General features: G+C 38.3%; 3 protein-coding genes across 17 annotated transcripts; 2 read left to right on the top strand and 1 right to left on the bottom strand.

Annotated features, from left to right (window-relative positions):
* Positions 1-8,416: 8,416 nt before the first annotated feature.
* Positions 8,417-16,467, bottom strand: COMMD6 (COMM domain containing 6). Of its 2 annotated transcripts, none has more exons than XM_027646757.1 (7): positions 16,386-16,467; positions 16,010-16,068; positions 15,377-15,442; positions 15,144-15,220; positions 13,707-13,875; positions 12,524-12,676; positions 8,417-11,116 (listed from the first exon to the last, which is right to left on the bottom strand). In XM_027646757.1, the coding sequence occupies exons 1-7, from the start codon at positions 16,432-16,434 to the stop codon at positions 11,066-11,068; spliced, it is 624 nt and encodes a 207-aa protein (XP_027502558.1). In that variant the 5' UTR covers positions 16,435-16,467; the 3' UTR covers positions 8,417-11,065. The 2 variants fall into 2 exon arrangements, with proteins under 2 accessions (XP_027502558.1, XP_027502550.1); XM_027646749.1 differs by having other exon boundaries at positions 16,347-16,449.
* Positions 16,468-20,702: 4,235 nt separating this feature from the next.
* UCHL3 (ubiquitin C-terminal hydrolase L3) lies at positions 20,703-62,448 on the top strand. Of its 2 annotated transcripts, XM_027646647.1 has the most exons (9): positions 20,703-20,834; positions 21,051-21,062; positions 29,731-29,859; positions 32,966-33,122; positions 33,478-33,563; positions 34,657-34,704; positions 57,745-57,820; positions 60,241-60,299; positions 61,573-62,448. In XM_027646647.1, the coding sequence occupies exons 1-9, from the start codon at positions 20,793-20,795 to the stop codon at positions 61,654-61,656; spliced, it is 693 nt and encodes a 230-aa protein (XP_027502448.1). In that variant the 5' UTR covers positions 20,703-20,792; the 3' UTR covers positions 61,657-62,448. The 2 variants fall into 2 exon arrangements, with proteins under 2 accessions (XP_027502448.1, XP_027502457.1); XM_027646656.1 differs by lacking the exons at positions 20,703-20,834; positions 21,051-21,062 and adding an exon at positions 28,314-28,383.
* A 5,475-nt stretch (positions 62,449-67,923) lies between these two features.
* LMO7 (LIM domain 7) lies at positions 67,924-199,381 on the top strand. 13 transcript variants are annotated; one of them, XM_027646518.1, is made up of 34 exons: positions 67,925-68,120; positions 103,618-103,688; positions 107,135-107,204; positions 125,878-125,984; positions 154,330-154,360; positions 154,765-154,878; positions 155,342-155,540; positions 156,635-156,887; positions 157,312-157,611; positions 157,960-158,247; positions 158,525-158,725; positions 159,189-159,905; positions 161,434-161,463; positions 163,788-163,905; positions 165,063-165,205; positions 166,493-166,934; positions 167,694-168,026; positions 170,921-171,035; positions 176,574-176,735; positions 178,103-178,287; positions 178,931-178,991; positions 180,008-180,064; positions 182,197-182,222; positions 182,518-182,622; positions 184,444-184,536; positions 185,908-186,278; positions 187,965-188,030; positions 188,335-188,400; positions 190,120-190,172; positions 191,738-191,957; positions 192,854-193,126; positions 194,433-194,541; positions 196,250-196,352; positions 198,643-199,381. In XM_027646518.1, exons 1-34 carry the CDS (start codon positions 68,052-68,054, stop codon positions 198,663-198,665), a joined length of 5,574 nt encoding a protein of 1,857 aa, XP_027502319.1. In that variant the 5' UTR covers positions 67,925-68,051; the 3' UTR covers positions 198,666-199,381. The 13 variants fall into 13 exon arrangements, with proteins under 13 accessions (XP_027502345.1, XP_027502319.1, XP_027502336.1 ...); XM_027646584.1 differs by lacking the exon at positions 157,312-157,611 and having other exon boundaries at positions 67,927-68,120; positions 167,694-167,823; positions 167,986-168,026; XM_027646535.1 differs by lacking the exons at positions 157,312-157,611; positions 180,008-180,064 and adding an exon at positions 180,218-180,259 and having other exon boundaries at positions 67,926-68,120.
* The last annotated feature ends 23,824 nt before the right edge of the window (positions 199,382-223,205 follow it).

Genomic DNA, 223,205 nt, shown 5'->3' with positions numbered 1-223,205 from the left:
ATCATCCGCATCCCTTTGGTAATTGCCAGTTGTACCGACTGTCTCCTTGTTTACATCTGTAGCAACAGCGGGGATGACTCGCAGTAAAACGTTACTATGGGTCCCGTTTTAAGTGCCTAGAGATAAAAAGTCTGTAGCTTGAGCTGAAGAGCTGGTCGGTGTAATTTGAGGCTGCATAATTATTAGGGCAGAGAGGGGTCACGTAGCACTCAGGTCACAGCCCACAGCAGTCTGAACTGACACACAAACTGTTGCATTAGCGTTATTTTCACAGTAGTGTAAACCACTCGGCTCATTTTCTGAGCAAACTATTTTGCTCTTCATGTTTTTCCAGTTTAACCATCTAATTTTGGTTTATCAGTTGTAGTTTTCAGTTTTAATATTCTGGTTTGGCAAGACCTCAAATACATATCCTCTCATGGCATCCTCCAAGCCTTAAGGGACATCCTACAATGTCCCTTGGGACAGGAGCGCTAATGCAAAAAGTCTTATGTAGGCAGAACACCAGCTTCAATATGTGCTACAGTGGTACACAGTTAAAGCCAGACTGGCATTGCTTCCCTAAGCTGTTTTTACACACTTTAACATCTGAACTGCATTGTTGTACAGAAGATTTTACAACGACGGTAACTAGAAGAATAATGGCCAAATTTTTTGGATCATAAAACTAAAAAATTTCTTGTCCCTCCCTCTGCACAGTTAGCATTAACCCTTTAGCTGAGAATGGTACTTGAGATTTTGTGTCCACCATTGCGGGATGACAATTCAGGAGCCACTGCGATCCTCTTAACAGTGCACCTAGGAGAAAGAGCCATTTGGTTTCTGGCAGCAGCGCTGGCTCTGCTTTAATCCTGCAGTGAGCTGCTCCTTTTCTGCCAGTTCAGTTCTGTGAGCCACCTCTAATTTAAGTGACAGCACTCAGAGAGATACCGCTGTTGGCACAAATGAAGCAGGAGTGACTGCTCAGGGGTGAAGAGGGCAGCAAGACTACTCACCCCTTTTGGGGACGGTTGGTTAGATGATTCATCTAGAGCATGAAGCTGAAATTCAGTCACTTGACTGCAAAGACCAATTTAATCTACCAGGGAAGTGAACTAAATGCTGGGCTCGCACTACAGCAGTGGCAAAACCCACTCGTACGTTCTTTTGCAATGGTTTTAGATGGGATAATCGTTAACAGGCTCCAATGAAGCAGCCTAAGGGAGAGGCTGCAACATAGTGAATAGCTGCAGCTGCTTACCAACACCATCTCAAAGACTATTAGATCCCTTTTGCACAAAGAGACTGAAATTCTTTTAAGCAATCACAGATCCACTGATGTTCTCACATCATTCAAATAGAAGAAGCCTTGAAGATGCTACAGAGCTGCGTTTTCAGCTTTTAAGGCTGTACTTCAATTTTTGCAAATTATCAGGTAGAACTGAAATTCTAAAATGTGAAAAGTTAATGTGAAATTCTTCAATTGTCAACATTGTGCCTGTTATGTAAAGCTGTTTGGTTTCTCCTTCAGTTGGGTGATTTCCTTCATATGGTATGAGATCTGATTATTTTGACCTCATTTCTTTTTATTACTGAATTCTTTATACAAATCCCTTATAAGATGAAATTAATCTATATAAACTCTACCACTAATATTTTAACTACCTTCAAAATAAAATTCAGATGTTAATCCAAAGTTTTCATGTTTTCTTCTCGCTTCAGCTTTTTATGTCTCTCTGAATTGATTCTTCATAGTAATCTCTTTTAGCTGTCCATTAACTTTATCCATTTATTCATTTATCCTTTAATCTGCCTAACACTTTTTATCCCCCCATCTCATTAATAGTGTTTCATTGGAAAGTCCTTTTGTTATGTAACTTTTCTTCTTGAAGTTGGTCCCCTTTTCTTGTTTCTTTTCAGTTGTAAGATATCACACATCTTTAAGTTAAAAATTCCTAGTTTCTCTCATATTGAGCACAGTATTCCTGCGCCCATGACATCTGACACGCCTCTCATGTAATTTCTAGTGTTTACAACTATAATGGTAACAAGAGCATCCTTCTCTAATTCTTTGCACAATATAGTTAGGAATTCGCCTAAATTATATAATCCTTATAGCTCAGTAAATAGGAATGAGAAACCTTAGGACAAAGAAGAAAGCAACTTTCCATAGCCCTTATCCACAGAGCTTTGAAAATACATCTCTGTTCTTAGTGAAAGAACAGTTTCTCTCCAGGTCATCCCAAATGGAAAGAAGTGTAAATGCGGCATCTGTGCCAGAGACATGACAGACAAAGCCTCTGGTGAGAGGCAACAATTTTTTAAAACTTCCTTTTTTTACTATTATCCTTATCATTGGCCAAGCTTCTTGAAACAAACTGGAAAATTCAAAGGGACCACTATGTTGGAAGATCTTAAGTACATAAAGTACTATGGGCAATAACTGTCACAGCATGTGCTGCAAGTGCATGCTCAGTTGGTCAAAGAAAACCAACCACATACCCAGTCAGACTTTTTTGAATTGTTAATAACCTGCCATTATTTTTTGTTGAATAGACATTAGATGCAAAATCTGTTAAATCAGGGTATATTATTGAAGTGACCAAACACAGATCCAGGTAACTAAATGTGAGTAAATGCCTCTGAACATTTTGGATTTGATATGCTTGTCAATAGAGTACTGCATGTAAAGGTTATTTTTCCAAATAAAATGGATAAGTGTGTTTTCTTTCTGTTTATTAGAGAAAGCATGTTTTGTTTCTTAAGACAATGCCTTGATAATGTAAGCTGTTTCTGTACGTGGCACCACAGCAGCCAGATCTTCAGTTCCAGATATCGTGTTCAAGGAACTTAAAGTGTTAAAGGATTTAGACCTACAAACTGGTAAGCAACCACAGCTCTAAGCAACTTCTTAAGCAGCAGAGAGACCTCAGCATCTCACACAATCAGACTGTTAATTGCTAGTAATTATCCATGCCCTTAAGCTTTCTAGCTACAGTTTTAATTGCAGAAAAAATATTAAGTTATTAGAGGAGCTGTAGGCTTGACTTTACAATGCCATGTTTATGCATAACTTCAATCACCTTGAACTATTATTTCAGTAATATGGCATGTAGCTGGGATTGTTTGTCATTCTATTGCTTTTCTAAGAATGATCTCACTTAACTGTCTGGGAATTCAAGGCCCATTTCCATATTTGCAGTATTTCTTAACTAGTCAAATTTTATTTTACTTTCAGATCACCTTTTTGCAAGATCCAAGATACAGGCATTTTTACTTTAAAAAACCATTTAATTAATTTAAATTACCCAGTCTTATTTGAAGAATGTAATGAAATACGTTTTGGAAATACAACTGAAGTATTAGAAAATAAGTTCAGTAGACTGAACATATTACCAAGGCTTGAAACTTCAGCTGCTGGAGAAACCCTGGTGTTTCCTCTTTTAAGTACATAAAAAACCTCTCACTAGAAATGATGAAAGTTGTATATTTTGCAGGATGTACAGAGATTACAATAGTTTAAAATGCAATGCCAGAAGCTTGAGTAAGACATATTGGTCTTGTAGAGACATGTCAATAGCAGGAGACTCTCACTGCAATTTGTACACAATAAAAAGGATGAAAAATTAATCTGATACGGGGTGGGTGGCTTGGTTTTGTTTTTTTCTTCTCAAATGGCACTAATCTTTTTTGATGGTAATGACAGATTAGAATTTGTTCTGCCAATGAGACTCACTCCAAAACAGATTTAGGGGAACTGGAATGAGCAAAGTTCATAAGAGAATAATCCCTAGGTAGAATTTCATAAGCACCCCTAGAATTTAACGACACATTTTATGTCTGAGTTCAGCATATTATTATTCAATTTAATGTAGCGCCTATTAAGAGAGACAATGCATTGAAATATTATATTTCTCTTCAAAGAAGAGAAATTTGATTGGGGATTCTTATTTTGTTCATTCTCATTTTTTCATGTAACAGTCATCCCATGAAACTTTCCAGCACAACAGACTTGGAATCCAGTGAAGAACCACAATTCGTTTTGTTTAAAACTAAGTTTTAATCTTGAGTCCTGTGTGCTTACATGTGATCATAGCATCTTTCCAGGTGGGAACATTTGAATTTTGATGGGGTTTCTTTGGTCCTTTTTTTTTTTTTTTAATAAGGCTCCCCCCCCTTGGAAAAAGTGTATCAGATCAGCTTACTAAAATCCCTGTTGTTGAGATAATACAGTTTGGTAGCTGTTAGCAGCTCAGATCAGTTGCAAAGGTATTTACTGCAGAAGACAGAGCAACTTCTGCAACAAGATCTTCCCTATTCCCAATTATTTCTGCTTTTATATAAAGGAGCCATTTACTTCTCTACCATTCCCCAACCACTGCAGTAACAGTAACATAGAAGAGAAAAAAATGAGGAAGAATGGAGTAAATGCTGTGGCTGCTGGAGTTGTCTACTCTGCCTGGCAGTGCCTACTACATCTACCTCATTTTGGGATTTGGAAGGGATCCTGGTCCACTCCAACTCTCCAGCAATGAAAACTAAGACAGAATTATCACTGCCGAAGCCAAAAGGAACATCTAATATTATTCCACAAATATATTATTACAAAGGATGAACCACAAGCTAGAAAGTTTAGCAAATCTGTAGTAGATTGCAGAAATAACACAGAAAAGAGATGCTTTTGAAGACAGATACTTCAAAGGGCATGAATTATGTCTGTTCAAGAGGAAAATGAAATTAGAATTAAGACTTCAACAGTGTATCACTATTAAAATGTTGTTGCAATGTCACAGCTTGGTACTGTATGTCTGGGAAGAGAAGGTACAGCTTACCATGAACAGGGCACTTGTAGGCCCAGCACAATACCAAGAATGGTGCCAGTGTAGCTGCCAAAAAAAAAAAAAAAGAACAGATGGGAACCCCTTAATCCTCTTTCTCATTGTCCTTGACTCTCTCCTAGGTAAATCGACATCTGTTGTCTTGACTCTGTTGCCTGCAGAGCATCTCTCATCTTCCCACATTTCCAGCTGCGAGAAGCAGCATCGTACAGCACACTGGTGATTTGTGTGAGACATGCGCTTACATTCCTCTGCTTATTATGAATGTAAACCTTAGCACCACTCTCAGGCTTCATATGTGGTTGCAATATCCAGTACTTCCCAGTTCAAAAGCATCACTAGGAAGGAAGCCTTTCTTGCTTTTATTTGGCCAAGCACTCAACTGCCAAAGACATCACAGTGATGACATTCATGGGAACAGAAAAATTCTTTGCAGCTTCAGTATAACCAAAAACGTCTGATTTTTCAGATTCAGAGGTAATTCCCAGGGGAATTAAGCACCTGGGCCAATTTCAGTGGCAGAGAAGTGTACTCTTAAATGTGGCATAAAGACACTGGTAACTAAGCTGCATAAAAAAAATAGGGAAGAAGGATTTTAGAGTGGTCAGACTGCATGAAAATCTTGGATAGAGAAATGAAAATGCTTATTCTAGAAACAAGACACAGATCTAGAAAAATCTTTTTGAGAAATGTATAAACAGGGAAAAATGTAAAATGAAAACAGGCTCCAAATGCAACATGATACTTTTAGAAGAACAAGTCATAATGCAGAAACATTAGTATAATTAAATTACTGTTTTAAGCTGGTGCAAATAGACAATGATAGGTATTCTGTTATCATTAAAAAGCTGAATGTTGTTTGTGTCACTGGAAATCTTTATGCTCATCTTTTTAATAACTAAAACAGAAATTAAAGTGTTTCCATACAATGTAGGAAGTAGGATGGAAGTTATGATGACATGACTGTGTACAGTTCCGGATCCAAGCAACACAGGGGAGAAAACCTGAAGTCCTTATCCCATTTCCAGACATGCTCTCAAAGGATTGCTGTGTAGCAAGACTGTGTGTAGCAGTGCCACCTGGTGACCGATGCTATGACCAAGTCCCCTGGAAATACTACCTACCTAGCACAGAGATTTATTGTATGAAATAATAAATTTTCCTTACTGTTCCTAAGCTCAGTATATGATGTACAAAACTGACACTGAAACTTCCAATTTATATAAACATAACAATATTTGTAATGTAAACACTGACAGAGTATTTGTAAACTATGGCACTTACACATATCGAACAGAAGCAGTTCTCAAATTAGGGCAACTAGACCATAATTAGCCACAGGATGCGAATGAAGTATAGGGAAGAGGAAACCCAGAACCCCTAAAATTAGCGTTTATGGAGACAATCAGCAATCTCATATTTCTTACTTTCTCAATGACACAAAGTCATAATTAACAGACATATCCCAGCAACTCAGTTCAAGTGACAGGTCATTTCTCCCCCTTCCCTCAGAAAAGCCTTGGAAACAAAAATCAGGAAGTCTTTCAATGGTACGAGGAGTACTGAGCATCGTCCCTCCAACTTGTGTGCTTCCTCATGTGCTGATTTTGGCTGGGGTAGAATTAATTTTCTTTACAAGAGACAGTACAGGGCTATGTTTTGGATTTGTGCTGGAAACTGTTGATAATGAGAGATGTTTTTGTTGTTGCTGAGCAGTGCTTAAACACAGCCAAGGCTTTTTCTGCTTCTCACACCATCCCTTCAGAAGTGGGCTGGGGGTGCATGAGAAACCGGGAGGGGACCCAGCCAGGACAGCTGATGCCAACTGACCAAAGGGATATCCCAGACTGTATGACATCATGCTCAGTATATAAAGGGTGGAGAAGAAGGGGAAAGGGGGGATATTTGGAGTAATGGTGTTTGTCTTCCCAAGTAACCATTACACAGGAACAGAGCCTGGCTTTTCTGGGGATGGCTGAACACCTGCCTGCCCATGGGAAGTGCTGAATGAATTCCTTGTTTTGCTTTGCTTGAGTGTGCAGCTTTTGCCTTACCTATTAAACTGTCTTTATCTTAACCCATGAGTTTTCTCACTTTTACTCTTATGACTCTCTCCCCCATCCTACAGAAGGGGAGTGACCAAGTAGCTTTGTGGTGTTTGACCTGGGATTAAACCATGACCCTCCTCCCCTAAAGAACCAAAAGTAGACCTGGATGAGTAGGTATGGACAGTGCTGTACAGATAAAGCAAAAGTAAAGCAAATGTTTGGCCAAAATTTCTCAGTGACAAACAAGTCCAGTTATGAACTGCCTGAGCCTCAGAAGGGAGGACCGTAACAACATACCATGCAAGCTCAGGTCAAGGCACTCAGGTCAGATATTGACCTGCACAAATCCAGCTTCCTAATGAAGTGAATGCCCAGCAAGCTAGCAGCCCAACCAACAGGCATATAACTGTCCTAAAAATCTATCTGGGAAATGAGCCCTACCATGATCAACCAAAGAATTCTAGAAAAGATAGAGGGTGCTCAGTTTGAAATGCCCCCTCCCCCTGCCTCCATTGAAAAGTTCTTCAGAGATGAGGCATTTTTTGCTGCAGGTAGATCAAATGACTCAGGCACTTTAGTGTGTTACTTTAGTACCTGCAAGGACTAGCCAGAACCACCCTGCATGCCTCTGCAAAGGAGTGGAAATTACCCTCTCATTATACCTACAGTTAGGAGGGTAACAAAACATTCAAATATGACAAGGAACAGGGCAAGCAAGAAAAAAAAAACATTCTTCCCCCAACTTATCATCTATCTACTTTTGTTTTTAATTAATCCAAGGTAATGTATCCTCAGATAGAGTGCATAGGCTTGAGGAGAAATGTAAAAAAATCAAAGGGGGTGGGGCTCACAGTGAACAAGAAGGTTACATACCTTTATAACGTGGTTAAAGAAAGGCAGTACAGTTTTGTGGAAGTAGGAACAGCGATGCTTTTACTTGGGTCATGACTAGGCCAAAGTGTACGGAAGCTCAATAAAACACTAGTGCACAGACATACTACAGCTATTTGTGTACTCTTTCAGTGGCGCTTTCTACAAAATAGCTTTTTGCAAGTGGTCTGGTGTGTTTGAAATTAAAGCAAAAGAAAAGTCATATGATGAAGACAACAGTTGTTGCTAGGACATTCCTTCGCTATTCTCTCCCCTGGGTTTGTTGACTGTGCAAAACCCCATCCCCCTTCCTTCCTCTTGGTCTGTTCTAGGCAAATGTTGAAAAAAATAAAACGTTCATGTGTCTCCTAAATACAGTTAAGAAAAGGAAATCATTTAAATGCAACCTCCTGCAAAATTTCATTAATCTTGTATGTCCTCTGTCTTTTCCTGATTCAATACAACATTTTGTCTGGCTCTAAGTATCTGACACAAATAGTCCTTGCAGCCTGCAGTTACCGATCAGCTCCTTGGTAGCCCATCACAGAGAAAGACTGCGTATGTTTGAACTCCATCCTAATTTAAAAAGGAAAGACAATTTAGTCATAGTCTAATCCTGAACTTTAGTAATTTACAGGACAGACTTACATGCAGTAGGCTTAAAACAAAATACAGACCAGCTTTATCTTTGTTACCTACATGTTTAATGACTGTTTGTGGATTTACAAAAATATTCATGTTATACAGTTTTGTATGAATCAACAATTAGAATCAGGAACACATGAGGACTCCTGATTCTCTTTTAAAAGATCTGGTTTCTGCACATAAAATAGACAAACAATTCAACAGCTTGTCAGCTTGTCTGAATGTGTTAGTATTGCTATCCTACAAACTGACAGGTTTTTAGTTTGGTTTCTTTTAATCAAGTACTTAATTCTTCCATTACTCAGTATAGGAGTTCCCACTGGTAGATCAGGATATGTCAGAAGTTTGAGTACAGAGTCAACTTCAAATCATAACTCCTCTGAAAATTCTCAGACAGTAAACTGGTATAGCACACATGTCCAAGCATCTTCCAGCATGCTGGATGGAGTTCAGGGACATTTTAAAAAATATTCATCAATATTTCTAGAATATCTGACTTGACAAAATGTAAGTTACACTTTAGAAAGGCTGACAACTTTCTCCTCTTCCTGATGGACCAAGCAAAAACGCTAACTGGAAGTTCCCTCATTACATTCCAGCATCTACTGAATTGTTAAGACATGATTAATAAAATCTTTTCCATCCAGTTCCAATGAAGGCACAAGTATTTCCAGCTATATGAAGAATTTATGTGCATTAGAACACATGGGAAGTATTTGTAAGGCTCCAGTTTTACTAAAAAAAACCTTATTCTTTTTTTGGAACTCTTGCACTAATGTAAAACAATTAATTCACTAGGCCAAAGCCAATGTTTTCGAGTAATAGCAGCCTTACACTCCAACGTTTGCAAATTAAAAAAAAAAAAAACAACAAAAAATCAGCTGCTCACATCACTTTTCCATACACAGAGAGGATTTGTTTGCACTATGTTCAGCCTTGAGCCCTTGCAGACAGACAAGGGAAGAGCAAACTGTAAGTTTGTCACAAAATGGTCTTGAAACATTCTATTCAGAGGGTCCCAGAAAAAACCAATCTGCTCTCCCCAGCCGCAAAGCAAATACCTCAGACTTCAAGCAGCACAAAGAAAGTATCATCCAGATCAATGGCCATAGCTGAAAACTTTTGTTAAAGCCTGTTCACTTATTTGGGCTTCTAAGCAACTCCAAGTACTGTTTTTATGCACCAGGCATAGTACCCAAATCGTGGGGGTGAAAATCTTTTCTTTCCTGAAAGGATTGCTGCATGCAGCACAATGTGCTGTTTATTTTTACAGCAGGAAAAGGCAGGCATAGCCAATACCAATGACTTTCAGCCAGCTTTTAAAAAATGTTAGTGGGAAAAAAACATTAAGCGAGTTAGAAAGGTAGATGTTCTCACTTTTAAGGGGGCCTGAAATCACTTGAGGATCTGTCCCGGCAAAACTAGTGCTGAGTCACTACCATTCTGAATTTGAAGCATAAACTTCAGTCTGCTTATAAGTATGACTTATCTCTCTTCAGATTTAATTGTTCTACTACACCATCAGCACATCTTGAGATGCAATAGTGTTGCTTTTACTACATCCCACAGTACATGCAGTGTGTGTTTTGCTTTATGAAAAACTCAGTGAAAAAAAATTAAAAAAAAGAGCATGCAATCACACTGGATTTATCACTCCCCTTTGGAACTGCCCCCATTCTTCAGCATCAAAGTCCAAAATCTTGCTGGTTAGGACATTCTCTTAGAGTAAGTCTGCAGAACAGAGTCCAGTGGATGTCTAACACAATGCAACAAGCAAAGAAATCTTTTAGTGTCGTCCTTTCTCTGATGTGCTTGGCTAACACTCCAGCCTGAATTTTCAAGTTTCCTCTTGACTTTTCTAATTCAGACCTTGGACTGAAGCAACTACATGAATATCCTAATTTAATTAGAAAGCAGACTGCTGACGAAAACATCAAGCAGAATGCAACAAATTAGTACTGGATGAAATGAAAAAGCAAAAAAAAAAAAAAAATGCTTTTGAATTAAATTTGCCTTCCTACCTTTATGTAAAATTAGCCTCTGGCTTCAATTCAGAGGATAAATTTTGGGTTTCTGGAATAACTTAATGTATTAACGCAGTTTTTAGAAGCCTAGGTGGTGAGAAATAAGTATTTGAAATAAACAAGTCATTAAGACAAGTTCATTCTCCAGTTATTAAAAGAATGGAAACCAGGTCTGCAAATACCTGCACCAAACTACTTGACAATGGTATTCTTCAAGAATAACTGTATGCTTGTTACATGTACCTTCCTATTCTCCTTACATGTAATATCATTTTTGAGTCCAAGTGCATCCCAATTTTACGGACAAAAGTGTTAACATGAGATTTACTTCTCTCTGTATCTTTCCAGTCAACATTTTCAGGCGTCTTTCTGCACTAGAGTTCAGTGTGGGTATTCGGAAGTCTACAGGGATGCTTCTCCATATACATCCTGATCTTTTGTCTACCAGGATGAACAAAGCTGAACATGTGTTCACAAACACTGCAGAGTCGGCTTCAAAGCGAAGAAATCTTCACAGCAATGAAGGATGATGCCGAGCAATTCCTGTCAAAAAGACAAGGATACATACCTTGTGGAACAATGGCACTTTATTCCCTGTGCAGAAAGGAAAGTTTCCTTGATCTAACTTTGTCCAAAATGTCACTGTAAATGAAAGTTCTCTTCAAACTGTTTCAAGAACAGATGCCATTTCCTTGAACTGTCTGAAGAAGTTCTAAAAAGCAAAAATTAAGATGAATTTCAGTTGCTTGAAGAATAGTTTGAACAGTTCAAACTAGCATGTTAGGCAACAAACACTATCCATATTTCTCACATTCCCTTTTTCCTCCAGTTACAATATGCAGCTTGAACTGAAAGTTTCTGCTTTTCTTTTTGTCGGCTGGTTGACATTTTGGCACATTAACTACTAACTCTACAAAGGTGATGCCTTATTTGCATGGGTTTGTCTATTAATAGGAAAAGATGCTAGGAAAGAAAAATACGAAGTAGCTCTCATACTATGAAAAAATAAAATAAAAACATCCCTTTCCACACTAATGTTTCTACTCCCAGTTGAAGTCTGAATTAATCCAGACTTCTCAAATGTAGCACTCATTTCCTATAGTAGCTGAATAGCAAATTGTTAAATAGGCTTCAGTCAGAATGAATACATTTCACAACACCAAAGGATTCAGAATATCCTTCTCAAATTTCTTCCAATCCAACAATCTATTTATTTTAAGCTTATATGATATTCTAGGTGATGTATTATCCCTTTAAACAGGAATGACAACTGTGGCAATGGATTTGCCATATGCAGAATGGAAGAAGTCCTGTCAGAGATGGACTAGTGAAGAAAATGAAAGCAGTTCAAATGCTATAGAAACCAAAGTTTTTAAGGTGGTTTAAACAGTTTTAAAATGGCTTTTACCTTTTTGCAGAGTCACTGCCTCTTCTTCCCAACACCCCCTGTGCTCCCACACAAGGTGTCCTGGGAAGGTGTCCTGAGATGTTTCCCATTGGCCTTTGTTAACCCCTTTCTATTGGCTGTTGACCCTTCACCTGATCGTTTTTTCTATGTGACCCTGAACTTGTGATTGGCCCCCTTTTGACCCTCCTGAAAGCCTTATAAACCCCTACCCCACAGACAACACAAGTGCTGCATTTATGCAAAATTAAAGTTGCATAAATTCACAAATGAAGACACAGCAATTAAGAGTCAGTGGTGACAAAGCAGACTGATCTCCATTCCTAATCATTAGCAAATGTTAGGCTTAAGCCAAGTTTTAGATTTTGAGGCTGGGGAACAGTTCCATAGATTAAGAATATTCTAAAATTTTCTAATAAGGCAGAATGGTAGCTGACATGATCTGAAAGACTTTATGTCTTCAGTTGTTAGTTTATTTGTATGAGAACAGATTAATTACTGCTAAAATAACATTTTCAGATAAGCGCTGTAGAACTAAATACTGTGAAGTAAGTATTTAGCTTCTGTGTTTTAAATAGTTATTTAATGCTTCATCTTCGCATGACTGTATTGGTAAACCAGCAACACAAAAGTATGGATTAAGGTATACAGTCGCTCCTTCACAACAACAGCACTGTTTTTAGGAGACTGAGTCAAGTAACGCTCACTACAGACCTTGAACTGTGGGATCGTCATTTCAAAAGACTTGTCCGTTATTTGTCCTGAAGGGTCTGCCACCCTCAGCGTCACTGTAACATATGGATACTTCAGAGACCGGCAGGTGTCAGAGCTCATTGCAACTCCCAGTTTCCATTTCATATCTACAAACTGCAAAGACGAAAACCATTGGAAACAGTGTCAAAGAAAGAGATCTACCCTATCACTGCTATTCAGTTGGAGGGATGTTTCACAGACAATACAGGATGTCTAGAGCTCTTATCCAAATGGAAAGCAAACATACACATTCGGATATTACTGTGAATAAAAAATCATCTGCCCATCCTTTTAATGGTGAAAAAATAAGCAATTTAATAAGTTATTTCCCTTAATCTGTTTTCCTTATCCAAGTACAGGCAATAGTCAAGTACACTGTATTTAAAATTCTACTAAGAGGAGTTTCAGACACACAAGTTGACATGGTTTGTATATCACGAATGTGTTTGTCATGTTTTCTTTTTTTTAATAAGTTTCTAAATTAAAAACAAAGTTTCTAAGTCTAAACCAAATAATTTATAACAGTAATAATAGAGAAAAATTATGGCATTTTATAACTGTACTTTAGATAAATCACAAGTACATTTTTTGCCTTTTGTGAAGAGCCTTTATAAGCTTACTAGCAAGCTTCAGACAAAGATTTTCTTTTTTTTCCTAATTCTGTAGTCTTTTAAGCTGTTGTTATAAAAAAAAAGATCATAAAATGCAGATACACTGCTATTTTTTCAAGTAAAGAAAGTATGCTGGAAATTGACAGAAAGTATCTTTAAAAATAATGTTTAAACTTAAGGGATACAAAGAACAAACAATCAAGTGCTGGGGTTATCAACTTTAAAGAATTTAAATTACATTTAAAACAGATTAACATAAACAGCCAATACAATTGTCTGCCAAACTGACTACCACCTTTGCTAATAGTACTACAAAGCATTAATCTTTAAAAAGGCATGAAACTGTTCAGCATGTAGACAACCTTTACTGCACATGCTGCTTTATCTGGATAGATATTTGGCAACATGTACATACACATACAGGTAGGAAAGCTTTCTGCAGTCAAGATACCACTGCGTGCCAACAACACAACGCACTGCTGCTTCTGAAATGTTCAGAGTTGGCTCAACTGCACTTGGTCACATTTAGTTACCTGCCCCACGGTGGCCACATTTCTTGCATCTTCTGACGCAGTAATGGATTTGCCCTGCTCATTCCATACATGACGGATAACTTGAAGTGCATGTTTTGGCAGTGTGCTGACTGCACTGCCCAAGGTGGTGACGAGTTCTTCTGTAGAGAGATTGTTTCTGGCTGCTGTGCTGTAAGTATATCCAGAGAACACTGCATCAATTTCATTCCCCACAAATTTAATAAAATTTCTCACTTCACTCCCAATAGCAATTTTTTTGTTTCTGCTTTACGTGTACTTTAAAATACTCGGGCAGCCTGGGATTTTTTTTTTTCCAGAATGTTACTCATCTTTTGTATTCACATGCAAAAAACGTGACTTTAATAATGTCTTAGCATACAGAGACCCAGCTTTGCTGGGCTTGCACAACATCCAACATTAAAATAAAAATAATCACAGCCTCCAAGTGCTGTACCAACTGAAAGAAGGCATAATTCAGTGAGAGACGTGTGCGTGGAGCAGTTAAACAACATCATTACTTTAGAAACAAGGCAATTTAATTAAACATTCAGCAGATGTAATTTAAGTATCACCAAATGGCAAGTAAGGACTTTTCTAGGTATAATCAGTACCAACATGAGTCAAATGATGCCATAAACCCTCAACTGAAAAGGCAGCAAGTCTAGAACAAAGTTGCCACTTGATTTCCTCTAGAGAAACAGGTAAAAAAATAAATCCTAGCCTATGTTTGTTCATGCAGGTCCACTCCTCTTAAAAGAGACATTAATACAAGACAAAGTGAGTTGGTCCTCCAAGTAGCACAGTCTAATATAATTTAAGGCCTTCTGTTTTATAGTTAGAGAAATAGTATTTTAAATTTCTACTGACATTATTTTCTTCAGTTGTATTAATGTTACATAAAATGTTTTGATACTATACATTAAGCAAAATCTTGAAAATTTTATGTCTGAATACAGAAAAACTTGGAGCAAAACAACAAGTCAAAATACTACCTAAAAACTCTACTCATAGCAGAGTGCAACATTATAAGCTGTGTGCCCTTCAAACAGGTACAAATGCTGGTTTCTAATCTCCAAGAAACAAGAAATTTTAAAAACACACTCCTTCCAGGCAAAGGTCCAGCTGACTTAGCTTTAAAAGTGACCCTAACTTCCTCTATTTTGCCACTAGTTCTAAAGCTTGCAGACAGGATCTTGGACAATTTCCTCTCTTTGTCTTTTTATTACAAAAAGTTATACTATGTATTAAGTAACTACATGATTTTAAGGACAGAAACTAAGCCCAGGAGCTTTTTTTTGTGTACTGACACCTACGAACTTTTGCCCTTTTCCCAAATCAGTTCATTTTATACCTGCATTTGATGTAACTTTTTAATACCATTATAAAGTTAGGGGGGAGGGGGAAGACATGGTGAAAAGTATATTATTTTGTGCTTACCTAAATAGAAATGAAAGAATGTTAGCTATTTTTGCCAGGTCACCAACATTAATCTCAATCCCTGATGTCTGAATTCTCTAGAAACAGAATGTTCAAAGAATTACAAACATTATGCATTAATAAAAGCTTCTTTGTACATACACACACGAACCCCCACATGGACTCGGGGATTCTATCCTTAACAGCATATACAGCTACTATACTTACTTACAAGTGTGAGTATCCCAACTTACCTGACACAATTCAGCTGTATTTACACCTGGGATCTTATGGTTCAGATGATGAATTATTTGCTCACACTGTGGAGAATGAAGACATTCTTAATGCATATTTTAGTACACAAGACAGAGCTAGTTCAAATACTTGGGAGATTACAAAAAAGAAAATGGGATAGTAGAAAAATGGACAACAGCAAGATGCTTTATTAAAGAGTCAAGAATAAAGTAACTGAAGTGACTGATTTTAAAATTACATCAACTCCATGAAAAGAAAGTCAATCAAGAATTTATAATTTCTACCTCACTGGCTATTCCTACTTAACACACCATTTTCACATTAATTGAACAGTCATCCTGTTCAAGTGTACACTTTACTTAACAAGCCAAATACTTTTTAGGAAAGCTACCTTGGTACCCCACCTAGATGACAGGCAAAAATAGGTTCTTAAAAATCTGTGATAAAAACGTAAATTTCAGGCAATACCACTGCTCTTAGCAGGACTGATGCATTTTATCAGTCATGTAAGTGAAGCTACCACGCACAGAAGATTCCCTCTGCAACAGACAAAAACCAGGAAAGCTTAAACAAAAAGGCTTCCTAGAACCAGAGTGCCAGAAGCCCTTCCACATCCTTATCGCCCTACTTACCAGTTCTGCAAAGAAGTCTTGAGGTATTAAGTTAATCTTATTTGCTGCACCACCAGCATCTAAAAAAACACAAGCAATAGCCATCAGGAGCAAACTTCAAGGGTTACAGTAAAAATATATAATCCTCGTCTGAAAAATCCTTAGGCCATCGTGCATGCGTTTACCTGAATTTAATTTTTTAACCTAAATTTACCTAAAAGAAGCACACCCCTCCTCTGAGCCCACTTCCTCCTCAGTCCAATCCCCCAACCCCACCCTTCCACGCAGCCCCCTATCCCTTTAGCCCGGTTCCCCCCTCAGCTCCCCCGTCTTCCCATCGGCCCCCCTTTCCCCTCACCTCCCCAGTCCCTCCCGCGGGTCCCCCCCCTGCCCTTACCGAGCGTCCCCAACGCCTGCGCGAGAGCCCGCGCGGACTCGGCGGCCATGGCGCCGCGCACCCGCCCAGGCGCAGCCTCCGCCGCACAGCGCTCGCCGCCCTGATTGGCTCCGAGCGCCTCCAGAGCGAGGCCGGGCCAGCGGCGCCGCTCCCATTGGCTGCGCGGCGGGGAGCATGCGCTGTTCCGGCGCGGTGGCGCGGGAAACGGGACTGGCCGTAGGGGTAACCGTCCGCGGAGGGGTTGGGAAAGGCCGGCTAGAGGCACGCTTGATTGGCGCAAGAAGTTTGCTGGGTTTGATTTACTGACAGGGCTTTCTTGGAGCTCGTTGTCATAGGCTCGGGTACGGAAATCATAGAATCACAGGATGTTAAGGGGTTGGAAGGGACCTTAAAGAGCATCTATTCTCAACTCCCCTGCCAAGGCCAGGGGCACCTCCCACTAGACCAGGTTGCTCTAGCCCTATCCCACCTGGCCTTGAACACTGCCAAGGATGGGGCATTCACAACCTCCCTGTGCAACCTGTGCCAGTGTGTCACCACCCTCACAGGAAAGAATTTCTTCTTAATATCTAAACCTACTCTCTTTAAATTTGTACCCCTTACTCTTTGTCCTATCACTGCAGTTCCTGACGAAGAGCCCCTGTCTGGCTTCCCTGTAGGCACCCTTCAGATAATGCAAAGTAGCTGTGAGGTCTCCACACAACCTTCTCTTCTCTAGGCTGAACAGCCCCAGCTTTCTCAGTCTGTCTTTGTAGGAGAGGCGATGCCCTGTTCTGTGTGCAGGCAGCACTTACAGTGTATTGAACTTGGTACAAAATGACCATACGTTGTTCAGGTGGTTTAAAGAATCATCTTGTACACCTGTGAAAAAAATGTGCAGTTTATGCGTGACTTGTGTAGGTAAACGGTGTCTTCAGCTTTATGGGGAAATAAACACCTTTTTTAAACTAGAACCATATTCAATAAGCATTTCATACTGATCTTGATTAAGTTTCGGCTGTGGCTGGAGTACTAAGGCAACACTGATCCTTCACCGGTCTCACTTTTAAAAATAATGTTTTTAAACTTCTCTAGTAATCAGTTTTAGTTTTAATTTTATATATCTACAGTAATGTTAAAATCTCTGTAGATCTAATCTGAGACTGTGACAGAGTAGTAAAACATAATACATAGTATTGCTGACTAGTTTAAAATTACATATTTTCAATTAATGAAAGAATCTAGATTATATTTCAGGAAAAGAGTATTATGGAACATAATATGTGTTTATGAGTTTTATACATTTATGGCCTGTCTGGTCTTGGCCTCTCCCTTCTAAAGTATCTAATGAAGTGTGCAAATTATTTTAAATAGTGTGTGTTCTTATGACCTCATGGTTGTCAAAACACTAGCGATATATGCACCACTGAGATCTGTCTCTGATACCAAGGACATGACTTAACAATCTCTTTGTTCTTAAATTACATAACTCTATTACATACTTTGTTATCTAGAGAACTTCACATGTTATTTTACATTACAATTTCATTAAGTCTGTCAGTAGTGCCTTTAGCACTATGACTAATATTCATTATGGTACTTTTCTTTCTTTCTCCAAGATGTAGAGATGGATGTGAAGTTTAATATCTTCGTGGTTTGGTAATTACAAAATCATTTGCTGAAATTTGAAGTTATTTTGGGTTATTTTCATCAACATGTAAACATACTTTTAATTTTTTGAATTTGGAACAGAAGGTGGTGAAGTACACGGTGATTTCAGCTTGTCTGCCCATCCACAGAATTAAACTGTGCATCTTTAGAAAATTCTGCCTTTTGGAAGTGTGTTCTATGAAGTTTTTCATGGCAGAGAACAGAGATTCAGGCTATGATGGTGACCTGACAGTACAGGCTCATCTTTTAGCTAGAGGACTGAGAAGTTCCTCTGAGGAGACACTTAGTATAGAAACTAGAAGACAAATGTCATGAGCTACAAGTAGACTGAATAGAGAGATGCTACAGTATTGTTGACAGGCCAAAGCAGAAGCTTCAGGCATAGGCATGTAGCATCACCATAGTCCTGCTCAGTAATAACAGGGGGTAAAATAAAATAAAAACATCATTTCTTCAATTAGTAAATTTAACATTTACAGAAGGCAGTGCAATTTGCATCAAAACTCTCTAAAGAACTACACCAAGTTCTTCAAAAAGCTCTTCAGGAGAAAGCGTATCAGTGAACTGGGTTCCTCCAGTGCCTGGGCCCTCAGCTGTGCCCCAACACCCTGCCCTTCTGGCCTCCTGGCACTTAGGTACTTCTAGGTACCACAGTACTTAGAGACAGCATCTGCTCCTCATGCTGCACTCCTTCCTTCTCTCACAGCACTCCAATTAGCCGGTGAGCTGGCACAGATCCCAGCTTTCCTGCACCCTCTCCGCTCACCGAGATGTACATGCGTTCTCAGACACCTGCTTCCCGCTGCCCCAGGTCTTTGTGCTCACAGGCCAGGCAGGCTGGGAGACCCAGCTCATGGGCTTCTACAAAAACCTTGTCCAAATGTCTGCCTCTGGAAGTGCAAGGCCCTGTAAAAGTGCTGCAAGGGACGCACAGGTCAGCTGCAGTCTGTAGAGGGTGGTGGAAAGCAGCAGTCAGGGAGGGCTGAGGCCGAGAAATCAGAGAATCACAGAATCAGTTGGGTTGCAAAAGACCTCTGAGATCATCAAATCCAACCTACAACCAAACACCACCATGTAAATTAGACCATGGCACTAAGTCCCCCATACAGTCTTTCCTTAAATACCTCCAGGGATGGTGACTCCATCACCGCTGTGTCTAATCACAGCTTCTCTGAAGAAATTCCTCCTAATGTCCAACCTGAACCTACCCTAGTGCAGCTTAAGACTACGTCCTCTCATCCTGTCACTAGCTGTCTGGGAGAAGAGGCTGAACCCCACCTTGCTACAACCTCCTTGAAGGCAGTTGTAGAGATCAATAAGGTCCCTCCTCTTCTCCAGGTTGAACACCCCCAGCTCCCTCAGGCACTCCTCATAAGACCTGTGCTTGAGTCCCTTCACCAGCTTCATTGCCCTTCTTTGGACCTGCTCCAGCACCTCAACATCTTTCATAAATTAAGGGGCCCAGAACGGAACACAGTACTTGAGGTGCAACCTCACCAGTGCCATGATGGGTTCCTTCATTTTTAGCCTTTCTGAATTAACTTGAAAGAAGGCATCTGGTATGCATCTGGTATGTGTACATATATAAAATGTAATTACACTGTATAAGCTATGTATCTATTACAATATGCTTTATCATGATGATTACGATATGCTTCATCGTAGCCAAAAGGCCAAGAAATGCTACGTTTATGGTCCTGAGATGGAATGTATGAGGAGACTGGCAGCTTTAGAAGAGAAATGCCATCTTTAATTGGGTTTAACACATATTAACAATAATTTTCAGCAGATCATATGGGGACCTCACTGCCCAGGTCCTTCCTGCTACACACACTGAGGTCTTTTCAGGTGAGGGGCAGGCACTGATCTCTTCTCTCTGGCAACCAGTGACAGGACCCGAGGGAATAGCCTTAAGTTGTGTCAGGGGAGAGGTAAGTAAGATATTAGAAAATACCAGAGGGTGGCTGGGCACTGGAACAGGCTTCCCAGGGAAGTGGTCACAGCAGACAAGACTCTCAGGCACATGGTGTGACTCTTGGGGTGTCCTGTGCAGGGCCAGGAGTTGGACTGGATGATCCCTATGGGCCCCTTCCAACTCAGAACATTCTGTGATGTAGGGGAAGCTCACTGCGACTGCCGCTCCTTCTGATTCCCTTTGTCCCACCTCGCCCCGTGTCCTGCCCCGTTCCCCATGGGTGTGTTTCCCTGCGCGCTGCCCGTGCCGCCGTTCAGCTCAGCTGCTGGAGGCCATTTCAGAGGGGCCGGGCTGTCGAAGAGCTTGGCGGCCGCTCCTCACTCACCCTTGGTTCCTGCCGGGATCGGCTCCAGCGGGAGCCGGAGGGGGAGCGGGAACGGACCCGACACGCCCCGGCACCGAGCGGCCGCGGCGGGGGCGCCCCCTAGCGGCTGCCGCGGGCCCCGGCGGCAGGGGCGGGCGAGGCACCACCCCTTGCCCCGCTGGGAGAATCCATTGCCGGGGGGAGCTGAAACAGTGCGGAGTGGAAGATTTGCCGGGCATTGCCACGCGGAGCATCCAGGGACGGATGGTGGTCATCGCCGGCCGCGCCGCCTCGGCCGCCGCTGCGGAGCGGCGCGGAGGTGCGGACAGGCTCTCGAGGGTTGTCTCCTCCTCGGCCCGCCCCCCCTGAGCGGCGCGGTGGCGCAGCCCCGGGTCAGGCTGAGGCGCGGCGGCGCGAGGCGCTGTCAGAGCCGCTGTGCGAGTTCTGCCCGGCCTGCACGGGGAGCGCCACCGCTGCCATGGAGCCCCATCGCTGGCTGCCCCTGGAGGCCAACCCCGACGTGAGTGCCCGGCATGAGCGGTGGGAGGGCTGCCCGCCCGGCAGCCAGCCTGCTGTGCTAGGATAACGGAGGGCGGGAGGATGGCGAAGGGCAGAGATCTCGGGGCCGCGCCGGGCTCAGCATCGCCTCCTCGGGGATGTCAGGGAACGGGAGAGGTCTTAGCCCGTGGATCCGACTGGGGTCATAACGCGCTTTTGTTTTCTGCTTTCTTTTCAGGTCACGAATCAGGTAAGCAGCTTTTATCTGAGGTAACCTTTAGTCTCTCTGCAACTTTGGGCCCGTCTCGTCTCGTTTTCCTGTATTAAAGGCTCCTGCTTCTCCTGGAAGAGTGCCCCCTTCCTCATTTAACGCGTGTCCGCGCTCAGTCGTCTCATGTTGGACCGTACTGGAATCTCTCACGTAAAGATACTATATGAAAGAAAAAAAAACAAACCAAAAAACCAACAGTAAAAAGAGAATAGTTATGGCCTGGCTATTAACGTAATAAAATGTGTTTCAAGGTGGGTTTTAATTAGTTAATTAATGATTAAATTATTATTATATATTTACATGTAATGTACCAGTTGTGGACATGGACATGATGGTTTTGTGCTCGTGTAAGGACTTGCTTGCATCTCTGTATCACAGTCTCATTCTCCTTTGGCTGACCATAAGAAATAATGTCACTTTACCATTTACACTTTGCAGCTTATACATGACCATATTTGCATGTTTTATTGTTGCTGTTTTTGTCAGGGTGGTAGAACCCACACTAGAGAAAAGAAGCTTGTTCTAGTGCAGAAAACAATGCTCATGCTAAATAAACTCTGGCTGAAGGGAAATCACACATACTCCAGCCCTGCATCATGTTCTCAGTGATAATTCTGAGCGTCTTTAACAAGCATTGGAGGTCAGATGTTGATTTCAGCAGGCCTGTTGATAATGTTAAAGATGGTGTTTAAGCCAAAACGCTTTGAAGCTTCCAGCGGTAAGATTACATTCTTAAAACTATGTTGTTGAAATATTTTGGAAACTGGGAATTTTTGTGTGTGAAGAATGTCTTGTTTGGTTTTTTTCGTTGTGGCTGCCGTAACGTCCAACCTGCATCTGCAGGAGAGTAAAGGGTTATTTGATGCTGGGTGATTTTGTACTTTATAGTTTCCTAGGGCAAATAATTTTACAATTCTTACGGTATTGCTGCTGTGGAGCAATTTGAGATGTTTGTAATCGCAGTTTCCTGAATTAAAATTGACAGCCTTTCCTGGGAGCCCTTCCTGAACATGTGCTATTATTTCCTCATGTTACTTGTTTGTTTTTTTTTTTTTTTCTCTTTTTGAAATTCAGAGGCTAAATTTCAGTTTGGAAGAAAATAAGTGTGAATAAATGACTAGTAGAATTTGAAATTCTCTAACTTCTTTTGACTTTCCAAATATTGACATGAGCTCATCATGGTACAAATTAAGTAAAGTAGAAATTGAGGAAAAAAAACTAGTGACTGGTGTTTAAGCTGAAATATTTTATATCACTACATGTTCCTTATATGGAGAATATCCTAGAAGAATGTTAAATGAATACTTCTAAGCGTATTTAAAATCCATCTCTCTTGTTCATTGGCTCTGCATTGGTGATGGATATCTGTCACTTGTGAATGAATATGCATTATAGGAATTTGTACTCTACAAGTAATTACTTGTTAATATTTCTGTGTAGAAAAGGCCACTTGAGACCGGTTAGACTTCCTGAGCAGTCTTAACTGAGCAGGGGTTGTTATTATCTAGACTGAGATGTGGCTATTTAAAAAAAAAAAAAAGGGTGAGCATTGAATGTGAATACACCTTGCCTTATTAGTCATTGTTCCTTTTAATCTCGTAATTTCAGTGATGAACTGTGTTGCAACAGGGCTGTTAGTCACAAGTTATTCATACCCTGCTTATGTTAAAACCAATAATAACAGTAAGTCAAGATTCAAATGAAGTTGCAAACTTCTTTTTAGAAAATCCTGTTGAGGGATGTCTGCAAGGACAGACATTTTTTTGCAGTACTCTGTACTGTGCTCTGTAAAATATTCCAGAAGTCTTCAGGATTAAAAAAAACCAGTGGTGTGCCTCCACAAACTAAAATGACATGCTAGGTGTGGTAGTGAACTCTTCAAACAAAAATTTCAGTGGCTTGTAAAATGCATGGACTCTGAAGTTTTGGATTGTAGTTAAAACTCTCATTACGATTTAACAAATGCTTAGGCTGTTTTGATTATTGTATCAATCATTCCCTTTTTTAATAGTAACTAGAAAAGAAGTGTACTAAATGCAGGTTCATTTGCTTTTAGTATATTCTTACCATACTCTGTGCTCTCTAGTTTTGAAATATAAGTTGTAAATTTGAGGATTTCAGTCTTTGTGGTAGAAATTCAGCAATAATGGAGAAGAACTGGTATTTCTCAGTTATGGGGTGTGTGAAATCGTTCAGAAATATCTCAAAAGTTTTTCTGTCTCTGAAAGTGTTTATATTATAATGCAAGTCTAGGAATTTCCAAGTCCTTTGTGGATATAGAACATCTCTGTGCCTATGTGCTAGAATTATTTAAAGCTTCAGAAACCGGCTGGTGAGGGTAAAGAGGAATATTCTTTCTTAGTTTTAAAGATTTCCAGTGGCAGTGACTCATCCAGAATACCACAGCTGTGTATTCGTAGTGATGTTTTTAAGGAAGAATGTACCACAGTTAAATGTGCCACACAGTGGTAATTGTAATGAGCAAAATCAGTGGTTAAATGTACCATACAGTGCTAAGGTAATTGTCACAGTACTTGTTTTTTTCTCCTTCACTTCTACAGTCTTGACAGAATGAATTGTTGTCCACCTCTGATACAGAATGAATTGATGATTCAGCATTTACAAAGCTCCACTTTGTGTACAGTGGTGACAGGGAATGGTTTCTTCTCTTTGACCTTCATCTGGGGGGCCTGCTGTGACCAGTGCTGCCCTTCTTCCTGAATCTCTTATGAGATTTTCCCCACTAATGGGAGAGAGAAGGCAAGCAAATTGTGTTTATCTGCCCACTGTTTACCACATGATGCTTGTCTGCATATCTTGTTCTCAATTTCTTCTACTACCCAAAGAAAACAAACCAGACTACATGCAAATTTTTGAGTGAAAAGATCAGAACACAAGCTGATTGTTCTTCATCATGATGTTGCTTCAGTCTGGCTTGCAGCCCACAATTGATTGCCCAGCAAGTGTAAATAAACAAAAAAGTAGTATTGATGGATCTTTTTCTTGATCTCCTACCTTTTTTCATTCTCTCTTCCCTTTCTTCATCTCACATATTCTAAGAAATTTCCTTACTTCCTGGATAAGGTACCATCAACTCCCATCATCATTAAATCCAGATAAGGGTAAAGTAATTGGCTGCATCTGATGAGTGCTAAAGCAGTGGCTTCAGGTAGCTCAAAGGTAAACTGTTGAGAGTTGGCTGTGGCTTGGGTTTCTCTTGCCCCATAGAGCCAGAACTTCCTGGTTCTTAGTTACCTTCCAGCATTATTTTCAGGCCTTTGATCCTGCTTTTTGGGGTTGGGTTTTTTTGGTTGGTTGGTTTTTTTAAGCCATTAAGGTATTGAGAGTCAGCTACATAAAGAGATTTATTTTAGCTCATGAGCACCCTTGACAGCTGTGACTTTAAAGTTACAGGGCAATAAAGATCTCAAACATAGAACAAATGGCAGAAACTGGATGCAGCCAATCTTTGACCATTTATGGAACACATATCTTCAGGGTGTTAGGCAAATACAGAGATGGATTAAGTATTAATTATCTTGGAAACAGTATCTTCCTAAGGTCTTTCCATTTTCTGAACTCTGAAACACTATCCCACAAGCTTTGCCAAAGGAAAGCTAAACTGATCAAAGTAATTGAAAAGACGGTGCTTTTGGTTTCTTGAAGTGTGTTGGGAACTAGCACTCATAGATGAGCTCCTGTGTTGGAGTGAAAGGATGTCAGAAATGGAGAAACACAGATGTCCTTCTGAAAATGCTTAGCTAAACTTACTTTTTTTTTCAGGTGAGGGAGTGGAGTTTAACTCTTGTGGTAAGCAGAATGAAAACAGTGGAGATAGCATGCATCTCCACTTGGAAAACAGCCTGTTGTTATGGGTGTAGACTGAGAAAGTGGAAAACTAGGAGGACTGTGTGTGTGTCCTTCTGTAAAGACTACACCTCAGAAAGCCTTCCACAGAGCCATCAAAGGGGGAGTGCTGGGACTATGGCACAGCATAGCAAAGACAAGGACAAATATGAAGGGATTGTAGATGTCCACTGGGAGAGCACGTCATAAATGGCTTCTAGTTTAAGATACCTCCAGCTATGTAGCTGTCTTACTGAGTTTAAATAGGTAGATATTTTGCAAAGAGAAAATTGTAATTTGTTTTGGGGTTATTTATATGGATAGTTGAAAGATTGACTTAGGTCTGTCTTTGTGTGTTTTTCAGTAAATGAAAGCAAAGAAAACCATATCTTTAATTTCTCTGTTTGTACTTGCCTCTTCTGGCCTTTTCTTATGCTCTTTATTGCTCAGTTTCTTAGTTCTTGTAACAAGGAAACCCTTACTGTCTTGAAGACAGAATGGGGTGCTACAGAGTGGAGAATAAGTGACAGTGGTTCATGTCATACGTTATCTTGTTGCACTGAAAATGCTGTTCCCCACTTCCACATTTTCCTTTCTTAAAGGACCAGCAGAATCAGTAGAATCCAATTATTGTTATAGTAGAACTGTAAAAAAGAAATATGTATAACAGCTTATTTAGAAGAGTGGATTTATCCAGCTCATCCCTGTTATGAATGACTTTTTAGATCATGGAAACAGGTCTCTTAAGTATAACAGGATATCCTGTTTTGAACCAGTGGCTCAGTAGCTGCATCTCAGGACTCTGCTGGAAGCATTCTAAAGCTCTTGCTTCCTGGGATGGTTTTGAAAGAAGCCTGGATCAGCTGGTTAGTCCAGTTTGGTGCATGCTTTGCGTTGCTGCTTCTGGGATGCCCGGGGCCAATATATACGCCTTTGCCTGGGCATACTGAGTATTCAGTTTCCAAACTACTCCTTGGATATATTAAAAATATATACCTCTCATTGTGAAGAACAGGAACACTAACTATAAGTCAGTGCTGCTCTTTTAGACACCCTAAAGAAATAAACACAAGTGGAAGGATAAGAATTTTGTGGGTGTATGTTTTCTCACATTTTTGATCATGTTGATGTTGAAGGTGTTCTTTCTCCCTCCTTCATTGCAAAACTTGCAAAACGAATTTGTCATGATGATAAATGGGCTGTATTCTCTGAACTTCATTATGAGGTCCTGAAATAGAGAGCTTGAGGATATTAAAGAATTTATAATAAATCTTGAATGTCCCAAGGAAGTCTGTTATAATGGAGCATCCCTTGTTTGAGCAAGATCATAATGGGGCCATCCTAAGTGAGAAGTAGGTGGTACAGAAGAGTAATGCACCTCATGTAAGTTCCAGCTATCTCTTTGTTCCTGGTATGCCTTTTGACCTGCTGTACAGAGCTAAAGTTTCTACAGCTCCTGCCTACCGAGGTGACACGCCTTCTCTGAGATTTATTGAAAAATTATTCCTTTGTTTTAATTCCATAAATGTTAAAAGAATGAAGAAATATATCCTTGTAATGCCCTAACAATAAAATGTTATTTGCGTGGTTCCTTTATTTTTAGAAAGGAATTTCACTTGTGAAACAGACTTGGTTTTGTTATATGCCTCTAGGAATTATGTATAAAGAATTGAAAGCAAAATATTGTGCATTTATATTTTTAGTATAGATTAGTTTAATAAGAATTGGATACTTTAAAGAATGAATAATTTTCTTGATGATAATCTCATCAGTTATATTTTACAGCTATGTTTTAATCCACTGAGTAGAAGTACAATAAATTGTAGACTTCGTTGGTGTCTTGGTTTGCATTTGTGCTTAGAAGAGGATTACAACAGTTGGTTCTTCCTACAGAAGCTCTTTGACTTTGGCATCTGAGTGTCTGGAAATGTTTGTGTGTTTTGCCAGTTTTATGTTTTCACAGTTCCAACTTGTATACAAACACCTCACTAAGATATGGAAAACTCAAAGTCTTCGGTATAACACCTTAGTATTTAGAATGTGACTATCTTGAAATATTTGCAGATGCTGTCCAAATTTAATTGCACTTAAATTTCAAGGTCCTATTTTGTTTCAGTTTTTGTCCTCCCTGTTTTTACATGCATGTGACAAAGTAGAAAAGCACGTTGCTACTTCAGACAATATTTAAATTGCACATTTACTACTTCAGAAGTTTTCTGTTAAAATAAATTGCACCCTTACGCTGCCTTACCCCACTTACCCTTTCCACCATCAATCCCACAGATCAAATCTTCTTGCTGTCTCTGTAATTGTGTTGGCAGAAGTAGTATTCTTAACGGCTGAAGTCAAGTCACCTGGATTGCCTTTGTCCACTGCATTTCCATTCTGGTTTTGAGGATCCTTAAATAATAAGCACGATCACTTTTCCTGTTTTTTAAATGAAATAAATCTCATGAACCTAAACAGTAGCCGGTGTGCCTCAGAACAGAATAGTGTATTAAAGATAACTGCTCTGTGTTTCTTTCAGTGCTTAACATCTGGTAGGTTAAAGTTGTGGTACCAACAATGAAAACAGTATAGGTTATACCACATGCTGCACAGGGAACATGTCTGAATGTTCTTCCTGTAGTGTTTTTGCTATTAACCAACATTTAGACATACAGATTTACAGTTTGTTATCATTTAGAATAGAATGAGGTAGGCTGGAAGGAACCTTTTGAGTTTTTCAGACCAGCCATGCTCTGTTCAAAACAGATTCTCAACAGCCTGTCAAGTTCTGAATTTCTCAGAAGATAGGGACTCCTCAGCCTCCTGGGCAGTCTGTGCTAGTGTTTTGCCATGGTTGTTATTTTTAAAATTTATTTTTAAATGCCTTCCTTATCGAGTTCAAATTTGCCTGTGTTTTCTCATTGTTTTACTGTGTACTGCTGAGATGATTCTGCCTCCATCTTCTCTGCACTTTCCCTTAACTAGTTAAAACCAGCAATAATCAAGTGAGAAAGAAGGGCCTTCTGGAATACTGTGGGAAATGAGAAATTCATAGTAAGTGCAGATAAGGGGTGCAGGAGTGTGTGTAAAGTAATTTCAAAAGTTGCTTTTTGAAAATGGTTAGCTGGACCAGTGAAAAACCAGGAAATGTTTTTCAGGAAGGTATTTTAAAATAACAAAAGAGACAACCAAAAATATGATAACAATCAGTAAAAGAAAGTTCTGAAACAGTTAATACTAGATACAGACGTGGGGGGGTTGTGGGGGTGGTGTTCCTAATCTCCTGTAAGACTTCTGTAATATATCCAAGTTTTTTTTTCTTTTCTAAGGTAAAAAGCTTGAAGACCTATAAATCAGCAGTGTGATAAGCAGTGTCTGTGAAAGAGAATCTGATACTCTCTTGTGCAGATCTAGGGCTGCTATTTTATGTTATGTTGAGTTCGTAGTATCATTAAGTTAAGAGAAGGTAAGCAGTGGAAAGTGAGTGAGCCCTTGAAGTACCCTAACTGTTCCTTCCAGTAGAATAAAATTGTTTGTGTAGTCACTGAGTAATTGGAACACAAAGCAGCACAGGTCTCTCCCTATAATTGACACTGTCTAAAAAGCATACAGAGCTGTCTGCTGTCCTTTAACAGGAATGGTTTTGTCAGTGGGGAAGGGGTACTTCACCTCCTGTTGCTTTACTGACTCCTTTTTGTACCAAAATCTTTGTCTGGCCAAGGAAAGAGCCAGAAAATTACTGAGGGAGGGGAAAATATAGAAGTCTAATGTAAGTATTAGTGTAGCTTATTAAAATTGAAGCTGTTGCTGGTGACATTTATTTTTCTGACTTTCCTGTGTCACATCTAATACTGATTTTTGTCCCGCTAGAGAACTTTACCTGGTTCCTAACAACTTGGTTTTATTCCTACAAATTTTCTTTTCCCTGTCCTTGCTAAATACAGTCTTGCCTTTTTTTTTACCCCAGTTGCCAAAGATTACATACCTGACTGTCACTGACTGAACTCCATCTTTTTCTTTGCATGTATCCACGTTAAAAATTAGTTCCATATATTTGTTTTAAGGATCCTTCCCGTCCTGCCATCTGTTGCTCAGATCTTACCCAAATGTCAGTCTCTTACACAGAGGCTAATGCTGCACAGTTTTTAACATCTACTTAATTTTTAGAAGGATATTTTAATCCTTTTTTTTTTTATTGTTTTCCAAGCCTGAACAAAACCCTCTTGATACACAGAGGGATATCTTCTTTGCCTATTTTGGGTCTGTTTAGTATTTTATTTTTGTTTTATGGTTCTACAATAAAGTTGTTAGGCAGACTGAGTGTTAAGATCACTGCTTGTCAGACTAAGCCTGTGCTCTTGCTGTTCCTCTGTAGTGCTGACCATCGTTTCTTGTCACCACTCTCATTGCTTACTAGAAGTTACAGTTTCTTGGATTGTAAAGTTTCTAGGTAGTATTGTAACAAGAGTAATAGAAGGTGCCCTATATCTGTGGAGTTCTAATTATGTTAAATACTTAATTCAGGAGTTTGTAATGCTTTAATGCTTTAGTAAATAGTGCTGTGAGTGTTTCCACTTTCCTTTCATAAAGACTATTAAAATGCATAAAACATGGGGATTTTGTGTGTCTTTGTTAGCACTATGATTTATTCAGCCTTATTTCTTAAAACTTGAATCTTATTTATTCTCCTTAAATTTTGGAAAGTATGACTTGTTGCAATGTATTTCACATTGTAAATACTCTGTTATGCTTCTGAAAAGATAGTATATGAACGTACTGATTTAATATTATACTATTTTTTTTTATTTTCCAGTTCCTCAAACAGTTGGGTATACATCCTGACTGGCAATTTGTAGACGTTTATGGTATGGAACCAGAGTTGCTTAGCATGGTGCCAAGACCTGTATGTGCAGTGCTACTTCTCTTTCCAATAACAGAAAAGGTAAATGTTTATTTAATAACCAGTTCATTGTTTTGGTTGTAAATGAAATGGGGATCAGCAGTTTGAATCTTGTACTTTGGTACCATAATAGATTCAAGGTGAGACTGAAGCCTTATTCAAGAGACTTCTTAATTAAAAATAACACAACAAAATGCTTCCTTCAGAACCTTCTTTTGATAACTTGCAAGTATATTGCTAATTTCTTTTCAAATTTGAATGGGAAAAGCTAATGTAGAAGCAGAGAGGAATATCTCACATTTTTCTATTATAGACAATTTATGACTTTTTTTTTAATATGCACTGTGAAATGGCTCAATTCTCCTATTTTTAGCAGAAAACTACAATAGCAAAGGCAAAATAAGAAGTAGAGTAGAGGACTATCAAGTGCAACTACTTTTTAAGTTTTCATCCTGTTGCACTGACCAAAGTTCCATCCACTTTCAGTTCAGTCATCAGTATTGATATGGCTTTTGCTTCATGGACAGATGGGGTGTATTTCTAAGATGAAAGACAATTTCCACCCCTTCTTTCTCTATAGTAGACTTTGGAGCACTTGGTTTGGTTAAACATTCAAGTCTGGTTCTTTTGTGTCATCATGTGTGTCTACATGGTGTTATTCATAGTGATCTTTCAATTTGTAAAAATCTTATGTGATTGTGATAAGGTCAACCAAAAAGCTTGAAGTAGGTCTGCCCAAACTTCATTCTTTTAATATGTCCCTCAAAAAGAACACGTGGTTTGTGAGGACAAACCACTTAGCTATTAAAGCTTAACTTCTACAACAAAATGTGTTTAAATACAGAGAAGAGTGACAGTTCAGTCTTTTTACATGTTAGGTCCTGTAAACCTCTGCATTCTCAGTTTTTCCAGAACAGCTATGCAGGCAGTCCGTTTCAAGCTTTATTTTGGCCACCTTGATAGTTTTGAGCTTAAGCAAGCTCTTCACTCACCTGTCTTCAGGAAATGTCCTCTCTGTCACCTTTGAGTCATTGTTATCTGTGTGCTGTAGTTTGTGTCTGGGTGCTCGAGCTACAGGTTCTGAGCTCCTTCTGTGACTGTCACTTTTGTTTTGCCTCCCTACTTACGTAAACCACCTTTTTTTTGGACCATGTTATGGGAGCACCATCCAGTGGAAAGAACAACCTTCCTCTTGTTCCAGAAGGCGTATCCAGTTTCATCCCGAAGAAGCATATGACAAAGAAAACCAGAGAAAAAACCATATGCTCTGTTGCATCAATCAATCAAATTTGTCCACTAGCCAAACATTCAGCATGTTAATCCTTCTGAAACATAAGGGACACAAGTGTTTCTGTCAACTGGTTAGCTTGAGTGTGTGAAGGCTGACTCTTTCGTGTGAAGTCCCAATGTTCTGAACCTTTCGTTCTCCTGTATGAACTCCACAAGACCCTTCAGCATTATTTTGTATTTCTGGAGTAATTTTCTACTCCTCAGCCTCCCTTTCAGAATGGCCTGTAATATTATGTTTTTACTTAATTTATTATTTGTTTCTGTTTCTTGGCTGTGTCTATGTTTATGAAAGTGTGCCTCTTAATTAATTTTGCTGCCTTTGCAAACACTTCTCTAACATGTCTATTCTGTCTGAAGTTCCATTTTTTCATGTTTCCTTTATATCAATTTTCTTTAACTTGCTTTTAGGGCAAGATACTCTTGTTGTCATACAGGTAATTTTAGGGTTGTTGTCCAGTTTAAAATTCAATGGCTTTCTTAGTCTGCATTGTGGGTTGTGGATAAAGTGAATACTGTGAGTGTTGGCCATACTGGACATGGTCTGATGAATGGGATAGCTCAGGTTAGGAAGTGATCTGGTCTATGCCTTGCTCAAAATTGTATTTTTGGTATTCTCAGCATTTATGTATTTATTTTTTGCCATGGAGTTTATTTTGGTTGGCAGGGAATGAATGGCAGCTATATTGTTTACCTTCTCTACTCTGAACTTTTTCTCCAATTAAGCTCTATGAAATTTTTATCTCAATTAAGCTTATTTTTTGGTAACTTGTAGTTAAGTGGTGCCAAGTTAAAATGGTTTGTAATTCTCTTGATATTAGTTAGATTATGAAGAACATTCAGACAAGATGCAAGTGTGGAATAAGATGCTGGAAAAATTTCTTGGGTTTTTTTTGTCACTGACGGTACATAGAGTCTGAGGGAAATTTCTCATGAGTTTTCTGGAAGAGTTCCTTGATAACATTCTGCATTCATATGTTCCTTTTGTCACATTTCCATAAAAAGCCCATCTATTTCAATTTTTTTTGTCTGCAAAAGTACCTAGTAAAAGAGGCAAAAGAGGAAGCATTGTCTGGAACATTTGCGGATTTCTTTCTTTTTCTATTTGAAATTAAAATCTTGAAAAAACAACCAAACAAAAATAAAACAAAGAAACAAATCCAACCAAAAAAACCCCTCAACGCTCCCCCTAAAGGACCAACAAACCACAGACAACAAAAAACCTCCACAAAACAACACACTATTGGGCAGTGTAACAGATTTTAGTCAATTATTGTCTTTATAAAACAAGTACTGAGCAAGATCGTTCAGTCAAACTAAATTCATTTTTACTACAGAAAATATTTTTTTTATGAATATGGCTTTTGAAGGGCCTGTTTTAGGGCCCTATAAAAATATATAAATGTGTTTATATAAATCTTATTTTATATTCCTGGGAAAAATGAAATGTAACAATGAAATTTTAAGAATGCTTCATGATGATTAATCACCTGAAGTATCACGGTTTTCTAGAAAGCACTTTGAGCCTTGTGTCCTTAAAAAGCCTTTTGTGGAATTGAAGAGAGATGATGACAGGTGCTGAGATCAAGGAAATAATTTAAATATTTTTGAAGTTATGTCAGATAACACATAATTCAAAATGATGTTTCAAATGTGACAGTATTTTGGTTAGTGTCAAGGCATTGGTTTAAGAAACAATATAGAGCTGTTCAGGTGAGTAAGTTTACATACACCTGCTGGACCACCCACGTTAAATATTTCAAATTACAATATTAATTAGGTGTTGCTTTTTATAAATTATTTTTGCTTGATAACGCAGCTATTTGTACTATTTGTGAAATGTCTTTAACTGTCTTTATAGTATGAAACCTTCAGAACAGAAGAAGAAGAGAGAATAAAAGCTAAGGGGCAAGACGTGAAATCATCAGTGTATTTCATGAAACAGACCATTAACAATGCTTGTGGAACAATTGGGCTAATTCATGCTATTGCAAACAACAGAGATAAAATGAACTTTGGTAAGTTTTTTTGGTTGGGTTTTTTGTTGGCTTTTTCCTTAAAGGAAAGGGATACATTTTGTAAAGGAAGGATACATTTTGTACTGTTTTCTCTGAATATAACCATTCATAAATGATGAACTCTGTTCAAAGTGCATTTCTACCTATAATTACAAACCCAGTATTTTATACTAATGTACAACTAAAGCACTTGAAACATTGCAAACTGCAGCAGGTAGCAGTTCCTCTTGCAGTCAACCTTCAGGGTCTTTAAGACATAGTGTAATTCTATCTTCAAATCTTTTGTTGGATTCTGTAAGCTTTGAATGAAGTTGGAATTAAAACATGACACTAATCGTTTTTTGGTTTTTTTAAGAAACTAATTCTTCACTGAAGAAATTCCTAGAAGATTCATTATCTATGACTCCTGAAGAGAGGGCCAAATATCTAGAAACTTATGAAGTTAGTATGTGTTTTTACTTTTATTTAAAATGGTATAAGAATTACTTGCATGAGCAGGTACTGTCCATAGGACTTGACTCAGTGAAGCACCTAAACAGTTTGGTTTTACAGTGAGCTTGTGATCAGACAGTTGCTACAAAGAAAACTCTCCTTTGGTATTTTAGAGTATTTTTTGCTGCCCATAGCTCAGTCAGCAGAATGGTTTTTGGCAGTGTTCCTCATCCATATTAATTCACTGGCTTAGTTTAAAATTACTTTGAAATGCATGAGAAATGCGTGCATAATCTTCTTTTTTGTGTGTTCAGGATGCAGTTTAATGGTCAACTTAGGCTGATTTGGTGCTATTGCTGAAAGGATGGTCCTTCTGCTTTCTCTTTTCATTTGTGCCTTCTAGTCACATCTCCGTGGGTTTAGCAGTTGAGGCACACAAAAGAGCTGATTTGGCTGAAATATAATCTCCTTCCCCCACGACCCCAGACAATGAGATGAGCTAGCTGGTAAAGTGGTTAGCCTCATCATTAGTGCTGTTCAAAAGGATGTGACAGAAACATCTGGCCAGTGGTGAAAGGAGAACAACATGGTTGCTCCTGATGGTAATGGTGATCCTCTGTAAAAATGAAAACCTTGATGATTTCTAAATCTGAGTTCAATTTAAGCTTATTGTGAAGCCCCTAGGAATATGAGTGTTAATATGTAGTTGAAGGAAGTAGTAACAAACAGAAACAGCATAGGTTTGATGACATTTTCTATAGAAATATACAAAATACCTGATCGGAGCCTCTATCTAAGTTATTTTGTCTGCTCGAGAAGTGATGGTAAACAAAAACACTTGCTTGTAGTGTTTTCTTTGTGTAAAAGTGCCATTTCAAACTGTCAGATATTTGATCTGAATTGATTGTAATGCAACTGAAATATTGGTCTTCCAAGATCCTTGGATGTGGAGATTATTTGTTTATTATCTTATTTATTTATTACAAGCACTGAACAAAAATACTTACATCTATGGCATTTGATATAACAAAGAGCATAAGTAGATCTTAAAACATTGGAAGTCTCTCATTTAAGGTCTGATTGAAATATGTTTTAATTTTAGGCTATTCGTGTCACTCATGAATCCAGTGCCCATGAAGGTCAGACTGAGGTATTCATTTTTTAAAAAAGTCTTTGTTAATAAATACTTTGAGTTTAATATAATTGACATGAGAACAATAATATATTAAAGATTTACAGTGAAATTGAGATTATTACTTGGTTTGCAATATTGTGTCATGAGTCCAAGATCAGGGCACAAAGTGACAATGTTGGGGGGAAAACCAAAATTGAAGCTTGGGGGTTTATATTTGTTTGGTTTGGGGGTTTGTTGTTATTTGTTTGCGTTCGGTTTTTTAGCTCTTATGTAACATGGAAGATCTTTTCAAGCTTCAATTCAGAGTAAAACAGACAGTAATACTATTTTTAATGAAAGTTAAGGTTTTGCTGTTGCAAATTTGTAGGGAAGACTGTAAGATCCGTAGTACATCACACAAATGGAACAAACATTTTATGAGAGTTTGAAAAGTTTTACTTCAGGAAAAAAAATAGTGCAATACTTGGTTTGCGATCGTCTATGTGCTATTCGTATACAATACAAATTCAAATAAATTCTCACTAATGTATATATTTATTAGCATTTGTGCCCCAACAGATTGTGTGATATGGAAAGTAACCTAAAAGCTGACAAAAACCCTTAAAATCAACATAAACGTTACCATTCACCATTTTCCTGCTTCAGTTATATTAAGTCTATTTCACATATTTCCTGTTCAGATTTCAGTATCTGTTCCACAGGAAAAAAAAAAAAAGATTGTTGCTAACACTGCTTTGACAAAACCCTTCTATGTTGGGCTGTGACTCCAACGACTCATCCATTCTCTCTTTTTGTTGTACAGTAGGTGAGGTTTTCTTTCTCTTGTGCAGTGTCTTCCAGACAAGGCAGGAGAAAGCAAAGCAGTTCTTTCTGCTCCCCCTTACCTTGTTGGGAAATGAAAATTAAGAGAATTGCTTTAACTATTTCTGTTTAGATACTCAGCTTCCTTTGTGGTATTTTCTTTTAAAAACTACACCACTCTTGCTTCTTCTCTCTTCCTCTTAATTAATCAAGATTCAATATTTCAAGAAGAATCATCAGAACAAATTTGTACTAAGTTAGACACTCAAATCTGGTCTGTTTTTTTAATAAATGAGTCTTTTCTAGATATTCTTTGCAAACTCAGTGTGAGAGATTATTCCAACAAGTTGATGAAGACAGAATCTTTTCCTAAGATCCTTGTAAAAGAGAAATCTGGATCCCTTTCCCCACTCATGGCGTGGGGCGGCCCAGTTCTAGTTCCATTTCCATCTGAAGAACCATTGCGACGCTTTGAAGGATGGGGAAAGGGAACTCCAGGGGTTTCTCAGGGGTCTTTTCAGGCCCTGAGCCTGGAGGGGAGAGGTGCTCCCCCCTCCCCCTGGCACGTGGCCCCATGGCCAGCAGGGAGACAGGACACCGGGCGTGGAGAGGAGGCAAGAGGGTGTTTATTGTGGGGGATGTTACATTTATAGGGTTTAGGAGGATTCACAGAGTAACCAATTAGAAGTCTCAAGGGGTTTACAGGAACACCCAATCACAGGAAGGAGTTAACAAAGGCCAATGGGAAACACCTCAGGACACCTTCCCAGGACATTCCTGCATGGATAACACGGAGGGTGCTGGGAAGAAGAAGCATGTGTTTGCAAAGAGACCACCAAAAACCATTTTAAAACCTGTTTAAACCACAGTTTTCCCATATAATGCAGGTTTAGTGCTACAGAGAAACTTCTTTAGTTGTTTTGGTGTACTGTGACATTCGTTCAGGGAATGGTCTGTCTGTGCAATCTTCTGGCAGATATTATGGAATGATTGGGAAAGAAAATGCAAAGGTGCCGTGCTTCTGAGAGTCTTCTTGAAGATTCAGGAAACATCTTAAGTGATGATGGAATCTCTTGATAAGGGACAGTTAACTTCTTGAACTGCTACTAATTAATTTGTTTCCTGATCAAGATAACCACATTACAAAAGATTAATAATTGCGTGGAAAGATGAAGACTTTTTTTCATAATAGAAATTTACGAGATTTTTCTTAGCAATTATGTCTAAACACAAATATTAAATAGGTAGTTCCCTTGCCAAGTAATTATTATTAAATTTTGTATGACTGTATCTGGAAATAGTTCAATATGGATATTCCTTGGACTAGTAAAATAGATTTTTCCTGTCTTTTTGTTTTCAAAGTTGGAATAGTACAAAGGCTGGATACATTTCCTAGGATCATTTTTTGGGAATAGGTTCTGGTCCATCAACCAAGGAGGGAAGAAATAAACAAGTTGTCTTACTGCAATATCTAAATTGCTTAGAAATCCTGTCCTGCCTACAGTAGTTAAACGGGCAGCAAGGCCTCTCCTGTCGTCTGTACCTGAGGAATTGTTTTATTTTAAAGTACTATTCTTTTTAAGCAAAACAAAATATGAAACATGAATATGCTGAGAATTATAGTTAAGAGATGGAATGAGTTAATCTCCTAGTCTTTTCCCTTCCACTGGTACATTTTAAATGTCACTGTATAGCTCTTCATGTAGTGGTTGAAGGGACTGATGAACAGCATGACCTTGAAGATGCTGAAGTTACCATATACAGGTCATATGAGGTCGTTGACTTGTCCTGTGGGGTAAGTTGGTGATTTCTCGCACCTTTGGATCAAGAAAGAAGAGAATCCCATTCCTCCTGCATTAAGCATCAAAATCTTTCCTTTGAGTAAAGTGGCTTATTTAGTTGCTTAATGATAGTAAGTGCTGTAGCTTTGTGACCAGAAAGTTCTTTCTAGATCTTCTACAGATTTAAAGATTATGAAAACATGCAAGTCTGCTTTTTCTTCGGATGGCTAACTTGGCTTGCTTGCTTTGTTAGAATAGCCTGCTCTGTGGGTAGTTCTGTCACTTAGATAGGTATTGCATTCTAGTGTTCACTCAAATTCTTCTGAAAGTGCTCCTGAGGCTTAACTGTATTAGACAGAGTGACTTCCAAAAGTGGGATATATGGCTGATATGGTTAGGAAGCTTTGCAACTGCTTTCAAGATTGTGTTGTTTCCTTCTACCATGCAAAATGCAGCATAACACCATTGAGATAAAAGTAAAATTTTTGAAGGTTTAAAAATAGCACAGACTACAGACAGGTTCTCTTCTGATAATACTGTTTGATTGGGGTTTTTTACTGGGTTCTGAAGTCTCAGATATTTGAGGATTCAGCCTTTAATGCTTCTAAGTAAAGCCGTTATTTGTTGATTGGTCCTGACAAGTCTTGCTAAGTCTTCACAAGCTTTTTTTTATAATCTCAGTGAGTACTTAGTTTTTCCAATATGCTAGTGGATTTTCTGTTTTTGTTTATGTTTCATGTATGTGAATGTTTCAAACCTCAAAATAAAGCGAGTTTAGCTAGAAATAAAAATTAGAAGTAATAGAATACAGCAATGCTATCTTTCTAGTATCTGTGTATTCACTCATCTTGTCTGGTGAGTAGGATTTTTTTCTCTTTTAGGGTAATCTGTAATGAGATTTCTTTTTCCTAAATTCCATATGTTTTGAAGAAGAGTTCTCTTTAGGTAAAAAAACCATTGGCAAGATGCTACTTGTATAACTTCAATCTTAATGGACCTCTAGATTTCAGTTCGTAATTGCTGGAAGAGTTATGATGGTCACTTTGTTTCTGGGATGTATCATCTCTGTGTGATCTATTCGGATGAAGTATTAAGATGAATCACTAAGCAACTGGATTGAAAGTGAGAGCTATAGAATGTTCTGCCTTGATGGGTGCTTTAACAGGCTTCCCAGGTTTGATATCTGTGATTAATTTGTCTGAAAAAAAAATGGCTGTGTTTCTATCTATTTGCTCTGACTTTCAGTGTTGCACTTGAAACATTTACAGGCCATCTACAAACTGAATTACAACTGGGTATCCTCTGGGGAGGTTTTTTGTATTGGTTTTTTAATGAAGTTTACTGAATTTTTATTAAACTACTTAAATATTTTCTTAAAAATGGAGATTTTTTTTTTCTTAAGAACTATTTTTGCTAATTCATTTCAAGTTTACAAATTAAAGGGATTATAAATTTGGACTTACCCTTCAGGCCAGGTTTTGGACCAGGTTCTGTGGCTCCATGTCTCACATCATTGCCATAGAGCAATAGGTGAAGCAGTCTTATGGGTGCTTCTATGTGTAAAAAATGTAGGTCTGTTTAAAATTACTTTGGTAGCAAAGCAGTAAGATCTGGGAATGGTTCCACAGGAAAGTGTCATGTTGGCTTCAAGGGTGGCTTGATTCTGATCATGTGTTCAAGTACCATAATGAGGGCAATTAATGTAAGACTCCTGTAACAGTCATTCTGTTTAACTTTATGCTACTGAAGCTTACACTTTCTCAAGTGACAGGTATCTCATACCCAGAGCTTCCAAAAAAAGGATCTAGGTGTTCACCATAAAGCTTCATAGATGCAGCTCACTCTTTTCTATGTGATAGCTCCTGACAGGCAGGTATTGCTGAGACTAGAGCATGTGCCAGCTACTCAAGATCCTCTTTATTCTTCCATGAGTCTTTTGCTGAGCATATACTTCTGTTTATAATATCTAGGATGTCTGAAGATGTGAAAAATAGAACCTGTTTCTTTGGAGAACTGCACACACTTTTAAGCTGATCCTTATATTATTGCTTTATGCTGAGCAGTGTTAGAGTTTTCCCATTTGTTTGTTTTGCTTCTTTTTTTTTGTTCTTGTTCTTCCTATGCCTCCTTCAGTAGTCCATGAGCTGCTGAAACCCTGTACTGCCTCATAGCTTAACATTTCTGATACCTTCTTACAAAAGCAGAGAAACACACCCCCCTTGAAAAATTGCAACCCTTCAAAAATATTAAAATGCTGTACAGTTTGTGGATCTGCATTATCCATCTAATCAACAGTGATCAGTAATGACTAAGTTATTTGAGGGAGGAAAAGTAGCAATCTATGGAAGTGATCAGGGTTAGGTTCATATCTATCTTTTTTTTTGTATTATTATCTTAACTTCCTTTCAAAACAAAATAGTAACTATTTTCACATAACGGATCAGAAAATCTGAGGGGAAAATTTTTTGAAAATGGGAAAGCGTGTTATTACACGAGAGCGACGTCCAGGTCTAGAGTCTTTTGCAGAGCAAATAGCCTTTTGAATTTTGAGTTGGGAAAGAAATTTATTTTGTATTCTACCTACTCATTTGCATTAATAATATAAAGTTTTGGTATAGTTTCCTGTGAGAGCATAGGAAAGGAGGAAAATGCAAATTGTTTAGCTCAGTTAAACAATGATATGCTATGATTGCTTGAGGGAAGTTATTCCAGGTAGAAGATATTATCTGTGCTGATTCCTGAAATAAAGGACCTTTTTAATATGTAAGTAGAAGATACTTTTGTTTTGCTGTCTTTCTACTGGCATCTATATCCAGTACTTTTGCAACCGTGCTTCATTACAGCTTAATCCTACAGTAAGGAAAATGGCAAGCTCTGCCACATAAAGTTCTTTTAGAAGATAAATTAGCTTTTAGTCAAGGAATCAGATCTGGAGAATAATTTGTATTCAATTTCTGCATTTCTAAAGCTTTGACATGCTTAACTCTTGTTCAAGTGCTATTTTGGTAATAGTATCTGAAGTTTTAGCCAGCTGCGTGTCTCTGTGCCTGTTGAAATCATTCTGGATTGTCAGATTACCTACAGTATCTTCTGTATTCCATGAGCTTCCCAAACAGTTTCCCGAAGGAGTTCATCCCTGTAGCCTTGCTGGAGCTAGTGCTGGCACAGAGATGTTACAGGCACACTCCTGGGAGGAGAGGAGAAAGTTTTGACAGGCTAGACTTACATTAGCTTTTGCTTCTGTGGACAGCAAATACTCATAGAGTTGTGGTGTTAAGTAACTGGCAGGCTCTTTGTGCAACATCGGGGTATCACTAACTGCTGACAAATGGCTTTCCATATCACTTTTTGTTGTAAAGTTTAAATGACAGAGTGAACGTTTTATTATGTTGTGCAGTACTTGCAGCATACAGAACCACTTTTTTGTTTAAGGTTAAAGTTTTTTTGGACAGGGGAGTTTTAGCAAAGGTTATGCATTACTGCTTAGCAGAATGTGATTTGTGGTCTTTGGGAAGTTTACTTGTTTTAGTGTTGTTACAGCATGGCTCAAAATAGTGTTTTAGTCAAGTAAATGGACACAAGTGGCATGGCCACTTGAAATAGCTGTGCTGGATATTGGTTAGGGACTTATAAGAGCTTTTGATTTTTAGGAGAAAATTAGGAGCTCTTATATTTGTGTATTTTCTCTCCTCTTCCTTGGAGACTGTTAACAGTGTCCAGCTAAATGAAGTTTAACCTACAGTGTTTCAGTCATTAGTTGCTATGGAAGAGAGAAGAAAACAGAACTGCAGTATAAAATATGTCAACTATTAAGGGGAGCACAGAAAATACTGGCTTTGGTTCTGTAAATCCTCCTGTTTGGGAGTTTTGTTTTTGTTATTTTAATACATTTAGTACATCTATTTACCAACTGAAAGCTTTGGCTACTGGAACTATATGTTGAGCTAAATGAGGCTCAGAACTGAATGGACTGAGATGGTGCATCTGAGCTGCTGCTTCAAATGGAAACAACATTCTTGCACTTCATTAGACCTTTATCAAAAATATTGATGGTAGAAAAATCAGCCTTTGAAAATCAAAACTAGTTTTGACAGAGAGTCAAAAGTCACAAATTAGAACTCTCAGGTGTTCACAAAATACTGAAATACTTGCATACATCAGTATGTTTACTTATATACTTTGTGTTCACAAGTACGATCAGGAATATTTTTAACATCGATTGAAGTTGGCAGCTACTGAAAATGCTACCATAGCTTGATTTCTTCCTTAAAACATAACTGCAAACTGAAGTCTGTAAATTTGTTTAGTGGGCCTTGAGAACTGTAATATTGCTTGGAATGCACTAAGTTAGACTTTGATCACAGTAACAGTTGTTAACATTGGCAAGAACTAAGTAGAGTTAATGCACTCTGTGTCCAACTGCTATAAAACTTGAACTTTCAAAGATCTCTGGTTCCCTGGGGCATATACAATTTATTGTTAGAGAAGAAACATAAAGAGCTTCCCTTTTGCTTCTGCCAAGAGAGCAGGATTATGTAGTGGGATTTTTGTCTTAAATCACCCGTATTCCTCGACATTTCTTCTGAATAATCCATAGTGTTCAAAAGAAACATTTGCATCTTAGGAGAATATAAAATTAATTATATAACTGTTTCTTAGATGATTTTTGTTTAGCTTAGCATTACAGAACAAGCATGTAATCTTTCTTGTAAAGGCAGTAAAATTGCCTAAAAATGTTAGCTGTGGCTTTTTCTCTTTTGAAGTCTACACAGTAGAAGTGTAAAAATAAGCTTTCTAGAATCATGTGAAGTGTTTTGGAAATTGTACTTGATTAGTCTGTGACTCATTGCATTGCCATGTTATCTAACGTGTCAGTGTTTTAGACATGCATTAATCTGATTTCTATACTGAGCAAATAAGTAGTAAGGTATTAATATAGTATTGCTCTGAATTGTTATTCTGGATCTTGACTGTTACATCTGTATGAAGGAATTCTGATTTCTAGGATGAAACAAAACTATAGAGGATATTCGCACCCATAAAGCAACCCATGAATTTAAATAACAAGTTTATAAGAAATAAACAACAAGTGAAAGTACCAAAATGTTTCTACAGTTTTGCATCCAAAATTTTGCATCCAATCAATTGCCATAAGTTTGCTTTTGTTTTTCTTTTTTTTGCATCTCTCCAATCCATAATGCTTCCTGTGCTGTTCTTGCATTATCTGTGAGACAGCAAGCAGCAGGTTATGGCCATGTGTGACAGCCAGTGATGGTTGAGCTCACACTCAGCCTCTTTCCCTCAGCCAAAAGAGAAACTGGTTTGGCCCTCTTTTTTTAATTTATCCAACAACTAATTTGGGGGGATAAAATCAGAAGAATTTACGTTTCTTAAGGTTTGCAACATTTTACCAATATGGCTGAAGTTAGACAGAGAATTGATATTGCATCAACTAACTTTGCTCAAGGAAGCAATCCAAAAATGTAGTATTTGATGTGCAAAAATGCTGTTCAATTTATTAAAGGCAAAAAATCCTGTGGGGGAAAAGCTATTTGAAAAAAAGTCTAGTTAATTTAGCTTTTGCAGAATTCCTAATTTGAAATTCTCTTTTTTTGTAATTCCACTAATTTTTGATCACAGAAGTCGCCATTGTGATAATCTAGCTTGACTTTTGCCTAACATAGGCCATAGAACTTAAATTTAGGTCTTCAGGGAGAGATAAATTATCACTAATTTTGGAAAGATTTTTTTGGGGTGCTCTGTTCTCACCATTTTTCTTGTCTTTACTCATATGTCTAGCAAAGTAGTACTCTTGGGATATTGTCCATTCTTAATCATGAATTGAACTGTCATGGAGAATACTGGAAATATTTTTATTTTTACTAGCTGAAGAAAGATTAATTATACTTACTGGTGCGGATGTTGATCACCTAACACATGTAGCCCAATTTGGTTTAAAAATTATAGTCTTTGCTTAAATACGTATTGATGCTGATAACTGTAGTGTTCACAAAATAAGTAGGTCTGTGAGGACTGGAGTTTATGACTCTAACTCCCTAAGAATTTGCATGTTCTACAGGCTTTTGTTGCATGTAAGGAAGTCCTAGTTATGAACAAGGTTTTTCTTGCAGTTGAAATACTCATAATGCCTCCAGTTCATGTGACTTCTGTGGTGTATTGTTGGAGATGAGCTCATGAAGCATCTTCTGCCCCTGTGGAATTCTTCCTTTGTCAGGCTCCTCTGTCTGGCTGCTTATCTTGTTATAAAAACTTGAAGAAACTTAATGTCTCTCAAGATTTCACCACCACCACCACAACAGGCTTGAAATGCTGTTAAAAGATTTAAAGTGCTTGAGAAGTGATACATAGATTTTAATTTCTATATTAAAAAACCCACTAAGGATAATGACTCCTAAGGAAGAAAAACACTTAGTTTGAACTCTAATGCAGACCCTTTAAAACATTGTGTTTCACTCAATAATGAGCAATTATTTAAGCAAAACAAAAAAATCTTCAAAAGGTGATGGGGAAAAATTGTAGATATTAAGTACACACCCTCTCTGAATATAATCTTAAAGCTGTAGTAACCATTACATTGCCCATTTGACTGGAAAAATTGCACTTTTTGTTGTTGATTCAACCTTCTCCTATCTCTGCTCCAGAGTTTAGTGTATGAGAACTGTATAACAGTTTGTTGGGAGGAGTTACTGTGCTCTTATGGAACAATGCAATGGAGCAGATGCAGAACACGTGTCAGGGCCTCTGATCCCAGGGTTGTACCTATGAAACAATGACCAGGACTGAAAGTATTGTATCTCCTTTTGTTTCCCAAGTTTCCAGTGATGCTGGTATGCAGTTAAAGCTAATTTGATCTCTGTCCCAGTGCAACTGGCATTTCTTTCTACACAAGTGACACAACCTCAAAATGGAGGAAAGAAAGCCCCAGTCCAGTATAGTTTGTCAGCTGATAGGCAGGGAAGCTTCCTAAGAGGAAGGTGGCATGGGCTTGAAGTTCCCCCTGAGAGGATACCCTGACCTTGAGTTTCCAGATAGATGACTTTTTGTAGCCGCTAGCAAGTTAGTCAGTAATATATATTTCTTCTTAGAAAGAAATGGTCATGCAATACCAGATGCTGCTTTGTCCTGTCAGATCTTCAGTGCATTAGATATGAACTGAGGTACTTTGCTGTATTGGGTTCCCCAAGCAAGATGAGGACACAGATCTCTGTTTCTAAAACCTGACAGGTTTGGGCGTGGGCCAAGTCGTGAGCTTCTCGGCACTGTCAAACTTCTGCACTTTTAGGTATGTGCAAAAGCACAGCTCTTAGTGCCTGACAAACTTTATACATGATTCCTTTTAGATCTTAGATTTAAGTGGCTCTAGGTTTTAATAACTGGTTATATATAGGAATGAGTTTTGGATTGGGGCAGATGGTAATTGCATGAACATTTTTTTGGACCTACTTCATGAAGCTTTTAACTTCTTTATAATGTGTTGTTTGTATTACAAACAATAAACTTAATGTACTTACTGGTTTATATGACAGTAACATTCAATTCTATTTCAGGGCTTTTGTTTTACCACTTCAGATATTTGGCCTATTACAATTTTCAGCACAGGAATATGTTCCTGTGATCTTTTCGTCTTGTGAAGTTAGACTAATTCTCTCTTCTCTGCAGTTTCTAGCTGTTAATAAGTCTTGTTTTAATGGAGTCTCGAGTTATGATTTGTCTTTCATATTTTAAATTGTAAATGTATCCTTTATTTGAAGATGTATATTTAACATTAATTTCATAGTAATACTGACATGTAATTCTAATTTAATTTTTTTTATATATTCGGTTGAAAACAACTTCAGTTCACATAGCTTAATTTGTGCTTATTATTAAAGCAATGCATAGAATTTTCTGGCTATTGCAACCTTTTTAACTAGCCATAATCCAGTATTAACTTTGCTTTTCCAGAGTACCTATATACCGTTTCTGAAAATTTGACTCTTAGAAATGCAAAAGTATATTTTAAATGGAGAGGAAATTTCTCTTTTTTTTTAGTTGATTTCACTAGAGGACTCACTAGTACAGGAAGTAAAGGACAAAAAGATTCAGTGAATGGAATTTAAAATTAGGAGAAATACTCACTAGAAATATTAAAATATTAATTGCCCTAAACTTCATTCTATGCTATAAATTCAGTTTTGAAAACCTACAGTCTTTTCTGGTCTCGTTACATTCCAGCAAGGGGCATTTTTAATATATTCACATTATTTTAGCAATATTGTCCAGAAAATAAATAAGTGCTATCAATAAGAATGGTGAAATTGTAGAATTGTGGTAGAAGTGGTAACAAAAGTAAAAAAGTGTTTATGAAAAAAATTTTCAATATTCTGGTCATCCCTGTACTGTTAAACAAATCTTAAATTTGGTATTGTTCAAAGTCTTCTAAATGGTTTTACAGTAATTACACAGGAGTGCTAAAAGATAGAAATTTTTTTGGAGCAAAAGTATACAGTTTAACAGCTTCCACTCAATGGAATGTATCAAAGCCAGAGTAAGTTCATACTCTTAGCAAGGTTTTTTGGTTTCATTTTAACTCTTTCTCAGTAAACAGGTATTACTATATTGCAGATTCTTGGAATGTCTGTTTGTAAGCTGGCAGCAGCTTACAAAATTGTACAATATACTGTAGTGTCTTGCCTTTTATCATGAACTGTCTATCAGCAAAGCTCTTAAATTTCCGCCCCACGGCAGGTTCTTCCTTCCATATGGAGGTCTGTGGGCTGTGAGGACTTCTAGAAGCAGTGTTTTATCAGTCATCTTTTGGAATTTCCTTAGGCATGCTGAGAATAAATTGTTTTTAAAGCCATCTGATATGGAATCTAAATGTAAAATGTCTCAGATCAGTTCTTCAATTGAAGAACATGGAAAAAAAAAATCAGTGGTAGAGATAAATTGTAATAGTGGTTAAACTCTTGTAAGTTTCTCTTGTAGGAGAAGTATAAAAGTATTGTCATTGCTAAATTCCTCTTGATTCATGTAGTTGCATTTTTGACTTGGAAGTTTTCTGGTTTTGTCTTCTTTCATGAGGAGCTGCTGATATGTAGGGGTGGATCAGAATGCTTAAAATTCCAAAAACCCAAACTGTGACAAACCTGGGGAAAACTATGTTCTCTGGACAGGTTATGAGACTTGGTAACACTCCATGTTTATCTTGGAGCTCCACAGTTTCTACTGTACTTGATACTTGCTCTTCATGAAGAATTCCTAACCCTGTCTTTGTTCTTTAAGGTCAGCAGTGTGGGAGCAGAAAGAACCAATTCATTGCCCCATTCTTAACAGGAAAAAGAAAAAAAACCCAAAACCCTAAGATTAGTTGCTTCAAAAATAATAAATAATACAAAGAAAGTAAATAGTTTTGACTGGCACTTATGCATTGATTAATGAGTGAACATATTTTCTTTTTTGGAGAAGCTATCTAATGCTTGGTTTTCACAGCCCCTACTACAGTCATTCCATTGAATGCATAATTTGGGGTATACCTTAAGGAACTGCAGTTTCTATGCTACCTGCATAACTTTAATGGATTTGCAAGCAGCTGGCAGGTCTCAGTGCAGATAAGTCAGGTATCACTGATGAGTATGTTCGCTAGCGGGTCTCTGCAGGGATTGGTTCTAAGATCTCTACTATACATCTACACTGTTAGACAATGTGGAAGACAATAACGGGCTGACCTAATTGCAGCCTTCCGAGTACCTGAAGGGAGCCTACAAGACAGCTGGAGAGAGACTGTTTACAAGAGATATAGTGACAGGACAAGGGGGAATGGCTTCAAGCTGAAAGAGAGTAGGTTTAGATTAGATATTAGGAAGCAGTTCTTTACTGTGAGGGTGATGAGGCACTTGAATAGGTTGCCCAGAGAAGTTGTGGATGACTGATCCCTGGAAGTGTTCAAGGCCAGGTTGGATGAGTAACCTGGTCTAGTGAAAGGTGTCCCTACCCATGGCGGGGATTGGAACTAGATGATCTTTAAAGTCCTCTCCAACCCAAACCATCCTATGATTCTATGATTAAAATACACCCAAAAACCTACAGGCAGTGTAAAAAGATCAAGATATAATAAAGCACCAGACATCAACACAGGACAATCTGCATTGCCCTTTAGATTAGCTTCAAAGAAAGGAGTAATCTTCTGAGGACAAATAAAAACTGTGTAATTAACGCAAAAGATAAACTTTATTTCTTGACAGAAGGTGAGGAGGTCATCTAAAGATGACATTGGGAAAGTAATAGTGGATCATGATATGCTAAAGGTGAGCTCCTTATTTGACATCGTGGCCAGATGAACTAATGTAATCCATTTTTCCATGTTCATGTGATCATTAAGAAGGACTAGAAAGGTTGCCTTTGTATTTAGCACAAATGTATTTAGTAAGCTGTGTGAATATGTTACTTACTGTCTCTAGCTATAGACAGGATTGATGGAATATTTTATTCTGTTTTTTTTCAGTAGCAATAAAATTGTTAAGCTTGAATGTTTGTTTTTGTTTTGTGAGTATGTCTGATTCAAACAAAACTTGAACTTATTTGGTCCTGTGGCCTGTGTGGGACAGAAGATCAAAACTAAATCATCACAATGGTCCTTTCTGATCTTAATATATTTACTATAACTTTTTCAGTTGGAGCTGAGAGTCATTTTTAATACTTCTGTGGTCTTTCTTCTAATAGTAACAATTTGAATGGTTTAACATAGTCCTACTGCTTCCACGGATACTAAAGGGATCCTGAGTGTTAATGGCAATACTGCCACTGGCCTGCTATTTTAGAAGAATAGGTGAAAAACTTAGGAAGTTGCATACCTCACCACGGTAAGCTTCCCTTTTCCTTTGCTCTCCTTTTATGTTAGACATGGAACAGTAAAGAAACTCTGGGCTCTGTGACAATAGTTGTTTGATTCATTTTAAATCCCAGAGTAGCACAACCTAGTTTTCCCAAATTACCAAAGAATTGTTGCTCACAGCTTTTGTAGCTGTTGACAAAACTGATTCATTCTCTGTTTTCAACTGTTCCTTCCATGAGATGATACTTAAATCCCTTCCCTCCTCACTTTCCAACAGTCTGTCTCTTGAATGAGTCATTTAACTTGTATTCATATTATAAAGTTCCCTGGGTGTGAATAACCTCTAGCTTATCTGATTATAAACTTGATATTTGGACGATGTCTTTGCTTATTCTCAGTGTTCCTTTGTCTTCTCGTTCAAATTCAACACACTCTTGATTATTATCTGTGTGATTTGAGCAGTTAAAGGACAGTATACTAAATAGTGGACATTTTGCAGTTGCCTTTTTAGGGATGTTGCTTCAAGTTTAAGTGGGCTAAGTATGTTCTTTTTTAATGTTTATGTAGTCGTCATCGTCCTCGCTGTCTTCACCACCATCCTCATCGCAGCCTCAGGTTAGCCACAGCAGAACGAAGGCTTCTCCATTGTGTCACTCTGCATCCCTCTCCTGGGCCAAACGTAATCATGTAGGTCCTGCAAAGGCTACCAGTCCGTCAATCCGTCTTCGTCGTTGGCGGCCCTTGATACGCCTTCCATCTGTTGGGCTTCATTCTGTTGTAAGTGTAGTCCATCTTCAGTCTTTTCTTACTTTGACACGACTGGCCTTCTGCCACGTAACTTCGGTCTTCAAGGCATCATTTTTTGTTGGGGTCTTTTCTCAACCATTCTTAGGATTTCTTTCTTCCTGTTTTTTTTTTCCCCCTTTCCCCCATGTCGGACAGCAAAAGTACATCATTTCATTCTTTGCTGTCCAGGTATTTTTGATTCAGTACACATGCCAAATCATTTTCAAAGCATAGAGGAAGTCTGCCTTTCATAAAGTGGCTTTTTTTTTTTTTTTTCCATAGACTCCACATCCAGCCTCTTCTTTTCACCTCATCTTCATGGCCTTTCATTTGGATGAGCTAAACCAAGGGGCTTCTAATTCTTTGTCACGTGATATTATTTCTTCTGTGTTTGAGACCTGGTTAAAGTTCTCTTATGCTAAACCTAGTCTCCTTTTCTTTCATTAAGTCTTGCTTAATGGTCCCTGGGTATTTCAGTAAAGATAAAATGCTTACTGTAACCCCAAGGGGCTGGTTACTTTCTCAGTTGACATCTGTTTCTTTATCCAGTTTGTAGGCATACATTCTGGTTTAAGATGAAGACATTCTAATCAAAAAAGCTTGTCATCAAATGCTTACACTTTTTTTCTTCTTCACTCACAGACCACAAATGTATCTTGAAAATCTGGAAAAAAAATTACATGCACAGAATAACCAATATTTCTAAACTATCCTATGACCACCAACAGAAACACCGAACTGAAAGAGTCATTTTGTTGTATTTCATCCTGCTTTTAAGGAGTGATCACACTTTCAGTGCGCACATATATAAAAAAAGTCTGGATACGTAGAAGGGAATGGTCTTAAATACAAAATTGGGACTTAATTTTGTTTTTATCATTCTTTGATAATGACCACATTTCACCTGTGTTACTAGAAATTCTTCATTGAGGTATATGGATCTTTTACTGAGGTGAAATAACTATTTCTGACGGTGGTCCATTTTCTTTTTCATTCATTCCACATGTGGAAATTCTTAATGTTTTACTGCTATTAAAAATTAGTGTCAAATGCTTCCATTTCTTTATAGATTTTATATTTTTATCCTGATAAATATCTTAGGATGAGACCTCTTCCCAGACTCCTTTCTCTTCATGTGAATGATAATTACTATTATGAAGTATCAAGCTCTCTTGTAATATTCAGAAGTATGGAACATTCTTGATATTATCATTTAGAGCTAGTTAAATACCTTGAGATTTGAGGAGCCGTGGAGTTAAGCACAGAGTTAAGTTCTGTCCAACTCATGCTTCTTCCTCCCCCATTTAATATTTATTTCATTGACATTGACAAACATCTGACATTTTACCTGGGGATTTTGTTGTTTAGCAAAGCGTGGAAAATTCTATGACATATTTCTATAATTTGAAACTGGATTCTTGTATGAATTTGACTTTTATAAGCTTGTTGTTAACAAAAGACTTTTTGAGAAAGACTTGAGCTCGAGTGTGCCTGCCTAGAACGAAAGCATTAATTGACCATGAGTTTACTTCAACAATGAATAAATGATGACTTATCTAAAGATGGACGTCACAGCATAACCTGTAGTGATTATAGCAGAGAACTAGTAGAGAGTTTTAATTACTTCAGAAAATGTCTAATTCAACTCCTCATCCATTAGCAGTGAGCATTTGCTTTAAAAATGTTTTTAAAAAATTATAAAGTAAATAGAATTCAATACAATTGTATTAGGCAAAACAGAAGCTTTCCACTAAAAAGTTTTAAAATCTTACTCCTTAAATCCTGAGATCCTGTCTTCATGTGACAGATTAAAATTGTAAGGCCTATATGTAAAGATTTATCACTAAATGCTATATAGTTTGGTATCTGTTGGTAACTACATTTCTCTCATCTTTACACTTTTGTATAACATGCCTTTCCAAGAAAATTTAAGAACACACAACTTAGATGTAAATTAGTTTAATATGCAAGAAATCAGACAGCATTTTTGGCAATAAAGCTGCCTCAGGTGGCTTGATTAAAATTTGAATGACAAAGTAGTATTTATTGTCCTGTCAACAAATATTATTAGTACAGCTCTGATCATTCTGCTAGATGTACAAAGAGGCTGAATTGGTGTCAGTGTTGTATTAGACCAACCTGTGAGAAATATATGGGCATTCTAATATTGCTTTTATTGAGAAATCTGTGCTCTTCCCGGGGGAGAGGGGAAAACATGCTGTATATTGTATTTAAAATAGTTGAACTTTCTCGTAGTTCTAAATACATTTCTACTACTAAAACATTGACAGATAGGCAGTAGATTGTTTCAAAATTTAGAGCGAAAGTCTTAATGCTGGGAGACTCTCTTTATGCTCCTTAAATAAAAGCACTTTCCCTACTTGAAAACTTTCCTTGACTTCAGTGGTGGTTGACCTTGGATACAGGTGCCCACCAGGCTGCTTTATCACTCCCCTTCTCAGCAGGTCAGGGCAGAGAGATGTCAAGATAAAGTCAGTTTAATAAAGCAAAAGCTTCACATGAAAGCAAAGGAAAACAAAAGGTTTATTCTCTACTTCCCATCAGCAGGCAATGTCCAGCCACTTCCTGGGAAGCAGGGCTTCAGTATGCATAGTAGTTGGTCAGGAAGACAAATATCATAGAAACGAATGCCTGCCCCCCTTTTTCTCCTCCTTTCTGTTAGCTGTTATTGCTGAGCAGATGTCAGATAGCAGGGAATATCCCTTTGGTCGGTTTGGGTCAGCTGTCCCAGCTATGTCCCCTCCTAAGATCTTGCCCACCCCCAGACTACTGATGGGAGATTAGAGAGACAGTGTTGACACTGTGCCAGCACTGCTCAGCAGTAGCCAAAGCACAGATGTGTTTACCAACACCTTTCCAGCTACCAATGCAGAGTACAGCACTGTGAGGGCTGCTGTGGGGAAAACTAACTCCATCTCAGCCAGACCCAATATGTCTTTTTAGAGTAGGTCTCCAGATGAATTAAGAACGTACAATAGGAGGAAAAAAATCGAAAACACTGTCCTAAAATGTTCTATACAAATCTGATAAATTGCAGAAGTGGCGAATTTTTAAGCTCATGTAACAACCTGCTTCATTAGTAACGTTGACTTTTCCTGAATCCTTGTCATTTTCTCTTGTTTTTCCAGCTTATCTGTTCTTTTAGTATCTTTGCTTGCCTTTCATTTTGCTGCCTTTTATATTCAAGCTAATTTCCTAATTCTGTGAATCTTTTCTACACTTTTCAAATTTGAAAACGTGCTCTTTGTTTTTTCACATTTACTTTCTAAATCAGACCGAAGTTTCTGTTCTTTAAAGAAAAAAAACAGGAAATACCTATTTAGAGCAGCATACTGCTGAATACTTCCTCTTGCTTATGGATTCAAAATGTGTTTGTGTAAGTATTCTGTATCCAGATACTCTGATCCTTGATAGAACCTGTCTATGAATTTCACCTTCTTGCTTGACATCCTCCCATTCAAAATCAAACACTACTAGTCCAATAGCTTGGAACCGTACCTCACCTGACACTTGCGTATTCTAGCTGTGGTTGGTGACATAGAGGTAATAAGCTTGAGACAGCTCATCTACCATGGCAGCAGACCAGAAAAACAGGCAAAGGAACTTCTTTTCCATTTTTGTGCCAGCACTCAAGACAGTCCCTCAGCACCTTTCTCACAGAAATTCTTACTCATTATTCTGGGCAAGGGATACTTTGAGCTGTGCGTGTTCAACTGTGAAACTCCAGAGCATTTCAAAACCATAAACTCACTGCAATATATTGAGCATGAATAGAGGTGTCACTGTTTCACAAGAATGAGCCAGAAATAATCTTGCTAAAACTTGTGATCATCATTCCAGTGGTCTTTGTTTTAATTGCAGTACTTCAACCAAGATTCAAATGCCTTTCACAGTCTTAGATGGTATATTTGCCCAAGCATGTTCCATGCTGCAAAATGGAAAATACAGGCACCTAATCTACCCAATAGCAATTGCATCATTTTTTCCATCTAAACCATACGTTGTGTAAACTTCATTTTTGGATTTTTTTTTTTTTTTGCTTCTTGTAACTCCTTGTCAGTCAATTTGTATATTTAAACTCCCAAGGTTTTCCTTCTCTTAGACTGCAATTACTTTTGTCATGATTTTTCAGTTGGATGTATCTGAAATTTTTTATTCCTCAAGGTTCTGCAAAACTGTCTTTTCCATATCAGTCTTTAGTGCTCTTCTTCCAGAACCCAACAGATTCCTGATGCCATTTTCCTGACTTAACAAGTGGTGGTTTTTTCCTTTCCCAGTCACTACTTGTATTGCAAAGCATTCTACTAAACTGGTTTGTGAGGCTTCTTGCTTTGTGCCTTCCTCTCCAAAGCAAGTGTAAGGAAATAGTAAAAGTACGAGATTTAGTTGGAAGAAGTTTCTGAAATCTGTCATGTAACATTGAATCTGCTTTTATAGTGTGGTCTTTCATGAATTTTAAGCAGGATGTGGTGAGGCTTGTTCAGTAGATCCCTGAGAGGAAGACAATTTTTTTTTTCCAATTGTGAGTTTGTCCCAGAAATGCAGCTTTAGGAAAAAGAAACAGTTTTGTTTTAACTTAGCAACATTTGAAGAACAAAGGATTTCAAATGTATGAAAATTGAATATTTTCTTTTAGATTGGGATAATGGTCTAAGTGCATTACCAATATAAGTTTGAAGAATTATACTTGATTGGACAGGTTGATATGATTAAGCAAACAGTGATATGGGGTGCACCATTGAGTTTCTGAAGTTTAGTGCAACAACTGGAAAGAAGACTGGTTTAGTTCATGAGGAGAGTTTCATGCAGTAGTGAAAGGTAAAATTAAAGGAATTTCTCAGTACAAGAAGGAGTAGGAAGGATTACTGTTTGTATAGTAAAAACTTTGGAAAGTACCATTGTAATTACCAATTTGAAATTGCTAGTGAAGAATAGAGGAAGGAATGTAGATGTTCTGTTTCAATAGCATCAACTAACGAGTATTGACCTGAGACAAGTCAATTAAAATTGACTTCTCACAGCAGTCAGCAATTGTTTATTATTCAATTTGAATGTATAGGTTAGCAGAGAAGGCAGTCAAATCCTCTGAAAAACTGGGACTCGGTCATTTAAGTGCTTTTAATGTGGCATACAAAATTAGAGGGCACGACAGCCTTGGCTGTCACTTTTGTATGTGAGGCTGGGTATTCATGAAGATATGCTCTAATATTTTCATTGAGCATTACCTCAGTTACTTGAATAAAAATTACAGTTGAGATGATGTTCTCAGAACCATCACTTTGAGTGCTAAACTTTCTGTATTTTTCTTCTTTAAATCACTTTCAAGGCTTCTGGTCTTTATTTTTCAGGATGGATTTTCTTTTGAAGAAGTAAATTGGAAAAGTGATGTCTACTAACTCATACTATCAAACTTATTTCTTATACTAAGGTTGCAACCATAACAAAGGTTTCTGTAAGCTGTCCAAGATGCTGGTACTTGTCCTCTTTCTGTCTTTTCTGGATGGGAAAAAAAAATATGAATTTTCTTCACTGTGTGCTACGGCACTTCAGAAGACTTGAAAAATGAGTCTTGAATCCCACAGGTTAGTTCCAAATCCTGATTAGACAATCATCTTATTTAGACTCCTGTGTCTTTCTCTTTCTTTGTGGTTAATACATACATGCAGTCCTTCAAATCTGCTGTCTCCTTTTGCACACTAAGTGGACTTCTAAGTGAAAAAATCCAGAGGAATAGGTCATTGCAACAGCTGACTGATGTTTGTGTTACTGAGGTCTTTGAGTAGAAGAACAGTCAAGAGAAAATCCTCTGTAACTGTTCTAAAAAATACTATGTAGTGATGAACACGCAGCAGACTTCTTAAAGATATGTTCTCTTAAGCACTCACACAGTTTTTATTAGGAACTTGAAAACTTGGCCAAAGGTGTAGCTTTTCAAGGAGACCATAAAAGACATCTCCCTGGAACTGACATTCCCTCTTTTTTCCATTGCTTTGAAATTTAAAATCTTCTGGTTCAAGTGTTAGGATTTCCAGAGCCTCTTAGTTAAGTAAAAATTGGCCTGACTAGGCTTCTTTTCGTGTGGCAGGTGTGTGTGTCTGTGTGCACATGCACACATATGTTTAGGTTTTTATCTCTAAGGAAGGGAGAGGTGGGGGGATTTTGAATCAAATTGATCACATTAGGAAAGTTTAATCCAGTTACTTGTTTACCTAAGTTATAAGCAACAGATTTTTATAATATAAAGTTTTAGGTCATCATGACTGTTCAGGCTCTCTGTGCTTATGATTATGCAAATAATTCTCTGTCAAAAGTACTGAAATCCTAATTTTTCAAGAAATGTAAAAGATCTACTTTACTACCATCTAGACTAGATGAAAAGAAATCACAAGGGAAGGAGCATGCCTACATTAGAACAGATGGTAGAAACTTTAATGATGGCATGGTACTTTCATTCTCTCTCTGAGGCTGGGGAATTAAAAATGTAAAAACACAACATTTCTCACGGGTTGTGTCAGTCGCAAAATGAAAGCATGTTATTTAGATTAGTCATGTACAAAAACTCAGCAGGATTCTATAGGATTCTGTCTCTAAACTCTATGAAAAGTTAATCATGCTTTTTTTTGATGGCTTCGCTGTCTGTCTTCTTTCTGTATACAGGCTCAACATTCCAAGCATGCCAATTGTGTCTCTCTATAGAAAGGGCGTTTATTAGAATTTGACAGAGAACCTACCCTCAAAATGGTCAAAGGGGCAACTATATCTTGGCCTAAATGTGATCAAAATCAAATCCTAACATGTCAAAGTCCTCTGAAATAGCGATACTTTGTGCTCTTCTACTTCATGTCACTTTGAGCCCAGGTAGAGTACATTCAGCTTTTAAATGCTAAGCCATTTCCTTCCTAAAGTGAGACTAACTGAGGTGGTATTCCCCTAACCCTGAAATTCCTTAAGCCTAGATTTTTGAGTTGGTAGGTTTAATGGATAAGTGAACATCTGTGAATTCATATGCCTACGAAGGGAATTAGATGACAATGTGGGATTTTACAAGGATGCTCAGCTTTGCCTGTCTGCACATTTTTGTAGCACCACAGTTTAGATGTCTTTAAAAAGTTGGTTGATCAGTGGGAGTAACAGCAAGATTCCATTGGTTGTTGGCTACTGTCTTGTGTGGTTTTCAGGAAGTTAGAAAACCTGTTGTGCTTTGAAGTTTGCAACTGGGGTATCCAAGTTCTTGTTTTTCCTAAGCCCTGGCTCTGTTTGGCCTTTGTAAAACAAAATTATCAAAGGCCATTTCACTTAGACTGCTTGGAGTTCTGGTGGGAAGGTCCTCTTGTCCCTTTGATAGCTGCCTCATCTTCAGTGGCTGGAATGTTCTTTCTCCATTTTAGGCTCTCTGAAGCAGTGATGAAACAGGGTATTTGGGCCTTTCACACTTCAGCTGGTCATGGAGGTAACTCTCAAATGAGAGTGAGGGGAGATTGTGTGGGGTTTCGTTTTATTTTTATTTTTCTCTCATTTAGAGCTTGCTACATAGAAATTTTGTAAGCTGATGGCAGTTCCTCCTTAATGTTGTGTTCCTTGCCCTTCTTGATGTATTAAAGGACTTATGGTGACTTCTTGTCCTTTGCTTTATTGTTTTGGTTGTTTGCTAAATTTCTTCAGTTTATAGTATCTTTTTAAGTCTTTTCTTACGACCTCAGGAAAAAGGAACCTTTAACCCAGTCTTGAAAAGATGTTGCAACCGTAAGATTCTACAACACATTTTACACTCTAATCTGTTTCCGGCAAATTTTTACACTTTTGGGATCTTTTAAGGATCTTTAGCAGTAATTACAAGATGAAAGAAAATGGCATGAAATGTATTTTCACACAAGTCAAATTCTTGATAGTGAAGAAAAACTGAGGTGCTTTTTCCCATTTGCTCAAAACAGTACCACTTAAAATTGTGGATTGAAGTTCAGATGCAGACTGGACAGAATGATGAGGAATTAACACCATCAATTGCTATTGAACACAACAGTGGTGATGCTCCTTTTGGCTCAGAAGTTCAAAAAACACTGCTCAGTGGATGCTGGGAATGTGTGTTGGTGGAGCACTATGCTGTGCATGCCCAGTGTTCTTCTGAAAAAAGTTTTGCTTGCTGTGGTTGGCAGTGCAGTACTGGGTTAGATAGATCTTTACCAACTGTAATCATTTTTTATGTTATGCCCCTTCATGCCGTTATACACTTCAGTCCTCTCCGGGTACAGTTACTATGATGCCTTTTTCAAAATTCAGTCTAGGCACCTCTGGCTGTTTTCTTTCCTCCCCCATCTAAGATGTGTAAGCTGTTTCTTTTGATTGCTTGTGAAGAGGGAACAGGTTAACTCAACTGTGCTTGGCTTATGAGGAAAAAAATATTTTGACCAAGTGAATATTTTCAGTTCTAAAATATTACAGGTTTCAGAGTTGAGCCCTGCATCACTTTATTGTGGGAGATGGGTTAGTGAAGGAGTTTCTATTTATATGAATATCTATTTTTGATGTTAATGTATTTGAGCTGACTCTACTTTTAATTCAGTAATGAAAAATAAAGCTTTTGTGTAGAGCTATAATTGTAAATAATTCCAGATACTTTACTGCATGTGTTCTTACTGGTCTGTGCATTGCAGGCAGCTTCTTCATATTCCAAAATGATCTGCACTGACTTTTGCCATTCTGTATAGATCCAGACTCACTTGTGATTTCTCTCGTCCAAGTGTTGTGCATATTATGATGATATGTGCTCATTAACCATATTGTGATAAGAGTTTTAGTGAACACAATTTCTTTTTTTCTTGTTTTGTCTTGCAGGCACCAAGTATAGATGAAAAAGTAGATCTTCACTTTATTGCCTTAGTTAATGTAGGTGGTCATCTCTATGAATTGGGTAAGAACACCTTTTTATCTGCCCTCTCCATTTGTTTGAAACAAATGCAAATAGTGATGCTGTTAACTGTCAAGGTTTAGGAGAGATTTCTTTTCAGCTGCATCTTAGGGTCTGGGGGTTTCTGTCAAACAATTGCAGCCTTCTTCCCCTTATTTTTTTTCTTTTTGGTTCTCTTTCCCTCAACTCCCTCCTATTAAGATAAAATGGTACAGAATACTAGACTGCCTTAAAACTTCTGTTATCATTTATAAGGACAGGAAGCAAGAAAAAATTGAACACTCAAAATTTCAGAGGAAACTAGTTATATTTATGTCCCTACATTGCTTGTATTAAATTAACTGTATGCTGCTTTAGAAGTGTTAGCTGTACTATTAAGTAGCATGATACAGTTTAAACCAAAAGTGTGTAGTCAGGGTACCAACAGATATTAATACTCTGCAACTCATTTGTAATAGGCTGGTCATTTGTTTCCCTCTACTTTTTTGTGGTCATTAGGCCATTCACTGTAGAACAGTAGTCTTTATTTGCTGAATTACAGCTTTTTTCCCCCCTTCAGATTGTGTAGCACTTCAGTTCTGCTCTGATATTCTCTAATGACTCCAATCTTAAATATGTTGCTGGGCAACTCAGTTTTGCTGCAGGCTCTTCAGAAAACCAGCAAGTAGATCAGCATTTAAAAACTGCAAGTCGCTGGTCTTTCCTATCATAAGTTTTGCAGTATTTTATGGTTATAACATTTTCATCATTTGAAAATCAACATGTAATTAAGCAATGCCCTTAACTAATCACAGTCTGGGGCATAAGTGGTATATCAGAAGTGCTTATGTTAATATTAAGTTGATCTAAGGGGTATTATGAGGGATTAGTTATGAACAATAGGCAAACATTTCTGTATTTTATGATCCTGTGTGTCTGTCAGTGAACTAGATCAAAAAGGTAAGTACTGTAGGATACAATATAAATGTTTTATGACTAAATTCCAAGGCATGGTGAATGGCTTGCTCTTCTTTCAGCAGTGTGCTATATCCATAATATGTTTTCATTGCCTATTAATTTACTCTGCTTAAAATGCAAACTACATACTATGATGACCATGTTTAGCTATTTTCTGTAGGTATGATGCAAGATAAAATCAATTTGAATTTTTTTCTTAAAATTAAAAAAAATAGAAGAGGCATTTAGCTCTGCTGTACAGTGGAACGCCAGTAGTACTATTTTTTTGTTCTTAAAATAACTTCTTTCTGTACCAGCGGAAGGAAGCAAAAAAAAAACAAACTTAAAAGTAGGAAAATTGGAGAAGGTTTTTCAATTGATTCACTGGCTTCAGTCACTGTGGGCAGCATGTGGGCTCTGGAAGGCAGAAAATGCTAAGGAAGCACATGGATGCTAAATGCTTGCGATGTTTTTGCCATAGAAAACACGTTATTTATAGTCACATGAACTTAAAATGCTGTTCTGCCAAGATGTATGTAAAAAACCCCAAGAATTGAATCAAACTTAACTTGCAGCAGTTCAGAGCATTCATTTCTGTTTCCCTGGCATTTTCTGAGGGTTTTGCATTGTTGCATCTTCAGTCATTGTTGTTACAATAGTGAACGATCTCTTGCTCATGCAAATCCAAAAGTTTGGAGTTTGGAAGTATTGTCAACTTTGATGGCATCTTTGGAGAGGGAAAGGTCTTTTACAGGGAGGACAGAACCAAAAGGCATTTTGGTCTAGCAAATACTGAGGATACCCTGACATATGTTTTCATACTGTTAACTCTTTGAAAGTAACCTTAAACATATTTCTATGAATGAAATTATTTTTCAAATGATGATAATGATAGCATTATTATATTGCAAATGGGAGAAAAAAAATAACTATAGCAACCCTTTTTAAATGCTATGAAAGTACATAATACTTGTGGCTACTGGGCTTGTTTGCTAATTTATTTTAAATGAGAGAAACATTTCAGATATGCCAGACTCTTCAAACTGGTAGGTTTGTTACTGGGTTCTGTCACAGAGTCCCTGATCACAGCTGTCAAAGACCACAGATGTACAGCTGTCTGTCTGAGTAAATCCATCAAGCATAGTTGAAATTTTTCTACTCTACTGGAAAAACTGAAGTACTACACCAGCAGTAAAACAATAGCATCTTACAGCCTTGAAGTTTTCAAATAAAATATTTAAAAATATGTCATAGTTTGGATTATTTTTTTAATGTAACAGACTGTACATAATGATACTGGTTGAAGCAGTCAGGAGTGGAGGAGAGACAAGGGAAAAGCTAGCATGTGTGATACCTTTATGAAAAATAAGGATAGCATTTTTGAAAGTGAAGTACAAAAAAAATGTGTTCAAATAGTTTTAACTGGAAAAATTAAGCTTTTATAATCTTATAAATGTGCTGTTCAGTCATGCTTTGTCTTTCAACAGATGGGCGCAAGCCATTTCCAATAAACCATGGGGAAACCAGTGACGATTCCTTTTTAGAGGTAGGAATAGAGAACCTTCTTAAATGGGGTTATACAAAATTCCTGCTGTATTTCCACAAAATTTATACAATACACACATATGAAAATACTTATACAAGTCTTGCTGTATTTATGGTTGGATGAGAAATAGAGCAAGTGGGATGGTAAGACAAAATTAGTTTTACTCAGTTCTAAAACCAGATATTTTGGAACACTCATGTTGTAACTCTGGATGACAGAGTATCATAACATAAGAAATGTCAGAAAGGTTGATTATAACAGAAATTCAGACTGACTTGTCTTCTGTGCTGAGATTTGCATATACCCCTGCTCCTTTCAAGTACACAAGACAAAGTTATCAGATTGAAAACTTAAAATTTTTCATTCTCTTTCCTTTGCTTTAGTTATAGTTTGATAGGTGTCATACTAGACAGAAGTTGATTTCCTTTCTGAGTCTTGCTAATAATCATTCTCTAGTTTCACAGCTTCTTTTGAGTGCTTATTTTGTCAGGAGCTGTTCAGTTGAGAAATTAATTGGAAAGGGATACACTCAGTTGGGAGGATAACTGTCATTCCCACAGCATGATACGAAGTTGAAGTTGAGAGAAGGCAATGCATAGATCTGACTATTATGGTATCCAGACTAGATTAGTATTACAAAAACCCAGAAAAACTAAAAACAAACAAAAACCAAAACAATTTTATAGTTTAGTAGCATAGACTAATGTCTGTAAAGTTTGCATACAATTTGTGTTTGGACAGGGGGAGAAGTTGGATAAAGCTTTCCTTATTTCATATGTAACTTTTTTCTGGTTTACTGATAACATGTGTTCTCCAGATTGCACCCTAAAGCTAGATGAAGGAATTACTTAAGATCTTTCAATTACCCCACAGAGCTTAGATTCATCTTGAAACAAAGGAAAAATTTCTGAGTGCAGAGTACTAGTCAAGGCAAACTTCAGAAATGCATTTAGAAAGACAAGCAACACATCTGTTGCACAAAGTAATATTCAGTCACAAAAATTGTTTCTAAGGTTCTACATAAAACTTTTGCTTGTTTAGGCTGCCCATATGAGCACTGAAAATAATCTTGAATAGTGGTAACTCACCTCAGAAATACCATTTATATAGATTTGTGACACTGTTTAGTAAACCTTCATGGAAAAGTCCATTTTGAGCATAGTTTGTATAAAGCATATCTTCATATTTCAGTTTTCGTGGGGTTTTTTTTAAATTAATATGATTTATATTGGTTTTCATTTTGTATTTTTTCCATTTGTACTTTTTTCCCTAGGATGCAATAGAAGTTTGCAAGAAGTTCATGGAACGTGACCCAGAAGAATTAAGATTTAATGCAATTGCACTGTCTGCAGCTTAAAAGCCTTTTTCAGTGAGACTATTGCAATGTATTGTAACAATAAACTGTTGCCATATGTTAATAGTACAAATTTTGATACTTCCCTAATGTGTTGATTAATTGTAGCATACGTGGAATAAACTTTGCATTTGTCCTTGCTATATTTTGCTGCTTGTTCCTACAGCAACTTTGGGTATTTATATACAAGCATGCATTTTGTGCAAGATTTCTATGTGGTGGGTTTTTTCCCTTCCACCCCCTTCAAATTTTCAGAAATTACTGTCTGTGATGTTTCATCATAATAATGATGAGCTAGTTCAGAGCAGGATTATTGTTTGTATCATTCACAGATAACATTCTGCGTATATGGTATGTTAATGGGTGAAAACTTGGAATATGAGGCTATCTCCATCTTTTATTTATAATGGTGCAAGAATATTATAAGAACTTCTTCAGGTGACTCAAATGACAAAGACATTTTTTCAGTGCATTATTTATAAATAAATATATGGAAGAAAAAAAGCAGAAAAAGGACTGTTCTTCCTGTTGGTGAGCACTAACATTTTAAAATTATCTTAATGTTTACATTTTGAATAAAACTTCACTTTGTTTCTCAAGCCTAATAATGTTAATAAATTGTCAAAAAGGTTTAGTGAAACCAATGTTTGCTATTTGTATATGTGGAAAAACAATGAGGATTTTTGCCCCGGAAAAGGCACACTAACTAGTTCAAATGGTAGGACTGTGGAGGGCACACACAGATGAATAGAGCAATGTGAAGTATCTCACCTAACTGAAATAAATTATAGAAAACTAATAATTGTTGTAATGAATTTTTGTTTAACAAGAACAGAAACAGACTATAGATTTTAAGGTAGCCGTGATGGCCATATACTTTTCTCCCCTTTAGGAATATCTATTGTAAATTTGTCAGGTGGCATTACTGAATGCTGTGTGATACTCTTCCCCTGTACCATCCTTCTCACCTCACCCACTAGATCTTAAGGTGCTGTTGACCAGTTTTTATACATGAATTAGTAGCATTGCAGTTGTTTTGTGTCTATTTTGTTGGTTTTGTTTTGAGTTCGTTTGGGATTTTTTGGCTAAGCAATCTTATGCTTTAGGATTCTTGTGAAGGTTGATTTTAGTTAACGTGCATGTTTTTTACATTCCAGAAAAATATTCCTTATTTGTTCCTTAGAAGTGGAATAATTTAGGTTTGCTTCCAGTCAAACCCGCTGCCAAAGGAAACTGAACCCTCCGTGTCCCAGAGTGTGCTCTCGTTCTCTGTCAATTGTCATTGCAGGAAAAATGAATGGGGTTGTGCCAGAAGCAGTCTGGCAGAGTTTTCCTTCTTCATAGAAAAGAAAGAGGCCTGAGAGTCTGTCTTATCACTTACGAACATCTCTCTAAAACATGTTACCTGGAGAGTCCATTAACAACACTAGTCTGTTTTCTGTAAGTGAGATGGCTGGAAAAGCAAGGGAGAAGAACAACACTAATCAGCTTCTATTTTTGAACATTTTTTCACCCCAATAAAATGCAGTATCGTTAAGACTTGCTTTATGTTGCCCTGCTCATTAGCAAGGCCCTGAAACTTGCTTTTAAATAAAAATCAAAGGCTTTAGTAATCAAACCAGCTGCACTGTCTTCTTGATAATATCAGAAAAATCAAATAAAAGTTGTCACAATTGAATTGGGATATTGCATATTTTATGCTGAAGGTGACTCGATGATTAAATTTCAAGTAAGCCATAGTTAATACAGCTAAGGCCCTTTTAGGGGAGGGAGGAGGGTGAGGAAAGAAATGAAGCATAGTTCAAAGCTGTTAAACTAGCTACATCACTTGTCCACTTTAGGGAAATAGTCACGCCTTATATGCTCTTCAATGTTCAGTAGACTTAAAGTAATAAATGGACGGGCTCTCTTTTTGTGCAATTGTTCATTGCAAAATCCCTTCAGAACGGAAGCTCCTCATTAAGTGTGAGAACTCATTAGACAAATGCGTGACAAAGGATAACAAGGTTAGAATAGTAAATTTGGGGTGGGATTTTTCATGGGCACACTGGAAAAATACATCTTGAATGTTACGTAAAAACTTAAGAATTCTTACTATTTTGGCAATGGTAATTTTGTTCAGCATCTTCTACATAGTCTTCAAGTCAGTTGTTCTGCAGGGTAAAGATTCCTTCTATTTTGTTTTATTTTTGTGTTAATTTCTGGTTTATTAATATATAAGATGGTATATTTTAGTGAACACTGTATTGAGATGCCAAAGAAAGAGCAATACACCAGTTCTGATGCCGAACTGCGTCTGCTTATTGTGTGGTCCCTTGCTAGACTGAAATTTTGAAAGACTGTACTGCAGAAATACCATCTCACCTAACCTGTACAGTGCAGCAGTCTTCCAGAGACCACCTTGTAAGAGCGTGCTTTGGCACAGGCATTGGTGACCATCTTGAGGAGCATAGGAAGTAAAGGGATCTACAAGCTGCTGGAATATCCTTTTCCTTGACAGAACCTGTATAACTTGGATACAAGGAGTGAGGTACGAACTTGGCTGACTTGTCAGCAAGGTCGTGACATGGGGCTGATAAGCCCTGCAGACCACACAGTGCTTTGTCTCTGCAATGCCTCAACGTCTGCATCACTGCCTTTGCTGTACAATCTCTGTGTATTAGTTCAAGCTCCGTGGGAAAATAATGCTGTATTTTCTAACTTGTGCAGCCCTGCCAGAGCCTCGCCACCTTTGCGTGGAGGAGCATGGCTTGGCCACAGGTACACAGTGCTACTTACTGACTGTCAGGAAACCCCTCTTCTCCTCCTTCAGTCCAGGCCAGCCACACACATCATCTTATGGAAACGGTGCGTGTAGGAGTGAAGAGATGATGCATGTTCCGCACTTATATTAACTTCAGCTGAGTGGAGCTGGTGTGCTATTATGCACTCAGAATTGTTCAAGCTCTTTTAAGTATATTGGTGCAAGTTTTCCCATGTTATTACAGGCGTTCTGTTAAGAAACCGTAAGGATTTAATAGCCAGCACAATGCCCTTTCCTTTCAGTCATAGCTGTGTGATTCAGTTAAGGGAAGAAGAAGAAAGATGTTGTTTTCTGACACTGAAATACAAGTTTTGGAAAATAAACACACTTAGCCCACATTTAGAAAATAAATGCTGTCTATCCTTAAAGGAAGCCTGCCTTGGTAGAAAATACATTGTGTCACATATTTGTAGAACTCTCCTTGAAAAGAATATTATGTAAATTGTTGCTTAACTTATCCCTAGGAGCACACACATATTGAAAGGGTTTATTTTTGCCAAATAGAACAGTGCCATGTTTGCTACTTTTGAAGCAACAATTAGCAGTCATATCTGGTATATGTAATCTTTTTCTGATCTAGGACTCTAGTGACTTACCTTGTTAGTGCAAAGGAATAATAAACTATTTTGGTTGCTCAGGCTTACATAGATAACTTATCTGTGACAATTGTTTTAAAATTCACTTTGAGGATGAAAATTGCATGTTGGAACTTTTTTTTCCTTAGTGAATAACTTCAATTTAAAAGTGTTTTACTTAAACACTGACTTAATCAAGTTACTTGATTAATCAGACTCAAATTATTTGATCTAAAACATTAAACAATTTGTAAGAAAAGTTATTTGATTGCCATGAAGTGAAATAAAGCAACCAGAAATAAGTGAGATTTGAAAATGTTTTTTTAAACACAATCTCTTCTAAAACCTGTTTCATAGAATGGTATTCTCAAATAAATTTAAACTTTTATAGAATTCTTAATTACTTTCTCCTACTTAGGGACAAGCACTGTATTTTTAGATGAAGTGAAAAGACATTAAAAACTGGAGAAAGACTGCTGTTGTTCCCCAGAGGAATGTTTGGTAACCTCAGCTAATGCACGCTGATGTCAGCCAGCAGCAGCAGCTCATACACGGTTTATTTAGACTTTTTTTACCCTTTGTAGTCAATTATGCTTAATAGTGAGATGAGAAGGTTGTTTTCTGATGTTCAGGCTTCCCACTCGAGAAATATGCAGATTCTTCATTTGTATTTAGTCTTGTGGCTGATCTGGCTTAGAGTGGGAAAAAACTTCAAAATTACAGCTTTGATTATCGTTTCATTCATTGCTGACCCTAAAGCATAGATGTCTTAATTCATGCCATGGTGAGGAGCTAAATACATAATTTCTATGAATTTATAACTTTAATTAATGTCAAACATCTGCCATAGAACTTCTTTCAGCCAAAGTCACTGCAATTTTCTTCCTTTGTGTAACACTAGCAACACTGACTTCCACATACTGCAGAAACTGATGGCTAATATCATCTTGGTATGTTGATTTCCTAAAAATTTTCTTTCCTATTCCAAGAAGGTTTTTTGTAGAGCAGAAATAAGATGCATTCCCAAGTACACATCTCGGGAGAAGCAAATTTGTGTGTAGTACAAATTTTAAGTTCTCTTTTCTCAGTAGTCCTTCAAAAATAACATGTGTTTTGCTGTGGGTCATAAAAGCCTAAGATGTATGCAGCAACTCAGTTTGCTACATACAGAGAAGATTTGGAAAGAAAAAATACTACTTACAGTTCAACGAGCAAAAGATAGAATCATGAAGGTTGGAAAAGACCTCTAAGATCATCAAGTCCAACTGTTAACCCAGCACTCCATGTTTCATCACTAAACCATATCCCTTCAGGAAATGCTGATTTGTGTGTAGTACAAATTTTAAGTTAGCTTTTCTCAGTAGTCCTTGAAAAATTATGTATGTTGTGCCATGGGCCATAAAAAGCAAAGCGTGCATGCAGCAACTTGGTTTTACTTATGGAAAAGACACGGAAAGAAAATGTTACAAAACATTCAAGTAAGAAAAGATCATAGCATTGTTAAGGTTGGAAAAGACCTCATAAGATCACAGAGTCCAACCGTTAAACCAGCACTGGCATATTTACCACTAAACCATGTCCCCAAGTGCCACATCCATGCATTTTTTTAACACTTCCAGGGATGGTGATTCCCCCACATCTCTGGGCAGCCTGTGTCAGTGCTTGACCACCCTTGAACTAAAGAAATTTTTCCTAATATCCAATCTAAACCTCCCCTGGTGCAACTTGAGGCCATTTCTTCTTCTCCTGCTTCTTGTTATCTGGGGAAGAGACTGAGCTCCACCTTGCCACAGCCTCCTTTCAGGTAGTTGTAGAGAACTTAAAATGTTAAATGAAATCAAGTACTTAAAAAAAGAAAAAAAAAAAAAACGCAAAAAACCAAAACCCTTGTGCTATGTATGAGCATTCCAGAAAACCACTCTTTTCCCTGATATTTCTTCAACTTTTCTGTTTAGCATGTGTCCATTCTTGTATTGGAAAATAGGATTTTGCTGTGTTCAGTTACCACATCTCCTCTCCTGGTTCTGGTGTGTCGTTCGGGGTGGGTGAACCTTTGTTGCAGCAAAGCATAATCCCAACCTGCCTCACATTTGTGGTTACTGCAGGAGCCAGAGCTCAGCATGGCACCCACCTCAGGTTCAGCGGTCAAGCCGTACTGAGACTGGGCTTTAGGTCTGAGCCTGGGATAGCGTGAGGGGTAGAGAAGTCACAAAGCATCTGTTGCAGTGTGCTGTGAGCAGACATGGATGAAACAGAGCAATGGGCACTGCTGTTGAGTGCTGTGAGCTATACTAGAACTGAGGCCAAGGGTGCTGGGGAGGGAAGCGTGGAGGCCGAGTTGTGTCGCTCCAGTTCTGCCCGGGCAGCTCCGCTTTGGCCACTTTGTATGAAAAGCGCTCAAAACGAAGCGCGGCTCTCTCATGTCTCCCAAAGCGGTGGGAAAGACTCCTAACTTCGTCCCCAGGCGGGACAACGCTGCAGAGGAGCGTGGTGCCGGATCCCCCGAGTGGCTGCGGTGCTGAAGTGAGGGGCCCGGGCTCCGCTCCCGCTGCCCCGGCGGAGGGCGGTGGAGCGCAGGGCAAGCCCCGGGCGGGCGGGGCGGCAGGTGGCGGGGCCGGGGCGGCAGTGGCCGGCCCTGAAAGGTGCGATTGTCCCCAGCTATTCCTGGTATGCGCCGGGGCGGAAGCCGCCGGGGGCGGCCTCCACCGGCCGCGAGGGCGAGGGGCGCCGCGTCCCGGCGGGAGGGAGCCGCCGCCGCAGCCGCCTCTGCCGCGGGGGGTGCGGCCCCTCCCGGCCGCCCGGGGGGCCCGGCGCTGCGCTACAGCCCGCGGCTCCCTCGGATTCCTGCGGTCGCGCAGCGCCAGCGAGCTCCCTCCCGGGAGGGGCAGTTCCGCGGGGAGGAGGTGGAGGGGGAGGAGACGGCGCGGGGAGCGTTAAAAGGAGGCAGCCGAATGACAGCGGCCGCTCCCCGCGCCCCCGCCCCGTGAGGACCGGCCGCCCCTGCTCGCTCACTGCTGGACATGGAGGGGAGAGAGGACGCGGAGTGCGACTGCCAGGTGGCGTTCGCCGAAGCCCAGCGATGGGTAGAGGTGAGGCGGCTCTCGGTCCTGCTGTGTGCCAGCCCCTCGTCACCCTGGTCCCCTCCCGTGCCCCCGCCCCGAGGCCGGGGTCCCGCCGCGCCCCCCGCTCCCGCGGGGCTGCCCCACCGTCGGACAGCAGCTCCGGGGATGCGGCCCCAAACTTTGCTTCTTTGTCAGCAGCTGTGGGCTGCTATTTTTAGAAGGTATCGTGGCAGCTTGCAGAGATCTGTCTGTGCAGCATCGCCACCGCCCCCTCCTCTGAATCCAAATTAAAGGCTGGCTTGGCTGTCCGCCTGTCATTAAGGCTTATAATTTCTTGCCATCTTGTAAATTACTTCTATAGCGCTTGCTCCGAGACAGTCTGAATTAAAGGCACTCCTTCCTGTCACGAAAGAGTTCAGGACAGAGAGCAACCTGAAATTAACACTCATTTTCTTCTCTCCTATTTTTAAACATGAGTGTCTGACTGCGCACAGGGCTTGATGTAAATATGTGTGTTTCTGTATCGTTACACCGAGTCACACCGGTGCAGTACGTGCTAATGCCTGAAGAGAGAGGTTGTTCCTAGGTGTACCCGAGGGTGGCCAGGCAGTGCGGCTGGAGCCAGCTAGGCTCATGGCGTGGAAGCTGAGAAATGTTGGGATTACTGAATGGCCTTACTTAAGAGTCGTGGTGTGCTTTTAAAGTGGAGCTTTAAAGTGCTGGTTTATATGTATTTTAACGTATTAAGCTTATTTCTACTTGCCTGTTAACTTGAGACGAAACTTAAGATGTCAGAAGCGCTATCCCAGTAACTTTCGAAGGAGTATATATTCAAAAAAGAATGTTTGTTACTTTTTATCTCTCATCTTTATAAGCTTGTCAAGACCTGAGTCCCGGCTTGTTTCCTCTGTAAAACAATGACATCTAGTGCTTAAAATCTATTGAGAATTTTAAACTGAGAGCACCAAAGGCAAGGGTATCACAAATGACCTCCACAAGTGTCACTTTTGTAAGTGTGATTTGTGAATGTAGGTAATTAAAGCAGTCCTGGCTTCCCCATGTGTCAATTTATAAGAGCTAGCTGTGAGTTTAGGTAATTAAAGCATTCCTCTCTCACGTATACCTTTCTTGCATTGCTTTTTGTAAACTGGCAAAGCTTACTTTAAATAGTTTCATTAAGGTGATGTAATGTCGTCTTTGAAAATCCTATTTTAAGGGTTTGGGGATTTGTTTTAATTATTATTAAATTTCACATGAAATTTGTGGTTGTACCATTCCTACAAAAGGTTCCCTCTTTGCCTTCCAGTAGCACGTGGGAGCACTAGCAAAGCAATGTGAGTGTGGATTGTGCTGTTTGTGTAGAAGAAAACAACAAAAGCTCAGCTTCCTGCCTTCCTCGTCTAATTTGTATGACTATCCTTTGATATGTGAAAGCTGTTGTCATTTTAAAGGAACTTTTAAACTTGGAGAAACATTTTATTGTAAAGCGAGTAACTTGAAAACCTGAAAGTATTGGTAAACAGGATGTTAGGAATTCTATAAAGTTAAAGGAAAATGTAAATATTTATTTCCCTATGAAATTAGGCTTGTATTTCAGAAGTACCAGTGTGTTTCTCTACTCTTTACATCCAGATGGGTTAAAAAGCCAAGACTAACCATTTCCATTGTTGTATGAGAAGAGTAATGATATTTTTAGGGTAATGAGATCTGTCCCAAGGTTTTGTGAGTCTTGGTGAAACAAAGTGGTGTATACATGATAGAAACTTGGTGAGTCCTAATGATTAAACAATTAGTTTTGAAGATGAGGCAGATTTCCAAATATTTATGAGCTTGAAGTTCTGATGTTTTGGTAAGGTTTTGTGTGTCAGCTTCTCCCTAACATTAGAGGAAGATGAAAGCATACATACACTAGCTACTATGTGTTGAAGAGAACAAGCCAAAATCTCTGTGTAAACTGTTACTCTTTCCCTTTGCTAATGAAATCTGTGTTAACATATTTCTGTATTTCAGTACAGAACCTTTTGGACTGGGAGACTTAAAAAAACTCAGAAGACCTGAGCTCAAACCTTGAAGCTGAGGGCTTTTTGCAATGGGAATGAGCAGCTGTATTTGTCAGATCTCAGGGTAGTCAAAAACCCACCCCAAAACATCAAAAATTTTCACCCCATGTGTTCTTGAAGGTCTTTGTGAGAGAAAATTGTGTCCTGGTTGGGTCCCTCTTCTGCCTGTTCCCAGCTGAATTCTCCATGCTGTAAGGCAGCCACTGGCTGGTGGGAGCTGAAACATTTGTTCCTAGTTGTGATGCTAGTCTTACGCCACAAAAAGTGAAAAAAACCCCCCACAAACCCCAAACCAGCCAGCCAATCAAAAAAAAGGAAAAACAATAAAAAAATCCCCACAAACCCCAAACAAATAAAAAACTCCTTCTCCCCACCCCAAAACCAAACCTTCAAACAATCCAAAACCAAAAAGCCCCACGGCTTGATTAAGAGTAATAAAACAAAAAAACTGTATCTGATACGCGGTGATAGTATATGAAAGATGTTGTTCTTTAATTCAGATTCATGTTGGGACATAGTTTGTGATAATGCAGACAAGGCAGGCCTGTAGTATTCACAGTGCAGAGACTTCAAATGTAGTCCCCAACCTCTCGTGTTTTGTAATTTGGGAGGACAGATGATGTTACTTGTCTCAGTTACACTCCCAGAGTTACTTTGGGAGGCCTGTCTGTTGAGGTCATCTACTTATTTTGGGGAAAGAATAGTCATCTTCTGTGCAAAACTCAAGCTCTTCTCACATGTTGTTTATCCAGAACCCAGCACTGGTTAGTGAGGTTGGGTCCTTGCATCTGAGACTTTTGGAGCCTTCTGAGCTCTCCCTGGAGCAACTGGTGCTGGTCAAACTCACTTGCAGGCCATCTACCCACTCAGCTGGGCAGATGGTGCATGCTGAGACCAGAATAAAACACAGGTACACCACAACTTAGAAATAGCTTCTCAAAAAAGAAGAAAGAGAGACCTCATTACAGTCTACAACTTCCTAATAAGGGGAAGAAGAGGGGCAGGCAGTGATCTACAACTTCCTAATAAGGGGAAGAAGAGGGGCAGGCACTGATCTCTTCTCACTGGTGACCAGTGATGGGACCTGAGGGAATGGCATGGAACTGTGTCAGGGGAGATTTCAATTAGATATTAGAAATAGGTTTTTCACCCAGAGAGTGGTTGGGCACTGGGAAGCTCCCCAGGGAAGTGGTCACAGCACCAAGCTTGACAAAGTTCAAGAAGCATTTGGACAATACTCTCAGGGATGTGATGTGATTCTTGAGGTGTCCTGTGCAGGGCCAGGAGTTGGACTCACTGATCCTTGTGGGTCCCTTCCAGCTCAGGATTTTCTATGATTCTGTGAAGGGTAGAGCTGTTTGCCAAACCTAGAAATAGCTGGGTTAAAATAGTTTTACTGTGTTCTGTTCCATATTATAACTTAAGCAAGCCAAAAGCTGTTCCTCCAAACCAAAGCATTCTTCCCCCAGCTATTAAATATCCCAGACTGCCGACTCTGTTTTCCTGCCTCAAGATGTGGGAGGGCGGTCTGCCTCTCCCTCTCTGCAGTCCTCCACCAAGTTCACCCTTGTGAATGAAAGGGAGGCATAGTTCCTCTCCCTCGAAACACATTTCACCATTTTAGGAGTGATGCCTCTTGAAGAGTTCTAAAGAAAAAAAATGTGTGCTGTTTTCTTGTAAAACATCTGAGCTTTTGATTCCTGTTCTGTGTCTTAAATGAACCCTAATCTTCAGGTAAATGTCTATGGTTTGAAATTGTTTGCTAAAGCAACTTGAAACCTGACCCACAAAGTCTGTAAATCTTTAGTTAAAGGGCCCTGAGGCAAATAGTGCTTGATTTCCCCCCCCCCCCCCAAAGTACTCAAATGTACAGATCCAGTCTGAGCAAGGGTGGCCAGCGAGCGTGTGCCTGAATGAATTGTTGGACTGAAGCAGCAGAGCCATAGGACAGCATGTGAAGCAACCTTGAGAAATGCATTGAAGTGAAATATGGGTGTTGGGCCAAGTAACCCTTGCAAACTTTTACAGCTCTTCTTGTGAGCTGAATTTATTTCCCTAATAACTCATATAAAGTTCTGAGAGCTACTAATTTCGTTAGATACTGTTGTCAAGAGCATCAGTCTACCAGTCAGAATCAGGACCTTGTAGTCCTGGGATTGCTCCTCATGCAGAGAAGAGAGACTGTGGCAGAACAGAAGTCCTCCCTGATGCTAACACTACCCAGCATTGATGGAGAGAGGTGTTTCACCATGAGGATTTCTGTAGCAAGATAAGGTTTTTATAATTTTCAAGAAGCTGCATTAGAGGAAGAAAGCACAGCTTGTATGGACAACAACTAAAGATACCTCTGCTGCTCCTCTCTGTCATGACCATTAAATAGGTAATGAAAAAGCCTAATTCTTCTGAATGCTGTTGTGTGTGCTGACAACTGCATGCATTATTGCTTTAAAGTGTGCTTTTCAGAGTCCAAAACTATCTTCCTTGTAATTTAAATGTATCTGTTACCTTTTGAATGTTGGAAGATTATTTTGGGGCTTTTGTTTTTTTTTTTTTTTCTTTTTCCAGGAAACCCCAAATTTATGTATATATGCATACCCCTCCTCCCTCCTCCTGACACACACACCTGCTCAGAAGATTGAAAAAACAGATTTGCAGAGTAACTTGATAGAAAGAGTCTGCTTGAGGTAAAACTTGAGAACCAGGACAACTTGGTGAAATCTTTTAGCTTGAACCAACAGTACAGCAGTCAAATCCAGTGAATGGTCTGACATGTGGTCACCAAATGTTTCTGTTTGTTGAAGCTGTTTGAAGTCTGCATTTCTACTGTATATTTTTATGGCTTCTGCAAATGCAGCAAGAGGTCTAGCAGTGTTGTTTTCCCTGTATTTGCATAGAGATCTTACCTCAGTGATTATTTTGTTTTGTTTTCCCCCCAAGCATGAATCTAATGCATACAGTCTGGTATGGCAGATGGAAGGAATAACTGTAGAGATACAGGACTCATCTTACTGTTCAAATCCTCTTCTCATAGGTACCTTTATTTAAGTTGAACTAATCATTATGAAAATGTTTTTCTCAGTTCTGGGTAATGTATTCTTGATTAATGTGTAGAGAGCCAGTCAATGTCCTGAATAGTGTCAGAGTGAAAGATGTGTGAACGAAAAGGGAAAAATCTATATATTTTGTTGTCTAAACTATGTTTAATACTGGGTAATTCTGTCAAGTCATAAAACCTGGGTGGGCTGGTTTCTGGAGAACATCTTACAGTACAGCTGCTGAAGCCCTGGCTCACATCTACATAAGGGATGTATTTAATCCTCCTTTAGGTGGATGCATCAATATTTCATTATTATGTCTAGAGTCTTGGCAATGAGTGTTGCATGGAATAAATCTAAGTGTATCCAATTAATACATACATATGAATCGATACATAAATATACATTCTACTAAGTAAATAGTGTGTGACTTTAAATCCTAGAAATAATGTTCTCTCCACTGCCTGCAGCCTATGAAAGTGCTGTGGTAAAATGTCATATAACAGGGCTAGCAACAATGTTTTAGAGGGAGAGGGTGACAGTAATACTGTTTGATCTGGCTGAACATTATTCTCTCTGTTACTTTATTGTCCCCTTGCTTCCAGGCCTCAGGAAAGATATCTATAATGTGTTTGAGAGAAAAATGGGACTAATTTTTGCTTGAGAATAGAATCTATTTTCTGGTTTCTGCAAGGTGGGTTTATATATTTTCAAGTCTATATTTGGAAATTCTTAGGGTGAATCAAAAGCCTGTCTTCACACAGTCCTCTTCACGCAGTATGTGATGGGCATGCATAGCTCTGAGCTGAGTTCCTAGCGTAGTTTCCTCTATGGACAGTTTCTCTTTGTACTTTTGAGCGTTGTTTTAAAACTTTGCATGAAAGCAGCATCTGCAGGCACTTTAAGAGGAAGAATTAACTTGTTGACTATAGAAATGGGTATGTTTTCTATACTGGGGAAATGCATTGTCGCTTACAGGGATCTACAGAAAATTCTGACCAGATTTTTGTGTTCTTCTGTTCTGTATTTTGTGGTTACCAGCTACAGTTAGTTCTGGTGTTACTTTTGTTCTTTTTCTCCTGTCTTTTTGTGTGTTTGTTTTTTGAATTGTGTCCTGATCCTTTCTGCAGTTTTATGAGGTCATGCATTTTTTTTCTGCCCATAATTTAGGGAGAAGGTGAGATGATACTGATTTCCACATTTGGCATATTTTGCTCTGGCCCCTCGCTCCTGCCCCATTACCAAGAGCTCACTTTTAGCACCTTTTCTTTGTCAGGCACTTTTTTTTGGTCTAAATTTTTAAGTTTTTAATGAGCACTTGTGTATAGTACATTAGACGGTGACCTTGCTGAGCTTTGGAAAACACTTGGGTTTTATTGTGTTGTAAGAACCAGATAGATTCCAGCTGTTTCTTGTACCTACCACTCCTCCACTTTAAAGTTCCTTTATCCACTCCTGCAGGACATTTTTAAAAAAAACCAAAACAAAACCCAACCTTTTTTGCTTAACAAGGCTAATATAACTTAACTATCATTTTTTTAAATGGGCTTTCCAGCTACAGCAGTTTAATGAAAAACAGCATGTGCTCTCAGACCCAGTGTACTAGAAATGAATCTGCTGGTCTGAGGTGTGCTTGACACACCTCACTTATTATCCGAATTACCTTAGGGGGAGTGTTTTGGGTCTTGCTGTATTTTGCATATCTGAATACTGTCAATCCAAGTAAAAATCTAACTTTAAAGGAATGTAGTGAATAAGCTACTTTAAAATAGGTTTTGTGGTTTTTTATGTTGTGAGCTGCTGCATAAAGTTGTATATTTAGCTTTTTTGAATAGTGTTTAATTTTTATTTTTCCAATGAAAGAAAGATGTATGGATCTGACTCACATCGTGCTAGCTTCCAATTGGATACTTAGCTGTAAAGCTTTCATTTGTGTTATATTGAATAGAGAAATCTAATTTCAACAGTGTTTTCTGTTCATAGTACAAAACATCTGGGATTATCTTAGAAGGGCATGAAGATTATAAGACTTGCTTTATATTTTTTGCCAGTGCTGGCACACATTGTGCAAATGTTGGCACATTTTTTTGGTACCAGCTCATGTGAAAGTTCTGAGTTTTGTTTCTGGATGTGATTCAGCTCTCAGTCATTACTATTAGAAAAGAAACATAATATACTAACTTAGGGAAATAGTTATCACTGCATTGGCTAAAAAAGTCAATCACTGTAATGTAACACAGCATTAAAGGAGTTAGCTGAGTTGGGATCAGTTCAGCTAGCACAGACAGTGAAATCTGTTGTTTGGGCCAAGCTGTCCTCCTACGGTAGATCCCACAACAATGTGGTTTTGTGTTAGTGCTGAGATAGTATCCCAGGAAGGTGTCATTGAAACTCCTGTGCTTGGCCTGTGCTTCTCCTGCCTCCTTTTGCAGTGGCAGCGGTGTGCCTGACCCACTGGTGATTTGGCTCAGGGGGTTCATCTGATGATGGAAAATCAGCCTGTTTTGTGGTATTTGGTACTTGCCTGGCTCCTGGGAGGCAAGATGCCTCATGCCAGGGAAGAGGTGGTTTTGGTGGAGACAGCCTTTTGGTGGCAGCTCGCTCTTGGGCTGTAGCTGACTTCGTGGGATGAGGAGAGGCAGATACCTGAACTTAGACAAGGCATCCCTTTCCCTGGAGGTTTCTTAAGTCGCCTGCTTCTGCTCATTGCCCAGCTTTCTTCCTTACATGACTCGGGATCTGTTTGTAGGTGCCCAGGGTTAAGGTATAAGTTAGACACCTGGATTAAGGAGACTGGCTTCTAGCTATAAATAACTTCTTCAGGATGAATTTCATAAGGCTTAAATACAGTTGGAACTATTTTACTCAGGAATTGAGGAGTTTCTGAGCAAAAACATTTGAAAGTATTCAATATTTTTACACACTGACTTCTCATATGGCAGAAGCAGTCCTTGTGTCTCACTGGAGCTATGTTGGTTGGGAGATGATCCTTCAGAGGTATTGGGACACCTGCCCCCAGATGGGGGGCAGTCCAATCCCAGATCTAATCTCCAGTGTTATTTGTAAATTCTTTCCTGGAATTACTTTATTGTCTGTGCTATTTGTTATTTATTTCTTATTTTTTTTCCTTCAGGAAGGAATTTGAAAAATCTAGCTTGTGATTTTTCCATATGTTCAAATCTGAGATTTTCCACATGTTCAAATGACTGCATCAGCTAAAAAAAATCAAGATGTGATAAAGAACAGAAGCAAGTGCAGGATGTTTTCTGTTTACATTAAGGAAATGGATAAAAAAAACAGCCAGTATGCCGTGGGGCTCCAAAATGCCTTTTGTGCAGCTATGTCAGAATTTCAGGGTGCTGGAAGTGGCAGATGGGTGTCAATTTTTGCCAGTGTAACATCCTAGCTTGGATCAGTCATGATAGTACTGTGTCAGAGTTGCTGATGCCTCCAAAACTATGACATAAGTATACTCTTTCAGTTAGTTATTGGCTGCTTGACACTGAAGCAAGCAGGATGTTAACTGGATGATCTTTAGTGTCTTTTCCAACATTAACAATTCTGTGATTCTGTGAAGCCAGATGTCAAAGTGGAAGAAAAATGAAGATCCAGGTTTGACACTACAGGGTTGGAAGGGTTTTGTTGCAACACCTGTTGCACTACCTTGAAATGCTTCTTTGGAAACTATTTAAGATTAGGTAAAGCAGGGGGACAAAGTTAGGCATTACTGCATTTTTTGCTCTAGGAAAAGCCTCTTTTCTTCCTTGTGTCACCATGCTCTGTTTGCCTAAACAGTGCCACTGACAAAATGTACTTCTTTTGATGAACCTGAAAATGTTTCACTCATTTTCCTGAGTGAAAATGGGCCAGACATTTGCTTGCAGGTTCTTTTGAGAATAGAAGAGGTTGAGGTTGTAACAAAATGACACTGTCTTAAGTAACTAGAAAGGTTTCACCTTTGTGTATGTGTGTGTATATATATATATATATGTATAAAAATAAAATGTGTATATATATAGATAAAGGTTGCTTGTAGTCAATTTTATTTGGACTGAATGGAAATGGAGTAAGGATGAAGGCATGAGCTCTAGGTACAGATGGATATCTTTCACAGACATTTGCCTGATGCTGTGGAGGGAAAAAAAGCATCCCTGATATAATAAACATCAACTTGATGTTTATTCAGGAGGGTATTGCTTCACAGCTGTGAGTCTTATGTGTGGATGAATTTTTTCAAAGACAGATCTCCATTAAAAAGCACAGACTGGGTTGCTCACTAATGACCTAACTTTCATGTGTCTGATAAAATCCAAAAGTCCTCTGTGACGTTGGGGTAGGTCTTGCAAAGTATTCTCAGACTCCAGGAAGGTCTGCATGTTAGGTGTCATTGGATAGGGCTGGGAGCTGTGCGCTGTGGAGAAATGACAGAGGAGAGGAGCTTGGAAAGGGACGAGGACAAATGTGCACCTAAGGTTATTTGTAAATAACTACTTTTTCTTCTTACTCAAGTGAATTTCTTACCTTGTGAGTATTTAAATTGTGAAATTTAGTAGAATGTGCTGGCTTTATAAATCTGGGATTTTCTTTTGCATTTGTTTTGCATGTAGGAATTTAAAACATTGGGGGAATACTGCTGGAGACTGTTCTAAATTTCTGAATGTATTATTACATTTATTTTAATTTTTTCACTTACATATTTGTAAAATCAGTATCTCCTCTGCCTTACCTACCATGGGACATGGAAGCCTATTGTTAGACCTGACTGAAAAATGCTAGTATATATGTGCTTATGGTTCCTTTTTTATCTTCTTCCCTTTCTTACCTTCCCAACTAAGAACTTCTAAAATTAGTGTTTATTTTTTTATTGTGGCAACTAAAATCTTGTATCATTCGATCTTCCAGTGGAGTCTTTGATCTTTCCTTCTGAAAACTGTCTCCTCTTGAAAATTGTAATAAAAAGGCGAATGTTCTTTTCCTAAACATATTTGGATATACCATAGTTAAGAAGGATAATGCTATTAAATCATATCTGGTTCTCAGTATAACGGTGAATTTTGTCAGAATACAAAATACTTAACATGCACATTTCAGCAACAAGATTTGGTCTTTGTGTGCAGACAAGTCTCTTGGCAAAACCTTATTAACTGGTCATGGTAATAAAGCGTAAGGCTGGAACAGCAGTTTCCAGCATCCCAGCAGATGATCAGGAGGCTGGCAGTAATCTGGTTTCCTGTGTCTGGTGCATTGATGGGCTAGATGCAATCGAGCCATGCAGACTTCCAGTGGTGACTCATCTGATTATTTTTTATTTCCTCTCTGATCAGCAGAGGAGGTAGGATAGAGGAGGATGTCTCTCTGGCAGTAGAAGATATTTTTAATGTCACGCTACCTTTCCAATATGGGCGAGTGAAATGTGGAAAGGATATTGGTGTGTCTCAACTGTTTGTAAAGGTATGCCAGCCCTCCTCACCTCCCTTTTATTTATTTATTTATTTTTAAAAATTTCCTTAGAGTGTTATCCCTAACCCAGCTGTGCTGTGACTGTAGCTTGGCCACATCTTACCTTTATTTTTGCACTGTTGTGCAGTATGGGAATGGGTGAACCTTGTGCATGCTCCCCCCCACATTGCTCCTGGGGGGAGGATATAGAGAGGAAATCTGGATCTCTGGGTCCTTTTCATCTAGACCCCACCTAGCACGTGTTTCTCCACTCAAGAAATGTATGTGTCTTTTTTTTTTTTCCTGATGGTAGGGAATCTGTATTCCAGTTTGGGCAGGGGCACTCTTCTGCAGACCACTAGCGGGGGTAGATGTGACATGCACCAATTTCACCATTTTTTTAATCATCAGTGCATTTAAATGTTGCTTAGGTTGCACATAGTGGTTTGAATTTTTCACAGAGATGCAGATTAGGACCCCTAAGTGCTTTGACTGTGTCTGCTTGCCTGTTGTAGGCTGGGAATTGGGAGCAGTGTAGCTGCTGTCAGACAGAAATCCATGCAAGCCCATGTAGGTCTGGCTACCCACAGCATTATGCAATATAAATATCCTTTGAGATTAGGTTGCTACATGTTAATTGCAGCCAGACACAACACATCATTTTCTTCATGTAAAGAACCTGGATATTGCTCATTTTTTTTTAAATGTTTTGTGATAGAAGGTTTAAGTGTGAAACTTGCTTCTGTGTAACCTCTTTTATCTGTAAGGAAGACTGTTACCAGAGTACTAGTAGGTGCCTCAACTATTGTAAAAATATAATGGCTGTTCATTTTTTCAAGAGCTTTATGGTCTTAGTTATAGAATTGCAGCATCCTTACCATGAGAAGTGTCTGTTGAAGAAGCTATTCTTGAGAAAGCTGCTTTAAACTCTCTCATGTTGAGGTAGGTATGTGGATTTCCTCTGCCCTTTTCTTTCTGGTGTTAGATGTGTAATACCGTGAGATAAGAATTAAAGTCCCTGTGTAAATGCTAGTATTTTATATCCCCTTCTATCTACTTTTAAAATAGTTTTAATCCTGTGATTTGGAAGGGAAATAGGTAACATAAGGGAGATGCAGATAAAAATCCATCATGTGCTTGGGACCTGTCTGATAGACAGTATGGTGTATGGAGGATCTTCGCATGCTGTAAGGAACGCTTCAGGGACTGGATGTTATTGTAACACCAGCAGTCAAGTACCGAATACAGTTGCACATACTCTTCATGTTATCATGTTCCTCAACTTAGTAAGAGAAGTTTGGGTCATCTTCTCAACTTCCACAAGCAGCTCCTGTTTACTGGTTCAGTTTAAATGACTGTCTCTTTTTTTAGCATAAGCTTTATGTCCATGATGCTCTGTGGTTTTCTGCTGAGAAAAATCTGGTTTTAATATTGAATTCTGAACTGCGGTTTTTTGAGACTGCTCAGAAGTAGGCATGAGTTTTCAGTATGAACTAAAAGTTCAATTGTTTCCTGGATATAAGTGCCAGGACACTTTCTGTTTTACACTGAATTTGACGAGGATCTGTTGCAGTAGCTCCCAGTGGTCACTAAACTATCACTTCTGCTGTCATCATTTCATTTTGACATGGAATTAAACTGACATGTTCTGGAACATTTACATAGTTCAATACATACTCTATTTAACTTTTTAGCATAAAAACACAGTTTTGGTGATGACATGGAATCTTTAATGACCATCGTAAAAGTATTGTTAAGTCACAGCTGTCAGGCTGGAGCTGTGAAAAAAATCTCTGAAACAGTGGCTAGTTTAAGGGAGAGAGTTCTCCAGCAGTCAGAAAATTACACTGCTAGTTTAGACCTTGAAGCCTCTTACTTTTATTCCTATATAGTGTCAGTGGGTGCTTGCTGATGATGCTTATTGCAGATACCACGTGCTACAGTCTCAGACGATGGGGAAACTGCTGCGTGGAGCAAATGAGCATCTCTGCATAGATTCATTACTTGAACTAAGTTACTCACATATATGCAGTCTGGAAATACTAGAAGTCTTTGATCTTTAAAACTTAATGTTTGAAAATGTAAATGATGTGCTTCTTTTGATCTGCTTCTTAAATTAAATGGTAATTGTGAAAATTACATTTGGCAGTTTTCCACTTAAGGGTTTGTACTTTTCATTTCACACTATGTTAATTTTAAGCTGTATGTCCTTGCTGGTTTTTTTTATCAGTGAATTCTGGTGAGGGGGTGATCCTTATGTTTCTACACGGCCTAATTGTTAGCAGTGCGTGTATTTTGTGATTAGACCCTAATGTGCAATTCCTCTAACACTGGTGCCAGGGATGGTCAGTTTTGCTTGTCTGCGTGAATGTTCATGACTAGGGTTATAAGAACCATTAAGACTGAGCAGTAGAAAACTAAGAGTTTGAACTGTCTATGCCCAGGATGGGAGGCTCTGACTTGTTCACTTAAGGTGTCAGAAAATTCCTGGGCACGTGCTCCACTGCAGTGTGGTGATAGGTCCTCACAAGCATCTGCTGATAGCAGAGTAGCTGAAGCTTTTTATCTATGTCCTTCTATGCTACTGGACTGTTTGTTGTTGCCTTTTCAAACTACCAGCATCTTCTAATCAAAAACTACTGGATAATTGAGAGCTCCTAAAACGTTGATGAAGCTCATGTAAAGTTCAGTCTTTTCCTTACATCAGCTTTCTAGTGCATAGTGGATTTGCTCTTATTTACCATAAATGATGATAAAGACCTCTCTGCCTTTGTCCTGTTTTGTTATGAAAGGATCCTTTGAAGTCTGAGGGCCACATCAAACTGCAGCTGGTAACTCGCAAGGTTGTTCAAAAACTTATCCCTGTGTAATAGGTTCTTTTAAGCTCCTGTTGGTTTAATGCCAACTAAAAATCAGCTGCTAAACTGAAATGAAGTTGTTAATTACCCCCCTAGTAAAATCACTTTGTGTACTTTTCAGTTATTAATATTTGTTTAACTCTGCAGAGATTAAGTTTGTGGGGGAGAAGGTTCAAGGTGGTTAGTACTCAGTGTCTCCCATAACACTTTTAAGATGTACTCATGGCTGGAGAAGGTTTTGTGTGAGTTTTTTGTTTTGTTGGGATTTTTTTTTTTAGGAGCAGGTAAAGGTTCTTTGTTCCAGATCATAAACTGTCTGTGGAGTGGGATTTTCTGGTTTGAATATCATCGTGTGGACCTTCTGCTGTAATTCGTGCTACAGTACCCAAATCTATCTTGCTTCCTATCTCCTGTTGAATTCCTTTAGGAATGTTTATGTTAAATTCAGCATCATGCTGAATTACCATATTGCTGATTTTGCTGATCTCTGTTTGTCTGTGTGCTGGTGGATTTGAGCATTCATCTCCAGTTATTTACATAGGATGTTAAACAATCTGATTCCTTTAGTGGTGCCCATCAGTTAGGAAATTGCCCAGCTGAGGTGAACAGGAACATATGAACTCAGAGCTGCTACAGCAGCCTGCCTGTGAATTTGAACTTTTTTGTCTTTTAAGCACAAAATAGAGAGAAGGTATTTCCAACTGGGGATTAAAATAGCTGCCAGGGAAAATAAATTAAGTATCTTTTCTGAGGTTATGGATATTATTTACCTTGTGTTTCAGTGCTTCTGTGTGACCTTATTTTCTTTTTTTAGTAAATAATGACTTAAAAAAACCTTCCAGATAACTTCTCAAAATGAAAATGAGATCTCTTAGATTTTTTTTTTGAAGTTGGAAACTGGATACTTAAATTCTATTTCTTTGTCCAGTTGTGGTGGATTTTCCTCAATTTCTCTTCCTCAATATGTTCCTTTTGGCTTCTGCATCCTTTTGGGTAAGGAGGACTTGTAGAATTATTAGAAAACCCCTAATTCTTGTATATATGTGAATTAAAATTATCTGATCAAAATCTTTGGGTTGGGAGTGGAGGGGGCCACAGGAGCCCTCTGTCCTCTCCTGCTGTGAGGACAGAGAACCCCACTAGAGAGAGCTGGCTGGGAATGGGACAATGCAGCAGGACTCTTCACCACCACTTGTGAATCTCAGGCCTCTACTGTTGCTCAAGTCTCAGAGTTATGTCAATGAGGACAGTGCTTCATTGTCTCTTCTGCTTGAACCCTAATATGAAGGGTCCTGTGGCTGAAAGTGGGGGTTGATTAAACAGTAAACTACCAATTTAAAGATGTTACTTTGAAATATCAGGTGATGCTGAACTTTATTTTTTTTCACTGCTTTGTCATAGTGATTAAATTCATTTAAAGTCAAGTTAGAGCAAGTCATTAATTAAAGTAGGGAATTTTAGAAGTCCAGATTTTTTTTCTCAAACTTGAAGAACTTGAAACAAGTGAACTCCATAACTGCCTAAGAGCAGATAACTTGTATTTCTGGTGAATGATGTTGTCAGTTTTAAACCTCTCTCACTGCTCCTTTAAGGGTAGCCCAGAACTAAATAAAATAAACTAAAAGATCTTAAGCTTCAGACCAAAGCTTTGACTTCGAATGAATTGCTCAGGATGAAAAGATAAGTGGTAGGTGTGTTCTGTTTCATGGATTTAAAAAACAAACAAACACAAAGTAGTCTGCTGTCGGGAGAACTTCTTTCCTGGAGCCAAACTTTCATAAACTTTCTGAAGCTCCTCACTTTCTCCCCTGTAATTTCATTTTTAACCCTGTTTGGGGGTTCTTACAACCTCTTCGGAGTTTGAAGATTTTCTAGAGAGCAGAGCTACAGAGCTGGATGGTCCTGTAACCCTTTGTGCAGCCACCTGTGACAGAGCACAACAGCCAAGGACTTGCTATTTCCTGTAAAACTCAACAGGAACAGGCATCTGATAGTACAAGTTTGTTCCCTTTTTGAGATGTGAGGCTCCTCTTTCTCTTGTAACCAGAAAAGCCAATAGTTAAATAGCATTATGCTCAATTACATTCTTCTTTGCCTTCCCTCCCCTCCTATTGACGCTATAGGAAGAGGTTTGACAGTGACATGTCAAACCTCAGGGACTTGTTACCAGCAGAAATGTAGGTACTTGTGTGAAATCTTGGGAAAGTGAAAGGACCAAGCTTTAGGCTTAAAAAGGAAAAAAACCCCAACCTCCATGTTGCTCTTTTATAATATATACCTACAGAAAGACATCAGAATTCCTTCTCAGTTTTATGATAAATAGCATATGCTGGGTTTTGGTATTAGATTCTTGAAGTCATGTTTAAATTAAATGCTAGTAGTCGGACGAAATGGGCTTAGAGAGGCTTTACTTTGTTTTGGTGCTCTAGAGCTAATAATTTACAAAATGCTGAGCTAAGGGGCACAAATTAATGACATTCCAGCGTCTTAAAATATCCCTCACTATATCATACTGAAAAAAATGTGTATGTGGCATTCAAATGCTATGAATTTCACAAATGTTTCATTCATGTGAAAAAAGTAACGTCAAGACAGAAAGAAGTTGAGTTGATATTTTGTCAGTTATATTCTGTTATTCTGAATAATGCTGTGCATTTTTGAGTAGCACAAAAGTCTTTACAATGTTTGTAAAATTACTTTACTATAGGGCTACAAAGACTTTTCTGCCACAGTATCGTTCCCAGGTTTTTTAAAATATTTTTAGCAGAGGTTTCAGTATCACAAATTTATTCAAAAAAATGTCACTAGCCATGAAAATCTTTACTTCTTAATTCAGTTTCACTTTGTACCAAGTTTTCAGATTTGTTAAAGTAGCAATGTCTTCCATTGCAGTGTATTGTGCCTTTCCAAGAATTCAGAAGATATTTTGCAGGAATTCTCAACTTGCCATTAGAGTGTTTATAAAGGAAATCTTTCATTTCATACAGCATAAGTTGCTTTTAAATAATATTGAATATATTTTCCAGAATTATTTTATTGTACCCATTTTTTTGTTTTGGTAAGATGTGTTTTGGATAGTTATGTTGTATTATTCCTAGATGTAGGCAAGAATATTAGTATGCTTTTTGGTTATTTTGTTGGACACTATTTAATTTTAATTTACTTCTTCAAAGTTATTAAATGAAAGATGAACCATTTACTTTGTTGATGCCAAATCTGTCCTTTGACCTCTATTGATAAATCTAATACAGACTTTCATATTTGTGATTTTTTTTGTTTGTTTGGTTGGTTTAAGGTTCTGGTGCCAGTTTCCATTAGCATGAAATATTTAGTCATTGGGCCTTGGGGTTGTTTCAATTTGTCAGGTTTCTTCGTAACCTTCCTGAATTCAGCAGTAATGTTGCACAGGGCTGCTCGAAGCAGCAGTGGAACTGGAACTATCCAGGCTCTCGCCTTCTCCAGCACTGGGTATAGGCAAAGGCAGGAGACCAAGGTGTAGCAAATGTCCTGTCTCTATTGCAGACCTGAGGCAGGGTTACATAAGGGCTGTGCTGGATACTCTGACAGTGTGTGCTGAAGGGGATGGGGCTGACAACAGAAGTGGCTCTTCTTGTCTTTCCACCCCCATTTCTCAAATGCAAACACAAATAGCACATCTTCTAGGGCTCTCTACTTTTGTCCTGTGTTTCTTCTTTTCTCACCTCTGGCAGCAAAGCTCTGTTGAGTTTTGCGTGTTCTTCCTTGAGGTGGCAAAAACTTGATTTTTTCTTTTTTTTTTTAATATACATGTCTAAAATGATGCCTTGAGCAGGTGGATTCATGTAGCACCTGTAACCAAAAGCTATGTAATGAAGTCCAGACCTACTTTTACTTTGAATATTCCCTTCCAAAATATGTTCTTTTTCTTATGTGGTTTCTGGAGATTCTTCAAATAAAACCCTGCAGTAGTTGCAGCTGTTCTCTCCACTGGTATCTGCCTCATTCCCACGTAACTCTGTCATTGAAGGTGCCTAGGAGGAACCCTCTGTCCTTGAAAGCTTGTAGGTCAGTCATTTTTACTAGCTCAAGACAATCTTCCATCAAAAAGGGAAAACAGATTTTATTTTCTTTCTTCTTGTTGTCTGACACTATCATGTAGTCTCTGTGGAAATGTAGAAGGTGCCAGTGGTGCATAGGCATCCTCAGCACCACCACCCTGCACTTTCCCAGCTCTGCAGGCATCTCCAGTGCAGCAGGTCACCAGAGGAGCACAGCTGGACCACTAAGAGCTTCTCTAAGCAGTGTAACACTAATAACTTCGCACATAAAGACTAATCAGTTCCTTCCTCCCTATCCCCTCTAAGTGATGAGACTTAACAGGCCATACATAGGAATTTATTACAGAATTCATTACAGGGCATAAATTGGATGTGACCAGTACCATAGTCTTTAAATTCTAATAAATCATAGTCCTCTATGCAACTTTTACCACAACGTTAGAGTTACAGAACCTGGTGTTTGAGTTATATATGATACTGTAAGTGCCACTTAAACTGTGTGTCTTCAGAGTTAGCAATTACCCTGATCTGAGTAGTTATAAGTACTTGTGGGGGTAGTACTTGTGTCTGTACCACCTATTATGCAGTTTTTCTTTTTTGTTGTTTTAATAATGTCATGTCATGGTAGGCATTACAGGTTTGAATTTTTGGCTAGACACCTAGGGTATGTATCCTAAAATAAACTGATTTATTTGTAGACCTTTTTTGCATCTAGGTTGTGTGTTTTGAGCAGTTGCTGTGAAGAACCTAATTTCCAAAACAAACCCAAAACTCCCTCTGAAACTCACTTTGTTCTGTCTTGTCCTTTAAATGCTGGAGATACATACATGCTTAACTAAGAATTTTCACTGGGTTTGGTATTTAGATGATGAGACTGAGTAATTATGTGAAAATTGCATATATGGCTGAAAGGAGCTTAAGGGTCACATAGTTCATCACTACTCTCTTGTAAAACTAGATATTCTTATACCTAGACCATTCCTGGCATATCTGTCTGTCTATCTGTCTATCTCTATGTACTTTAACCTCTTAAAAAACTGGTACTTAACTTTTCTGGTTGATTTTTCTTCCCTAATACGTGACAATCTCCTTTGCTGCAAAGTAAACCATTTAGTACAACTCTTGCTTTGATAAATTTGTAAAAGAAGTGTTCCCTCTCATGTCTTATTTATAATAACTAGTGCTCATACTCTTAAACCTCTTTTCTTGAAGCGTGGTACATGAAACAGCATGTACCAAACTAAGAGCGAGACAACTGCTGCACCAATACAAACTGATAAATAACCACTTAAGGCAGTGGCATTGCATAAAAGGGTGTGGGGGTGACTGACTACAAACTGAAGTCAAACCTGTTCTAAAACAAAAAAGCTAATGTTGTTTTGAGATGTACAGGAATATCCTATTTATGTGTTCAGTTACTCTGCTTTAAGAATAAGATTTTGTAGCCAAGTTCTGCTGAGTTTTCTCTTGCTGAACTTTGGACCAGTGCTCCAACTGAGGAATTTATTAGGAAACTTTTGTCTTCCCCCTTAATGTTCATGCAATGTCTCAGTTTGGGTTTATTAATAATATATGGTGGTTGTTCATGACCTAATTCTGTAAAGAACATACTGGAGTGTCCTAGAATTTCAAATAACTTCTCTTAGGCCCAGTTTAGTCCCTTATCCCGGTCTGATGTTGCCACCTTAGAAATTTGTTCTGTACATGTGTGGTCTTCCCACTTTCGCGTAATGGCCTTTTAATTTCCCTACCTAGATTGCATTTCCATGGTCTGTCTTTAAATAAAATAACAAGACCTTTTCCCAGTTGCATAACTGCATTCCATCTATAGCCCACTTACTGCTTTTCTGGTGTGTCAGACCAGTTAGTTTGCCAAGGCAGGAAAAAAAGTAACTTTTCAAACCAAAGTGTTGCTCCCTCCCAAAAAGCTATGGCTTGGTGGTGGTAGAATCAGCAATATTTAATACCCTTCTAGAAACCGAAGTTGGGGAGAATAGTCTAAATATTTTTCTAACCCTTATTATTCTGCTTTCTTTCTCATGTCATTGCCTGTCAAAAGGGGATCTTTTATTTTTAATTTTTTTTTTTTCAGTCACTGAGACCTTTCCAGTCCTGTGAGTTGGAGATAATTGCTAATGGCTTAGAGCATGCTCTAGAACAGACAAGAACTTTAATTAAACAAATTCTTCCAAGCTTTGCCATCTTCAACACTTATACTCTCAGTGGTTGTTTTCCCAGTCTCATGGTTCTCTGAAGCATCTGCCAGCTCTTTAACTGAACATCAAAACCATCTTTTCATTATCTGTTTGTTCACCATCATCATGCCTGATCTGTATTTTCTGTTTATTCTATTATGGCCATAGAATTTCTTCTATATTTTGTCTTTAGTTACTTTTTTACCTAAACTTGCCTGACTCTTTTTATTATGCTAGTTGTGTGAATTCTGTTTACTTCTACTTCTGTGAATTGGTTTCTCAGACTTTCTGTTTTATCATACTACTCTTTGGTTTAGGCTATTCAGTTTCTCATCACATTTTTTGATAGAACACAAAAGTAAACTAACCATAGAACTTTATTGGTTTGATTGAATACTTGCCAGATTCTATAATACCGTTGAAAACAATACATAAACTTTTGAGACCACTTGCAGGATACTGGTGGGTGGTCTCTATACAAAGAGCACAACTGAGCCTTCATCCTTGTATTGTCCAAAATTGCTGTCTTTATTAATAAAATTTTTGAGTAGGAAACTGAGCTGTCCTAACATGTTTAATTTGAAGTTGTTCCATATTTTTAAAAAGTCAGTTGTAATGCTAAAGACATTTGTGGTAGTCTGTATAACTTGTTGTTTGGCATTCTGGGTGACAGTCTACGTATTTGTTACTGGAGGTGCATTGGAGGTGCACTAACATTTTGAAGGTGTCCGTTTTGGTTTAGTTTCCAGCAGATGATGGTTACAACTGAAGGAAAAGAAAATGTCTGAGGATGGTTATTAGGGGGGTTGGGGGTTATAAACTAACAGGGTGCCCTCAGGACATCTGTGCAATGGAGTGAGGTGCTGTGCTGAGCTTTGTTGGCTGTTTGTTTTGTAGTTACAGTTGAGGATCCTCTGAGATTCAGTGGTTTATTTATATTATGCTGTTGTGTTTCCTGCTTTTACTCCAATAAAGGTACTAAGGCAAATTTCCATATGTTTGTCTCAACAGAAGCAAAATATTTAATTATTTTTTAAAAAACCATTTAACTATATGCATGAAGGTGAAAATAAAAGTTGTTGCATGCAGAACGATAAACTCCATTAATTTTAGTATTGCTCAGAAAGAACAAAGTTGATGGTGAAAACAGACTGAAAAGAACTGAACAAGACTATTTTCCACCTGTAGTTCTAAAAGAGCTCTTAAACCTCTTGGCATAAGGGTGATCTGGCTGATTTTAGATTAGGGTCTCTTTCCTAGTTAAACATGAGGATAAAAATAGCATTTGGTGCTAAAACACTCATTGTGCACTGTGCTGCTGTCTTTCTGTTCCTTAACCAAAAGTGTTTTCTGACTGGGAGATGCAGTCTTAAATTCATAAAGTCATGCTTATAAATATATTTGATCAAATACTTTATCATCTCCCAAGCCATGGGAAATCAGCAAGTCTGGCAGAAATAATGCAAGCTGTACATGCAGTTTTATTTTGAAGTGTGACAGGCATTACGATGGGAAAGGAAGAGCAAATGATCTTTGAGCATTTGTGATAAGTACGGTACAGGTTCACACCTTAATCTTCAAGATCGGGGTCTAAGAGGAGACTTCTTAGCCAGAAGGGAAAGAGAAGTTTGGAAGCAGAGAATCATGATGGACTCACTCTGTTTCTTTCCCCCTCAGAGTGTACCTATCACTTTAAAAGTTCAGTGTTTTGCTGACTTCAAAATTTTGCCAAACAATGCAGCCACTGTTCATTCAGATTTACACATTCACTGATGTTAATGTATGGCATATTTAGAATATATTTCTTTCCTAACAGTACTGTCAAGATTCAATATGAAGTCCCAGATTTGTACATAATGGAGAGCCTGATAGTCTACCATAGAATATTTTTGTAATGAAAATGCAACTTAAACTGGAAAAAAGAAAGTGCTACCTAAAACTAGGCATGAAACTAGGTATGAGTAATTTCAGATTAACAATAGTTTGTATATTGGTATGTACTGGGTGGGTTTGCTGGTCTGTCATAAAAGCCTAAAACAATGCATTCTTAGAGAAAGATGATGTTGGGACAGTTTGGTAGCGTATAGTGTCTACATGCCAAAAGAACAAAGTATATGTATTTATGTAATAGTCAAATGATGAAGCTTATAATAAATGACAGGATGGCAGGACTGTGAGGGGGAAAGAAAAGCTTGAGCATTTTATTTTTGTGTTTCATGGTGTAAAATAAAAGTGATTTTCCCATCATTTCTTTACCCCAAATAATTGTAGATACTGAAAATTCTTATTCAGCTGAGGGCAGAAAATAATTATTGTCAAAATAAATTCCATTTTATAACAGTAGAGGTCAGAATATGTCAAGAGATAGGAGATCAGTTTTGCAGTGACACCCAGATTCTGGATGAATTCACATTTGCTATCAATGCAGGCTCTCAAACTGAGGCACCAGGCTTAGAGAATATTGGCCAGCATAAGATACGTGAGTTTTTAGTAGCGTGTTCATCATTACATGCATTAGTTAAAAACACATTATATAGATTTAACAGTTTAGACTTATCTCTGGGTACATGTCTCTGTATGTTGAATATCGCAAACAAATCTTTAAACAAGTAAGTATTTAAAAAATCTTGGTATATGGGTACAGGAGGAAGTGGTGGGTGATATTTCTCCTTTATATAATGATTTCTGATGCAAGAGAACCATTTATGAAAAGATGTGTTGCTCTCCCTATCTGTGTTTTTTACCATTTAATTATAGAGAAGGCTAGAAACACCTCTGCTCTAAATATGAAAGTACTGGTATCCTCCCTCCCCACCCTGCAAACATGCTGACACACTTGGTACAGCTCACAGTAAGACAGAGGATGTTGGGTGAGATGGACAACTAGTTTAACTCAATGGGATAATTCCTTTGTTAGTTTGTAAGTGTTGTGCAAATCATGTTTGAATGCTTCAAGCTTAAGTTTACATTCAACTTCTTGTTCTAACAGAAAATATTTAAGAGGGCATGTGCCCAATAAGGCACAGGATTTTGTGATGCCCCCAAACAAAATTCAATCTTGTGTTGGAAATAGCATCGATAGTACAAAGTACCATTTCTTTCTCTCTGGAATTTTGAATTAAAAAAACCCAAAGACATCATTCTGCTTTGATAAAGCAGTGACCTAATGTTAAAAGCACTTCTCAGTTTTGTTTTTGTTATGGTAGGAAAAGTATCTTCAACTGCTCTATTGAGCTGTAAATAAAATGGTAAAAAAATTCATGTTGAAATGGTAATCACGTACCAGATCAAGCAGCAGAAACTGGCATAACTTCATGCAAAATGTATGGAGGAAAATGTTGAAATTTAGAGGCAGTCTGTGCTTTGTCTGTTGCTAGGCAAAACCTAAGACATTCTTGAAATCTACGTACCCTGGAAGACAACTGGTCATAGAAAACGTAGTTCAAATTTGAAATGCTTGAGGCATCTTGCCTATGGTAGAAAAAAATCTCAGTCTTCCAGTGCATTCTCTGTCTGTGAAAAAATGTATGGGTTACTGATAGTATTTCTCCATTTAATGCAGTGTTATTTTTAAAGACAAAATTAAGTTAGAGACAAAAAATGCCCAAAATACATGCATCTGTTTTTAATCCAAAATGTGCATTTTTTCTGTGGTTGCAAGGTACAAGCATAATCCTACTAAATGAATAGAAGAGAGTAGTCTTTCAAGACTGTATTTATAGCTCTGGATAGATTTTTCTAGTACAATTGGCTACTTTTATCTCAGTGCTTTTCTTGTGTGCATTTTGTGGGGCTTTTTTAATCACTCTAGCTGTATCTTTAGGGGTGATTATACAAATATATGTAAATAAGCCCACTACAGATTGGAAACTCTATTTTTTTTCTTCACAGGACTTACAGTCAGTGTATCTCTTTGAGAAAGGATGTATCAGCCATATGCAGATAAATTCTTTAATACACTGCTGACTTTTTTTTTTGTTCAGAGGAAAACAATTTTTTTCCCAGCAATGTAGGAATTTGTAATTATATAAAAAATTGGATATGTAAACTGTGATATAAATTTATGCCTCTCCCTTGCAAAGTATGGAATTGTTTACAAATAGTCATGAACATTTCTGCAAGGATGTCATAATAAATATAAGCAAATTATAATTGACTTCTGTAATAAGGGGGAGATAGGCTGCTGTTGACTAGTAATTAAATCCTACCTCTGGGCAGTGTACTAGTAACTCTGTGTAGCTGGTGTGACAGTCACTCTTATCTTGGGTTCCTCTAAACACACCCAGACAAGGAGGAAAGCACTCTGTCAAACCAGTTTGGGTCCTTAAATAATTAGGTAAATAAAGCTACATTTGCAGAGGAGCAGTAAAATGGCTGGAGGAAGTGTCACGCTGGAGCTGGTTGAGTAACGCTTGGGTCATATGCGATGCTCAGCCTGGATCAGAGGTGGAGTGATAAGCACATGTTGAAGAGGAAAGATAGGAAGGAGGAAGTATTACAAGAGTTTGGAAGAGCAGCAATTGTCATGCCTCCCCTCTGGACATCTGTGTTCTTCACCTCAATGCTTTAATTGCAGTGCAGCAGTTATCCCTGCGCAGGGCCGCCTGTGACTTTGGCAGCTGCTAGCGCTTCTTCTATCTGTGGTTTTGCAAACCAAGCAGAAGAATTCCTTGGAGAATAAGAGTTGGGTAGTAATGTATTTGGCTTAATAAATACTCAAACTTTAAGACCAAAATGTTCAGATAGGAAAGACATAACAGGGGAGTGTGGTGCATAAAGAGGGAACTTTTCAGTCATATTAAATTGTTAAGTAGGGTGAAATCCTGATTTTGAGGTTGATGGTAGCCTGATCCCTGATTTCCTCTAGCAATGCCATTTCATTTTTGTAAAGGCAAATGTATCTCAAACAAGGAAGGAGTTAGATCTCGTGGGGAAACGTGTATATATAATTATAAATAATGGGTGAGTACTGTTCAGGGAGGCACTGTGTCTGGTGTGAGATGATAGAAGGGTCTTGAAGGAGGTGTAGCAAGAATAGGATCCCCTGAAAAGCTGAAAGCTATGTGGTCAAGCACAAAAGCATATTTATTTCAGAGTTCTCAAAGTATAAAGACACTTGACTAACTTACTACATGTTCATGAAATATTCCTTTATATTTAAATACTCTAAAAGGGCAGTATTCATATTTTGGAACTGTTCAAACACCTAATCAGTGACAAGCATTGGTCAGCAAAATTTACTGAGCCTAAACTTACTTATTCTTTTGCCCAGACTGAAATTCTGGCTCCTCTAGTTGTTCTCCTGTCATCTTTTAAAATGCACGCCATCCTTCTGTAGCTCCCTTGGACTTCAATTTCCTCCATAGCCATCCTTCCTTCTCTGACTGCAATTATTTCATTTCTTTGCCAGAGGCAATTTCTTTCATCTCCTGCCAAGGAGAAGGACTGCATATAAGCACAGAGCCTCTGGTCATATGTCATACCTGATGTCTCTCATTAGATGGTGCTGTGAAGCAGTGGCAATGGCCTCTGCCGTCCAGCACTGTGGTAAAGGAGCTGTAATTCAGTATATCGCTGCAAGCCTTGGGAAGGGGAGCCTTTGAAAGGAAGCCTTGCTCCTAGCGTAGTAACTTGATCCAAGCACAGTGTTTTTCAAATATCCCAATATAATTATTTGTACATGTTTATATTCCTTTCAACTTATTATTTTTAAAAATTCCTTATAAACACCCAGAAAAACATGCAGGATACAATTTTTCTTGGTGTCACTGTTCTATATAGCTTATCTTGCAGCTTACCTACTCTCGTATCTCGAAACGTAAATGTGGTTTAGAAAGTCCCCAACTACCAAACAAGAGCTTTACGATCTTGCTTTTCTTTTTATTTAAACAGGTCAGATCCGTGGAGTTCTTTTAAGCTAATCCTTCCCCCTGAATTATTCAAACTCCAGAGAAGAGCATAATATTTCTCCAGCTGAAGTTCAGTATTAATTTCAGTGAACTTCTACCTGGTGGCACACTTCTACATAACTGTGGCTAGATAATATTGAAATTTCTAAATTACATTGTTTAAGCACTGCAATTAATGGCAAGTGCCATAGTTTACTGGGAAGTGATGTTGTGACTATTTTTTCCAGACTCTGTCATGACACTAATTACCTTTTTAGTGTCTTTTGACCCTGTTAAGTGTTCATTTCCACAAAATTTCTTTGCTCGCTGTCCGTATGTTGCCTTCTTAATGAGCTAAGAAAACCTGGTGAAATGGCTTGAAAGCCAGTAGGTGTAGGAGACAGAGAAATATAAAAGTCAGGCGATGTGGGGACAGGAGGGAAGATTTGATGAGGAGGGTGTTGGTTCCCCAAACCCCATGGGTGCACAAATGGGTGTATGCGTGAGAGAGAAAGGGGGGTATTTGTCAATGCTTTTGGTTGAAGCAGACTCAATCCACGTCTCAGTATATAAGTTGCTAAAAGTACTGCTTCCAATAAGGGCTGAAAAATTTGAAAAGATTGACAAATCTCCAGTAATAATAAAAAATTACTTCCATGCGTGAATAACCTCGCTAAACATGCGAAAGCAATTGTATCTAAAGCATTTCTCTTTTGTGTGCACTTTCTTTGATGCCTTTTTTCTCTTCTGGTTGACTGTCATTTCAAGACCTTGTGGTTAGCTCCCTGGTTTGCTCATAGCAAAAAGTGCTGCCCTCTGGAGAAGTACGCATTTTAAAATATAGGGAAAATCAAAGTATTAAATACGCCCAGGATCAAGGCAGTTGATTTGTAAAAGAACTGTAATCTAGGACAGAAGCATGCACTGCTCTTGGCCATTTCGTCTGGTATCTCTATATCTCTCCGACACTTACATAAATAATCCCAAGAGGGACCTGCTTGCATGTTTTTTTTTAATCAGCATAAGCAAAGATATTGTTTTCCTTAAGGTCCTTCCTGTAAAAATAGATGCTAGTGAACTGACAGCCTGTATTGAAACTTGCAGCATATACTCCAGCCTGGAATGATAATAGTAAAACTGAACTTAAAAAATACAAACATCCAAAGGCTTTTTGTAGTTTGCATTTATCTTTTGTTCTACATGAACAAAAAATATTTAGAGATTCAATTACAGTGAAATGGAGACAATATTTAAACTACTAAATATAAAATAATATATTAAAATGATAAACAAATGTAATTTTTAGTACATCTACAGCGAAAAGTCTAAACTTGTATTTTTTTTAATCCTTTTTTTCACATTTGTCCTAAACAAATGAGATTTTTATTATCACTAACATTTTCTCTGTTAATGTTGTGAGTAATGCTTCTTTTTTTAATTGAAGCTTGTAAAAAAAAAAAACAAAACAAAACAGATTTTTTTTCTTATTCACCTGAGACCAAAGTGCTGCAGTTGTCATAGATTTTGTTTTCCTCTTTTAGCAAAGGAAATGATACAGACAGATTTTGTATAGAGGTTTTTGGGGTGGAGCTTTTTCATTATTACTGTCTGAACTTGAAGTTATTTGTGAGGGCATGTGGCCATCCATTCCATCAGTCACGTACTGCCTGGATGCCAGGGCGCTGCATCACTTGATCTTTGGGTATGTTAAACCTCTCAAGAATCTGCACAAAAGTCCCCATGTTATCCTTCTCTTATCTCCAGCATGCTGTGTCTCCGGCCCTTTGCCTTTCTTTGATGCGTGGAACCCCTGTTTCAGTCAACATGATCATTTTGGTTCAGGGGAGAGGTGGTGGGATGTGTGAGGGAGTTATATGGAGATGGGGTTGGGTTTTTTTAATATATACATATATATATTCAGTACTGTATTAAAGCACAAATAGTTTGGACGATGCAGGTCACCTTATAAATGCAGACCCTTCACATGGGCGTGAGGAAGAGAGTGGGAAAGGAGACTCTGATGCCATTTCAGGACAACAGGGAGATCGTGGTTTTCTCCTGGACTGCTTGGCCAACCATACAAAGCCTTCTGTGTCTTAAATCTTCTCCCAAGTCCTCTTTTCTAAGCTGTGTTGTTGCTAATATTCTTCTAGTCTTTTTATTTCAACATCTTGAGGGAGATATTGAGAACATGCGGACATTCTGTCCAGGGCAAGCTTTTTGTATGTCCCAGTTGGACACTACATAGAAGTCCAGTTGTGACAGCTATGCATGAATTCATTTATCTCTTGGGTGCTTATCCCCCAGTTTGGAAAGGTGTTAACAACCTGAAGTTAGGTAACAACTGGTGCAGTGCTGCAGATGTCGATGTTTCAGAAAAAAGAATAAAAAATGGTATACAGAGTGACTGACTTTCACAACGGGCAAGTTCAAAATCTGGCTAGCATGAGAGTACGTATATTATAAAACATGGTCATTAAAAGATATCTAAGCAGTGAAACTAGAATCTACTTGTCATTTCTTATCTCAGTTGATAACTTTTCTAGAAACCATTCCTTCATAATTTTTGTTCCCTGGGTATGTTTAACTGTTTTCTATGGCAGAAAGAAACACCAAAGTCTAGTACACCACCATTTTACTGTGAATTACTTGAAAAAGACAATTTTCAGTGAAATTTTTTTTGCATGCTTATGGAATTCAGTGGCTGCTTTCTGGTTGTTTCAGGGTGAACAGAATGTTTGAATGTTTTTTCATGACTTTATCCTTTTCTCTGTTTAATGAGGAATATTTATGGTTAAGGAGCCAAATGCCACTATTCTCCTACCACAAATCACAGAAATAGTATGGAGTTCAGCTGGCAAATTTTAAAATAATGTTAGTCTTCTGTTCTCTTGGGAAGGTGCATAAATATCCACTGTTATTTAACTAAAGTTAGTTTTAAATACATATGAGAAAATAAATGGTTAAAGTTGAAATTGGCATGCATCACTGAAGGTGGCAGCTTTAGAGCTTGTGTGCCTTTAAACTGTTTATGGAATTAATAGTTTCCCAATAAATCAGATGTACCTATATAATTACAATAAAATATAAATGATTTCTTTTTTTCAGAGATGCCTAGTCATTCAAATGTCACTTTTCATTTGCAAGTTTTATGTCTTATTGCAACAACTACTATTATCTAGTTTATGCTGCCCACATCTGCTCATACAGTGACACTTTTTTTTTATCACACAAAATAGTTTATGTTGGTTTTCTTAGTTTGACACCTGTCAGTACAGTCACTAGGATAAACAACAGTAGGCTTATTCATCTTGTTTTTCTTTGGGGGATGTTCTTATTTGTGGGGGAGGAAGGGAAGCTCAACTGATTTGATTGATCCCACATGTTTATCCTTGCTTTTTCTGAAGCATTGATCTCCTAAGTCAGGGATTCCCTGAACTATTGGAAGAAAAACATCACTTACATCCTTCAGATTCTGTTTCTACATGTGATTTGACAGAAAACTTGAAAAAAACCAGAGTATAAGCAGCTGCTGAGCAGAGATCTATGCTTCCTGCACCTACTGCACCAGTAGTCATGTCCCTTCTTGCTTGCCCCTTATTCATTGTTTTTCTTCATCTTTTTTAAAAAACGTAGTTTTATGTTATTTCAGGAATCTTGGCGTGTTTGTCCAGAAGGCATGCCACAATAAGACCCCATCATTATGTTGATGATAGAAAATAACAGTTAAGACTTTTTCAATAATCAGCCATTTCCTTTTATAAATATCTGTTCTGGTTTGTTATCAAAGGCAGTTTGGGCTGAAGACAAAAATTTCCACATTCTCTGAAATGTAATGATACCCAGGGATTTGGGGTATGGAGTTAAACAGGGCATTGAGCAATAGAGCGGGAATTATTCCAACTGAAAAACATTAGTGTTGTGGATGTAAAGGGGAACATTCACATGGTCCAGTATAAGTGATCAGTGGCAAGATATTCACCTCCTTCAGCCTTCTTATTTTTGCTGTGCAGTTAAATTATATGACAGATTTATTCGTAGATATTTTTCTTCTTACTTCCAGCCACCCTAGTTCTTTTCCTCAGTGGAATCATACCTGTCATGGATTTTAGCAATGAGGTGTGAGATTTGAAATTAAGAGCTTCCTTTTGTAGAAATCCAGGCCTCGCTCTTAACTCTCGTGCAGTTGTTAGGTTGGGCAATGTCATAATTTCATTGCTGGAGAGCTGACTGGGAAAGCCTCTGTGGGCACCAGCTTCTTGAGCAGTTGTTGACTGACCTCTCAGGAGTTTGTTGGATAGTGAATCAAATTTTTAATCAGAAGGGAATATAACAACATGGTTCCCACAATGACTTTTGCTGCTTTGGACATGGCATCCCTGCTGCTACCAGAAGTGAAATGCCAGCATTATTTTCCTGTGGATGGAAAATATGAATGCCTGCTCTTTCTGTACATCTTCTTGGGACTCAAAATTCAGGGAGACAGATCCTGCTTGCCTCAAAAATGAGCTACTCTTTTCTACTGCTCGACCTTGAGAAATCTAGTCATCACTATGGTTGGGCTGTTTGCTGCAATGTCAAAGGTTTTCTACCCAAAGTCTGATTTTGCCACTTGTGTTCAAGATTGTATGCAGCAACTCTCTAAATATGGCTCCTACTACCTGCCCTTTGGGAGGGATTTGGATAAAACAAATTACTACAGGAGACAAATATGGCAATGTTAAGTGTTTTTTTGGTTTATGCTTTTTAAAAAAGGGGAAGACCCAGCTGAAAACAGAAAACTGGATGGGAAGTCTGCAAATTCCAGACAGCACAAGCCATTTACTTCAAAGCATAATGGCAGCACTTTCTGGCAGCTGCTGTGTATGCCATTCAAAGACAAGTTCATATTCTGCATGGCATTTTAGTGGGACTACAAATAGCCCTGAAAGGGGATGGCCGGTCTTTCAGTAGCACACCTGAATGCAGAAGAGGGAAGAATCCTTACTGCCTTTTTTTTTTTTTTTTTTTTTTGATGTTGCTCTTCTTCTGTGATAGACACAAAAGATAAAATCTGTCAAGTTGAGGTATGGCATGTTTCTGAAAACAGTTTATAAAATACAGTGGACTTAAAGTACTATATAAAAATGTGTTATGAATCTGCTTCCAAACCTGGCCAAACTGTTCAGATGCCAGCACACTGGGAGTTGCCTGCATTGCTTGCTTGTTGGCTGGGGTGTAGCCTATATATCTCCTTGTGCATCTACAGTAGCAGTACTGTTCTGGAGTGATACATTGGATGAGGGTGGTTAGAGCTAAACAAGTACTGTAATTGGAGATATGTAATGCTGGGATTATGTAAGGATGGAGCCATTTGCCATGTAGTCTGATCCAGATTTTTGGTAGTGGGTAGGGGGAAGAAAGGCCATTGGGAAGGTAGTAATTCAGACACGAATGTGAGGTGATCTGCTGAGTCGGGCACTGTGACAGAAATTGGCAGGGCATAGCCAGAACTCTGTACTGGGGATGGCACCATTGTGTCACATTTGTATCATTGCCCCAGTTCCCTAGAGAACACAAGCAGTCCTCTCTGCAGCATGATAAACTTGGCTTTTCTTGCTGCAGGCTGTGCTGGGCACCTGAATTTAATGAATCAGTGTAGTATCCTTGAGCTTGCCGTCTGATTAACTGCTTGCCCTATGAGATCCTGGCATAGGCCTGCCTTCAGGCAGTCACTATCATGCGTGGTTCAGTATCTTTCTGGAACCTTCCATCCATAACCTACAACCCTGTATCAGGGAATGGTATGCTTCACGCTGATGCAGGTAGCATTTCTCTCAAATTGTGCAGGGTCCTTGCATGGCTTGAGATGGTGTAGTCTACATGGAGTGGGGGCAGAGGAGCTCTTAATGAGGCTGAGAGAGTAGGCTGGAGGGGTGAGTACCTGTACCAAGGTATTGTTCAGATTATAGGTTGGGTATGATACAGTGCTGCCTCCTTATTTCTGAGCAGCTAACATGTTTGTGATGAAGAACTGGTCAGCCAGCATGCCTGTATAGGTGGTATGATTCTTGCATTGGATGAGGAGAGTCTAGCTTTGGTGTTTCCGTCACTGCAATGTTAAACTGAGAAGCCTACCAGGCCCTTGCACTTTGAGTTCTGAGTAATGGTAAACATCAACTGGCCTGTGATAGAGCTGTCCTTTTGCTAAAAACCAAATAAACCAGTGTAAACCCTGGAAGCAGCTTGACATGAACTTCCTTAGTATTTTTTTGTTAAAATTGAAAGTTCTTTCAACTTTGGATAGCTTTTAAGGCAAAAAAGGCCCATTTTATGATTAGCTATATTTGGCCTCTAACACAACAAACCAAAGAAACGTACTCAGTGTTAATTTTTGTACCAACGCATATAATCATCTATATTCTTCTGTGCTTTGTGCTCTTTGTTCAGTCCGTGATGATTTTGACGTCATGCCATCCTCAGGATGGTTGATCTTTGGTTATTTCTTCTTGATTTGTGTCCTCCTACAGGAGTCACAGCAAACCTGAAAATAAGCTAGCCCTCTGTATGTGTAAGCATTTTCAAAATGTCTACATTTAAAGACTTGATTTGCATACTGTTTGAAGTAAATTTGTTGGACGTGGCAATTGTGAGTTACCGAGGTATTAGGGGACGCTGTCTTTCAAAAACAAAATCAAACTGTTATATAGCCGCAATTAAATGTGATTTTATGATGCAGTCTTTAATTATGTCACTGCTCTCTTCATATAAAAAAGCAGTCTAAGAAGAATAATACATTCAGCTAAATGAAGGAGAGAAAATAGACATAATTTGGAAAGAGATGTTATTCAAACGTGGATAAAATCACTTTTGCAAGATATTTTCTCTATTATTTGGTGGCTCACGTGACCTAAGAGGTTGAAAAATTGTCCAAAATCAATTATGCTTACATAATAGTACCACACCCCGTATAACCAGTTTTAATGAATAAACAGTGACTCAGAAATCGTAGACATAGTTTGAAGATGTAATATCTTAGGGTGGGATTCACTTTGTCTTACTCAGGATCTTAAAAGTCAGGGAACTCTGAGCCAGTTTGTGTATTTCCTTTTTTTTTAATGATATCTATTTCCTCTGCAGGCTGTAATAGCTACAGCTGAGCTTGATGCCCTGCACTGGGTACGAGGCAGGTGAAAGTCCAACCTGAGAAAAGTTCTCAGTCTCTATACAAAAGCAGGTTTTAAAATGGAGTGCTTATTTTTGTGACACCAACAAATTCAACATGTTGTGCAATTTGGAAGATGTTTTGGTTTCGAGCACCAGTGTTAAACTGTTCTTTGAGAATATCTTTTAATTACTTAATTATTAGTTAGCCTTTGAAAGTCAATATTAATGAAACCTAACTTGGCAGTACCGCCGCTTTTATTTTAATATCAACAAACCACATAGTCATCAAAATGTGTGGGTCACAAGATTGGTCTGACAGCTCCATTCTGTATATCAAATCAGTGTTGATTGCTTCAGTGGCTGCACAAATAACTTAGTCAAAATGCTTCCAGTGTAGCATCTTCTAATGTAATTTTAAGAGGTCTGCAAGTCTAATAGAGGCATTTACAACCTTGTACTCCAGTTGGACTCGCTTGTTGTTCAAGGATGGCTTCTAGTTACCTGAGGTCATGTGCCTGAAGACTGTGGTAGTCAAATGTTCCACATGCTATTTTGGAGACTGAGGTATTGGGTTTTTCCTGTGGAAAAGACCACAAGATGCCCCAGGAAGACATAATTATGCACCACAGCATGGCACTCTCACATTCTTCTGGAGGGGCCATGCTGAAGTTCAACTTGACTTCAGTGGCACATGCTCCTTGACTTCTCAGGAATAATTTTTGAGGACTGTAGGCCTTAGGTACATGCTGCATTTCCAAGATGTTTTGGGTTTCTTTTAAAGGAATTTCAGCTTGAAGATTGTTTGTGGATATAGAAGACATTGCAGGTTTGGGATGGGCTGAACTCTAGTTGAAGGAAACACCTTGTCATTTATTGCATGAATGACTTACCAGCAAACTCCCTATTAACCCAAACATTTGAACTGTGTAGTCCTGTAGATGTCAGTGACAGCTCCAAAATGAGAACAACTTCTGGACTCTGAGAGTTGATTGGAGTTTGAAATGTAACCATAAAGCTAGACCCCACTCCTACAGCCTTTATATACGGTACAGTTCTGCTGTATGTCATGCAAACATAAAATTTCTAACTTGCAGAATGAGGGGCATAATTTATAACCCATATTTCCTATTACCTAGGAAACATAAATATTTGTATTGAAATTTTCAGTGCTGTTTTGTTACATTGGCTAGTTTGCTCAAAAATATTATCACTGAATATACAAAATTGGAAGCAAACTACAGTATCATATTTGAGATAAGGGTAACTTTCAGATTCTGTGTTTTTTAAGTGATTATTGAAAATATTGCTATAATATAACCTCTACTTTTCTGTAAGAACAGACTGTTGTTATAGGACTGTTTTATAAAATGCAGTTCTCCCAGGGCAATCACAATCATCCTTTGTTGTTGAAAATTGCTACGTGGTTTTTTTTTTCCCCTGAATTTTGGAATTTTTCTTAGCTTGAATTGGTGTGCCATCATTCATGCTCTGTCATTATTTATTAAATCCTAGAAAAAAAACCTTAAACCCAAAAGAAAATTTTTGTAACATCTAATTTTGTCCTCAGTAGGGAGGTTGAACTTGCACCATTTGAATGAAAAAAACCCCTATGTTAAAACTAATTACTTAAATTGTAGGATTTCTGGTGTTTATATACCCTTCTTTTGCTATTTAGAAAAAAAATAATAGGGTAATAATGTAACAGATCATAGAAGAGCTACATCCTCTCCTTTGCTCTTTCTACCAAGCACAGCTCATTTGTTTCACTACTAATTTCCTTAATTACTGTGGTAACCAGTAGCTTTGCTCTGGATGCACGCAGGTTCCACAGCATGTTTAATTGTGTGCCCGTGGGCCTGCTTAGTATTGAGGACGGTCAGGGTTAGGGTTCATAAGGGAGGCTCATAATTAGCTGGTGACTGAACCTGGTGACCTCTAAGCTCAAATAAATACCCTTCCTAGTGTTTCATTTCTGTAGTCAACTGGGATAAAACCTCTCTTTTGGACTGTTTGCAGAATATTGTCTCTTTTTCTGAGCATCTTTTTCTTATTAATCCTGAACATTTGAAAGAAATCTGCCAAATTCGATTTCTTCAAGGAATGTAGGCAGAGGGAAGATCTAGTATTGACTTCAAGTGAGTATAGACTTGAGCAAGCGCTATGTTGATGCTTTTGTTTGAGAGTTAATTATTTTTTTTTAAAAACTTTGCTGAAAACATGTAGGCAATGCTTTACTTTTGGCATTGAATATCTTAAGTCTTTTATAAGATATTGTTTACTGCTTTTTCACTCTTAATATAAAAAGTAGTCTCATTAATACAGTCCTACCACTTGCCAAGCAATGAGAATTGACGTGCACGTGGTAATGCAGACTTGACGGAGTGGTTCTTTAGTCACACTGCCTTAGGTGCAAGTGGCATGAAAAAAACCCTATTAAAATACTTTGTGCCAGATATCATGAGTATACACGCTGTAACATGAAGCAGGAGATAAAAGACTTTGTCTTTCTTTTGCACTTCTGTTTGAAATTTGTTTTATGCTTTTCAGTGTAACTGGTACTGCTTTAGAAAATAAGTATTCCCACAGAATGTAGCTGAAGATTGACTTATGCTAGAGGAAACTACTTTAAGATGTTGAATATGACTTCTTTTGAGGCATAAAGAACTTTTAAATACTTATTTCTTTAGAAATTAATATAAGAAAATAATAGTATGAACTAAGTGCCGAATCAGTGGTTGTTGGCTTATTGTTTTATTTTGTTTGGGTTTTTTTTTCTGTTCTGGGTTTTTTTAGTACTCCTTAGATGCTCTTGCTAGTCCTAATTTTGTGCACGTGTCCAATTAACTCTCAATTCTTTCTCTTATAGGCAGTTACTGGGAAAAACTTTGGAACCAAAGACTTTCGAGCAGCTCTAGAAAATGGAGTCCTGTTGTGTGAGTGAGTATTGACTTGCCTATATAAAAATCCTTCAGGTTAACATCAGCTGGCCTCTTTCCTTCCTGGCCTCTGAAATTTTTTCTAAAGTACCAAAAGTATTTTGTATTAAGTAATTTTTAACTTTTTTTAATACCTGTTGTTTATCATGGGAAGTAAAAACAGCTTTTGGAGGTTCTCTTTCTAGATCTACAAATGTCCCACACACTTGTTTGTGTGAGGATGGTGCTGATCCTCTGGCCAGTTGATTGATTTTTATTGGGTATAACATCTGTGATATCACTGGGCTTTCTCTTCAGCTTGTGCAAGGTGGTTGTGGCCATGGCCGGGATTAAAGCACTTGGTTACCCCTATACCTACTGTTGCTGAGGTTTGGTTTTCTGTCCTCCATCCCCAGCCCCTGAGTGTTGGTTCTGTAAATGTTAAAAGCTACCTATGCCTAGCAGAAAACTTTACATTAAGTTTTCATTTTAAAAGTACTACACTTCAGAAGTGAACTTCACAAAATTGTAAATTAAAGATAACAGTCACGCATTTGATTTCATGTGCCTATCATTTATTGTTTTCATGGTTGCATCCAACTATCTCAATAATATTGAATCTGTTGAATGTAATTTAAAAATTTATAAAAATATAATTTAACCCCCCCCCCCCCCCCGAAATTCTGTAGGGTGATAAAAATAAACAGACTGGATCTCCAGCATAATGTAGAAATATGTTGTCATATATGTGCACATGGGGTTCGCATTTCAGTACTTTTTGGACTTACTGTTTTAAACAACAAACTCTGACCTCAGCTTGTTTTGGAGTACTTTCTGTAAGAAGCTTCCTTGTGCTTATATATTGTAGGTTTGGCAGTAATGGAACTTGTCTGGTTTCGTTGCTAGACTGAGTCAGAGGTGTAAAATGTCCACTCATCAGGTCTCATCCACATATCTGTAATTGGTTTTGTACTTACTGGAATAAGTTTCCAGGACTGGAAGTGGTGCTAATCCCTTAGTATTTTAAGGAACAGCAGGTGTAAATGTCATTAGAAAGAACACCAGTGCAAGAGAAATCTCGTTAGAGAACTACCTGGGATGCTAGAAAAAAATACAAATCTCAGAGCCACTCTAAAATCAGTTCAGCCAATCTAACATTCAGAAAATATTTACAGAGGTTCAGTTCTCTGAGCTTTTTTTCCTACGTATCGTTTTTTCCTTCTGTGAATGTTACTGTGTTTTCTGTCCCTGCCTTTATTTTTCTTTGGGCCCTTTGCCCATCCTGGCACATCTTGCAAGTTGCTTCCGAAGTTATCTTGTGATATGGGGAGTTGATTAATTTTCAATAATATTGTAGAGGTGGATGGTGTATTTTCGTTACTTACATAATTAAACATTAATGAGTGTGACTGTGGTAATAAAAATAGTTAATCCTTTTAATAAGAAGGTATTTCTTCAGGTATGTGTTTAGTGGGATTTGTATATTGTATTCAGATGTAACTTTAAAATAATGTGTTTAGGAATTGGAAGTTAACTGATACATCCTAATCCTTTGATATTTTCATTGTTGACACTTATTTGGCAAAAGAATGTGAGCCTTCATGTGCCAAATGCAAATCAGTTAAATTTATCTGTAATTAATAGTAAAGCAAGAAAAACATCCTGCAATTTCTTTGGCCGAGCAGCTTGCCTTAGGAGGCACACAACTTTCTTTAAAGCAAGATGCCTCATTATGATTCTGCTAAATAATATAGTTATTCTCCTGTTAAATTCTCCTGATAATTTTAAATTTGACATACTCGAAGTACAAAGAAGAGTGATTTTCATAGAAATTCTGTGGAAACAGAAAAGAGCAGATGGCAAAAACTTTCAGATGTCCAATTTTCACTAAAGATAATATAGTGCAAGATCTTAAATAGTTGAGACAAACTAGGAATTATGTTGCCCATTTCCTTGGTTCACCGGTGGCATGGCTAATTTAGTGTCCATGGATATACTGTCTCTGGAGATTTATTGCTTGACTTAAGCTATAGCAGATAAGACCTACACTTGCACTACATACCCCTATAGCAGTTCAGTTGGTTTGTTTGGCCTAATCAATGACCAAGTGCACATGTTGACAAAATAAAGCCTTTTACATTTTACTAGATCTCATGTGCATATATTAGAGAAAGAAATTCACTAAAGTTTTTCTGATCACATGCTACATCATGTTCTTCAGTAAAATAAATAAAAATTATGCATTTGGAAGATAAAAAGATAAAAAAGGGAAGGAACTCAAACTTTTTTTTTTAATTCCATCCCAACAGATCATTTTTTTTTGAAAAGTCATCAGGTGTATTTTGATTACTGAGTAACTTGGTATGACTGAAAAGTCTCAGGACCTGCAGATTTTTTTTTCTTTCTGTAGGCACATAAGAAATGTATCCTCCACGTCAATGTGTAGGGGTAAACTGTTCTTTGTGTTATTTTCCAATTACCTTGGCTGCTTGAGATGAAAAATACTTTTTCCCCACATGAAATTTTAAACTCCAGGTCTTGTCTCTGCATTGCTGTGGGTGATCACAAAACCTTGCTGATGCTTTGTGTTGGGTAAAGGGTCTGGCCAGACAAGCAGGGACAGGAGGGAGCAAGTAAAAAATCCTCAAAGGCAGATGAAGTCTGCAGAGTGTCCTGAGGTCTCCGTTCTCTACTGACCCTGTAGTCTCTTAGTTTGGTGAACCACAATACTTCCCTATCTCTGTGACTGAAAACCTGGATAAAAAGGTGCAAGGAATCCTGTGCCTCATCCTCACTGCAGGACAAGGTATGAATTTGGGCTTGTGTATTCAACACTGGTGTGTTAGTCTGACCTATCTTCTCAGTTTAATTACGAATTTTATATAACGAGTGATATCAGCTGCAATTGCTTCTGACTGAGACTGAAAATTACTTGTGCATGTAAATTATATGTGCCAAAAAAGATTGTTGCACACAGCATACTGGACTTGGTAGCATTATGAAAACTGAGTTTCTTTCTCACCCTCACAGGAATATTAGTGCTTTCACACTGAACTCTGAGAAGCAATATTCTGATACATTTTTGACATCTGCGTCAGAACCTTTATGTGAAGAAAATCTTTAAATAGGAAATTTGAGTCTGATTAACATCACCACTCATGTAGTAGAAACATAGATCTGTTTCTGCCTACGCCTACCCAGGCATCTTCTTTTCTTCTTTCTCAGTTTGCCATTCTGAGAAATCACTTTGTGTGTGCGTATGCAACTTGTCTCATTTTTCCTTCTAAAGTCTGTTGCTTGTCACTTCTTGGGAGTGTTAATAGGTTCAGATCTAATTCATTCAAGTCATGTTAAGTTAGGACCATATGCAAAGTATTTCTTACTAAGCATTGATGCTCATGCATGATCAAGTACAGTTGATTATGTAACAAAAAATCATTACTTTTTTTTTTTTTTTTTTTTTTTTAGTTTGATTAACAAGATCAAACCTGGCATCATTAAGAAGATCAATCGTCTGTCGACTCCAATTGCTGGCTTGGTAAGTAATGACATCAAATCTAATGTCTGGGGTATGACACCAAGTACTCTTTGTCTTTTAAGGAGCACCCTTGCTTACTGTTCTTACGTAAGAGAGAGAGGTTTTTTTTACATAAGATTTTTATCTTGAGATAAAAATCTACAAAGTTTTCAAAATTAGTTCCATTTTCATTTTTTTGTTTAAAATTGTACCATTCATACGTTGTCTTAAATCACAAAGGTTGCCTAATCTGTGATTCAGATCTGTAAATTCAATCATGCTGTCACTGTGTGAAGCTTCATCAGCCCCAGATGTATCAAGCACTGGCTTCTGTGCACGAACCTCTGTGGCATTATTTCTCTCTATTTAAAGGCCACCATCCTGTCTTATATTCACAAGCCATCAGATGTCCCTTTCTTAGGGAGTGGGCAGAATAGGAAATGTTCTGTGTAGTTAGAGAGAGTATTTTTAGAACCCATTTCACTCCACCCACAGCAAAACTTCAGTTGCATTAAAATAACTCTGATGCAAAGATCTCTCTTCAGGCTTCAGTTGAGGTATTTGCCAATGTTTTGGCTGTAAATCACATTTTTGGGGGGAGGGGGCTAGATGTATATAGTAATTTTCACAGAAAGTTTAAAAGATTTTTCTCTTTGCTCTTTAGAAAATTTGCTACCCAGGGACTGTAGGATAAGTTTTGTAGCCATTTAGCATCAGAAAACCTTTTGTGGGTAGGCAAGTTCTTTCTTCATAATTTTTTTCACTATGAAAACCTTGTTGGATATTCATGTCACTAGGGTCTAGACTATTTAGTCCTGTCACAAGAACAATTGGTCCCATATTAAAAGATCTGAGGTGAACAGGGACATATGCTTGATTCCTGTAACAAATTCAAGATCCCACCTTATGATGAACATGCAATCTCAATGTTACCTGATTTCTTGGTAGGAATAGAATGCAAAGCTTCTCTAGCTACTTTTATTTATATGTTTTAGTGTGATGAGCCAACAAAACATTGGCTTTTGCTGCTCAGCCATGTAGCTCATTGGAGAATAAGTGTAGTTAACTTGGCTGGAGGTTATAAGCTTGGGCTAAATTGCCATATATTATTGCACAAGCTGAGAATGTGCATTTCCACATCAAATGAATGTAGACAGTATTAGTTGCCTTTGTCCCAGAAAAAGCTCAGGTATTAGGCTTGCAAATAAGACTGCTGCACATTCTTTTCTTTTGAGGCATACAAAAAAGAATTCAAATGAAACCAAAATAATTCTGTGGAGGACACCATGGTTATTTAATCAGCAGTTTGATTGCCTAAATGGCTTCTGAAGTAGCCAGTAGATTGAAACCACAAAACCATAGGCTAGATTTTATTTTTGTGGTGATTTAAGTGTTGTCTTCAATCATAACTGTAAGAACTCTTGGTTTTATATGCATGGTTTTTTGTTTATTTCTAGATGCAAAAAAGTGGAGTATTCATTTGGTGTGTAGTTTATATCTTACTTGTAGTGCATTATTGTTTCAAGTTGTTTCTAGTTACTACAAGTCTTCAAAAATAAAGCAAAGGGGAGAAAAGGTGAATGATTCTTGTAAATCAAGATCACCCAGTGTTATTGTTGAAATACGACAAAGCTAGTAATTGAGAGAGCTGATGTTTTGTGTTAACCTGTAGAAAAGGTTTTACATAAATATTTCAGTTGCAGGAGATGATGATTATGAGGGCCATATTGGGGTGGGTTCAGAAGATTGTGCTTATGGTGGCAGTAGTGGGAGTCTGGTTTTCCAGACTTGAGAGGGACCTACTCAGTTATACCAGTTTTGAAAAGTCCAGCTTTCATACTGGCATATAAAACTCAAACTAAAAAATATGGGAGTTTTCACTTAAAAAAGCAGATATTGATACCTGACAGGCTCAGGATACTGTGGTTAATGAACCATAGGATTTAGAGATGGGAAGAGCTTGCTAGGGAGGCTGTAGGCTTGCTTCTCGTGTTCTGGAAGTATTTTCATTGCTTGTAGGTTGCTTCCCCTGCAAATCTGCCTTTTTTTTTTTTTTTTTTTTAATCCAGTTGGAAACTGGATTAAAGAGACAGCAGGGTTTTTTTTGTAAAGCATAAAGAGATGCTGCAACTTTTAATTTGGGTCCTGGAAATACTGTAATCTGAATATCTTCTGATCATGTTCTTTCTATAACTTCTTCATGGTCCTCTAGACTCATGTCCTGAAGTCCATTTCCAAAATATTTTACGCATTAATCACTGGGCAATTAGCATCCGTTTCTCTCTTGACTTTCCTGATTAAAAGGAAACAGACCCCCTGTGTTCTTGACAGTTTTGTGGCAGTCTGATTATCAGAAGGAAACAAATGCTTTGAAAGACATCTTGTTTCTCTTCCCGCTTCTCCCCCTCATTCCCTTTTGTTTTTTTTTCCCAGGAATTTCTTCAGTTTTGGTTTTGTTCCCTATGGAGTTAATATATTTTACTTCCATATAAGTATGTCATTTAAGCATTGTGTACACTTCAACTGCTTGACAGGTTTTTTTCAGCGGTACAGAAATACAGTATTGAATAGATGTCTTTGGTTGAATCTCCAGAAGGATTTCATTATATTTTTTATTTGATTTCATGGTTATTTTGAAAACAAATTGTCTGAGTTAAATAGTAAGTGAAAGCCTATAGGAATAATGAAATATTCAGTTTTGTATGGAATATTGTGTGCTATACCTTTTTTTTTTTTTATTAAGTTAGGATGAGGTGCTACTTTTAATGAAGGAAATGCATTATTGATTTTTTTATGTCATATTTACTTTTATGACACCTTACTTATCATAAAATCCAATAGGGGCTTTATGTTAGCAGGATTGCCTCAATTCCAAGCACATTTTAGAAAACTGAAAGTCTTAGCTTTTGTCTCTAGTTTGATTATACTGCTGCCTAGTGATTTTTCAGGTGTGAATTGCAGTGGTTCAAATATAATTATGATGGAATGGAAAAATAAATACATGTGTTTTGATGATTAAATACTCAAATGAAACTTGGCATTCAGTTAACAAAAAATGCTTAGTTGGTACCAGAAAAGTTTAAAAAATTGATTAAACTTCTCCCCAGTTTGGTATGGCGTGGGAAATCTGGGCTGTAGCTTGTGTGTGAGGGTTTGTAAGAACGCTTTGGAAAGGAGAGTTGGATCTAGGCACAACTTCATACCCAGCTAGCAACTTGTTGCTGCAGTCCCTTCTGAGGCATGTGCCTTGTGTGGTTTGGGTGAGATCTAGCCATCATCTTAGCTGTGCTTGCCTATTCATTTTTGTTCCAGTTTGGAAAAATGAACTGCTGGGGGTAAGGCAAGTCCCAGAGCAGTTGCAGGGAAGTGGTGGTCAAAAGTGGGTGACTGAGGAAATGTCCATGCATCTCTTATGGTGGTTTCCTGGACAGTGAGGTGTGCCAACTGCAGAGTGCAAAGGAGTAACTCTAGCAGTAGCTGTAGAAAGTTGCCACTTGCAGCAGGTTGATTCTTAAGAGCATATGGTAGATTTTGGAGACAATGATGTTCCCATAGGTGTCCTGAAGGGATTTAATTGGGAGGTTGCTGTTGGTTTGTTTGCTTTAATTTTGGTCATTTTTTGAAAATGCCATGTAAAACCTTTGCACTACAGTAGTTGCTGGAAAATTAAAATTTAGTTTCTGATTATGTTTCAAACTGTCTAAAATACACAACTTGTGTAAAGAGCAATACATATATTTTCCCTAGTACAGCAGAGAGACAAGCAAAGTTGTACAGAGTAGCAGTTCCTCAAGCCCTCGGGCATTTCTAGGGGATATGGGAAGGGTAACAGAAAGGTTAGAGGACTGTGGAAACTGAGATTTCATTATGAATGGTAGAAAAAGTGCAATCTGCAATTACTTAATATACTTTTCTTGGTGCATACATGTGTGAAACAGATATTCTTAAAGAAAATTACTGAGATTGATAAATCTTTCTGTGTTCAGATCCTGCAAAATGATTTTGCTTAGAGTTCTTGGGGAGTAGGGGTGGTGGGAATAAAATGAATGCTTAACAAAAGCAAACACAAAGGAAAAATGTTTTCTCAAAATATACTGAGTTTTCAGTTTGACTCCCAGCATGTAAGATGATTTGAACACAATCACATGAGGGGGAGGACTTTGTGGTTTGACAACATACTTTCCAACAAGGTTCTGCTGAGCATTTTCAGAGGTGCATCTCTGGCAGCAGCGTGCCATTGTTCCCCAGAAACCTCCTGTTTCGAACTCAGTTGGCTGAACACAAAGAATCATAAACTAGAATGAAAGTCACAAGACATTATGAGACAGTGAGAAGATGAATGAGTTATGTATAGTTTATGCAAGCTCAACATATCTGTCAGAATAACACATTGCTCGTTACTCGTGAGGAATAAGTGTACGCTCTTCAGCATGGCAGTTCTAGTTAAAATACATTTCCAACTGAGACCAGGTGGTGAAGCAAAGTCAGAGGTAAGACTCAGTATGGAGAGGGGCAGCGAGTGGAAATCTTGCTGCCATGCAATATACCAATTTGGTCTTCTAAGACCATCTATCTTTGCTTGCAGCTCCTGTGAGTAAGGTGGAAGTACTATGCTTTGCACTGTGGTTGGGAAACCTTTCCTCACATCAGAGACATGAGGGCTGTGATCATAAGACAGGGCAGAATAGAAAACTGTTGGGTTTTCAGTATTGTAAATTAAATGTCAGTAGCACTTTTGTTTCAAGTTGGTCCATGATTTTAAACAAGTCAATGTTGCCAATTCGGACTGTCTCAGTGTGAGTGCTGGATGAATATCAGCACAAAATTTTATCTTCATAAAGTTCTTCAGCTTTGGCAGAAGAGGTTTTTTGTGAATTTTTGTTTCCCTTTCACACAAGAGAATAATACTGCACATCTCTAGACAGTCCCAGGTTTGAACATGTTTGTCTGAAATACTGTAGTGTGGGATTTTTTTTTCTAGTGGGGAGTTAGGGTTCCTTTAGGGTGAAGAGTGTCTTGATGGTTTTCCATGCATGTTTTATCAAGCGTTTATTTTCCTGGTTCAACAGGAAACTTATCCTTCTGACAACTTCTACTCAAACACCATTGCTTCTCTTTAATGCAATGTGATACAACACCACGGCATCCTATAATGTGCTTATTTAATGTATCAGAAGGTATTAATACCACTTGTACTAAGAGAAAAACTTTCAACACTGTTAGATCAGTGGCTTGTACCTTCTGAACAAGGGAAGTAGGGAATGATAAAGGTAGGAGGAGAGACATATGAAAGAAAGCTATACTAAAATGAAAGGGGAGATAAAGAAAGGGGTGGAGAACATTAAAAAAATAAAAGTTTCTGTGCCTTTGTGCCTAACACTTTGCAAACTGTGGAACCACCCTGGTACTTCCTTATCTCTTGTCATCAGGGAGAGCTGGCCAAAATTTTCTTTTCTGTGGGAAAATGTTCTTGACAGGGTGGTGTTTTGGTTTTTTTTTAAATTTCTTTTTTTTCCATTTCTTTTTTTCCTTGTGTTGCAGGAGAATGGTATGCAGATGATATTTTGACTTTATTATAGGATGCTTTCAAAACAATTTTTCCCTTAAAGTCCACACTTGCATAGCTTACTTCAGTTTTATTTAGGACTTAGATACAAAGTTCCTTCTCTGGAATACTTAGAGTCAAATTGATTGTGTTTTCCACTTAAATTTAAAAAATCTGATGGTATATGAGATGCTTTAATTTGATTTAAAATTAAGTCCCTTTTTTTCAAAGCACCTCTATTTCTAAAGTTCATTCCTTTATGCTGAATATCCTCACTATTTTCTGTTGCTGTTCACCTCCTTATCTCTAATATAGCATTTATATTGGTCCATGCTTTCTGTCTTCTTGCATTATATGTATATTTAAAATAATTATTTTCTAATCTTAAACTCCTGCTCTGTGAATTTGACTAATATGGGCTACATTAGTAATATTAATAGAAGCTTGTCCGGTATGAGAAATTGAGTATAAGAAAACTTCTCCTCCTTTCCGTTCCTCATGAAGAATGAGGAATGGCAAATACACAAATACATGGACTAAGTTACATAAAAGCTGCTGCTGTTTGTTTTGCTTCACTACCAAACACCAAAAAATATGGACTTAAACCTTCTGGTTGTGCAGCAACTCACAGTGTCCAAAAAGGCTCATAAGAAATAGCCTCATAAATTTTGGTCACGATCAAACTAATGAGCTCATAAGCATTTGATGTACTCTGTTTGTTTGTCCAACTTTTTTTTTCTTTTTTTTTGGCAGTGATGAGGGAGTAATACTGAATGATGTGGAGCGCTGCTATTTCTTCTGAAAGTTTAAGTCACCTTTTTGGAGAGTAACAGAACACATAACAGCTAATGCAGTGGCTGTGGGCTCTGCCTTGAGTCCTGTCTCCATTGCCCTCTCCTGTGGCTGACCTGGGTCATGGGATTTTGATTTGTCAGTGGCCTGTACATTCAGAAGTACAGCGTGAGTGCATATGCAGCCCCGCTGCTAAGAGTGAAGCTGCCTTTCATTTTCACCTGGAAGCTGATTAGTCTGGTATTGCCTTTCATAAGGCAAGGCACAAGATGATATATGTATTTTTCTGAAAAGTTGGTAATTTCAACGTGTAAACAAAAATACAGAAGCATTATTGCCTGTTTTCTGGATGAGTATGCTGAGCAAGTTTTTGAGGATTTCAGAAAGACAAGTATTACTTGGCATAATACTTACTTACATGAGGGGAAATTCTTGTTTTGCAAGAGCAGTTGCTGTTTCTCATGACTGAACTTCAGTATGCCTAAAACTAAGAGGAAGAGGGAGAAAGTGAAAGGGGATATGGTCTGACCAAACTCCTGCCCTGCATCAAACATACTCTCCTTTGTAAGACAGTCTGTATGTTTAATGCAGGCTCAGGAGCACTTTGGATGCCAGAAATGAGGCCAGGTTCCTTTTTTATAGTAGTAGTTCTTGTTCAACATCCTTCTAATGCTACAGGTAACAAAACTTCTCAAGACTGTTATATTTTTTTTCTTGTGGAATGCAAGAGATTTGCAGGAAAAGGGAAACATTGTACTCATTTTTGAAAAGGGTAGAAAGGAGGACCCTGGGAACTTTCAATCTGTCAGTCTCATCTCTGTGCCTGGGACGATCATTGAACAGATCCTCCTGGAAGCTCTGCTAAGACACATGGAGGACAGGGAGGTGACGCAGGACAGCTGGCACAGCTTCACCAAGGACAAGTCCTCCCTGACCAACCTATTGGCCTTCTGTGATGGAGTGACCACATCAGTGGACAAGGGAAGGGCTGCAAATGTCATTTATCTGGACTTCCGTTTACTTCTCTAAAGCCTTTGACATGGTCCCTCTCAACATCCTTCTCTCTTAATTGGAGAGAGATGCATTTCATGAGTGGACTATTTGGTGGATAAGGAATTGGTTGGATAGTTGCACAGAGAGTGTAGTGGTCAGTAGGTCATGTCCAGATGGGGATTGGTGACAAGTAATGTCCCTTAGAGGTTCTTATTTGAACCAGAACTGTTTAATGTCTTCATCAATGACGCAGACAAAGGGATCAAGTGTAACCTCAGCAAGTTTGCAGATGACACGAAGCTGAGTGTTGCAGTTGACACACCTGAGGGACAGGATGCCATCCAGAGGGACCTGGACAAGGTTGAGAAGTGGACCCATGGGAACCTCATGAGTTTTAATAAGACCAAGTGCAGGATGCTGGACTTAAGTTGGTGCAACTTCACCGTATCAATACAGGATAGGAAATGAAGTGATTGAGAACAGCCCTACCAAGGAAGTCTTGGACATACGGATTAATGAAAGGCTGGATGTGATCCGGCAACGTGCGCTTGCCCAGAAAGCCATTCGTGTCCTGGGCTGCATCAGAAGTGTGACCAGCAGGACAAGGCAGGTGATTCTCTCCCTCTGCTCTTGTGAGACCCCACCTGGAGTACTGCATCCAGCTCTGGGGTCCTCAGCACCATAAGAACGTTGACCTGTTGGAGCAGGTCCAGGGGAGGGCCATGAAAACGATCATAGGGTGGAACACCTATCCTTTGAAGACAGGCTGAGAGAGTTGAAGTTACTTAGCCTGGGAAGAGAAGGCTCTGGGTTTCAATATTTAAAGAGTGCTTGTAAGAAAGATATGGACAAACTTTTCAGCAGGGCCTGTTGTGGTAGGACAAGGGGTAATGGTTTTAAACAAAAACAGTATAGGTTTAGACTAGCTATAAGGAAGATTACTATATTACCATGAGGGTGTTGATACACTGGAACAGGTTTCCCAGACAAGTGGTGGATGCCTCATCCCTGAGAACACTCAAGGTGAAGTTGGATAGGCCTCTGAGCAACCTGATCTAGTTGAAGATGTCCCTATTCACTGCAGGAGGGTTGGACTAGATTGTGTTTAAGGTCCCTTCCAACCCAAACTATTCTATGATCCTATGCTATTAGTCTGAGAAAATATTTTTCACCTGGGAATTGACACAGTATGGTATTCCAAATGTAGCCATCAAAGTATTAAGTTTCTCACTCAATGAATTTTAGTAAGATTAGTGCTACAAAAAATTCAATTGGAAATTAGTATCTGTGTTTCCACTGGCAACTGAAACTTCTGAATTTTACTTCAAATTCCTAAGCAGACATTTCTACAAGTTTGGGAACATGATGGACACTTTAACTGTGGTATGAAGAATTTTAGAAACCTGATTGTTTTGCTTAAGAAATTAAGAAAAGTCTTACATCTTATATAAGAAGTTTTTAATGTGTCAGATCTTGGAGTACTTCACAAAGAGCTATTTACCGTTGTTTCAGTTCTATACCTAAAGACAGTAGAGTGTGGTTAGTGGGAGTTTTAGTGGGACTTTCCTGAGGTTAATCATCAAGTCAGAGTAGGATAGGTGACTCTCAGTCCAGTTCTTTCATAGATTACGGTGTGAACAACAACAAAAAAACCCCCACAACCAAAAAAAAGGAAAATTAGCAAATGTCATGAGTAATGCAAGGCCTGATAGGAATGTATGTCAAATTATAAATCACTTCTGGTACTCTTTTTGCTGCCTCATGGGAAAGAGGAATGTGGTTTGTATAGAAATACTTCTGTTAGACAATTAAGAAAAAAGAGTTGTGTGCTAGAAAGGAAGTATGGTTATTAATAGTTGGAGATGACATTGTTCTGTATGTTTCAATGCCTGATAGTGGGAGTATGTAATCTGGGCAGCAGTTTGCTGATGTTTTGTGCCCTTCTGCTTGAAAACATATGGTACCTTTCAGCCTTGGTTCTGAATTTCCTTTAATTGTTTTCTGTTGCTGCCTAAACACTTTGAAATGTAGGGTGTGGGGAAAGAGAAGGTTGATGTAAACTCTTTGTGACATTTTTAGTAGCTGCTCAAGACATCGATTAGGGAGAATGAAACCCAGACTCGGGGTTGAACTTGACAGATTTTAGGTGAGTGATGATGAAGTGAAATGTATCTAGAAGACATTAGTAGGGAGAAATTGTATGGGCGCGGACACCAAGAAATGGTGGTTCAGCTACACACCCTGGCCTCTTGTCAGGGGACAGTAAGTGCTGGTTGATCTCTGTGAATCAAAAGCAGTATTTTGGGATGCTTTAAATGAGATGAAGTCTTCCGAACTGCTGCTTACAGTGTTTTACTGAGATGATATGTCAAAATCCTAATTAATTAATTAATTTTAAAAAATCTTGTCAACTAACTGTAAAATAATGATTAGCAGCGACAACTTTCTAATATGGAAAATTTTCATCCCTCCTCCTACTCTAAAGCAAAGCTCTGAAAAAGTATGACCCTTTTTTACTCAACTTGCCAGCACTTAACAAAATACATAACTATGGTTGCCAAATAAACTGCAAATAATTTCCATTTATCAACTCAATCAGCTGTAGTCTGTGGTATGCTCTGTCATTGGTGTGCTATTTTTATTTTCTTAAGTAACTGATGACTGTTTCTGTGTTTGTAAAGAAACATTCCTTCCGAACTGGAAAAAAGAAGTCAACCACGTAGGAAAAGTACACACCTTAACTCATATGTGTGACATTCATAATCTGATTTCTCCTGCCTTTGCCACGGAAGTGTGGATTTGAGATTTCTGCGGCAGTCAGTGTTTATTTGTGTTAAGTCTTCGTAAACTGGACACTAGAGTACGTTCACCCCCCCCCCCCCCCCGCTTGTCAGATATTTATCAGTGTGCAGTGCTTAAAATTCATGGCAGTTTTCAAAGAAATATATGTTAATTGCAGCAGTGATAACTTTTTCTGTGTTATCAGTGGTGGAGCTGTACAGCTATGCTATTTACCCCTCTGTTTGGTACAGAATCCTCATACCACATTTTTTAACGCCTGTCTGAACACCTCCACGCCCATGTGCCTGCTGAATCACCCTCCTCCAGTGATGTATGTGAAAGAACTATTAAGTACGATGCCAACATCAAATGCTGCCAAATGCAGGGTGCTGAGCTGCTGCTTTCTGCAGGGCAGAAAAGCTTGCTTTCTGCAGGTCATGAGGATGGAGAGGGACATGAGAAAACCTGGCACTGATGCAGGAGTTCAGGTGGGCTGCAAGGCAGGTCATCTCCAAACCCACTTATTGATCTGGGATGCTGGGAAAGCTTCTCCCCTGCATAGGATAACCCCATGTAGGGCAGCAAGCATTAAATACAGTACTAGGATGATACTCCCTTTAAGAAAAAAGATGTCTGGCTCTTGAAGAAAGCAAAGTTAGAAGAAACTTCCAAATTTTCTCCTGGGAAGACTGAAATACTAAATGATAGACTAGAAATCAGGGGCTACTAGAACTGAGGATCTGAGGCTCTGTTTCAAGCCCTGTCTATAGAGGGGCTGAATTTCATCTATATCGAATTGTTAACCTCTGTGAGCAAAACAAAAAACGTATGTATACAAATTAAAAAAAGGGGGTGGAGGAAGAAAGCAAGCTCTACCAAAACTTTGTGTTTCAAGAACAAGAAGTCTTTGCTTTTATTACTCATTAGGCTTCAAGGGAGTTTCACCTTTAAGTGGATTACTGTCATTCCAGTTCTGTGTAGTAGGGCGACTTGGCACTGGAGTATTTAACACTCTCCGCTTGCAAAGTCTGTTTTGTATAAACTGTTCGGGGTGTAAGGCACATCACTTGATTTTTTTTTTCTGTTTTTTTTCCTTGACTTTGACTGGAATGTAACTAGCTAGTGGGAAAGCTAAGGCTTGTCTAAACAAGGAAGTAGCCCAGGATGCTTCTTCCATACTGGCTTTCCAAAGCTGTGCTTTCTTTACAGTAAGAATGCCTGCAAGTGGGTAAGCTCTATTAACTAGACATGTCCGCCAATGTTCTGCACTTTTGCCCTTCTCCATTGCAACTGAACTTTTTTGGCAGTAGTGACATCCCAGAAACACACCTGTGGTTTACAACCTGATCACTCTCTTATCAATAAAAACTCACTTGGTACACATTGTTGCCTTAATATATGGCTGTAACGTCATAGTGAACGTTATGCTGTAGCATGGTTAGAGATATGGGCCTGGGAGGGTTTTTGAGTCATTGAGGACAGTTGACCCTTTCTTGTGTAAAGCACCTCAAAAGCTGTCAATTCAAAAGTCCTGTTTAAAAAGAAAAACCAACAACCCACATTAATTTATGTTGTGTGTTTTCCTTAATCCAGTTATTCCTGTTGCAAAGAAACTGTGGAGCTCAGTGCTGGAAGAGGTTGCAGGTAATGAGGTGGGCTGGGCTGAGATGTCTTCTGCTGGCAATTACACATGGTGGTGGACAGTGCCAGGAGCTGAGTAACGAATTCTGGGGAAGATCCTTCAATATACACCTATGTCTTATAGAGGTCCATGCAGCTGCAGTCATTGCAGGTGGAATTGGGGTTTGGGGGACAGATGGACCTTTTTGTCCAAAACCAAAATGATTCTTTACCTAAGGCTGCTTCAAAATGTGGTTTCCGTAATGACTGAACCCTGAGACTCTCAAGTTGCAATGGAGGGGGAATGTGCGTCTTCCTAGTTGATCTACAGTTATTGATTCTTACGTCACCAGGGTAACGGGAAAGTTTGTGCAAAAGTTTCATTCCTTCATTCTCGCAGCAGGAGCACCTGCTTTTTGACAGGAAAGCTGGAAGTGAATCATTGAAGATTTAGTATCTGTAATCATGTATAGAGCTAGGGCAGGGAATCCCTGTGTCAAAGATCACAGTAATTTATTATTTTACCCATTGTGGAAAAACAAGGAAGGGCGCGCAGAGGGGAGTGGCAAAGCAATTAGTACGGTTTCTGATCTTTGGCCAACACAGTGCTCTGTGCACTCTGTTATAGGTGGGATAATTTACTGAACAGAAGCCCTGAGGTCACTTTAAGTCAAATTATGTCTGCAGGATGATTGTTTTAATTACTATTTTTAGTTTGGGGCCCAAAAAGGGAGGAAAAAAGCAGTTTAGGTATTCTATCCACTTCTTCTGCTTTCAGTTGAAGGTTTTTTGAACCTGCTAGCCTTTAGAGAAGTACAGAGAGCTGTACAAGCTGGGATCACAATCTGCAGATGGGATGAGTGGGTGATGGGCACCAAGCATCTTGACATGCAAGACCAAGGAGGTAATGGGGAGTTCCTGGCTCCCAGGCCTGTGGTCATACCACATGGTTGATGTTCAGGCCTATTCCCTCCTATCCTCTCACCCCTTCTGCCACCACCTGCAAGCGCAGCCAGAGCTAATGACCGAAACGTACCTCCAAGGAAGAGCAAGTTACCTAACTTGTTCAACTAGCTCCTGCTGTAGGTTTCTTTCCTTTTACCCCACCTCTGAATACAAACAATGCGTGGCTGTGCAGTGATGCTGCTGCAAAATGTAGCTCTAAAATCTGTATTAAACTGACTTGAGCCAGCTTGAGTGGTCACTATGATGCTGTGTCTATGAAAAACATTTTCTACTTTGAAAAAATAGCAATTTTTTAGAATGGAAATAGCCCTTACTTAAGGGAATGAGGATGCCAATAAAGAGGGTTTGTCATGAATGCAGAGCTGAGGGACACACTGTAAGCTTTCAAGATGACTCCAAGTCTTCATAAATGCAATACTAAGAAAAATGTTTGTTAAATATGATCTATTCATTGATTTTCAGAATTCTGTGGCCAAAAAATGCATCAGTTTCTCTTTCAAAATGTCAAAAGTGTTTGTTGCTAGGCACTATAGATACTTGGTGGGGTTTTTTGTTTGTTTGTTTTTTTTTTTTCCTGAAGCCTGGAAATTGAAAACAACTTTTAGCACCAAGTCATGGTCTGGATGATGCTGTAATACTTTCATGCAAATGTGCTTCATAGTCCTGTAAGCATAAGGTGCCATTCCCTTCTTACTCTGGGAAAAAACCACAAACCTTAAAATCCAGACCCCCTTCCTCCCCCCTGGAAAACCCACCAACCTTACCCTCCCCCACAAAACACACCATCCTAGAGCTTGAATAGCAGTATAATAGAAATAAGGGCTTTGACTGAAACAGTGAGTATTTGCATCAGAATAGGAGACAACCTGGAGGACTGTCTTCATCTATTAACCAATGCAGCCAGGAAAAACAGAAAAACACCATATTAATCAAACTGTTTTTTGCCTAGTTGCCAAGTGACTTGAAAGATGTGCCATAACTTGTATGCCTACGAGATTCTGTGTTTTGGTGTATATGTAGGGCTTCAGAGAAACAGTTAACTAGGGAGAAGACAGGCTTACCACACAACATGACTGCACTCTAAAGAAAGCGAATGTATTTACACACTTGTTTAAATTAATATTCCTGTCTCACACAGATAATCATGATAATGAAGGATTTATTTTTAATAAAATTGCAGCTCAAATACACAAGCCAAATTTAGTGTGATGTTGTGCTGCATGTAAGTAGTCAAAATAAGATGGTATATATGTGGAAACCTCTTTTAATTACCTTTTATTTCATGCTCTTTGACATTGGACATTTTTAAAATTCTTTTTCTGTTTTACACACTGTATGTCCCTTCTCAGGTTGATGGGTTTGGTTGGGTTTTTTTTTTCCTTACTTAGGGTCAACTCTTTTTGATCCTTTTTGCATATTTGCTTTTTTCTTTTCTCTCACTTTCCTGTTCTCATGCTAATTCTTTTTTTCTGCATTTTAGAAGCACTCTTTTTCCTCTGTTTTTCTAGGTGTTGAGGAACCTATGTACTTCCCCACCACCAGCACCTCACCAGTGCTCTTTCTTTTCAAGTTCTTGCCACAGTGACATACATTAGGAGCTGATTACAGGCGCAACACAGAAAAAATACCCCTGCCTTGATTTTTACTCTTTAAAAATAGTTATTTTTTAAAGGAAGATGTCTATATTCTTGTGTATTCCCATACAGTGACTGGCTTCTTTCTTCTTTGAAGTCTGGAGGATAGTGACAGGAATGAAGAGCCCTTCAATGGCAGCTCTGCTCTTCCCATCCCATTCACCTGCTGGAGGAGCAGAGCTCCGGTGCAGCCCCCTAGCCCCCTGCCTAGGAGCAGAAGCAGCACTGAGGACCAGCAAGGATGGACAGGAAAGACTTTGCTCTTTCCTCTCCTCATGTCCATGAGGTTGCACAAGTGAGAAAGGCTCCTGCTCTACTAGGACGCTGGAAGGAGGATGTGGACCACAGACTCATTTTCAATATTGACGTGACATCCTGGCTCCTTTTCAGCATTGGTTAGAGGGAGATGCTTTAGAAATGGGCAGAGGGAAGGTTTTGTGCCTGGTGATGCCCCATGGGGACCAGAAAGGCAGGCGCACAGCTGAAAGTGTGTGGTATTGTTTGTCATCTCCCCAAACAGCAGTATTTAAATGCCTGCTCGTGGATGACCTGCTTCCCACTGGCAGCTCCGTCTCCCGTATTATGACTTTGCAGAGCTTTTGGGTGCGGTTCACTTTGAAGTTTGAGGCAAAAATGAGATACTGAGCTGTAATAGTTCTACCTAGTCAACGTTCTATGTGGTGCATTTACTATAAGTGTGTAGAGCATGTGGGAAACTCAAGTCGTGCTGGGAACATCTGAAATGCTCTGCTGTTTCATCATGCACACCGTTTGGGGGAAAAAACAGCCCTTCCCACAGTCTCATTCCAACCTCCCCCACTCCCTCTCACTAAAACACTTAGAAGTAGTAATAGCATACCAGAAATGAATTACACTTGAATTTTGTGGTTTAGACTTCAGGCTTTATTTTTGTTGTGATGTAAAACCTGTAATTCTACGATGCTTATTCCAACTTCGGATACTCAGGGAAATGCACAGATCAAGCTCTGTTAATAACATGAACAAAAATGAACTAAATGATTTTATCCCTGTTAGTTCAGGAGCTTTCTCTATTAATGGTCAGAACCTTATGTTTTCTTCAAAAATATACTTGATCTGCTTGATGATGAATCACTGCTTTTGGACTGGGTAGCTCTTCTCTCCCCTTCCGGTTTTGCTTTTCTTGTGCTCATAAGTGACACTAGTATTGCCTCTTGTGCTCCATTGTATTGGTATAATGGAATCAAATTCTCCAGTTTTTCATTGTATTAAGTCCCTTATCTTCCCTCATCATCATAATCATTTTTCTTTGCAACTCTGCTAATTTGAATCTGTCTTAAATTTAAATGGTCTGCCCTCGCTTACAGAGACTGGGAACATCTTGGTGGCAGAGGAGAGTGCTGGACACAAGTATGAATCTTTCTTCCTCAAGCACATCACTTCGATGACTTTCAGCACCTGAAGATAGCTCTGGTGTATTGTGCTTCTCCAGGCTTTTGAGTTCTGAATGTTTAAAAAAGAACCATTTTTGTTAAGTTTGGTGAGATTCAGATTGCAGTATACCCTTTGAAGCTGAAACGGTAGTGACCATTAATCTCATTAAAGTACAGTTACATTGGTAAAAGGCATAGTGTAATGGCTTCTATATTTGAGTGCATTAATCACTGAAAAGTATTCCTGTTTACATTTCTAATGATATATCTAATTGTAAGGTTGATAACTTGTCATTTTTTTCTACTTATTTCTGTGGTGCTATTTAAGATTCATCTTCACATTCATTATTCTGGTAGAGTTTAAAATGGCTGCTAGCTATTTTGAGACCTGTAGCTTTGCTGATTTACTACAATGATTAGGGACAGTCAAGAATAACTTGGCAAGGATGGTGTTTAGAAGTGCTGATCTGTTTAAACGATTCCTTTTTGTGTCAATATCCAAACCTGAGCAACAACCACTTGTGTGTCATCTCTGTATGCTCTGAGGGTCATTTCCAGGCTCTGACTGGAGAAGAGCTGGTGTTGGGGCAGTAACTTACGAGATGGCAGGTGCGATCAAATTTCTGGCTTGGGAGCTGGTGGAAGGGAGATTCTGAACCATGTTTTATCCTGCATGTGAGTGCCGTGACCAGCTGTGTTCTGCCTCCCATGTTATCTCCCCCTGCCTCTGACCCCATTTCTGAAGGTCTTGACTCCTCTCAGTGATGATGTTCTCAGGCTGTAAGTGTGATTTATCAGGAGGTTGATGTTGATAGGTTTAGTTGCTGAGACACCTTCAAAATTAATTCTCTCATGTGCCAACAAGCATCCACTGATGAGCAACTCCTCTGCTTTGTTTTCATTGCTCTCAGGGTGTAGGCAGCATCTATTTCTCTAAGTCTGACTCTTCTTCCTTGTTTACCTGCACACTATGCTCATTTTCTGCACTTAACTAGTTGACATAACCCATTGGTTTGGGAGTTTGCTCTGAGTTTTGGCTAGAGGTCAGATCAATCAGACCATGTTGCCTTCACTGGTGTTGGTGTCACTTCAGTTCATTGCCTTGCAGCTGTTCATTCCTTCTGCTCTGCTGCTTTCTTCTTGCGCTTTACCTGCCAGTTTCTTGGACTCCCTAGATCCCTTAACACTGACCTAATAGTTGTTGTTTAATAAGTAGCTTCTCTTCTTGTACTGGGACTGTAGCCTGTGGCCTCTTCCATGCAGACGAAATGATGCCTTTTCAAGTCCTTGGGGTTTTGGTACTAATATGACACTCAAATATTAAGGGAATAAAGTTGACACATCTCACCAGCTTTCCCCATGTGGCATGAAAAGGAGAAAAGGGGCATTGCATGGAAAGGAAAAGTAAATGCCCCTTCTGAGACTGCACCCCACAGCATGAAATGCTACCTTGCCCACATGTGCAGGCAGCCCTCTGGGCACTGCAGGTCCTAGTGCACAGGCAGAGGTGAGGTTGCCTGTCCTCCATCCTTCCCAGCCCTCTCCTCTCACCTACCACCACATCATGTGTCCCATCACTGTCATAGTGTTGCATCCCCCTGCAGCAGAGCAGCCCCCACCATGGCACATCACGCATCAGGCTTTGGGGCATAACCTTCATGCTGTGAGATACTTGGGACCTTTCAGATGTGGTAACACAGAGCCCGCAACCTGCATGGGGAATAGCTTGTTCAAATATTTTCCTTGAATGAAACCATGTTTACAGACTGATAAGGAATACTAGAATCCCAGGGACCTTCAAAACAGAAGGTTGTGGGGATTCTTAGGTTTGGTTTACTTTCTGAAGTCTCTATTAGAAGCAGCTCTTGTTTTCTTTGTAGATTTTTTTTTTTTAAATAAATACCTAATGAAGGAATAATTGTTACATCTTGTGATTGTGTCAAAAAAAAAAAAAAAAAAGAAGTTTAAAGTGTATTAAATTGTTAAAGCAGAGCTTTTCCACACTGGGAGACTCTGATCCCACTACCTTGACTTACAAACCCTTAATGGCAGGGCTGTGCACAGCTTATGAATTAAGTAACTTTGTGTACCTTTTCCTTTGGCTTCCAGCTGAAGGGAGCAAGTGCGCAAGAGGGCACATTCTTTTGTTGTTGATAGCATTCCGCCTTAACGAGAAGGAATTTCTTGCTTATTGCCTATTGTTTATGAAGTGGAAAGGGAACACAAGTTGTATAATATCTATATATATCGTTGGAATAATTATTTTTTAACATTTCCCTTGGCGAGTCAGTTGATCCTGGAGCAGGTGCAGGGAGTGGGTGCTGCACCTATATTTTGTTATAGACTGGTGTGAGGTTGGGGCCGGGGAGAGTGGGGGGGGCAGGGGGAGGGAGTGCGGGAAGGGGAGGAACTCCAAGGAGAGAAAAAAACCCGCAAGTAAAGCAGCAGCAGTCCTGAATACAGTTTGGTTTCTGTCTCTCTGGAGCTTTGCTCAGCAACCAAACCCAGACTCCAGGTGCAGTGTTCCCTCATCAGTCTGTGAGCATAGAAACGGCATGTCCCTCCTCTTCTCCCTTCCCTGCCAAGAGTTTCTGGGTGGTGAATGTCAGTAGCTGGAGTTATTTTTAAAGGCAAGAGGTGAGGCTTGTCGTGCAAAGCTAGGAAGAGGGCGTTTGTTTGCTGAGCAGAGCTGACATCAAAGTGGAGATTGCTGCCTACTGGCTCACCACTGCCTTATGCCAGGTAATCTTTAACATACCCCTCAGTCCCCGAGATCGCAGCCCAGCCTGCCTGTGTGTCTGTGAAACGACCAGCGTTTATGATCCAGAAGGTTGCTTTTTCAGTATTATTTACGTGAGCTGGACTTTGACATTTAAAGGCTCGCACTAATCATCTTGCAAAACCTGCTTAGTGCTTTTAACTAAGCAACTGCTTTCTACTTCTCTTTTCAGGATAATATAAATGTTTTTCTGAAGGCGTGCGAAAATATTGGACTGAAAGAAGCTCAGCTTTTTCACCCAGGAGATCTTCAGGATTTGTCCAATCGAGTTACAGTCAAGTGAGTTTTGTGGTTTTATTTTCTCCTTTCCCTCCTCCCTCTAAGGTCTTTCATGGTCTTTTTTTTTTTTTTTTAAATTTGCCTATGGAAAATTCTTCTTTTAATCTGGTATGAGCAGTTCTGAATACTGTGGTGAGGGTTTAAGCCTTGTTAACACTAGTAGATAAGACTTGCAAAAGTGTTATTTAAAAAATGAAGTATTATTATAATACTTACCTTAGAAGCAAACTAGTTATTTATGAATATTTACAACATTTAATATGAGATGGAAACTGTTCAGGTTATTTTGGACTTGGAGCAAAATTAACTGTTAAATGATATGGAAAACATCACTTCTCTATATGTTTTGTGATTACTGATGTAAAGTCTGAGAGGCTGAGGTGGTACTTCTCATACTTATCCATATGGATTTGGGGCTAGGTACGGTGTTCCTAAAGGATCGCTGGTCTTTCCACTCCAAATATTAATCAGATGTTTGTCACCATATGCCATGTCCTGTCAAGGGGGGTGTGTGTGCGTGTGTGTAGAAACTAAGTACTGAATTGCACACAGGCTAACTGTCATGTTTATGGAGAAGAGTTTTTCTGTGAAATAGCAGTGGTTTGGTTCTGAAATATAATTAGTGGATTCTCATATTTCAGGACTGCTGTGTCTCCTAATAAGAATTTTATTACCAGTTTCTGAGAGATTAAGGTGGAACTTTACTATATAGACAGGTGTTTTAAGATAAATGTGTCATGGCAAAAATCATCCTGGGACATCTTGCTTTGTTACAGTATGAATTGTTTTTATTATGTTGGTATAAAGGCTGAATTTATTGTCTCCAAAAAAAAAAAAACTTTAGTGAGTTTTGCTGGAAACCTGTCAGGTTAAATGTTAAGTATTGATTCCTGACTTAAATTACCAATTTTATTAAAGAGGAACAGGCAGTAATCCTTCTGTAAATACAAGGTAAAAAAATACTGTGAAATGACATGTAACTGCTTTAATTAGAAAGAAATCTCTTGTAGGTGGATCGGGTGGTAGAATGTTGACATGCTCTCTCCCTGGTTTCAGAATGAAAATTCATACTGTTTTGAGGTCTGATACTTGATATGGCAATGTGTTTTCCAATCCTTGACTCATACCCGAAATGTAATTTCTCACTAATCTGGTGTTTAGGGACTTGGCATCTTTCCAGGTTGTTGGTATTCTCTCTGCTCGTTCCCTACGTCATGCCAAAAGCCGGAGGGTTGGTAACCTCTGCCATGCTTAAATTATCCACAAAGCCCTTGCTGAAGTTATTTTGGTGGAGGTTTGCTCTGAGGGTAGAGCTGGGAAGAGTTGGAGGTGGTCAGGAGTTGGTCTTCCAACAGTGTCAATAGCGACAAACTGAAACTTTGGGGAGGTCGAGCTAGCAAACTGTTGTGCAAGTTATGTTGTCCAACTCGTCCTTACATTAAACCGTGGCACCCAAGTGAGGTCAGCCATGAAATTCATCTAGTGCATCTGTAACCGAGGGTTTTTTGGGTCCTTTCAGCACCGCCAGTTCCCTTCCCAGCTCTGTGAGCAGAGAGTAAGGCTGGAATTTGAAGTCACGAGGCTAAAGGGGTTTTACATCATATCTATTCAGCAGTGGTCTAATTAGTGTTTTTCAAAAAAGCAGATTTAACTATTGAGTACTTCTTATGGACAGCAATGCGGGGGGTCTGGGTTAGCGTTGAAAGAGCTGCCAGCCATATAACTATGCTCTTTTAATTTGTTTCAGTGTAAGTTTGATTCTCCACACATTATGTATCATATGACAGTCCCACAGTGTGTTTAAAATGCTTATAGAGTAATTTAAACCTCCTGTATCTGAGCAAGCTGTAAAATGGTACCCTAACTGTTCTAGCACTTTTTGATATGTTTAGGAGATTGAAGAGGGACGGGAGGGAAATTTTATTCCAAGAAGTGAAGGAAATAAGTTACATGAGGATAACTTTGTCCAGTGGAAAGTTAATTATAGAAATAATTTGGTTACCCAGAGGACAAGTTAGTCTTCAGAGGATTTTCAGAGAGAGTTATATGTGTATCAAGAGAGAAATGCTCTCTGATCAGGAATTTTATCTGATGTGTCCTTTTATTATTTAATAGAAATAAATAATTTCATACATTCAAGCTGAATTACAAATGTCTTCAAAACTTGAAGGATGCTAGGGCTCAGAAAAGGGGTACTATTTCATGTCTTGCTTTTGTGTTTTCCTCTGTTAACTCTAGTTTCACAATTAGAAATAAATAATTTCTTCTCACAAAGAAGGAAAACTTTTTATCTGCTTTTATAAAATATTGCATGTAACTTCTGGCTTTTTGACATTCCTAAGCAAATTCATTTTGCTGCCATTACCTGAGGCTGACTGCCCACATCTTAAACCAGCTGCAATATGTTGTATGGGATAACATTAATGTGTGCTTGAAGCAGTGTGTATTTTGACACCTCAGCAGGACTGCTGTGTTCTGCTCTTATGCCACCATTAGCATATGCTTTTTATCTACCCAAAATAGGTTAAATAAACTGCTGCTTAAAAAAGTCAGCTTCACAGAATGGTATGGCAGAGAACAGAGCACTGGTAGGATACATGTACGTACTGTCAGGCATGACAAGGTGCCTGATTTGCTTTAGATGTGGAAAATAGATAAGAGGAGGTTGCCATTAAAAGGGTGGGTCCACTTCTGTTTCTAAGGACGACATGAGAGTTGGCATCTTATGTCAGAGGAAAAACAGTCTCTCACACTGGCTGGGAGGTTGCATCTCTGTGCATGTTGCACTTTGCCTTCTGTAGACTTTTTTAGTTGATCTGGCACCTCTGGTGGTGGGAAGGTCCCCAGGAGGAACACCCACCTTTTGAGGGGGATGAGCTCTGTGAAGAGGTGTTCCATCTGCTTTTCCTGTCTCTGCTGCCTGGCAGTTAAGTATGGTATCTCCTCATTTTACCTTGTGGGAAGTCATACACCCTCAGGCTGTTGGCATCTCAGACTGCCATCCTGTCCCACCTGGACATGTTCCCTTTCCAGCAGGAAAAGTTATTTTGTCCTTGTACTTTATTTCTGAATGTGCTTGCTGCCTTTCTCTGTACCTTTGCTTGATAGCACTCCCATCTAAACAACATCACGAAGCCACTCAGAGATACCAGACTCTTTATTTGTATGTGATGCAGTGTTCTTGTGACATCTGAGTTAGGGTAAAGACCCACTGTTCCTCGTGAACAGAATCTGTTCTAAGAAAATAATCTGTCTATCTGGTAAGGAGGCTACAACTTTCAGTTGCATTTTGTTTTCTATTGCAATTGAGATGATGCATAGCTATGATGAAAAACCCTCCTCTATAATTACTAGAAGTAATCTGGGATAGGAGAAGCAAGAATCCTCTTATATACCCAGACTCTCAGTTCCAAGTGATTATGTGATTATCTTTTTTGCAAAGGAAAAACTCCTTAAAATTTTATTGTTTAGAAGTTTTTGTGAAGAGGGCTGTCTAAAATTACTGGTTGCTGCTCCAAGCCTTACAAACTTTATGCTTTGCCAGCTCAGCAAGATTAGTTGTTGGGTGATGTGGAAAAAGTATACTGGCATGGAAGGATTTTTTCTGCCAGTGAAAATGGGAGTGGGGATTAATGTCTGAGATTTATAGTTCAGTCTTTCTGTAAATCTGCAGAAGTCATTGCTCAATGGTATACTACAGTGATATGTCATGTGTTTCAAGAAAAATCATCCAGATGGACTTATTCCTCACATACCATGTCCAGCAGTCATATGCATATCATCTTGTTCAGTGTCTAGTTATTTGTGTAGATGCATATGTGTCCATCTTCAGTTCTTTCAGTATATTTGATTTTTATTTTTTTATTACTCTAGGATTTTATTATTTCTAATTGGAGCAGATGTTAGTTTAAAACCCAGAACTTTGTGAGTTTATTTTTATTTGTACTAATGCAAGATTGTGTTAATACTTAATTTGATTCTTTTTTAGTTCTGTCAAAGTAAGAATGTAATATGAGCTTAGTGACTCTCAGTTGTCAGCATGGTTACTATTTAAAAATGTTAAGCACTTCCTTACCCAGTTCTTTAAGGGTGACACACCCAGTTGTTCCCAGCTGTGCAAGGGTTATTAGTAAAATCATACCATGGAGTTAAAAGTGAGAGTTCTCATAGACAGACACCAAACTTAATTCTGATGGAGTTTGTTATCCCAGTTATCAGTTTTAAAGGAGGCAGGCGGAACAATCAGACTGAGAGTGTAAACTCAAATTTGTCTTTTCTTTCAAGCAAATTAATTATTCTACCTGGAAAAAAAATATAATTCTGTAAAATGAGGTATCTAGTTAAAGAATCTCATTAAAATCTAATAATAAATCCAAACAATGGTGGGTTAACAGATTAGAATATTAAACTAAGAAAAAAAAGAAATCCCAAAAAACAAAACAAACACCCAACTCCCCCCCAAGAAACAATTCACTGCAAAATCCTAAATAGCAAACTTTTTTTAAAGGTACACAGCCTCTGAGTTCTAACGTTGAAGTTTTACCATACTAATTTAATTCTTCAATAAAAGAGCAAATTAAAATACTTGACTTCCATTGATATTATTGCTACAGGGTTATATTTAGAGTATGCCTTGAATGAAACTCAAAAACTGAGACCCCACCTGGAGTGCTGTGTCCAGCTCTGAGGCCCCCAACATAAGAAGGATGTGAACCTGCTGGAGCGAGTCCATAGAAGATGATCAGAGGGCTGGAGCACTTCTCATATGAAGACAGGTTGAGAGAGTTAGGGTTGTTCATCCCGGAGAGGAGAAGGCCCCAGGGAGACCTTACAGCAGCCTTCCAAGTACCTAAAAGGGGCCTACAAGAAAGATGGAGAGGGATTTTTCACAAGGCTACAATAGGACAGGACAAGAAGTAATGGCTTTAAACTGAAAGAGGGTAGGTTTACATTTAGATATTGGGAAGAAATTTTTCCTGTGAGGGTGGTGAGATACTGGAACAGGATTCTCAGAGAAGCTGTGGATGCTCCATCCCTGGAGGTGTTTAAGGCCAGATTGAATGGGGCTTTGAGCAACCTGGTCTAGTGGAAGGTGTACCTGCCCGTGGCAGAGGGGTTGGAACTAGATGATCTTTAAGGTCCCTTCCAACCCAAACCATTCTGTGATTGTTCCCAAAGATAGCTGGAAGTATCTCATCACCTTGCAGAACTTAGTATTTTTATACGACCTTCATCTTTTTGCTGCTCTCTACTTTTTCAGATATTCATTATCAGTCTTGCACACTAAATAAAGTGTAAATCATATAAAGTAAACAGAAAATCCTGTTGGAGAAGTCTCACTGAAGTGGGATTAAGTGCCTACATGAGATGATATAACAGAGCTCTGACTTTGGCGCTGGCATTTCAAAATTTTGGGTACTTTTTAACTTATTCATTTAATGTTTCTTTAGCACAGTTTTTTTTCCTAATTTCCTAAAGCAAAAAGCAATCCTGGAAAAATTTGAATGCTGTGCTTTCTGTAGCATAAACCTTTATATAACTAAAGCCAACTGGAGAGAAGTGACAACTGTTATATGTCGTGTTCATCCTTGTGTTCCTGCATTTCAACTGAGTTTTTGAGACACGCTCTCTATTTCAGTTGAGAGAGAATACTTTCTGAATTTGAAATACCACCAAAAGAAGTTGTTCAGAGAATGATACTTTCAAAGTAAGGCCTGAAAAAAATGAAATTGTTGCTGTGTGGTGTGGCTGTAAGCACATATTCTGCATCCCTTGATCCATTTGGAGCAGGATACGCTTCATCGAGTGTTCTTCTGATTATATAAGGGTTAACTAGTATAGCAACATTAACTATTTTAAGCATACATACAGAATCTCACTACCTTGTACATCCCAACTCTTGTCCCTTACTAAGCAACTCTCTCCTTTTTAGGGGTTGTCAGGAGGGAAACCTTCTAGCAGTGAGTTAAGCCAAACACAAAGCATCCTCTAGCACCTATCTTCTTTATCCTATAATTTGAATTACAATACCGCCATGCCTTCTTTCAGTGATGAAATTGCTTCTCTTGTCCTTTTGGGCCAACCACTAAATGTGCGGGTCTAATAGGATTCCTAAAAGTAAGAGTGAAGTAGTAGCAGAGAGGAGTTGAATGCAGGTGTAACTCCTTCCAGTGCTAAGCTCAGTCCCTTAGCAAATTCCTGTTCTTGTGGTAGGTAACACCCAAGAGCACTATTTCACTCTATAGTAGATACTAGTTTTAATTAGAAATTTTTTTTTTAAACAGAAGTTGATGTTTCTTGTGACTTGAATTTTCTTCCTGTCTAGTCCTGGGGAATGTGCTGTGTTTCCTAATTCCACTTGTGTTTCCTGCTCAGGGTACTTTCTTTTGCAGGGTCAACAAAGGCAAAGTGAAATTTCTGTTCTATGAAATGAACGTTAGCAATGTCAGGTAGACCACTGAAGAAAGCAATCTGCATAGAAATCCCTGAAATATGGTCTTTTTGAGTGGAGAACTGTCATCAGTGGCCTTAGAAATTTGTGTTTTGGAGAGGTTTTAGAGTTGCTTTACCAGTATCACTCAACTTTTTAAACTGTCTGGCTGGTGAGCTACCTGAAAGCTTGAGATGTGATGATGAGACACTGTTTTGGGACTCATATCCTATTTTTTCCTTCAGGAAGAGCTACCATAAATTGCTCAAAAGAAACAGCATCAAATACCTTGAAAATGCATACTGAAAAACAAACAAAAAAACCCACTCCAAGAACAATAGCAACAACAACAACAACAACAACAACAAACACAACAAAAAAATCCCCCAGCAATGAAGGGAGAGAGAATACAAGTCAGTTTGTGGGTAGCTCAGAGCTGGTGTTTGCTTTTGATACTACTGAATTCATACTTAGGTCTTCTTCCATATCTAATATGTTTCTAGAATTACTATACCATCTTGAAATATTTTTTTCTCAAGAATTTAACGCTTATAATAAGAGTGCATAATGGAGCTGAATCTGAATTTGCTGTGCTGATTTTTCCAAGAAACATACATTTTAACGAGCTGAAAAACTTAGTTCTAATTTGGCTTCAAAATAAAAAAAACAACCAAAACACTAAACACACAACCTAGAACCACCCTTTCCTGCCTTTTTATTTAGTGTAGAATAGAAAGTTGTGTGTTGGATGGAAAGCTGGATGAAAGCCAAGTGCTTCAGTGCAAGGAGTAAAATAACAGTTAGCCCAAAAATTGTACCTGTGTAAATTCTCCAACTTATACCTATGTGACTGAAGAGTCAATCATCACAAAGGCTTGGGCATTTTAGAAACTATCTTTCAATTCAAATTGAGATGAAAGGAGTAAAAGAGAGCTTTTTGTGGGTCTTGAAAGTTGAAATGCAAACCATTTAACCAAAACTTATTTAGAACAATGACTGTTGCTGTTTCCCCATTTATATTCGGGGAAATAACATTTTTTACACATGTGGTTGTAATAGGCCTTTATTGTGGTAACTGAGTTTCCTAGTGACAGTTCCCTTGAAATGGAAAAGTGCAGTACCCTCATTTCAGAATGACTCTAGAAATGTTCCTACAACTTTGTGTGTAAATTCTCTTTTTGCTATGGGCATTGTCATAGAAATATATTAACTTCCTGGGGATAGCCATATTCTAAACATTGAAATTTCTATATTTATTTTGTTTATGATATAACTAATTTCAAGATCATTCATTTCACAAGTTTAACATTTATTAATACTTAGAACAGTATGCAGAGATAAAGAAAATGAAAAGAGTGTATTTTATCAGTCTAGTGAAACTGTTGTGCTTAAGTGTAAAATGTTCATGCTCATGTTATTAATCTACATAAGCTGTAAATCACTCCAGTAAAACCGTTGTAGGCAATAAAATATGTTCCAGACTTTGGACTATACCTGCTAGAAATTTATGTCCACCTCTTCAGTGTAGAGTCTATAAAGTGTTGGGTGTGGTGCTATTTAACCTTTCTGTTTTATCTGTGAATTTTCTGACCATTATGAAAAATGTTTGAGATTGATAATTTTTGCTGCTGAGTAATTTAACAGTTAATAATTTATACTTCGTTTATGAGATTATACTTTTGATAGTGTTTGATTTTACCATTTATCTATTTTGTGAATATGATTCTGCTGTAAGAGTGAAAATCTCTGGAGTTCTGTACCTGTACCTAGAAGTATACAGGAGGAGTCTGAACAGATTTGGAAAAAAAATACATTTATTGTGTGTTAGTTGTATTGAAAGCAATTCAGGTATCTCTAATGGCATAGATTCATAGCCTTATATTGGAATTCATATACTGTTACTAGATTACTGTAGCTTTCTGCTGAATGGTGTTGGTTTGTTCAAAGTCCTCATTTTTGATCCTATTACATTTTAAAAGTATCTCTGGGATAACTTTTTTTTGGGGTAGGGGGTACATTATTACTAAAAGCCTTTACAATAATTTTTCACCATTTGTGTTAAGAGAAGTTTCTCTAACCTTTTAGGATTCCCATGGGAATCCATCTAAACCTTAGGCACCTGTATTGCTTTTAATCTCCTAACATACCAGGACAAAATGTAGTTTATAAAACAATGCAGGAGAGAGAGGAAAGGATTTTGGATGAGTAGCAGTGAGCTACCAAAGAAGGTAAATAAAAACCACGCATTTTTTGGTGGTAATTCTTTTTTTCTTCCATACAGAAAAGTTCTTGTGTCTGATGTTGGAAGCTGAAGGACTTATAAGAATAAACTTGTGTTAGTTGATATCAATTAAACAGAAACATGTATGCAAATTTACTATTTTATTATTTTTAATTGTATTTTCCTGCTAAATTGCTGAAGGGCAGTTCGTTTTTCTACAGACAACTCAACAGGAAGAGCTTCTATATTTAAATAGTGGGGGAAGCTGACTTCTTGAAGTTTTCCATGGATACAGAAGTTTACCAATTAACCATACTCTGTAAATAGAGAAAGTAAAGCTGAACAGCGTATTAACACTTCTCAATCCTACTTCATACATAACCCTACTTTTGGCCATTTTTATTCATGAACTTTCAGAGGTTTCAGTTGAAAGTATTCTTACTACTTAATTAATTACTACTTATAGTAAAAGTGCCATTAACAGATTTTATACTATGAATACTACAAAAAGCAATTGGTAATGCAATAACAAATTCAAGTATTCTTATAAAGCGCATTTCCAGAGGATTGCAGGGTTGTTTTCATGTTGTCACTGAAACCAGCTAAATGAAATAATGTCTCACCACATGGTTAGATGATAAGAAGGGGCGGAGAGGTGGAAATGAAGAGTGCTAGATAGCAACCAAGCTTAACCACACAAAGGCATGATCTCTTCATGTTTCTTTTAAATTATAGAGATCTTTTGTCTTTAAGAAACAAAAGGGGGAAAAAAACACACACCACCAACAACAAAAGAAAACCCGACTGGAGGACTGTTCTCCAGACTGAACAAGCTGGAGGATCAAGCTCAGGATCTCCTGCCCTGACCATTATGTTGATCTTCACTCAACTTGCTCTGCTTTATCAGTGTCTTTCCTGTACTGCAGGACGCCAAACTGGGAACAGCACCATTATAGACGTGGTATAATAAGTGCTGAGGAAAGGGAGAATGATTAGATCTGTCAGCCTTCTGGCCACACTCCATTTTGTATGGCCACGTACCATTTCGTACAGCCCTGGGTGCTGTTAACCAGTGTTGCCAGTGTTTGCTGCTGGCTGGCATTCGGCCCAGCAGGACCTCTAGGCCCGAGTCCCTGCCCCACTCTGCAGTCGCAAGAGTTAGGTTCATCCCAGGAGCAGGACTTGGTCTTTGTCCTTGCTGAATGTCATATGAAGTTCCTGCAGAGCCAGTCCTCCCAACAGCCCTGCCCTCTGACGTATGTATCCCCTGCCTGCGTTCCTGTCTGCTCGGGGAGGGAGCACAGTATCAGAGACTGACTCAGATAGAAAAATTTTAAAAACTGCTGTAGCTGAATGCTGAAACTGGAGTAAGAAGGTTGACTAATGCAGATGATATTTCTTCTTTCCTTTACCTTCTAGAAAAAATGTCCTGTAAGTGTAAACATGTACACACCTTTGAACCCAGTTTGTACAGATATGCATCAACTGACGTGGATTCCAATGCAGTATATGATAAAATATTTAACTGGGGCGGGGAAAGGGAGTCTAAGTTCAAAATACTTCTGCTTTTGCAAAGGCTATTAAATTACAGACAGCCACTTGCTCCCTGTGAATAACCACTGAAATACGCTTGTCAGATTTATGATGTGGTAATGTATTCTTTTTAACTCTGTGACCTGATGTTTGTTAAGATGCCCTCAACTGGGATAATTTTCTGGGGTGATGGATGTACTAGCTAAAGCTAGGAGGTAAAGCACTAGCTAAAAATGCCTGAGTTAACAGAAGGCACAGTATATTTATGTATGGTTTGACTTGAAGATGTGATGTATTTTCAACACAGATCTGTGCAGTAGGGAATTACTGTACAATTCCAAAACCTAATCCTAATTTCTCCAAATTTACCAGTGTTGAATACTGCAGTAAACAGGTTTGAGTTGTTATTTTCAGGTTAACTTTTTTTTCAGAATATGTATAAAATAAAAGAAAACTTTGGTTGCTTAAATGAGAACAGGAAAATCAGAACAATTCCAGTTTTATACACAAAATGATGAGTTCTGGAATACCAGATGCTGCTCAGGCCTGAGATAATGAGGTCAGGAGTTTTCTAAGAGTTTTGTAAAGGTATCTATTCAGTGTTCAGTGCCAGTCAAAAAACCCAAACCAACAACCAAACAAACAAAAAAACCAAACCCCCAAACAAAACCCCAAACAAACCAAAAAACCAACCAACAAACAAAAAACCAACCCCCCCAAAAAACCAACAAACCCATCCCCCCAAAAACCTATCCAGAAACAAGTATTAGGAATAGGAAAAAAATGGCACATCGCTATGCTGCTGTGGTTAATCTGGAATTTTCTGGTGTTGTAATACCATGTGAAGCTTTGGACTTTGATCAGTTTCATTTTTCTCACTCTCTCACTTCACTTCCCCAAATTCAGACCTATGGAACTGGAATATCTTCATTCTCATGGCATTTCTCTGACCAAATGTAGGAATAGCTTCTGATGTGTATTTAGTTCAACACGCTGAGAGTCCTGAGCCTGAAAGAGAATGATGGATGAAGGATAGAGCTGGACAAAGTAGCAAGCTTAAAACAAACAAATAAACAGAAAACCCCCAGCAGATGGCATGGACAAGTGATTCAACTAGTCACTACATCCCATGTTATATGAATAATCAATGAACCAAATGAAGGGGGAGTAGGGCTTCCTTGCCAATAGATACTGTGGATGATGAAGTTTATTTGCATTCAAGCGGTACTGGAGAAGTTCAAAGAAGGGAAATCTTTTAAGAGTAACTTAGAATGGGGAACCACATCTATCTTGCAAAGTCCATGAGGGAGAAGCGTCTTGCCTGCTCTATTTTTACTCTTCCTTAGGCAACCTCTTGGGATTACGTGGGAGGGTGGGATACTGGATGACAGAGAATTTTTTGATCTGGCCCCATGTGGATGTTTGTGTCTGTGGTTTTGAAAAGGTTACATGCAGTGCAAGCTGTTTTTAACTTCTGTAGATCTATGATAAACTCCTCCAAGAAGGAAAACTAAGGAAAAAAATCAGACATAAATTTTATGGAGGGAATTATTTTTATTTGATAAATCAATTAAGCAATCTACCATTGTTAAGCTTTAGCAACTGTGGAACATTGTATGCAGAACTATCTGGAAAGATGAATAAAATCACAGTGGGTCTCTTAACCTAGACAAGTATCTGACTATTTTGATATGTGACTGGGTTGTGCAATCACAGGGAAAAATATTATCATGAATTATTAATAATTTAACATATTATGTTTTTTCATTAAACTATTTAAAGTTTTACTAAAAGCTTCATCAAAATAATGAATAAGAATGGCTGAAATAAGTTGGTACATGTATTTGCATATACTATATTCATCATCATTACTTAAAACCTACTTTTGCTCTAAAAGGATCAGTTAATTTAAGAGGCTTTTGTTACTGATTTTGGCGTTGGAAATGTAACTGTAAGATCACACATCAGATGGTTATGTAGAAGGCACACCCACACGGGTTGAATAAGCGCAGAATAAGATGCATTGGTAATGATACTCCTCTGCTGTGCTTGTCCTGCAAAACCCTCTCTTCTCTCTATGGAGAACATTTTATTCTTTGAAATCTGAGCTTGCCTCTGGTATTGAATGTTGGTTGCTGTTAAGAAATCATACAAAAGTCACTTAGCACTGGTGGTTTACTAGTATTTGCCATTTCACTGCGATATTTTCATTCCTTCAAGAGGAAAAGAATCTCTTGCAAAAGGATACTTTTCTTTTTATAAACAACATTTTGTCTTTCTGAAGCATTTTCCTCTTTCAGCTGTAAACAAATTCCTTAGTTAGATTTCAGTTTTCTCTAATACTATTTGAATAACTCGTGAATATGTTCAGTGAGCTAGTTTGATAAATAACCTCTACCTGGATAACTGGAGATTTCTGTAATGTAGTATGGTGATCATGATAATGTAGTATGGTGATCATGATCATGATGCTGATCATGACGTGATATCACTTGTAAATTACTTCTTTTTTTTTGTTCAGTATTTTATTTCATTGACTGGATAAGATTTTAAATCTCTGAATCCAGGGAATGGTGGCACCAAACAGCACGAGTCTGAGTGCCTGAGCTTTGCTTGCTTGGTACCATGCAGTAGCTGCTCTCAGCTGTGCACCAGGCTGCCAGCACAGGAGGACTAAGGCAGGTATTTATGCTTATGCGGTGTCAAGTGTCTGACAAGTTGCTTGTTAAACTTCCTTTAATGGACAGCATGAGATTTAACAGGAGGAAAACTGGAATGATAAAGACTGAGGCTTCTTGGTTTTCTCGAAGTGTGTTTAGACCGTGGGGCAGTGGAGTGAAATGGCAGAGAAGGGGGGAAGCTGGGCAAGTTGCACGCCTGGTCAGTTTGCAGATGACACCAAGCTGGGCAGGAGTGTTGATCTGTGGAGGGTAGGAAGGCTCTGCAGAGCAGTCTTGACAGGCTGGATTGATGGGCTGAGGCCAATTGGATGAGATTCAACACAGTAAAGTGCCAGGTCCTGCACTTGGCACTTTGGGGAGTGCTTGGGGAGGAGTGGCTGGAAAGTTGCTCAGCGGAAAATGGCCTGAGGTGCTGGTCAACAGCAGGCTGAACAAGAGCCAGCAGTGTGCCCAGGTGGCCAAGAAAGCCAGTGGCATCCTGGTTTGTATCAGAAATAGTTTGGCCAGCAGGACTAGGGCAGTAATTGTCCCCCTGTACTTGGCATTGGTGAGGCCACACTTCAAATCCTCTGTTCAGTTTTGAGTCTCTCTCAACAAGAAAGACATTAAGGTGCTAGAGCATGACCAGAGAAGGGCAGTGAAGCTGGTGAAGGGTCTGGAGCACCAGTCTGATGAAGAGAGGCTAAGGGAGCTGGGGTGGTTTAGCCTGGAGAAAATGAGGCTTGGGGAGGACCTTATTGCTCTCTACAACTACCTGAAAGGAGATTATAGCAAGGTGGATGTCAGTCTTTTCTCCCTAGTAACGAGTGACAGGCCAAGAAGAAATGGCCTCAAGTTATGCCAGGGGAGGTTTACATTGGATATCAGGAAAAATTTCTTCAGTGAAGGGGTTGTGAAACATTGGAACAGGCTGTCCAAGGAAATGGTGGAGTCACCATCCCTGGAGATATTTAAGAGTTGTAGATATGGCACCTGGGTTTAGTGGTGGAATTGGCAGTGCTAGATTAATGGTCAGATTCTTAAAGATCTTAAAGGTCTTAAACGACTCTATGATTCTAGCTTAATTATGGTTCAGGAGAGGTAGGGAAGCAGCGAACACTGGACATTTATTCTTGTCACCTGTTGCTCAGGAATATGTTTGTGTGGTTTCCATTATTTAAAAATGGCTTATTGCTGTCTGATCAAGTCAGGAGAGAGAGAGAGAGAAGCCTACTTTTATCTCCCAGGGAAGGAATCCTTTTGATGGACATGTACCAAAGGCACGTGTACATTACTTATAGAAGGAGCTTTTGTTTGCAGAATTTTTGTCAGGAAAGCAAATATGTTCAAGCTCCTAGAAACTGTTTAGTTAGGTTTAATTGCATGTAGATTTTGGCATGCAACATTTAATGGAACATGTTCCTGTTATTTGTGCATCTGCAGTTATAGGAGAGACTGTCCTCAAAAAGCTGAAGTAAGAACCAGTGAAAACAGTGGAAGAAAACTACTAAGCTATTGGGTTTTTTCTGCCTTCACCCACAAGAAAGAGTACTCCAGCTAATTATTAGGTCAGGTTACTTCAACTCTTGGTAATGTGACTTTTTTGTTAGTGGAGTTTTAAATTATGAGGACTTCCTTCAGTTTCAGAAAAAGCGTAATGAGATTTTTTTTTTTTTTACTTTACCTGTAAAAATGTCTAGAATCTGCTTTTACTATAAATGGAGAGGAGGTAGAATCTTCTTGGTTTCTTATTCCTTGGTTGTCAGTGGTCTGCGTGCCACTGCTGCTGTTGTTTGGAATAGCCTTCTGATAACTCTTCAGCTAATTTGGGATACCCAGTAAAGATGCTTTCACACTGTTTTCACTCTCTATTGCTCAGATATCTCTGCCAGGCAACTCACAAAACAAACAGCAACACCGGCTCAGTATCAAAGAGTGCACACTTTGAAGTAGGGGGCAAATGACGGTTATAAAAGGTTAGTCTTTAATGCTATTACAGGAGGTAGTTGTACAGGTTTTCATGCATTTGCTTATTAAGGTGTGTAATGCCCTGATTCTTACATACAAAAAAATAATTAGTGAGTAATTATTAGAAAAAATTACCTTGCACTTTCCTTGGTGGTAGAGCATACAGCAGAGGTTAATTTATAGCCAGAATTTGAATGCATGTGGCTCTTTAAGTGATGGTCAACACGGCAAGATAGAAAAACAAAGAGAAAAGTATAAGACAAACTGGCTATAGATGGTCAAATTAAGACTTGTAGAAGAGAGAGGGCAGAAAAGAAGTTGTCTCATTAAATAAAGCAAGATGCAGTCCATTCTAATCTTTGTACCTGCAATACAATTAATAATTATTTAGGAGAGTAAATACATTGGATAATTATATGTTTAATTTTTCATAGAGAATTGCTTTTTGGTTTGACTAAAGCTGTCTTATCACTGGTGGTGCTCCCTGGCCAGTCTTCAATTAGTAAAAGCACTTTGGTAAAGCTTGGTTGTACCCATGAAACACAGGATCCCCTATGCAAGCCGAAATTAGCAAAAATAAAAGCCTTTGTGAAAGAAGTAGAATTTCAAAACAGTTTTTACTTCTGTAAGTTGCTTTGGAATCATGAGTGTGCTAGTGAGTGTATTTTTGAGGGGAATCGGTATGACACTCAAAATGAGTGCCTATAAGATTTTACAAATTAGAATAATCACAGACTTAATTTAAATGTGCATTTATGTACTTTAAACAGCCTCTTTACTTCACATCCAGTCTGATTTCCGTGCTATCAGCATTCATCAATGCTAAAATTTCAATGTCATTCCTTAACACAAGAATAAATTTGGATGTGCATTTGACAACAGTTAATTTTTTCTCTTTGCAAAGAATAATACCTCTGTGCTTTTAATTTATTATTCTTTTCCTGGTGGCTTTCCTTTTTGAAGCACTGCATGGTTTTTGTTGATAACTTCATTGTGCAAAAGAAGTTCAAATATATTCACCTGTGTACCTATCATGTGTCAGGGTTTTTCCTTCAGGGCCTTAGGTAATAACTGTATTACTTTTCATAATATTTCAAGTAATTACATACTTGAAATTCTGTCTAGAGTTCATGCAACAGTTCTGGATTTCTTTCCCTAGCAGAAACTTCCACAGATTCTTTCCTACCTGAAAAAAATTTTGGGGTACATATTTTTACATGTATTCAATGCACTGTTTTCCAAGTGAAGAGTTTTAGATGCTGAGTGGCAGTGGACTTCATATTTATCTTCTTTCCCTTTGAGAAATAAATATCTGACTATTGCAGTGGTTTTGAATCAGTGTCTTTCCAAAAATTAGTGCCAAACAGATGGCTGATTTGTTATATCATGAGCTGTTTTTGATAGTACTGATTTCTGTTACTAAAGATGAGGCTTGCCTAACTTACACTGCAGTATAAGCTATTTTTTTAGTATCTTAGAAAACTTGTATGCCATACTACTCTGCCATAAATATATTTCAAAGACTGTTGTATGTCTTTGTGCCTTTACTTGATTAAAAATCCATCTTTGACAGGGACTTCTCTTAAATTTATTTTTAAGATATATACCCTAGCAGGTTAAGTGGGCCACTAATTACATCTACACTGAAATGTAGAAAGGATAATACATTAAGAGCACTCCAGCTGGTTTTTCATGGCCTTTTCCACCTGTCTAACACTATGCAGCAAGAAAGTGGAAGTATATTGTAAAACGCTTTCAGTGTTGTGTGGATAAAGTGGTCAACAGTTTGCCATCTGGCAACCAAACTTGATGATAATGCTCAAGCTTATCATCCGTGTGTGCTGTCTGTGGGTCAGAGGGTGAAGGTATATTCATCCCGTTCTTTTCTCCTGTAACTGCTTTCTAGTGGTTACCTTCCTGTCAAGGGACAGATGAGTTTTGCTGCAGTTTGACAACCTATTCCTGAGCCATCAGCAGAGACTGATGTGTGCTTTCCTCATTAGAGGATGCTACTAGATATTCCTCCACTGCACTGAGTTAATTTCTACTTGTAGCTCTGTTAGCCTGAGGAGGGGAAGCCTTGGAAATTATTCTAAGTCTTACTGTTACAAGGTGCACATTGATGATGAGATCTCTGAGATTACTTGCTGTGTGATTCTTCCCCAGTTGTAATTTGTTTCAGGTAGAATTAAGTGTAAAGAGGAGAAACACCTGATTAGTTTTATTGAATTGTCTTTTAATTTTTCATCCTGTCTAGATGATCAGTCTTAATTGGGGGATGATAAAGTCTCGGCTTTTCACTGAATTCTAAAACAATGAATATAGTGAGTGCACTGTTGCTGTTGGGATTTCTTAATCAAACAGGGCCAAAAGCTTGAGATCAAAAGGGCTGCTTCCACAGATAATTCCAGGGTAGCAGGTCTGGACGTAGCAGTCGCTTATGCAACATGCATAGTGTCCCATGGGAAGGTGAGACTTGTAGCAAACTGGTGCCATAAATGTCATAAACTTTGCAGTTTAACCATTAGTTAGATAATCTTTGCAATGATTAAATGCAATAATTATTACCATTCACAGGAGGTTTGAAACATCCTTAGTTTTCAGAAACTGTGGATTCCTAGGTGAGAGTCTCAAGGTTTTATATGGGTGAAAAAGAGTGCCTGGTCTTCGTGTGGAAATCACAAGGATTGTTGGAAGAAAAATTTGTAGAATAAGCTCTTCAAGAGCCTGAGGGTTACTTTTGTGTTATCTTGGCTCTGAAGTTTAATTGATTTCTGAGGAGGATAGCTTACAGCCACCATGTTTGTTTTAAGGAGCCTACTTCTCCAGTGCTTCATCTGGTTAGATGGTTGGTGAAATTCTGCAGATGGCTAACTGTAATTTCCAAGAGTTGGTGCATATAGTATCTTCTTTCTTGTGAGAAGGAAGATTCCTAATTTAGCATTTACTCATGCACTCGTTAAAGATGTTGGGAATATTGCCATGGCCTTACTTGGAGCAGAATCGAATAATTTTGTTCCACTCCCTCCCTCTACAACCAGACTTAGTTGTAATAGCTTGTTGGAGCATTTTGGTGATGTCTTAATTAGTGTATTAAGCTTTTTTCCCCCCTCAGTCATCAGTTTTGCTACATACTTCATGAGTACTGTTGAAAGAGAGGTGTGAGATCATCTGTAGTTCCCTGGCTAGGATTGTTTTCCCATATCATTAATTTTGTTCAAGTTTATATTCTCAGGCTCCTCTAACTTTACAACAGAAACTCCTAAATGACTAATAGCACATTTGGTTTCAGTATGTTGGGATGCTCAGAATGGATATAAATTCTTCAACTTCAGAGGTATATGGTCAGACTAGCTTAACTTTTCTCCTCCCCCGCCCCCCCTTTTTTGCTTCCCACACAGGCTTTCTAGCGTTCTGGCAAAGCAAGTATTTGGACTTTTACCCATTCTCTCACTTTACAGTAAAGGAGCATTCATTTTTCCAACATTAAAAACTTGGCCAGAAACCCTGGCCCAAAACCATTAATGTTTTGAGCAAATGTTTAAAAATACCCTCTGACTTGGCTGCTCTAAGTAGCTTTAAAAGCACTGTTTTCTATTGCAGTGGACAAATTCTTTTTCCCCTAAAGAAGCTAACTAAGAAAGCTAATACTTATCCAGTATTATTGATTACACAAATTGAATTTAGACATTTCAAATGTTATAGAAATAATTCTGAAGCCATAAGGAACGTCAATCAGAATAGTTGCATCTTTAAGGAGCTCTTTTACTTGCGGATGTTGCAAGAGCTGAGGATGGGAGGTGGGAATTGTAGCCGATAGGGAAAATATGTATTTGTCTTGCATCTTGTCCATTCCCTAAAACAAAAGGGCACATTTTTGCAAGAATACTACACTTTTACTCAGTTTTTTTATCTTGTTTTTGTTTTAAATGGTATTGTTACTTCATGCCATGTCATCAGGGAGAGCTGTTTAGGGGAATACATCCTCTTTCATTATTCTTTTCTGATAAGTTTGGATAGATTAATATTTGACTTTTCATTAAGTGAAGAGCTCTTTCCTGGCTCTAAATATGTTTTTATAAATGCAGACAGATCAAGAAAACATAGGAAATAATAAAGTTCGGTTCTACCTGCATGCCTCACTTCTTTTGGGTATATTTGATCACCCTAAGTTAATGGAGAACTGACTAGTAGAGAGAAGTCAGGTTCAGTCTGTGTTTCATACTGTTGTTCTCTGTGTGATGAGTGATGTTGTGCTCTGTGTTGCTAGGGTAACGTGAAGAAACGTAGAGGAAAATACGGTAAAATTCCAAAAAGGAAGCATTATATTTTTTTTCAGAGCTTCTTATTTGCTCATGAAATATTTTGCCAAAATATTGCTGAGAAAACCCAACAGTTCTTTAAAGGTTTTATTCCAAATGTAGAGACTAAACTAAATTATTCAGTCATGCAGTAGTGATTTACTTAAGGAAAAATTCCAGTGTCACTTTAATTTGTTTCCAAAATGTGTATCATGGAATAAGCTGTGATTACCTTGTACCTCAATTTTTTCATCTTTGGAAAAAAATTATATTTATCGATAGAGATGGACAAAGCAAAGTCCTAGCTCTATGACTTTATGACTAAAAACTGTGCTTTTAGTAATCCCACATTAAATTGCACAAGAACAAAAAAAGCATTTTTTTTCTCTAATAATACAAAAAAAGCTGAGAATAAAAAGAGAGGCTGGCATAGACACTGCCCCTATTCTATGTCCTCCTGTGCAATAGTTTGGACAACACTACGTTGGAATTGCTCTACACTGGAGTTGCTTTAGAGGAAAAAATGAGCCATCAGAAATTGAAGTGTCTCCCAGTACAAATCCCATGAACTCTCAAAATGCAGGGGGTCTGCCTCTTCTCCAGAGGATATCTATCCTCATGCATATACCTCTCATTTATGGGTCTTGGCTTTCCTGAAGAGATGGCGACTAGAGCGGACTGAATCCCAGATTACTTCCCATTCATGGGCTGTGAATAATGCATCTGTAACTTCTGCTGCTAACTCTGAGTCATCTCTGTGCTGAATCGTTTTCTGTGTATGTATTATAACAGCAGCAGCTGAGCAGATACCTATTTCTGCTGGTGACATTGGATGTTAGCACAGGCGTGAACACAGCAATACCCAGTGTAAGTTACTGTCAGTCATATTTTTGCTTTACCAGAGGATATTTTCATTGTCAAATATCTAGTATAAATTATGCAGTATAGACTTGAGTTCTGTTTTTTTATCTTATTTTGCACACCCTGAGAAATTCAATAAACCTTGCTTTTGAGTGTTATAAGTTGCGGTAAACTGTTTTGCTTATTATATATCATCACCTGTTTGCTCGACACAAAAATAACAAAGCATTAGATTTACGAGATCTTTCCCTGGGCATTGACCAAGGGAGGAGATTGAATGAAGGAGATGGTTGGGGTGTTTTTTTCCTCTTCCCTGTGTATAGAGGCTGTAAAAATCTCTCTGTCTCTCTGAGCAAGCAAAATTTGTCTGCCAAATCCTAGTACTTCCCAAGGGACCGCGTCTGAATTTATCCAAATTGAACAATTGTATTAATCCAGAGGATTGAGTGTAAGAGAGTGCACAGAGGTAGTTGCTGTGGAGTAGTTGGTAGATGGAAAATTTTTCACCTTGAATTTCATTGCAATAACTTGTTTACTCAAATCTGGAGATGGTGCAGAGGTGTCTGAGCAATGCTTTGTGGGAATAAATGGGTCAGTATTGAGGGCTGTTCTAAAAAGTTACCTCTAACATCTGTATGTGGGAAGAGGGCATGTTGAAATACTCCAGGTAGGTGTGAGAGTTGGGAGTAAAAAGGACAACAGTTTTGGAAATATTTAATAATGGCAAAGAAGCATCAGGCAGTAAAGTGAATTTTGGTAATGTCTTGAAAAACAGTACTAACTGTGAGTTGCCATGGTTGCTGCAGCTTAGCTGAAACAAATAATAGGCTTTATACATATTTTTAAATTTTTTTTTATAATGCTGTTGAACAATTTTTGGGCAAACTAACAGCTGCATGTTTTTGTGGTTTTGCATATATTTCTAAAAACTTACACAATTGCACTTAATTGCCTATTTTGAAACTTAGTTTTCAGAGTGACTCCTCAGATATACCAACTGTTTATTTTGAAAAGAATGCTGGCACAATTGTGTGTTCTGCATATTGATTTATGTTCAAATTAATCTACAAAATTTACAATATGGTCTAGATTTGTGTGGGGGAATGAAGGTAAAGGATCTTCAAAACTAAATGCAAGAGAAGTTAAGTAGATGATGACCCTGATGATCAACAGGATGAGCTCGAGTATGTTGCTTCTTGGAAGGAGGGAGTATAAAATCTCAATGTTTTGATAAAGTACAAGAAAGGAAAAAGGTAGAAGTGGGGTAATATTTAATATAATCCTTGTGCAAAGGTCAACTGAATTATGTACAGGTTTTTAAAAAAGAAAAAAAGCATCAGGGAGATAAATGGAGAGATTCAGCAAAATCATGTGCTCCAAATTCTGAATACCATAAGTTTGGAACATCTAAAAATCTATAGCATGTGTAAGTAGTGATATGATAGCTGTTATGAGTTTATCTAAATTACAGTGTGTACTGCAGTAGTTTTTTCTTGAGAAGCACTTAATTTCACCTCTGAAATTAAAAAGTCCTCTTGGATGTGAAGAAACTGATTTCCTTTGAGAACTTTCTAAGGCTATGTGAGAGCTGGGAGTCAACTGCACAACTTCTGATAGTTTGTGCATAAAGTCCATCGTGAAAGTCAATGAATATTCTCATGCTTCTTGGCCAAAGGGTATGGCATGTGACCAGAGTGGCCTTCCGAAATAAAAAACCTGATATTTATTTTTGCATAGGTACTATGCAAAATTCCAGCCTAGATCTGGAATTTAAAGTAACCAATGCAGGCTGGGGATACATTCTAGATTTTCCCTGGAGAAACCAAGCAAACAAAAAAGTACAAGAGATACACAGTTTAATTGCCTGGAATTAGTGAAGCTGCTGAGTTTTAGAGGGTTTTAGGAATGGAGTAAGGAAAAGACACAAAAAAGGGAGCAGTCAACAAAGCTACACTGATTATTATAAATCTTAGAATCATTTATGTTGGAAAAGACCTCCAAGATCATTGAGTCCAACTTTAATTTTCTTTAAAATAGCATAAAATTTGGGCAGGAAGATGGAGGATCCTATCAGTCTCCTCTTCGCTGTAGCAACAACTTGCAGAGAATGCTCCGTTCTGCTTCCCCTGCCCACCCCTCAGATGAGAGCCAGGGAGTGCTCAGGGTATTGTTCAGGCTCCTCTGCATATGCTTGTTCTTCTGGGGGTTTTATTTTTTCTTTTTATTTGACAGGCTTGTTTTCTTGTCTTCAAAATACTAGTTTTCTCTTTGGGAGAACCTCTTGATTAGACTGGGATATGAGAAAGCTGGCAGACATGGACCACCCGGGGAGGGGTCAGATAAGAGCGTGAGGAAATGGATAATGTTATCATTTGGTGACTTGCTGGGGTTGATGCACTTTTCTATAAGTGCCTGGTTTTGTTTTAATAAGGGCTTTAAAGATGGTGTGGAAGCATAATGGCTGAGATCAACAAGGAAGTGCCATGCTCAAGAGGCGGTGGGAGAGGACGGACCCTGAAGTGATGGGAGGTGATGCATTCCCACGGAGGGTGTTGGCTGACTGTGTTCCCTCTCTGCGTTCTTGGGCATCTCTTCTCCGCCCCTCAGCCCTTCATTAGTAGGCGAGGGCACAGGGTGGGGACTGACTGCTTGGTCATCAGGGCCCATGGAATTCCTTGCTGCCAGACAGGGGTTTTTGGTGGGCATGAAGAAATGCTTTCTGCTGTCATTTTATACCTGACTCTGTGTGGGGTTATGATGTAAGTGGCATTGGGTCCAGTGGATGTGTTGCTATGGAAAATGCATGTGCTTTTTATAGTCAAATAGAAAGGTGCATTTCCAAACGCTGTTCTTGAGCTCTGCAGTCATAGCCTGACTGGTTTATTTCCAGCGTTCTCAGCAGTGAACTGGGGCTCTCGGAGTTGAATATCAATTTGCTAAGAATCCAAGTGCTGGAGGAATGTCCTCATGTTTCTGTACCCATGCAGCAACCACATCTTCCACTGGAGCCTTTCTATTCTCAGCAGCACGTGGGAATTCATTGAAATCCGATAGCAGCACTATTAATAGCAGTTGAGTAGGTGGCCACAGAGGCTGAAATTTAGCACAAGCCCGCTGCTGGTTGGACAGGCCGCGTCTGTCTCCTGTGCAGTATACCTCGGTGGGGGTGGAGAAATCCTTCAAGTCCTACTACATCTTCCTCAGAATCTCAGAAGCCTGGAGTTTGGCAAGGAGCTCGGGAGTGGGCTTTTCTTCAGTGTGCTGATCTGCTCCACCTCCCAGGCCAGGTATGGCTCTTCCAAGTCCTTCAAAGGGCATCTTGGAAGTGTAACTGCTACCTTGGTGAATGGGAGTTCAAAGGGAGAGCAACAATACTTGTTTTTAAACAGAAATCTGTTCAAGTCCTGTGTTTGTGAGGTCCATAGTACAGAGGAAGGGAAGAAAACAGATTGGCAGCTGTTGGGGTTTCTGAAGTATTTGTCATCAAGGAATGGGTTTGGCACCAGCCAGGGTGCATTTGTCACTGGCACATTCCTTTCTGTCAGTGGGAGTGTCTCTGTCCTTTCTTTCTTCCCTTAAATGGGTTCAGATTTGTCTTATCTCTTTGGACATGACCACACATTCTTGGCAGCTAACCCTCATTTAGGGGAGGAGGATACTCCGTTCAAACTTGCTTGTTTGTTGGTTTTGGTTTTTTTAAATTGTTGTTTGATATGTATATTTAAAAATGTTTCTATATAAGAAACAGACACTTAGAAAGCCACATTCTCTGAATGGGATGCTGTAAAATAATCTTCCAGAATCTTTCTCAGAGTTCTGGGTATCTTCAGTTTGGTCTTGAGCTCTACATTCATGTTCTTCCTGGAAAATAATAAAGTGAAGTGTCAAAGTAGATTTGACATCATGAGTTTCTAGAGGCTGGAATTTAGTACATTAGGATGTGAGGGAACCAAACCATACAATGTGTTAGAAAAATAAAATCCAGACTATTGAGTCTGTTGTTTAAAAGTTTTGAAATAAGTCAGAAATAAATGTAGCTTCTTAAAATGCACTGCTCTTTTGTAAGGATGATTTCTTAAATTACTGTGATCTGCTAGCTCCTGTGAGGTCTTTGATTATCTACAATTTAAAAAAAAAATTTAAATACCCCAAAGTGCAGTAAAATAATACTACCAAACCTTCCTTGCTCCTCAGAAATGGGAAGCATAGCGCACCTCTGGCTGGGGTGTTGTCACACAGGGACTCTCATGGTACTGGTGTGCGGAGCAGAGTCCTCTTTCACCAGCCCCCTGCCCGCTCCTCTGCAGCAGCATGTTGCCTCTGCCATGATGCTGGTGCAGTTGCTTGTGTGATCATGCACTAAAACAGACCAGCAAGTTAATTTGGGGTTTGAAAATGTGTATTAGAAAAAACCCAAACAAAGAAATGGGTGCAGCCCTCTGGTCCCAATGGGCAGCGTGGAATGGTAGTGTGATTCAGAGTTGTGTTGGCATAACCACGGAGGCAGCAAATAGGAGCGGCTGGAAGGGAAAGGGAGATCAGGAAATCCTTAAACCAAGCTGCTGCCAAACCCTTTGTATTGTCAGGCTAGGGCCTTGGTGACTAATTCTGCTATTTAACCTTGAGCAAACAGGGGAGCTGAGAATAAATTCCTTGAACTGTGGCTCAGTGTGCTGATCTGCTGTGTCACTTTGCTTTATTTTTGTAGAGTGGTCCTCGTTAGAGAAACATCTGTTGGTCCATGCTGGCTGGGAGTAAGTGATGTTTGTCAATATGTGTTGTGTTCAAGTGTAACAGTGGTATTTGGTCTCTAAGCATATCACATACTGACAAGTGAGAGCTATTTCTGTCCCATTTGTCTCTTTTCTGTTTGCTAAAGGATTGGCGTAGATGATATGGTTTACACAGAAGGTATTATTTCTCCACAGGTGGTTATTTCACATCTTTTTTCATCAGTGTTCAACTTGGATTTGTGCAGTTGTGCTTCACAATTATAATTATAATATCCTGTACGTGTTATCTTGTGGCCTTTACAATTTTGAGACCTCTTTGTTAGCCGGAATTTGGTATTGGGGTTAGGTTAGGTAATGCAGAATATTGGTGTTGGGTTTTTTTTAAGCTTCAAAATAAATGCTTAAATGCTGAGACTGTGGCAGGAGGAGATCAACTATTTGTAGTAAAATTCTTCCAGCAAGATCTTAACCACTCTCTTTAGCAGCTTTCTTACTTCAGTCAGACATCTTTAGCAAAGTCGCATTGTTAACAAAAGGAGGTATAAAAAACCTCTGTGAAGATAGAGAAGTTTGTGTTTAAAAACACACAGAGTGATTTAGTAAGTACTCTTGCATCGTCATTTGGAGAGGAACTGACTTCTTTCAGTAGATTAACTTTAAGATGCAGCCTTGGCAGGGCCCTTCCGAGCAAAGCAGCAGCCTTGCTTGGGTTACACAGAATATTTTCATAAAGATGGTTGGCACCAACTGGACTCTGTGATGATTTTGGATGAAAACATCCAAAAGCAGACTTCTTTTACAGTAGCCAAATGTAGGATTGACATTTATTTGCATTGATGAAGATTTATTTACATTGATTCAGCAAGTGGGCTACCCCTTCAGTTCTGCTCAGACTGAGTCTGTTCTGACAAGTTGTTGAAAAGGTTTAGAAAACAATAGATGTAGTTCAGAGGAGGAAAGTAGTAATGCAAGGGAAGAAACCTTGCCCATGAAGAGTAAACAACTTGAGAGTTTACTTCTGTTTTTGGCAGAGTGAACATGTGAACAAAGCATGGTCTGTGATTTGAGTATGTGAAATATCTCCCTGCCTGCATTTTGGGTCTCAGCTGTACTGACTGGTTTACCTGAATGTCCTAATACTTGTGTTCTTTATAGCCCAAGTACACAGGCCTAGTGTATTTATGGTTATTCCAGTATAGAAAATATATTGAAATATAAAGACAATTGAATATTGCTCTGTTGCAAAATGGATGACTGAAATTATCCCAGAGAACTCAAGGAAAGGAGATGTGGACATCATCATGTTCAGTCACCTAGTGGTCTTCATGAAGGTTTGCAGCTTTTTTGATATAGGCTTCAGCTGGCTAAGGGCAGAATTTCTTACTCCTTACTGGGCTGCTGAAGTTTGGGAGAAAACTTTAAGGCATCCTTTGCAAGGGCATGCATGGCCTCTGCTTTTATAATTGCAAAAAGGCAAAAGTTCTGCTAATGAAAGACTTTGAAGGTAAAGAATGTGAGCATTTAAAATGCTCTCCATTGGGTATGGGAAGTGGAATGTTGGTACACACCACCACAAGAATAGTTACCCATCCTCTGCTTGGCAAATCAGTCTGTCTCTAGTAACACCTTAGGTCACAGCCATGGTGTGTCCAGCAACATGGATACTGGAAAAGAAGTCAACCTACTGAAAAAAATGAAGAGGAAATTTTTTTTTTTCTTCAAAAATAGTCTCCAGTAAAAGAAGAATAGCAATGTGTTTTGGGAGGGATTAAAACAAACAAAAAAACCCAAACAAAAGTACAAATATTTAAGATTAAAGGAGAATAGTTCCTCCTTATCGGTGAGAAAGAAGTCACTGACTACAAAGCCAGAAGCATCTCTGACATGTAATATTAAGGAAGCTGCAGGCAAGGATGGTGCAGGTCAGATCCGTCTCAGGACTTTGCGTGCCTGGTAGCCTGATTTCTTTAAGATGTGGAGATGGGCAAGGCACTTACACAGAGTGGAAGTGGGTGCTCTCAAACTAGGAGGAAAGAGAAGGAGGGGACAGTCTGCGTCCATGATGATTGTCACGTCGCATTGAACATTACATTTCCGTGAAGAGCTGGCCAGGCTCTGTCATCGTTTCACTAACTCGTGACGGTCTCCTATGGTTTAATGGTTTATTCTGCCTTTTTCCTGTAACCTTTGACTGGCTTGTTCCTAGACAAGCAGGAACAGGATAGGTGCCCTATTACATTGTTGGTCTGGCATGTTATGGGGCTCTGCACAAGTCTTTCTGCTGCTGTATGTGAAGTCTTTTCTTTTTTGTTTGAACCCCTTCACTGTGCTGTGTGTGAATCTTGCAGCTGAACCAGCTGCAAACCAGCATCTGGGGCAGGTGAGAAGTTGTTTCTGTGTATTTAAGCCATTTGTCCTTCCATAACTGCTGGCACTGTGGGCAGGAGTGTTGTTCAGCCCCTGTCTGCAGTTCAGCCCTGAATATTTGCAGCTGATGACTAGGTCTGTGTTACTCCACCTTTGTGAGCCCCCCATTCAAAAAATTTCTTCTTGTTCTTAAAATGAGCAGGAAGACAACAGAATCACTGTGAGTGTCTGCTGGTGCACTTCCAAGGTGTGCTACAGAATGGGTATATATATAAAAGAAGATTTTACTAATATTAGTGATTGCATATGTATTTAATATTTTTTGAAAAACATGTATTTGTATAAAAGAAACCAAACCCCTTCTACCCACCATACAGCATGTCTCTCCAGTTTCAGTTTCTCATTTTTTTGTCTGAAAAATTTTCTCTAGGTTAAAGTGTTCTCTGTGTTTATGACAAATATCTTGGAAAACAATACAATCAGGGAAAAAGTTATAATTAAATCTCCTTTCATGTGGAATTGACTATCTGAGGTTGTTCAGCGTGGAGAAGAGAAGGCTTCAAGGTGACCTTGTCACAGCCTTCCAGCACCTAAAGGGAACCTACAAGAAAGCTGGAGAGGGACTTTTTACCAGGACATGTAGTAATAGGACAAGGCGAAATGACTAAACTGAAAGAGTGGGTAGGTTTAGACTGGATATTGGGAAGAAATTCTTTACTTTGAGGGTGGTGAGGCACTGGAACAGGTTGTCTGGAAAAGTTGTGGATGCCCCATCCCTGTAAGTGTTCAAGGCCAACTTGGATGGGTCTTTGAGCAATGTGGTCTAGTGGAAGGTATCCCTGCCCATGGCAGAGGGGTTGGATCTAGATGATTTTCAAGACCCCTTCCAATCCAAACCATTCTGTGATCTTCCTGGCTAATAGAGGTTATATTTCCCAAAGTCAACAACTTGTTTTCCACTTCTGTTTTGTCAGTAACTAAATTAAAGGTAATCAAAAAATCATAGAGCCTTTCTGTGTACCTCTCAAAACAGAAACTGCAATAGATCAGATAGTTTCTCACTCTGTATGTAACAATCGAAATAGGTATAACTCTGTACTATGTATTCAAAGTGAGATGTTTTTATTTCTTTTGGAACAGTCATAGTTTCATATTTTATGTTTACCGCTATTTGGTCTTGAAACCTTTTAAATCTTGAATAATGATTACATTTTAAGTCAACTGTTTTAAAAGATTTTCTTTTCTTTTTCTCACTTTCTGCCCTGCTTCAGGCCGGAGGAAACCAACAGAAGAGTGAAAAATGTAAGACACATCTACTTCAATATTTTCTGAAACAATTTCACACTAATTCTGATTAATTATTTTTAAACACTTCTGTTTATGGTACTATCATGTTTACTTTATTCTTCATCTGTTCATTTATCTGATATAAATTAGTGCCACTATACGATGATCTCTATGCAGCTTACTTGCCCAAATCAATGTAATTATTGGAAACAGTACTTTTGTCGGCTTACTTGACATACATTAGATGCATCATAACATTCCTTCATTGTTTTTGGTGGCAATCATAGCTAATACTGTAAACAAAATGTTACAGTTTATCGTACAAACATCTCTAGCAACATGCTGAGATTCTTTTATACTGGTATGTGGCATGAAAGTAATTAAGTTTGTATTTAGGTTTTTTGTTTGTTTGTTTTTAGGTTTTGATTACATTATACTGGCTTGGGAGAAAAGCTCAAAGTAACCCCCATTATAATGGTCCATACCTCAGTCTTAAAGCCTTTGAGAAGTTATTAGGGCAAGCATTGACTAAGGTAAGGAATCCAAAAAAGGACAGTAAACAAATAGCCTGAATTTTGTAGTTTGTTATACATTACAGCATCAATTCTAAACAGTCTCTTGGGGGTTTAATTTTATTATTAGTTTGGACAACATAGTCATTGATTTGTTTTGCTTGCTATCAAGGTCCATGTGAAAAGAATGATTTTTAGCTTACATTGGTTCTTCTGCTACCCATATGAATTTCAGAATCCACCTGCTCTGATTAATGTGGTAGATTGTGAGGAGCCCAGTTTTGATTCCCTTTGGCTGAAATAAGAGAAATTTAAGACCTTGTATTGAATCTCCTATCCAGGCTGTTGTATGTGTTGTTTTTAGAGGTTTACAGTAGTCTTTGTTGAACTCAAAATGCATTTTAAAAATTTTTGAGTTATAACTCATGAGTAGAATTTGCACCTTAAATTATTGTAAAAGACTTTTCAAAACTTACTCTCCTAGGCACTTGAAGAATCCAGCCACCTGAACAGAAGTGGCAGGGATAGTGGATACGGTGATATTTGGTACGTTGACCGGGGAGAGCCCTTTTCGTCTTCAGGTTGTCATAAAAGAGACGATTCTTTTGATAGCTTGGACTCTCTTGGTTCAAGATCCTCCACAAGCTTTTCATCAGATATAACCTTAAAAGGTGGCAGTGAAGGTATGTTTTTATCTTTAAAATCTTTTATTGACATGTGTCATATGAGTATAGGAGAAGACAATATGTGGAGCTGGTACTTGGATGTCCAGTACTTAAACTGGCTTGATAGTTGGCTCTGGTTTTGAAACTGCTGCAGTTGCATTTTGCTTAAGCAAATACTGGCCTTTAACAGTTGGTAGAAACAAAGTACTGCTCACACAAATCTTCCTAGAAAGGGTTACTCTTGCTCTCACTGCTGCCTTAGTGAGTATGTGCAGTGTTCAGTAAGGAAAACTGGTAGAAATAGATCTTGATGTCATCACCTGAAATTCACCAGTTGCAAAAGTCTCTTGCCTTGTTCCTAGGGTGCTTATGTCAAACTTCTATGTTTTCACTTCATTTATGACTATTCAATATTCAATACTGAATAGTATTTGTTACTTTTGATAGGAAATATCATGGAAATAAAGGTAACAAGAAGACAGTTTGTGACATTTAATCCCTAAAGCTGTATTCTAACCTGTGTTTCTCTGCCGTTTTAAAGTTCAATACAAACTTGTAATCTAAAGTTATAAAAAGTGTGAGCTTCTGGATTTTGTTTCATGTGAATAAAACTAAATCACTGGGCAGAGGCCATGTGGAGCATTTCTTATCTGAGCAAAGCAACATGTAGCCATCTTCAGTACATGATATACCCTAGGCTTCTACTGGGCATTAATCTGGTGAGATGAACATGTTGCTGTACTATTTGCTGTTGGCTTGTTTTTGTTAGTAAATTTACCTGGCAAATATTATTTAATTAAAAATTTATATGCTCTTTCATGTCTTCAGTCTAGAGGTTAGCACTTTGTTTCCTGTGATAACAAAAGAATGTGATAATGAAAGAATGGAACAAATGTAGCAGCAGGGTCATGCAAACCAAATTGAGCTTAATGGATTGTATTGCAGCTTTGCCACAAACTTCTAAAAATACCTGTCAGTAGCTCAGCAAATTTGCAGCCAGAACATCTCAAATATGGAGTTAAATTTTAGAAGATTTTGATCCAAGCCCTAGCTAGAAGCTTGTGTCTAGAGAATAATGTTTGTGCTTTCCCTTGTCTCCCCTTTCTTCTAAGGTTGTGACAGTGACACAGACTCAGAACTGCCTTTCAAAATGCATGACTCCCATAAAGATGACAGGTCTTACCGTAGGATACCTGTGATTGAACCAAAACCTACCACTGACTTCAATCGCTTCTTACCCAATAAAAACAAGCAGACAGCTTATGTGCCAGCACCATTAAGGAAGAAGAGGACAGAGAAGAATGAGGACAATAGGAGGAGCTGGGCAAGTCCTGTCTTCACCGAGTCAGATGGAACATTTTCAAGGTACTGGTGTGTGGTCTTAGTAAAGTGGGCTTTGATTTAGAATTTTTTTAAATAAATGATTTGCAGCTGCTGTTGCTGCAATGCGAAGTCAAGTATTTGATTTTCAGTATTTTAACCAGGGGGATGTTTTGGTGTGGTTGTGTGGTTGGTTTCTGGGTTTGGTTCTTTGGGTTTTTTTTATGTTTGAGTAATGCTTTGAAGCTGATCAGACTCCAGGTAGAGGGTATTTAAATGATCTTAAATGCAAGTTCATGAGAGATAGACCTACGGTTTTAGTTTCTCACTAAACCCTTTCCGAAATATGGTGATGAATTTCAGTTGTCTGGCTTCTTGATGCATACCGATGAGATTAGTGGGCAGTTCTTGGGTTTCATCCTTCGTGACTTCACTGTTTTCATTCTATTCCTGTTTTGGTCAACCTCAGTGGACATGAAACAAATCCCATAGCTTCCTGCCAAAATAGCAGAGCAGAGTGTGGGCTCACAAATCCAGCTTCCCTCCAGATGGTCTATGAGCATGACAGTGGGTCTGATTCAGAAGATGAAAGAAGGCTGCCTGACATTGTTTTGGATGACTTAGCAAAACGTAGATTTCTAGTCAAAAAGAACCCTGTAAGCTCTGCTGCACCTGGACATCGTTTCGTGTTGCGCAATGACTCTCCTAAATCTTGCTCACAAGAAAGTTATCCAGCTGGTCCACTAGCTGCAGTGCTTGAACCACTGAGGTCAGAGATACTAATCCAAGATCCAGTAACTATTGCAGTCCATTAATAACTCTGTAAAGTTAGTCTTCTAATCAGCATTTTAACACAGCTGATAATTTGATATGCCTTTTCTGTCAAACTTTTTATTTTTGTCAGAGGAAATAGGATGCTGATATAACCATTTAACTTTTTTTTTTATTTTATTTTTTATTTAATATATCTTATTATTTCTGGTGCTGCAGTGATGGAATTGAGAACTAATACGCTTCATTCACAAGGCTGAACTCCTGAGCCAAAAAGCATGTCTTTTTGCATTCTTTATGTCAAGTTGCTCCTAAAATATCTTAACTGATTGGATATTTTGAACAGTAACCAGAGGAGGCAGAGGCAGTTGGATACTAAAGAGGAAAACAAACCAAGAGTTAACAATCCTTCAGAACTATCTGGGTATTTTGATGAGGACGAGGAAGAAGTAGGCATCCCAAACATTGAAAAAGATGATTTCTATTTTCGCAAGCTAAGTTCTTCAGCATCACATACAGTTGTTGCTTTTGACAAATTCCTTCCTAAGTTTTGGACTCCAGAAGAAGAATTGCTATGGAAAAAAATCAAGAAATCCTCTTTTAAACCCTGGTATAAAGAGATTCAAGGGTTCAGGTGCGTTTTGATGCATGCCTGTTTCTCTCCTGTGTGCAAAACCTATAAATAAAGTGTAGTTCTGTGACCCCATTTTTATTTTTTTATTTTCATTGCCAGTATAGCAGCAGGATAGTTTTATTCTTTTTTCTTTTTTCCTTTTTTTTTTTTTAGAAAATAATTGAAATACTGTTTTTTGTAATACTGTTGCATTTTTGCCAGCTGTGCATTTTATTCAATGAGTACACTTCATGGGTTTTTTTCTTTCCCTCTGCTCATTCTTTGTGCTGCTGTACAGTAGAAAGAAATCAGATTCTGAGGATGAGGAATTTGCTTACAAACAAAGCTATACCATTGTTGCTAATCAACCAAGACCAATTTTTGACTGGAACAATAGTTGCAGAAGGGATCAGAGCTATAAGCCAACTGCTGAATATGTGAGAAGCTCATTGTCACAGATTGCAGAAGGAAAAATCATGGAGTCTTCTGATCAGCCCAGGTTGATACTGCTGCATGAGCTGTTCTCTTGCTGCATCAAAAAGAAATGTCTGGGTGTGCAACAGCTAAATGAAATTAAACCATGTCCCATAATGTTGTGCTATTTTGGTTATTACTCTTTTGCTGTTGTGGTTTTGGTTTATTTTTTCTTTTAGTGTATCTGTAAGTTGCTGGTCTTCTGAAACACATAGATGTGGAAGTATAACATGCTGCATAGGGTTACTGGCTTTGTGTGTGAGCATGTAGGCGTGATGTTTCTGAGCAGGTTAGTATGCTGTGATACCTTTGCGTTGGTTGACGTGTGCTGTGCTACAGTCTGTGGTGGTGGATGACAAGTGGTGTAGCTGTACTGCTTGGGATACTGCAAGTCTAAACCAAATGTATATCACAATACATTGTGATCTGCTTGTCTCTTGCTGCTTAATGATATTTTTACTTCCCTCCTTTTGTTTTATATGCTTCAGTCAGTTTTCGTTACTTCAGGCCCTGCAAAAATACTCTGACTACATGTCTTCTGAAACGGAGACCAAAATTGATCCCACTTCTGGCCCTAGGCTCATAAAATGTAGAAAGAATGTTTCCTTTATACCAGGATGCAAGCAAGGAGACGAGGAAAATGGATATCTGTATCCAGATTTGGAAAATGACGACTTGTTCGTTCGGAAAACCGGGGCTTTCCATGTGAATCAAGTTGTTCTTCAAGACCCTCGGTTTTTAAAAAAATTCTCTGATCAAGAGCCTCCTCTAGAGGGTGAGATAATCCTGCAACCCAGAGAGGGCCAACCTGTGATTCCAGATTTGGAAAAGGATGATATGATTTTCCGTAAAGTCCTCTTTCAGAAAAAAGAGGTGCCTTTGTCGGGTGCTCCTGACAAGTATCACCCAGCACTGTTTCCTGATCCATGGAGTCTTCCAGAAGAGATCCGATCCAAATTTCTATGTTTACTTGAAAAAAACACAACACTGGAGGAAAGAAAGAGCAACGGCAGAGTACTGTCGCCATCTTCCCACCATAAGAAGGATGATATGCTGACCCGCAAGATTGAATCTTGGAAGGTTGGAGGCAGCATACAGCCAGTAAATTTTATCCCAGGTCCATGCAGTGAAGAAGACTGGAAGAAGTGGGAAGCAATCAGGGAGGCCAGCAAAATTAGACACAAGAAACGGCAGATGGTGGAGAGGTCAGGTTGTGTCCTGCACAGATTGCGCTTGAGTGCCATTGAACCCTTTCCATTCAGAAAAGCCTCGTCTTGTGCTGAACCATTCATAGAGTGCCAATCTGCTGTTTGTTCATGTCGTCCTGGAAAAAGCTTTTTATTTGCTTTGAATAAAAGCCCATGACTGCAATACCATATTTTCAACAAAAAAATATAATGTTTTCTAATTTTAGGCTGCCACTATAGAGAAAATACGTTATCATTCCATCAGGCTAAAGTTCTGCATAAGTTTCTTTCAATGGTTGAACAGGAATAGTGATTATTCAAAAGTCTATGGAGGCTAGAAATATTTCCTTTTATTTTGCAAGATATTAGGTGAAAACATTTCTGAAACACATTAATTCTTTAATGACAAATTCTGGAAATGGGCATTCTGATATTCTTGCTTGCACCTAAGTATGAAAATGCTCATAAACTGTCCTACCACAGTTCTGAGATGATTAGATGAAGTGAAGAAAAAAATTAGTGTTTTGTCTGCCTGAACTCATGGTGCATGCAAGTTGTATGTCTATGTAATATTAAATTCCACTGCGACATATTTTATTCTGCCAGTATTTTCCACCTACTTTCATATAGTCCTAAATCATACTTTCTGCTAAGTCTTTCCTGTTATCCTCAAAACTTCTCATCTGACTGAAAACTATTTTTTAACTACTTCCTAGCTCTCCTTTGAATTTTCTGCTTTCTAGGGGAGAGCGGAGTTTCAAATGTTTCCTTAGCTCTGAAAATACGGCATTGCAAGTTGCAGTTCTCCCAGCTATGCATCATTACTTTGTGACTAAGACACTTCTGTGTTCCAGTTGATACTTTGATGTTGCTGCATTTAATTTTTAAGCTTAATACTGTAACTAAATGCAAGCTTCACTGAGGAATATTTTTGAAGTGCTTGAAAATATTGCACATTTTAAGAATTCACTCAACAGCATAAAATACCTGTATCATAAAATATATTTAAGAATACTAAAAAATCTTCTGTAATTACCCTGATTAATTGCGTTCATGACTTAATTTGCTAAATGTCTATATAAGGCCTTTTATTCTTGTCCAAGCCAAGTATTACTTTCGTTTACTATCAGAAATGCTTGAAGTAACAAGAAGACAGCCTCTGTAAGCCACACTTCTTGTTGGGACTCAAATTAGCATTAATTTTAATTTCTTGAAATGAGTCTCTTTTGAGCATCATGCTGTTCAGCAGCATTGGAATAAGTGGTGCAGAATTAATACAAGGCTCTATTCGTACAGTATTGCTAAATCAGAAGTGTTTGAAACTTGCAGGCAGCCTTATTCTGTCAGTTCTGCCCAACTTGCATATCATGAAAGTCCTGGTGTGTTTTTTGACTAGTGTCCGATTCCCAATGTGCTATTCCATGCTGGCTGGTTCCCAAGCTTTCAGTTTTCACTTTACTTAGTAAGAGTGCTGATATTCTAATGGTGTGAATGTTATCAATATCAAGACACTGAATCTTTTCTTTTTTGGTTTCTGATTTCTCAGACTGTTTCAAAAGCTTTCTGATGAGCAAGGGTAAGTTTTATGAAAGCTTGAAAGATCATTATGCCTTTTTTTTACTCTTTACATCTTTATGCATGCACAGTAGCTAAAAACTTATGCTGAAAACAACTTGTGCATGATGCTTTGTTGTTCTGTGCTTTGGCAATTTACGTAACGAATGTAGAAGACTAAAAGCTGTGTGTGTGGCAGAAGTTCTCTGTGGCATCTAGCGTATCCAAGTTATAGTTATCAGGCACTTTGAAAATCAACTCTAATATTTTCTTCCTACCGAAGTGAAGTATTTGACGTTCTGTATTTAAATTAGACTTTAAAACATTGAAAAATGTAAAGGAAGATCAGTACATATTTTGTTTTGAAAGCTGTACACCTAGAACCTGAAAATAATTAACAACATGGTATTTATCATGGGATTGGAGAATGGTCGGTGGTTGTTTTATATCCTCCAGGTTATTGAATCCTCAGTGGTAAACTTATTGGTTAGTGTCATGTGAACTTAGATGTTGTTTATGATGTACTGCGAGTCAAAGAGAAAGAATTTTTCCACTTTATTTGTGATGACATGTTAGGTATTTGGTTTCTAATTATTTTTTTTAATGTAAAAGTATTTATTTGTTTACTTCTCTGTTTTTACTCTGAGGCAGAGCTGATAAATTACTAAATACTTCCAGAAGAAGCAAGAAGTGTCTCAGAAGTTGTTACATGTTAGGGGAGGGAGACTCAGAAGACTCAAGTCACTAGTTAGATTTTTAAGTCTAGACTAAAATTAAAACTAACATCCTGTTTCTTGGTATGAATATAACAATGTACAATGTACTTAGGGTACATTGTATTTAGGTCTAAATTTTCCTATTTTGTTGCAGGCAGATATAATAACTCAAGAGAAATAAGTGGAAACTGTAGTTATATAAGTGTTCTTGAACTCACTTGGAATAAATTTGATACAACTTTTATGTAGAATTTGGTTACTCCAAACCATTTCTACACATGATGTAACTTAAGCATAAAAAAAGAGGAAAAGAATTGTACAAGAGTTTCTGCAATAGTGACCAGGAGATTTTTGCTAAATTTGGCACTCTTCCCATTCAGAAAATAGACAAGCAAACAGATACGAGTTAATGCCTTTGTCTTTATTTCTAGAGGCCAAAGTCCAAAGTCTTATATTACCAACAAAAGTGAATTGGGCCTCTTGGGAGGAAGTGAGAGTCTGGTTTGTTAGTTCAGACCTCTGTTGGAATGTAACAGATTAGAGCAAGGCTCTGTGCTGAATCAGTTTAGGTTTCAATCTGATTTTCCATCATATCAGAGAAGTGCCATGTTTTCAAGTCCTATTAGAACTTGGTTACACCCCCCATCATTCATACTTCAGATAAATGAAAAAAAGGTATTTTTGAAAACAAACAAACAAAACCCCCTCAACAAATCAAACAACAAAACCTCAAACCTCAACTTCAGGAAACTAGCTTTCATTTTATATATTACAGCACTGAACCTTACAATGAAGCACCTGCATTTGATTTAGTGTCTCAGAGGCTTGTAGTCAAATCTGAGCAGGAGTCTTGTTCTATATCTGAATTAAATATCCTGTTATGTTTATCATACGTAGTGTGAAAGAATAAAGGAAAAAACAGCATGGGGCAGGGGAGGGAGCATGAAAGATGAACCTTGAGGAATTTAGATTAAAGGGAACTAATGAGTAGAAGTTGGGGAAACTTGCAGCCATGTTGAAGAAATCAGTAAGAAGATGGCTATGTTAGCCATCCCAACTTGGATGGAAAGCATCAGGGAGGCCTGGGAAGGAATAACATAGGCTAGTGGGGCCTGGGAGATGCATTTAGCAGTGAATGACTCTTATCCTTTGGAAACATGAATCAGTAACTGATTTGATTTTATGATTAGCTTAAGAAACGAAAGAACGGGAGGTGATAGTGGGGCTGTTACAGGAGAGAAGTCAAAGGATGGGAATTTGGACTCAGGGAGGGGGCAATGCCTTTTGTGTCTAAGGAAGGAATAAGATCAATACAAATAATAAGTTTGAACAGAAGTAGCAGTTGGATACGAGAAGCTCAATGTGAATGATCAACGTGGAGCTGCTATGGAGCTGCTTATTCCCTTAACCTGATTTTATTTGCTCAAATGTCCAACTAATGACTTGTGTGCTGGTGCTAGAGCATGTCCCAGCCTTGTTCATTCAACTGCCCATGTGTTTCCTGCTCTATTTGAAATAACACTTATGAGCACTCAGTTCTACTAACAGAAATCTCTCCCCCTTTGAAGGTTTCACTTGCGTAAATGATAGCTAAGATGTTATAAAGCTGAGTGCTGTTTTTTCTTCCTAGGAGTAAATCTTTGAACGATGTCAGTGCAGAGGAGCTGCAGTCATTGCGCAAAATCCGTTATGAAGAGCTACAAAAGATAAAAGAACAGTTGCAAGAACAAGATCTAAAGTGGCAAGAAGTAAGGACTCCTTTTCACCTCTCTTTGTATGTCCTGCTTTGAAGGACTGCCTTCAGTGTCCCTTGTAAACAAACTTTGGCATGTGTGCAGCAACTCATGGGCTGTCTTCTGAAATGATCCATCTCGTGCAACTACCAGTGGTTTTGGGGATGTCTATGTAATGCAGAACTGAAATTGTTTTAAATATTGCCATAAGATTCTGATTAATGCTTTAGGATAAGACTTGTGTGTATTGTAATAAAACCATCAGGCTTGATTTCTAATGACATAAAGAAAAGTTAGGGCATATCTGAAATTTGTGATTCTTTTTTTTTTTTTTTTTAATGAAATGATTGGAATGTCTAGTATTTGATCCTTTGGGAAAAGGGGGGAGGAAATAATACTTTGTTGTGCAAATTCTATCTCCTAATAATTCTGTCTTAAATCCGGGTTGTAAACTGTATGGTAGCTTTGCACAGTATCATAATGGTATCTGAAGATGTTTGATTTTATTAAAATCTCTACTTGACAATGAGTATCAAAAAGAAGCTGAAATTAAGAACAAAGCACTGAACAAGAAGTTCATAGTTGCTTGTTTAATGCATCTCAACCATCTCAGTTCTGATATTCAGTACTTTCCTTAACTCAGCTCTGGTATTTCATGGACACTATTTGGAGTTCACATTGTGGTTTTACAGAAATGAGGAAAATATAGTAATATATGTTTTCAATTCAGAATTTAAGGCATGTTTATTCTCAAGCTAATGTATCAGTCTACATAATAGTGATTTGGAAAAATAATAATATCCCAAACTCCAAAGCCTTCAACAAAGAAATACAGATGGCATTTGCATCAGTTTTCAACTATGTGTCACTGGGTAAAGTATTCTGGAATAAAATTGAATATTCTAAGGAGGGGAAAAAATGGAGCAAAATGATGTGCCTTTCCACATGTAGTCCAATAATTAAAATTACTAACTTAAGAAGGCAGTGAGCCTGCAAGCCTAACTGAAATATGAGAACCCTTTTATCATTTAGCAGAAAGGTACATTAAAATATGGCTGTGATGCAGAAATGTGAATAAAATCAAGGCTATAAGTAGCATGTGATGAGATGCCTCTGTACATCTACGGGGTCTTGAGAAAATCTGATGGGATACATTCATGTTATTCTAATAGGATCTAGCAAAATGGAAGAATCGTAGAAAGAGCTACACTTCAGAATTGCAAAAGAAAAAGGAAGAGAGAGAAGAAATTGAAAGGAGAGCATCTGAAGTGTCTGGAAGGAGTACCAAGTCACTGAAAGAAATGCAGCAGGAGAGGTAATGGCCCTAATGGGAGTATTATGTTGAAGAACTTAAATTTGAGCATTTTTATTCCTTTCAATTCTTGAGCAGCTTTTGTAGCCAAGTTGCAATTGATTCTGCAGAGATCTCAACAATTTTAGTTGCAAAATACAGTGCAGAAATCTAGGCAATTGGAGGGCTGAATATGGTTTACTAATGCTGTCTTTGCACAGAATGTTAAATAGTTTTGCTCTATAAATGATATTTTGCTCTGCTATCTATAAATAAATGTATTGAGAAGTCAATATTTGCATTCTTTTGAAATTAGTTAAAGCAATAATGTTGAGCTGAATAGTTGCCATTTTTATTCTTGGATAAGCTTAACTATTTCTCTTTATTCTACCACTACATTTGCTATTCTTTTAGCCACTGTGAATAATTACAGCCAGAATTTTAATGTATGTTACAGAGCTGTAAACTTTTACTTGATTTTCCCTTTATCCCTAATTGTTCCTCTGAGTATTTAATCTCTGAAGAGTAAAAAGTGTAAACTGCACAGTACCATTTCTACTGGTGACAGTCTTATTTTATTTGCTTAAAATGCATGTATGACTGAGTTGAAGTATTAGAATGGAATGGCATGTATTCATAAAAGAAATTTTAATGAGTTTAAACCCAGAATGTTTTGGATTTCTGTATTTTTTTAGTTGTGAGGACAAAAATAAGTTGCTTGAATAAAAATATGGATGCTAATTGTATTGAATATCCAATATCATCAGAATCTTAAAAATTATGTGGTAAAGATTATCCAGGTGGTGGTTGTTCCTTTATGACAAAGGAATGAATAGCACAAAAAGAATAATAATGTGAACTTCAGGACACCATCTTATTTAGTTATCTAAAATTCAGCATAGTGTATTCATAGAGCAGAAATGTCAACCAGAGTTATAGAGTTCAGGCAGTGTTATGGCACTACCTTCTTTGCATTCTTTCCTAAATTAAATATTAATTTCTGAGGATATGTAATTTGGATGGTTATATAATTTTCTTGGCAAATATAAATTTCTGTCATGGCGGCAGCCTGAAAATGTGACAGTAGTATCCCTGAGTGCTATGAGAGTGTTGAAATGGGGAGGAGGGGGGGGAAGGTAGATATAAAAAGATAAGAAAATATTAATATTTTTAAATTATGCCATTCATTTTAATTTACTGGAGATGTATTTTTCGATTTATGCTCTACCTTGAAAATTCAGTAGTTGAAAGACTTAGGGCCTGCCTCTTTTTCGGGTCACTTTGGTGTTCTAACACGCTCTGTCTCCCTAGGGAGGGGAGAGATGAAGACTCCTGTGGGCAGCGAAAACAGGAACAAAGCTGGAGGTATTCACTGAATGATGATGTGTTTAGTGAAGAAAAAGCACCTTCCACATGGTCAACAGCAAAAGATTACCTTTTGGAAGAAGATACTTCCTACAGCACTAAGGACAGCAAAAGTGAATATGCCTCACAGCTGCCCAAGGAGAACCTGCTGGAGAGCTCAGCTGCTCAAGAAGCTCCTGCTCTGCCGAAGAGCCTGGCAGAGGAGCAGAGCTCGGCTCTTTTGTCTACTCGCTACTCAGTGAATGCTCAAACTGGGTCAGCTCAGGTTTCAGCTTCTCTCCCGAGAACTTACCAGAAAACTGATACCTCTAGGTTAACATCTGTGGTTACACCAAGACCTTTTGGTGTCCACTCAAGAGGAATCTCGTCACTTCCACGGTCTTTCACGGTAAAATTCCTCTTCATTCCTGAAGTTTGTAAATGTGGATCTTTAATAGCTGGGGCAACAGTAGAGTTTTAAAGTTTTGTTGCTTTTAAAAAAGTTGTCTGCTGTATGTTGAAGGCTGTGTTAATAGAGCAGGCAGTTCTGTCATGGCTTTGGATGTTTACTTGTGTTTCTGTTCTTAAACATACTCCTGGAATTAAAGCTAGTAACTATATTTGGTAGAATATTCTTTTTATTACTTGTGGTAAGTCTCCGTAGTGTGCCATACAAAAAAAATGTCATTGTTGGAGGTAATTATCTGGAGTTAAGTTAACATAATTAAGTGGTAAAGACAAATTTTTCAGGTGATGTAAGTTTCCTCTGCTCTGCTGACTTTGTTGAAATTGAAGTTTTATGCTAGCCTAAAATTTGTCTGCTCAGTAAAGCACTGAAAAAATGAAATTGATTCTCCCCCTGCCGCATTACTATGTTGATTCTCATAGCTTTCTCCTAAATCCTTATTTGTCTAAATTTAAAAAATGGTAAGAATGCAAATAATTCTAAGCAGATGACTTTAACAAGTTTATCTTAAAAAGTCTAACTTATTTATACTGCAAGGATTTAAAGAGAAAAAAGTATGTTTCTCTTGTTTAGTAATGGGTACAAAAACCAGAATTTGCTGGAAAGGGTGAGAGGTGTTTTTGTTAAACATTAAGATCACTGAAAGATTTAAAGAATTTTTTTTAAAAGCACATATTTACCAAACTGTTATTTTTGTCCTAGATGGATGATACTCTGAAATACAATGGAGAAGTAGAAAAAGCTAAAAGAACTCAAACTTTGTTCACCAGCGTCTCCTTTTCACAACCAGACTCTGCACACCCTCTCTCCACTAGTGCATTCAGAAGCAGAGGTGAGGAGGAAGAGGAGGAAAAAGAAGGAGGAAAAAGCAGGTCAACACCTGCTCCTACTTTGGCATTACCTGTAAAATCCCAAGACCAAGATGCTGGAAGCAGTATTCTTAAACCTGAGTACGGCATTCTTTCTGATTCTCTTTCACTTGCATCTTCTGCAGAAATTACGAGTTCAACAGAGCCTGAGGATTCAAAATCCATGGTAAGTGTGGAAATAATGTGATTACTTGGTGTAATTGAATGCTACAGCAGAGTAAAAGAGAAAATATATAAAATTTCATCTAATGCAAGTATTTTTCTGGCAGTAAGAAGACAGCTCAGAGATCTTCTGTTTCTTTTGATTTAATTAATGGGAAAGAGAATATTTGGGAAAAAAATTGTTTCTTTTGCTGCATTTTTCCCTACCCTTCATATGCCATGTGCTTAATTTTATTTATTATTCTAAATGAAAATAGTTTTTCTAAATATTGTTTAGTGCTTGCAAAGTTTTTTAGTTTTCTCCAAATTAACACATTGTGACACAGGTATGTCAGTTAGATAAATTACCTGAACTGCTCTAGCATTCATTTGCACTTTTAAACTGGTGGAGGAAAATAAAGATCAGCTTTTCCAAGGCTAGCCATAAACATCAGTATCATACTATCCTCTTTTTTCCATCTGGCTTGAGTTCCTTCTCTCTTTTTTTAGCTATTTACTTGAATCTCATTAATGTTCACATTAATTTTGAAGTAATTTACCATCTCTTTGCATATGTGCTTATCCAGGAGTTGGGTCTTTGTATTCTTTTTGAAATATGTATCTTCAAGTGCTGTGTCCTCCAATTGATTGCATGTTTCACGTGTAAAAAATGACCAGCAACAGCTGTAATATCTGAGAATGTGCTTTATACCGCTTGACAGATTAGAGATTAGTTCTTTGCATTCCTGATGCTGCTGTAAAAGTTAATTGTGCCAGTGAATTGTGCCAGCAATTGTGCTTGAGTGAAGGTTGTAAGACCTTAGATGCTGATTTATAAAATCACTTCCCATATAATCTTTTCAGAAATTCAATGACTTTGAACCATTCTTCTTCCTAATCACTTGTGGAAAAGGAACATATTGCAGTTCCTGATACCCCTTGGCCATTGCAGTGAATTTATCTTAAATTTTTGAAACTGTGATTGCTGTATAAGGAAAGAAATCATATTTTTTTTTTCTGTCTTGTAGCAAAAACAGGCAGAGGAATTTCTGTTCTAACCAGTGAAAACATAGATTAGATATGGCTTCTTAGAATCTCTTTCAGCATGGCAAATGAGAATAGCATATACTAGGTCTATATTATTTTTTTTCCCCTTAATTAGTCAAGAGATTATAAACAGTCCTTCCTACAAATGAGTAATATGGGTGTTTTATTTTAAAAATTAAAAAAAAAAAGCTTGTGTTGTGTTTTAACTTAACAAACTGTAACTTAAGGAATGCAAGTTTCATTTGTTTGTAAATCATTGCCAGAGATGAGAGATTGATATAGTTCACTAGTCATCCGGGCAGTAACACCAGGTCTGTGGAGCACTGACTGTTTTAGAGATGACCTATCCAAATGATGAAGTTCAGTGTACAAAGTCACATTACTCCTCTGACAAGAGATAGGTTGGAAGAGTCATATTGGGATAGTGGAAAAAAAATAAGACAGTAGGCACACACTCGTATTCCAAAGGTTTGTATGTTCTCTATCAGAGTGTGCTAACCTGTTAGTAGATTCACTTTCAATATGCTCACATAAGAACTTGAGTTGAACAGGAGCATTTGCACACTGGTAGGTGTGTTGTGAAGAAAAAGACTTACAGCCCCCCTGGGCTGTAAGGGGGAGTGTTTTCCCAGGAACATTCCTGTAACATGAGAACATACCTCAGAATGTTGCCTTGCAATGTTGTTTTCTTCTGTATCCAGTGCTCAGGTACTGCTGAAGCCTCCTTTGGCTGCACCTCCCAGGGTCTCTGGCTGGCTGCATCTGCTTGTGCAGTGCTCCCTGTAGCTTCCTGTTGTATCCTACCAACATAGGAGCTTTGGGGAATTGGCACAGATTTCTAGAGTTTTACATATTTTAAGTTAGGAAAGATGAATCCCATCCTTCAGGAATGCTGGTTCACTAGGTGGCTAAAACATAGGTGTCCGTTTAATGCATGTATAAAAGCATACTGGGTCTCTTCCATGCACATGTTGCTGAAGTATATCTATTTTAACATTATTTGACAGAAAAAGTCTATTTTTTTCCCTTTTATTAAAATGTCAGTTTCCTGATAATGAAATGCATAGCATGCACTTGGGTATTTTAATTGTTTTTAATGATTCCACATTAAAATGCTAATGTATGCAACACATTCTTATTATATAGTTTGGGAATGAAAGCAAGTGTTTCAAAATGTTTTCCTATTCAAATATTTTTGTTGTTTAAAGTGGTAATGTTAGGGTTTGATGCAGATATTGAAAGCATCTTGGAAGTCCACTAGAATGGAAGAGCTGAATTCAGCTAATTTTGGTATTAGCTTTTTTTATCTAAGGTGAGACCTTTTATTATCTAAGGTCTCCATAGCAAGCTGGTAGTATTTCACACAAAAGAAAAAGAGTAATTTTTCACTTAAGTGAATCTGGTTGCAGCATTGAGCTTAAAGTGAGCTGATGATGTTCACTGTCGGATGTGCAAGAAAAAAAATAAGATTGATTATTGGTATCTAGTTTTTTCACGTCTCTGATGCTCTCTCAGGAGGCAGTACGTTCAACAAATTCACAAGACTATCCAAGAAGACTCATTTAGGGCTTTAATATCCTCCAAGATTTTAAATTTTGTAGCATTGTGTTAACAAAGCATTTAAACTAATAGAAATGCAGAGTGGAATGTATGTGTAGAGAAAATATAAATGTGAACTGAAAGAACACCTGTTTGAATAAAAAGCAAATGAGTTAGTTAACTGACTTCCAATACTGTTTCCTTTATCTGTGATGCTAATAATAGCTGATTAAAGTGCACATTGTGAGCAGCCTCACTTATTTAGAGGATAACCTTTCCCTCATTTGGATTCCTGTGATACCAGATACTGTAGTGTCATGTTTTATTTTTCAGGAACAGTACAGTGAAATGAGAATCAGCATAAACCAGAGACCTGGCCACAGTCGCAGCTTTGGGTTTACAACAAATTGGAGTTCTTCAGGAGCCTTTGTACAGACAGTTGAAGAAGGTAAATGTGTATTAACTGCACAAATTTTTGTTCTTATGTTTAGTTTGCAGAGGCTTCTAAATTAAGGCTTTTGCTGCTAAGAATGCTGCAAACATTTTAAAAAATCAGGTGTAGAACTGAAAAATCAGTATTTAGTTTGCTAATGTGTTTCTGTGAATCCTCATCTCTTGAAAACAGGTTGAATTCAGAAATGCCAAAAATGCGTTTCCCTAATAAAGGACATTTCTATAACCACTGAAAAGGCATAAACATGATTATTTGTTCACCAAACCCCTTACTGGGCAGTAGTAGGGGGTACATACAGACTTCTAATATTCAGATTGTTCCTTTCAGTGAAGTTTAAAAGATTTCACTTCATATGATTTGTAAACAAATGCAGAGGAAAATTAGTTAGGAAATTTTGTTAGTCAGTTTGAATTTTGGAGACAGTTAACATTTTTAAGCAATTGCAACTTCTAAAATGATTTCCAGTGCAGTTTTTTTCAGTTGTTTAATACCGAGGAAGAGCAAACATTTTTTTCTCCAAGTGAAATATATATAAAGTTTATTTCTAAGCTTTAATAGTCTTCTGCAGAGAACAAGCTCGATTTTCTTAACTAAAAAAAGGCAACAAAACACAACAAACCCCCAAGCAAATCACACACGATGCTTGTTTTCTGAACAGTGGTCTTTCCCATTGCCGGTAATACTTGAGGAATATTGAATTCTGCCATTTCTTCCACCTAACACAAGATCATCCTGAGAAAGGGAAATAACTGGAAACTTTTAATTCAGTTAGTCCTTAATTATACTTTCCATAGAGGAAAAAATACTGTTTAACAGCATTTAATGAGCAATCTTACATTATTTTTTCTCATTTGAAATTCAAGAACTGAAGAGGCCTTTCTTTACTATATCAGACTACTTTTCATAATTAGATTTGTGCTCTAGGATAACCCTTCTTGAGCAGGGAGGATGGAACAGATGACCCACTGTGATTCCTTCCAACCTGACCTGAATTCTGTGATTCTGTAACTTTTAATGTTTGCTTTGCACAAGGAATAACTTCCCATTTGCTTTCCTTGCTGCTAAGCTTCTGGTTGAATTTTCTTCCTTGGAGGTAGAGGTCTGTCCATTTGCCCTGCCAGCTGTAAAGGGGAAATCTGAAGGTAATGAATGTTCCTGCTGGTCATTCACAAAGGTCCACATAGGCTCTGTCCCCAAGGAGAAGATGAAGGCCTTGTGGCTGTTGTCTTGGTTATGCTTTATTACCATTCTCATAATGAAGGTATAGATTGAATGGAGAATGGACTGTATCTCAGTGTTCTTGTTTATAGCCTGTGTTGAACATACTTTTTTTCAGAAACTTGCTCATGTTCTATCCTTATTCAATTCCTGTAGCTCCCTTTAAAGGAATGAAGGATGAAAGAGGTGGGTGGCCCATTGAAAGATTAAGATATGCTTTCAGCTAGGCACTTAGCAATGTTGTATTTCTTGTTTTTAAGGATGTCATAGTCTAATTTAGATTGGAAGGAACCTTGAAAGATCACCAAGAGCAAAACCCTGCTCAAAAAACTGTCTAGACAATTCAGACAGGTTGCCTAGGGCTTTTACCCATGTGGGTTTGAAACCCTCCAAGGATGGAAACTGCACAGCCTCCCTGGGCATTGCATAATTATCTTCTCAGAGAAAATTTCCCCCACATGTCCAGTCAGACCAATCTTTGTCCCAGCCAATTTTATAACCACAGTGCTGTGTTCTCCTGCCATAAATTTCAATAAAGAGCAGGCTTTCTCTTCTCAGTGACTCAGTGACTTCTCTTGGTAGGTACTGGGGAGGCTGCTGTTAGGTCCCCTTGCAGCATCTCTTCTCTAGGCTGAACCTCTTAGCCTCTCCACTGCTCCAGCTGTGCCCATCCCAGTGCTCTACCATTTAACTTGCCCTTCTTTATTGATGTCTCTCTTACAGCAGTACACCAAAACTGGACACGGTATTGTCAACATGACATACTGATTGAGGAGTGAACGGAATAGCCACTTGCCTTGACCTGTTGGTCATGCTAGTGTTCATATAGCCCCAACACTACTAGGGTCCCCCAGCCTTGATCTCCAGCTCAACAGTGCCCAGCCTGAGCCATCACCGGGGTTAGTCTATCCCAGAGCAGGACTCTGCATTTGGCCTTGTTGAATGTCAGATTCCTGCTCTGAATGGCAGCCCTTCCCTCCAGTGTTTTAGCCATCCTTTTGGCAAGTTTTGCAAACTTGATGAGGATGTGTTTCACCTCCTCCTGATTATTGGTGAACACATTAGAGAGAGTAGGTCTCAGGGTACATCCCTGGCAAGCTCCACCTGTAAACAGCCTCTAGTCTGAGCCATTAACTGCTACCCACAGAGCCTGACAACCCAGCCAGTTGTTCACCCATCTGGTTGTTCTGCCCTCTAGGCAATACAATCCCAATTTTGATACCAGGATGCTGTGGAAGATCGTGTCAATAGCCTTATTAAAGACAAGGTGTGTGGTATCCACCACTCTCCCCTCATCCACGGATCTATTCAATTCATCATTAAAAATAACCAGGTTGGTCAAGTGTGATTTAGACTTGGCAAATCCAAACCAACTGTTCCTAGTCACCTTTTTCTCTTCCATGATCCCAGAAAGACTTTCAGGAATACTTCCTCTGATTGTATGATTTTCTTGAGATGATAGCTTGCATTTATCTTTTTAGGACTTATAAATGACTCTGTCTTCTATATATGCTATTCCTTTAAAAAAAAAAAAGCAGGTGAGAAAACTAGGCAAAATTAATTTCTTGTAAGTGTTCTCAAAAACCTAAATATGAATTAAGCTTATAACGCATATTTCAGTTAGTCCCATTTACTACATATAAAAGAAAAAGAAAGAACATAGTGTTCATTTTTACAGTTTTCAACTTTTACACTAAAAAATAGGTAAACAGCCTTAAAGTCATTAATCTAGTCTGTTCTGCCAACTTCCGCAGTGCCATATAATCTTTATTATTTCAGCCCTTTCCCTTTCAGTTTCCCTTTGCAATAATTTTTTGTGATTGTCTTGATGTAAGAATGCTCTTCTGGGATCAAACACTTGCAGTCACATAGAACACAGTAAATTTGTCCTATTTCCTTCAGGTTTTATTTTCTTTGTATTTATCTATTGTAGTAGCAACAGATGGGGATAGGTTAGAGGACACTAAGTACATCTAGAAAAAGAATATTTGGTTTGTTTTGTTTTTACTGGGGACTAGTAAGAAAGAAAAGTCTTTTACCTTCAGGGAAACTTGCAAAAAACAGCAGTATATGTTTTATATCACAGAAACTAAATCCTTTATAGCAATATGAAGAAATTATTGTTAATAGCAATATAAAGAAATTATTGTTAATTCCTATAGTTTTGGAGGAGCTGGACAGAGAAAGACAACATACAGCTTTTGGCACCTAAATTTCTAGCTAGTCTCTGCAGGCTTCTCACCTTCTCTAGAGCTGAATCAGAGCAGAAACCCAATATAGGCACCCTGGTTTGTCCTTTTATTCACAGACTATGGAGGAAGAGCAGCTGGCAAAGCTACATGCTAAAAATTGTGTAGCGTAAGTTGTTCTGGCTAAGTTAGGTCTACATGTGCAATCTAAAGACTGCTGCTATTCATTCAAATCTGTATGGCTGGAGTATGGTATGGATATGTCTTTGTAGTAATAGTGTAGGAAGAACCATGCAGTCTTAAATTCCCTTCCTGTCATAAAAATGACATGAGATATACTGTTCCCACCTCTGAGCTGGGTCTCCCCGACAAATTTTTTGAGTAAGATGAACATGACCTTTTTCGTTTCCTAAGCCTTGTTCTGTCACAACACAAAACAGAGAAATTATCAGTTTTGGTGACTCCTCTTGAACCTGAAGCATTCCCTCTACCATGAGCATAAGGCTTAGTCTAGATGCAGTCAAACTATATGGCACTAAGTATCAGACATAATTCCAAATGTTATATGATCTTGTTGAAAATAGTAACTTCAGTGTTAGTATCTTCAATAGCATTCTTAACAGTACCTTACATTAATAGATTAACATCTTCCTGGCTTTTAAAGAGATGCATGTTTTTTCCAATTTAACTATTGCCCGTTTTCTTGCCCCAGATAAAAACCCTACCTTTTCTTCTACAGTGTTACTTAAAAGCAATTGGTGTGTTTGGAAAATTTTACTGCTAACTGCAAGTGAAGTTTGCAGTCCATATTTTAAGAAGAATGCAGAAAAATAAAATGTGCAGCTTTGCTCTTCTAGTATAGTAGCTAGTGTTGCTTTTTAGTGAATTATGACGAATCACTGTTTGGTGCAGTATTAGGAAGCATAGCATTTATTAATTTCTTAACTTTTTCATGTGCCAGGAATATTAAAAGCTATCGGAATCCTTAGTGGATGATCCAGACTTAGAGTGGTATTTTACTAATGAGTCAGATAGACAGATATGATCTAAATCCTTCTGTCATATTTGTACATATTTGTTTCTAATAATGTAATAGAGCATTGTTCTTGGTATATTTTAAATAAGATGTGTGGATTTCTCTACTTACTTTGGAAAATGCTTCCATTGTGTAGTTCAATTTTTTTTTACTAACAGGAGGGTTTATTGTTCAGTGCTTAACTACATTTTTACTTAGCTTTTCTATTTTCCATTCTGCTAAGGGAATAATTTTAAATGGAAAAACCATTCATATGTAATTCATCAAATCATACTTGGAGAGTCTGACTTTCTCAGCTCATCCATTTTCTGAATTAAACAGAGAAAAAGTTTATGAACTGATCCTTATGTTCTCTGTCCCTAGTCTAGTAATATTGCCTGCCAATGTGTAGTAGATGAAAAAAAGTATAAAGTGCAGCCTGTCTTGCAAAATATCAGTAGATTCAAAGTCCAAGCTGCATAGAATTTGCTCTTAATTGATAAAATAAGTAGAATGCAGACAAGTCTAGCAGTACAGCACCCAGCAATATCTTGAGTGCAATTACCAGTCAATTCAGAGCTAACAAACTATTTTAGCACAGCAGTAACACAGCATGCTCTTGTCAGTAGAGTCCAGAAACTGTAAATAAGAATATGAGAAAGCCAGCTTCTACTGGAATTAACAGAGTGCAGGTTGTTTTTTTGGCAAAGAGGAGGATTACTCAAACATTGGCTGAATTTCAGCTAACTGTTGCAGACCCTGTGGTGCTGCTTCTCTCTCACTATCTCAGATTATAACGGTGAGTTAGTGAAGGCAAGATTGAGTCCAAAGGTTGCTTATTAAAAGGGCTAGCCAGAATGTGAAGACTTACAAGTCCAAAAGATTGATGCTCTTTGTCATTTTCATAAGTTCTAAGTTGAAAAGCTACTTTGATACTGAGTTTACTGATTTTATATTAAAATGTAGTAGATTTTCCTAAGACTTACTGAATATCGACCATTAAGCATTTCTTTGAGTAACTCCCCACCTCACCCCCCCTCCAGTGTCAACTGTGATAAAAAAATAATTATGAGTGGAGACATAATTTTATTTTTCTTCTGTTTTCTTCAGGTAGCCCTGCAGCACTTTGTCAACTGCATGTAGATGATGAGATCATTGCTGTCAATGGCACAAAGGTTTCACATATGGACTACAGTCAGTGGGAAGAAGCCATCAGCAGAGGACTAGAAACTGGAAACCTGGTCATGGATGTCAGACGATACGGAAAGAATGGTGAGTTGTTTCATCAGGCAGATACAGTATGCTCTGTAAGGCAAATAAGCTTTGTCTCTGCTGTACCTGACAGCTGAGAGTCCTTATTACCCTTACAGGAGTAATATGTATCTAAGCTAAGTAGTTTGCCAGTGTGTCTGTTGCATTTTAACACAACTTGGCTTTTTTAACTGCTTGTGCATTAGAAATGTCTTGACAAGCAAATCTTCAAAGCATTGAAATACTGACATCTTTCTTGTGCTCTGGCCTTTTTCTGAGAGGATGCACAGGTGAAAGAGTGTGCAACCACAACAAAAGGGTATATAACATTTCATTTCCTTCCATACTGCAAGAATAAAGAGGACCTGTTCTTTAGACCATAATAACTGTTTAAGCCTTTCTCTCTCAATGACCAGCTCCCTTTCTTCAAATGAGGATCATGTGTTCATTTCTTCAGGGGGCATTTCAAATGATGTATGAGCTTGTTGGTGGCACCTCTGTGCTATGATTTTGTCCATTGACCCAAATACTGTGATGCTGTAATCTCTTCTCTCCAAAATGGTACTGCCCATTCTGGCTAGTATTTCCATCCTGGCTGATAGCCTTGTAGCATCTCTAGACTTGCCATGGTTTTAATCAGGATACCCTTTGAAAGTTCCATAAGAATTTTTGCAGAGTTCAAAGTGTGACCAATGACTTCTTTCACAGTATAAATACAAAACATTCTTTTAGTAGGAAGTTGGGTAGAATAAGTTACCAGTAAGTGGAGAGAAAAAAGTAGAGTGAGAGAGAGACAAGAAACAAATTGCTTTGCAGAACCTAGTACAACTGTAGAGTAAGATTAGTGGCAAACAACTCATTGAACAAAATTTTCAGTAGTGGGAGGGGAGAAATAATGGAGTCTGAGAGAAGAGTATCGTTTGTCTTTGCCTCTTTAGTTTTGCTAGTTTAGTTTGGACTACCTTTTCTTCCCCCCTCTGTGCTTCCTGATGAGCATGGACATGAAAATGACCCTTCCCTGGATAGTGTATGAGTCTCATTGTAACTTGCCTACACAAAGTTGGAAGACTTTTCTCGATCCTTACTAGCGTTAATGAAATAGTTTCCAATGAATACTAACTGCTCTTTAATGTTGAGCTGCTGTAGCATATATTAGCAAAACATCTGGCAAACTTTACCTGGCTTATGACTAACACGTGCATTTTTGGGGAAGGCGGTCTGCTCATAAATGCCCTTTTTCCTGTCTTCACAAATTCCACCTGATTTCTGTGTCTCCCTCTTCTGTTGTATGTGGTTTTGTGTTATTTTAATGTGTTTTCACTAACTCTTGTTCTGTTCTTTGACGTTACTGTCTATATCAATTTCTTGATCCTCCACATACCAAAAAGACTGGGGCAAAGACCAGCCTTCCCTGCCACATGTAAGGCATAAAATCCTCAATCTCACCAGTATGGCTACCAACATTATAGGTACATCTGAAAATAAATGGATTGATGCAACTTCTGGAGAACATGTTTCAAATGTTTCCACCATATCAACAAAAAGAGATTTCTCCAGCAGCCTTCGAAGTTCTGTGAGTATGTTTTTGAAGGGTTTGTGGGATTTGGGAGAAGGAAGAAAAAATGTAATGTCTTGGTAATGGGAGGATGGAGAAAAAGCAGTACAAGTAAAAATATAGGACACTGCAAATATGGAGATGTAGCTATGTATATATTAAGGTAAATAAGATGTTTTAAAGACTTGCTACTGTCTATTCATGAGTGGAGACCAGTAAATGATATTAAAACATGTGTAGACTATATTTTAACTAAAACATATGATGTGTTTTTTTCTTTAGAGAAGACTTTGACCTGTGTTATTAGCATAAATGGAAGTTGCAGCCCAAAGAACAAGCGTATACGAGATTTCAAATTACTTATAAATAACAACCTACCTGCCAAGGAGCTGAAATAGAAAGATCTTGGCTTCTGGCATTTTCTTGCAAACTAATATTTTTTTATTTCTGCAGCAATTCACAGCTGCTTATTGATTCCCTCAAATGCCTGCGGTTGCCTCATTATAAAATACACTCAGGAAGTTTTAGATTGTTTTGTATCTTTCTATGGAAAATGTTATAAAATGTTTCATGATATATAGTTCCTGTCAGGGAACTGGATAAACTTCCAAAAAAAAAAGAAAAAAAAAAAGACCTCTTTTTTTTTTTTTTAATTTTTCAGGATACAGAAACAAAATTGATAAATGGAACACAAGGAGATCTTGGCTCTAATGAACAAAGAGGTAAACCACTGTTGCTATTCATCTGCTAATTGTGTCATTTGCAACAAGCACAGATGTTAAACCTGTAATAATTGCAAGCTTTATACAGTGGGTGAAGTGAGACCTTAGTAAACTGAAAGCTAGACAGATACCACAGACATGTTGCATCTAAACTGGGTGTAGTTTGCTTCCATGACATGCTAGGCAGTTTGAGAACTGACAAAAAAAGCTGTAACAAACCCCCCTGCCTCTTCATTAGTGTTTATAAATTTACTGTGTGGTAGGGGTGAAAGAGAAGAAAGTACACAATTTATTGTAATTGCTACTGCATTGTGTAGAGACTGAGTCAGTATTAGTATTGATTTATTTCAGTGCCCAGGAAGAGTGTAAAGAGTGTTCAACTTTTGGTATTCCCCCCACCCTCATTTCAGTTGTGAGGTTTTAGGGATAGCAGCTGTTTCACTATTTTTATTTTACTTTTATTCCTGGAGAATGATATTGATTATTCCTGTATGAATAATAATTACTTACGATGCTGTGAGCAGTTATAACCTTACTTGACAACAGTGAGAGAAACCAGGTATGTATACTTCCTAATGGAATAATAATCCTTAAATAGGAACTTTGTGTTTCATTTTAACTTAAATACACATGGCAATTTATAAAAGAATTCCCCCAAGATATCAATTGCCCTCTGGAGATGCCTTTCTGATGACCTGAAATGGTGATTAGGCTCCTCATTCCAATGTGGTATCCCAGTCAGGGAGGCTTAAATTAGACAGGGAGACTCTGAGTCCAAGTTTGACACTTCTGCGATTGTTATAGTTGGACATTGTTAGTGATAAAATGAAATACTAATCAGTATATGATGTAACCTAGTAAGATTTTACTTGGTATTGCAGAAGCTTTTTGTTTTTCTGAAGCGATGTTGCTCGAGATGAGAGGACTAGGAAGTTTCTTATCCAGTGGTTATAATCTTTAAAAAAAAAAAAAGGCACCTCATTGACTTGTTTGTGTTCTTTGTATTTTTCAAATAGCATCTGAACCTATTTCTTTGAAAAACTTAAAAAGACGGTCACAATTTTTTGAACAAGGTAAATCAAAGAGCTAACATTTCATGTACTTCCATGAAATTGTTCCTGCTGCATACTCTTCCTAACAAGTCTGGTGCTGGGTGCTCTACCTCTTCAGCATTGTTCGTGGCAGTTATAATGAAGCAACATAATGAATTTCCCTTCTTTTCCCAGGGTCATCAGGTTATTCTTACAATTCATGGGTCTACCTTTGTGGTAATGGGTCTTTGTGTGTTCTTTTACATCTATAGCTGTTTAAATCTCTTCTATGTCCTTCATCTTTTTTTTTTCCCACTGGTTAGAAGTAAGAAGGATAGCACTCTTTGGTCTGGTTTGCTACTACCTACAAAACAGGAAAAATGGTGAATATTCCAGCAGAGGTTTAGTGAAGATGTCAGAGCTGTTGATAAAATACGTAACTCTGGATTTGAGTTTATCTTGAGTTGCAGCTCTGTGCTTTCGTGTAAATTGATGGAAAAAGGCCTCTGCTGGCTTTCCAGTCTGTGGTGATATCGCAAGATCCCAAGAAGACCGATATAAATTTTTAATTTAACATGCTAGCTTTTAAAGGCAGAAAATGAGGCACTCAATTTTGGTTTTGTAGGTTGCTTTTCAGTGTTCTGCATGTCACAGCTCACATACTTTCACTAATGTTATATGTCTTATGCTGTCTTCAGGCTATGTATGCCTTGCTGTTTTGCTGTAGCCTGAAAGAGGGAAATTCTGGCCCTTTAGAACTTCAGTTGAATTTTGCCAATGATTTGAGTGGGGCCAGGATTTTGCCTTTAGTGGTGATGACTCTTTGACAAAAGTGATTGTGAAGTGCCACAGCATATATCTGTTTGTGGTTCTGTTTGCTTTTAAATACTTCTGCTGAATTGTATCTGTATGGTGGTATTTTGTTGTTGGTTGTTTTGTTGGTGTTGGGATTTTTTTTGTTGGTTGGTTTTTATTTTATGGCTGGCCAGAAAATTCGTTTTTATTTTAATTAATTTTATAGCAATATTTTAAGTATTTCATCTCTGCGTGAGGGGGAGGACAAGGCTGTAGTTGTAGACTGTACGTTCAATACAGTTATGTTAATTTTAAACTTTTGACACTTCGGCTTTACAGTTATATGAAAGATTCATCTTTGTGAACCCGTGCAGTTCAGCATAAACTTACAGGTGTGAGAGAAGAGGGGAGCAAAGATAGGTGCTGTCTGTGCCTCCCTTTGGGATCTCCTGGTGCAATTGCAATAGATCAAGCTGTTTGTCCTGTTGCCGCTGTGGCTGTTGAGATCTGACAATGACAACAAAATTGTACATATATAGAATGGACACTAGCCTGTGACTCATTATCTTTTGTATCCGAAGTTTGACCTTTTTTCCGCTTCATGTGGTCCTACTTCAGAAATCTGTTGCAACTTTTTGCTTTTATGTGTTTTCTTTAAACTTGGAGATTAAACTTTTTAAATTTGGAGAGCTAGGTAACAATTACACCGTAAACAAACAAAAAAAGTGATATTGCTCGAGAAAGGGTTATACTTAAATTTGTACTTCTCCACATTTTCTTGACTTGTTAGCATAATACACGTCTCTCTCTATTAATCATCTTGGCACAGGATGATTAAGTCCAAGTGTGATAGCCTCAAGTAGCATAAGGTTTGTGGTGAAAAGTGACAGTTTCACTGAATTCAAGCGTGTGCTTTGGGGAGTGGGAAAGGAGGAAAGTTGGAAAGGAGAAATACATGGTTTTGTGGTAGAGAAGTTACCAGTGAATGTCTATTGGTCTTGATTAATTTCAAGGGCAGTAGGTGATTAGCTTCTCTACCTTGGTGCCACATTCTGAGTCATGCTAAACAGTTGGGTTTCACAGTAATAATAGGAGAGGTATAGTAAAGAGCCTCTGTATTGCCACAGTTGGAGATGTACTGCTAATTCAAGCAATTGCTGATGGCACTTGTAAGCATGTAAAGCTTTTAAACAACTGTGCACATTTAGTTGAAAGCACCTAATAAATTCTGCCCTTGAGTAAGTTAAGTGGGGCAAATGCAAGCATGTCTTACTAAGGAAGCAAAAATTAAAACTGACTTGCCGAAGTTACACAAGTCTTGCAGTAGTTAGTATGTGTGGGTCTAATGATTTCTCTTTCTTGCCTTCCAAATCTCACAGGAGGCCCAGAGCCTGCAATGCCTGATGTAAGTGCTGTTTATGAACTACTAATTACTTGTATAATCCTGGTCTTTTCAGGAAGCCCACTGCTTTCTGTTGCCTTTTATACTTCTTTAAAATTTTGATCAAATCTGAGAGTACTAAGATTTTCCAGTTTGTTGCTCTCTGTCCATTCGAAGAAAAGGCTAATTTAGGTCCTTGTCACTATAAAGTTCTAGTGTTTGTAATGGCTTCTATTTCTCACTTTAAAAATTATGTTTTAAAATGTAGTGTTGATTACATGGAAGAGGATAATATTATTTCATTTTTGTGCTATATTAGCTCCCAGTCCCATCCATTAGTGCTCCTAGTCGTCGGGTTTGGGATCAAGAGGAAGAGCGAAAACGACAGGAAAAATGGCAAAAAGAGCAGGACCGTTTACTGCAGGTATAATTGATCTTCATAATCATGGGCTGTCAATCACTTGTGTGCAGCAACTGTTATGAAAGAAAAGTATCATGTGACCTCTGTAATTTTTCTTACTGATTACCTGAGGAGATTCTCAGATATGCTTTCTGGGCTGCACATGCTAGCAGTTATTCAGAAAAAAGAGGACAATGCATTAGTGAGCTTCATAAAATCAAACCCAGAACGTGTATTCACTATAGCCAGAAGTGCTCAATCTTCACAAGGCTGGTATGTCCTTACTGGCTAAAGAATTTAAAGGATAAGTGAAGACATAAATGGCAATAATCTTCACTTTTGATTATGAGTTTTATTTTTTTCCCCTTAAGAAAATTGCCTCTAGCCTGAGTTTTGCCTTCAGTTAGCAATACTGCCTTATATTCGTATGTGAAGAGGAGGCAGCTGGTGCCACGGTTAGGCACCTGCTAGAATCCTGTCATTTAGCAATCAACTAATCACTTGGAATCAACCTGGTTCCCAGGACCTCTGTGAGTCAGAAAGCTGGACTTGATAATGCAAAACCACCTTGATAACCAGTTGCTTGAGCTGGAGGAGAGTGTTGCAGAGGAAAGGGGCAATGTTTGTCATCTTAGAATAGCACAAAAAACCCAAGCATAGGTCTCTGCAAAGACCTCAGCTCAATGAAGCCTAAGCACGTTCAACCACGTTCAGAAAGACACATCTCTGCAAATTAAACTAAAGTTTGTTATCTGATGGCTAAGAGAGACATCAGTGAACATCATTTATTCTTCACAAGATTAAAACTCTAAATAAGTTTGGTGCATTCAGCAAAAATTTGTGATGTCAAAGTACAGCATAGCGACTCTGTTGCTTTTTTGGATGGTTTGATCTTTTGTTGTTCCTTTTAGCTTACAAACTCTGCCAAGCAACAGTTGTACCTTCCTAAACTTATCTGTGGTCTCTGTTATGGTTTGGATGCTCCATTTGATACCTGAAGATATGGCTTTAAAGAATGTAAACTTTGGCTCCCCTTTCTTGAGAGCAGACTCACCTATCTGCCTTTACTTTTCTTTTCTTTGCTTCTTCTTTTTTAGTCCTGAAGTTGTAAATTTGGCAAGAGTAATAATCTTTCTCTTCCCTGTGATCCTAGTAAAGATTTTTTAAATACAAAGAAAGGAAGCAAAGTCTCTCTTTGCTTGTTCCCAGCATCTTAGAAGGAATACTTTTGACATCATTAAATATTTTGCTTTTCCCTAGATATAAGTGGTGACTGACAAAGCCACCAAAACATTTACTGTATGCCTTGAGTAATGCTTTAAGACAGTATATCAATTTCATACCAAACCTAGTCATAAGACAGATTTGGATGTCCAGAAATTGGGGGTTTTTTAGGTAACATTTCAAAAGAACCGAGAGTTCTTGCTCAAACCAAATCACTGCCTCATATTTCCCTTAGTGATCACTTTATATTTACCATAATAATGTGTCCAGATCCAAGTTAAATATAATCACTCTGTCTTTCCAGAAATACCTTAGATAGCTGATTTTTTGTTCAATGGTAACTAAACTGGAGGACAGAGAATATAACAGATATGAGATCAGTTGTTGTGAGACTTACCATGTAATAAGCCTGGATTCTCCAAAATCAATTATAGAACTCCTTTGAATTGTATTTGAACCAGGACTTAATTTGTGGCAGACCTAATGTTCTAGAGGAATTCATGCGTGTTTTTACAACCCTGGTCTGTTAAAAAACGCATTTAAAACCAGTAGTAAATTTTAATGCAAATAAAAAATATCATGTTTCTTATTTGCATATTTAACTTCAATCTAACTTAACAGGAGAAATACCAACGTGAACAAGAAAAACTGAGGGAAGAATGGCTACGAGCTAAGCAAGAAGCAGAAAAAGAGAGCTCCAAGTATTTTGATGAGGTAGGCTATGAATAAGGCTTCACTGACTAGTTTCATGAGGACTTTTTTCCCTTATATGAGATGCATGCGAGTAGGCAAATAATCAATTTCTCTGTCATTTGTCTTCTCACTTTGGAAAACAAACTGTTGGCTATGGCTTGGTAGGAAGAGATTGCAAAAATGGGATGGAAAGAGTAAATGAGATGTTTTGAGATGATGAATTTGACCCTTTTCCTTGTGGTTGGTTATGTAATTTACCACCAGAAATATTTTGGCAAAAAGTTACAGCATGTGTTAATTATTGTGACCAGAAATGGTCACCTTTCCTGTTTATTTACCTGCTATGCTACTTGTTGAAATTCTGCTTCAATACTTGATCATCAAGCATGTTCATAAGTGCCTGATGTGTTACTGACAGCCAGTTCATCTTAGCTCTGATAAATTTACATACCAAATCAACTTCAGATTTCCTATCATATGTTTTAAAACATTGAATGCATGTAGTTCCTATAGATGCTGACTTTTGTGGCTGTTGTTTATGGGAAGATGAACAAGTTTCTTCCTGAGCATGGGCACTGTCTGAGGTATCTCATCTTGATTGCTATGTGAGTGCTACTTCAGGCATCCAAGCTAGATTGGTTGTGTTTATAGAGTCATGAATAAGTAGACCATAATTTAAGGCTTAGGACTTCAACAAGAAAGCTTTTTGAGCTGTTAGAGGACTTTGTTGTACAATAATGTAAACCATTTCATATTTTTCCTATCATTAGAGGTTTTGATGGACCCATAAACATTATTCGTTCTCTGCAACTAAAGCATCTTTTGACCACTGAAGGACCTTTTCTCATCTTTGAGAGAAGAGTCATAGGGTGATAGGTCTGAGGCTTGACTTTGAAATGGTAGGAGAATGGAGGAGAGTGGGAGGTTCCTCCACATTAGGATTCATGTGAAATTCATTGGTTTGATATACACTTGCAATGTATGTCTTTGTGTATACACTCTTAAGTAGGTCTCAGGTTTCTAAGTGAAAACAGTAGGGAGAAATGTTGGGTATCATGGAAGGGTTTGTTTTCCATGGGTATTTAAGTGGGGAAGGGATGTCTTGACATGTAAGTGATACTTTAGAAAGCAGAATGTTTCACATAGTTGTGGCTGCGCTGCTTCTAGTGCTTGCTAAGGCTGCTGTGTGGAATGAAGCTCTTGAGTTAGGAGAACATGTTAGCAGGCACTCAAAACATGAAACCAAAGTACACTCTGCATCTTGCACTGAGAGTGTTGGGGATGCTTTTTGCACAATCTTCTCTTATGGAATAAATTAACTTTTCTGAGTGAGCAGCCTATTTAAAAAATGGCTCCTTTCCCTAAAAACATGATTTTTTTTCTTTGTTACAGGAGCAGACTGTTCTAACTTTAAATACGACATCTGTCACTTCTCGTGCTCCATCTGTGTCCAACTGGAGAGCAAGCCCTGAAGCAAATATTCCTGAGGAGCCAGAAGGAGATGGAGGAAGAGAGCTGGCAGTGAGCTTGCTGCGTGAGGAAGAAGGAAGGAGGAGGCTTCAGGAGGAACGGAGGATCCAGGAGGAAGCAACCCTGCGTTTTGAGCAAGAAAGAGAACTCCAAGAGTTGGAGCTTGAGAGACAACGTAAAGAGAGGGAGCAGCAATATGCTGAGGAACAGAGGCAGCGGGCAGAGATGGAGGAACAGAAGCGGCAGGCTGAAAGGCAAAGGGAGGTGTCAATGGAGATGCCTCAGTACCAAAGGTGTGCACTTGTGATAGGATTTACTCTCTCTTCCTTCTGCAAATTCAAATATACTTCTAATGCGAGTGTGTCTGTCCTGGATATATAAGGATATTCATGTAAGTTTCATACTGTAGTCAGTCAGTGCAAGATACCGTAGGAGAGTCTTTCTTTCTAAAGACAGAAGGATAAGGCATAACACAAAGTCTTGCCCCATGAATCAAGTGCTATATTAATCCACTTCAACTCTTTTTTTTTTTTAAATGGAAAGTCTAAATACAGCAATTACAGCCAAATCAAAGATGACATGAAGCACTTAGTTGTGAACATTTTGTAAGAACTGTGCACAAGCCTGTAAACTGAGAGCCAGTGACTCAATGTACAGGGTTTCAGAAGAAATACCAAGTTAATGCTTTTCCAACAAATGCGTGACTGATTTTGCAGATTTCTCTCTCATTTTAATTCAACAGTGTAACAATAAAGTTTAATTGCAATTTAACTACTGGGTTAACTTGTCAGTGAAGGATATCATGGTATGTGAGTGAACAGATACTGTCTTGCCTGTTAGAAATATCCGTTGCTCTCACTACCTTCTTCCACAGCTTGGTTTAAAAAAAACCAAGCAAACAAAAAAAATACCCAATTATTAGTTTGCAAGTTTGTATTCTTGCCCAGAAGTTTTCAGACTAATGTCACAGGAAATGAATCTGTCTCAAACAGAATAAACCAGTAACTTTTTCGTATTTTGTGTGCATTTAGCTTACAGCCTTGTGTATGACTAGCTTTGTGGTTTCTCTTGAGGTTTTTCTCCTGTTCTTATGTAAGTAATAAGAGATGACTGAAGATAACGCATGGTATCAAGTTAAGTCTTAGGAAAAGATAATATGATTACAAAAATTGCATGTATTTGCAGAGGAGATTGTAAGACCTAGAGTTACTTTAGCTCATTCTAAATGACTGCTGCTTGATATACCTGCTGAGCAAAGCAGAGGCACAGTTGTTACAATGGCTGAACAGGTTCTTCTTGGCAGCTGAGCCAGGATATCTCCATAGTTTTAGCTTGCCCCCATTGCAAAATAATAGGGCTTTGCGTGGTAACATATTAAGCTGCTGTAATATCTGCATATCTAAATCCTTGATATATGCTCTAGTCCATGGGGATTTCATTGCTTCTGAGGTTGCTGCTGCCAAAGGATGTGTTTTACTAAACATGGGTGGCTTTGCTTAACAGTAAAGGAGCAAATTCAGTGAAACTGGACTTTTAAATATCTGATGTTAAATATTTGCTTTAAAATGATATTCAAGGATAGGACTTGAAATCTGAAATGTTATATAAACACCTGCAAAGGCATGATACTTGCTGCAAAGAGTACTGAGGTTGGGGACGGGCAGCTGAAGAGCATTGTCTGTGGAACTTTGTGAGTTTACAAACTGTACCTATACAGTTTTCTAGAATATAAATGTAATTTTTAGGAAACTGCTGTGGTTGAACAAAACTTGCCTCCTAGCTTTGGAATACATGAGATAATCACTGTTCTGTACTGATGCTTGTAATTTTTGCAGCATCCTAAAGTCATAGATTTTCATGTTTCTAGTTAACACGCCTGAACTTTCTTATTTTTCTCTATGCATACTTAGTGTTTGTTTAATTTCTAGAATATTTTTTTGTTTAATATGTATTTTCATTTGTCTTTATTTTGCTTCTAGACATTATGAGCGCTATGAAGTATCTAAAACAATAGAGGATCGAGCTGGCCATCCTCTCATTGACAGGTAATAATGAATAAATACATAGGCTGAAACATCTTCAGCAATAACCATTTTGGCATGCTAGTTTTGTCACTTTGCAAAAATGTAATTTCTGGCAGTTTTTCTGATAACCTTTCTCTTTCTGTCTTTTTTTGTTGGTTGTATTTCTGATTGATAAAATTAAACCTCCTTAGAACTTTAACTGTTTTTTCTCTAGATTTTTTTTCTCCTTCAGGATCTATTTTGAATATTTTCAGTAGGAACTATTTATATGTATGTGTATGTGTCTTTTTCTGTATATGAACACAATGTATCTTTTTTTCAATAGGCATTATGAGCGTTACGAAGTTTCTAAAACCATCGAGGAGCAACCTGACCAGTCATTTGCTGACAGGTGTGTGTGATACTGAATATCAGCACAGACTGTAACATCACCATTTCTTTGTCAGAAAGCTTTTAAACTTCTAATAAACTTTATTAATGGCAGCTGAATGTAGGCTTTGGATTACTGCTGTGTTTTGCAGTTTTTATGGCTTGTTTTCATATTGAAAAAACAAGCTGCCAAACTTTTGGCAAATGATACACGGTGTTGTAAGCAGCAGTTAGTCAGTGGTATTTTACTGGGAGAAACAGAACTGTAAGGAAGTAAATATGTGGGTGGTACTAGACTTACCTGGCTGGAAAATAATTTCAGATACAATTGTGCTTGTGTCATAACATGCTATACAAACTAAGGTGCAATCGTCCCAATCAGGGTTGTGCAACTTAAGAGAGACTTAAGAGAGTAAACAAGAAGGGGAGTGGAGGCAGCAGCAGCATATTTATCAGGGAGATAGAAGATGTGCCACTTTTTAAGTTACACAAGTTATTTTTAAGTTATACTCTCTTACTTTACAAATCAAGTGGTTTAGATGGCATCTCACAATAGTTCTGAAAGATGACTTCTGTGTATTTGACCAGTTTTTACAGTTGGAGTGAGCATACCTTGTTTATATAAAGAGGAACCCCAAAACTTACAGGGTACAACTCAATGGATTTGTTACTAATGAAAGATCTAAATTTAACTGCAGAAGGTACCTGCACTAAATAGTTACATCTTGGATATATGTGTGACAAGGACACTCAGGTGCTAAAATCATCCTGGGCAAAGCTTTCCTGCTTTTTACAGCTCCCGTTTACTACAGGTAGCTATGAAATTGTTGCATCTTTCCAAACAGATAATAAAAATAGGTCTGCACCATAGGACAGACAGTAAGAACTTGTGGGAGCAAGAAATGTGATGTAGTTTACACATCATTTGTCTATAGATAAAGGACAAGACTCCTTCAAAATACTGCTATAAAGCTAATGCTGTATGTGTAAATGCATTAATGTAGCAGCTGTGAGTTGTGACTGAGCAAAGGATTTCTGTTCCTTTGTGAGTTATTTTAAACTGAAAAACTGGCTGTATTACTTGAGACTAATAATTCAGCAGAGAGATGTTGCTGAAGGTACTGCTCCATACTATTATAAAGCTAACTTTTTGCCATTTGTCTTGCTCTATATGACATTTGTTGAATCATATTTCTTGGCTAAAACTCATTAGAAAATTATGCTGCTGGGTGAACAAGAAGTTTTCCAAGAACAATTTGCATGCAGTGTTTGAGGAGTTGTTTTGTTTATAGTCTGGTAACAGTGCTGAAGTGTCATTTAAGTTTCTCATGAAGCCAAATCATTTATAAATCTGCTTTGAAAGTTCTCACTCCTTTGTCTGACTGTAGTCTTCACAGAGCTTCCATGGGGAAGGACTTTGGTTTTTATGTGTTTTTATTTAAGTAAATACAATGACCAGTCCCTTATACCTGAAGCACTGGGAACTTTCAGTACAAAATCTTAACTTTTAGTTGGTGATTACTTATTGATATCTAAATATTGACATCTCTTTTCTCCTTAATATCCTTTTGGTCTTTTTTGGATATTTTTGTCTCCTGTTTTAAGTACAGCATAAGTTTTTGATGGAAGGGATGGTGAAAAAAAAAGGGTCTGTGGATCTATGGTATGCAATGATAAGATCTTTGTCTGTGATGAGGTCTCCTTGTTAAGACAGAGAAATGAATGTTTTCTATATCCTTAGGAATAAGTCCAAGTCGACTTCAGAACTGAATGAATTCAACACAATCAGAAATGGTAAGTACTGTTTAATTTCCATTATTTTTAAATTTATTGGGGAGGGGGAAGCGTAGGAGAAAAAAAATAAGGTGTATTACACATAGTCATCCTAAGAAAACTAATTGTCAGAGTGCTTTTTGATAGCTGTGTTGTAAATCAAATTCGCACCATGCCCCACTTTAATGAAGTTTCAACAGCAAGAGGAAATTCATACAATCAACATATAAACCTAGGACAAATATGATTAACTTCTCTGTTGAAGACTGTAGCAGTGATTAGGAACAGCTTTTAGATGCCTAAATTTTAATGATTGATATTTATGAGATTAAACCAATCATGTAGATATATCATTGAAGATGTGTATGCTTTTAATACAGTTGTATTAAATTGTCTTCTTAATTTCTGTTAGTAGGAGTAACAGAGCTAAAAGTCAGCTTTCAATATTATCACAGTGGCTTGTGTCTTGTATTCCAGTTTATTTAAATGACTTCAGTTATGTTAGAGGAATGTGTGTAAAGCAAACAAACAAAGCAGACTTATAAATATGTTACAGTAGAAAATGCCTGCAAGATATTCCTGTGTCTAAAACATGGTTAAAAAAAGTTGTAAGTAATCAAAGAAAAGTAAATGTTGTATTAGAGGATATATTGCAGATTTATGGTATTGCTTTCATACATTAAGGCATGGTCATTGAAACTTAAGAGCAAGTAAACTCCCACAATATTTTATAATGGTAATATATGATATAATATATTGCTATAGTGATAACAATAAATCTATTAGTCAGAGCAGTATTTAAAGGGATGAAAATTTCAATTGAATGACTTATTGCTCAGTAATTTTCTTAATTAGTCTTCCTGTAAAGAATGGTTACTGGATCTAGGAAGTAAAAAATTGTTGCCTTCTGATATGTCAATACCTATTGGAGAAAGATGGTTTATTTGTTTCTGCTTCCAAATTTTCAAAGGCTATCTATACCATAAATCTCATTTCAACTGAGTCATTAACATAACATCCAAATAATAGAGGAGTTATCTGAAGGATTTCCCTCTCCCCTATATATCTATCTAAAGCAAGATAAACACTGTGTTTAGTGCCTTGAATGAGGAAAGAAATTTTTGTAAACAGAGACAACTTATGGAAGAAGAGAGTATGAACTCTTAAAGGAAAGGAAGGTCTCCCGCTATTCAACTGTATTTTATACATAGTTCAGTTTGTGTTAGAGGAAGAGTCCAAATTATGGCACTAAAAGAGACCACGCCTTTTTAAAAGTACATGTGTGTGTATATATATATGTACAAGCAAATATCAATGCATATACACTTAAGAAGTGAAGGAAAATACTTGTATTTAAGTTAAGGATTATGTAAAAGGCCACATTAATGGAAATACAAATAAAAAATTTATAATAATGTATTGCCCAGTTTGGTACAGGTTACCCATCTGTAAAACAGAACCAGAGAAACTTGTAAATATAGTGAAGAACTGTAGTTTTTGGAGTTCTAGCCAGAGCTCTGACAGCATGATAACTACTTTTGTGCCTTAAGGTGTCCGGCTGAAGTTTGCACATGTTGTCCACACAGGTACCCAGAGCAGGTTTTCAGAGAGGTCCTGGAACTTGGGTGAGTCACAGAAGAAGTCTCAGAAGGAACAAAACCTCTCTGCAGCAGAGTTGGAGAGACAGCAAATCCTTCAGGAAATGAGAAAGAAAACATCTCTACACACAGACAGCAGCTGGATAAGGCAGCGCAGTTCCAGTGTACATAAGGAGCCCATTAGTCTGTACAGCAATAGTATGAGGAGGTAGGAATCACTTTATCTCTCATCAAATATTTTTGTTTGGTTATTCTGAACTTCAGGTTGTATTACAGAGCACAGAGAACTGTGAAATGCTGTAAGGTAAACTGCATAGCAGCACAGATAGGAAAAAGTAGCTATATTACAGCTGGGATTAAGTGGGTTTTTTACAAGTAAAGAATGTGAATATGCCCTGTAAATAACTGGGCTGCTTATTTCGTGGTTGGTATAGCAGCAATAGAAATCAGTGGTGTGCCTTGTCATTGACAGATGTGCTTAAGAATTTCAGCATGACAACTTACTGTGGAAATTAATTATTATGGCTAAGGTGTATACCTTTTTTAACGTAGAAATATGTCAGAAAGTTTGGATTTATTTTTTTTTTCTTTATTTAATGCATGAATGTTAGATTTGTCACTTAGGAAACAGGCGAGTTATCAGTCAGGAGAGTGTTTGGCTATTCGGCCAACACCTTGTGCCTAGGTGATGCTATCCGGTCTGGGTGGATTGTTATTTTCAATCTGGTATCCCATGGAGAAAACAAAAACAAACCTGGTATCTGAGGTCTGTTGCTGTTCTGTGGATTTTGATACAGTTCACCCTGATAAAGCTGCAGTGAAGAGTGTTTTGCTTTTATCAAGTAGTCATTAAGTGCCACCTCTCTTTTGCCTCGCCTGCTTTTTCCCATGAGAACTAGGGCTGGGCACAAAGGATAATTTGCTACTCATAGATTTTAAATCAGTGTGTGAAGAACATTGCTCAGTGATCAGACAAACATATTCATGCTAGAAAGTCTAAAAGATGCTAGGATAGTGATTTTCTCTTTTAAAAAATCAGAATATGTCTCTTTTGCTCCAGCCGTACTGCCATTTACATTTGAGATACGTGTACCTCTGTTGCAGGGGGGAGTCTTTGGACAATCTTGATTCTTCAAGAACAAGCTCGTGGAGGCACCACTCATGGCTAAACCAGTCTGCCTCCTCTTCATCTCTGTCTTCTAGTCAAGATTTTAGTCGCCCGGTGTCCACTTCAAACCGAGCCTACATGTGCACTCCTTCCTCCAGCAAAGCCCCTCCTGTGGCCACCTCAGTGAGAGCCCCATCCGTGTCTCAGACAGCTCCTCGGGCTCAGTCTCCTCTCTCTGCTTCCCAGCCAGGGTCCCAGACACGCAGCAGGTGAGTGTGTACCCTTTTGCTGGGAAGGTACAAATTCTGGGCAGTGCTAAAGAGCGTGTATATGGTGGTCTACAGCAGCATTCTTGTCCGTAATGTAGATCAGCAAGTACCTGGAGTTTTCTGTCTGGAGGGGACAGTGGAAATACGTGTTCATATTACCTCCCTACTCCAGTCACTCGAAAAATTCCACGATTTTGTCATCACTGCTTGACATTGGTTAAAAAAACAAAGGAACAGGAATAATAAATCTGCAGTCTCTGAGCTGTGTGTTGGTTACCAAAATGATTAGTAAAAGCCTATTCCAGATGGCATTTCTGGCATTTATTTTCCTTGGTTTGTTTTAACAAAAGATTCCTGAAACCCACGCTTTATGACCCTCATTTTGGTCTCTCTTCCCCCCTTCTTGGCATGTGGCCAATATCATCTTGAGGAGCACTCAGGAATGCTCATAACCCGTGACCCTGGAGAATTACAGAGTAGGATGTTGGTTTTAATCTAGGAGGAGAAAGCAAGAATTGCAACATATTTTGAAAAAAAAAAAAAAAGGAATTCAGTTGTGGTACGGTAGATAACTCTGCTGTTTTACGTACATTTTAAAAATACCTTGGGAGAAGACTACAGAGAATCATCCCCACACAATTATGTGTTATATATAACAACAGTGAACACTACTTCACTAGCTCTTACACTTCTCAGGCACCTGTGATAAATTGACTTTTTTTGTTGTTGTTGTTTTTTAAAGCAAGGCGTTTATGTTCTATATAATGTAAGAAAATTACCTTCTTAACCATGTTTTTCTTTCTTGTTCTCACTTCCATTTCCTAACATCTTGGTAGGTCTATGGAAACTGACCTCCATATGGCTTATGTTCAAGGAGTTAACATAATATATGTCCAGGCCTAGCCTTCTTTTATCTAACAAGGTGCAGATGGTGGGTCTTGGCCTTCTGAATATTTTCCCACAAATAAGAAGACAGGAGCACAAAACCTGTGTGCTTACTCTCCAAACTTAACAGTACACTTTTTGTTTGTAGGAGCTATTTTATACAATGAAATATCTGCCAAGAATGTGACAGAATTTCTGTGTTCCTATGTAAATTTGATCTAAATTCTAACACTTCAACTTTCCCTAGCTTTCAGATCTATTGTAAATAATATTAATTTTCAGTTTATTTTCCCCAAGCAGCATAATAGTCCACTTTTTACCCATGTGTTTTTTATTTTTAATTTCAAAAAGTATTTGTTAACTTTTCTTTGTCTTTTACACCTTTTCAAGCTGGTTTTAAGGTTTTTCATTCTATATTTAGGTCAGTCAGTGGGAAGAAAATCTGTTCATACTGTAATAACGTTCTGGGCAAAGGAGCAGCCATGATCATTGAGTCTCTTGGTCTTTGTTATCATTTACATTGCTTTAAGGTGAGAGCTGGGAGTCACATCATGAAGGAACAGGAACTAATCAGGAGCACGCATGGCTACTCAGTGTTATGCTCACAGGGGGTCTTACTAATCACCTGCTTTGCCTTCTACTCTTGACAGCGTGGTGCATGCATATTTCCATGAGGCAGCCCTGTCTGCAGGCTTTTAGCACTTGACTCTAGAAGTGTTTCTTAAATGCCAGAGCTAAGAAGCAGGACTTTGATAAGTAAGATGAACACTTTGTGAGATCAAAGTTCATTCTTCTTCGAATGGGCAGCAAAATATCAGAAGATGCTGAACCACTTCTTGCAGAGAAAGCAGCTCCTCTAATAAAAAATAAAATCTCAGCCTGGACCTGGTAGTTGAATCATTTAAGAGGATCTGTCCTTTTTAAGCTAATCTCAGCAGACAATGTTCACATGGTATTTTCCAGGTAAAGACATGTTTGCAGAGTTCAGCCTGGCAGGATAAAACTGACAACCAGACCAGAAGCTGTGTTTAGTGCTAGTCAGCTGTGGTCAGAAACTAGGAATATAAGGTCATGCTTGGTACTGAGACATACTTCCACGATTTCCTATCAGCTTAGGGCATATGCAGAGCTGAAAGAATAAATGCCTGCCTGCAAAAGATGGCAAAGCAGTCCTGGTTCCCCTGGCCTTGGACCAGATGAGGAATTAGACTCTGATTTGAAGATGCTGTTGGACCCTACTTCTTCCATGACTTCAAGAGACTTCTGTGCCTGGTTCAGAACACTTTTCTTCTGTGCCCAGCTCAAGTGCATCACCTGGAGTATTACAAGGGATTGACTCAAAGATCTTCCTGGTCCTGCCTGCCTGAGCAGGAGAGACAAGACTAATCTGTGGGGACTGGTTGCCATTCCCTTTCTGCAAGACGTATTCTGTGCAAGGGAGTCCACCTGTAGCACCTAACCTACACAAGAAAATACCAAGTTTCTGTTTTTCAAATTTCTGAAGATTAATGAGCTGTTGAACAGACTGACATCCAAAAGATTCATTACTTGGTTAAGCAGGGAAACTATCTGTGCTTTGTAAATTCAGTAAAGGGAGTGTTATGTTTTGGGTTACATTCCTTCCAGATGTGGTTCATATTCACAGCAAATACATGTTTAGCTACCATAGCTAAATAGTTTGATGTTAGCATGAAAGTAGTCAAGCCCCTTATGTGTTTATGCAAGAAAAATTAAATCAACCCCATCTCTCCAAATCAGAACTTGTTTTGATGTTGCAAATCCAGGAAATTGGGAGTGCCTGAGTATTTGCTGCTTTGAGTGCCAAAGGACTGAGGACACCAGCAGCATGTAGTGCCACATGGAAATCTGCAAGTAACACACCCAGGTGTTCTGTGCCAAAGTTACTGTTGCCATCTAGAGAACAAATTTTTTTCGTGCCAAGCCAGAGTTTTCAGAGAGTCCAAAGTTCAAATTAAATTTAATGAACTAATCTCTAAAAACCGTCTGCTTTATGTTTGCTTAGTTGGTGTATCTCTGCTATTCATTGTCCAGTCGTCACCTTTAAATACTTTCTTAGGGTTGGTTGCATTTTGATCTACTAATTGTTACACATTTGCTTCTAGTTGATTGTGGGTTTATGGGTCGAGCTTTGTTGAGCTTAATCTGAGCTGCTTTTGAACAGCATTTTTGTTTCTTAGTATTTTGAAAGAAATTCCTAATTAATTATCTATGACACAGTGTGTTGCCTGTGGATGCGACCTCGGTGGATCCCGCTCTGGAGCTGAAGTTAGGATCCGAAACAACAAACTCTTCTGCAACGACTGCTATATCAGATTTAAAAGTAAGGCAATCCAACTGCAGTGTGCATGACTGTACTTCTTCTCTGTGCTGTACAACTTTGATAGCTTTTATGTTTAGCTTTCATTTGGTATATTAGTAATAGGTTCAGCAAGATTTGATTGCCAGTTTCTGTCTTTTGTAGGGTAGCCATTCCTAACTTTTGCTTGCCGGTAGCTGATTTTACCACCTTGTTATTACGCAGCTTCAAACAGATAGCATGGTATAGTCATCTTCCTTTCTTCATAGATCTGAGAAAATGGTGTCAGGGAGTTGTCAGGTGCTAAACAGGCTTGTCTTGATAACAGAGAAGCCTTTTTGAAAAAGTGTCAACATTTTTTTAAAAAAAGTAGTCTGAAATATATGTTTTAATTCAGTCCTAATGCATACTTGGAAAGCTATTAGTTTATCCTGTGCAGGTGGCACAAATGCTGGTTTCTTTTTGTAATGCTATTGTTATTGGAATTATAGGTCTGTAATTGGTTATTCATTTAGGTACAAGTTCAGGAGGAATTGATTTACTTACAGATCTTAATTAAAAGGTGCAGTATAATTTTTTTCCTTTTTATGGTTTGCAGAATTCTGATTTACTGGAGCATGATGTTAAGGCTTTGTATAGTGGTGTTGAGGTCCTTTTTTCTGCTGTCATAGATGATGGTAGACATCCTCCTAATTTTGACAAGTCTTGAGAGTTTTATATGGCTCTTTTTTGTATAGCAAATATGTAATTCTCTAGGATGATAAATTTCAGGGAAGGGAAAGCATTTCTGAATTACTTCCTGGGAAACATCTCCATGTTTCTTTATGAGCCCAGCACATTTTTCTCATAGTGGACCAGAGGGCAGCGAAGGGAACAGGGATACTCATGCTACAGCATTTCAGCAAGAATTGGGCAACTGCTGGCTGAGAAACCTAGCTCAGAAAAAGAGAAGCTCTGCATCTGATGCTGTTGCTGTTTTCAGGCTCTTTTTGGCTTCCAGGAAAAAGGGGAAGTCACAGAAATGATTGTGTGGTGCCCAAGCTAAAACCAGAAAACTTCACACCTTGTGAGGCTAACAGTGCGTTCACAGAGGCTAATGTTGAGTGCAAGGATTCCACTGTGATCAGTGGAAGGAGGAAGAGAATCACCCCTTTCCATCTGGAGGTGCTCCAAAGCACTGGGTCATATCTCTGAGTTAATGTTTGGAGAATGTCTCTCCTTGATGGCAAGACTACACTGAAGTGACTTTGTGTCTTTTTGAAGCACCCAGATTTGTGGGAGATTCACTCTGGAGCTTGCTCATGTTATTTTTATCTCTGTTGTGTCTTTTGAGGGGAAAAATTGCTGAATGACTTGAATAAGTAATTTTATCAAAGATGAATTGCTGTTTAGTGTGTCTTTGACATTACAGCCCATAAAGTCACAGCAGTGCCTTTCAGAAGCAGAGCTGATCTGTAAAGAAATGGTTCTATTCCCTTCCCTTCAGACTGCATCTACTTGGGCCAGTGGACACCCCAAAACATAACTGTATGAGATACAAGTAAATCAGGAATTGTATGAACTTGTAGGTACAGAATAAAGTATTAAAATTAGTGATGAGTAATTGAAATCGGCTATTTGAATAATACAAAAACCAGCTATGCAATTACTGCAGTGAAAATGTATTGGCAGCACAGCACTGGTCTGAGATGCAGGTTACTTTTTTTTGCAGTTGTCATTTGACATCAGCCCGGCTAATTATTCATTAGTTTGGAACGTGAACATATTGGCAAAAAGGTTTGATAAACTGTAGGGTTACTAATATTCACTGTGCAATGTTATGGTGTGATATTTTTGCACATTTTAATGTTAATTTTGTGGTTTGAACTTGGAACATTGTGGCAGAACACAAGTGTATTGGCAGATGCCCACAAAGATATGCAGAGAGATAATAAAAAGAAGTTCTTTATATTGTAACAGGTATTTAGCAAATTTCAATTTCATTATTGAAGGGTAAATTTAGAAAAACTGTCACACTCTCTCTATGCTAATGCTAAAAATAGTTCTTAGAAACTTGGTAAGGTGCATGTTCTGTGGAATATTACTTGGCCTGAAATAATTGCAGTGCTATAATTGGATTAAACTCAAATTTGTATTTTTCATTAAATTTGGATTGCTTGATTCAGAATGTATACTTCAGTTTGTGTTACAATTTTCAATAAGTATTGGAAATACCATTTTCTGACTATTTTAAACTTGGAAATGTTAATTTTTGTCAAGAAGGTTCTTCAGTAACTAGACTTTACTTACAATTTCTTCTTTCTCTCTCTAACAGCTGGACAACCAACCTCCATGTGAAGCAAATGAAGATATGAATCCACTGTTGCAAATAAAAGAAGAGGTGATTGCTGCTGATGTAGATCTATAAATATATATATTGTGTATGTGTGTTTTTTCTAAGAGTAACTCTTGCTTGTCTAGTCTTCATAGCAATACATTGTATTCTTCGTATAACTATTTTTATTTATAAGAAAGTAATTGCAGTAAGGAAATATCTGGGAAAAATACTTTCACATTTTCAGCTTCAAATACTGAGAGCAAAAGAGAGAATAACTATATTTTCAGTAATAACTTCAAAATATTTTTGAGGCTTATAATCAACTAGTTGACTTTCCAATGGTATATGAAGAGGGTATTTTGTTTCTAAGCTCTTGAAATGAGCATTAGAGAAATAGCTAATATAAATGCATTTTTGCAATTGCTGTCTTTATTTTTTGACATATACTGAAAGTAAATTCTCTAGGTTAATATGAAGCTGCGTTTAAATGCACATGAGTGTGTTTGCTTTCCATATGCTGGTTTATAAAATTATGTGCTTTTTTGAAACTTAAATACAAAGAATAACCTGTTTGCTCAGTGGTGTCAGCATAATATTCTGTGGAATCCATTTAAGGGGGAGAGTTTTCTTTTCCCATTTGGAAAATGTAACTATCACTTTTTCCTCCACAAACTGAGTGGAGAATGGTTGTTGAATAACAGTCTATTTGTAAATAAAAATTCTGATGTTGCATTTATTAGAAGCTTTTTTTTTCTCTTCAGCTAAATACGTCTAAGGTAATGTGTTGAAATATAAAATTGTTTTAATTTCATCTTGGGGAAGATATTTAAGATGTCTACCTATATATGTGCAAGAACAATAGTTCTTGCTTTTCTCTTTTCCCATGTAATCGATGCCAAATTCTTTGTGTAGATGTCTCATCAATCTCCTCATGCTTTTTCCCTTCAGCATTCAATAAAAGTGACAAGACTGTGTGCTCCTTCCTGAAACACAATAGGAAGAAGTGAATGTTCCCCAAAACTTCTCTGCTGTGGCTAGAAAATATATTTTTGGGTTAGGTTCTGCTCCTCATGAAAACATAGTTGGAATGTGTGTTGTGTGTCCATATCCTTGGAAGCAGTGAAGAAAACATGGGATGTAGATCAGAGGAATTTGGGGGAGCATTTTGTGGTTGAAACCAAGGAAGAGGACAGATGGGAGGTGTAGGAGGGCTTCTGAGTATGAGCTTGTACATGGCACCATGAAGAGCTGCATGAGGCTTCCAAAGCAGTTTAGGGTGCTCCTTCCTCTCAAGGGATCTCGGGGTTGGATAGGAGACCTAGCAGATTGGGAAGAGAGATTGTGGCTATGATACCTGAGGGCAACAAAGGAAGATCATGCTGTTTTGGTGTAATGGAAGAACTTCACCTGTGTGGGTCTCCTGTAACTTCTCCTGCTTGTAGCTCTGCATACCTCCTGTTTTCCTTTGGTTTATTGATCTTTCCTCTGAACAGATGGGTGCTGCCCTATACCAAGGAACTCCCAGCTAGTAAATTCTGAATTACAAAGTGCCAAACATTATTTTTATTTTTTTCCTTTAAAAAATGTCATAAAAATCTAAAATGCCTCATCAACCATGCCCACCTTTGTGACTTGGCCTTGGATTTTGGTATTCAGTTAAAGTGGACTGGTAAAGATATTTAATTTGGTTTCTACTGTTGTGGTAAGTAATGACATGGTAGACCACAGGTGAGGACACTGGGATATGAAGACCCTAGTCCTCAAATACAGACTATGGATAGATAGTCACACTGCCTGCTCACACAGCTCTGGGAGCCTGGGATCCTCTCTGCTGCCTGTGGAAGATGCTTGCTTCCCTGAGAGCTATTCAGACTGAATAGGAACCCAAACTAGGTGCTGTGCAGATCTGGCTCTCCGTTAAGGCACATACCTGATGGAGATGGTGTGGATGCCCCCCTACACTGTAGTTTTCAGACTTCTTTTATTGTAGGCACCATCAGATTATGCTTCTCTCCCACCCCCTCCAAATTTCAGATACCCAGTCTCCATCACCAGCCCTGAAATACACTGAGAGACACAATTTACCTTTTTTTTTTTGTCACAAGTCAAAGTTTCTCAGCTTCCAAACTACCAGCGAATTTATCCTAACCTATCCATGGTTTCCCTCTCCCAGCATTGTGTTGTGCAGCAAAGCTGTGAGGAAAGTCAGAGATGGCCATGCTATCTTTTGCATCTTGAGCCCAGTCACATTGCCTTGTTCCTGGGAATCATTTGGGCATGGAAATTGCCTGGTGGCGAAAAATAGAAAGAGAGGAGAAAACTCAGCAACCTGCAGTCTGCATTGCTGCCTGACTGGTCCTGTAGCCTGGAGTGGTGCTCTCTGAGCCAGGCTGGCTTTTCCTAAATGGTGTCAAGTACTTTCATGTAGGCTCCAATTTAATTTTCTCACAAAATGTCTGCGAAAAACTAGTTATTTCATTAGCTTGCTTGTGAGCAAATGAGTAGGATTTCAAATTTAGTGGGCCTCAAAGAGCTGAAGTTGAACCTCTTGGAGAATTGAAGCTGAGTTTCTCACCCTTGTTAAAGTCCTGTTTTAAACAAGGCTCCTTCAAATCTGCGTTTGTGAATTCACACTGGCAAATGTGAGAATAAAAACTCCTTCCTCCTCTCCTTCCCTGTTCTGGAGGGGAACAGGCAGGGGAACCCACCTTACGGTTGTTGTATCTGTCTGTTTTGATCCTCGATAAAGTATTTAGAGTGTGCTAAGCTCTCAAGTTCAGCAAAACCGGTTGTTAACACAAGATGGCAGTGTGTAAGTGCAACTCGCACAACAAAAAGCCCTTTCCGTGGTTGCATTTGTAAAGAGGTTGCGTTTGCTAAATGATGCTAAAGTTGTGATATAAGGAGAGTTGTAGAGAGAATTTTATCTTCATCTTGGGCCTTTCTAGCCACCTGGCATTGTGGAGATGTGATGTGCAATTGAATCTGAGCAGACTTATTGGTTTGGGGTTTTTTTTTCTGCTAATTCATTGGTTAGCTGCTGCTTAAAGCAGTACTAAGTAGGGACAGAGGTTAAGAGAACGTTTACTGTGGAGAAGAAGGGACTAGATAATTTCTGGTGGAGGTTTCTGCTGTATTTTTTAAGATGCTGCTCAAGGAAGAAGAACCAATTGCTCTCCCTCAGTTCATCAGCTTCAGACATGCTGTTTAAGGTTACAACCCTCATATGCATGTATCTACAGGTGAGCTGTGTGCTCTGCTTTTTACTCTCAGGTGTCTGGTGCTGCTTGCGGTGTTCTCAAGTTGTCTAGGACATCCACCCAGGGCTGGGCAGGATATGGTGCAAGTCTAGGAGATACTCATGCAGCTGCCAGGGCAGGTTTTGCGGGATACTGTAGTATTTCTGAAAGGGCAGCAGAGATTTAGGAACAAACAACTGAATGAATCTCAACTCCCTCCAGCCAGTGGTGCAAAGGTGTGATTTCCTGGGCCTGTGAGTAGGTGTCCACTGTCAGGTGAGGTGCTTGGCTGTCTAAGCTTCGCTGACATTAACAGGCATGCAGATGATGGCTCACATGTAAACACCTGCATTTTTACATATCTGTGTTTATGTATCTTTATGGTGGCTGAATTTTTCCCAAAATACCTGAGAAACTCTATTTAGCTAAATCTCCCCTAGCTTTAATGAGAATTTCTTTTAGAATTTATCTAATAGGAGATTTGTTGGAAATTTCAAGCTGATTTACCTATGTGTTCACCCATTCAGGGAAGCTGCAGCACCACAGGCAGTGCTGGTTAGTGGCGATATTTATGCAGCAAGCCCAGTTTTAGAGCCTGATGTCTGAATTTCCAGCTCACACTGATACCAGAAATGGTCAGAGCCAATCTCGTTATTTTCAGTCAAGTACTTTGCGGGTGAATGCCAAAAAGAGTTCAAGTGATAAGTTCAACACTTCCCCTAGGTAATAGCTGTTGTAAAATGACCCACCTTGTCACTTATAGAGGGCAAAAGTGTTTGAAATCTGAGAATTTGAGCTCAATGTGAAAACCAGTACACTTGCAGCAGTGTTTTTAAATTCCAACCAATCATTTGTAACAGATTAGCAAAACCTGTGCTATAGCTGTAATGGGAGGTTTATTAGCAGCAGGCATAATTATATAAAAGAGCAGCTTCATGCTGGAAGCACTTCAGCATTTTCACTTTAGCTCCATGTTTCTTGGGAGCTAGGGGCACCAACATAAAACAACATATGAGGACAATGTAAAGCTCTCAAAAGGGATATTCTAGTGTGAGCGGTAGGGTATCAGTTTATTAAAGCTGAAGAATTTTTTTAATTGGTTCAACCTGCTTGAAACGAACTTGCCAATTAAGTAGCTGCTGTAGGCAACAAACACTCCAAAGACCTGCATACTTGTGCAATGGGGATTACTGGCTTTTAATAGTCGACATCATACAAAGAACCAAAACCTTTTAAAAAAAGTATGTACAAGGGTGTGTGTACACACAGTTTCTCTTTAGTTCATAATAGAAGAAAGAAAGAAAAAGCTAGGGCCATGGACAGTTCTTGAACACAACCCCATGAGAGCAGGCTCATAGTTAAATGGCCTTTTGCAAGTACTTGTGCCAGAGGAAGTGTTTCTGATTCCCTGAGCTGGAATTTTCTGTCGTCCTCAGGCAGTTGACCAGATGTGCCATTTATGGGTGCGTCAATGTGGCCATTTTGGGCTGGAAATTCACAGATTTCAGGGTCAGATCAGGCTACTGCAATCGTTTGGTCTGCCTGTATCCCTAAAAAGATCAGATTCTCTCATACAATAATTCCCATATTGAACACAACTTCTGTGTGAACAGCAGTGTTCTTTGTTGGAAAGAAGCTCTGTGTAGATCTGAAGTATGCAAATGATGAAAAATCTACCACATGTCAACGTAAACTGTTCCAGTGGTTAATTAGCACTCTTAAAAATGTTAATTTTATTTTAGTTATTTTAATGAGCTTTCTAGCTTATGATTTTATTTTCATTCATTTAACTTGATTTAGTCTCTTAGAGCTGGATTAACTCTTTTTTTCTTGTCCTCTCTTAGATTGTAAATATGATATTGATACAATCCCCTTGTTTTCTTTTTGTTTTGTGTCTTGTACCTGTACATAAAGCCTTATTGCTCACATCAGACAGAAAATGCAAGATTACCTCCATGGGTGGATACTGTGGATAGAAAGACCCTCTCTCAGTGAATTGCAATACAAAACTCTCCCAGGAGGACATCTAGAGCAGAGAAGAAATAGTCTTGAGGAGCATTAAAAAATCTGATGCTGTCTTAGAATTTATTTGTGTAATGCATAGATTCAAATAAGAGCTAATGTCTGTAAGGGAATTTTGCAGTGTACATTTTCTGGCACAATTAGTAAGGCTTTGAATGGCCTTTCGGGGAATGACCGTGCCTGAGTTCCTGTGTGGTTCTATTAATTGTCCTGTCTTTGGGAATCTCTTACAGGTGCTTCCCCTGCTGATGTGTCTCAGTTGGCAAGGGGACAAGATCACATTCCATTTTTATTTCTCAGCGTGAAGATTTTGTCAGCTGCAAAAATACAATTAGTTCCTGTTATGTTTAGCAGATATTGATAGGAGGCATCCAACTTGTGGCCTTTCATCAAACTCTAGCTCTGTAAAGATAACAACTACTGTCTTTCGATGCCCATGTAAACAAGACTCCTGCATAGAAACGTTAGTTTTATTTGCATGTGCATTTTAAGTAAAATTCTTTCCTACTGGTGTAACTGTTGGATTTATGAGATATATGTGCTGCATCTCATTATTAAAGCCAGTGGTTGTAGCATTGTACTCCTGGATGTCTGCACACATGAGAGGAGAATCCCAAAATAGTTTGGGAAAAGCCCTATTGATTGCAATGGAGGAAGATGGTAAACAAACAGCCTTCATCTAGGCACAGCTACTGTCTGTTAGTAAACCACAGCATACTGCAGAGTGGCAGTCATGAGTTATGCTAGTCACAATATTTTATGCTAAATTTGTATTACAAATGAGAATGTATTTCTATAAACAATTTGAATGCTTACAAGTCACAAATCACATCTTTGCTATTGAAATAATTGGATGATTTTGGCTTTTTACTAGTGGACTCAGTACTCTTTGGAGTTTTCTGTTTCTTATGATAGTTCATGGCATGTGTAGCACCTGCTAAACACAGGATTTTGTGTTCCCTCTTCCTCAATGCTGTGTCAACTCAGCAATAAATGAGAGGTAGTTCTGAACTGAAGGTTGTCCCTGTCAATGTACAAAGATATTTAGGTTGTTTGGAACCTTCTGTGTTACACCAACCGCCTTAGTTTTGCCATCACTTAACCCTTCCCGTTTCATCTGCTTCTTCTAGTAATGTATTGCTAAATGGAAAACAAGCAGTGATCAGAAAAACAGCAGTTTGGTACTGGAAAGATGGGTAGATGCTGAACGAGAGGGGATATAAAGGCTATACTATCCATACACCATTACTACACTAGTGCCCTCTTTGATTACTCACTACAGCATTTTGAAGCTACACAGTGTTATCACATAGCACATTCTTAGTATCATATACACTGACTGTTCTCTTAAATCCTATTTCTTTGCTTCTTTCTTTTACTTGAAGCTAAGAAAATCATAGTCTTTTAATTGTAATCTCCTTGCCAGATTGTGAGTTGTTCATGATTGTGTATGAAATGCTAACTGAAGGTACTGGCTTCATTAAGCTTGTGAAACCAAAGCATCCCTCCACTTAGCACTAGAGAGTGTTTGAATTCCCTTCAGTTTATCAAGGCTATGATCTTGTAAATATGTCTAGAAAAGTATCAATAGATGTAGAATCCCAGAAGATAAGGAGAGAATGTGTATGTCTCAAACACTGATAGCTGGGTGGCTGTGGAGCCAACCAAGGATTGTGGTAATAACCGAGCATTTTTGGTAATAACGTGCTGTGAGAAAAAACAGGATGTGACTGGAGAAGTGGGCCATGCGGAGATAGGGCAGCACTTTTACAGGACAAACGTCCTTGTTCCTGGAAATAAGCACAAGACAGTACAATGCAAGGACAGGAATGAGACAAAAAAGTGGGCATGGACTGTAGGAGGGGATCAAGATCACCAGATGCCCAAAGCCCTCCAACCCATTTCTGGAAAGGTCTAGAGGAATGGGCTATGCATAATAACTGATGTGATTAAAAAGCAAGAAACCTATCTTTAGGGGGAAAAAACCTATCTCTAAAAAGGTACTCCCACCAAGCCCAGGCAGCACACCCCAGGACCCTGGACATCCCAGCAGCTGGACCAATGCTGAAACCAGGGCTGGTGATCTCTCCCTCTCTCTTCCTTATCTTACCCTGTTATCCAAAACTCACTACCATGTGCTTATATAGTAGGTCAGGTTCTAGCATACCAATTGCCATGCAATTGAATTTTCTGAGTTTTTGCAGACCCTCTGACTTTTGTTGTTCCTTTAGACCATGAGCGTCTAGGAACCTTGGTTGCTCCTTTCCCCTTAAGGCTGCGATGTCACAATAGACAAGGGAAAAAATGTTCCAGGATCAGCCCCTCAAGAAGCAGATATTTCCACTCACTGATTTTCATAATCAAAATATTATTTTTTTTCTCTCATTAGTCCTGCGTCACGTTTTGTTTTGGTTTGGTTTGTTTGTTTTTTCTTGTGATAACAGCAATAGTTATACTGTTCAGCAAATATATTTATCTTCTGATGAGGCCTGATGCTGAGGCAGCAAAACAGGTGCATTTATAATGCTGTTCTCATGCATGTAGGTCGACTGTAACTCTGATTCCCACAGAGCCTGATTGGTTTTATGCAGAGCATTCAATGAACATGAGCCTGGGAGTCGGCTGCCTGCCTCTTGCCTCCCATGATGGAACAGGCTTTTTGCAACAGCACTGCTGTTCCCTAACATGGGAAAAAGATTTCCCCATGCAACCCACGGGTTTGTTCTGCTGTTCAATAAACCCCGGTGGCTTGTGTGAAAGGAGAGCCTGCACTGCTGGAGATTTACTTCATTACTGTCCACTTAGAGCGGGAATATGGCTCAGATCAGCAAGGCCCTGTAGTGAGGCTGAGAAGTGGTAGCTGTGACTGAGCTAAATACACTAAAGGCTATGTTGCTGGATAGCATTAGAAAGATTAGCTCTGTTGTGAGCAGAACTACACTGGTTTGCCTCAGTTGGGGATGTATACATAGTGCAGGTGAAATTACAACTACCTTGGAATTCTCGTCTCCAAGTTTTTTTGTAGGAGCTGAAGAGGTCTCGTAGAGGTATGACCAGGGTTTTTTTGGAAGCTTGAGAGAAAAGCTGGAGATTTAAGAGAGTGATGAAAACAATGTACTACGATTCTGTGAAGATGTTGAGTGCTCTTGTATTTTGTTGGACTACAAATCTCCATGATGTTCCTGAGGCCTCTGATTTCAAACTGTCTAATTGTAATATTTATAAACTAGGTGACTTTTTTTTCTCCTTAAAGCAAGAAAAAATGAGACCAAAAGGGATAATTCGATTAAAAAAAACCAAAACTTCTGTTGGCATTTCTTCAGCTAATAGAGTGTGAAGAATCTTTGGTAGGTGATTGCTTCACCAAAAGATAGGTCAAGGTTGAATTCTTTCTTAGATTATAAAATGAATTTCAGGCAATCAGCTGATCCTGGACTCTTGAGTGATGGGTTTGTGATCCCACATTACTTTTTAAAAGGAGTCTATGAGCAGTATTTTCTAATTTTTCTAGTTGGATGTTTGTAAAATAGATCTGTGTAGCTGTACTGATTAGTTATTTTCCACATGAGGACTTAAGTTTTAAATTTTCCAGACATATTTGTAGCACCCATCAGCTGTTAGTAAGGTTTGTTGTTCAACCTACCAACCTGTAAGAAGAATATTTAAAAGGATAATAAATGTTTCTGTTTAGTCTTAGATCTTAAGTTTGATCAAGATCTAAAGTTTTTTATCTTTGGCACTCTGTTTCTCTGTGCAGAGGACACTCACTGTGGGGATGGAGAGATTGCACTGCCATGCATCATCTCCATTGGTGCTAGGTTTTGGGATTCAAACCTCTTTCCAGACAAGTCCCTCTGCACTGGGTCAGATTGGAAGGGGTAGTGCTTGTTTCCTTTCTCTGCCCCTATACTGAACCCTGAACCTCTGAGACATGTTTCAACACTTAGAAAACATAATTGGTAGAAAGTGGCTTTCATCTACCACCTTTTCAATACAAGGCTGGGCAGATAACAACCAGTACAGATAAATGCTGGGCTTTAACGTTAGACTGTCTGTAATTGACACTTTACTGCCTAGATGGTGGATTTTCTCCAAAGTTTCACATCCAAGCTCTTTATACCTTTGACCTTGCTTCCCTTGTGGCATTTGAGGCAAAGCCTCAGGCTTTGCAGACCCATACAATGATTAAAGAGTTAGAAATGCCTTTTAATTAATTTTTAATTAAAAGGGAGGAAGTGGAGAACAAAAAAAGAAAGAGACAGTACTAAAAGGCAAAATCTTTGTTCTACTCTAAGTTGGCTTCAGCTGTTGTTACATTTGAGAACTACGATTGATTCAGTCTTTCTTCTTCTGCTAAGAACTGGCAGGGTAACGGTCCTGTGCAGGGCTAGGAGTTGGACTCGATGATCCTTGTCGGTCCCTTCCAACTGCATATTCTGTGATTCTGTGAGGGCACATGGATATTTTCTTGCATAAGTGCATGGAAACTTTGAGTACTCTTGTCCCTGTGTGCTCTGGTCTCATCCTAAACTCAGAAGTCATGGATAAGAAATCCAAGCCCAAAGTGGATCACAGATTTACTGGCCACTTATGCAAATATTAAATATTAAAATAATTTTACAGGACTGCATCCATTGACACAAACAGATATAATTTTTTTGACATAGTGTCGCCTCTTCTTCACCTCTTCTTCACCCTCAAAAATCTTGTCAGCCAGCATGAATCTCATCTGTTTAGGTTAAATAATAAAAGTTCATGTTCTTTTCCATAAATGGCGTTTAAATAAATTTAGTGAATGAGCTTAAAGATTTTTTTTTTTAATTACAATATACTTAATTACCTTTTTATGCTGAGAAACTTCAGTGGAGTTAATGAACTGCTCAGTGTAATATTCCATTAGATGAACATACCAGTTTCTGTTTTATTTGCTGACAGTCTAGGTTGAGTTTTGTTTTGCTTTTAGATTAGATTCAAGTATTCATCAATTGTATTTCCTTTACATACACTTAGAAACCTAATAAAAGGAAGGGGAGCAAACTAAGTCTTCTAAGCTATATTCAAAATGCAAGTTGTTATAGATCTTATATGGTTGTTATAATGCATGTAGATGCCATGTGAGGCTACCCAACTCTCACATCAATTTTTTTTAATAATTCAAATTGCTCTGTGCATGTCTTAATATGATTTTTTTGTGAGAGGTGAGGAGGTGGGGAGTAGCTGCCTGTTAGGACCAGAATTAATTTCTTTCCTCTCTTTATGGTTTGTGAGGCATGGTAGTTTGGTTACAGCTATTGGTATGAGTAGGGTATGTTGGTCCTTCTAATGGCATTTGTGTATTTTGCAGGTCCCAGGTTTATCTGCTTTGATCACTCACAGGATTGACTGGATTGCCACTTCTGGAACTGGGACAGAGCCCTTCCCATGCACCCCCGGGTTCTTGGGGTTTTGCCAATGTGTAGGATGAGCTAGAAGAAAAAGGGAGCTTTACAAGGCAAACTCCCTGTCTCTGGCAGGATTTAGGACTGTGGCAATGATCTTGATCTTTTCTGATATATTTCTATGGCACATTATATAAATTCAGTTTCTGGCTGACTCTGGATATTAGATACCTATTCATTAGCTTTTTTTCACTATTTCACTTTTTCTATCTAGGTGAGACCTACATCTCATATTCACTTTTGTCACAGCTCCCCCTCCCAGCAGCAGTTTGCTGGCCTCTTTGTAATGCAGTTGTGTCCCATGCTGAATTGGGTTTTCTGTGACCAGTCAGCCGTCATTCCCCCTCATTACTTGAGGCCACCAGAATACCCATCCCAAATATGTATGATTGGGCTCAGGGCTCAGACTGAATCTATCTTCTTTCCTAGGTCATTAAATATCTTACCCCAAAATAGTCTGAAAAGGAATTTCTGCAATATCCATGATTAACCATGATTATTACAGTTCTTCCAGTCTTTCAGTTCACAGCACAGAAAGCCAATATAAGTTATTTTTTCAGATGTGATGGTAAGATGCTGTATTTAGAGTTTTACTAAAACACAATATTTTATGAAGCCTATATTCCCTCTACCTGCTTTTTGATGGCCACTTCTATCTCTGTACATCAGATTTAAAATTTTCTTTCCAAAATGTATTCAGATGGCAAATTACATTGAGCTCTAAGCCAGTAAACTCTGGATATGCGCATAAATATGCTCTTTTGTCTTTTTCCTGTGCTGTATTAGTGAAATGCCTGGGCCAGATCATCAGCTTGCTTCCTGATATCTTTGAAAGTGAAGGTTGGTGACTGTTTCTCAACTTTAGGGAATTAACCCAATAATTCAAATTTATTTATTTGCTCTGTTAGGGATAATTGACAATGAACATGTATTAGAAATAAAATACTTGTTCTTAGATTTTATCATTTGCTTTTCAAATTGGGCAGTTAAAATAATGAAGACTTTTTTTAATCAGTCTGTGAGATTCATTCTTCAAGTATGATGTCATAGAAATATTTTAAATACTGCTAAAAAATTCACACTTGTGGAATTGTTTCATGCCCCTCACAAAGAGAAAAGTTAGGACCTCTGTATCAAAAACAGAGAAAAGTTTCCTGTTCCCTGTTGTCCAATATTAAAGGATGGCAGCCGTTTCTTAAAATGAGCCTACTTTTATATTCTTCATATGCAATAAGAGGATCTACTGTAAAAACTAATGGATGTGTATTTGTCAGAAAGGATCTGGTATTTCATTAATTTCAACACAAAGAGACTTTGAAAGGATACACTTGATGATTTTCCAAGAGCAGCTTTTTCTTTAGCAGCTTGAGATTAAACAGGAAATCAATCCAAATCAGTCCATTTCTTTGAAAGGTAGAAAAAAACCCGGGTTTTTTTAACTTTTGCTCTTGTTACTTATTTCCAAACATGAAATGAGCTATGAATTGAAATAAAAAAATAGCAATTTTCCTGTGCATTTTAATTTTTTAGCTGTTAATCAGAGAGTATGTTGGTTACCTGAAATAGGTCTTCCTTTTATTTTTAGTAGGTTAATAAGTAGTAAGTTTAACAATAGACAGTGATTTTTGATTGGTTACCATGGCAATGTATTCTGTAAAATTGCCTTTAAGAAATATCTCTTAATTTGCCATGTTCTAAATTATACGTTAAGTATTTTACTGTCTCTTAATTCAGTAAATGCTGCTGTATTTTATGCTATCGCATGAGTAGCGTATTAAGTCATCCATGAGCTTTTTGTCTAATTTTGCAAATGGACTTGATAGAGAGAGGCACTTACTTTATTAAGAATGTATATAAATGCTATTCTTATTCTTATTATTTTAATTATTCTAGTCTGCTTCTGCAGGTTATTTTATGTATGAATCCCTGCATTTCATTTTTTGTCTTCCCTATTATTTGGTAATGCATGTGATGTTCACTGAGATCCCTTGCATCTTTTTTGAAGCAGTTGACCCACTCTTCCCTCTTCATCCTAACAGCTGTAGTAAAAACAACTCTGCTTGACAGTGGGATGCTTTTGTTTATTTGACTAGTTGATTTTCAGGCAAAGTAAACATCTGTGTGGCCCAAATTTATCACAGAGCATCTCACTAAGTCTTGCAGAGAGGTTGCACCTGTGGTGATTTCTTTACAATGCACAAGCACTGTGCAGATAGTGTATGGATTAGTGCCCTCAGATGCTACCAGGCCTTTTTTCACCCTGCAGGTGTATATAGAAAAAGATAACACTCATGCCTAGGTATGGACTCCTCCTATTAATGGGAATAGCTCACCCATATCAAGAACTCCTTTGCTCTGAGGGTAACTGAGCAGTAGAACAGACTGCCTAGAGAGGTTGTGGAGTCTCCTTCCCTGGAGATATTCAAAAACAATCCTGAGTAACATGCTCTAGGGGACCCTGCATAAGCAGGGAGGTTAGGCTAGACTGGTTGGACCTTCACTGGTTTGTTCCAGTCTTCCAATCTTTGCAATCTTTCCAATCCATTCCTCCAAAATCTTACCCATTCTGTGAGCTGGTGAGCTATCTAAAGTGCCTTTCTCAAAATACTCGTTGCTTAAATGGCTTGATACTATTCTTCACGGAGTAGTAGAGGTTAAACTCACATGGCAGTCTTTCTGGAGGACAAATGCATGACTCCAGTGAAACATTTAGTGACTGATGAAAGAATACTATAAAGTGTCTCTAGCCTGAATCTCCAGGTCAGCCTCTCTGCTAGCAGAAATCTGACAGCTGTTTGGAAAGTCTGTTGCTGAAGACACTTCAGCAATAAGACATCAGTGGGTTGCAGCTGTCGCGCACAGATTCATGTGCGTCGTGCTGAATGGAGACTTTGAAAATGGGAGTTGTGGTGTTTTCATGAGTGTAGGAGGAAACCTCTCAGAGGGACCAGAATGAAGAAATCTATAATTTCTTCATTACCAAAAAAAGAAGAAAAAAACCTGTTAGTTTGTTCATTGCCATCTGTCTTTTTTCAAATAATCTACCCACTAAACACAACTGCATTTTCATAGTGTTTATCTGCCTGCAGTGCAGGCCCACATGCATCTTTGCTGTGCAAATCCAGAGATTCCTGGGTACAATCAGCACTGCCAACATCCCCTTGAAAAATATGTTTAACTGTGAAAAAGTTCTGCAAGCAGACAGTCATTTAGTTCAGCTAATCTCCTTTATATCTGCTTGGTGCTGCCTGATTCACTTCATACAGAGGTGGGTTACAATAATACCTTGAAGAAAGCATATCCTCTTATGACCTATACGCTCCCAAACAATTAACCGCTTACTCTTGGAAGTAAATTCTCTGCTCCTAAAGCCATTATCTCATTAGTAAGTAAAACTCACCACATTTTGGCTGATTGCTTTCTTGAAACGATTTTGTGGTTTGTTGTGCAGAGTGATTCCAGAGTTTGATAATTCATTTTTCTTCTCTATTTAAAGGTTTTATTAAAACTCATTGCCATATAGGTCTTTGTAGATCTTGCAAATAACAAACTAATGATCATCCTACCAAAATAATATTTAGGTGTGAAAATACATCATAGGATAGCCACAATGGAAAACATATTGTCTGAGGGAAAGAGAAGGGAAAATGCGTTAGGTAATTACAAACATTCTTTTTTGCTTATTTTGTTTTGGAACTGTTGTTTTAGCTTTACCTCAAACCTGACACAAGCAAGTCATTGCACGACATGTTTGTAATAAGGGGTGCAAATAAAAGATCGTGAACCTTTCAGTTATGGTATTCAAAAACTGTGAGAAGAGTTTCCCTCTTTTCCTGCCCCAGGCAAAAAGAAAGGGAAAGGAAAAAACAAACCAAAAGTTTTTATATGGGTCACAATTGCTACTTGTGCTAAAAATATGTGCAATTATATGTAAAAAATTGGGCTGCTCATGGCATTTGTGTAGGGACCTCTAACCCATACGATGAAAAGCATCTACCTCACCCTACATCTTCCTCCATTTCCACCCCATTTGATCAGTGTCTCACCTTTTTTGTCTAGGTGTTAAGGACCATGACACACAAAGGTCCTTTATGGCATGTGTGTGAAAACAGCAGAGGCAGTTTAAAGTCAGACCCAGGCCCAGGAACATAGTCCTAAGCAAAGGCTAGAGAGAATTCCTCTGGGTGAAGAAAGAAGACTGGAGCTGTAAGTTGAGAAATGCCACATTTTTTAAAATCTGAAGAAGAAAAAAAAATTAAACAGAAAAGTACTAATTTTAAAAGCAAATTTCCAAAGGGGTTTCAGTGAAACTTCAAACAGGAGCATTTCAAGTCTACAATGAAAGGCAAAATTGCAGAGAGACAAATTTCAGAAGACTTTGTAGACTCATAGGTGTGGTATGGGGGAACCCAGAGAGTGCTACCAACCCCTGAATTTTCTTTATCCAACACAAGCACTGTGACCACAGAGCCAGTGAAAATTCATGGTGATTGCTGGGTCTTGCAATGTTTTTAGATGTCATGACATTATTCTCCCCTAGAAAGGAACAACTGCCGAGAAAACAAACTTTCCCATAAGTGGGAATTGCTTTCTGATGAGCCAAGCTATTACTTATTGCTGTCTGACTACTGTTGTATCCAGGCAAACTGCCTTTTCTCTTCTTTGCTGATATATAGCAAGGCAGTTATGGAGGTTAACACTCACTTCTAACCAATTCTGACCACTTTAAATTTTACCTGCCAGCCTTCAAGAGGAAAGCAATTATTTTTCTCTAGTTTTCCATCTTTTTGTCTTTTACTGTTTGACTTCTGATTTGTATATCTTTTTCTTTGTGAATCCATGGATGGGTATGGTAGATCTAAGTTCCTTGCCTTTTCCCATGGAAAAATCCAGAAAATCCTTGATGAACTATGAGGATTTACCTTTTCTGGGCAATGTCTAGCGGACAAAACCCAGCAAACAGCATTTATATTGTGGTCATGTATTTTGACATGGCTTTTACTCTTTCTCTGTGACACCAGTGCACCATCTAACATAAATTTTGCTTCAGATTGTGTACAAACTGAATAGTTTCACCAGGGGAAGTGTTCTACTTTCAATTCACACATCCTCCAGCATAAGTGAAATAGGAGCTTTTCCCTATTGACTTGGGAAATACCTTTGAAACCTGTTTTAATGCTTTCCTGTGAGTAAAAGGCTTCTGTGATTGCATTGTTTCTGTCTGTCAGGCTTTTGTTGGCTAACATCCGCTTAACCTGGCAGTGATGTGGAAATCTCAAAATAACTACATTCCTGGGGGTTCTGTGAAAATGCTGAGTGGATGGAAAAGGCGCAAATCAGTCCCTGCACTGAAAGCTCAGCGGCTTCATGCCTTGGCTGGCATGCATAAACTAAGTGGCTCTCAGCTGTCCTGGGCTCTTCATGGAGGGCTTGTGGGGACGTGCATGTGTGGCATTGGAGAGGTTTTGGGGACAGAAGCCACAAACCCATAGGCAGCCACTGGTGGGACCCTTTTGCTGCTCATGAAAGCAGTCGTTTTTGAACAAACATGGAAATAGCTTTGCAGTGTATTTTAAAGTCATATCACATTGTTTATGCTTTTCTGCCCATTTGTTTGTTTTTTTCCCCCCCGGTCTTTTTCCCTGCTTTTCATCCCAGTTTAAAGCTGGGAGTGTTTTTCCTTCATTCTTCACCTTAAATAGTCTTGGAGCCAATGAGATAATGTGAAAAACAAATTAAAACCCTTTCAAATAATCTGTGAAGATGTGTCTGGAACGTGTCAGTGACTACAGCTGGTTAATGTCACAGCACAGCTGATGTCAAGCAGAGAGAATAGAAACAGTGTTTAATCATGGATGTGAATACTTATTTAAACAGGTGTTCAAGACAGTGTTCCAAATTTTGAGGTGATAGTAACCTGTGTTGATAGTAGTTGTATGTATATATAATGTGTGTTAACAAAGTGAACACATAACCTACTGTAACTCAACAAGATCCAAAAGCAGAAAAAAAAAGGAAAATATATATGAGGTATTTTTAAAGCCCTGCCTGTAAATATGTTTTTTAATCTTCCTCACTAAAGTAACAAGTAGGTGACTGTCATAAACACTAGCAATCAAGGCAAACGCATTTGGGAAAGAATCTTGGATGCACAGAGGTTTAGTTCACTTTTTACTGAAAAGAGTCAATTCAGAATTTGGGACCCTCTCTTCTTCAAACAGATGTTTGGTACATGCAAACACTCTACCAAGCTACAGATTCACACTCTAATGTATATGTCCACACACATGCCCACCTGTGTGTTAAGTATCTGTGCTCCCACTACAGTCCGAGGAGACCTAATCAATACAGTTTTTGGGACTGATGGAGAGGGATGGTTATGCATTTCATCCTATGCCAGATACTCAGGGCCCAATTCAATTGTTACACACCTAATACTGCTCAAAACAGTCCTAGACATCTGGGGCACCTGCATAGATCTTGTAGATGTGTGAGATGACAGAGTTGAGACAACTGAATGGCCTGTGCTTACTGAACTGCTCTTCTGATCCCCTTGACTATATGGTTAGATCTCTATTAACAACAAATGTGACCACTTCTGCAGGTGTTTACAATAAGAAATCTGAAACTGGAGCTGAATCCTAGATTCAAATTCCAGCACCCCAACCTGGGGCTTAATGAAGTTGCTCCACAGTCATGTTAGCTGTTTTATGACTACAAAAGATGTTCTCAAATGAGCAGGTCTCAAACTGTCTGCAGGTTCATATTACAAACCCAAGACTTTAAACAATACCTGTGTAGCACTCAGATATTTGTAGAAATGAAATAATATGAAGATCCACTGAGCAGCCAGTGAGCTTCCCATGTGCACACTCAGAGTCTCTGCAGGTAGAGGCCAAATTTAAGAGATGATGGATCAGTTCTGCAGATAAACTAGTTTGCACTGAAGCACTATTTTCATGGTTTTCATTGATTCAGATCTAAATAATTACAATTTTTCTGTGTCATCTGCCTCTCCTGCTGCTGGACCTATTCTTTTTCTGTCATTAGCTCACTGGTTTCCCTCTCATTTTAGTTACAACTATAGAATTTTCTTCCTGCTTTGTTATCCTGGAGATACTCTACATAACATAGCCACTTTAAGCCATTTCAGCTAAGATTAAAAGTTATGCTACAGCAAACTATCATAGTGAGAATGAGAAGAATGAGCTTTTAATGACAATCATTAAAAAACCCCACAAGAACATACAAGGCTTTCTTGTGGGGACATGAGATATACTAAAGTACGGATGCTGGTTTTAGGATTTAAAAAAATTCCTCCTGTCTTTCTTACTCACAAGAAATGAAATTGAGACCTCAGCACTGAAACCTGGTCTTTGTGTACATGCTATGAAATCCTGTCACCAGCAAAGTCAGTGGGCATCTTGCCACTTATTTTTAAAGGAAACACGACAGCACCCTGCTGCCATGGCCTTTATGTATCATGTACTTCCTAGGAGGCTTTCTGCTTTCTAATTCTTCATAAGGCTCTTCTGTCATGACCTGCTTGTAACAGGACCACCACCAACGCAGGGAGCTGCCTTACAAAGAAATCAAAGTGCAGGGAGTTTCCCAGCATCTGAAACCAAATACAATCAGCAAATGCCAGTGGGGAGCCTTCAGAAGGTTTAACAGGTGAGACATTTAAGTGACATACGTAGGATTGATTTGTTCAGTGTTTTCACACTTTTCCTTTTAGTTCTGACACTTTTCTCTCTTACATGGGGTAGAGGGAAAGAATAATTGGCACGTGCCTGTATGGGTAAGACAGGAAAGTTAATATTCATTATTAAAATCGTGAGAGTGACTTTTGAAAAAGGACTGAAGTCTGGATGCTTCCATAAGTTGTTTGTTTGTTTGTTTTTGGTGCTCGGTGTGTGAGACACCTTAAATAATAGGCTTTACACTCCAAGGATGGGAATACATTACTTTTGGAGCAACCCCCCTTTAAGTAAGACAAAGTATGCTTAACTAGTTACTTTCGAAAATACAGACCTCTTCCCTTTAGAAAAAATGTCTAGAAATAACTTGTAAGAATGAAGACCAGTGATCCTGACATGTGAGGAACCTGGGGCTTCCATCCCTATTGGGCCAGATGTGAATGATTAGAAAGCAAAGGCAAGAAGGGACCTGGTGTTATTATTTTCTTTAGCAGCTGTTATACGAGGTGTCTCTCCACCTCTGTAGGAGAGACAGAGATGCTGGGGAGCACAGGCTTATCCCAGGACAGCCGCTCCCTCTGCAGGAAAAAGACTGGAGGTATCCAATCCTCAGGCTGAGTGAGAAAGTGGCACAAAACATGAGTGGATATGGGGGGACACAACACAGTGACGATGACATGATCAACAGATGTTTTACATTCAGGTTGTCCTATGACTTCAGAATTTGCTGGAGTTGAGGTCTGAAGCCTCTGTGAAAAGCAAATCTCTCTGAAGGGAAATGGCAGGCAGTGACAGCTGTATTCAAGTAGCACACTAACAAGGGCATCTGATTTGTTAAGTGCTGCTCTGCTCCCGTCCAGCCACACACGTCTCTGAAGTCTGCTGTATGGTATTTTATTTATGCTAGGAAAGATTTTTTTTTAGACCATTTCAAGAGTTGACAACTTTGGCTGTTAAGCTGGGTGACCTGTGCTTTTGCTGAACTCAGGCATAGTGTCTAGCTCTTAATCTCAGAGTGTGGTCTCATACTTTCCGCTCCTGATTTGCTAAAAATAATTCAAAGTTGGCTTAGTCCTGCAACTTAAACTCAGTTGCTGGACATAAGCGTGTTTCTGTTTTTAACAGAGATTTTCTGGGCAGAAATCTTGGCTTTTTATAATATTGTCTATGTAAAAATAATTCGTGGACATTTTATCATCCATCTGATACTACAATGATATTTAATATGAAATTTTAACTTTACAGCATAGAGCAAGAGTTCTGCTTCTCCTCAGTTTGGTTAATAAATGTTTTATGAACTTCATGAATGTGTGTTTAGAGTAGATACCAAAAGATAAAGCATATAAATGAACCAGGTTTTAAAAAATCCCTAAATGCTAATTTGTTATTTAAGTACTATGCATATGAACTTCCATGATAGACGAAGACAGAAATGCGCTTAGACTACAAATTCACTTCCAGTCTTTTGGTCTTGTCAGATAATGGGGCTTTTTCTGTTTGAATCACTGAGTAGTAGCTGTTCTTCTAGATTCTGTTCTGTTCTAGATTCTTCTCTTGCTCATGAAGATAGGCTAAATAAATGCAGAAATGTTTTCTGGCCTTGGCTATATGAAGCTGTTTTAAAAAAAATCTCAAACCAGTACACATCCATTGATCCCAAATGTTTAAGTCTATCAAGTTACCTTTACAACAAGGGTTATATGTCTTATCAGTTTCTGACTATGGCATACTGAATGATTATACATATTAACTCACAGGTGGCTATTGAGGAAGATAAATGATTTTTTCAGAGAAAAAAAAACTGGCAGCAATTTGACTGGCTTACCTGATCTTCTTCATAAGCAGGAAAGAAAGCTAGGGATGTTTGGGATCTTATGAAGGTATTCCCAACATTTATAGTAAGAACATTTTAATTACTCAATTTAGGTTAAAAGCTGAAATTCCCTAAGGAGCCATGGGAAGAGTTAACTCCAGAGAGTAATTTGGACCACTGAGATTATATATACTTTTGCCTGCCTATTTAGGTGCCTTCCAGATGCTTTTCTTCCTTCACTGGAGTCAAGAGTCTCCAGCTAGCCTTCAAGGTTAGATGATATGATGTCAGGAGACATTTCCAAGGGACAGTAGACTATTAGTTTCAATATTGTTCTACACCTGCATCGCAGGGGCAGGCTGCTACTACTTCTTCTCCTCCCTGAAAAAAAGAGGAAAAAAAGGTGTAAATACATTAAATTGTGTTTAAAAAACTTTTAAAAATACATTTTTAATATATATATTTATATAATTATGCATGTATAATGCACAGAAAAAATATTAGACCGAAGGGAAAATAAGAACTAACATTTTTGAGGCAATCCACAACATGTAGTTCTTTTCATAAACTATTCAGACTCCAACTTACAATGAATATGGGAGAAATACCTTTTCTTCTTGGAGAGATTTCTTTCAATACATACTTGAAGGGGATGAGAACTTAAGAAGCAACTTTTCTGCTGTTTCATTTCCCGCTTTTGTATAGAGCATTGAAAAAGGCCTCAAACAATGACAGTCATAGCAAAGCCCAGCAGCTCTAGTGAGGAGCACCGCTGCAAGTTACTGCTTTTGTGTTAGGAAACTTGAAAATGGATGAAGAGCATTAAAGGATTTGCTCTATTTGTGAGCATGCAGAGGGCACTGCTTATGGTAGTAGGTTGGAACTCTTGTTTCTGCTTTAAAGTTTCAACTTTAAAGTACTCATTACCAGTATTAAATACAAAAAATTTAAATGCTGCTTTTGCTGTAAGATCCTGGATATCTCATTTGTCTCATTCCCCATCTCTTTCTTGATTTCCCCTGTTATGATCTCTAGGTGCTAAGGTTGAGATACAGCAAATGTACTGAGATTGCAGACAGAGGAATCTGTGTACATTACTTTGCCCATGTTTTGAACCAGGAAACAGCTAATCTCTTTGGGATGAGACTGGAAAAATTTCCTATTTTTTAACTGTTATTTACTATTATTTTATTATTATTTTTAATCAATATCCAGACTTATTAGTAACCTTGTAAAGTTCTTCAGGAATAACCTAGCCTCTTAAAGCCTCATGTTTGGAGCAAGCAAGTCAATATGATATTTAATATGGTTTATATTTAAATTCTGGGTTGGATTATCAGCAAAAGAAGCCTGCCTTCTCTGGCAAAACCAGAAGTTACCATGAAGCTTTTAGAAGGATATTGGAAGTTAACTGTTTGTTTGTTTGTTTTTTACATGGATATATCTTAGAGAATTTGATTATTAAAGAATAAGGTATTAATCATTGCTAAACACACATGAGATTATATGCTGTAATAATGGAAAGCTTAATGCATGGTTCCCTAGAAGTCACTGCAAATCTTTTCATTTATTTCAATAAGACTGAAATCAACATCTTACTTTAGTGAGACTGAAGATACTATACAGCTCTTTACTCTCCAGGCTGTGGACAGCTTGGTTTCCTTTCCTTCATTTTGCTCATTTTAGACATCAAGGTTACTTGCGTCTTTGTTTAATATCAGTTTTGTGTTCAGGCCCTGTGTCTGAGGAAGCTTAGGCTGCCAACAGTGCTGAGGAATATGTTATTTGTTAAAACCCATCTATTCCTGTAGATTTCTTAAAGCATAGCCAACCATACACTTCTATTTTTACAAAATCTAAATTTTGAGGGATTAAATCTGAGTTGAAAAAGTTCCTTTAAATCCTTACCATAACCCACCTGTGTCTCTTTTTCAACAAACCTGATTTTTAATGACTTCTCCTTGTTTAGTAACTGGCTGTATATGAGTGAGCTTTCTGACTGCTGATGGGGAATATAGAATACCTCTCGGTTTCCACTGCAGAGCTGTTTTTAAGAAGGCTCACAGTAAAGCTGAGTCTCTTTTGTTTTCCTGCTTTTTTCAAGCTGATTTTAAATCAGTTTGTCTCTGGGTGTTTTTTGTCCACCCTTATTAACAGGGTGTTTATTTTCCTAAATCTTTTTCTTTTATTCACAATGTTGTCTTAGGGTCAAGGTGCACCTCCATGCATGGTTTACAATGGGTCTGAAAAACAAAACTAAGAAAAGCAGTGAGGTTAAATCTAGATTATGACTGTCTGTCCCTCCTTTGGAATCTTTTCACTATCAATATACTGAAGAAAACCGCTGCTCACTGCAATACTAACATTACATCCATGCTTTTTGCATGGGTAGGGATGACATAAAAAGCCTAACAAGAAACCAACTGCCTATGCTCTGAATTTTCCTGCATAAAGCTAGACTTATTCTACTGCCCTAGATGGACCTGCAGCAATTCATATCTGCTGAGCATTAGTACCAAGTAATTCCCAGGGATTAATTTCTGCTGGCTACAGATGTGGAGGAAATGGGTGGCACATAAACATGGAAAACAGATATCCTGATACACAAGATCCTGTAGAATATATGTTGGCTTATTACAGTGTATTTTAGGACACTATGTTTATACTGGTATTTTTTTTTGAGTATCAGCTGCAAGACAAATGTAATCCATATTCAGTGTTCCTAATCTCCACTGGATTGCTGTGCATTCAACATAATAAATTCACCATGATTACCCTAACCCTGAGAATGATTCAAGAAACTCTTCAGTTCAATATGTTAAAAAACTCATGCTGATGTTAGGTTTCATGTAGTTTAGTCTTGTAAATAGTTTGGATGGTTTGGGTTTCTGATATTTCCTTGGCTATTACTGAAATTTGTGTATAGGATGCTTTAAACTACTCTTGTAATGGATGCACTGTAATTTCTGGCCAGTAATTCATGACCATTCTGCTGCAAGTATAAACACAAAATAATGTGGAGGACCAGAGCTCAGGACCATCGTCTGCAGGGAGTGGAAGGTGTTCGATAAAGTGTCTTCACAGGCTACCAGACAACAGCCTAGTGTCAAAAATGTATCCTACTGTCTTGGCTTGTCCATTGCATTGTTTTATTTCATTTCTTAATATAAACATACTGGAGGTGTTTTCCTTTTACTCTGCAGGATGCAATTCCTTCATGAGATCCAGAGGCAGGAAAGGCTGGGAAAGCAAAATCGTCATTGTGCACCTTTTTCTTCTTTAGAGCTCCAAAGCTCTTAAAAAAGCTGCTGTCAGAGTAGAGAAAGGCTATTTGTTAAATGTCTGTATGTCTCAACTGCCATCATAACTACTGCAAATATCAGTGGTATGGCTTTGAGGTGACAAGCAAGTAAAGATTGAATGTCATTTTATAAAATGATTTATTTTCACTAGGCTGGGTCCATTTCATGTGTTTTGTCGTTTTTTTTTTAAGAAAGAACCACAGGACTCAGAATAGAACTTCTCTGAATGAAAGTAAGGGTACCAGAAGAATATTTTCCTGCTTTTGTACTGCAAACTCGAGATTGATAGAGTATTTACTGTTTTGACATATTTTGCTCAGTATATAGACATTGTATTTATTAACTTGCTTATAGTTATTAGTATGGCATTTAGATGAGTTCACAGCAAATTTAATTAATTAGGTGCTAAGGCTTGCGATTTCATTGATGAGTAACACTTCACAGCACTTGCCATGATATATGATGTGCTAGTCTACATTAAACTGTGAGCAGGATAGTGTTGAGGAGAGATTTGGGAAGCTTCAAAAGTTTTCTGCAGTCATTATTATATTATATTTACATTCATCGTGGCTGGGCTTTGTGAACGAAGATTTGGGAAAGGCTCTATCCACATTTGTTACAAGCACGCTGGTGGCTAATGAGGCCAATGCAAGATAGACATGTCCGATTGCAAAAGGCACAGCAGAAAGACTCCTTAGGTGGTATATTCTGCAAGACATGATTCTTTCTGCGTTGTCTTTTCTCCTCAAGAGTGATCCTGCGTGCGTTCTCAAAGGCATCAGCAGCATTATAGATGGTGTGTCTCCAGACCTCCCGATTGGAGGCCAGAGTAGACCAGTTATGTTGATCAATATGGCCAGGGCTGAGATGTTGTTTCAGGGAGTCCTTGTATCTTTTCTTCGGGTCTCCTCTCATGCGGCAGCCGGTGGCAAGTTCACCATAAAGCAAGATCTTAGGGAGGCCGTGGTCCTTCATCCTGGAGACATGCCCTGCCCATCGCAGCTGCGTTCTCAGCAACATGGCCTCAATACTTGTGACAGCTGCTT

This window comes from Corapipo altera, unplaced genomic scaffold, assembly GCF_003945725.1.
Source record: "Corapipo altera isolate COAL_440 unplaced genomic scaffold, ASM394572v1 0, whole genome shotgun sequence".
Lineage (NCBI taxonomy): Eukaryota > Metazoa > Chordata > Aves > Passeriformes > Pipridae > Corapipo > Corapipo altera.
Note: the sequence above shows the minus strand (reverse complement) of the source record. Positions and strands in the feature narration are given on the sequence as shown.

Coding starts and splice junctions, on each gene's coding strand:
- COMMD6 (XM_027646749.1), bottom strand. CDS start 16,434: ATGGCCGCCGAGTCCGCGCGGGCTCTCGCGCAGGCGTTGGGGACGCTC. Junction 13,876..15,143: donor ATTCTTTCATTTCTATTTAG/GTAAGCACAAAA, acceptor ATATACTTACAG/CACAGCAGCCAGAAACAATC. Junction 12,677..13,706: donor ATGTGGCCACCGTGGGGCAG/GTAACTAAATGT, acceptor TCGTCTTTGCAG/TTTGTAGATATGAAATGGAA.
- UCHL3 (XM_027646647.1), top strand. CDS start 20,793: ATGGAGCCCCATCGCTGGCTGCCCCTGGAGGCCAACCCCGAC. Junction 33,123..33,477: donor CAGAGATAAAATGAACTTTG/GTAAGTTTTTTT, acceptor GGTTTTTTTAAG/AAACTAATTCTTCACTGAAG. Junction 57,821..60,240: donor TGGTCATCTCTATGAATTGG/GTAAGAACACCT, acceptor GTCTTTCAACAG/ATGGGCGCAAGCCATTTCCA.
- LMO7 (XM_027646518.1), top strand. CDS start 68,052: ATGGAGGGGAGAGAGGACGCGGAGTGCGACTGCCAGGTGGCGTTCGCC. Junction 154,879..155,341: donor TAGGGCAAGCATTGACTAAG/GTAAGGAATCCA, acceptor TTACTCTCCTAG/GCACTTGAAGAATCCAGCCA. Junction 161,464..163,787: donor AAGCTTTCTGATGAGCAAGG/GTAAGTTTTATG, acceptor TTTTCTTCCTAG/GAGTAAATCTTTGAACGATG.